General features: G+C 35.1%; 12 protein-coding genes across 14 annotated transcripts; 6 read left to right on the top strand and 6 right to left on the bottom strand.

The window, feature by feature from the left end:
* Window positions 1-25146: 25146 nt before the first annotated feature.
* Window positions 25147-56201, bottom strand: LOC100366745 (uncharacterized). 2 transcript variants are annotated; one of them, XM_085507018.1, is made up of 17 exons: window positions 56167-56201; window positions 55540-55699; window positions 53880-53975; window positions 53331-53412; window positions 52401-52530; window positions 51326-51497; window positions 49186-49381; window positions 48446-48619; window positions 43729-43831; window positions 43508-43598; window positions 39067-39178; window positions 36251-36374; window positions 34556-34679; window positions 32848-33286; window positions 28848-28929; window positions 26794-28482; window positions 25147-26324 (listed from the first exon to the last, which is right to left on the bottom strand). In XM_085507018.1, the coding sequence occupies exons 2-17, from the start codon at window positions 55665-55667 to the stop codon at window positions 26230-26232; spliced, it is 3837 nt and encodes a 1278-aa protein (XP_085363144.1). In that variant the 5' UTR covers window positions 55668-55699; window positions 56167-56201; the 3' UTR covers window positions 25147-26229. The 2 variants fall into 2 exon arrangements, with proteins under 2 accessions (XP_085363144.1, XP_085363145.1); XM_085507019.1 differs by lacking the exon at window positions 56167-56201 and adding an exon at window positions 56084-56158.
* Window positions 56202-64346: 8145 nt separating this feature from the next.
* On the bottom strand, window positions 64347-76058 carry LOC100366445 (arylsulfatase K-like). The gene is made up of 7 exons (XM_002732823.4): window positions 75899-76058; window positions 73538-73667; window positions 72921-73080; window positions 71513-71970; window positions 70189-70419; window positions 69478-69684; window positions 64347-66158 (listed from the first exon to the last, which is right to left on the bottom strand). Exons 1-7 carry the CDS (start codon window positions 76016-76018, stop codon window positions 65884-65886), a joined length of 1581 nt encoding a protein of 526 aa, XP_002732869.3. The 5' UTR covers window positions 76019-76058; the 3' UTR covers window positions 64347-65883.
* A 15-nt stretch (window positions 76059-76073) lies between these two features.
* LOC102804040 (nicotinamide riboside kinase 1-like) lies at window positions 76074-87528 on the top strand. Its single transcript, XM_085507017.1, has 7 exons — window positions 76074-76438; window positions 79275-79365; window positions 79730-79781; window positions 80301-80439; window positions 82807-82884; window positions 83020-83132; window positions 87148-87528. The coding sequence occupies exons 1-7, from the start codon at window positions 76395-76397 to the stop codon at window positions 87234-87236; spliced, it is 606 nt and encodes a 201-aa protein (XP_085363143.1). The 5' UTR covers window positions 76074-76394; the 3' UTR covers window positions 87237-87528.
* A 2494-nt stretch (window positions 87529-90022) lies between these two features.
* On the bottom strand, window positions 90023-101643 carry LOC100366293 (m7GpppN-mRNA hydrolase-like). The gene is made up of 9 exons (XM_006814079.3): window positions 101452-101643; window positions 99557-99708; window positions 98097-98224; window positions 97184-97282; window positions 95522-95674; window positions 94923-95035; window positions 93851-94154; window positions 93079-93121; window positions 90023-92698 (listed from the first exon to the last, which is right to left on the bottom strand). Exons 1-9 carry the CDS (start codon window positions 101511-101513, stop codon window positions 92565-92567), a joined length of 1188 nt encoding a protein of 395 aa, XP_006814142.1. The 5' UTR covers window positions 101514-101643; the 3' UTR covers window positions 90023-92564.
* Window positions 101628-104425, top strand: LOC100378953 (neugrin-like). Of its 2 annotated transcripts, none has more exons than XM_078007629.2 (3): window positions 101628-101688; window positions 101943-102126; window positions 102538-104425. In XM_078007629.2, exons 2-3 carry the CDS (start codon window positions 101948-101950, stop codon window positions 103313-103315), a joined length of 957 nt encoding a protein of 318 aa, XP_077863755.1. In that variant the 5' UTR covers window positions 101628-101688; window positions 101943-101947; the 3' UTR covers window positions 103316-104425. The 2 variants fall into 2 exon arrangements, with proteins under 2 accessions (XP_077863755.1, XP_077863754.1); XM_078007628.2 differs by lacking the exon at window positions 101628-101688 and adding an exon at window positions 101719-101747.
* A 1247-nt stretch (window positions 104426-105672) lies between these two features.
* On the bottom strand, window positions 105673-118446 carry LOC100378806 (GPI ethanolamine phosphate transferase 3, catalytic subunit-like). The gene is made up of 5 exons (XM_006814078.3): window positions 117591-118446; window positions 113486-113660; window positions 110634-112350; window positions 109028-109413; window positions 105673-107522 (listed from the first exon to the last, which is right to left on the bottom strand). Exons 1-5 carry the CDS (start codon window positions 118346-118348, stop codon window positions 107319-107321), a joined length of 3240 nt encoding a protein of 1079 aa, XP_006814141.1. The 5' UTR covers window positions 118349-118446; the 3' UTR covers window positions 105673-107318.
* A 305-nt stretch (window positions 118447-118751) lies between these two features.
* LOC100376255 (cAMP-regulated phosphoprotein 19-like) lies at window positions 118752-121949 on the top strand. Its single transcript, XM_002732803.4, has 3 exons — window positions 118752-118872; window positions 120193-120297; window positions 121071-121949. Exons 1-3 carry the CDS (start codon window positions 118852-118854, stop codon window positions 121269-121271), a joined length of 327 nt encoding a protein of 108 aa, XP_002732849.1. The 5' UTR covers window positions 118752-118851; the 3' UTR covers window positions 121272-121949.
* A 6115-nt stretch (window positions 121950-128064) lies between these two features.
* On the bottom strand, window positions 128065-136541 carry LOC100378658 (geranylgeranyl transferase type-1 subunit beta-like). The gene is made up of 9 exons (XM_002732819.4): window positions 136408-136541; window positions 135370-135494; window positions 135051-135115; window positions 134428-134579; window positions 133528-133660; window positions 133212-133257; window positions 131286-131470; window positions 130178-130286; window positions 128065-129571 (listed from the first exon to the last, which is right to left on the bottom strand). The coding sequence occupies exons 1-9, from the start codon at window positions 136515-136517 to the stop codon at window positions 129423-129425; spliced, it is 1074 nt and encodes a 357-aa protein (XP_002732865.1). The 5' UTR covers window positions 136518-136541; the 3' UTR covers window positions 128065-129422.
* Window positions 136542-136713: 172 nt separating this feature from the next.
* LOC100378510 (peptidyl-prolyl cis-trans isomerase FKBP8-like) lies at window positions 136714-153818 on the top strand. Its single transcript, XM_006814063.3, has 11 exons — window positions 136714-136803; window positions 138949-139510; window positions 139756-139843; window positions 140691-140801; window positions 141801-141875; window positions 145289-145316; window positions 146508-146591; window positions 148607-148696; window positions 149173-149250; window positions 149928-150071; window positions 153474-153818. The coding sequence occupies exons 2-11, from the start codon at window positions 138958-138960 to the stop codon at window positions 153555-153557; spliced, it is 1335 nt and encodes a 444-aa protein (XP_006814126.1). The 5' UTR covers window positions 136714-136803; window positions 138949-138957; the 3' UTR covers window positions 153558-153818.
* An 11519-nt stretch (window positions 153819-165337) lies between these two features.
* LOC144348140 (uncharacterized) lies at window positions 165338-171504 on the top strand. The gene is made up of 2 exons (XM_078007640.2): window positions 165338-166343; window positions 169711-171504. Exons 1-2 carry the CDS (start codon window positions 165345-165347, stop codon window positions 169855-169857), a joined length of 1146 nt encoding a protein of 381 aa, XP_077863766.2. The 5' UTR covers window positions 165338-165344; the 3' UTR covers window positions 169858-171504.
* A 3768-nt stretch (window positions 171505-175272) lies between these two features.
* LOC100378361 (uncharacterized) lies at window positions 175273-187648 on the top strand. The gene is made up of 8 exons (XM_085507016.1): window positions 175273-175426; window positions 177191-177242; window positions 177353-177412; window positions 179970-180038; window positions 180828-180912; window positions 181376-181476; window positions 184652-184781; window positions 185572-187648. The coding sequence occupies exons 2-8, from the start codon at window positions 177207-177209 to the stop codon at window positions 185808-185810; spliced, it is 720 nt and encodes a 239-aa protein (XP_085363142.1). The 5' UTR covers window positions 175273-175426; window positions 177191-177206; the 3' UTR covers window positions 185811-187648.
* On the bottom strand, window positions 187602-203189 carry LOC100371798 (ARL14 effector protein-like). The gene is made up of 6 exons (XM_085507015.1): window positions 202962-203189; window positions 198761-198953; window positions 196852-197079; window positions 196097-196179; window positions 190297-190436; window positions 187602-189600 (listed from the first exon to the last, which is right to left on the bottom strand). The coding sequence occupies exons 1-6, from the start codon at window positions 203163-203165 to the stop codon at window positions 189363-189365; spliced, it is 1086 nt and encodes a 361-aa protein (XP_085363141.1). The 5' UTR covers window positions 203166-203189; the 3' UTR covers window positions 187602-189362.
* Between the last annotated feature and the right edge of the window lie 6440 nt (window positions 203190-209629).

The following is a 209629-nucleotide window of genomic DNA, read 5'->3' as shown; positions in this document are numbered from 1 at the left end:
CCCCTATCATCTGTTTCCCTTGGTTTGTTATATCAAATTTTGACAAATCCACACCTTTTCGCAGCTCATTTGGAAGAGCTGAGATTATCCCATACCATTTCAAAAACAAGTGTTCAGGCAATTTGTTCAAGACTCCCTCTCTCCACTCTAAAAGTCTACCATTGTTTTTAAAGAGATGACCAACATATTTAATGCCAATTTCAGAGAACTCCTGAAAATAAAAACTATTCCCAGCAATTAATATGTGCTTGTTATTCCATACTATCTGATTAAGTATATAATTTTCAGGGACGTGATCTTTTACTGATTGCCAGGACTTTAATAGACTAGCATGGAAATTATTAAGTTTTATTGCCATATTCATTGTATCGAAATTGCTATCCAGTAAATCCTCAATCCTCAAGCCAAATTTGTCTATCTTGTTTTGCAAAAACCATTTCCAAGGGTGTTGCACATTCTTGTCACAATAACGGCGCATCCAATTTATTCTCTGGGATTTATATATGGCAAAAATATCAGGTATATTTAAACCACCTTTGTCAATACCCCCAACAGCTGTTTTCCGAAGCATCCGGTCAGGGCCGTTCCAAATAAATTTAAAAATCAAACTGTTTATCTTTTTCAAAACATCCATCTGAGGTTCAGAGAGGTTCATCACATACAAAACTCTAGAAATTCCCAAAGCTTTAATTATTTGAACTTTACCTAGTAGGGTCAAATTTCTCATTTTCCAGAAATTTAAAGACCTATTAAGAGACTCCAAGGGGGCTGCCATATTCATTTTGTCTGCCAGCTTCTGGTTATAAGCGATATAGATCCCAACAACTTTTATTGGTACAGTTGGCCATTTTACCTGAAGTAGTTTGTCTTTTCTGTTTCGCCATCTACCCAACCACAAAGCCTCACTTTTTTCTTTATTAACCCCCAATCCTGAGATAATTTTAAAATGCTTTAATTTTTCAAATAACCTTTGGGCAGAAGGCAGGTTCCTAACAAAGCATGTTAGATCGTCTGCATATGCTACTCCTTTAATCTCCCCTTGATTTGGCACTTCAAATCCTTTGATGTCTGGATCAGCTCGTAGTGAACACATAAATATCTCTAGAGCCAGAATAAAAAGCATTGGTGACACAGGCTCACCCTGCCTGACCCCCCTTCCCAAGGGGAAGTACCCGGTGCAGGTTCCCTTGTTCATGACACAGCTAGTAATGTTTGTGTACAGAACTCTAACCCATTCCCTAAAATTTGGACCAAATTTAAATGTTTTCAGTGTCTCATGAATAAAGTGCCATTCCACTGTATCAAATGCTTTTTCTATATCGATTGTAAGCAAAATACCTGCTAAGTTTTGCTCTTTAGAAAATTCAAGTACACCATTTACTAACCGCACCACATCTCCTATAAATCTATTCTTCACAAATGCAGATTGTGTTACATGAATAATGTGGGGCGAAACCCTTTCTAACCTCTTGGCTAAGCATTTGGTACCCAGTTTATAATCTGCGTTTAATAAAGATATAGGGCGCCAATTTTTAATGAATCTCCTATCCCTTCCTTTTTTCTAGCAATGTTATAACCCCTTGACGCTGAGTGTGAGATAATTGGCCTTTTTCGTATGCCTCGTTCAAAGAGTCAACTACTAATTTACCAACAAGAGCCCAGAAACATTTGTAGAAATCTATGGGTAACCCATCATTTCCGGGGGTCTTATTGGGAGGAAATGTTTTCCTCACTTCAACGGCTTCATCTAATGTAATTTTACCTTCACATGTCATCGCTTGTTCCTCTGTTAATTGTGGGACTTCTACATTTTCCAAAAAACGGTTCTTGTAGAGGGGTGAAATTTTCATTGGAAATGTCCAAACCAGAGGAATAGAGCTTTTTGTAGAATGCTTTTATTTCTATATTGATTTCTTTTGTAGTAGAAATGGATGTACCATCACTTTTAATTAATTTATTAATATGTGATTTCTTATTGTTCAACTTTTCTAACTGTAAAAAATATTTATTATTTTTTTTTCCCCCATTTCTACCCAATTTGCCCTAGATCTAATGATCATGCCATCAGTGATGACATCGTATTCAAGTTGTAGGTCATTTTTAATTTTTTCATGTTTATTTATAATTTCCACTGTTGGATCTTCCCCCATTTTAGATTCTAATTCTTCTAAACTATGTTCTAAGTTTGAGATTTTCTTGTCCCTTTCTCTACTCTTTTGTTTACTATATTGTATTGTTGTTTTCTTAATGCAAAATTTTATCCAGTCCCACAGGGACCGTTTATCTTGTAAGACAGCCCCTTCCTCCAACCAGTTTGGAAATTTATCTTCTATTAATTCAATATATACACTATCTCTCAACAAGCTAGTATTCAGTTTCCAGTAGGAAGGGTCTTTGATTGTCTCTTCATATTGTAAATTTAGAACAACAGCCGAGTGGTCTGACAAAATACATGGGGTAATAGAACATGACTGTACACAATTCATTAGTGTGTCATTGATAATGAAGTAATCCAACCTGCTTTGTATAGTATTAGGATGGAATCTCCTCCATGTAAACCTAAGCTTATTTGGGTGTAGAACCCTCCATATATCGATTAGGTCCAGTGCTTCCATAAATTCAATAAGCAGCTCAGACGATTTATACCAGGGTTTGGGATTCCCCCCTTGGCGATCTTTCAGAATGTCCAACACCATATTGTGGTCTCCACCCCACAGAATATTGACATCTGGATTTAATAAATTTCCCTTGATTTCTTTCAATAATACTTTTAGAAAAGTGGCATGTTGTTTTTCAAAAGTGGGAGCATATGAGTTTATCAGTAAAAATTGCTTGCCAAAAATTGTAACATCCAATATTATATACCTGCCCTCTGGGTCTGACACTATTTTGTGAATATCATAATCTAAGTTTCTCATAATTATTAATACACCTCTGGCAGTTTGTGAACCATGACTAAAAATCATTTGGCCTTTTAATTGGCTACGCCAATATCTTTCACAGTTCAATGTACTGTGTGTTTCCTGTAGCATTATAATACTGCTTCCTTGTTTAGAGAGCCAGTTAAATATTTGTTTACGTTTTTTATACTGACCCACTCCCCTAACATTTAAAGTCAAAACACTAATGTCCGACATCTGCATACCTGTTTGAAATATTAATCACCCTGTACCTTTCCATTTTCATTTCCTTGTGCTTTTTGAGTTTTGACTCGTTTTTCAATAACAACAAACAAACAGGGTCAAATATTAAACCCTGGGAAAATAGCAAAAAACTGTAAAAATTTAGAACTAAACAACATCTTAACCGACTTGACAGTCTTAAGTACAAAACTACTGGAATAGACCTCCAGCCAACAATAATCACAACACACATCCCAACACCGGCCCTTCGCTCAAACCAATTTTCAAAATTTCCTCTTTTCATAACTCACAGTGAACCAAATATTCAAAGGATATAAAGTCTAAATTAATCATTCTCGCTGTCTTTTTAGTCATGTTCAAGGTAATACATCTTCCGAGTCAAGTTTATGTGGTTTTCCATTAATGTACAACACTCCATTCTGAAAACGGGGCCTCTTCCCTTCATTCCACGCTTTTTCCATTAATGGCATAATTTTCCTCTTTGCTTGGTAATCTTCCTTACATAAATCTTTCTTCACGAAGATGTCAGTTCCCTTTAGTATATCCCTGGCCCTGGTTAAAACTATTCTTCTATCTGGTCTACATATAAACTTTGCGACGATAGCACGAGTACGGTTACCTCTAGAGGGGCCACCTGGTATTCTATGGGCGTTTTCAATAGTCATTGGGTTTAGGTCGAATTTCTCCTTTACTAATTCTCTCACCATCTCTATCGTATTTTCGTTGTCTTTTTCCCCAATTCCATAAATTCTTACGTTAAACCCTCTTGAGTATCTCTGTTCTTTCAATCTTTCTTCTCTTTCATACTTATTTTCTGTTTCTAATGCGTTGACTCTCTTCCTCAGTCGTTCTATTTCTTCTGTGTTTTCTTTCGCCGTGTTTCCGTTAAATTGTACCGAATCTTCTAGATCTTGATATTTCTTTTCCACCTCACCTAACCGGGACACTAAAACAGCCATCTCTTTAAAGCCGTCCTCCGTACTCTTTTTCAGATCAGTTATCAATTTCGTGAGATTTCTTACGGAGTTGTCGGAAAGTTCATCTTCTGTCGCCGAGCCATTTTCCGAATCACGCTGTCGGGCCTCTGAACACATGGCGGTGGTAACGAACGCGTTCATGGCAGTTCTCTCCTGCTGATGTTCTTTCGTCTTTGGCTTTTTCTTCTTATCTTTTGAACTTTGTCCTGGCATTTTCTTCTCTATTTGGTCACACTGTATTTATGTTGCCCATGCGTCTATACTTTATAGAGGTGTCTTCTTTTTTAGTGAGATTTTTTTTTAGCGAAACAGGAGCCGGTCTGGCGCAATGTTACTAGCCGAACATTGTCACGTGGTCCCCCCGGAAAACGGGACTTGAAATGTTTTCAAATTACGTCACTCAGTCACGTGCCCAGTGCAACAATATGTCGATTATTACTTACCTGCGTCCCATTGACGCTGCAGGTCGGCGTCCTTTTTATGCTGGGACAGCGCTTCCTGTGACGACACAACGACCTGCGTCCTACTTGTCATTCGCAAAGGACGCACGCTGGGAACCAGCAAACACAGTAAATTGTGTACGTTTGATCCCGGCGTTCAATGTTCTGTAAAAAAAAACTTTCACCGTAATTGACGCATCTCATTTAGTTGCGTTTAAAAAAAACGATATTTTGAAGTTTTCCAGTGCCCATCATAAATATTCCGCAGTAACCCTGGGATGAAATTCTTGTCCATACGCCCAAATTAACAAGTAGTAAATCACAGTATTGGAAGTTGACAACACAGTCAGCTGGCGCACACGTGATAATAAAATAAATACGATATTTACTATATGGGGGCCGCCATCTTGAATGCAGCGAAAACTAAATAAGAGACAAGTTGTGAAACGCGTTTTTCAGATTCCTACAAATCAGGACAAAAATACCAATCTTTCACAAAAATACGGTCCGTTGGGGTTATATTAAGCCAACCGATAACAAAATTCGGCCTAATTCGTCGTTTTTGCGTGGAAAAATCCCTTGCATACGAACACCTAATTACGCGAAGAACATAGAACACTAAGCCGGGGTATTTGAAACCGAAATTGTCATCTAAGCGTTAGGCCGTCGCTGATTGGCTGCTGAGCTGGAATGCAAATTTTTAGTTTCAAATACCCCGGCTTAGTGTTCTATGTTCTTCGCGTAATTAGGTGTTCGTATGCAAGGGATTTTTACACGCAAAAACGACGAATTAGGCCGAATTTTGTTATCGGTTGGCTTAATATAACCCCAACGGACCGTATTTTTGTGAAAGATTGGTATTGTTGTCCTGATTTGTAGGAATCTGAAAAAAGCGTTTCACAACTTGTCCCTTATTTAGTTTTCGCTGCATTCAAGATGGCGGCCCCCATATAGTAAATATCGTATTTATTTTATTATCACGTGTGCGCCAGCTGACTGTGGTTGACAATCACATGAGAGTTCATCAAAATAATATCATGGAAGAGTTGTAAGCAGAAATGTATGGTTTGTGATATATTATACTTGTCTTGTATGTCACTTGTTATACGGAATAATGTCATCTGTTCTACCAATTGTTAAATAACGGTGATTTTTCCAGCAACTAAGTATCAGTACAGTTCAACAATGTGGCAATGTCCATATTTCATAAACACGCTGCTTTTGTGTGGGTTTCAAAAACACTGATATAGTATTCATAAAAATCATGCCAGTCAAGAAACTTGACCCTCAAACTATTGCTGTCATCAAAGCCTCAACTTTACTTCAGCCACAAAACACTAATCGACTGTATTTTAAGCGCCTTTCTCGCTTAAATTAATGTAATCTGATCCTGGTTTTATAGTACGAAGACAATGAATACAGAGCGACTGTATAGTTATGTACAGTATCAATCATGCTGCTGTTCACTGTACTATTTATAGGTCGATGTGAGATGGTTACCACTGGAGAACTATTTACCTCATGTAGAAGCAATTTCTGCACTAAAACTATGGTAAATAGTCATTACGCCTACATAGAGGCGTTATGATACAATATTCAAACAAGGGATACAGGAGCCAACTGTACGAGCCTATGATGACGTGAACACTCAGTTTTGATGACGCAGTACGAATAATAGGAACTATGCCTTTATTACTCACGACGTTCAACACCAAACTACAGAAATGTTGACAGCCAAAGGTAACAAAAACAGTCTTCAGCTCTCCTTTTCTGTTTTGTGCGTTTGGTAGATCATTCCAACATATATGCATACGCACTACAGAGGGCGATGTGATTATTTTGCTAAATACATATTTGTATATTTATAGAAAAACCAATAAACTATTCAAGCATTACTTTTTCTTTGCCTTCGTATGCGAACCTGTTGAGTTCCGTGGTACATTTTAGGCCAGGAAAGTGTTTTCATTTTCCAGATTTTCCAGCACTACATTCTGGGTGTTTCTTCTTTATTTCCAGTTGGTATTTGTTTTTTTTAACAAGCAAATTGCTGTGATTTTAGTTCAGTTATTTGTGAGCGTATTGGTGGTGTTGTCAAGAACGACACTCTCACACAAACTCGTGCAGTGAGATGTAAATATTTTGTTGAGTGAAACAATAAGACATTGCTATTGGTGATTAGTTGGCGAGGAGAAAGTCATCACTGCCTTAAGAACGAACTATTCAGTTATAGTTTTTTGTTCTTTCTTGTTTAGCACATGTGGTGGCAGTCGCCCGTTCCGGTGTTTTTTACTAAGGCTTAGAATTGGGTAGGATAGTTGTTAATATATGTTAATCTCAATGAATACAGAGCGACTGTACCTATGTCATGTTTGAACGTCGGCCACAGTCCCGTACTTTGATAAAAATGATGGTAAAATTGATAACGCCAATAATGATAAAATTGATGATACAGATAATGCTAAATTGCATGGCGATAAAATTGTTATCCCTAACAATGATAACATAATTTATAACACATAATTATAAACTTTCAGAGACCTGTCCCAAATTTCAGAGACCTGTCCCAACTTTCAAAGACCTGTCCCAACTTGATGAAGATGCAATATCAATGTGTAACAGCTTTATCATCTATTTGCGCTGACGTATCAATGTGGTCAGGGGGAACAGATCTATATAAGGCCATTGTTGAGGTTGCAGAGATGCTTCAAGAAAATGTAATGCATAATTTTTAATGTTCCACTATAAATCGAAGGCTTCATAATGTGATTTTTGCCATGTCGTTCGGAATTAGATTATCGCCTGCAATTGATAGTTTTTGTCCAGATTGTTTATTGTCTGTTGAAAACTACTTGCGAGTGCATATACATTTAAAACGGGATGACACTCTCTATTGACATCAACAAACACAATACTACCAACGAAGATAATACAGTAACGTATTTATTGAATGACACCAACACCTAAAAATGTTGACAAACCCGGCGTCGTCTGCTTCTAAATTATGAAACTAAAGGTTTGCATTGTGATTAGGTTTCAATGCATAACGACATCTATTAATATTCCAGAAGGATATAGAGATGGAAACCACCAGAAAATAAAATACTAGCTTTCCGGTTTTTGTTTTGTATTCTGGCTATTCCTGCAATTTTACTTGTCCGGTTTTGCATAGTTTTATGAAAGACATTCTCAATGATTGCACATCCTTGAAAGGAGGTAATGCGAACAGTACCAACTATCCTACTACAATTCTTTAAGTCAGACAGAATCAGGGATCAAAGGGGAACATTAGGAATAGTTACATGTGTAGCAGGCTTAACCATTTGTTCAACTTTTATGATGAGACCAATAATATAAGAGCCAGAAACCCCTCCCCCATCACACACGCACACATGTGCTAAACCAGAATAAAAAAAATTACCTGAAAAAGCAATGATATTCTCGTTACAAACCAATCACATTTCAAAAGATCACAATAGAAGTTACTGGGTAAAAGTAATTGAAGTATTTGAACGTATCTAATGCGCAAAGCTTTACGTTTACTGAATAGATAGGTAGTATTCCTACCTACATTGCCAAACCCAGTGCCAATCATACAATAAGAAGTCAACAAGTAAAGTAAGTGTCATTAGGTGAGGAAAGACTGGTAAAATGGTTCAACAAATAAGACAACTAATTGATGCCGTCTATACGATATTCACGACACGCAAAAGTACTCACAAGTTTAATGTAGCCGGCAATCGTTCATGCGCTGACAATTTTATATGCGTTTATTAGTTTTTCAATATTTTCTGTATTTAGCAAGATAGTCGCAGTTTCCCTTGTAGATCGTATGCATACGAGAGGCTTTCAATAAGTTATGCCCTTGACCCACTTCTAGTTGTCTGATCTGAATGAAATTTTACATGTATGATTTACATTACTACGGGTTATGTTGCAAGAACATCTCTGAACTGATTGTGGTTTCTGATTTACAGGTGTTTGAACTGAGTCAGGTGTGAAATGGAACCAGTTGAGTGTCGCGCAGTGATCCAGTTTTTGTATTTGAAAGGTCGCACACCAAAAGAGATTTTTGATGAAATGAACAAAACTTATGGTGATGATGCTCCATCATATGACCTTGTAAAACGCTGGCACCGTGAATTCAAACATGGCCAGAAGTCTGTGGAAACAGCTCCATGACCTGGTCGTCCCTCTTCTGCCATTGATGAGGCATCTGTCCGTCAAGTTGAGGCAGCCATTTTAGAAGATCGACGCATTCCTGTTCGCCAAATAGCCCAAGAAGTCAAGATTATTACAGGGTCCGTGGAAACTATCATTCATGACCATGTCTGCCAGCTGGATTCCCAGGTTCCTCACAACTTTCCAGGTGTTGAGTGCTCGAGGATGAATTTGGAGATGTGCCAAGAAGATGAGTCAAAATTTTTCAAAAGACTGATTACACAGGATCTAATTTGGGTCCATCACTATGGTCCAGAGACCAAAGCCCAATCAATGCAGTGGAAGCACTTGGACACACCACCTCCAAAGAAGGCAAGGGTGCAGTCTTCTACTAGCAAGGTCATGCTCACAGTCTTCTGGGACCAGGACGGAGTAGTGATGACAGATTTCCTGGCAAAGGGTACCACAATTACAGGAGCCTATTACGCTTCACTTTTGATGAAATTAAGAGAAGCTATCAAAATCAAGAGGCGGGGCAAGATCAGCAAAGGTAATCTCCTCCTGCAGGACAATGCTCCGGTTCACAACTCGCATGTCGCCAGATCAGAAGCACGGGAGTGTGGCTATGAAATCCTTCCCCATCCTCCTTACTCTCCTGACCTTGCAGCATCTGACTTTCATCTCTTCCCAACCATGAAGTTGTTTTTTGAAAGGAAAGCGTTTCCCAGATGATGCAGCCTTGATTTCTGAAGTTACGACATGGATGGAGGACCAACCTGGGGTGTTCTACAAAAAGCTGCATCAAACGATGGGAGAATGCATAACTCTGGGTGGTTCATATGTAGAGAAAGACTAATAACTGTGCCAAGTTTCATTAATCTCCTGCTATGGGAAATGGGTCAGGGGCATTACGTATTGAACGCCACTCGTATATGTGGAACGCATTTGCCAAATACACAACACAGGCAGGTCGAAGAAAGAGATAGTCGACTAGATAGATATTTTAAAATGTTTAACAGAGTTTCATCAAGTTACAAATCTGTGGTGCAATTGGTGGTCAGCAATCTGGTATTTTGGTGTTGAAGGCGCGAGTGTTCACGTGATGTGTATATTAATCTACTGAACTCGGTTTTAGTTCAAAAATTGCTTCTACAATCAATGTAATCATTGCTGATACCGAGTAGTTTCAGGCCAACGTTAATTATTAATAACGGTAATTCGCCACTGACAAATCCACATGCCCACTGATTTATTGAAGTTGATCTTGGAATTGGTACATTGAAACTCTGTATAATGTTGTCTAAAACACAACGGAGACAAAATGAACAGGTTTCAGTAATGATAATGTAGTAGGCACCCTGCGCCTCGATCTTTGTGAATTCAGCTAACAGCTCTTTTTTTTGATTATACGGATAAATGCATGCATGACTTTTCATACTGCTTTGCAAAGTTTCAACCTTCCAATGCATGTTGTAGCCAACTTTTCCGACCTCCTTCACTGCTTTTAGAGGCTTTTTTTGCAAATTAGCAAACTACATTTTAAACCTTTCAAATTACATTCCAGACAACTGTATTGTCTTTTCAAACTATTTATACAATTTCCCGACTTTTTCAAAACCACTATTCTGAGTTGGCAGACGGCTGATTTGTCTTTCCAGGCGCTTTGTGGATTTTTCTCACGACTTTCTTGCCGTTCATAGCTACTTTACGGACTTTGCTGTCAACTTTCTTGACTTCCCAAACCAGTTTGCAAACTTTTCATACAATTTTTCCACCTTTCAAATAATTTCTATAAATATGCAGACAACATTCTCATTTTCTTAATAACATTTGTTAACTTTTTGAACATTCGCGCCTGATCAGCAGACAGCTGCTTTGTCTTTCCAGGCGCTTTGTGGATTTTTCTCACGACTTTCCTCCATTCATAGCTACTTTACGGACTTTGCTGTCAACTTTCTTGACTTCTCAAACCAGTTTGCAAACTTTTCATACAAGTTTTCCACCTTCCAAAACAATTTCTATGAATATGCATACATTCTCATTTTCTTAATAACATTTGTTAACTTTTTGAACATTCGCGCTTTCCAAATAAGTAGTTTCTTGACTTTTCAAACTGCTTTTTATGAATCTTTTCCTTTCCGACCTTCCGACCTTCCAAGCAAATGTGTAGCCTTTTCAACTTTGTGACAATTTTTCTGAATTCTTACCTTCTCAAACCATTTTTCTAACTTTTCCTGCAGATTTTGTTTCCTTCCAATGCAACTCACGACTAATAACTGTGCCAAGTTTCATTAATCTCCTGCTATGGGAAATGGGTCAGGGGCATTACGTATTGAACGCCACTCGTATATGTGGAACGCATTTGCCAAATACACAACACAGGCAGGTCGAAGAAAGAGATAGTCGACTAGATAGATATTTTAAAATGTTTAACAGAGTTTCATCAAGTTACAAATCTGTGGTGCAATTGGTGGTCAGCAATCTGGTATTTTGGTGTTGAAGGCGCGAGTGTTCACGTGATGTGTATATTAATCTACTGAACTCGGTTTTAGTTCAAAAATTGCTTCTACAATCAATGTAATCATTGCTGATACCGAGTAGTTTCAGGCCAACGTTAATTATTAATAACGGTAATTCGCCACTGACAAATCCACATGCCCACTGATTTATTGAGGTTGATCTTGGAATTGGTACATTGAAACTCTGTATAATGTTGTCTAAAACACAACGGAGACAAAATGAACAGGTTTCAGTAATGATAATGTAGTAGGCACCCTGCGCCTCGATCTTTGTGAATTCAGCTAACAGCTCTTTTTTTTGATTATACGGATAAATGCATGCATGACTTTTCATACTGCTTTGCAAAGTTTCAACCTTCCAATGCATGTTGTAGCCAACTTTTCCGACCTCCTTCACTGCTTTTAGAGGCTTTTTTTGCAAATTAGCAAACTACATTTTAAACCTTTCAAATTACATTCCAGACAACTGTATTGTCTTTTCAAACTATTTATACAATTTCCCGACTTTTTCAAAACCACTATTCTGAGTTGGCAGACGGCTGATTTGTCTTTCCAGGCGCTTTGTGGATTTTTCTCACGACTTTCTTGCCGTTCATAGCTACTTTACGGACTTTGCTGTCAACTTTCTTGACTTCCCAAACCAGTTTGCAAACTTTTCATACAATTTTTCCACCTTTCAAATAATTTCTATAAATATGCAGACAACATTCTCATTTTCTTAATAACATTTGTTAACTTTTTGAACATTCGCGCCTGATCAGCAGACAGCTGCTTTGTCTTTCCAGGCGCTTTGTGGATTTTTCTCACGACTTTCCTCCATTCATAGCTACTTTACGGACTTTGCTGTCAACTTTCTTGACTTCTCAAACCAGTTTGCAAACTTTTCATACAAGTTTTCCACCTTCCAAAACAATTTCTATGAATATGCATACATTCTCATTTTCTTAATAACATTTGTTAACTTTTTGAACATTCGCGCTTTCCAAATAAGTAGTTTCTTGACTTTTCAAACTGCTTTTTATGAATCTTTTCCTTTCCGACCTTCCGACCTTCCAAGCAAATGTGTAGCCTTTTCAACTTTGTGACAATTTTTCTGAATTCTTACCTTCTCAAACCATTTTTCTAACTTTTCCTGCAGATTTTGTTTCCTTCCAATGCAACTCACGACTAATAACTGTGCCAAGTTTCATTAATCTCCTGCTATGGGAAATGGGTCAGGGGCATTACGTATTGAACGCCACTCGTATATGTGGAACGCATTTGCCAAATACACAACACAGGCAGGTCGAAGAAAGAGATAGTCGACTAGATAGATATTTTAAAATGTTTAACAGAGTTTCATCAAGTTACAAATCTGTGGTGCAATTGGTGGTCAGCAATCTGGTATTTTGGTGTTGAAGGCGCGAGTGTTCACGTGATGTGTATATTAATCTACTGAACTCGGTTTTAGTTCAAAAATTGCTTCTACAATCAATGTAATCATTGCTGATACCGAGTAGTTTCAGGCCAACGTTAATTATTAATAACGGTAATTCGCCACTGACAAATCCACATGCCCACTGATTTATTGAAGTTGATCTTGGAATTGGTACATTGAAACTCTGTATAATGTTGTCTAAAACACAACGGAGACAAAATGAACAGGTTTCAGTAATGATAATGTAGTAGGCACCCTGCGCCTCGATCTTTGTGAATTCAGCTAACAGCTCTTTTTTTTGATTATACGGATAAATGCATGCATGACTTTTCATACTGCTTTGCAAAGTTTCAACCTTCCAATGCATGTTGTAGCCAACTTTTCCGACCTCCTTCACTGCTTTTAGAGGCTTTTTTTGCAAATTAGCAAACTACATTTTAAACCTTTCAAATTACATTCCAGACAACTGTATTGTCTTTTCAAACTATTTATACAATTTCCCGACTTTTTCAAAACCACTATTCTGAGTTGGCAGACGGCTGATTTGTCTTTCCAGGCGCTTTGTGGATTTTTCTCACGACTTTCTTGCCGTTCATAGCTACTTTACGGACTTTGCTGTCAACTTTCTTGACTTCCCAAACCAGTTTGCAAACTTTTCATACAATTTTTCCACCTTTCAAATAATTTCTATAAATATGCAGACAACATTCTCATTTTCTTAATAACATTTGTTAACTTTTTGAACATTCGCGCCTGATCAGCAGACAGCTGCTTTGTCTTTCCAGGCGCTTTGTGGATTTTTCTCACGACTTTCCTCCATTCATAGCTACTTTACGGACTTTGCTGTCAACTTTCTTGACTTCTCAAACCAGTTTGCAAACTTTTCATACAAGTTTTCCACCTTCCAAAACAATTTCTATGAATATGCATACATTCTCATTTTCTTAATAACATTTGTTAACTTTTTGAACATTCGCGCTTTCCAAATAAGTAGTTTCTTGACTTTTCAAACTGCTTTTTATGAATCTTTTCCTTTCCGACCTTCCGACCTTCCAAGCAAATGTGTAGCCTTTTCAACTTTGTGACAATTTTTCTGAATTCTTACCTTCTCAAACCATTTTTCTAACTTTTCCTGCAGATTTTGTTTCCTTCCAATGCAACTCACGACTAATAACTGTGCCAAGTTTCATTAATCTCCTGCTATGGGAAATGGGTCAGGGGCATTACGTATTGAACGCCACTCGTATATGTGGAACGCATTTGCCAAATACACAACACAGGCAGGTCGAAGAAAGAGATAGTCGACTAGATAGATATTTTAAAATGTTTAACAGAGTTTCATCAAGTTACAAATCTGTGGTGCAATTGGTGGTCAGCAATCTGGTATTTTGGTGTTGAAGGCGCGAGTGTTCACGTGATGTGTATATTAATCTACTGAACTCGGTTTTAGTTCAAAAATTGCTTCTACAATCAATGTAATCATTGCTGATACCGAGTAGTTTCAGGCCAACGTTAATTATTAATAACGGTAATTCGCCACTGACAAATCCACATGCCCACTGATTTATTGAGGTTGATCTTGGAATTGGTACATTGAAACTCTGTATAATGTTGTCTAAAACACAACGGAGACAAAATGAACAGGTTTCAGTAATGATAATGTAGTAGGCACCCTGCGCCTCGATCTTTGTGAATTCAGCTAACAGCTCTTTTTTTTGATTATACGGATAAATGCATGCATGACTTTTCATACTGCTTTGCAAAGTTTCAACCTTCCAATGCATGTTGTAGCCAACTTTTCCGACCTCCTTCACTGCTTTTAGAGGCTTTTTTTGCAAATTAGCAAACTACATTTTAAACCTTTCAAATTACATTCCAGACAACTGTATTGTCTTTTCAAACTATTTATACAATTTCCCGACTTTTTCAAAACCACTATTCTGAGTTGGCAGACGGCTGATTTGTCTTTCCAGGCGCTTTGTGGATTTTTCTCACGACTTTCTTGCCGTTCATAGCTACTTTACGGACTTTGCTGTCAACTTTCTTGACTTCCCAAACCAGTTTGCAAACTTTTCATACAATTTTTCCACCTTTCAAATAATTTCTATAAATATGCAGACAACATTCTCATTTTCTTAATAACATTTGTTAACTTTTTGAACATTCGCGCCTGATCAGCAGACAGCTGCTTTGTCTTTCCAGGCGCTTTGTGGATTTTTCTCACGACTTTCCTCCATTCATAGCTACTTTACGGACTTTGCTGTCAACTTTCTTGACTTCTCAAACCAGTTTGCAAACTTTTCATACAAGTTTTCCACCTTCCAAAACAATTTCTATGAATATGCATACATTCTCATTTTCTTAATAACATTTGTTAACTTTTTGAACATTCGCGCTTTCCAAATAAGTAGTTTCTTGACTTTTCAAACTGCTTTTTATGAATCTTTTCCTTTCCGACCTTCCGACCTTCCAAGCAAATGTGTAGCCTTTTCAACTTTGTGACAATTTTTCTGAATTCTTACCTTCTCAAACCATTTTTCTAACTTTTCCTGCAGATTTTGTTTCCTTCCAATGCAACTCACGACTAATAACTGTGCCAAGTTTCATTAATCTCCTGCTATGGGAAATGGGTCAGGGGCATTACGTATTGAACGCCACTCGTATATGTGGAACGCATTTGCCAAATACACAACACAGGCAGGTCGAAGAAAGAGATAGTCGACTAGATAGATATTTTAAAATGTTTAACAGAGTTTCATCAAGTTACAAATCTGTGGTGCAATTGGTGGTCAGCAATCTGGTATTTTGGTGTTGAAGGCGCGAGTGTTCACGTGATGTGTATATTAATCTACTGAACTCGGTTTTAGTTCAAAAATTGCTTCTACAATCAATGTAATCATTGCTGATACCGAGTAGTTTCAGGCCAACGTTAATTATTAATAACGGTAATTCGCCACTGACAAATCCACATGCCCACTGATTTATTGAGGTTGATTGGAATTGGTACATTGAAACTCTGTATAATGTTGTCTAAAACACAACGGAGACAAAATGAACAGGTTTCAGTAATGATAATGTAGTAGGCACCCTGCGCCTCGATCTTTGTGAATTCAGCTAACAGCTCTTTTTTTTGATTATACGGATAAATGCATGCATGACTTTTCATACTGCTTTGCAAAGTTTCAACCTTCCAATGCATGTTGTAGCCAACTTTTCCGACCTCCTTCACTGCTTTTAGAGGCTTTTTTTGCAAATTAGCAAACTACATTTTAAACCTTTCAAATTACATTCCAGACAACTGTATTGTCTTTTCAAACTATTTATACAATTTCCCGACTTTTTCAAAACCACTATTCTGAGTTGGCAGACGGCTGATTTGTCTTTCCAGGCGCTTTGTGGATTTTTCTCACGACTTTCTTGCCGTTCATAGCTACTTTACGGACTTTGCTGTCAACTTTCTTGACTTCCCAAACCAGTTTGCAAACTTTTCATACAATTTTTCCACCTTTCAAATAATTTCTATAAATATGCAGACAACATTCTCATTTTCTTAATAACATTTGTTAACTTTTTGAACATTCGCGCCTGATCAGCAGACAGCTGCTTTGTCTTTCCAGGCGCTTTGTGGATTTTTCTCACGACTTTCCTCCATTCATAGCTACTTTACGGACTTTGCTGTCAACTTTCTTGACTTCTCAAACCAGTTTGCAAACTTTTCATACAAGTTTTCCACCTTCCAAAACAATTTCTATGAATATGCATACATTCTCATTTTCTTAATAACATTTGTTAACTTTTTGAACATTCGCGCTTTCCAAATAAGTAGTTTCTTGACTTTTCAAACTGCTTTTTATGAATCTTTTCCTTTCCGACCTTCCGACCTTCCAAGCAAATGTGTAGCCTTTTCAACTTTGTGACAATTTTTCTGAATTCTTACCTTCTCAAACCATTTTTCTAACTTTTCCTGCAGATTTTGTTTCCTTCCAATGCAACTCACGACTAATAACTGTGCCAAGTTTCATTAATCTCCTGCTATGGGAAATGGGTCAGGGGCATTACGTATTGAACGCCACTCGTATATGTGGAACGCATTTGCCAAATACACAACACAGGCAGGTCGAAGAAAGAGATAGTCGACTAGATAGATATTTTAAAATGTTTAACAGAGTTTCATCAAGTTACAAATCTGTGGTGCAATTGGTGGTCAGCAATCTGGTATTTTGGTGTTGAAGGCGCGAGTGTTCACGTGATGTGTATATTAATCTACTGAACTCGGTTTTAGTTCAAAAATTGCTTCTACAATCAATGTAATCATTGCTGATACCGAGTAGTTTCAGGCCAACGTTAATTATTAATAACGGTAATTCGCCACTGACAAATCCACATGCCCACTGATTTATTGAGGTTGATCTTGGAATTGGTACATTGAAACTCTGTATAATGTTGTCTAAAACACAACGGAGACAAAATGAACAGGTTTCAGTAATGATAATGTAGTAGGCACCCTGCGCCTCGATCTTTGTGAATTCAGCTAACAGCTCTTTTTTTTGATTATACGGATAAATGCATGCATGACTTTTCATACTGCTTTGCAAAGTTTCAACCTTCCAATGCATGTTGTAGCCAACTTTTCCGACCTCCTTCACTGCTTTTAGAGGCTTTTTTTGCAAATTAGCAAACTACATTTTAAACCTTTCAAATTACATTCCAGACAACTGTATTGTCTTTTCAAACTATTTATACAATTTCCCGACTTTTTCAAAACCACTATTCTGTGTTGGCAGACGGCTGATTTGTCTTTCCAGGCACTTTGTGGATTTTTCTCACGACTTTCTTGCCGTTCATAGCTACTTTACGGACTTTGCTGTCAACTTTCTTGACTTCCCAAACCAGTTTGCAAACTTTTCATACAATTTTTCCACCTTTCAAATAATTTCTATAAATATGCAGACAACATTCTCATTTTCTTAATAACATTTGTTAACTTTTTGAACATTCGCGCTTTCCAAATAAGTAGTTTCTTGACTTTTCAAACTGCTTTTTATGAATCTTTTCCTTTCCGACCTTCCGACCTTCCAAGCAAATGTGTAGCCTTTTCAACTTTGTGACAATTTTTCTGAATTCTTACCTTCTCAAACCATTTTTCTAACTTTTCCTGCAGATTTTGTTTCCTTCCAATGCAACTCACGACTAATAACTGTGCCAAGTTTCATTAATCTCCTGCTATGGGAAATGGGTCAGGGGCATTACGTATTGAACGCCACTCGTATATGTGGAACGCATTTGCCAAATACACAACACAGGCAGGTCGAAGAAAGAGATAGTCGACTAGATAGATATTTTAAAATGTTTAACAGAGTTTCATCAAGTTACAAATCTGTGGTGCAATTGGTGGTCAGCAATCTGGTATTTTGGTGTTGAAGGCGCGAGTGTTCACGTGATGTGTATATTAATCTACTGAACTCGGTTTTAGTTCAAAAATTGCTTCTACAATCAATGTAATCATTGCTGATACCGAGTAGTTTCAGGCCAACGTTAATTATTAATAACGGTAATTCGCCACTGACAAATCCACATGCCCACTGATTTATTGAAGTTGATCTTGGAATTGGTACATTGAAACTCTGTATAATGTTGTCTAAAACACAACGGAGACAAAATGAACAGGTTTCAGTAATGATAATGTAGTAGGCACCCTGCGCCTCGATCTTTGTGAATTCAGCTAACAGCTCTTTTTTTTGATTATACGGATAAATGCATGTATGACTTGTCATACTGCTTTGCAAAGTTTCAACCTTCCAATGCATGTTGTAGCCAACTTTTCCGACCTCCTTCACTGCTTTTAGAGGCTTTTTTTTCAAATTAGCAAACTACATTTTAAACCTTTCAAATTACATTCCAGACAACTGTATTGTCTTTTCAAACTATTTATACAATTTCCCGACTTTTTCAAAACCACTATTCTGAGTTGGCAGACGGCTGATTTGTCTTTCCAGGCGCTTTGTGGATTTTTCTCACGACTTTCTTGCCGTTCATAGCTACTTTACGGACTTTGCTGTCAACTTTCTTGACTTCCCAAACCAGTTTGCAAACTTTTCATACAATTTTTTCACCTTTCAAATAATTTCTATAAATATGCAGACAACATTCTCATTTTCTTAATAACATTTGTTAACTTTTTGAACATTCGCGCCTGATCAGCAGACAGCTGCTTTGTCTTTCCAGGCGCTTTGTGGATTTTTCTCACGACTTTCCTCTATTCATAGCTACTTTACGGACTTTGCTGTCAACTTTCTTGACTTCTCAAACCAGTTTGCAAACTTTTCATACCATTTTGCCACCTTCCAAAACAATTTCTATGAATATGCATACATTCTCATTTTCTTAATAACATTTGTTAACTTTTTGAACATTCGCGCTTTCCAAATAAGTAGTTTCTTGACTTTTCAAACTGCTTTTTATGAATCTTTTCCTTTCCGACCTTCCGACCTTCCAAGCAAATGTGTAGCCTTTTCAACTTTGTAACAATTTTTCTGAATTCTTACCTTCTCAAACCATTTTTCTAACTTTTCCTGCAGATTTTGTTTCCTTCCAATGCAACTCACGACTTTGCAGGCCACATTACTGACAATACTTTTCAACTTGCTTCCCGAGCCGCCTTCTGCCTTGCCTACCAACTTTTCTTTATTTCAATGCAACTATTACAATGTTGCAAATGACATATTGAACCTTTCAAGCAAGTCACCCGCCTTCCAATTGTCTGACTTGCGACGACTTTCCTTTTCATCTAAACTTATATGTGAAATATTCAGACATATTTTCCACCATCTCAATTCACTTTGAGAACTCTTTTAATTATCCTTTCTGCCTTCCAACTTCACAAACTACTTTCCGAATCTTTCAAACAACTCTCCCATATTGTAATGCAAATATTACAATACTGGAAATGACTTATTGAACCTTTCAAGCAAGTTTCTTATCAATTTTTCTTACTTTTGCAATGACTTTCCTGTATCTGAACTTTTTTGTGGACTATATAGACAATTTTCCCGCTTTCCAATTTAACGATTTCCTTGTCTTCCCAAACCGCTATGCAAACATTGCAAATTTCTCCATTCCGACCTCCCGCCATGCAGTGTTCTTGTTTTCTCAATCAGTTTTCAGGGCTTTTAGTACAACTTTTCAACGCATTTTCACGACTTTATCCGACCTCCGAAATTACTTTTCCTTCTTCCAAAATAACTGTCCCCACGATTTTCTCATCTTTCCAATATACTTATCCAACAATCTCTGTCCTTTTAATTCGCTTTGAGAACTTTTCAAACAAATCTCTTTTTTCGACTTTGCTGATGGCTTTTCCGATCTTTCTGCCGCTTTTCCGCCTGGTAAAATTTTGAACTTTCGGGCCTTTCAATGTAACTTTTCAAATGTTGCAGACTAATTTTCCGAACTTACATTTGAACCTACTGATTAGTGTCAAAGTAACTTTTCGTACTTTAGAGATGACTGTCTTGTTTTCGCAAACCATTTTGCAAAATGTTCATACAATCTTCCCGGGTTCCAATGCAACGTTCACAATTTTGTGGACTAATTGTCAGGCCTCTCAAACTACATTTTGGACCAGCTTTTCCCATATGTAAAGCATCCATTTTTACTCTGCAGACGACTTCCTTGTATTCTAAAATTACTTTTCGAAACTATCTGACAACTTTAAAAGATTTCTTTCACAAAAACAATTAGTATAAATAAACTTCTTGAAAAAGTCTATAATAAAGTGTATGGGACGTTAATCAAGTTCATGAAATGAGGTCAAACTTGCAAGCCCTTTGGATGTTGAGAAGAACTTCTAAATTTATATTGAAACTACTACAATTCCATTTTCTTATATATTATCTCAGAGTATTTCATATGTTGTGATATTACTTTTTTTATTATTTGTTTGTCTTCAGGAACTGGTGATTGTTAACGGATGATCTAAACCAGCAATCCGTCGTTTGTCCATTTGGTCGGCATTTCGCATTCGTTCTCTTGACTACAATGGGTGTATTTTTTTCCACTACACTGTAAACTTCAAATTATTATTCTTAAAAAATTGCCTAAAAATAATTAAAATAAATATAATTTTAATTTCAAACAAATTATGCAATACTTGATGATACGTGCCTTGTTGTTGTTGGTCAAATGTGCTGCAAATAAATATTGGTATATTTTCAGTTCAAACAATTTCCTGACTGCTCCGTGTCTGTGAAGTGTGCCCTCCAGTGACGAGTTGATTCTATGACGTCAAAATTACGTTTGATTGCCGTTCAAAGCTATTACCGGTTAGGTAGTCATTTATGTAGAATATAGTATGTTGTTCAAAAAGGAATGTTTATTGACGGGCGACAAGAGATCAAAACTGCATACTAGTATGTAAACAGTAACTAAAGAGGAATAGTGTATTGTTCAGTGTTTGATTCAAGGTAATGTCTAATTTTATAATAACAATGCATGAAGAAATCGACATATCTCAAATAATTACTGACACATATGGCCGCAAATGTACAATTATTAAAACTATTTACCAATTAATTTTGAATGCCAGTTATAATGGCACCCACTAGTGAACAATACTTATAATTGGTACGATCGTCACGTCACGTTGATTATCAGGAGATTTGTAATTATATCCGTTTTTTACAATTTCCTTATTTTTCTTGGCGTTTATTTTTGTATCGTATTGACGCAAGTGTTGGGGCGTACACCGGACGTTCGTCTGTCTATATACGGTACGCGGTTCGTCTCTGAAGAGGATACAAGTTAGTGATTTCCCATCGATCAATCTGTCTGTGCCTGTCAACGCATGTCGTAAACTCAAGAGGATGCATGCCCTGTACCTGGTCTGTGTTAGTATGGTGTTGACGGTGTCTATCAATATGCAATATGTAGAGTCCACCCTACAAAAAGAACATATTTTTTCCCATGCCAAAGCGGCTGCAGGTAAGACTCTTTACATCATTTTTTTATTTTGGTCATGATATTGAATTATAACGAATTTCTAGAAAAATGTCCATGAACACAATACCTAGAATAAGCTGGTAACCAAATTAAATGCAAAGACGAAAAACGGTTCCAGTTTTGGAAATCAATCCCCCATTTCAAGTTCAAGTCTACCAAATGTATAATGAAAATAACACTTTACGTAACTGCATTCAGTTGTAGGAGGCGACAATACTCAATATAGAGTTTCTCTGAGTAGTTTGAAGGCATTGATGTTAGGTGAGATTATGCATATTCATATCTACTTTTAATATTTCATATTATAAACAAAATAAACTCGTTTTTACACCTATGCTTTTATTTGTTTTGAGAACTCATTTTATTACACATTCCGAAATGTGGATGAGCCCTAATTTCCAAGAGTTGTGAACGTCTTCATCGTCAGAAAAAAACGTATACAAAAGTAAACCGCGATTACCACGTCAGCACGTTATTTCCATAGTTCAACCATGTTTTTCATAACGATTGCCAATGCGCATTCTTCGGTTCACCTGGTGTTTTCGTCATCGATGTTTTCAAAGATTTCTGTGTTCTATCAGGGGTAAAATCTTCTCCACGGGGTCTCCACACTGTCGGGGGGAATCTCGTCTCGTCTCTCTATCTCGTCCCCTTGAGGTACGGGATCGGGGAAGTCACTTTAACTTTACAGTCAAATAAGACACACACAACGAAATACGTTTCAGCTCTCGTCTTAGTCGATCAATCGAGCACTCTACCAGACACAGCGCCCTGGGGAAAAGTCCCCAAGACTCTCACAAGGCTGAACCAAGACTCGCCCAAGACTGGACTGCCTCAAGGCTCGCCCCTAGACTGCACTCTCGACTGCGTCTGTCGTGGAGTATTCGCCAAGACCAACTCAAACTCTCTTCATTCATTTTCAAAACTCTAACCAATTACAAAGCAGTAAAAAGACTCTAGGGCGTAACCTTCAATCATAAAGCCAATCACACTAAGTACTGAATACGTCATATCTTTTGATTAATCGTTCACTACATTAATAACTACGGATACCAACTGTCAGAATGAGTAGTCTAAAAAGCGGCGGCTATCTGGTAATTAGTTCCAAATCACTGAGCCAAGTTCCGTCCAAAATTTCAAATAGGCCTACACGATGACAGACATAACACAGCAATTCGCTCGTAATCAACTATTTAAGTCGGTCAACAGATACGCAAAAACAAATTCATGACAGTTCACCTTACTTCACTCGTGAACATGGTGTTATATATAAACCGTACATGTTTTTTTCACATACAGCGCTCGCAAGAGATAACGGATGGCAATGGAAAATTAAATTAGTTTGGTTCATAATTAAAAAAAAATATCTACTCGTATGCAATATTTTGCATCAAACACTTTTGAGAAAAAAAAAATATGGTGTCTTTAAATAATATTACTAATAATGTTAATAATACTACTAATTACATGTTATTTTACAGAAAGCGACATGAAGGAATATTTCACAGACGATGACTTTCATATCTGAGAAACAGAAGACTTTGTTATATCAAATTCTTTTAGCTTCCGGGGGCCATAACAAACTCTTCCTAATGGTCGCGTCCTCCAGTGAAGTCTCCGTCCGCAATTGTGACGTCAAAATAACGTACATGTGTGTAAGCAAATGTTGGTTGTTTTATTTAATAATTCGTTATTTATAATAAAGTGAAATCGCTCTAAAACATTATCTTCATTGAAGGACGACTAAAAGATCAAAACGATATCGACGATTTGACCTTCGCGTCACCCTTTCCGTCACAGAAGCACTTGTCACTAGAGGGCGTGGCGATTAGAATACGCGCATTGTTGATGCATCTATGGAAGTCTAACGACTGCTACTTAATTTGAATTAACATATAATGTATGCGACACGACTATTTAAAATTCACTATGTCTGTTTTTATTTTATCAATAAACAAATTTAAAGCATACAATACCTAAGAGTATTTTTTGTTTTGTTTTATCAACCACATTTGTAGACCAATTGTTGTAATGTTGCGTGACAAGGTGTAAATAGTGGACGTCGCAATGCATGCAGGATACGCATGTCTCAGGTGATATGTTGCAGGGAATAGTTGGTCACTTTTGTCCAGAGTATTAAAGGGTGGTTGTCGTCGCGCCGCGACGTGTTCGATATGGGACTCGTAGCGACGTATACAACGCGTGTAAAATGCATTGTTCGTTTACATGAAATTCGAGCACGCGCTGCACGACGACCACCGCCCTTTAAACAATTTAAAATAGTTGGGCATTAGAGCAATGGTCCGTCTTCGGTAACTTATTCTTTTGTGGAATGGAAAGTGGTATGGTTACGTTACCGACGCGAGTGTACTTAAATACTGGTAAAAATATACAACTTTTAATTTTTTACACATAAATAAGTTGGCAAATTTGAAAGTATATATTGTTATGGTAATCTTAACGATAATTGCGGCCGAGTGGATGTAATCGATGACCGGGAGTTGCGAAACCGACAATGTACATTTTCGAAATAAATAACAAGCTCTACTTTACGTCGGCATCAGCGAATGCGTCAGTTGGCCATAGCCTGTCATTGTTTAAAAACAAGCGTCTACCCATGAGCCTTTGCATTTTTAGAGTGCCGTTATCGTCGCTTGGGACTCAATTCCCGCACGTGCGCAGGGGACGACCCTCCCCCTTTAAGTTATGCTTGGGCTGTACACTATTTGCCCAAATACTTTTCTAACTTCAGTTGTACACCATAACCTACTATTACAAACTATGTAGTAAAACTCAGATTGACAAAAGGTGTGTACCATATTCAAGTGCAGGACGTGTTCACCTTTCTCAAAACACTTGACACTACTTATTGGCAGTATACTAGTATTTTTCTTGCCTAATCATGCATAGATAAGTTGCTGTACTACAATTTTTAGCTACGCTGTCCTCGAAAACGACAGGTCGAGCTGTTGGTCAGGTGATTGTCCGTCGACGACAGTGTCCCACTATAAATGCATATTTTGATGAAGGTCACGAGAAGGAATCTCTGCCATGCACAAGACACATACTGTTCTGTATCTGTCCTCAAAATTGACCATATTTATACCCAAGTACAAAATCTACAACCATACTTATACCAAAAATCATTTTTGATATGCAATACAGTTTGATGTTCTATATATACATTATATAAAATAACCGGGCAGCACGATGTGCAAATTAACTACTGGGGATATGTCATTGAAACCAGACGACCAGACATGGATATTTCTTACATGCACAGATTCTACTTTCCTCACGAGACACATTCATTCTCTGATACTTTTATAAGTTGTGACAATGAATTTCCATGCCAACAAAAGGGCAGAAGCATGTCACTGATGAAACTATGAATATTAAATAATGCAGTTATAAAATTGTTAGCAATATATACAGTTTTTCAAGAACATCATTTTCTGGCTATGATATACAATAAAATACACAAGGTCAGAATAGTTTTATTTTGTTTGAGCTATATGTTTATTCATATTATTTCCATTTTATTTAAGTAAAATAAAATTGTTGTTTATTCACATAGTAATTAGGCCCAGGGGGAATGTGTTCCTCAACCCCCAAAGAAAAACAATAAAACAGTTTAAGATTTAAAAAAACTCTTGGCTTTGAAAGTATTCTAGTCGAAACTGTTGAACACAAAGACACGGTTTTATTGGAATCAAGTTTGATTAGATATATATACACACACACACGCACGCACGCACGCACGCACGCACGCACGCACGCACGCACGCACGCACGCACGCACGCACGAGTTTGAGCTTGAGCTTGATATTTTTTTGCAGCATGACAAATATTGTTTGAGAAAATAATTTAATTTATTTTGTAACGCCTTGTGTCATGTTATATTCAATGTGAATTATACCACGTAAAAACATTAACACAATATTGGAATATAATTTTAATTATTACTGTTTTAGACAGTGTTGACTTTGTGGTCATTAAGATTCATTCTTAAAGGTCATATACACTTGATGCATGCTACAAGGTTCTACTGAGAAACTCTATATTACTGTGAAATTGAATATACAACTCTTTGGACACGTGTGTGAAAACAAACAGATGTTGTAAAGTTAATTTAGAATTTGCTGAATCACTACCATAATGAACACAATAGCTGATTTCCCATTCACTACAAGATCTCGCGTAATGTGAGCAAGGCACAAACTGAAGGGCCGTCGCAAAAATCAAATGACTCTACCTTGAACTCGATTTTTTTTTATAGTTCAATGTCAAAACGCTAATCTATGGTGTTGAGATATCCTTACTTCATCAAAATTGATCATCATCAAACGCATATCACACATTAAGTGTGTAAAAATATATCCCTAAAATACTTTCACATTTGTTGAATCCCATGGGAAGTTTTGTCGCCACTATGACCTTTGTGTGTCCTGTTTTTACATTTTATATCACACAGGGTCTTACAGTGAGCAAAAAATGGCCTATTGGCAGCAGTAAAATTCAATTCAGCTTTTTATAATACTGGATGCTGTATGTACACTAATGGTCCTGTGGGGTGGTTTATTCAAGTTCCTCCATTCTTGGTGATTGCGATGATGAGCTGCCCCTTGATTGATCTTCTCCGGGCGAGGGTGGAATTAAAACGGACTGATTGCCTATAAATAACAAATCAACCAATAATAAACAATCAGTTATTTCAAATGTACAAAGGTTGTATGTAGGGGGTGGGGCTGTTGTCTACCTATTAGTGTTCAAAGGATCAATGGGTAGGGACAGGGCTGTTTTTGTCCATTCAATAACTAAACCAATGTATGGGTGGGGTGGGGAGGGGAGGGGGTCTGTAGTGTAGATATTATAATTTGGCTTCCAATTTGTATTTCATTTGCATTTTGACATACATAAAATCATTCAAACATTCATCTCTGTTCCAAATTGCTGCACGACTTAGTAACTATCAACAAATATCCAAGTATTTTAAGTATTTCTCACATATTTGTTCTGTCAGATAATATTCAAGGGAATAGAGCTTTAGTGTAGAATAAACATCTAAAACTTAGCTTTGTTACTTGGAGACAGGGTAATCAATAGACTTATCAATATACTTCAACAATGCAACAAACATACCTAAGCCAAATATGTCAAACTCAGCTTTCTCATCTCCTAAGTTTGCTGCTCCATCATCATCATCACTATGAAGTTTCAAAGTCAATGGAGACATTGGTATGGAACCTTCTTTCTGTGTAAGAGGAGGTGGGGTAGTTCTTGCTGCTTCACCATTTGTTATTTTTGGAGAGGGAGTTACACTACCACTCTGAGAGCTTTTAGAATCTTGTTCCACCAATCTTGCTGGTGGTGATCTCTGAGTTGGTGTCTGTCTGGGAGACTGTTGTGCGCTGGTTGGTGGGGTTATAATCACTTCTGTGTCTATGCCTCTGCCTTTTTCATCTGACATATGAGCAGACATTAAAGTAACATGAGCTTTCTGCAATTTGGGAGTCTTCATTGGTGACGATACCAGTGAAATGTCCACAAGAGTAATTTGTTCTTCTGAAATGCCATCTTCAGGAGGATCTGTACTATGTAGTGGAAGATCATCACCAGAAACATCTAAATCCGAGTCGTCTAAGTCTAATGAAAACACATTTGATGCATTTTCTGACTTTGGTTTAGGAGATTGTGTGAGATAAGCAGAGCTAATTGCTGGTGTTGATGTATCACTTGACACAGATTGTAACTTAATTTCCACCAAGCGATCACCTAGACCTACATCCCTAATGTTCAATGGATCGGATGGGCTACCACTTGTGACAGAAGAAGCTTTTAATCTCTTGAATCTTTCTATTATATCACTACTGATGTGACTGTCCTGCCCATTCTGACGACTAATAGAGGCATCTTCAACTTGGGATGCATCATTCAAAGGTTCAAACCTTGGCTCTTCATCCGATTCTGAGAATGCTACACTCATCATGGACTCGTCACAGGTTTGCCTCCAATGTGTTGTTTCCTGTTGTCCATTCAGCGTTAGTACGCTCTTCTCACTTGAGTGTTCCATTCCTTTGTGGGAAATAGCTTCTCCATTTATTTGGTTATCATGAGACATTATTGAACTCTGCTTTACAAACTCTTCCTCTTCTTTCGGCTCATCTATATTACCCTCATCCTCATCCAAAAAAGTCAGAAGATTGGTTGGCATAGTAATGCCAGATAAATCTTCCACTTGTTTCTCATCATCTTTATCCTCTAAGGTATCGGGTGCGCTTGGGATGATTCTTTGCATGGATCTTGTTGGTAACTGTGGAGTTTCACCCAGAAACATGTCGTCAGTCTCAATCTCCTGCAAACCTTCAATGCTATCTTGCACATTGTCAAAAGCAGCCATCTTATCATTCTCTTCCACAGTTTCCCCACTAGTGAAATCCATCAAGTCTATGCTCATTTTATCACTATCGTCACCATGTGATTCATTTATATTCATTTTAGGAGCACCAAGAACAGCATTACCATTTTCGTGGCTAACGTCACAAGTATCAATTCTGTGTGTTTCATCAACAGGTCTTGCTTCCAGACTATAGAAAGCATCTTTTGTTCCATCTTTTTTTTCTTCTCGTAGGTTTTCTTCTTCTGCCTCTCCTTGCTGTTTTTCCTCCTTTTCCCCCTCCTCCTCCTCCTCCTCTTCACTGTGCTCAGTAAACAAGTGTTTTCCATGACAGGCTACAGACTCTGGTTCCAAAACAAATGCTCTTGATAAATCATTTGTCTTTGCATCTGGAGTTCTATTAAGTTTACTTCTGCTTACAAATGCATCCAAACCTGCAAAACAAAATGGCCAATATAAATACACATATGGCTAGCAGACAGGGGGATTGTGAGTTGAATCTCTTAGAGACACAAATGTTAAAGTCAACATCAACTCAAGAACTTTGGACACAACCTTTTCACTACCAATAATTTTAGCACATTCGAAGTAATTTCCTCTGTTTTCTTAGAAGTAGAAGTGTAAAATGATACAGGTGACAGTGTTTTGTCCTTGAAATACATCAATTGAAGTTAAATAATAAAAGTGAATTCTATTGAATTTAATGCATTTTATTTAATTATTAGTTTAGCAAAGGTACAGTGTCAGTTTTAGGTCAATAGATAGAAGTTGATAAGGGTGAATTCACACTTCAACTTACCAAGAGATTTAAGGGGATCCACAACAGCAAGTGGAGGAGTTTTTTCATCATCTGGGGTGTTTCCAACAAGGGCATCAGCAATCTGAGTAAGAAAACAGCAATGCTTTAAAGGACCTACATTTATATAGTATTTCTATAAAATAAATTTCGCTTGTTCAGGATCCCTTAAATAAACTTTAGTATCAACAATTTGTTTTTAATATTTCAGTATAATTAAGGTGGAGAGGCAGGTTCGTGGAATTGTTTTTTTTGCTTTTTATTATCCAAACAGACTTGGCTATAGACTGATAACATTTTGTAGAATTGTGAATAGTGTAACATACTCAAAAAACGATTTTAAAGTATAGATAACAGGTGCAAACATTCTCTCTTTTGAATGCTTAGCAAAATTTAGCAAGGCTGTACATAAATAATAAAAAAGAAACATGGTGAAAAAAAGAAATGATGGGATCTCCATATTATGCACTATGTTTAACTTTTAACAAAACGATAATACATTTAAATTTGGAACTGTTACAGCCATTTTAATTATGAGCATTAGCAAACTTCTTACTGAGTGAATTGTTATGCAAATTAGCAATTATCTCGGCTTCTCTTTAGTGCAATCCCGGAACTTTAAATCAAAGAAAGATTAGAAAGAACTCCCGTGTGAAGAGACATTAAAAATTAATTCAAAATTACTTGTACATGAGATATTGATGGACAAGTCATTGTCAATGACACGTCCCCGTTCCGTTCATATTTGAGTGACATATACATTCAAAGCAGATCATGACCGAAATGCACCTGCATATGTACAACACATTGTACTAAATCTGAACAAAATCTATCCATGCATGACTGAGATCCGGTTCCGGAATTGTGAAAATACGTGATTTTGATGCATTTTCGGCCTTAAAATGGCCATCATTCAGCTATTGTTAAGCGGATCATGAAACAAATGCACATATCTATTTGTGACATAATGTACCATGTGTGTGTGAAGTTTGAACTTGATCAATCCAGACATGCCTTGGATACGGATCCAGAACTGAATTCTTTTAAAACAAAATGGCCGCCAGTTGGCCATTTCGAACTTGATCCGAAAAAAAAAAAGACGTGCATCAAGGTCCTATTATGTTTAATGTATGTACCAAATTTGAACGAAATCCGTCCATGCATAACTGAGATCCGGGTCCGGAATGGTGAAAATGTGCGATTTCAATGCATTTTCGGCCTTAAAGCGGTCGCCATTTGGCTATCGTTAATGAGATCATGAAAAAAATGCACATACATATTTGTGACATGATGTACCTTGTGTGTGTGAAGTTTGAACTCGATCAATCCAAGCATGTCTCAGATACGGATCCAGAACTGAATTCTTTAAAATAAAATGGCTGCCAGTCGGCCATTTCAAACCCGATCCAAAAAAAAAATGACGTGCATCATGGTCCTATTATGTTTAATGTATGTACCAAATTTGAACAAAATCCGTCCATGCATAACTGAGATCCGGGTCTGGAATGGTGAAAATGTGCGATTTTGATGCATTTTCGGCCTTAAAATGGCCGCTATTCGGCTATCGTTAATCGGATCATGAAAAAAATGCATGTGCATATGTCCCATATAATGTGTGATGTATGAGTGAAGTTTGAACTTAATCGGTCCATGCATGTTCGAGATACAGGTGATCACGGACGGACGGACGAACGGACGGACGGACGGACGGATGCACGGACGGACGGACGGACGCACACAAGGCAAAACATAAGTCCCCGTTTTCGGACTACGTCCGAACAGGGACTAAAAAGCTGAAAACTAATTATGTAAATCAGGTAACTAATATGAATTATTATGCTAATTAGAGAATTAATTTGAACAAATTTTAACCCAAAATTAATCAGGCCTGTCTATTGTCCTAGAGCATTTATGTACCAAATTTTCTTCAAATGTGATGATCAGTAATTGAGATATCAGTGTTAATTAATTATGTTAATTAGATGATTAATAAGCATAAATATTTACCAAAAACTAATTGGGTCTCTGCATAGTTCTCTCTCTAAAATCCAATTCGTGGTTCTTAAATCTTTATATATCAGTGGAACATTATGCAAATTAGGTAATTAGTATCCAATTAAAACTAATCAGGTCTCTGCATAGTCCTAGAAGATCTATGTAGCAAGTCTCATTGAAATATGATGATTAGTACTTGAGATATAAGGCAAAAAGCTGAAAATCAACTAATTATGCTAATAAGGTAATTAATATGCACAAATATTTACCCAAAAACTAATCAGGGGTCTGCACAGTCCTTAAGTAACTACGTACCAAGTGTCATTGAAAATTGATGATTACTACTTGTAATATCAAAAGCTGGAAATTAATTAATTATGCAAATTAGGTAATTAATATGTACTGATATTACGATAAAAACTATCAGGTCTGTGCAGTGTCCTATGACATCTATGTACCAAGTGTCATTGAAATGTGATGATTACTACTTGATATATCAAAAGCTGAAAATTAATTAATTATGCAAATTAGGTAATTAATATGCACTCATATTACCCTAAAAACTATCAGGTCTGTGCAGTGTCCTATGGCATCTATGTACCAAGTTTCATTGAAATGTGATGATTACTACTTGAAATATCAAAAGCTGAAATTTAATTATTTTATTATGCAAATTAGGTAATTAATATGTACTGATATTACCCTAAAAACTATCAGGTGTCCTGTGACATCTATGTACCAAGTTTTATTGAAATGTGATGATTAGTACTTGAGATATCAGTGGAAAAGCCGAAAATTGATTAATCATTATGCAAATTAGGTAATTAATATTGCACAGATTTTTACCCAAATCTAATCAAATCTGCACATTAGTTTGGAGCATCTATGTGCCAAGTTTCTTTGAAATACAATGAGTGGTTCTTTAGATATCAGTGGAACAGTCATGGAACAGCTAAAAATCAGCTAATTATCATGCAAATTAGGTAATTAATATACATGGATTTTAACCAAAACCCAATCAAATCTGTGCATTGGCCCAGAGCATCTATGCACCAAGTTTCATCAAAAATCAATGTATGGTTCTTGAGATATCAGTGGGACACACACACACAGACAGACAGACAGACACACTAACTGCAAAGACTCCCTTTTTGTGCTTTGCACACGGGAGTAAAAAAAAAGCTCCTAGACACTTTGACCTTTTGTTTTGAAATTTTCACAAATGACTGAAAATGTGTTTATCTTCAAAACGCCGTTGGGGCATTGTTTTTGGTTGAACAGTGTTACAACAATCGTACAGACAACTAGCCTGGGTGTTAATTTATGCATAAACTTGAAGTAGTGAAATTTTAGCTGCTGCCCTGCAAAATTGACAACTGGTAGACAGTTTTCAAGACGGCACTTTCTTCATAGTAAACAGATGTACCGGTACCCATAAACCAATTTTGACAGGAAACAGAAGCATGGTTTAATAGCTAATTTTTTTTAAATAACTTTTGACCAAAAAAGGACATTTTTGTGCATATTTCAAACTACAGTGTCCATAAAAAAAAATACTAACAAAATTTTAAAATTCATTCAATAAGCTTTCCAAAAATATATAGTTTTGTGGACAAGGGAAGTCATCTTGGTTTCCTAATTAACTAATTAAAATACCTGTCAGGTAAACTGCATCTCTACCTTAATTACCACGAAGATTATAGCCTTCTCAATGGTTCAATTAGGATTTTTATCCCATGCATTTCAGTCATTTAGATAATACATAGGATGCAATTATATCGTCGTGGATGTATAATTTCAGCATTATTATAATCAAAATGATTACCTAGTTTGTTTTTGATGCATTTTATTGTTGAAAAATGCATTATATAGTTGAAAAATTAAGATTTCATAAAAGCAAAGTTTGCGCACGATAGGCAATATGTCCAAGTAACCAAAATCGTAATTTCTTTTATTTTCACTATTCACTATATGAAAAGTTCTCAGTAAACTAACCCATAATACACACCTGTTCTGCCAACAAATCATATGCCTTAGGAGTGGTTTCATGTTGAAGCATACTATTATCAAATGATACATGATGAGTCTCTTGTCGCACAGACGTTTTACTAGAACTATTTCGTTGGGGCTGTGTAGCTCTGGATGCACTTTTTTCATGTGAGATTAGACCAGATGCTCTTTTTTGATGAGCTGGTCCAGAAAGTCTTGGCTGATGTGACAAACCAGCTCTTGGCTGCTCTCCCATCCTGACTGCTCTTGGCTGATGGGCCAACGTGGATGCTGTGATGTGATGTCGTGTTGAGGGCTCACTGTATTTTGAAAAAGAGGCAGCACCATTACTCATATAGGAAGCTTCTGTCATCATTGAATCTGATAACATGGTCTTCTCCATTGTAGGTACCACAATGGGTCGTGGGATTTCTGATTTCTTTGAAGGTCTTGAATCACTGCAGAAAAAGTTGGCAAATTAATATTTCCATGGAGCTGAGCACAAAAGATCACACTGACAAATTGTTAAAGACTCATCTTCACATTGAATATGAGAGCTTCACACACAGAATTCAAAAAAATATGGCTGAGAATAAGATCTAACAAGAATATGTATATACCCTGGGTGAGTGTGCCACAGACTCAATGAGAAGTACAATTCCGCTGGCCAAGATTCATTCACTAACGAATGCGACTTTGGGGGAACCTTGGTTATGGTCCGCAGATGCTTGTGTTCGATCGAGCCTGGTTGACACCAGGATAGCGCATTAAAATTGCCATTAGATAGGGAGATGGCCACACAGTCCTGTCATGTAGTCCCAAACAGGAAATAACTTCTGTGGCAAAAATGCACTATGTGTCAGCACTAGCACTTGCAATTTGCACATACAAAAAAGAAAAAGTCAGGAGAGACAACAGTGACACTCAATGTCTAGAACTGTCGCCCGGCACAAAAATATTTTTTTTTTTAAATTAAAAAAAAAAAAAAGAATATGTATACATAATGGATATCATCACAAACTGAAAATTTAGAAAAACTTGACCACATTCACTTTCAAGTCATGGTATATAGTGGGAACATGTGGTAATCAATGTTTCAACTAACAATTCAAAATAGATAGTTGCATCAGGCAATGTTTATTCAACAGAAGCATATCAAAATATTGTAAACAGGGTCCATAGCACAAAGAGCAAAATGATTTCAAAGACTTTTCCCAGACCTTTTTCCAAACTTTCTTGCATTCTTCCAAGACATTTTGACCATTAATTCAGGCCAACATCATCACCAAAACTAATGGTATGAATATGGTAGTTCCCTGGAGAAAACGGGTCTTTCTAAAATGAATTATCAACTATGACGAAACTTAAAGACTTTTCAAAGATTTTTTAATATTTTTCCTGTAATTTAAAGACAACTCAAAGACTTTCCAGACCTAAAAAAATCCAAAGACTTTCCCAACGCTATGAGCCCTGGTAAATAATAATCACTTCAGAGGCAAATAATATCCAGTTCTATTTTTAGTTCTCAGTCATATTCAATAAAAGACACATTGTTTATAATTGCTAAGAATGATGTGCAAATCCAGTGAATACCATATAGACAAAATGTTCTATACAAGGTATGTTACCAGTTTGATTTTTTAAATCTCTAAATCTGTAGATGCAATCATGTTCAAAACTGATTTATGCAAATACCGGTAATGATATTTCCAACGATTTTAACTTACCCTTTCAGTTGATCTCTTATTTCTTTTCTTGTACTAGTTGGTGTACCTTGTACGAGTCCCACTCTTCTCATAGCAATCCTAGTCATCGTCTCATCTAAACGGGCAACTGCCTCTGGAGTATCAGCTGAATGTACAGATAAAGTAATTTGTCTAGTTAATATACAATGCAAAGATAATTTTTTTTTCCCTACAAAATGACAACATTTGCAAGTTACCAACTCTTGAAAAATGTAACTACTTGCTAAACACTATAGATAGCTATATTGTCAACTGCTTAGGAAGATTCATTCATTTTATTTCAAAATTTTAGTTTTTTAAAAGTCTAGGTTTTTTTTTTAATTTTTTTTCATGACCATTGATTTATTGTTTGTTTTTTTTTCATTCATACTAAATTTTGTAATAAAATGTCTATCCACCTATCTGAGTAGTAATTCTGTAGAATCAACAGCTCATTACTACAAATCAAAAGATATTCATGGCCTTTTGCCACAGAAACTACACTTCGGATAACAAGTGTGTGAGTTTCATAACATCTTTCTATCACTGTGGCATGTTGATGTGCTACCCCACAATCAATATGGTCTATTTCCTCAAGAACTCTTACTAGAAAGTCAACAAACAGCCTGTCGGCTGAGATAGCTCTGCTGTTAGCAATGCACATTTCAATTAAGAACTAGAGATATCATTAGAAAATGAACAATATGTATAGTATCAAAGCAATCAGATTTGTGGTTTTTAACAAGAAGTCGAAAATATCACTTTTTACCAAAAAATGACGAAATATTCACCAAAATTAGAGAATTAAAGATATCATCACGAAATGAACAAATCTGAGAGAGGTTCACATGTAGTACCTATATGTGTAATATCAAAGCAATCGGACTTGCCGTTTTTAACAAGAAGTTGAAAATATCACTTTTTACCAAAAATGACAAAAATATTCATCAAAATTAGAAAATTTGAGATACTGACATGAAATGAACAAATCTGAGAAAGAACCATCCAAGGTACTTACATATCAAATTTGAAAAAATTCTAACTTGCGGTTTCGAAAAAGAAGTTAAGATTGTAAAGTTGACTACGACGGACGCCAACGGACAATTAGTAATATGAACAGCTCCGCTGTGCCGACAGCGGAGCTAATAAAGCTAGACCAGTATCAGTAGTCTGCATATGGGCCACCATACCATGCGAAAAGATACATGGGTTTTGGGGAAGCGAGCATGACAAAGGGAGGGGGATTGACAAACAAACTATATTTAATGATGTGTATGTCTGTGTAAAAATACTATGCTTGATAAGGGGGAAGAAAGGAAGGGTGGCAATTGTTAACAATAATGTAATCTAGTTGAATTATTAGCAAGTTAATTAATATGTAATATCATGCAAGACACCATTTCAAATCTATGTGTAGGCAAAAAGAAAACAATATAGCAACTGAGGGGGAGGGTATAGCCATAGCAGCCATTCTGTAGTACCGTAAAATCTGTATTAGAAGCCGCATCCCTAATAGAAGTCGCACCCATTCTTTTTGAATAATTGAGAACCAAAAATTCATCATTTCTCATATGTGTAGATGCTCTAATAGAAGCCGCATTCCCTCTGTTGCATTGTACCATTTTAATAGAAGCCGCGGTTTCTAATACAGATTTTACAGTAACATACATTTCAGAATAAGTTTTAGAGTTTACATACGCATAGGGGAGCCTCTCGACATACTCCAAGCTGCTCTCAGATGTGGTGGTGTTTCTATATCAGAATTTGGTCTCAATTCATATGATGATGGAGGTGTTGGAGGTATTAACTGTAGCCCTCCAGACTGTAAAGAAAGCAATCATTTTATCATCAATTGTTGTAGTGTAGTCCTTACACAGCAATTAGAAAACTTCAAAGAATGGAAATGATCACAAAGTGTTCAGAAACGGTGTGATATTAATGCAGATGAAATATTGGTGTTGTGATATTAAAGAAGTATTTGTGCTAATAAATAATTTGTTGACATGATCTGGAGCTATTTCAGATTGGTAAGAGACATTTGTTATCGCATTTTCGCATACTGGTTGACAAAAACGTAAACATATGCTGTCAGTGCGATGGCCTATAGGATTATAAATGAGGATGGCAGGGAAATCAAACGATTCTTTTTGCAAACAAACTCACTAAAGTCACTATTAAGCAACTGCACATTATTTTCCTAATGTTGATCACAAAATATATTTTTCTATACTTTCTTAGTTTTTTAATTTATCATTGACTACATTGAAAAAAATAAAGGACAAATTATGTGCACTTATTTGGTAAAAATACAGTTAAACAAAGAATCAAAAAAGTATTTGAAACTTGAAGGGGCAGGGAAAATAACATTTTCCTAATTGTATATTTATGATAAATTGTGATCATTATTCAATTTATAGTTACCACTTTGCAATCATTGGGTAAACTATTAAAAAAAACTTTATTTTTGTTAGATGTTATTATGTGTCTGACCAATATATTAATTATGATGTTCAAAGATTTGTTAATGACTGTTGGTTACTGTAATTTTACAGAATTTCCTCCCTGACTATTATGGAAATTTATTCTCACCCAAGCAAAATGACTATATAGTTGCCCAGTACATTAACAAATTATTGTTATTTTGTTTACCTTAACACTATACTGGAATTCTTCCAATTTCCATTCTAAATGTTGTGCTCTCCACAAACAATATTATAATCAGCTACAAAAACTTGTGTATTATTGGGGAGTATGGCAAACTGTTTTATACACTCTTACTGCTTTACTTGTGAAGTGATTGTACAGCTTAGCTAATAATAAATTTGACAGAATTTACCCCAAAATCAAATGCATGATTCAACATTAATGAATTTAACATGGTTCTTTAAATCTGCACACACTGCCATTCAGTGTTTATTCTGAATCATTTTAAGTACACGTATGAATCTCTATGGGAATAGAGATTGAAGCAGCTGTGTCCTGCCATTCTCATTGCAAATAATTTATTTTTTACAACAGTAGATTACCATGATGTGCTTTACTTCCTGTGTTAGTTACTATTGGTTTAAGATTCCAGACACCTGCTACCTACATCATGACAATTCTTGAATAGGTTTGTAGTTAATACCTAGGTGTTTTTGCATGACAGTATGATCCATCACGTACAGAATAACTATTGAAACTGCAATTTACAAATAAGTTTATGACTTGGTTTTTTTTTTTTTTTTTTAATTGTTGTTCCTGACACTTTCATTGGTATACAGAGTTTAATGGTGGAATTTGTCATAGTTGATCTGGGAGTATTATTTCCTCATAGAGTTCCATGTATAAGCATGTGCTAAGCAAAAAGTAATATCAGTAATTTTAGGAGTATGTAATATATCCACAAAGTATCAGCAATTTTCATGAAAACTACTCACATCACTCTTCAATGTACATAAACTTATAATTAGTCTTTCAAAAATATTGTCTCCAGCCAAAGAAACAAATATTTCTCTGAAAATCAACTCATTTTTATACGGAATAAATAACGAAAACCTAATTTAGTCTGAAATTTGTGCAAAATACACTTTCAAGTTTTGTTCTATCATTTAATTATTAATCTATATTTTAAGTAACAAAACAACTCAAAAGTAATTGCACAAAATCAATTTTATTTTTTCTATCTGATATGAATACATATGCTGATGTTTGGATAATGAAAATACCCTGAAGTTATCTAACTTGCACATAACATACATAAACAAATGTATATAGTAATTACACAAAAGCCTATTAAATATTTTAAATAATAAATATCAATGTTTATGGAATATCTACAAACGTTATTGAAATTAAAAACTTTACTAGCAGCAAAAATATAAATCGATGTGAGCTGTGTTTTTCGTCAGTTTTTTTCTTATTTATTACTCTGTCCAAATAAATTTTATATTGTATCGAATGAACACACAAGGTGAAGGGTTAGCAAGTTCAAAGCAATGCATATTCAAAAAGCTGGAAAAATAATTCTTGGTTGATCAAAGATTTATTTGCAAGCAATTTGCATACTATTATCATAAATATTTCCAATATCACCACATGCTCACTTATTTGGTACCAAAAAGGTAATTCCAGTTACACATGAATAAGATTTTTAGAAAAATTGTGAAAAACTTCAGTCTACATGCTTTATCCATCTTCTCTGTCATGCAGTAAATGCAGTTTTGCAAAGACACAAAAATTGAGTTGCGATAGTTTTTTGTTTTCAAAATTTACTAAATATATATGGGAAATGTTTGCCACTTTTTGTTTTCTGTTCTTAAGTATCACATTTACTAACAATCCAGAAAAACAAATTTAATAATTTACAGTATGGAAGAACATTATTTAATTCTCAGGCTAATATATTGCATTGAAATTAAAGGACCTTCATACAACTGTATTTAGTTTAGTAACAGTAATAACTACAACAATAACTGTAAATGAGACACCTATGTGGTTTTGAAGATTGTTTTGGTGTTTCCTGGAACACTTACTAAGCTATCATCTGGTTTTTGATCCCGAGCAGTTGATTCATCATCCAATTCAGCTATTATTGTATCTATTGATTCCTTCAATTCAGGTATCATCTCAAAGGCAAGTTTAGATCTGAAAATATGAACAAAGGGGTAAGATATTTACATTTCATTGACAGATAGGGGTATGTAGGGGTATACTTAAGTGCTGATCACCCCATCCTTGACCAAGTGGTTCTTTCCTGAACACAGTCTGTTATGAGTCATATGATGCTTTCAGACCAGGTCATGTATAGCACATACCTCTACACATGCTGCCTTGCATGATGGGTGTTTCCCTCAAAGGCTAGGCCCACTGCCGAAACAGTGGATTGGTGTCAGGAAGGGCATCCGGCCAATTATCTCATGCTCCAAAAAACCTTAAATGGCAGTTACAACCAAGCGATTGCCACTAGTTTAAGGTGAATCCGGCCACCCTCGTCTTCGGGGACCAAACCGGATTTAAAACTCTGGACTACTACTACTACTACTACTACTACTAGATATTCAGTACTCGTGCATATTAACAACTAACTTTCTTTTTGTAGTAGTAGTTATCACAACTGATCTTTATTGCTATTAACTGATAGAAACATTGTATTTCTAAGGATGCAATAAAGTTATTATTGTTATTATCCTTATTATTATATCAATGTGGAAATCATGAGTTAGTACGCAACTTGCCAAATTTCATCTTGTTTTTTTACTGGTTTGTACGACATGACTTTACCAAAGAAAAGTAACGAATTAGTAACCATACTGACATACAAAACAACGATGGCCTATAGGATTATAAATGAGGATGGCAGGGAAATCAAACGATTCTTTTGCAAACAAACTCACTAAAGTCACTATTAAGCCACTGCACATTATTTTCCCAATGTTGATCACAAAATATATTTTTCTATACTTTCTTAGTTTTTCAATTTATCATTGACTACATTGAAAAAAACAAGTCATAGAAAATTACACAGTCCCTGTTAAATTTTTGAAAGTTCTTTTTGTGCTCATCATATTAAAGCGGAGGGGTTGTCGCGAGCGTGTCCTTGAAACTCGAGTTCCAAATGGAATATACAACAGATTGTTTATTTACATCAAAACACGTGTTCCATGTAGTAGTTATATGGCCAAAAATAAAAACAGCCGTTATTCGGCCATCTTTGATCTGATTATGAAACACACTGATATGTATGTGCCAAATACGAATGAATATGGTACATAAATTGTGGAAATATAGTAGTAAGGCCAAAAAGTCATATGGCTGTCAATCGGCTATCCATGACCAGATTTTGAAACAAATTGTCATGGACATGCATTCTAACACGTATAAAGTACATGTATGTGCCAAATTTGAATGAAAACTGACAGAGCACGTCCAAGATACTGCATAAAAAAACACACAAGATGCCTGCCAGTCGACCATCTTTGATCCAATTGCGAAATAAATCGTCATGGACATGTATCCTAACATGTATAATCTATGTACCAAGTTTGAATGACAACTGACAAAGCATGTCCAAAATACAACATTTTCAAAAAACAAGATGGCTGCCAGTCGGCTATTTTGATTCAAATCGCTAAACCACTGCATGTGCATATGTCCCACATAAGGTACTAGGCACATGCAAAGAATGAACGAAATCGGTCCGCAGGATTCTGAAATACGACTCTGGACAGACTGACGCACAGATGGATGAACACATGGACGGACAGACTCAGGAACTCACGGACGGTTGGGGGCATGTATCCTAACATGTATGAGCTATGTACTAAATTTGAATGAAAACTGACAAGCATGTCCAAAATACAACACTTTCAAAAAACAAGATGGCTGCCAGTCGGCCATTTTGAATCGAATCGCTAAACCACTGCATGTGCAGATGTCCCACATAAAGTACTAGGCACATGCAAAGAATGAACGGAATCGGTCCAAGGGATTATGAGATATGACTCCGGACGGACGGACGGACAGACGCACACGGACGGACGAACAGATGAACGGAGGCCGAATTATAAAACACTTGCATGTGACATGTAGAAATAAATACTACGACAGAACCCCACACCCTCCCCGTGGCTTTCGTTGCGTATGGAAGTTATTTTCACGAGTGATGCGGTGTATCCTGCGGCCGTACTTTCACGAGCGAAGCGAGTGAAAGTACAGCAGAATACACCGCATCTTGAGTGAAAATAACTTCCATACGCAACGAAAGCCACGGGGAGGGTGTGGGGTTCTGTTATTACATATGTTCCATACTTGATTATTTCGTATTAAAGAAAGAACGTGCAAACCGGGATGGAATTTAGATCGGGGAACCCCATTGCCCATTAATATGTTCCAATATAAGTGTTACGCCCTAGCAGCGCGTGTCAGTGTAGAAGGCGCCCGGAGAACGCGTGTCACTGTTTGTTTGAAATTAAAATAATCAGACGTCTAATCCGAGTCACTGTCCGAATAAATATCTCATTGACGTTTAGTTGGGACCACGGCAGAACCAGAACTCGAACTGGACAACTATGATACACAGTTTATGTTGAAGTTAAAAGTTCCGCCACAGAATTGTGCATTGGCAAACATGCCGTGCAACTGCGGTACTCCACAGACGGGATGACTTTCGTCGACAGCGGTTCTCGCTTAGCTGCACCACAGTCCTTCGTTGAGGGACAGTGGCTGCACGCTACACCTTCGTGTGTGATGTTGCTTGCTGGTAGTGGATTGACTGAGTCTTGATTACCGGTTAAAATGTTGCTCTTTTGGCGTTGGTAATTTTTATTTGGAACTGAGTAACGCCGCAACGTCGCCAGCAGAAACCTGGTATCTCGATGCTGATGGTTGCGGCTGCATAGTAATCGCTGATTTTACTGCTGGTGGATCTTCTGAGAGCCCTTCAAGGTTTATAAAACTCAGTTTCCAGGTGGTCAACACACATTAAGTTCTCCCAATCGTAGTATTCCATGTGATGTACACCTGACATGCCAAAAATGTTGTTGAACGATTTGAACTGGATAAAAATAGCAGACAAAAATGTGTTTACAAAATAAAAATAGTTCGGTAGCCAATGAAAATACCATGTTCATTTGCATATCGACCGTGAAAATACCGAAAACATTATTGCATGGGTGATATGCAAATTAGTTTGGGCCAAAATAAGTGGCTGCCTAAAAGTACCATTACTGTTGTTCAAATTTCATGTCACTCGGCAAGTATATTCATGTACCCCAAGGTGAAAATATCGTACTTCTAAATATTGTTTATTCCAAAAAACTGTACTCCTGAAGGGACTACTTTGTTTGCTCTCAGACCTCATTTGCATATGGGTTGTGGAAATACCGATTTTGATTTCAGGGACGAATCAAAATAAACTGCAGTACATATGTAATACTTACCATACAAGAATATTTTGTCAGATTAAAGTTTTGGAACTCGGTGATGTCAAATACAAACCAGCAATTAATAAGCAAATAATTATCTTTGACAAATGAAAATGAAACACAAAAGTCATTTCTCATGCAGGGAAAAATATTTCAGGCTATTACAATTGCATGCACAACATATTCTGCAACAGATTTGGTGGTCAATTGAACTAGGGTTGTGCAGGGGAAAAAAATTAAACTTCCTGTCAGGTAGTGTGAAGATTTAAATCTAATCACTGCCAATAGTTGCTCCTGTTGCACTGGTTTTCATACAAGAAGGGATTTCTAACTCACTGTTGCCTAATAAATAATATAAAGTTTGTTCCTAGGACTCTTGCTAGATACAGTCAATATGATGAAATGTTAATTATTTTGAGCTGGTATTTTAATTCCGAGCTTCTCATGTTTCATTATTATGTTATACATAGTCTGTACTACTGAGAAAACTCAATTTAAGGATGCCTCATGAAATCAAACGTACAACTAAATGTCAAATCATACTTCTCATACAAAGCAATCTTCTGATAAACAAGTACTGTAAATTCTGTATTAGAAGCCGCATCCCTAATAGAAGTTGCACCCATTCTCTTTGAAAACCAAAAAATCACAATTTCTCGTATGTGTAGATGTTCGAAACCGCATCGCCACTGTCGTATTGTACCCTTTTAATAGAAACTGCGGCTTCTAATACAGATTTTACAGTACTAGCATCATGAATTATGAGAAAAAATGAGAATTAGTTTGACGCAATTGCTCAACTATCGAAAATAACAACACTGAATGAATGTCAATAAACTTGGAATATCAATGTTCTAATTATTACTGTAACAAAGGTTGGGAAACAGATGTGATGTTAGCCATTGCATACAAATGCAAAATCTGGGCAAATGTTGAGAATATACATTGAAAAAAAAAAACACTATACAAAAACAGATTTCCATGTAAAAGTGTTAGAAGGCACTATAAGTTTACCAACTGTGAATTGAGTGTTTTCACCAATTCTACTTACTTCAAAGCTTGTGTATTCACAAGATGTGCATGATGAATGTGAACTTCCGTGGCAATTTTGGGATTCAACTCTTTAAATTGTGGCATCACAGCTGAAAGCAACAAAGAATGAAAGGTCTTTATTATTCCAGACTTAATCCCAGAGCAATGCTTAAATTTAACAGGATAACAAATTTAATTGTAGCGATCAAAGAACATAATAAAAATGATAGATTTTCTTACTTTGCTGTAGTTTTTCTATATACAAATGTAAAGACAAATTGTAGAGATGTAATATAGTCAGTAAATTCAGTTTTCCTCCTTCATAAGTGTTACCAATGTTACGCTGTAATAAAACACCAGAATGCATTATGTACTGAACTATACCATAGATGTCAAAGAATACCCATGGGATTTTCAAAATGCAAGAACATTGAGCATTGAAAAATTTTAAAATGTGCTTATAATAATTATAAGTCTCTGATAAACTTTTACAAACTTCAGGTATAAGTTTCTGATAAACTTTTACAAACTTCAGGTAAATTTAATTTTAGACGAGAGCATCTCAAGCACACTCTACATACATAATTATGCATATATTGTATTATTTCTATTACTCAGCAGCACATGCTCTTCGTTTTAAAATGCCCTATGTATGAAAACATTAGAAAATCAAAGAAAGTTTAGAAAGAACTCCCATGTGCTGAGAGTATTGGAGACACATTAAATATAATTCGAAATTACTTAGCTGAAAACTAATTATGCAAATCAGAAAATTAATATGACCAGATTTGTGTGTAAAACTAATGAGGTCTGCGCAATGTAACAGAAAATCTATGTCTCCAAGTTTAATTGAAATGTGATTAGAACCAAAAAATTATGAATTATTATGCTTGTTAGGGAATTAATATGAACAGATTTTTACCCCAAACTAATTAGGTTTGTACATTGTCCTAGAGCATCTTTGTACTAAGTTTCATTGAAATGGAATAATTAGCACCGTGAAAACTCCAAAATTTCGACCCCTCTAAAGATTCGATCGCTTATTTATTTGCCGGGTTTCGGTGTTTTATTTACCTCCAAATTTTCGACTCCACTAAAACTTGCCGATTCATTCTTATTCGAAAATTGCGACCAGTTTTAGTTTTCCCCCAAACGAAAAAAAAACCGATGTAAGCGTTCAAACGGGACCTTCCTCGAAGGCATGAATCCGGGTTTCTGATTGACTGAGAGCTTTTTATTTTATTGGTAACGAAAATATATTCTAAATAAACGAAGTTTCAAATAAAAACGAACACAAAAATCTCGGCATGCTGCGTTTCTGAATTGTTGATTATTACTGTACTCAGTAGTGATTATAATAATGTACACAAAATAAATTTGTTGAATGGTTATGAAATACAAATAAAAGTCAACTTAGTTTCATCGTAAGCGAATGATTCCGGTCTCGCATAAACGTTTGATGCTGTAGGATATCCGCCATGTTCTCTTTGGTCAAATAGGTCAAATCGCTAATTAACCAATCAAAAAGCTGGATGATGCCAACGTGTTCAAATTACCATAGCTTATTTAAATATGTTAATGTTATTGAACGCAATGCGGAAGAGATTGATGTTGTAGTACGATATTTTGGCTTGGATTTTGATGCGAAAACGGCATGATTTTTTTTAAATAAAAAAATTAGTTGTTTTTAAAAAATAAACTGGTCATCTGAAGAATAATTTAACATTGTTCACAATGATAACAGCTCATTCTCGAAAGGAAGCTTACCCGCTCACGCTAGTCACGATAAAAATCATACACGTGTACTCTTGAATAGACAGACGTCAATGACTACGGTAAAACTTACTCGATTGAAATGTCCGAAAAATGACGCCAAAATACACCTTAAAAGTCCCATTTTATTTTCTTAAATCCCATTTTATTTTTTAATCCAAGGGCGAATTTACGGCAGAATTTGGTCCCTCAAATAAGGGACACGTGAGCTTTGATTCTAACCGGATACATTGCACTGGGTCGGGAGATAGTTTGCTAAACTTCCATGTATCTTTTGTCCAATGGGTACTTCGAACATTCGCAAGTTTTCCTAGGTAGTGCGAGACAGCTTTGTCTTTTGACCTATTAGTTTTTTGCTGACCCCTTCTCCGCGTCTTGATGTTTTGTTTTGCTTGTCATAATATTCACTGATTGATGACTTTGTTTAGATTTTGAGTTACAACTCGGCCACGACCTTTGCTTTTACCGTGAAACATGAGGAAGTTTACGTCAATTGACGGACATTGCATTTTTTAAAAACTAATGAAGCACAATGTCTATCATCCCCATTTTTTCATTTGCTGATTTCTATTCTGAAAAATTTGACCGTCCGAAAATGCACCTTAATTTTGACTCTAAAAACGCGTCACATTTCTAACACCAATTATTTAAAACCGGTCAAAATTTTGGAGTTTTTACGGTACTTTAGATATCAGTGTGAAAGCTTAAAATTGGTTAATTATGCAAATTAGGTAATTAATATGTACACATTGTAACGCACAATTATTCAGGTCTGTCTATTGTCCTACAGCATCCATGTACATTCATTGATATGTGATGTATAGTACCTGAGATATCAGTGTGAAAGTTGGTTAATTATGCAAATTAGGTGATTAATATGCACAAATATTTACCGGAAACTAATTGGGTCTGCATAATTCTAGATTCATTGAAATGTGATGATTAGTACTTTAGATATCAGTAGAAAAGCTGAAAAATAATTATGCAAATTAGGTAATTAATATGCACAATTATTTACCCTAAAACTAATCAGGTCTCTGCATAGTCCTAAAGGATCTATGTACCAAGTTTCATTGAAATGCGATGATTAGTACTTGAGATACCCATGGAAAAGCTGAAAATTAACTAATTATGCAAATTAGGTGATTAATATGCACAAATATTTATCGAAAACAATCAATCTCTGCATAGTCCTTGAGTATGTAAGTACCAAGTTTCATTGAAATGTAATGCTAACTACTTATATCAAATGCTGAAAATTAATTAATTATGCAAATTAGGTAATTAATATGTACTGATATTACCATAAAAACTATCAGGTCTGTGCAGTGTCGTATGACATCTATGTACCAAGTTTCATTGAAATGTGATGATTAGTACTTGAGATATGTACTTGAGATATCAGTGGAAAAACCGAAAATTGACTAATCATTATGCAAATTAGGTAATTAGTATCCACGGATTATTACCAAAAACTTCAGAGCATCTATGTACCAAGTTTCATCAAAATCCAATGAGTGGTTGTTTAGATATCAGTGGAACAGTCATGGAACCACTAAAAAATAGCTAATTATCATGCAAATTAGGTACTTAATATGCACGGATTTTTACCAAAAATTAATCAAATCTGCGCATATGTTCAGAGCATCTATGTACCAAGTTTCATCAAAATCCAATGAGTGGTTCTTTAGATATCAGTGGAACAGTCATAGAACAGCTAAAAATTAGCTAATTATCATGCAAATTAGGTAATTAACGAGCATGGATTTTTACCAAAACCTAATCAAATCTGCGCATTGGCCCAGAGCATATATGCACCAAGTTTCATCAAAAACCGATGTATGGTTCTTGAGATAGCAGTGGAACAGTCGGACACACATACACACATACAGACACACTAACTGCAAAGACTCCCATTTTGTGCTTCGCACATGGGAGTCAAAAATTATTACCCTCATGGTCATATACTTATCCAACATTAGAAAAATTTTATTCTATTATGTCAAACAAATCTGACCAAATACCGGTAATCTTCAAACTAGCAATGTTTGTACATAAAGCACAAATTCTGAGACAAGAATGTATTAACATGAGGTAACTTTTGACCTCGGGAAGGAATTAGTTATGTATTTATTTTTCCATGTATATTGTGAAATGGACCGGTGGCCTTTAAAAACAAATAAAGATTCTATACATGCTCTTAAATAAATGACAGATGTATGTCAAAGGCTAAACTAAGATATATTTTTATGATTGTCAAACAACAAATAAAAACGCAATTTTTGGTTTACATGCATTATAAATACAGTGTATGTTTCAATTTGTGAACACCACAAAAATGTTTGTGGTGTGCAAAACTATACAAACAATATATAATACAACTAATCTTGACTTGGCCACTTTCACTGAGTAACATATGGGATACCATGAAATAATACTCACACTCTGTAGTTGCCTTTCACATTCACTGAGTAACATATGGGATACTATGAAATAATACTCACACTCTGTAGTTGCCTTTTACATTCACTGAGTAACATATGGGATACTATGAAATAATACTCACACTCTGTAGTTGCCTTTTACATTCACTGAGTAACATATGGGATACTATGAAATAATACTCACACTCTGTAGTTGCCTTTCACATTCACTGAATAACATATGGGATACTATGAAATAATACTCACACTCTATAGTTGCCTTTCACATTCACTGAGTAACATATGGGATACTATGAAATAATACTCACACTCTGTAGTTGCCTTTCACATTCACTGAGTAACATATGGGATACTATGAAATAATACTCACACTCTGTAGTTGTCTTTCACATTCACTGAGTAACATATGGGTTACTATGAAATAATACTCACACTATGTAGTTGCCTTTCACATTCACTGAGTAACATATGGGATACTATGAAATATTACTCACACTCTAGTTGCCTTTCACATTCACTGAATAACATATGGGATACTATGAAATAATACTCACACTCTGTAGTTGTCTTTCACATTCACTGAGTAACATATGGGATACTATGAAATAATACTCACACTCTGTAGTTGTCTTTCACATTCACTGAGTAACATACGGGATACTATGAAATAATACTCACACTCTGTAGTTGCCTTTCACATTCACTGAGTAACATATGGGATACTATGAAATAATACTCACACTCTGTAGTTGCCTTTCACATTCACTGAGTAACATATCAGGTACTTGGATAATGATATCGCTGGCATCTATCATGTGCTTATTAGCCAAACCATTAAGAACCGAATCTAATACTTCTCTGTGATGGGAATGATTGCCATGGAAGTCTTCAATACTATTCCACAACTCCCTCACCTACAAGTCAGATACAAAATGTCATTAGCAATAAACAACATTTAATTATTTACACATTTCATCAAAATGTCAATGTAAACAAAAAGTATTTTAACTTTTCACAGACTTTCTTCTTTAGTGCAAGTAAATTCAAAGTAAATAATAAAGTGTCAAAGTTGTTGAGTCGTGTCATGTTCAACACAAGTCAATGTGACACAAACAACCAGATTACTTTTTAATACCAATAATTAGTTAACTGGTGGTTTTTAAAGAAGGGTGAGCTAACTACTATAAATGCATTATTTATTCACTGTTTCATAATTGCTATTTTCATGATAAGTAAAATACACATGAACATGTAGGGTAACAGAATTTATTGTATTCCTGCCAAGTTCATCAAATCAAAACCCAGTGAAATAGCTCAAAACATCAAAATAGAAGAATGATGTTTGCTGACATTTAATTAAACTGCTAGTGAACATAATGGTTTCACAGTAAATGTTAAGTTTTGCTTAGATCATCTTTTTGACATTTGAATGCGACTGCGGCGTTTTAAACCTGCTCTGGAGGAGATAATTAACACTGGCCTTTTGAATTCTCTGTGCTCTTTTAATTGCTTCTACTTCCATCTCTCCTTCAAACCTTCCACCTGATCTTCTCCTCATTGGTACTGGACTGCCGGCTTTATGGTTCAATTCATGATTCTTCTGTCGCATATCTTCCACTTTCCTGTCCAATTCACGAATCTGTTTCTTCAGCACTCTGTGATTTTTAACAAAATCACTGAAAGATAGAAAATGTTACCAGAACGCAATAAAAAAAATGCATTTATTAATTTAAAAGTTGATAAGTAGAATAAAATTGTTCTGGCTTCAAGCATTCACCATTTGTATACAAGCAGGAAAACTGTTCATTCTTAATCAAATAACGAGTCATAATTATCATGCACGAAACATTAGCCAACAACAACAAAAAATAAAATCATTTCAATACATGCTACTTAAGGAGCTTAATTAGTCCCCGTTCGGACGGAGTCCGAAAACGGGGACTTATGTTTTGCCCTGTGTGCGTCCGTCCGTGCGTTCGTGCGTCCGTGATCACCTGTATCTCGAACATGCATGGACCGATTATGTTCAAACTTCACTCATACATCACACATTATATGGGACATATGCACATGCATTTTTTTCATGATCCGATTAACGATAGCCGAATAGCGGCCATTTTAAGGCCGAAAATGCATCAAAATGGCACATTTTCACCATTCCGGACCCGGATCTCAGTTATGCATGGACGGATTTCGTTCAAATTTGGTACATACATTAAACATAATAGGACCTTGATGCACGTCATTTTTTTTTTCGGATCAAGTTCGAAATGGCCGACTGGCGGCCATTTTGTTTTAAAGAATTCAGTTCTGGATCCGTATCAGAGACATGTCTGGATTGATCAAGTTCAAACTTCACACACACAAGGTACATCATGTCACAAATATGTATGTGCATTTGTTTCATGATCCCATTAACGATAGCCAAATGGCGGCCGCTTTAAGGCCGAAAATGCATTGAAATCGCACATTTTCACCATTCCGGACCCAGATCTCAGTTATGCATGGACGGATTTCATTCAAATTTGGTACATACATTAAACATAATAGGACCTTGATGCACGTCATTTTTTTTTTCAGATCAAGTTCGAAATGGCCGACTGGCGGCCATTTTGTTTTAAAGAATTCATTCTGGATCCGTATCCGAGACATGTCTGGATTGATCAAGTTCAAACTTCACACACACAAGGTACATCATGTCACAAATATGTATGTGCATTTGTTTCATGATCCCATTAACGATAGCCAAATGGCGGCCGCTTTAAGGCCGAAAATGCATTGAAATCGCACATTTTCACCATTCCGGACCCAGATCTCAGTTATGCATGGACGGATTTCATTCAAATTTGGTACATACATTAAACATAATAGGACCTTGATGCACGTCATTTTTTTTTCCAGATCAAGTTCGAAATGGCCGACTGGCGGCCATTTTGTTTTAAAGAATTCAGTTCTGGATCCGTATCCGAGACATGTCTGGATTGATCAAGTTCAAACTTCACACACACAAGGTACATCATGTCACAAATATGTATGTGCATTTGTTTCATGATCCCATTAACGATAGCCAAATGGCGGCCGCTTTAAGGCCGAAAATGCATTGAAATCGCACATTTTCACCATTCCGAACCCGGATCTCAGTTATGCATGGACGGATTTTGTTCAAATTCGGTACTTACATTAAACATAATAGGACCTTGATGCACGTCATTTTTTTTTCGGATCAAGTTCGAAATGGCCGACTGGCGGCCATTTTCTTAAAGAATTCAGTTCTGGATCCGTATCCAAGACATGTCTGGATTGATCAAGTTCAAACTTCACACACACATGGTGCATCATGTCACAAATAGATATGTGCATTTGTTTCATGATCCGCTTAGCAATAGCTGAATGATGGCCATTTTAAGGCCGAAAATGCATCAAAATCACGTATTTTCACAATTCCAGAACCGGATCTCAGTCATGCATGCATGGATTTTGTTCAGATTTAGTACAATGTGTTGTACATATGCAGGTGCATTTCGGTCATGATCTGCTTTGAATGTATATGTCACTCAAATATGAACGGAACGGGGACGTGTCATTGACAATGACTTGTTTAAATTGAATTATATGCTTACTTGGAGACTTCCTGCCACTCTTTCTGCAGGACAGCAGAAGATTGCAGTTTTTCTAAAAATTTCTTGCGATGTCTGATGGCACCACAATGTAGACTTTTAACTATTGGAATACCAAGGTGGCTGTATGACGGCATAAGTTTGGGACGCTGAAGAAACTGTCGTGGCTTCATACCTATAGGAAAAACATTACCAAGATAATCATAATTGAGGCCATGGCTTTAATTAAAAATCAATTTGTTAATGGATGACTTCAGATACGTGAAGTGTGGGTGCGGCTTTAATTACGGCATTCACTTCAGTAACAGTGAAAATGTTTTTAGAAAAGAAACGCCTGAATAGATATTGAGATTTATTTTTTTTAATTTTGTGGTAACGAAAAGTATATTCTAAAAGAAGTTTCAATTAAAAATAAACAAGAATGCATTGCGAATAACGTAAGTGATGAATAACTTACTTGTTTTCAAAGTGTTGCAATTGTTGATTAGTACTCAGTAGTGATTATAACGTACAAAAAATAAATTTGTTGAATTGCAAGTAATATTCAACTTAGTTTCATCGTAGGCGAATGATTAGTCACATGTAAACGTTCAATGCGATGCATTATGTGTTCGAATTACAATAGCTCATTTAAATATGTAAATGACAGTTTTGTGACTTCATGGTGAATGCAACACGAAAGATATTTACCGATGTTGTAGTGGGATCAATTTGGGCTTCGATTTTGATGGGAAAACGACATGATTTTTTTTTACTCAAGAAATTAGTTGTTTTCGAAATATAAAGAATTAAAGAAGAACTTTTTATGGTGATAACCGCTCATTGTCGAAACTTTTGTAGCATTCAGGTCTGAATCATTTGTAAATTAGTATTTTTATAATATACACCATACAAATTTAGATATGTTACACAGATGACCAATGATTAGTGATGTCACAAGAATGATCCACACCCAATACTAACATTCAGACTCATTTTGGATAAGCCCATAATGAATCATGTACACATGTAAAGTTGATGCCAGAATATCTACCACTCACAAGCATCAAGCATTATGCAATGTGAAAGATTAACTTACCATGTTCATCTGTGATTAATTTCATACATACAAATGTACTAAAATGCATTAAAAGATTATAGAATTTATCACCTCCAGGAGATAAAAACATGGAAGGTACAATTCTTGGGAGATTAGCCTCGGGACACTCCTAAACAGAAAGCAACAACCACAGGTTTTATCAGTTAATAATATTTAGACCAGATACCAATTTTGCCACTGGCAAAGTCAGTGAATACTACAGTTGAATGCAGTAATAACACTATGATATGTCTGTTCAAAAATCAAGTTATTTGTCAACTCTTGTAAACATGTTCATCAGGTGGGTGCTCTCTGGATTTTTATAAATGTTAGTTAATGTAATGTAGAAGCTTACTCATAATTGTTGAGAAAGTTGGTCATAAATCTCATGACAATGTTCATTAGTGTATTGTGTAAAACTATTGTGTAATTTCATGGTGCCATGAGACAATAGCTTTCTTTTGTGTGTTACAGTGACATATTTCGAGAAACTTGCCTTAATATTTTTCAAAAATTTCTATTTTTAGAACAATTCCATAGAGCCACAATGTAAAAAAAAAATTGCATTTTTTGCCACTTTTGAAATAATTGAAAACAAAAAGTACCCCATCATTAATAATATTTAATTTGTTCAGCCTATGTAACCAGCCTACAATTTAAGACACAACATTATCTTGCTCACAGTAACTTCATAGTAAAAGCACTATAATACTGACAAAATGGCTACTATCCACTAAAATACAACAATCATTTGCCAAAAAATAAGCTGGTGACCCCCAACATTTTTTGTTCACTGCGAAATAATGGCATTGGCCATCATCAAATGTTTTACAGCACATTATTAAGTTTGGAAATATCAAAAAATATTTGGTCTATTCATATTATCGCAATTAAACAGCAGAATGTCATAGGTTATCACAATTGCATTACCTTGGCAATGTGCTGAATCCAGTTACTGACAGTTTTACGAAATTGTTGTTCTTGTTTCTTATCAGCGACTGGCCAACAATCTCTGAAATAAAAGGGATGATGATTATGGTGTACATCTAGACAAATTACAAATATAACATTTCAATTGGTTTGTATTACAAACAATGACAACAAGAATAGAACATGTCTTGTATGCAATACAGATGAATTAGACGATGAGGAGTATTTTCTTATCAGATGCAAACAGCATAAAAATGAAAAACAGACAGGATTTATTAAATAAGCTAAGTATGCAAAATGCAAACAAATAATACTATAAATTCAAACAAAGAGAGAAAACATAAAACATTTGCAAATTCTCATTCAATAATGCTTTTTTTTGTGACTTCTGTTTAATTATTTGTTAGTGTCTTTTTTGTAAAGTAATCAAAATTCTATTGAAGACGCGCATAAATAAAGATTATTATTATTATTATAATACAAAGTGTAAACAAACTAGAATCTCTAAATATTCACTATGTACATCAAACCCATACGTTATATACATACCTGAATTGTTCTGCAGCCATTGCCGGGTTAAGTTTCTCAAACAAGAAATGTGTAACAACTTCAAATCCCTTCTTATTTGGCAATGCAAACATTTCACTGTAACCAATTAGCAATTTGGATTAATTAAGTTTGTTGAGTATAGTGTTTAACCGATCAAGTTTTTTTGGTCAAGATAGTGTGAAATTGCAAACATACATAAATGTATCATAGTAAGGGGATGTTCTTTTGCCTTAAGACCTAAACTGTAATTAAAAAAAAAAAAAATCTGACACCAATCTAGGTTATTTTTACTTATTTGTCAGTGTCAAATGATCTCACGAATATTCATGAGTAATATTGATGAACTTGAAACAATACTGATGGGTGAAAATAATTCAATTCTTATCAAATTGATTGGATCAGTACACACCTCCATTTCACGTAGTGTTTGCGTATAATTGTCAACATCACTGCACAAGTTTATATGTTTATTTCCTTTTCTCAAGCATGTTTTCAATTGTTTCTGCTATGATTTTTTTTAGTGGTCTTGAAGCAAAAATGGCTCTCCTAAACACAGTAATATGCAAGTGATTATTGGATCCATTGCTGTATACACCACAGCAGTGTGAACAGTGGGTCTACTTTTCTTATATTGTACCAGTGCGGTGTGAACAATGGATCAATTTCTGTTGTACCATGGAGGTAGAAAAGAGAAGGAGTGAGGACGCTATTTAAGCCCATGTTAATCTTATAAACATCCTTTGTCTTCGCTCTGGTTAAGCCACTTATTGTTTTTGTTTAGAAGTCGTTTTATCTACATGATGATAGCCGCTTATTTACACAAGAAAACGAGAGTAGAACTGAAAAAAAAAAAATTCCGTTTAAACATCATCTATAAAATTGAATGCGCAAACCATAAATAAAAGAATTGTGCATGTGCAATGACCTTTATCGGATCACAAAGGTCATTTCACACTTATAGATAGCGGAAATTCTGCATACGGATGCTACCAAGATGTGTGATTACTTCTTTTCTGGTATTTTTCATCACAATAGTCGTCCAACTTTGGACATTGATTAAAAAAATCCCGCAAATTTCCGCAGTGAAATTTAAAGTTACATGATAAGATTATAACAAGATGTTTTGACGAGTCCTTTTTCATTGGTGTGCAGAACTGTGCAGATGTTTAAAATCGCGCATTTTGTTGTAATAGATTTTGGGCGTTGAGTACATTCAGCGTACGTCTTTCGCTGCATTTTGTATTATTGTTATCTGTTTGGGCATGCGCAGTGCGTTGAGAATTTTCGTGAAGCTTCCGAATACAGCCGAAACACGTAAGCCGATTAACTGTGACATTGTACAGCGTGTTTGCAAAATAATTACAATGTGTACCGGTATGTGAGTAAACAAATCCAAAGCATCATGAAACCAGCGGAAACAATAGCGTCCTCACTCCTCCTCTTTTCTACCTCCATGGTTGTACACACCACTGTAGTCTCAACCCAAATATTTAGGTTTATAAATATATTTATTTTATATTTTATTATAACTTACATGGACATGCCAGTGCCGACTTTAGCACACAGGCATACTACTAAATCATTATTACAAACATGTGTTTTTTTGCTAGTAACAAAACACAATAACGAAAGAATAATCTCAACTGTAGTATGTACGTACCTTGTGAAGGGGATCCTGTGCTTGGCTTCTTCTCTGGTTGCTTCAAACCCCAGCAGCAAGAGATTGTTGAAAAACAATTCCCTTGCTGCTCGCCGAACACCATGTTTTGACTCAATTGTCGTATTCATTGCGAGAATAAGTGTTCTTCTTCAATAACGGACTGAAATGAACAGACATGTGCTATAATATTGCCAGCAATCACACTCGACTGACAAGTGCCAGCCAGGAACAAGTCAAAACACGAAGAAAACGTCACCCAGTTTGAAAGTGATCAAGAAAGTGACTACTTTACAGATATTGCAGGCGCTGTGTTATAAATTGGTTATAGCGATTCGCCAAATTTAGTATTTTTTGAGAAATTGGCAACTTGTGCTTTGACAGGTGTCCAGAAGCGTTATTTACGTCTATAGATTTATGCCACAGTGGCACGATGATGGGAAAAAACACGTTCTGGATATCACAAACAAGACGATACATCATACACGTGTAAACAAATCATGATATTTGATGCTTGTCATGTATCAAAATATTGAACAGGTTATACCGTGTATGACTTTAGTGAAAAACTTTTCCTTTGTTTGAAATATTACGAAAAAAAAACATTCTGGCAGAAACTTTTAATCTCACCTCCGCCATGTTGAATCTCCCCGCCAAGCATTGCATGCTGGGAACTCAGAAAAAAACATCTTAGTAATCCATGAAAAAAATGTGAAAGTATGAGTGCACTAAAAAGTGTGTAAATATAAAATCAGTTACGGTATTGATTTTTTTCTAGCCAAGTGTTTTTGTAATTTAGCATCCTCCATGAAGAATGGAATCGTCCATGTAAAAGTTCAAGTTCAAAGGTTACTTGTTATCAACTTCGTAAAAATGGTTCTTGTTGGCGTGAATCGGTTTGTTGTCGTAGGAGTGAGACATTTTTCTACCTTCCATCGGATTGGTAAGTTTAGTAATCACCATGAGTTAATGCGTCAGAACATTAAAAAATTCGCACTCTCAATGCTAGCTTCGTATCGGAAATACGTGTGCGTTTTCCTTCATGCGGAAGCCTTGGAGCACCGCGCAGAGAATGTGTCCCAAGGCTAAAGAGCATTTGAACATTTGACAATAATCTATTTCTCAAAACAATTTATGGACAATAAACCATAAAAAAAAACTTAGAAAACAGACAAGCTTTGAATTCAAACTATGGCTTCTCCAAACTTAGTACTAAATCTGCGTTTCCATAGAAACAAGTCTAGCTGACCTTATATTTTTTCAGAACTGAAATAATTAGTGCATAAATTAAAGGTAAAGTCAAAGCTGCAGTTTAGTTTTAGTTTGTGCATGGATGGACATTATAATATCTATTGTGCACATAGTCCTTGATCCATGGTGTTGTCAGAGTGGGCGATATTTACATTCGGTCATCAGATGTCCACTCAAACATCGATTCTGATTTTTGTATAGTGAAATGTAGTGGACACATATCAACCTAATGCTGTTTGGAGCAAACACAAACTAATAATGACTGATATACACTCAATTGGTTAAATTCTTGTGTACAGGAAATCAAAGTTAGGGTAATGCTCATGCATACTGTAAAACCATTTATTTTTATTTTCATTTTAACTATTTCACTGAATTTTAAGTTCACGAACTTGGCAGGTAAACAATGAGTTTTATTTTATTTCACATGTTCACATGGATTTAATTTAGCAGATTTTTTGTATCAGTAAATACTTATTGGGTTCACAGTTTTGAGTTGCACGTTTAGCTCATTTTACTATGGCAGGATCAATGTTTTAGTGGACAGCCGAAGACCAAATGTATTCATCACCCACTTTGACAATGTCATGGATGGCATTCCTATAGAACATTTTTGTAAGAGTTTGCATGGTTTCAATTCACTTGTGTTCAGGTCTTATCATTACTATCAATATTTAAAAGAATATTTCTGATACAATTAAACTTTGGTAAACGACAGACATATACATAAGATGTAAGATGTATATGTAAGATGGCCGCCATAACATTAACAGGGCTAGTAAATCTCCTCTGCTAAAAGTTGTGGAATGAGACGGTAAGAAGGAAGATCTACTGTTATTTTCTAGTGTAACTTGATTCTAAAGTTAACCAGACTACATTGATGTAAGAATGGAAAAGAAGGCGAATGAAGAAACAGCGAAAAGGGTACCAAAACCACGCAGACATTCAAACTTTGAATATGAAGATGATGAACTTGGTACACATGACAGTGCTAATGACAATACAACTGTGAGTAGAAAACCTAATGTTCCTATGAGAGATGTTCCCAGAACAGAATCGCTGTATACTGATTACAAGCTAGTTGGAGGCATAAATGTGCCATGTGATGTCAAGTTTAAGTGTGACGAAATAAAAATTCCAGTATGGATCACTGTATGCAAGCAATGGTACAACAATGCATATGAAAAACAACATGGTGTTATAGTGGAATGGGAAGATCTGCCAACTAGATCAGAAGTAGCTAGGATGACACATTACATACAAAATTCATCAAAAGAGAAGGAAAATCAAGTACTACATATCAAGTTTTACTCCAATGGTGGAGTTTTGGTACAGTCAACTAATTTTCAAATGTGGGCTGAAAAGGATTTTCCAGCTCTCAAACAGTGTGTTATGCAAGACAAAGACAAACAGTGTGTTATGCAAGACAAAGACAAGGGGTCAACTGGATTACCAATTGATGGAACTAAACAAACAACAACTGGAGACGGTAAAAGGTGTGAATTGGATAAAACAGATGTGACTGGGGTACAACTTCAAGTTACAGGAAGTGTAAATTCAGAAGTAAACCAAAAAAGCAATACTGGTTTATCCAGTGATGTTGTTAAAAATACCAAAGATCAATATGAAGAAATATCAAATCAGGATGTTAACAAAACACAAACTAACTCAGAACTGAGCATCAATATTCTTCAAGGTCATCAGACAACATTAGAAACTAAACAGAGTGAAATAGAGTCTAAAGTGGACAACATTATCCTGACCATAGATACTCTAGAAGAAAAATACACTGAAGTTGTTGATCACCTTGAATCACGAAAAGCTGAAACAATCAAAGCAATGATAGAGGAAACTAAAGGTCAGATGCCCTCTATTGAAACCAAGTTCAAAAATGTTAACTCTAGAATTAATGATGAAGAGAAAAGAAATAGCAATCTAAATGCTGTTATGAAGAAGCTTGCTGCCAGATTGGAAATAATGGAGAGTGATACTGAAAAGTATATGAAAGTTGCTCAGATGAATGAAAACAGGATGGAACTTTTTATGAAGGAAAATGAAGAACTTAAATTAACTAATAATATTTTGTGTGATAAGCTGAATGTTCTTGAAGAGAAATATAATGCCCTAGAGTCTATTATAGAAGGGATGGATACAGGCTTCAATACAGTTACTCGTGGTACTAAGTCATACAAGAAAGAAAAATCTTCTGAAAAGGCATTAAGCAGTGAAAAAATGACAAAGGTTCCCACTATTATTGTTACCAGTGCAGTCGAAAACAGGAACCCCACCAATATGCACACTAAGGATCAATATGAAGATATGAAAAAAGATTGTAAAGGGAAAGCTACTAAATCCAACTACAAGGAGCCAGCTTCTAAAAGTACTGGTGATAGCAATATTTTGTTGGTCGGTGACTCATTAATTAAACACATTGAACCAGAGAAACTAAGCAATCAGAATGTCACTAAAGTTAGATCAACAACAGTGAATGATGCCTTACAATACATCAAACACAATTCTCTAAAGAAATACAAGCAGATTATCTACCATGTTGGGAGTAATGACATTTCTAACAAAAAAGAATGTGATCATGTAGTTGAAGATATTACTCAACTAATAAACTATACTGAGACCCACATGAATGGAGCATCCACCATTATCATTTCTGGCATCCTTCCTAGAGGAAATCCAGAACTAAATGAAGTGATTAAGAATGTTAACGTAAGTATTCAGTCTAGGATAGAAAATAAAGAGAACATTGTATTTGTTCACCACAGAAAATTGTACAGATCAAGGCAATACTATAATCAGGATTGTATTCACCTTAATGACATTGGAACTAAAGTCCTTGCATCTAATCTTATTAATGCAATTACAGGAAAAAACTATAGTACTCGTACTAGGGAAACTAATTTCAGAAATAGCAAAGCCAATCATCAGTCAAGAAATGCACAGCACTCATCTAGAAATCAAAAGAGACCAAACCGTCAAGAGACAGAAGATAGATACAAGAGAGAAGATGGTAGCAGCATTGATAACCGAAATAACAGTGAGCCAAATATCAGCAATATGTTGACTAGGGACAACAGTGTTCATCAAAGTAACAATGAACCATTGCATAGTACTATGACAACAGGAGCTAATATCAATAATTCAACAAATGAAAACGTGCAAAGCTATATTGCAGATGACAACAATTCTAAAAACAATTCACAAACTTTTCAAAATCCACAAAGGCTAAGTAACATGGCAATGTCAAACTGGTATCAATATGGCTTACAGCCACCACCTCCACCACCACCACTCATGGATCGACCAATGTCATTGCCTCAAATATACAACAGATATCTTCCTTCAATACCATTCTCTTATCCACCATGGGGATACCCGTTTAGTTCATAAATGGAAAAATACAAAGAGCAGCTCAAGGTAGCCTCTTGGAACATTCATGGACTCAAATCAAGTATTTATGATCAATCATTTATTAGTTTTATTATTAGTCATGATATTATTTGTCTTTTAGAAACTTGGTTAGACAGTAGTGATTGTTTTAGATTTCCTAGTGGTTTTTCTTATTTTAGGGCTGACAGAAAGAAAAGTAGAAATGCTCGTAAAGCCTCTGGAGGTATTATGGTTCTTTTCAGATCTAAATTCAGTAAAGGAATCACTAAAATTGAAAGCAAATACAAAGAGTCATTTTGGCTTAAACTCAGTAAGGATTTCTTTGGTTTAGTAAAAGATCTCTACATTTGTATTACTTATATTCCTCCACTTGGTTCATCATACTATAATAGCAGTGAGCTTGCTGCTGAAGACATCTTTAATATTATTACAGACGAAGCACTAAAATATTCCTGTCATGGGGATATTTGTTTAATGGGTGATTTTAACTCTAGGACTACTGGTCTTAGTGATACTTTAGGAGAGGAGATTAGTATGTCAGACATTCAAATTCCATATACTAATATTATTAATGATAACAGACAATCTATGGATACTGTTAACAATAAGTATGGACATCACCTATGCAATCTTTGTATTACTACTGACATGATTATTGCCAATGGGCGTATTATAGGGGACTTGTCAGGAAGAGTCACATGCTTCCAATATAATGGAGTGAGTCAAGTAGATTATTGTGTTGTACAAAAATCATTTTTGCCACAGATTAATTATTTAAAAGTTAATACTCTTAGTCATGTATCAGACCACTGCTCACTATCATTAGCTATCAAGACTAATTTTACTCTAAAAAATAGCAATGACATTGCATTAAATCCATACAAAAAATACATTTGGAATAGCACATCTAAAGTTAATTTCATTACACAGCTTAACTCTGAAGAGTCAACTAATAAAATGAAAACTTTTCTGCTTAAAAACATTTTAGATCAGAATAATGAAGCTATCCCAGCATTCAATAACATTATGTATAGTGCAGCTGATAAAGCTGTGAAATTTATTAAAATTAAGACTAGGAAAACAAATCAAAGCGGTATACGTAAAAAACAGAAATGGTTTAACGGTGATCTAGAGCAAGTGCGTAAAAGCCTAAAAGATATTTCTAAACAACTCGACAAATTTCCATTTGATCAAAACTTGAGAATACAGAGAAAAAACTTGAACAAAAACTACAAAAAACTAGTTAAATTTAAGAAAAATGAATTCAAGTCGATGTTACTTCAAAATTTAATAAATTTGGAAAATAAAAACCCAAAAGATTTTTGGGAGGCTATTAAAAATATTAAAGAGTTCAATAGCGCTAACAGCACTAATCATTTACCCCCAATTCAAACTACTGACTGGACTGACTATTTTTCAGCACTGTTAAACATTAAATTTCAACCATTAAATTCTAATTCAGAGATTGATTCTGAAGTTAAATATTTTGTCAACAGCTTGAACAAAAAATCCAATGGTAATCCAGATCTTGATAAACAAATTACCAACAATGAAATCATTACTGCAATTAAAAAAACTAAATGTGGTAAATCAGCAGGTCCTGATTCTATTATCAATGAAATGTTTAAGTGCTATAACCCATTACTATTAGCTTGCATTAATAAACTATTCAATCAAATTTTATCAAGTGGATGTTTTCCAGCAGAGTGGAATACAAGTTATATAGTCCCTATTCACAAATCTGGAAACATTTCAGATATCAATAATTACAGGGGAATAGCCCTTTCTAATGGTACATCCCATTCGAGCAATTTCTTCTTTTGATGTAATGCCTGGAGATCTGATGTCAAGGAAACGAAATCGTCAGCGATGTGTGACTTTGAGTCCGAAGAAATATCGTTGTGTTGTCGTGGTGAAACAGACAAAGGAAACTGATCGGCGTCATCATCAGAAACTGGTCTACCATCGCAGTGTTTCCCTGGTTTACCCCAAAAGTGGTCTTTAACGGGTTGTCGGCATCCAGCGCAATTGTGTTTCCTTTTACCAGACGACATTGTGTAATTGCGAAGCGTAACAAAAGTTTGTAATTGAAAACGAAATCGAAAACGAAATCGAAAAGTTCACAGTTGACTTGAAAGCAACAAAGGACGCAACTAACTAACAATACAAAATTGCGCATGCGTGAAACAAACAATTTGCATAAATACAACAAGACAATTGCGCATGCGCGCAGTGCAAATAATAAAATTCACGGGAATAATTAACCATTTTGAAATACAAAATTACACCATTATTATTTAACATATACATCAATGACCTATCTGACAGTCTTAAAAAATCTGAGTCTGTCAGTCTTAATGGCACCAATATTAATTGCCTACTTTTTGCAGATGACATTGTCATTTTTTCAAACACAAGTACAGGACTACAAGATAATCTTAATTTGTTTAAAAGCTACTGTATCAAATGGAGACTTGGAGTTAATATTAACAAAACTAAAATTATTATTTTTAATAACAGGGGAAGAAAGATAGATGGCAAATTTTACTTAGGAGACCAACAGGTAAAAGTTGTCCCAACATATACCTACTTAGGTATCACTTTTCAAAGTAGTGGTAATTTTACAATTGCTATCGATAATCTAGTCAAAAAAGCAATGCGTGCAATAGGTGCATTAAAACAAACACTTAGCCTACACAATTATATAGTTTCGCCAAAAAATGCTATTCAGTTATATCGCAGTACAATCCTGCCCATTTTATTATATGGATCTGAGATATGGGGGGCTTTTACTTTCAAACTTGTTAAAACAAAAAATAACGAAATAACTGAAGACAATTTTATACAAAGTCTGTTTAATGACAAAACATACTTTGAACAACTCCACATTAAACTTTGCAAACAGATTTTAGGTGTTAATAATAAGGCCAGCAATGCAGCAACTAGAGCTGAACTTGGTAGCTATCCTCTCATTATTGACATTAGTTCACAAACATTGAAGTATTATGAAAGGCTAAAATCAATTAAACATAATCATCTTCTGGACTGTGCTTTTAATACTGACAATAAAATGAACGGTAATTCATGGACAGCATTTGTTAAAAGATTATTCACATTAACTAAAATTAGCGATGAATCTAACACTATAGAATTCAAAACCAAATTCAAACAAGTTTACTATAATAAAGTCTGGTTGCCAACGGTATTTAAACCAGAAAAGAATAAGCTACGTACTTTTAACAAGTTTAAACAAAATTTTGAATTTGAACCATATTTAGAACAAATCAAAAATGTGCAACACAGGGTCAGCTTCACTAAGTTTCGCATTTCTTCTCACGCGTTGCCAATTGAAAAACTTAGATATAATAAAACACCTCCAGAGCAAAGGTTTTGTTTTCTATGTAATGAACAGGCTATTGGGGATGAATTTCATGTATTACTCACATGTAAAAATAGTCAGATTGTACAAGCTCGTACTAAATTTGAAGCTGAATTAGCAATTTATGATGATAACATTTGCAAGTTATCAACTCATGAGAAATTCAAGTGCTTGCTAGGCACTAAAGATAGCTTTATTGTCAATTGCTTGGGAAAATTTATTGATTTTATATCTAAGCTTTAGTTTAGTCTATTGTTTTATTTGTGTTTTTCTTGACCATTGATTTATTGTATGTTTTTTTCATTCATGCTAAATTTTGTGTCAAATAAAATATCTATCTATCTATCTATCTATCTACATACAGACAGGCTACGGTAACTGCAAAGATGCCTATTGTGTCATGTTCGCACATGTGTGTCAAAATTTAGTTTGATAAAGTGTAATTTCGTGATGATACAATTAAACCTCAAACAATAAAATTTCAAAGTGCTGTTTCTTTCAATTCCAGCATCTCTAACTAAAGTAACAGCTCCATATTCAATAAGACAATACAGCGACAGTGGAAAGACACCATTAAAAAAACCAGTCACACCAGTGGGTAAACATGATGACAATGCAGAATGCAACAGGAAGTGGCCAACAGGTGAACACCCAGATGCAGAAAAGGAGCCATTAGAAGCATGGCCAAACAATGTTAATCCAAAAACTGGCGAGATCGGTGGACCAAGAGGACCAGAACCGACCAGATATGGAGATTGGGAAAGGAAAGGACGATGTATTGACTTTTGAGTGTTTTTACTAGTTAACCTGCAGTATAATAGTAACAAATTAAAAAAGACATGTAGAATTGTTGTTGATGTAATTTATAGAACATCTCATGCTCCTTACATTAAGTATTTCACAATTTAGCAATTCGTGAAAGATTGTTAATTTTGACACTTGTTTAAAAGGATGTCAAGGCAGTGCCTCAATGCTGTTACACGCCATATTGAAAAGGTGCTTATCTTAACTTAACCATTGAAGTTGTAATTTGAATGCAAAGCTTCATATAACATAATATTTATTAAAGCGGTACCACATTTTGTTCAATACGAGCCCTATGTGGCTACAAAACATGTAAAATACATTGCTTGTTTACACAAGTGTGGTTCTTGTCTTTATTATTACAACTGTATAGAAACATGCATATTTATGGTTTACATATATATATTACGTATGTAATTGAAGAATTCATATATCATAAATAAAACACCATGCAATTTATATTCTGTATTATATAATGTATACAGTGTCTGTATTTACACACTGTGATGTCATTGCTGTTCACTACCAGACAACAAATCTTTAATAGTCTACTGCTTTCCACTGAATCCACACATCAAGTTAACCACTTCAACTTTAATATCATGCAACATTTCCGATTGTGAGGTAACAACATACATGTATGTATAGTCTTTATCTGACTAACCGCTACAAACCAACTTAGATGTATATTTTGCAAAAATTCTCGTACATTTGAAAACTTTTGGTGAGTCCTGTAAACTATTTTGCAAGACATTTGAAATGGAAAAGTGAACCATGCCCCTATTTTCAAATGGAATGTACTATGAAAGTCCTCAAACATTTGTTATGCAATGTGTGACTTCAGTTCTCATGGGTTTTCTTCCTGGAATAAGACTTATTTAGAATTTTGTAAATGTACATTCACAAAGCAACCTCACTGGCAATTTCAGCATAATTTGCTATGATTAAATTTGACCCTGCTTGCCTAAAAAATAGACAGGTACATGTATTTCAAGATTAAAAAAATAAAATGTTGTGAAAGTTTGCTCATGATAGGCAAGACGTTTGAGTAAATGAAATTATTTGTGTATTTAGCACAGTTTGTACAGCATAACTACATGTACCAGTATGTGTTCAATTTGGTGTACAATGCTAGGTATGATATGGGCTAGTATTATCCACAAACCGAAAGTGAATGGATAATACAGCCCATATGTCTCTTGTACCAACCGGCTCTATAACTGATAGTAGGTGACTACCTTTTTATCACATGACCAACTCAGTGGAAAAATGGACGAGAAATTTATAGAACCATGCTTACTGGTCATATACTAATTACGAGTGATGTCAAATGTAGATGGATATGCATTTGCAATTATGTCCACCAATGGTTTGTTGCTTTTATTAGCAATTTTTTTTCAATAAACTTCTAGTCGTTGTACACCATCAGAGTAATTACGATATGGTCATGTGATCAAGCACACTATTACATCCATCCAATTCAGACTACTTCAACACAAATTATGAAATTCCTATTCCACTGATTTCAACCATTCTTCTATCCTTTGCTCATTCCCGTTTGGATCTTTTTGCCAATCTTTCCACCATCTCAAATTAGCAATGGTGTCGCTGTATTTATCGCCAATGCTAGTTTTCCAAGATGAGAATGATTCTTTGTTGTATCTCGACACCTCGTTTGTGATGTCTGCATAATCTATAATTGATCTCAATTTGTTGTCCATTTCTGCAATGATGTCATGTCTCTCATTAGCATAATCATGTAATTCATCCGGATCCTCATCAAGATCTAAGCAAAAATAAACATATGTACTTAGAAAAAAAAATGGCTGCCAGTTGGTCTGCAAATGATATTGCATGTATGAAGACCACCTGTCATTATGTGGCTACACTTTCAGTACAGCCAAAACAAAGTCAGCTTGGACATTCAGTTGTGAGACGTGACAAAATAAATGGTGCCAGCGATAGATTTTGCGAATGAAAGAACAAAATAAATGCAATCAAAGACGCTGACCACGCGCGTAGGAAATAAATAGAACGCGTTGCAACGAGAAATCTCACCTGCATCTTTCACTCACGCAAACGCACACACATGCTATTTCCATATACTGTGAAATAATTTATTTTAGCTTGGAATTTATTTTCGCTGAGGGAATGATTCTGTGAAAATAAAATCCAGCGAATATACTTTTTTTTTCTATATTTCACATTACACTAATCAAAAATCAGTGAAAATAAATTCAATACAAAACACCCAAAAAGCCTTTTCAGTGAAAATTAATTCCAGCGAAAATAAAGTATTCCACAGTATTGAATACGTTGGCAACGGAAGGGAATAGTTTGAATCATCTTTGTATTAACACAACTTGAAAGCAATAGTCTCACACTGAATATATGTTTATCAATTATCAAGCTAAACATTCAATGAAGCGGACTGCGACGGTTAAGACGAAAACATGTGACAGTACGATTATGCTGTCTACTACACGCCTGGGAACTACCTGTTCAAGTATCCAACTTCCCAATACAAAACATGATTAATATCAGCAATAATTTCTAGTACTGCCTGGATAATTGCGTATTATTAGTTGACATCAGACATATCCCTGTACAGGATATTTTTAACAATGTCTCAAATTTCCGAAAAAATATTCAAATAAGTTGGGATGAATATGAATTGAATATCCTAAACAGTTTACCACCACAATTGTGGTGAATTGGCGAGTTATTAATGAAGACGACCGGACGTCTCCTGCCCTGAACTGGCTAGTTCGAATTTATCCACTTTTACAGTGATGAATATTGCGTTCGAGTTGAGTTACTAGTAATTACAAGTCTGATATACATTTTTCTTGTGGTGTTTTTCGTCAATGTATTAAATATAAGTGCGTTGGGAAATATCACAATTATATTGCGTGAGTCACAGTCACTTGTTACCCATAACAAGTCTTTTATTAACAATCGGAGGTTCGTACCTCCTCCACTACACATAAAAATAGTCCATTTTGGTGAGATTGTGCCACAACGCGTTCTATTTATTTCCAACGCACGTGGTCGGTGCCTCTGATTGCATTTATTTTGTATTTTTATTTTCAAAATGTATCACTGGCTGCGTTTTTTTTTTGTTATGTCTCGCAACTGAACGTCCAAGCTGACCTTGTTTTGGCTGTAATATTTTTGTACATTTGCCCATGTCTTGATTAGCATTCTATATATAAAAGCCAGTCAAACTTGATTTTTATTCTGATCAACTCAAATGTGTTACTGTGGCAGTCCAGAGGGTGTCATATCATTACCTGTACTTTCAACCCAATATTATGTCAAATATATGAATCAGCAATCCATAAAAAAATAATAGAGCCTTATAAAGATTATTTTAATGACACTCAGGTGGATGCTGTACATAGGTTTGACTTTAACACGCTTTAAAAATATGTAAGAACAAAAAAACAAAACAACATAGTTGAACTCTGGTGACCTTGCCCTTTGTTATATAATATAATTCCCTTTAACATAGTTTGTTTCAATATAAATATGCATTGTCATAATTAATTTTGAATACAAACAAGTTTTGGGGTTGAACCAACAGTGGGGAATCAGTCTACCAAATGTCCTTTAAAGATGTAAATATCTTACAAAAACATTTGTGCCTTATTTGTTTAATTATTTTAAGGGACATAATTTCCAGCTTTATTCAAAGTAATTCAGATATTTTAGTATAAAAACAAATGCCTCATTGCAAAAAAAAAGTGCTGCATTTAGACTTGAATAGATTCATAAAACATGCAAGATAACAGAAAATCTTAGCTGGCTTTTGTCCAAGTATTTTGTACAGGTGTCTGTCAAAAATGAATGATTCACTGAGACAAATATGAACTGCCTCATTTTGTGACTACTGTATTATATGAAAAGTAAAAAAAACAAACACCCTTTATGAATAGCTATCATGTTGCAAGCTCTGCTTTGTATGCAAATCAACTTAAATAGTTAGTTGGTGACCAGTGGAGGGAGAAGTCAACAGTACTGTTGCCTCCTGAGAACCTACATCTTCAAACACTGCAATCTTTGTTTGAAGTGAGTTTTTAAACTAGTATTATAAAAACTCTATCATTCTGTTCTAATAGCTGAAACATATTCCTGTGAGTTTTCATTTGTCGAATGAACTGTTTGTCAAATACAGAATACATATATTTTAGAACAATTTTCTTTTTAAAATGTGGATGAAATGTTTTGCTTTTTATGTATTTTTTATGTTTTGTTTTTGATTTGATAACTTTGAACTAAACAGATTTTCTATTAGCTTCATCTCTTGATCAAAGTTTGGCACCCAGTTCATAGGAGTGCTTATATTGATTTTCTGACATCTTGTTTTCTGTAAAGATTTATTGGTAGGTTTGCAAATGTGTATCAGACTGTGCAATCTCTCCATGAGTTGGTTTTGAAACCCAGTAAGGGATTCTGAGATACATTACCAAGGATATTATTACAAGATAAATCATTTGCTTCATTGAACACATACAACAATGCATATTTCCACTGAGATCAGTGACCTTTGATGTGTATCACCAGTGATCAGTCAAGTAGAAACAGTCAAAATATTTTATCAGTTTTTCTCAATTTTTGCATGATATTTTCATACAGGACATCTGTTGTTCAAACTCAGGGAAGACTTTATACTGATGAACAAGGTGACCAAGTTTGATGAAGTTTGGAATAGAATTAATAAAGTTATCATGCACACAATAACAATTATTAACGACGACGACGACAACGCCGGACAAAATTTTTCCCTTAATATACCTTTCCCTTCCATCTTTGATGGTACGGGCAAGGTAAAAAGCCTTGGATGTTACTCAGTTTGTTTATAGACTTATTCATTAGCATTCCTAGATATGTGTTTATATTGTATATGTAAAACATGTGATAATCTCATGACTTCAAAACAGATCTTTATTGCATTTCGTTCAAATGAAACATTTTTGGTAATCGTCTTAATTATGAGCAATCAGTATTGACGATCATCTCCCAAAAGGTGTGAATTAAGATATTGTGAAAGAATACTAGTTGCACAGTTTTATATGGGCAACATTAGTGTGCATGATGCTTACTGAATAAGTGTGGGGCCACTTGTTTTCCATTTCCGTATGTGATATATTTCCATTCTTGTCTTCTCAGCATATATGCAGACATATTGACGTTACAGCCGTGATATTGACTCAGAACCCAGTCAGGTTTTTTCACATGGCTCTTTCCCTCTAAATAAGGCATCAATGAGGTACCATTCAGACCAACTGGATGATGTATTGCTGCCATATCTGCAAATGAATGCAAAATTCAAATAGCAGGACGCTTTTTCAAACTTCTGAGATGAACTTATACAAAAAAAGCTGGGCCTTTATGTGGTTGAGTGCACGCAGCTAACACACTTTTGACACAGAAATTTCCTGACATTTTACAAAGTTATTTTTTGTAACTTAGTACATTTGTATTTGAAAGTAAAAATTTTGTTTTCTAATAGATTTTCAAATTATGAACCTGTAGATTTCACTATTTTTTTTTCATAATGGTTACTATTTTGAGCCTTTGAGCCTTTTCCATGGAAACTAAATTGGTGATCCATTTCAGTTTTGCGCATTCTTTTAACCTGATATAGACCAAATCAAATTATCAAATCAATCTATTATTGAATTTGATTGCCCTACTGAATAAGATGAACAGAATGATCGCTGCTGTGAACATATCTGAAAAGATGAACATTACAACTTACCGGGGTAATTTAACTCGGTTCAGTTAGGGGTCTGAAAATAGTCTGTACATACCCATCAATGTCGGGAAGATATCCACCAAACTGACGGGGTCATTGACGGCAACACCTTGTCTACTCGGCACTGTCGGGTTTGTTATGATTAGTGGTACATGTGAACTAGCTTCATACATTGTCATTTTATAAAACTGTCTATGTTCCATTGCCATCTCACCATGATCAGATGTGAATATAACCTGCGTTGTGTTCGTTAATCCAAGAGAATCCAACTGATCTAAAATCTCTCCTGAGAAGAAAACAGCAGCATTATGTTTATAGCCTACTCCTAAATGAAAAAACACAGAATTTATTCATTTTCCAATAAATTGTACTCCAGGGCAATATTGGGATATTGACTTTCAAAAGTTGGGGGTCACCAGCCTAATTTTCAAGAAACTGATGTTTGCATTTTAGTGGAAAGTGCATGGCCATTTTGTCAGTATTATAAATTTTTTACTATGACGAAGATATGACGTCATATCTTAAGTTGTAGGCCAATGAAATAGGCTGGAAACTAATACATTGTGAGCTTTTTGTTATCTTGAATTATGAATTATTTAAAAAATCTGGGTTTTAAAAAGTGTCTAAGATTCAGGGTTTTTTTCTAATTAAGTTTCTCAAAATACATCACTATAACACATGCTTTTTCATGATGCCATGGAACAATACCTTCATAATTGTACACAATAAACAAACATTGTCACATGATTTATGAGCAATTTTCTCAAAAATTATGAACAAGCTTGGAACTATGTAAGTAAGTAAGTAAGTAATTTAATAACTTTTTTGATTTTGTATCCGTATTGGGATCTTGAAAATAACACAATAATGAATGTTGTTTAAATAAACAACAGCTAGCTAAAAAAGTAACAAACTAAAGTAAACAATCAGAAAATTAGATCAATAAGTAAAACAGAATAAAAAAAATACAAGAAATGTAAAATTGAGTGATTATTTTGGAGCAGCTGGTGGTTTTTTCAGTGCAATATCTCTGCGGTTAAAGCAGTTAAAAATGAATTTTGCATAGTCAATGATTTCTTTGTTGTCGGTAGAGGTGAGAACTTTTATCATGATTTCTTCCTCAGCTACACCAGCTGAGGATAAGTTATGTTCAGTGAACAGTTTAATCCTCTCCTCTTGGTGCAGTTTGCATTTTAGCATGTATGTGTGTATTCTATTGTTCTATTATTGTTTGCTTTTCTCAGATTACATTTTGTAGTCTTGTACACTTGGCAGTTTAACATAATGACAAATAATTCCCGTTTAAGAGCAACAATTTGATATCTAACAGTACCAGAATATGCAACTTTTAGAGCTTAACCATAAGACAATATACCCACCAACCATGCCATCCACTTCTGCACACATCCCATAATAGTATGCTCTAATCTTTCTAATTTCATCTTTGGTGAAATGTGATGTACAATTCTTTGTCGCTGATTCATAGTAATCCACAGGATGCATTTTATCCAATGGCGTCCATTTTGGTATGGTAACCTTTGACATGTCAACGTACTGCAACCAATATGGCGATGTCATGAAAGTGGATCCTCCAGGATGCTCGCCTTCACCTGGTGTGGAGTACGGATGAGGCAAATTTATTCCGATGTACAGCAAAAATGGTTTTGTTGCTTTGGATGACTTTCTATTTTCCAACCAATCTTTTGCCTTGTCAATATTGTCCCAGTCAACGTCTTTCACTCGTATTGTTGTTTTATTGCCAACGAGCACTGGTGTAGGTCGGCCTTCCTGAGCCAGAGTAAAGTTGACATTTCTAGTCCAGGCTTCAACTCGGTTACTGAAATAAACATAAAATAACAAATTTGTGTTTTTTTGTTTACTAGTTTTTATAGTGTGAAATAGGAATCCTATAAGTACATTTATGAACAATTATAAATTGTTGTGAAGCCAGATTTTCAAAATAGTAACATCAGTGTTACAGGAATCCCTAGAAACATGCATGTAACACATATATGCACAGAAAGTTAATATCAATGACCGTATCAAAATAATGCCCTGAATGTAAATCTAAACATTATCTGTATTTTGTACATTAACCCTCTGAACACGATACTTTTCCCGCTTAAATTTTGGAGTTAAATTTTGCACCAGATACTGGCTACTGGTTTTGATAACAAACTTTGAAAAATTGCGAAAATAATCATGATTTTGTGAAGGTGAAATTTGAAACACCACAGTCATGTTGAATTGTGTTTGATATATGGTGTAGCATACTGTAAAATTAAATTTTGCATGTAAAATTGCAAAATATGTAGCAACTCTGGGGTTAAAACATGGATTGTCATTGATTTTTAAGAAATGATTTTCTTCGCGAATGCAATAAAATCTTCAAAAATTCCTATCAGTGGTTTACATATACCGGTATATTTACATGTAAGGCCAACTGTGGATGCTTTTGTCAAGGGCCCATAATTTCTAATGTATGTACCAAGCTGTGAACAAAATCCATCCATAAATAAAATCAAGATCCGGTTTCTGGAATGCCGGAAATGCTTGATTTTTGATCATTTTTATATACCAAAATGGCCACCATTCAGCCATCTTGAATAAGATCGTGAAACAAATTGATGTATATATGAATAATATTATGTATGATGTGTGTTTGAATGTAATCAGTCTAGACATGTCTATGATACAGGACATATACGCACAGACGCACAGAGGTCAATCCATAAGTCCCCTTTCCGAACTGTGTCCGAATGCGGACTAAAAATGTTGAGAACAAACCTGAGAGTATGTCGACCAGATACATAATCAGTCTTTCCCAAAATTTTGGAATCGTATCCTGCTTTCTCCAACTTTATTTTCCATGTAGGATAGTCAGCAGGTAATCCTTCATGGTTATTCCACGCATGTGTTATGTGAGTGTACAATCCACTCCATAATGCTGTACAAAATAAACTCAAAAAACTGTTGTCATCGTTACACAATATGGTGAGATCCACACAACAAGTATGTTTACATAGCAATCATGCAATTGCAGGGATTGTTAAATACTGGACAATATCCATAGGTGAGCTAAATGCCATACATTGCAAGGGACCCTCAAACAAACATTTTTTTCATTTTCTCTAATTTCATCTTGGTGGGACAAAAAATGTGTGTGAATACTGGATGTGCAATGCCCTCAAGGGCTTTGATGCTAATTCTTTTGTTGTTTTTTTACGAACAAAACTGATTTAGTTGGAATCAAAAATTGATTTTCCAATGAAAAACAATCTGATATGTATGTGAGAATAATATAGATTTATGTCAGAGAAATGAAGCTTATTTCGCCTAATTCACTGATGAAGTACTATCATAGGAATGCTTTCAATATGAATATAGCAAACATACATACTCACCTGATCTAGATGGGCAGCATATTGGTGAGTTTGTGTAGGCATTGGTAAACGTAACACCATGACTGACCAGGCGATTGTTAATGTTTGCCATATTTACAGCAGTCAAGTTATTTCCAACAAGCCGACCATCCTGAAACATACGCACAAATATCTACTAATTAATTAGATATTTATTATGAATTAAAAGTGTAATTTTAGAGACAAATTGAATACATCAACCGGAGCAAAAATATAAATAAGTGAACATCATGGCTGCAAATAAAAGTAAAGTGTTACTGTGGAATACTTTATTTTCGCTTGGAATTTATTTTCGCTATTTTCGCTGAAGGGATGATTCTGTGAAAATAAAATCCAGTGATTATACTTTTTTCCCTATATTTCACATAAAACTCAATGAAAATAAATTCCATACAAAATGCCCAAAACGCCTTTTCAGCGAAAATGAATTCCAGTGAAAATAAAGTATTCCACAGTATATCACGGTTACTAGAAGAACATGGTTACATCCTTCATACGACTTTTGTTGGTCATATTTATTTCACTACGAATCTTGCCACTATTGTCTCCCCTGATTTTATTGAATTCAATGGCTGTTTTGTTTACCTACAAAGTCCCATGGTACATTATATTCCTTGTTATAATCATGAACCTTGTGCTATAATATTGTTCACCAAAGATTTATACGCCTTCACATTATTACAGCGGACACCAGAATAAACTGATCATGAAAATCAGTTTTCATTGGAATATTCCAATATCCAATTTGAAGATTCTTAGCTGTGATTTGACTTTGGCACTTTCAATCCTGAAAGTCGGCTCCCCTGGGCACAACCATTGTCACCAGCGGTGATGGGTAGTAACAATCATACATTGTTTTTTTTTTGAATTTCTTATTTTTATCCTTGTGTTATGTTGAGAATGAAAATTCAAATTATGGTTTTTAAATATGGCTGAATATCATTTGACTCATTACAGATGGTGCCCGTGGATGGTTGATTTTGTTTTCAATCAGATTTTATATATTTAACTCATCATTTCACTCATCACATAAATTAATATAATACAAAAAAATAATATGTCACTGTCAGTTTGAATTGACTAAGAGAATGTTGTTATTGTGTCTGCGATTTTAATAGAGCAACACATTTTTCGTTAGTTGGATTGACTCTGAAACAAAGAGGAATTTAATAAACTGCTCATATAGTGGAAAATAGAATAAAATGACATTCGTCCTCAACAACTGACCTACAATACTCTAATAATGACAAATTCTCAGATTTTGAGCAAAAGAACTGTGTGAATTATTACTAAATTGGAAAATATTTGCATCACAGGAAAATTCTACACTTGATCATTCTATAATCACAAGTGTACAATTCAAATTCAAGCACCCCCATCAAATATAGTCTGTAATTTTGATATGTAAGTTTCCAACAGTTAAATGCAAAGTCATAAAACAAACACTGCTAAGAAAATTTCAAGGGATATTGCATGATATTTTCATGATCAGTTTATTTTTACACCCACTGTAATAATCTTATAGTTAATAACTTATATACAAGTGACAAGCTGGAAGGCTGATTGACGACAGGCTCCACACACAAAAATTATTTTCAAAGTGTTGCCATGGTAATTATAGGACGGAAAAGTTTGTTTCCACCTAACTAGAGTGCAGGTGTGAACCAGCTAGCCTATCAAGTTTGAACAGACACACAAACAGGATACTTCTATTATTGAAGTGTAAATAAAGATATAAGCTAGCACTGAATAGGAGTCTGGTGTATATCAATCCAGGAAAAGCACTGGTGTAAACTCAAAAACACACTCATGCAAATTAGAATTAGATATGTCCGAGATTTTGACTCAAAGATTTGTATATAGTTTAGAAAAGCGCAAAGCTGTGACCAACAAATGTTAAGCCTATTTTTTTTCCAATTTTTGACCACCTTTTGAGAGTGCAGGCGTGACTTGCCTGTCAAATTTGACCAATATTGGCCCAACCCCTCAAAAAATAACAGAAAAGTTAAAAAGCTATTCCTAGCTAAAAGTTACCCCAACTTAAAGGTCAAACAAACAATTTTTGTCCACACTCTACGAGTTGAATAAGATATGTCCAATGTATTTACAAGATTTGTAAGATGAGATACATTTGGAGCGAAGGTATTCGCAAGTCAGTTTATGGCTGTTACCATGCCAACGGGAGATCAGGAATTTTTTTAAGATTTTATTACCCAACTAGAATGAAGGTGTGACTTGCATGCCAAGTTTGAAAAAAAATCACAAAAAGTTGGTACGTGGAGACGACGATTACACACACACACAACTGTGACACACAGAAGGCAATCCTAGCGGAGCTCTTACCATGGCGTCACATATGATGAAGAGTACATTGTTTGGTTTTCCTTCATTTCCGCGTGGTATACAAGTACATGTAAACAATAACACTGTTATTAGTATACTGGATTGCATCATTGAGAACATAGTCGGACCGGAACAGGAAGTCAGTCGAAGACAACAGATTTTTTTTCGTTAGCGTGGGGGAAAGTTGGTTAGCGCACAGTCACTCTACTCGGAGTGACTGTGGTTAGCGTGTGTGTGGGGGGGGAAACAGAGGTGTTAATCCGAAAATTTGTTGTTTTTTCCTGTTTGTAATTGGTGCTGGCAGCGTTTGGTGATCGTGATGTAGCTCCGTCTGTGAGAATTCTGTTCCGCAGTTTATAATACATTACAAGTTCGGAAGTTACCGCCCCAGGGAAACCCATGAAACGACCTTTCATCTCTGACCCTTGACCCGAGGCCGCTCGACAATAAGTACAACCCTGAATGAAGTACACCAAAGTGTCTGTTATCAAATGTAATGGAAAGAGTCTTCTCTAAAACCCTAGTAATTGGAATAAGTGGGTAAGTACATGCTATCATAAGATTGGGCTATATTACAATCATCGGTCGCTAGTGTAGTGCGCCGGAGCACAGTCAACTGGCGTACACTCATTGCACTTGGTAATAAAATAAATGTATGAGCTGTTAGTTAGGGACTTCATGATCATCATGATGGAAGGGAGAAGGACTTGAGTTACAAAAATGAACACGCCCAAATTCTAAAAATCACGCCAACTTTAGTAAAACCACGCCCGATTTAAGTATTACCGGTATAACTGTTCGAGTTACGGGCAACCTATATTTTGTTTTTTGCTGAACGTCGACACTTATATTTAGTAACTCAAACATTGCACCAGTGCATCATGGGAAATACAATTTGCATGACCCGTCCAGTTGTTTACTTTATGCCTGAAAACAGCCTCATAAATGAAGCATACAGATTGGCAATCCATATGGATAACTCAGACAGCCAAAATTGGGTCAATTGTATTAAAACAATTCTCAAAGAAAGAATGAAACATGAGTCGGAAAATGGATTAATGAAAACAAATACCTACGGTAATAAATATTATTACTACAGCACTTGAAACAAACTTCAGAATAAACAGTAGGGATTCTCTAAACAATGAAAATAAAGGTATTACAGCAAGTGCAAGATATTTACATACACCTAACTCCTGCACCCGGTAGGTAATTACCGAGGGACTTTGCAGTATACCCAGACACTTTCCTAAACGCTCCAACGACCGTTGGAGACGCAATAAAGTTACATACAAGCCTACTGGCAATTAATCAAAACAAAGGACCAGGGTTTCATATGGGTTCAACTATTACAACGTGTAAGTGTCCAGTCAAACATTCATCAAACAATCATGTTTTACTCATTTTTGATATCGGACACTTTATTATTTCATGCATACATATGCTGGTTCATTTAATAAATTCTATTTAGAATGTTTTGTGAAAATAATAAACCTAGTTGATACAAATATTTAAAAAAAAAACTAACATATAATGAAATTTTCTAAATTATCCTCGTGAGAACAATTTAGTTTTGAATGCAGTTTCTGATTTTGAACAATTATTGCTATTATGTCATGGCATTTAGACGAAGATGCTGAGTTAGAGATTGTCTCTTGCAAATGATCGACGATGGAGTAAGTTGGACTAACGAGGGCAACGGTTCAAGGGATTATGTGGCATTTCTGTCGCATTGGTTGGATACGGCCCAGAGTGGAGTAGCGCCCAGGGGTGAGTAATGGCCTTCGTCAACTGAATGTTACACAAGAAATCGTTGAGTTTATCGAATTTTGTCTGAGACCTAAAGGATATTTGAAACTGGTATATAGTGACGGTGTGGAGGTGAAACTAAGTAGAAGATACCAGGGAAAGATTGACTTGGCAATAAGTGTTCTGGCAAACTGGCAATGAGACCAGCCATTATGCAAGAAATTGAACGGGACACTCACAACGCTAATATTATTAACATAAATCCATTGACAACATCTTAACAAACGACCAATTAAACGAATTTAGATTTATCATTTCTTATTAATATTTATTCCCAGTTTAATGTTCAGATTATAGTTCACCCAAATGTTACACAGCAATGATTTTTGTATCTACAAAGCAATGGAATAGTCCAACTGTCCCTGGTTCCTCGTGGTCACACTTCAAAGGCATACAGCGTCCAGTGTTTTGATTAACTGTCACGTGAGCATGTATGTAACTTTATTGCGCTTACAACGGTCATTGGAATGTCTAGGGAAGTGCCTAGGGATGTTGCAAAATCCCTCGGTAATTAATCTTGCACCCGCTGTAACCACAGAAATAAACTACGTACTTAAAAACTGAATTTGGACTTGAAAATTATCTGCTGACAGTAAATAACCCACTACACAGATCATCAATGACCAAACTAAGATTAAGCGCACATGTTTTACAAATTGAAATGGGCAGATACCATAAAATTAACATTCCTGAAAGAAGCGATACTAATGATATTGAAGATGAAGAGCACTTTCTGTTAAAATGTCAGTTATACAAACGTGAAAGACGGATCCTTCTAAACACAATTAGACAGTGTTCTGAGGGCAACACTGATACAAGCTTTATCAACATACTAGGCACAAAGAATACTGTCATGCTAAAATGTCTAGCAAAATACATATATGAATTTGAATGCTTCAACCTAAGAGAAAGCAAATTCAAAAAACAGCTGCCTCACAGCTATCTAAATAAGTAATCCTTACATTCACTTTATAATTTGCATTTTTAACCCAAGTTTGTTGTTTTAGTTTTGTTTAGTTATTTTTCTACTAGTGTATCTTTTATTTTTTATTCTGATTGTTTGTAACATGGAATGACAACCATGCTTTATTGTACTTAGATCTATGTCCATTTTTAGAATACAACTTCAATAAAGACTATTATTATAATTACTTGGTACGCAACTGTTATCGTTTCAGCCGAAGGTATTAATTCCATGTGCTAACATCAAACTATTGGTATTAGAATTTACCAAGGAAATCCCCACTTTCCAGTCTGAAAACGATATCAAGTTCCATTTCCTTATTAATACTAACCATCCAAAACTAATTAGACTTGTGGCATGTATCTGAAAGTGTGTTTTGAAAAAATACAAACTGCATCAATTTTTACTACCTTGAATTATGTTATTTTAACATTCTGTTTTTTACTTGTTTCCTTTGTTTTTATAATTTTCAGCCAAAAATAAATTTGTAATTACGGTTTAATAAAACTGCATTATTATTATTATTATATAATTTTAAAAAGTGCTTTTCTATAACACGTCAATACATATATTTTTTACAGCGATTTATTTATTTATTTGTAGTGTAAGCAATGGCGGCAAGACTACACTAGCAACTCGACTAGCAAAGCAGATACCAAATGCATATCATTTAAATCAGGATACATTTTTTAAGGTAAACACAATTTAATTAGATGAGCAACAATCCACAGATATTTATGTGCATAGAATGATGTAAAAAAAAAAAAACATGTGTGGGTTTTTGATCTTGCCTAGTTACTGATTCTCAGATTTTTCAACCCATGTTACTGAAGCCATGCTTGGCTAAATAAACGTCAATTTTTGCTTAATGTACTTCAATGCAATATCTACTAGTCATATACAATTCCAGATACTGGTTTATTGGTCAAATATATGTTGTGATAAACCTGAACGGGATCGTTAGTAAAAAAATAAATCTAACATGTGAAGATATCTATGACATTCGCAACTGTGAATACGTCCAACATGACTATAATATAAAAACATTATTTTTTTAGCTTGAAAAAGATATATTGATAGACAAGAAGACGGGACATCAAAGATATGATGGTATTTATACATGTGTGCTGCCATGACACATTTATTTGATTCACGATACACTTAATGATAGATATAGTGTAATAGTGTTCTCACTTATTTTTGGAATATTTTTTCCAACTGGGAGTAAATGTTTCTCGTTGAAATTTGGCAATCTCTAATTTCATTTATTTTGTATTCAAATAAAACTGATTCAAGTTGTTGTTAAAGATGAAATCACAACATTTATCGAGTCAATGTCAAGCTACTTACAACTAGTGTGTCTGATTGGCTAACCAACCCTAACACCTAACAGTCAGACCAATCAGAGAGCAGCTTATTTGTTGACAGGTATAAGGCAAATATGAAGATATGATACTCGAAAAAAGTAAATTTTTCTGACTACATTTTGTATTTATCCCATCTGCATTTCAATGGATAATGACATGAAATTGTGCACAATATTTTCAAGAAATAGTGAAATTATCTGTGCTTTACACTTAACCAATTATTACCATAACACTACATCTTTGATGTGTTTTTCTCTCCAAGATCTATCAGCATTTCACTTGGATGAAATGACGAATGCAATAAAACAGTGGCTTGATAATCCATCAAAGTTTGTAAAGAAAGAAAACCCATCATTGCCTTATGTTCTTATTTTTGAAGGTATACTTATATTTAATTATAGGTGAGTACTCCTGTTCAGATTACCTTGAGATGAATTCATTCATACATATGCTAATTTTTTCGCTGATTTTCAAAGTATAAAATTCCTGTATACTGCCTTCTTCATGAGAGGTATTTCTCAACAGGTACAATACTGTTCAAGCAAACAATATAACATACCCGGCACTGTAGAACACTTTTTAGTTGTTTTGTATGGAATTTATGTCCACTGATTTTTGATAAGTTAAAATATAGAATAAAAGGTATATTCATTGCATTTTATTTTCACTGAATCATTCCTTCAGTGAAAATAAAGTATTTTACAGAATTTTAGTTTTATATTTCATTGTTCATCTTTCGTCGCTGTTTGAGTATAGGAGGTCACACATGTTATGTTTTTGTGCATGCATTCAAGCTTAGTTAGACGGAGATATGGCATAAATATACACTGCCACATATGTGTCCATGGTAATGAAACATCTTATGGCAAATGTTAATTGTTACATCAGATTGTAAGCTATTGTTTATTATTAGTGAGTGATTTGTTTCACACATTCGCACGCTTTTTAGCAAAAATGTAAGCAAATGCTGTTACACTGTGATGGTATATACATTTTTGACTCGCGTGCAAAACACACAATGGGAGTTTTTGCAGTTACCCTGCCTGCATGTGTGTGTGTGTGTCTGTCCGTTTCACTGATATCTCAAGAACCATATGTTGGTTTTTAATGAAACTTGGTGTATAGATGCTCTGGGCTAATGCGAAGATTTGATTAGGTTTTGGTTGAAATCCGTACATATTAATTACCTGATTTGCATGAGAATTAGCTAATTTTTAGCTGTTCCTTAACTGTTCCACTGATATCTAAAGAGCCATTCATTGGATTTTGATGAAACTTGGTACATAGATGCTCTGGACTAAATGCACAGATGTGATTAGTTTTGGGTATCAATGCATATAATTAACCTAATTTGCATAATGATTAGTCAATTTTCGGCTTTTCAACTGATATCTCAGGTACTGATACTAATCATCTCATTTCAATGAAACTTACATAGATACTAGTACATAGGATGATGCACAGACAGATATGTGAAATATTAATTACCTAATTTGCATAATTAATCAATTTTCAGCTTTTGCTATTTCAAGTACTATTACTTCATTACTTTTCAATGAAACTTCGTGCATAGATATTCCGGAACAATGCACAGTCCCGGTCAGTTTTGGGTTAAAATCAGATCTTATTAATTACCTAATTTGCATAATAAATCATAATTTTTGGTTCAAATACTATCACTTCATTACTTTTCAATGTAACTTAGTACATAGATGCTCTAGAACAATCCAGAGACCTGATTAATGTTAAGTAAAAATTTAGTTTGCATAAGTACCAGTATTTAATTTTTGGCTTTTACACTGATATCGCACGTACTAATTATCCCATTTCAATGAATCTTGGTACATAGATGTCCTAGGACAATACACAGACCAGATTAGTTTGGGTTAAAATCAGTGCATATTAATTACCTAATTTGCATAATTAGTCAATTTTCAGCTTTTACTCTGATATCACATATACTAATTATACCATATCAATGAAACTTGGTACATTGATGTTCCAGAACAATGCACAGACCCGCTCAGTTTTGGATTACAATCAGATCATATTAATTACCTATTTTGCATAATAAATCATAATTTTTGGTTCTAATCACATTTCAATGAAACTTCGTATACAGATGGTCTGTGACAGTACTTATATTAATTCAATGAATCTTGGTACATATGTACTGTAACACAATTTGATGAACAAATTAGTTATAGGTTTATATACATTTATAATAATTACCTAATTTGCATAATAATGTACTTTTCAGCTTTCCACTAATTTAGTTAGGATCAATCATCACATTATAATGAAACTTTGTACATGTGCACCCTGAAAAATATACAGACCTAAATCTATGCATAATAATTGCTTAATTTGTATAATAATTCATTTGGTTCATTGAGGTAATCCACAGACGCGATTAGTTTAATGTTGATAAACATACATATTGATTATCTATTATTAGCTCATTTCTGATATCTAAAAAAATCAGATTTAAATTGTATTCATTGTAGAGGTGCTCTGAAACTAATTAGACTAAAAACCATGGATGAAAAATCAAATGTATTTTCTGTATGTAAATAAATTTTGATGCTGTGAATCACATTTTTTTCATGTTATGCATCTCAAATAGCAGACAAAAATTAGTTGCCAAGCTTCTTGTTTGAAAAGCAAATCTTAAATTTTGAATTAATTTTAATGTGTCTCCAATACTCTCTCAGCACACGGGAGTTCTTTCTAAGCTTTCTTTGATCTACTTTATTTTCTTATTGCAGACCACTCCTTACATTGTTATCATTTGATTTAAAGTACTTTTTGACGTTGCCGTTTGAAGAAGCAAAACGAAGAAGGTCGTAAGTGTAGTTTTATAGACAACAGCAAAAAATCAAGAATCACATTGTACAAGTCCAATAATTCTATTTTACCTGCACTTTAAAACCCAGTGCACAGTGAAATTAACGTTTTTACAATATTTCTCTTTCTACCAGTATGAGAATATATGAACCAAAGGATCCTGATGGGATGTTTGACAACTATGTCTGGCCAATGTATCTGAAAAATAAACTAGAAATAGAAGAGGATATAAAATTACAAGAATTAGGTAAAAACATAAATTCAGCAAACTTCTTAATGCTATTATTATATATTTTTTTATTGCCAGTTCAAGGATATTTATTTATTCTTTCTGAATAAAATATATTGTAATTACAATAGTATTCGAGAGAGCTGAGGCTGTTCATGTTTAATACAGGGTCTTTGGATTTTTTGAAGTCTGGAAAGTCTTTGAGTCGTCTTTAAATTATCTTTGAAAAGTTTTTTCATAGTTAATAATTCATTTTAGAAAGGCTTGTTCTCTCCAGGGAACTACCATATCCTCAGAACTTTGATGAGCTTAGGTGATGTTGGCTTTAAGGGTCAAAATGTCTTTGGGGGTGCAAAAATGTTTGGGGAAAGGTCTGGAAAAGTCTTGAAAATCATTTGGCTCTTGGTGCTATGGACCCTGTAATATAGTTCCTATAGCAGTGTATACAACATAGGCAAAATAAACTTTATGACAGCAAGGATTTGAGGTATTCTTCGCAGATGCTTGTAGTTTTGCATCTCGTGAGAATCATGTAGTTTCTTCTGTGATTTCCCCAATTCTCATTACTTACTTATGGTGTTATGTAATGAAGGTCCTGTGTGAGTTCTATGCATACATAAGCCCTATAAGAGTCATGTGACTTGTTGTTTGACCAATAGCATGACAAAACACTTGTTGGTAACCATGGAATCATTCAATTGTGGATTTTTAGTTAATCTCCAGATTTGAGCAACATAACTTTTCCAGTTTTTATCTATATTTTTTTGATAATTTTATACAAAATAGACATAATTTCCTATTGGCTATAAGTCTTGATCAACATTTTTGACCAAAAATAGGAAAAAATGATGTCTTTAAAATTGTTAAACGAAGACCAAAGTTGTCGCTCAAAGGGTTAAAGGATGCAAACATTCTTAGAAAAAACATCCTATGTTGATGCCATACAAGTTTTTCACTTATTGCCTTTGTATTTTTGACTCCCATGTGCGAAGCACAAAATGGGAGTCTTTGCAGTTAGTGTGTCTGTATGTGTGTGTGTATGTGTGTATGTGTGTGTGTGTGTATGTGTGTGTGACTGTTCCACTGCTATCTCAAGAACCATACATCGGTTTTTGATGAAACTTGGTGCATAGATGCTCTGGGCCAATGCGCAGATTTGATTAGGTTTTGGTAAAAATCCATGCTCGTTAATTACCTAATTTGCATGATAATTAGCTATTTTTTAGTGGTTCCATGACTGTTCCACTGATATCTAAACAACCACTCATTGGATTTTGATGAAACTTGGTACATAGATGCTCTGAACTAATGCTAGGTTTTGATTAGTTTTTGGTAATAATCCGTGGATACTAATTACCTAATTTGCATAATGATTAGTCAATTTTCAGTTTTTCCACTGATATCTCATGTACTAATCATCACATTTCAATGAAACTTGGTACATAGATGTCATACGACACTGCACAGACCCGATAGTTTTTATGGTAATATCAGTACATATTAATTACCTAATTTGCATAATTAATTAATTTTCAGCATTTGATATAAGTAGTTAGCATTACATTTCAATGAAACTTGGTACTTACATACTCAAGGACTATGCAGAGATTGATTGTTTTCGATAAATATTTGTGCATATTAATCACCTAATTTGCATAATTAGTTAATTTTCAGCTTTTCCACGGGTATCTCAAGTACTAATCATCGCATTTCAATGAAACTTGGTACATAGATCCTTTAGGACTATGCAGAGACCTGATTAGTTTTAGGGTAAATAATTGTGCATATTAATTACCTAATTTGCATAATTAATTTTCAGCTTTTCTACTGATATCTAAAGTACTAATCATCACATTTCAATGAATCTAGAATTATGCAGACCCAATTAGTTTCCGGTAAATATTTGTGCATATTAATCACCTAATTTGCATAATTAACCAACTTTCACACTGATATCTCAGGTACTATACATCACATATCAATGAATGTACATGGATGCTGTAGGACAATAGACAGACCTGAATAATTGTGGGTTAAAATCTGTACATATTAATTACCTAATTTGCATAATTAACCAATTTTAAACTTTCACACTGATATCTAAAGTACCGTAAAAACTCCAAAATTTCGACCGGTTTTAAATAATTGGTGTTAGATATGTTACGTGTTTTTAGAGTCAAAATTAAGGTGCATTTTCTGACGGTCGAATTTTTCAGAATAGAAATCAGCAAATGAAAAAATGGGGATGATAGACAGTGTGCTTCATTAGTTTTTAAAAAATGCAATGTCCGTCAATTGACGTAAACTTCCTCATGTTTCACGGTAAAAGCAAAGGTCGTGGCCGAGTTGTAACTCAAAATCTAAACAAAGTCATCAATCAGTGAGTATTATGACAAGCAAAACAAAACATCAAGACGCGGAGAAGAGGTCAGCACAAAACTAATAGGTCAAAAGACAAAGCTGTCTCGCACTACCTAGAAAAACTTGCGAATGTTCGAAGTACAGGTACCCATTGGACAAAAGATGCATGGAAGTTTAGCAAACTATCTCCTCGACCCAGTGCAATGTATCCGGTTAGAATCAAAGCTCACGTGTCCCTTATTTGAGGGACAAAATTCTGCCGTAAATTCGCCCTTGGATTAAAAAATAAAATGGGATTTAAGAAAATAAAATGGGACTTTTAAGGTGTATTTTGGCGTCATTTTTCGGATATTTCAATCAATCCTGCCGGCTAAAATAGAGTCTAAGTTTTACCATAGTCATTGACGTTTGTCTATTCAAGAGTACACATGTATGATTTTTATCGTGACTAGCGTGAGCAGGTAAGCTTCCTTTCGAGAATGAGCTGTTATCACTGTGAACAATGTTAAATTATTCTTCAGATGACCAGTTTATTTTTTAAAAACAACTAATTTTTTTTATTTAAAAAAAATCATGCCGTTTTCGCATCAAAATCCAAGCCAAAATATCGTACTACAACATCAATCTCTTCCGCATTGCGTTCAATAACATTAACATATTTAAATAAGCTATGGTAATTTGAACACGTTGGCATCATCCAGCTTTTTGATTGGTTAATTAGCGATTTGACCTATTTGACCTAAGAGAACATGGCGGATATCCTACAGCATCAAACGTTTATACGAGACCGGAATCATTCGCTTACGATGAAACTAAGTTGACTTTTATTTGTATTTCATAACCATTCAACAAATTTATTTTGTGTACATTATTATAATCACTACTGAGTACAGTAATAATCAACAATTCAGAAACGCAGCATGCCGAGATTTTTGTGTTCGTTTTTATTTGAAACTTCGTTTATTTAGAATATATTTTCGTTACCAATAAAATAAAAAGCTCTCAGTCAATCAGAAACCCGGATTCATGCCTTCGAGGAAGGTCCCGTTTGAACGCTCACATCGTTGTTTTTTTCGTTTGGGGGAAAACTAAAACTGGTCGCAATTTTCGAATAAGAATGAGTCGGCAATTTTTAGTGGAGTCGAAAATTTGGAGGTAAATAAAACACCGAAACCCGGCAAATAAATAGGCGCTCGAATTTTTAGAGGGGTCGAAATTTTGGAGTTTTCACGGTACTAATTATTCCATTTCAATGAAACTTAGTACAAAGATGCTCTAGGACAATGTACAAACCTAATTAGTTTGGGGTAAAAATCTGTTCATATTAATTCCCTAATAAGCATAATAATTCATAATTTTTTGGTTCTAATCACATTTCAATTAAACTTGGAGACATAGATTTTCTGTTACATTGCGCAGACCTCATTAGTTTTACACTCAAATCTGGTCATATTAATTTTCTGATTTGCATAATTAGTTTTCAGCTAAGTAATTTCGAATTATATTTAATGTGTCTCCAATACTCTCAGCACATGGGAGTTCTTTCTAAGCTTTCTTTGATCTAGTAATGTAGTTTTGTCTTGTGATTTTGTAAACATCTCACAATTTGTGTGACTTTACACGTCATCTTAATCACAAAAATTTGACGCAAATTTGTTTTTCTTCCTTACAGTTTACTTAGATGGAACAACTGATCCAAATGAGATCTTCAACAAAGTCAAACAAGATATTGACTCTCTTACTGCAATAAAAAAGAAGTAGATACGAGCATAAGATTTACAATGAGCCTACTACCTGTATATATATATATATATATACATAAACACATATCTTTTATCGAATAATAAATAAGAAAGAATGATGACAGGATCATCATAATAGGAGTTCACTTCAGTTTGTTCATTTGCTATTATGTTTGCTCATTATAGATATATTTACCCCAGGCGCTGGAGGTGTTTGTGTAGCATTATCCTACCGGGCGGGCGGAACATAATAACCTCCAGTGCCTGGGGTAAGATATATTTAATAAATTAAAAAATTATTAATTGCTTTATATCCACTTTGTGCTCTTGATAGCAGAGATGACCATCTAAGGAATGCGTATGTTACTAAGCATACGACAATGCATTGTGGGAGAAAAATTCAAGTTTTGCATTTTCTGAGCATTTTACTGAGCATATGTGCAATGCATTATGGGAGAGACATTACATTTGAGAAATATCACATTGGAATCTCACTGAAAAAAAAAATGATAAGTTCTCAGAATAAAAAAAAATGTGAATATATTTTGTCACTAAGACTGAGAAAAAAAATATCTCCGTTTCTCATTTCTGCACGCCTTATTTTGAACTATGCACTTCGGACGTGTTTTTTTTCCTTCTGATGCACTTCAAAATGTGCTTGTACTCGCACTTTTCTCAAATTTTAGCTAAGTATTCAGAAAAAAAAAAAACGCTTTGCTTTGATTTCTCAAAGCAAGAGTCTTAACCACTACACTATGAAGTTTCCCAATAGACACAATATAAACTTGAAATCAAAGAAAGCTTATAGAAAGAACTCTCATGTGCTGCGAGTATCCAAGAGATATTAACAAGCAGCCTATCGGCTGAGATAGCTCCGCTGTTAGCAATGCACATTTCAATTAAAGAACTGAAGACATCATTAGAAAATGAACAATATGAATAGTATCAAAGCAATCGGACTTACAGTTTTTAACAAGAAGTCGAAAATATCACTTTTTACCAAAAATTACAAAAATATTCACCAAAATAAATAGAGAATTGAAGATATCATCACAAAACAAACAAATCTGAGAGAGGTCCACATGTAGTACCTATATATGTAATATCAAAGCAATCGGACTTACAGTTTTCAACAAGAAGTCGAAAATATCACTTTTTACCAAAAATGACAAAAATATTCACCAAAATTAGAGAACTGAAGATATCATCACAAAATGAACAAATCTGAGAAAGGTCTACATGTAGTATCTATATATGTAATATCAAAGCAATTGAACTATTGGTTTTTAACAAGAAGTTGAAAATATCACTTTTTACAAAAAATGACAAAAATATTCACCAAAATTAGAGAATTGAAGATATCAACATGAAATGAACAAACCTAAGAGAGGTCTACCCAAGGTACATATACACCAAGTATCAAAGCATTCAGGCTTGTAGTTTTCAAGAAGAAGTCGAAAAAGTAAAACATTGACACGGACGACGACGGACAATCACTCATATGATAAGCTCCGCTCGACAAATTCGACAGCGGAGCTAAAAATTAATCAGCCTTCCAAACAAGCAACTTGGCAACTAATACTGTTTTTTTGAATTGAATTGAATTTCACATACTCGCTGGGTTTAAATTTAGCTCATTTTCTAGTCAGCAAAATTAAAACCCAGTGAATAATTAACCCTTTTTACATTTTTTGTCTGCTAATTGAGATGTACAACATGAAAACAATGTGATTCACAATATCAAAGTTTATAATACTCACAGAGAATACATTTGATTTTAAATCCGATTTTTTGAGATACCAAAAATTGCCTAAAAATTTAATAATCAATATGCATGTTTTTCATTATGGAACTAATGTCTCAATTACTCCAGAGCATCTATGAACCAAATTTCAATGAAATATGATTATTCACATTGTGCAAATTAAGCAATTAGTATGCTTAAATTTCAACCCGAAACTAATGCATTGTTCCCAGGCACTTATATAACAAGTCTTATTGAAATGCAATAATTGATGTATAATTATGCAAATTAAGCAATTATTATGCATAATTTCAACCCCAAACTAATTAGGTCTGTGTATTGTTCCAGGGCACATTTGTTTCATTATAAGGTGATGATTAATTCTTGAAAAATCAATGGAAAGCCGAAAAGTACATCAATCATGCGCCAAGCTAACTGTACACTGTCTTCACACTCGTCCCATTGTGTGTTTTGCACGTGGGAGTCAACAATACAATATTATATCTAATCAAAATGGGCAGGGTAAAAAACTAAGATTCAATCCGAATCTCTTGGCATATTGTATATTTCAGCTTTGCAGCAGCGTGACAATATACTAAACAACTAACACCACGCTTTGAATAGTCAAATAGCCGCCGTGCAATGTCCCTTGGAAAACGTAACAATAGAACAACAATTATGCAAATACTAACAGCGCCCCCAGAAGTTGTCATTTTGAAATGTGCAAAAGATTTAGTTTTAGCTGTTCGCTGTAGAGAAGTCATCGGGGTTTTTGAGTGTTTGCTGTTAGAAATCGATGTAACAATATAATATATCTAGTGTTCCAGTTGCAGAGGACTATTTCCGAACGTTTGTCGGCAGGCGAGTGTTGCATATTTTGTTTAGTTACATTTGAACTTCGTGCACTAATGCTCTGTATACAAAGACATTGATAAAAACAATAGTGATTGGATAGAGTAAATATATGGGTATGGGTTTTGGCAAAACAGTTATGTTTTGTGATAACGCAACCAATTCCAATGTAGTGAACATAAAACAACTCTGAATAAATCAACAAACTATAGACCAGCAGTAAAGTTTAATTTACTCAATCTTTTACAATTCTATAAAAGTTGCTTAGAACTGTCTTGAAAAAAAAATGAACTCAGCGATTCAATATTTCAAATAGTATCACAAGATATTGAGAACATGCCCTCAAACCATGAGGTGATGTAAAAAATGGCTATTTATTGTATTCTGGTCACCCATCAATCTAAAATGATGAATTGGCTGTAAAACAAAATCCATATACCATCATCATACTTTCAACTGTCTATCATTTACATGTAACAGTCGTACTCATCGATTGAGGGCAGGACATATTTGATAATCATAGCATAACAGATCATTTTACTGAGAAACAATATTGCATTAACATTATACAAAGTTTGATATGCAGATACAAGGTTATAAGTCTTAAAGTTTTAATGTACATACATTCAATTTGGTAAAAAAAGTAAAAAAACAGCAATTTGCTGTTCAGGGTATAAACCCCATATATATATATATATAAAAAAAACTGATTGTCTGCTACTCTTTACTACTCCTTTAGTTTATCTGAAAGTGTACATGATTCTTTGCTACCATAATCAGATATGGTAAGTAAGCATGTCATTAGCTATAGACTAAAACTTTAAAGCGCGGTAGTCATCGTGCTGTGCATGTGCGACATTTGTGTTGATAAATATTTATTTTCCCACAATCCAATACGCTCTTCAAATGGAAATCACAAGTATGAAATTTGACCTTGGCGCGACTTGCACTGATTACCGCCGGCGACTCCTTCGATACCTTCCAATCACATGAAAATTACTTAATTAAAGCTTGGTAACGTCCAGTTCATACTCGTTGATCTGAGCAATACTCAAAGTTGCCATCTTTGTTTATATGAGACCCATATATCTTGCACATGTACAGCGCGACGACTACCACACTTTAAGGCATCGTCATTTTCAACATATATCATTCATTATTATACATCTGACAGACAATAGAAGTTACCTGTTCATAAAATGCTGCATGAATGTGTGAGAAAGTGTTGTTGACGATGTTTGAATTTAGAAATTGTGCATCGCGTTTATGTCACATCTAAAATAGATATAGATATTGAAAACAAATGTTGCACAATACAAAATGATCTTTGTTGCTATTTTGAGCCATTATCTTATTAAAATATTACACTACTAAAAGCAGGCAAAAGATGTATAATACAGTTATCATGAAAATACCGCAAAGTATGCACTCAGGCAGTACAGGAATACAATGAACTCCGCTATGTGTCTGTTGATATGATTACTGTACTGCCTTCATTCATACTTTGCGGTATCCTTGTAATAACCTCATAAAATAAACTTAAGGCTCAAATCACAGTCTTGCACAGTAAAGAAGCATGAAGTGAAGTAGACATTTTTCAGTCACATTTTTAACATAATCATTAGCTGTGACAACAGAACTTTAAATGAAAATGTAATAATTCAGAGAGCGCTCCTCTCGGTGACACCAATGTCGTGGTCTGTGCATAATGTTGAAAAAAATCAAAGCAATTGTTATGAATTGAAGTATTTGGAAATTTGTTAACATTTCGTTCAAAGTTCTGTTTTACATGCAAAAATCAAATTATTTTCGCATGCCAGATAAAATGAGGCTGAGATTTTAAGGTAACCATATTTGTTCTATTATTAGTTCATATATAAATAACAGTGATATGTTTATGATCAAAATAAATCAATGTGTGGTCAAAGTACAGCTTCCTCTAGACATGCGCTATTAATTGAGCAAATACAGTAGCCTTAATACTCTATACATATACAAGTTTGATGACGACTAGATAAAAATTACTCAACACTACAACCACAGAGTTAGTTAACATTAAAAACGCGGATGACAACACCAACAGACAGTTCATACCCATAATCCTCCATTCTGCAAAGCCGATAAAATACCGATAATGGTCAGCACTCAAATGAAAAGCCTAAAATAGGGTAAATAATTTTCAGATGGGCAATATATAGAATATATTGCCTGCAAGGGCCAATCTATTTATCCAGATGCTTTAGATTAGTGTTGAATATTTTAGTCTGAATTTATTTTCCCAGTTCGTTTGGGTGATATCGAAAGACTTTCCGACAAGTCAGTGACAATAAGTTACTTATGTCAACAAAATATGTGGTTGTACAATTCAGATCATAACCTAGATTTCTTTGCAGTATTATATCTGTAACACTTGCAATATAGAATAAAAAAAACACTATACCATATTTGTTCTATTAAAAAGCACATAGACCAAAACGTGCATTCATTGTATACTGGATTATTAAAATGACCCTTTTTGACCAAAGATACACCTTTGTTAATTACATGTATGTACGCACATGTGTTAATCATAGAGCAAATATGAAATTTAAAAATTCAAAATTTTTCAAATACATTATAATTAGACTTGAAAGATAATGGTATGTTTTTTTTTGATGCATGATTGACACTGGCTCCTCATGCATGCGGACTCTATAGATGGCAATAGTACAAGGTATTTTTATGTTGAATAACTGTCCCAAGAAAAGTTTGTCAGAAAAGTTTGGGCTGGAACTCACAATGTTTTAAAATGGCATCCCAGTCAAACTCGAAATTCTGAAAAGCTCTAGAGGTGAAAGGATGATCCGTATCAGGTTGGACATCAGAAACCAAGTCTGACTTTTTATCTGTGTGAAAATAAAAATACAAGACATTGGTTTGTGAATGTGTGTACTCAGTTTGGTCAATGAGCCATCTATGTGATGGCGTCTGTACAACAATACCGGTAGTTCAAAAACTATAAACGCAAACTTTTAGGTCAACTTAGGGGCTAATCTGCACTGGCTCGGAAGGTTGTAAATGATTAGCTAGTTTGAATTTGCATAACAATACTGACAATGAACGTGCATTCAACGCCACAAGTTTTTTTGTTTTTTTAGCCAATCAGAATTCATCTTCCAAGCCAGTGCAGATCAGCCGCAACTTAGCATTAATTTTAATCTTAGGATTTGACCATCAAACAGGAACTTTTTGACATGCATAATTACATGTAGTTGGCTACACTTACCATCAAATAGCGATCTCCTTGCGTCCTTGCCAGAATCACGGGCCTGGAAAAGAAGATCATGATTATATAAAAGACATGCATGGGCTATCAATTTAAAAATCAGCACCATTCAAAATTTTCAAGTGTTGGAAATCATATGATATCCAACCTTCATATTTTGTACTCTTATTTTAAAATGTTCATTTCTTAATTTGAGTTACATAATACATAAATCACACATTGACACATTAACAGGAACATATATATTACTCCATACTTGAGACGATATGGCTGTGTGCAACAAATACTGTGGAATACTTTATTTTCGCTGAAAAGGCTTTTTGGGCGTTTTGCTTGGAATTTATTTACACTGATTTTTGATGAGATTAATGTAAAATATAGGAAAAAATGTATATTTGCTGGATTTTATTTTCACGGAATCATCCCTTCAGCAAAAATAGCGAGAAAATAAATTCCAAGCGAAAATAAATTATTCTACAGTAGTTTACATTATACTATAAACCGATTGATTTCCATGGTATTTCTACAATTTGAAGTTTTTACTACTACAAAATTTCATGATTTTCACTGTCATATAAAATTTACAAAGAAATTGTCTCTGGTGGTATTTAATATGATTCACAGTATTATGTCACTACAAATCCATTCTATCACTATTGATTGCATATATACAGTACTGTGGTGAAGAGAAACATGGTTATCTATTAAAAGAAAAAGACATTGAAAGACCTCAACAATATTCATTCATGGATGAGATCAAAAATTCACTTACCAAAATTTTGTACTGTTTTTGTGTCATTCCTCTTCCTCTGCCCCTTGGTTGCTGTGGTAACGATCCTCTCACACCACCACTCCCAGGACCTTCTTTCAGCTCCAAATAGTCCGTAAATTCATTTTTATTTGCCTGTGCAAACAGCCGTTGTTGGCGTTGTCGTCGTTGATCCGCTAGTTGTTTGTCTGTCATTTGTTTATTGTCACTCATGGTGGCCGCCATGACGGATGTTTTAGGTTTTGTTTGTTTTAGTTCTTGTGAATCACCTGAGCCTTTTTTCTTTGCAATCCACTTCTTTAGAGGTCTGGAAGAAAACATGAAGGTAAATAAATATGTTTAGTATTATTATTATTATTGTAAAAGGTGTTAAGTATGGTTTGGGCATGTTCCAAGTGTTAACAGCGGTTTGAGTTGGTCACATGTGTCAAAGCTGGTTTGAGTTGGTCACATGTGTCAAAGCTGGTCTGAGTTGGTCACATGTGTCAAAGGTGGTCTGAGTAGGTCACATGTGTCAAAGGGAGACTGAGTAGGTCATATGTGTCAAAGGTATTCCGGGTAGGTCACATGTGTCAAAGGTGTTCCGAGTAGGTCACATGTGTCAAAGGTGGTTCGAGTAGGTCCCATGTGTCAAAGCTGGTCTGAGTAGGTCACATGTGTCAAAGGTTGTCCGAGTAGGTCACATGTGTCAAAGGTGGTCCGAGTAGGTCACATGTGAAAAAAGGTGGTCTGAGTAGGTCACACGTGTCAAAGCTGGTCTGAGTAGGTCATATGTGGTACAGCTGTTCCGAGTAGGTCACATGTGTCAAAGGTGTTCTGAGTAGGTCACGTGTGTCTGTATGGGGTGCATATACTTCTTGTCACCATAATAAAGAAAGCAAATTACAAACCAAAATACATTATAGGTCAGTTCTTGTCACCACAATGTGTTTGTACATTTTTTAAGGAAAGATTTGCACATTTTATCTACTGAAGCTAAACTGACCAAAATATACACAGGTCAAAAATTTACTGGAACATAAATGTTACAACACAGTTTAGTGTATTCTTTCAAATTAAATATTTGTATACTTACTTGACAAAAGGTATGACCATGAAGAAATTATTAGCACTCATATTAAGTTTTACTTTAGGAGTAGAGTCTCTTTTATGGCATGGTAGATCATCCACTAGAAACCATTCAACAGACTAATAAGAGAGAATCACAATATTGACAACATTTATTTTACTTTGCAAGTAAAGATCAAGAATCCTGATGGAGTTTGAGAAACACTGACCGTGGGTAATAGTCAATATAAACCCCTAATCACTTTAGGATATGTTGGGACAAGGACAATCACTGAAGTTGCTAAATACATCAGATTCACAAATGCATAGTGAAACCATACTTATCTCACACCAAACCCCATATAAAACAAGATGCATGGTAATGACAGTGACACTATGTAAAAGTAGGTTACATTGGGTAAATTGAAAGAAAATAACAAAGAAATACCAAATTTGAAACAGAGTCTATATAAATAAGTTCTTTCTAAATGATGAAATACATTTGTATGAACAAAATAGGAGTCAACCATGCTTTATCTTTTTCTTCTCTTTGTTCATTTTTCTTGATCGGTAAGAAAGTAAATTAATATAGACAGTGATAACAATGCACAAACAAACACAACTCACTTTTATTTCATTTCTTGTTTTGGGTTGAAATTTAGTGTCGTCTGGCACATATGGGATAATATACAGTCGAACTATTTGTTCATTTATTCGCTCTTCAATATATTCATTTTCGTCTATGTAATTACTGATATTAAAGCCCGTCTCTTCTAAAACCTATTAAATATAAAAGAAAAAATGTTAGCAAACACCGTCATATTTAAGTAATCTTCATGGACTGGATACAGCTTTTGTGCACTGAGGTTGTGTGATGGAAGCGCACAAGATCATGAACTGATGGCAACACAAGTCGTATATTCAGCAAAGGTTTTATTTCACCATTTACCTTATACGCTTGATGAGAAGTAAATTACTTTTATTTATGAAAATACAAACACTGAACTTGCCTAGTAGGACTTCACTACATGAAGTTCCTACAATTGGTGAACATGAAATAAACAATTTAGAAGTTAGCTCCAGATTGTTCTGTATTTCAGGTTCAGATTCAAATAAATGACAGAATTTTATTTTTTAGTATGTCTGTTTTTTTTTTGGTCTCTCTTACTTGATCAAGCATATTAGGTAGAAAATTTGTAAAAATTTACTGTGGAATACTGTATTTTCGCTGGAATAAATTTTTGCTGAAAAGGATTTTTGGGCGTTTTGTATGGAATTTATTTTCACTGATTTTTGATGAGTTTAATGTGAAATATACGAAAAAAAGTATATTCGCTGGATTTTATTTTCACGGAATCATCCCTCCAGCGAAAATAAAGTATTCAACAGTAATTTAAAGTTTGACACATGTTGATGTTTTTAGAAACACAAATACCGATATAGAATGCTTTAAAAACACATGGTGCATAGTACTGTAAAATATTTTAGCTGGAATTAATTTTCACTGAAAGAACTTTTTGGGTGTTTTGTATGAAATTCATTTTCTCTGAATTATTATTTATTTAACAGTACTCGGCAATAGAAAAGACGATCAGATACTACAGTCAAACTTGTGTTAGTGACCAGCTGCCTGTAGTGACCCTTATTAGCAGGGATCTCGCCACGCTGGTCGGCGGCGGTCGGCCGCGACCGGCAGTCAAAATTAGCGATCACCACGGAAATGCTTCCGACCAGGACTATTGTCCAGTTGTTATTATAATTATGTACCGACCGACACGCATCCTGCCAGTCGTGGATTATAATTTGTAAACAATAAACCTAGTTGCATGGTACCTCGTCACAAAACATAATGTATGAGCAACCTGTGTATATAAAAAGACCAACTGTTTAGGTGACAAGCGTTTTAGCAACATTTTTGCAGATTGGCCTTTGTTTAGAGCCAAAAATAATAATTAGAATTCAAGGAATTTTTAATTTTCTCAAGTCAAAGTTGTTTGATTTTGATCAACATAAATAAACTTGTTTCAGTTGCAGTTTTATATCATTATTTTCTATACGAAATATTATATCATTAAAATACCCCTTTGTCCATAAAGATCATTTTAATGAAGTCCCTAAACACAGGTTTGACAGTGACATGCTTTGTATTGTTTTTAACAACCATGAAAGTATATACCGGTATATAAAACAAGGTAAATACTTTCAGTAACTTGAACCTAAAAAACAACCCGAGTTTGGGAGAAACTTCAACACAGTGTATAATAAAACACAAAGAATATTTACTCGTACCTCTCTGATTGCACATTGATGTTCACTTTCATCTTTGTTCACTTTACCTTTTGGAAACCCCCAGCTAGCTTTAGCCCAGTAGCCTTGTACCAATAATACCTATATAAAGAAATATATAAACTATATTTAAGACCTGCCTTGGAATCCTATTTTGCATGTCGTGAATCAACAGCCCCTGAACAAATTAAGTCAATTCTATTTTTGATACGTTTCCTGAAATTTAGAGTACTACAGTCATGAAGCGATTAGAACAAGTTGAACCAAACCAACCTCAACAGGAGATGTCAAACAAGGAGTGGGGGGACTTGAACATTGTGAATATAAATAGAAGATTATGATGTAATTGCCTTTCAATTACTGCCGGTATATAATAAATGGAAAAGTTATCAAAACAAGATGTCTAATGCACAGTCTAATGCACATCACGTCTGATGCACGTCATTCAATGCTAACCTTTAGCCAAATACTAGTAGCACACCCTCATAAAAAAGGTTTGTTACAAATCATGTAACAGTGTAGAGATGCGCATTACGAACAAGACAGCAACTTAGCTGGCAATGTTGCTGTTTGGTGTTCGAAAGAGTATGGCAGTCACATGTTCGAAACAATATGCGATGACATATTCAGAATAATACGACGATGACAGTAAAGCATGCAATTGAAAAATAATTAAGTAATTCACGTATCCTCGCATAGTACATATGATACGCGGTAGCAACAGGACTGTCATGTATTTCATATAGACGAACACTGACACAGCATATCCACTACGGTGTTCACCTATATCTAAAATTTTAGATAAAGTATAGGTTGTTATGGTAGTATGCTTAGTAACTTTTAGAGAATGTCTGATTAACTCATTTTCCCACAGTTGCTACCATAACATCCCTTTAATAACAGCAGGTAAACTTACATGTTGTAATGTTTCATCTACTATTATAGCACCGTGAGTTGGTACACTCATCTTGTAATCTTTCCAATTGGCAATAATTTCATTGACATTCTGAGAGTGTTCATGTAAATAAGGACAGTGTCTGAAAAGTATTAGTAGTCAAGGAGCTTACACCCATACACATAAATATAACAGAGAGTGTTCAATAAAGAAGCTGGTACTTTTTAGCTACAAATAACATATGTCTGCCCAAATGAGTGCTATATATTATTATTCATGACAAATTATACAAAAACTGTAATCATATTTTTTTACTACAAATGTTATTGAAAGAAACAAACATGTAGTGGAACTGCTTGAAGCAGCACAAAATATCTGGGTCACAAGAGTCTTACAAACGGCTGTAAATTGGCATTGAGCAATTCTATAAACCAATAATTCCTGGTTCCTGAATTGAACAGCGCTTGCGCATTCATCGTTTGTGCGCTTGCGCATATTGCGAAACCTGGGGTCAACATAGCGGAAGCTTTTGAATGTACCTAACACACAGAATCGCAGTACACCAAACATCAATGTTTTCAACTCACATCGTAAAAATTCACCTGAAATAAGACTGCCATCATCTTTTCAATTAACTTGTACCAGCCTCTGAAAATGTGCACACTATTCTGCCTAAGCAAGGATAACAAGCATGCAAATTATCTTTGGCTATAGCGTAATATTTACATATTTTTTGTGGGCATTTTGGGAGTTGAAAAACTATGTCACGGCCATATTTTCTCTGCGAAACACACATGTACCATTCTCTATTTCAGTCTATTTACTCTGAAAATATTTTTTCAACTGGAAATCCGTGTTTCTCAGCTGTGTTAAATAGTTCTTCTAGCTGCCCTCATTTCAAATATGCAGCAGACATAATCCGGGTTGCATGTCTACCGGTGTTTCTTTGACTTTTTATATTTTTGTCCTACCCTCGCCCGTTGCTGTGTAGGTTACGCATGTGCAAATAGAATTACATCGTGTCTGACAGTAATTCGGGAATTGTGATTCAAAGATTTCTTTTAGAGAATTACAGAGTAAAGAACACTTTGCTCTGAGTTGTTGGATAAACAGTAAAATTTACAGCAATTCCAGGCACTGATTTGACGCTGAAGTAGTACTAGATATAGATATAACCATGGATGTACTAAGATGTACCATGATATAACATTCTACAATAGGTTACACACTTTGTTTTCACATTTACATAAGTTGTAACTAGAAATATAAACATCGGCTGCAAATCAGAGTAATGATTGACAGATATTGCCCAAAATGTTTTCTATTTTTGCTACAAAGTCCGATGTCCCCCAGTAGGCACTACTCATTGTATTGCATTTTTTTTATAGCCATCCCCTCCCAATGCACAACAAATATCTTCAACACTTTCACTGTTATATTTTTTACACATACCACATCCAAGAGTTAATTTAAAAGGATATTAACTTGGGCAAATTCACGGATTCCACAGGTAGGCAATTCAGGATTCTCTATACAGTAAAAATCTAAATAAAACCAGTGTGCTAGTTCAATCTGAAAACAAACTCTGACCAGATCAGCTCTTTCTTCTCCAGGAATGTTGATGAGGAATCGACTGTTAAAGAAAACAAGAAAAACAAATATGTATAGAATTAAATGTCATATTATAATAACACAGAAAGAATTACCCTTTTACTTACAAACCTTACCTTACTACCTGTGTAATTTTTGCCTAATTTTGAGGGGCAGGGCCAGTACTTACCACTAGTACTCGACTGAGACAGTACTGGAAGTGTGTATTTGAATACATGTACTATTCAACTTTCAACCAAGTGGTATTTTGCCAAAATACCCCAAAATATTATTGTGCACCACTGTGTGTAATAATGACTAAACCATAAAAAGTTGAGACTTGGTGCATGTCGGTAAAAAAAATTATGAAACCAAAATCAGAATACCAAAATAATAAACCAAAACAAAATCATGGATTAATGGAATTGCGCTAGTGTCTCAGCAAGATGAGTCCCACTTACAAAATTTTAAGAATTTGAAATTTGACCCTGGATAAATTTATTAGAGATTGGACCCCTGCTTTCCTGAAAAACTGGGTCCTTCTTCAATAATTGGAGTTCAGGAAGCAGAATATGGGGTTAACGCAATCCCTGGGTTATGATAACCCAAAAATTCAGAAATCCTAATGCACTGACCAGTCAGTGAGACGAGAGCTCACAGACAATTGGTATACTTAAACTTGTTATTTTTAGTTACTGTAAAACCATTTATTTCACTATTTTGTTGTTTTGAGTATAGTCACTGTGTTTTAATTTCACAAATTTTGTCAAGAAAACAATGAGTTTTATTGTTATTTTTCATGTTCACGTCGATTTAATTTAGCAGATTTTACTTACATGTATCAGCGAAAATAGCAAAATTAAAACCCAGTGTATAGTAAATGCATTTACAGTATTGAGATTTTATCAACATAGAAGGGTTGAGGTTCCTCCAATATACTTGCAAAACACAGATGTACAATGCCAAATGGTATCGCAAATACAAGTACAGTCATCAATTAATAATATGTTTATTAAACTCTTACCATACGGTTTACCATCACACAGACTAAAGGCCGACACAAAAAGAGCTACAATTCTTCAGCAATCGGCCCATGTACAGATGGTCCTGAAAGATTTGCAGATTCACACCTAAAGCAATAGCTATTTCCAGACCAGTGAGGAGCCAACTATAGTCTTGAAAAAGCTGATACGAACAATGAGTTTTTCACACTGTCCAGCGAGTTGATTGAAACAGATTCACACTTGATACAGAAGTCTACTCTTGGGCAGGAAGTAATCCCCTATTTAAGTTTGCTGTTGTAGATTTGTCTTTTGATTTCCATTGAAATTGACATTCAAAAACAATAATTTTCTGAACAGCCTATTTAATGGTTTTGACCTGAACTTTTGATGCATTTAGTACGCATGTATCATGTAGCCGTTTGAATATCCCCCAGGGGAATTGTAATGTTTTTTTTTCCACCCAATCGTGAGTACTGGAGACAAAAATGTTATAATCAGCGTTCATTGCAGCAAAACTTAAAATAAATACACTATACTAAATCTCAGGACCACCCTGGACGTTTCGGAGGTATGTTTACTGGATAAACGACAGCCCAAAACCTATGTATACATGTACCTCTCAGACCACGGAAAATTCATGAAGGCAAATGGTCAAGGTCAAGGATAGAGAGGCCTATCCGCAATCATCGTCAGTGTCATTCCAAACCAGGACTACAGGCAACAACTTGCCCATGATAATATGATTTTAGTACTACTATGATACACTAAAAAAAGTAAGTTACCTGCAAAGGTCAGTCAAAATCTCTTCTGGAATAACATCTCTTGGTGGTTTTGAGCTTTCCATTCTGTCGAAATACGATACGTTCAAGTCACATGCAGTGAACAAGACGACACGGTAAAGCTGGTAAACAAACTTTCAAATGGGATTTCCCTCGAACACCGGAAGCCTCACTTTCGTCCAAATCTCGTGAAATCTCGCGGCACTACGGTAGTCTATCTCATTCATTATAATACCAGAGGTAATGTACCTCTGATAATACTGATTTGATTGCTATGTCCATTATCACTGCGCAGCATGGTATACGTTTTTTAACTTCTGATAACGTATATTCTAATATGATATAATAATTCTATATTTAAATGTACACGTACCTCTGATTTAGTAGTAGTAACATAACGCTCGCAAATAGACAGCTGTACGAGTCAAAGACTTGATCGCACGCACATTGGATTGTGTGTTTTTTTTAGTTCAAAATGACGCCATCTTCCGCAGGTATAATGATTGTAAGACAACTGGTGAAGTTAAGTTATAAACAAGTTAAGTCCGCCAAGTGCATATCTAGTTCAGCAGTATACACTTCATATGAGAGAGTCTTAAATGACATGAAGCGGCGGGTGGCGAGGAACGAGGAGGATGTTAAACATGATGATCCAAATTACCTTGGAGCAATCGAAAGGTAAGCACTAAAAAGATCACCCATCTGAAATCTCGGGGTGGCAAATATTTTTTTGACATACTCCTATATCTGTTCTATTATTTAACTTATAATGCAGAAATACACATATGAGGCATGCAAGGGTGGGGGTCACCATCTCATTCTGAAGCATTGGTTAAAGTAAACCCCCCCCCCCCGTTATCACTTGTGCCAACACCTGCTTTCTATCATCAAGTTGATGATGTGTTTCTATGATCAAATTATGTAATTTTTTAATGTTAGAGTATACCACAAATAATTTTTTATTTAAATGCACATCTATTGGAGATTTGCTTTTAATGCAGTACCTTCATCAAAACGTTCCAATATAAACATTTTTATCTTCTTTGCATAAAGCTATTAATTCACAATTTTACGTTTACTATGTTGTAGAGAAAGCAGGCGTCGTCAGTATGGTATGATACGAGCAAGAGCAACACAAGAACTATCCAAGGGTTTCAAAGAAGTGAGAGTTTTAAGCAGAGATGCAATGAAACAATTAAGATACCTGAGTCAAGAACACCCCGATGAGTGGACTGTCAAGCGCCTAGCGAAAAGTTTTGATGTTTCTGAAATTGCCGTTATTAGGATTTTAAAAAGTAAATATGTTCCAAATGTAAGGAGAGCGAGGAAACAAGATGAGGTGGTGATAAGTAATGTTGGGTTACTGGCGCAGGAAAAACAGGAAAGTCAAAAAACATTGAAAAGCGGTGCTGATGATGAAGTTGATTCGCTGATGGTGATCTCTAAAACAAAACATCATTCAAAATTAAAATTTCAAAATAATCAACTTGGTACATTTACTAAAATTGCACTTACAAGTGTTCAAGTTACTGAAAAACTTCAGCAATTGCAACAAAAACAACTGAATGAATCTGATCAAAAATTGGAACACAGTGATACAAAGCTGAATACTGATGCAGTGAAAGCAATCAAGAATCAAAATAAGACTGATAATATGACAATTTATGATTCTGACATATCAGAAATTGACATTAGAGATGATAACGATGAAAACACGGATGAAATTGATGATCCTCATATTGGTGATGAAGAATATGACTTCAAGTTATCTGACGTAAAATTCTTAAAAAACGCAAAACCCATGAAAATTATCAAAAGTGGAAATCGGTTTTATGATAAAGAAGGCAATTTTCTCTATCGTATATAAATAGAGTTAGCCTATGTGCTTCCTGAGGTCAGTAATATCTTCTACAAATGCAGAGGTTCTAGGGGCAGTTTTATAAGCATTCAAATTTTAATTACGAGTTGCAGGGGTTTTTCTAGAAAAAAACTGCAAGAGGGAGCACTGCATTTCAGCGGTGCCAGCAGAGGGGGGGGGTAGGATTCTCCCTACCAGGGTGTGCAGTTTTTGTTAATTCTAAAATGGAGCATTCTATGGCTTCCTTCGAGCCAAAATTACTATCAGACAGGTCACAGTTGAAGACTTTGGCCACATGTGATCCCTGGTCAATCAGAATTTTATGGTTGCCAGAGGATCTGCTTCCCAGGATAAGGGGTGCATGGCCATGGCATGAGGGCGCTGCACCCCTGTTTAAAAAAATCCCTGATTGAATCATGGGAAAACAATTCACTGGTCAATTGAATTGACAGCAATTTCTTGAGCCACGCAAGTTTTCGTATGCGGAAGTAGACACAGATGACCAGTATACTAGGAAACTATTTCTTGTAGACAAGCGACAATTATAGAAAAAAAAATGTTCTGTAAAAGAAATTTTGTTCTGTTGCCGTAATAAGCATAGACTTGCATAAATGGTGGTGGTACAACTGTGGTCAAAATAAGTTTAATTTTAATGGTCCTGCATATAGTTGCTATTCTAATAGAGCAAGAAATTGTAATTCTTTTTTGTAGAGGATCTTGTAGACTTCAAAGTACAGAGATTCTAGAATAGTGTTTATTAATTAAAATTAAACAGCATCAGTATGTATCTGGTATGTCAGCTTTTTCACCTTAAAATGGGATTAAAGAATAGAAAAAAAAAATATTTTTATTTTGTGTTATATCTAGAGTCCTTACTATTATCCTAATTGCACTGTTTTGCAAACTTGATGTACACATACCCCATAAACACACTACAGTCTAACCTGTCTATAATGGTCACCCAAGGAATCGATCCATAGCTGGGAGGTGGTCTTTCTGTGAAGGTTGGGCATATATTAAAGTCATATAATGGCAGGGGGAGGGGCATCTATGAACAAATCAATAGAAGTGGCAGATGGAAATGTGAAATAAACGCACGTACATGTATGTCTAACTGCACTTGATTTAGAAATGAATTATATACACATCTACCAATAGGTTAGTATTTGACCTTGGTAAAATACATGCGCCTCATCATTGAGTAGAATTAGTACAAGATGGCCAAATAACACATTTTCACCATTTTGAAACCTGATATCACTTGTGTATGGAGAGATTTGTTAAAACATTGTGGATACATTGAACAAATATAGACCATGATGCACATTAATTTATTTTACGAATTTAAAAAGTGGCTATTTTGTTTAAAAAAATAAAGTAGTGGATCCATATATCTGACATGCCTTGATCGATCAAGTTTAAAACTTCTCGCATACATGGATCGAACATATGTATCTGCATTTGTTTTTTGATCTGATTCAAAATGGCCGAATGGCAGCCATTATAGGGCCAAAAATGAATAACACTCGCACATTTTCATCATTGTGGACCTGGATCTCGTTGGTACATGAACGAATTTTGTTCAAACTTGATAACTGGTCCCTCGTTTCCAACTGACTAACATGTTTAAGTGAAAGTTACCAGTCTGTTCTCAATAATTTTTTTTCTTGGATCCCAACACCTGTGACATAGCGAGGGGTCACTGTACTAGTTGACAGAGGCATTTGATATTAAAGTATTCCTCTACATGTGGATCTTGGGGGAATCCTTTAATTTGATGGGGAGCTGTTAATGTAGAGAACTGGCCAGTATAATTAGAAACTCGCTCTTTGCTTCAACAGAATCATTATAAATAGGGCAGTTTCTGATGTTATTCACATGGGACTTGAAATGATCACCAACATTAGGCTGTGATATGAAAACAATTGAAAGTTGTATTGTGTAATTCATCCAAATGTATCACATAACATCAACAAACCTGTATTATGTCCATAGAACAATCTATAGATAACTGTTCATTCATCAGCAGGAATATAGTTGTACAGAGATTCTACGTTATTGTACATAAAATAATCTTTCATAAAAAGTCAACTAGTAACCTTTGACCTTTAACTCAAGTATGCACAACTGTTGTATGAGCAATTCTTGTTGTCCTTCACTTGACGCAAATGTCATGCATGTCCAGTCTACCTTTTCCCATCATGCAATGCACATAAATTGTACATATTCGATGATTTGGTTGTACCAATTTTGTGCATTTTTTGAATGTTTTCCTCCAATTTCAATACTTTGGGGAACAAGCAGAATGAATTATTCAAATTATTTTGAAAATGTTACAATTTTGGATGAAAAGATTACACATCACCGAAGCTCACATAATAGCATTTATTATCAACTGAATCATTAAAATACAGCTATTTTACGTACATAAGCAAATACACACAATCATTTTATGGAAGGATATTCGACTGGCGCAATCGAGGCGATTAATTTGATTTTTAGTTTAAATAAAACAAAAAAATTCGCCAAATGGAGGTGTTAGGGCAAAATCACCACGACTGGTTTATTCTGCAGGAAATTCATTGCTATTAAATATTCATGAATGCACATATTATAATGAGGTGGGCGAGGAAATGCGTGCATAATGAGGTTAACATGGTAAAGGTTCACTGCAGACCCAACATGGCGGCATGTTAAAATTCGAGTTTGTCGTAGTCGTCGGTTCTAATTCATCACAATGTGCAAAAAAGTAACTCGTACTACTCGTACAATAAAAAAAAAAATCGGCTGCTACAATCAGCTGACGTCTTCTTGGTCAGAGGTCAGTTGAAGAGACGTTGTGATTGGCTTAAATGATTGTCAATTAGAACACTCATTAACATAATTACCTTTTGAAAATCGATGGGTTCCTGCGGTGTCGATAGAGAGCCATGCAGAATAAACCAGTCGGGGTGATTTCGCAGTTACAGGGGATTTTGCGCTAACACCTCCATTTTTTTATTTTATTTAAACCACAAAAACAAATAAATCACCCCAACTGCGCCAGTCTAGAAGGATATATAAATTTGACAAAGTGGTGAAAAGGCTGATGACAAATCACAAGATAATGTCTTCAATCATCAAATCAGGACTAATTTTGAAAATAGTGATGACATACTACATCATCAATACCATGTTTACATTTAATGCAATAAATTTATAATCCCATGTGATACAAACAATATATATTTACATTATTCCTATATCTTTTATAAAACTTTTGTTACCAGTAAGTAAACAAAATATTCTTTAAAAGTTTATGTAGTTTCCACATTTTTGAAGCATGATAAACTTATTATTATTCCAATATCATCAATTGACATGTTTTAAGTTTATTCTTGCTCATCAGAGATGTTTTGAAAAGTATCGGTACTATACAAATGGACATCACAATTTCAGGTATTGAAATAGAAGTAGTATTTGCCTGGTATGTTTCTGAACTGCCTGCTACCCTACATTTGTCACTGCCACCATCCGAATATATTTATTACCATATATACTTCACAAAATTTGTTTTCCCTATCATTTTCAATATCACTATCTCCTACTCTCTTCATAAATCCTCTGTGTCATTCTCCTTCACAATTATTTTATCTTATTTCCATGAACTTTGTACATGTTGTTTTTTTTTGACTGGATGAGCTCCATAATTTGTCGATCTTCCAAATGCCACGCTATATTTCAACCCCTCATTAATATTTTGTATTGTGTCATCAGTGGGTATGAATAAAAAAAAAATAGCAATATATATATATATATATATATATATATATATACTCCTTTTGCCTTTGAAATTCAGAGAATTGCACAAATCGTTGCCTAGCAACTAGAACACACAACTCTACTGATCACACTTTTCACTGACAGATTATTTTTAAAAAATGAATCTTTTCAAATCAGTGCAAAATTGATTACAAATATTACAAAGTTTACAAAACAAATTTTCTAGGAAAACGCATACGACACAAGAATGTTATTGTTCGTGGCATTTAATAACAAGCTGGTCAAACCAATTTTTTAAAACTTTATCCAGTCTAAGAAGAATCAGATAAATAATGAATATAATTGTCATTGTAAGCAGAAACGATACACCTTCAAACACAAATCTAGGAGCAAAGATTTTCCATACCATAAGGTGACGTCGATGAATACCTGCTGATACCATTGTACCTAGGAACTGAAAACAAAATACAGATTACAATCAAACAAATACTGAAATAAAAGAATATCCTAGGAAATATAAACAACTACACATACTGTAAAATGACTAATTTTCACTGGGTTTAAATTTCACTGATTTACCATTTCGGGCATATTCAGTGGGTTTTAAATTCACGGTTTCGTCATTTAGATAATGTGTTCTATGCTAAATTTTACATATTCACTGGGTTTTAATTTAGCGCATTTTTCCAGTCAGCGAAATAAGCTAAATTAAAACCCAGTGAATAATTACCCCCTTTACAGTACTTGTAGAGTTCTCCATGGTTACAAATACTAGGTGAAATTCACTACAACACCAACCTTGATGACTTTTCATGAAGTAAAAGCCATCGTGATGAACCAAATAGACACCAAGTATGAACACATAACTCAATTTGTGGTTGTAAAAATAAAAATTATACCATTCTTGGAGACTTCTAACTGTAAGTCACATTACACAACTACTCAATTGTCCATTATTTGCAGAATTTGCCAAAACTAATGTTGCTCATGAAGATGAAGTAACAAAATTTTTTACATTAAATAGTTATGACTATGAGTTTATTATGAAGATACGTCAAAGTATGCACGAAGACAGTACGATAATATGATATGATGCGACTTATCTTAAAAACTCAGTTGGAAGCCCTTTTAATTTTGAACAGAGTTTGTGAGTTATACTAATCAAAACATGATGCATTGCATCATTATTTATTGTCTGCACTAAAAGTAATCATAAAAGCCCATCATGCATTGCTGATCGAATTCTGCTACAAAAGCACACTAAACACAATTAACCTAGGAAGTATGTGATGTTTGCTTGAATGCTACAGTAACATGAGTAAGAAAATTATTCTATAAATTGAAATGGGAAGAACCTAATGGTCAGTTAGAAAAATTTCAAGAGTCTGGTGTGCCTACCAGACTAGTCTTAATGAAAAATACTTCACATTATCAAACAGAGAATCCTGCATGCAAATCAGTGACTTGATGACACCCTAAGATGCTGAAAACTCAATCACAATCAAAGCCCTGTAACTGCTTGGTGATTTTCGATTATTGGCAAGAAGGATGTCCTGCCAATTTTGTAGCTGCTGTATTTACATGTATTAAACAAAGGCTTAAAAACAAATTTTGTCGACAATACAACTTTAAGGTCAGATTTTACATGGATTGCAGGAAATAAATGCAAAACATCACATTTTTAATTTAAACTAAATATTCACTTTCTAACTTATTTAAATTTCATTTTACTAGTGTTCGAAAACATTCGATTGCCAAAGCTTCACCCCTGTCCCAAGTTTATACAGTGATCCAAATTAAATACTGGTAACTGAGAATTCTGATGAATTCAGAAAATTCATTGAAAAATTTTATTCTGCAATTCGTGCATGTTTGTAAATCAAATAGTAGTCCCCAATAAAGTTATAATAAAGGGAGATTGCAACTTTGATATCAAAAATTAATGTCAAAGATACTCACTCTAACAGCAAGAAATATTGTATACATCATGAAAAGTCGAAAACAAATAACTGAAAACTTTTCTTCATTCTCATGAAGAAGAAATTCTCCCTTGTCGTTTGCTCGATTACTGCCATCTTGTTGCGACAATGTTCCTCTTGAATATGGCCAAAATATAATTAATGGTAGGGAAACTGTAAAAATCACAGGTCCGGCATATGTGTTCAAACCGATCATTAATGCCGCTACAAAGTAGAGGTAGAATGGAAAGTCGCCATGGAAACCAACAAATGCAGATTCAAACCTAATGGATGGTACAGTAGCTTGGTGTCCAGTTGCGAAAAAATACTGCGAAGCCATCAACGCCCACAGAGCAACGATAGACCATGGGATATCGTGAAATTTATCTGTAAGACGAATATGAAAGGCGTTGCTTGAGAAGTAATGATTATGAAAAACCTAGTATGAGGTATCGACGTAAAATTACATTGACACAGTGCCATGAGTAAAATGGCCTTCATATTCTACTGTTCAATTGTGTTTCTGTTCTCTGGTTATAAGTACAGGTACTACACACTATAAAATAACGTCACAAAACACCTTTAACTATGACCCATACAAAATCTTGACAATAGACCATTTTCCGTTCACTGCGAGAATCACACGTTATGTGTAAAATCGAACGTAAAAACAAGACAAACAAAGGTCATAGCATCGTAGTGGCATCAAACATCGCATGGGATTCGACAAACGCGAAGTATTTTGGGCACATTTCCATGCTTAATAATGTGCTGTACACATTTGATAGACAATTTCGATTAAGTGTGGGTATTCGAAAGCAATATTCCTCTGTCGAAGATCGGTCGGTTAATGTGAGCTACGAAATAAAGAAATTCGAGTTCAAAATCAAATCGTTTGTTTTTTGAGGCAGACGTCCGACGCGCGTCTTTCATGCATCTCACGAGATCTCGCAGTTGAATGTTAAATCACCTATTTACAAGTTAGAATTTACATGCTTGTCAGTAAATGTGCCACTGATTTTTAGTAGGGCTCTTAAAACTAGTCGCAATCAATAAGTGAACATTCATTTTTGTGAGAGTTCTCACCATGTGTGCAGTTCTAACAATAGTGCCCCTTTTAAACAAATCGTTGGATAAAAAACTGAAAGGCCCATTTTTGGCCCTGAGAGTTATATCTTCTTGCGAGTTTTTATAAGGCAATTTTTTTGAGGAGGGCGGGAAAAAAATTAGATTTGTGTGATTTTCAAAGAATTGTAAGTGAGATCATTAATCGAAGAGAAGAAATGAAATAAAATTTTATTCCATCATGTATAACCTTGTTTCTCATCTGCGCGAGACTTTAATTTGGTACTTTGATCATGATACTCCCACGAAAATGCAACTTAGATTTGTTATGCGGCGGGCGGTGAAAAAAATGAAGATAAAAATTAGTTTTTTTAGTAACCTTTTGCATTTACAAGTCGGCAGGCGCGAGAAATTATGCTGAAATAAAATTATATTTTTATTTCATTTTCGGCTCCTGTTCATTCGACGGGTTTGCGAAACAAGGGATAATAAAAGTCTGGCCTAAATGTCACTGAACATACAATCAGAACTTAGTTACTTACCGACTTTTGAGCTGCCTGAATCCCTGAACTTAACATGAGAGATAACAGCATATAATTCCAACAAGAAAAACATTTGTACAGAAAGCAGCAGCATGGCTGGAGCAAACCCATCACCGAGGAGTATTGTCAATACCAGTATAAAAATAGTTACCAACAATAAGTAACTAGCAGAGTATACCGTAGCGAGGCCATACACCATGGGTACACTGCTGTCTGAGCTGAAGTCGTTTGATGGTTTCTTCCAGTTTGATTTCATCTTTTTAAAAACTTTCTTCACAACTTCATGTTCTTCATCTTGATGTATCTCCAGTGATGCAGATTCAGAATTAGAGTTTCTTTTTTTTTCTCCTCTGTGAATCACATACACAGTTAGAGGTTTCCACAGTACTATAATGATACCCACAGCAAATACAGAATACACAATCCTTGGAAGTAAAACTTGCTGCCACACTGGGAGACTATCCACAGTTTTATCAGGCAGGGCTTGCAATGCCCAGTAGAAGGACGCACACACTGCTGCTAGGGGTAACCCGTAGATCGCATAAGTTACAGCTGCGGATGATCCATTGAGGTTGCCATAGTGACTCATCCAGAAACGCAGACCTAAAGGCAATACACTAACACAAGCAAGTGACAAAAAGTATCGCATGTTTTTGAAGACGATTTGCGCAGGTGGCAAACTAGACAGTGATTGCGCGAATGCTGAACTTTCGCATGCGGGATACTGCTCTTCCCTGCATACCCGGAAATGTGCACTCAGGCGCACAGCAGCACTAATTATTAATATTATAAACATAACTCTGGATAATGGCTGAGTGAGCCACACTCCAAGATCCCATTTCCTAGTAGACTTCCGTTTAGTCCTTGTATACTTCACATTCAACAGAAATACAGTTAATAATAATGTATGTATGAGAAATACGCACACATCGTCTTCGCGTACCACGTAACTGTTTGATGTCATCGCTACAGCATAAAAAAGCATCAACACTGTTGCCATAAATGACTCCCAGGAAACCTGTTTGAATTTACATGATTTGTCGAGTAGAAAAAATTTACACAAAAAAGTCAAACTTGAGATAAGTGCAAACAAAAAGAACAAAATGGTCGCCCAATTTGACCTGAGTGGCGTATGTAGGAGAACAGCAAAGATTCCAAATGCAAGTCCGAAAATTCCACTTTTTATTATCAATTTTAAATGACCGTTTAGCGTCAGTGAAATTTGAGGAACTGCCATAGTGGTATTCAGACATAGTACCAATGCGACACTGCTTGTAATAGCAATCACCATCATCAAAATTCCACAGGTTATTAAAACAAGATCAAATTTCGCCCAAATTCTCTGGCACATGTGTTTCACACCATTTAAATAATCTATATACAAGTTCTGGATGTGGGACAACTGTTCATAATTTCCCTCAGATAGTAGTCTTTCTGCTGCATCAAGCTTGCTTTGTAAATCAGTCGCTCTTTGATGAGGAAATTCATCAGACACCCGAGAATACTCATCAATATACCGTTTGACTTGATAAGAATTTAATCTCAGTGCCTCGATGGATTTCAAAACTGCCACTGAGTAACTACTACTTGGAGATTTATCTTCAAATGTGAACAGATCAGTCATGACGCTGCCCAAATTGGAAAAAGGAATTGGTGTTCCGAGTAAAAGTGATAGTGTTGGTACTAAGTCGACTTGAGACAGAGTCTTGTAATTTTTCTGTGTGAAAAATGAAATAAATTAGCCTATTTATAATCTGCAGGACCACTGGACATAATAGCAAAGTGTAAGATAAAAACATATTTATCAAAAAAAAACATTGCATGATAGTATCTTTAGTTTTTGTTATTCCACCAGTAGTTAAAGAAATAAACTGAGGAATCACACCAGCTCAATGAAAGTTGTTGGTTTTTATGAATATTAATGAGCATGGCCACAACTGCAATATAAACTCAATTTATGTCAAAATATTATTTGTTTATTTCCCAGGAACAAACAAACAAGCAGCCTCTCGGCTGAGATAGCTCCGCTGTTAGCAATGCACATTTCAATTAAAGAACAGAATATATCATTAGAAAATGAACAATATGCATAGTATCAATGCAATGGGACTTGCTGTTTTCAACAAGAATTCAAAAATATCATTTTTCACCATAAATGATTGTGGTTTTTAACAAGAAGAAAATATCACTTTTTACCAAAAATGACAAAAATATTCACCAAAATTAGAGAATTAAAGATATCATTACAAAATGAACAAATCTGAGAGAGGTCCACATGTAGTACCTATATATGTAATATCAAAGCAATTGGACTTGCGGTTTTCAACAAGATGTCGAAAATATCACTTTTTACCAAAAATATTCACCAAAATTAGAGAATTGAAGATATCAACATGAAATGAACAAACCTAAGAGAGGTCTACCCAAAGTACATATACACCAAGTATCAAAGCATTCAGGCTTGTAGTTTTCAAGAAGAAGTCGAAAAAGTAAAACATTTACACGGACGACAATCACTCATATGATAAGCTCCGCTCGACAAAGTCGACAGCAGAGCTAAAAAAGAGTAATCCATTAAAGACAATAACACACACATGCGCATTTGTTTTGAATAATATCTACTCTTTTTTGATAAGTTCCACTTGTAGTAGAAACTTAATTTTTTACAGAACAAAGACTAGAATATGTAGATTTGAAAATAATAAAAATATGAAAAACAACAATTTAACTGTCTTTCAACCTACCTTAAAAGAAAAAGTTTTAAAACCTCATTGTTTTCGTTAGACAAACAAACAAACAAACAGTGATGCTGATGGAATTCACTAAGCATGTAACAGTCACTCTCCACCTACCTGTAAGGGGTTTAGTAACACAGTGTCAGGATGCATCAGTTGTGATGGTGAATAAACAAACAAGGCAGCTGATAATTCATCAGCACTATCGCCACCATGATCCCCAGTAGATGTCATACCATGGTCTCCAAATATAAATAGCACTGTCTCATTGGATATAGTCTCCACCACTGATCTACATCAAATAAATCAATTAATTAATTACCGGTAGTTCAAAAAATAAAAATAAAGTAAATAAAAAAAGTAAAAATAAAGTAAAATAAATAAATAAGATAAGGTCAGTGGACATGGTCTTTACTAATCTAATGAAAGTTTTGACTTTTCTCTGTAATAATGACATGCATGTAAACGTGTAAAGAAAACAAGATTAATTAAGACTATTTAAACTACAGCTATTATAACTCAAATCAAAAAATTGTACAAAATTCAAACAAATTCTAAATAATTATATGAAGTTTCAGGCTATTTCACATGATTTGTATTTTTATATGGAATTACCTGGGAATAAAAATTAACAGAACATTAAATTCTACAGCCCTCCACACGTATTCTACGTCCTTTTACAAAATCACAGGACAGCAACTGAGTTGTGGGGAGTCTCAAGTGATTTTTAGGATTGCCATTTTGCCTGAAGAACCATAGTTAAATTTGATTTGGTTTGGTGTCACGGTCTTGGAACAGTTTTAATGGTATAAAAATAATTTAAAGCAATTGTCGAAAAATTTGTACTACAATTTTCAGCTATATTAATTACTTCCCGAGGTCTGATAATTGTTCGGCTTTCCATCCAATCTCGTAATTATAAGGACTGCCAAGGCTACCCTTTTACAATCATGCAGTAGACTGTGTTCCTTGCTGATGAGTGTTTATTTTCCCATTAGGTTTATCTTTCTAGGTTTAATGTTGTTTAACCATGTTTCAAGTTGAGAATTGTCAATTTCAAAAATACTACCGATAAGAATCAATAAATATTTTCCACACATTCATCATGTCACATAATTGCATGATTATTTAAGATCACTGTGTGCAGTGTATTATGGGTAACATGCACTTTATATCATCTCTCGAAAAGATTACATGTAATACATGTATGAGTATGTAACAGAGATTGGCATTTAGAAACTCAAAGGTCATGGAATTATTATTATTATCATTATAATGAAATCAGCCAGTTTTTAACAATTCACAGGCAATTAGGCCCAAAAAAAATTGAAAATAATAATGTGAAAACTTGTGAAAACTAAGGGTATCGTAAATATCCGAGGTATATGGGAATCGATAAAACGCATGCTAGATATAAACACAAAAATCAAAGTGTTTCTTCCAGTCTTTTGTATTTCTGTACTACGATATGTACAGATCAACCCGAGGTTCAAAATCGGGATTTATTGCTTAAAATGGTGAGCTTTTAATATTTCGGCCTACCATAAAAAAAAAAAAACGCGACCCGATATTTCATATTTTCCGGTTGGTCGCTGAGGACAACAAAACAATTTTTTTTTTGCCCTTATTGTAGTGTTCTGGATATGTTATGCAATCAACACATTCCAGGGAATGTGTTTGATGCGAGGCGATGTATGAACAAGCTACGTTCCAAATGTTCAACCAAGATACAATTATTCTATTATTCGCCCATTATTCTTTAGCATTTCTGGCACCTCCCAACCCAGTGTGATATGACATGCAACATATTTTTTCATGACTCAACCAGTTACACTTATTCCTTGGCACATCATTAACATAACAGAAAAACATACAGTGATATAGAGATCCTGAACAAATCTTGTGGTTTGGTAAAATGACATTTACATTTTAAGAAACAAGACCTCTTTTAAAAGCAGACAACAAGCTGACCCTACTTATATTTGGAATGCCATACAGTTCTGTTAAAGGGCAAACTGCACACCCAAAAAATCTGATGCTGAAGTTGGAAATAGAATTAGATTCATTTTGTATTTGAGTAATTTGACAGTAGCAAAACATTCCCAAATAACAATGAGTATTTGTTAAGTTTTTTTCACATTTCTCAATCACTTGTGACGTCTAAAATGCCTTTTTTTAGCAAGCACATACAAGTGTTTTCCAAAAATGAAAATGAAAAAAAAAAAAAAAAGGTAGACAATTATTGGTGCACTGTATTAAAACAAGGGATGCTAAAAATCATACCTTAGTATAAGCCATATACTCATTTAGTTCTCTGCTCGTTATTTCTTACACTGCAGAAAACTTTTTGACTCGCGTAAAATAAGTTCTAAAATGCTAAAACATGTGTAACATTACAAAAATTAAATTAACCTCAAAAATGAATCCAACCTTGGAGCCAATTTCAGCATCAAAACAGAATGTTTTTTTTTTTTTGCATCTTTAGATATTGCTCTGTTACCTGGGTAGCTGAATCCCAATTAATTCATAAATATGATTCGGTAAGGGTCAAATTCCTGCAGTCCTTCAAGATAGAGTGAAGATTAAATTTACTGCGAAAAACGATAGTCTTGTCATCCTTGTGCATTTTTTAGGAAGTCAACATTTTACTATGTTGAACACTACGATAAAAACTTTCCGTTCTCGACATTATGAAATTCTTTCGTATTTTTGGAGAAAAAAAAACTGAAAAAAATTATTTTGACAAGAAATTTATATTAAGAATAATAACGAAATGTATTCCATATGCACCCATAAATTATTTTCATAATTACTGATTACACACGAATATTACAGAGAAAAAAGATAATTTGCTATATTCTCTATATATGTGCCATTTATTTGTCTTGAACTGTGACTGAAAGGAGCTGGATGAAATTACAAAATATGTAGTGTGTTCAACAACTCATGTATGAACAATAACTTTAATAAATATGATTCTACTTGGTAAAAATACTGTAATTTTCTGCATAAAAACAAAAGAATTTTACAATGTCAAAAACGGAAAGTCTTTATTATCGTAGTGTTGTTGGTAATAGTTGAAAATGATACATCATCCACGTGAATGTGCTCATATGAGATCGAAGGAGTCTGTTTTCAACAGCTGTATACTTCTCATGGTGCCATCACCGAGTTTCTTTGGTGGACCACGAGCTCTGTTCCTTGTTTGCACGTCATCATGTTCACACAATTGCAGACAATTATTTGAAAGGGTGCCCTTTGAAATGGTAAATTTACTTGATGTTTTAGCGAGTACTCCACCAGATATATAGCGAGTTCTCACATTAGCAAAATTTTATTCGAGTTCACTCATCACTTTCCCACATGCATTAACCATCCTTTGCTCCCAACTTTTATTGCACTCTTGTTTGTAATATTTATATGTTATTGTTGTTTTTGTCTTTCTAAACATCAAGTTTATTTTTGATTGACATTCAACGAGATAGTTTGAATTTTGAATTTGATGGCCGGTTTGAATTTGTCCACTTTTACAGTGTTGCGCTCAAGTTGAGTTACTAGTAATTACAAGCCTGATTTACATTTTTCTTGCGGTGTTGTTTTCTTCGTCAATGTATTATATAAGTGCATTGGGAAATAGCATAATTATATTGCGTGAGTGAAAGAGGCTGGTGAGACTGTGTCAGACGTGTTCTATTTATTTGCAACGTGCGTGGTTGTCGCGTCTGATTGACTTTATTTTGCATTTTTATTTTCGAAATGTATCACTGGCTGCGTTTGTTTTGTCATGTCTCACAACCGGCTGTATCCGGTTGATTTGATAGTTTGGTATACAGATGCATCTTCGATACCAAGCATAATATATTGCTTAGTCAACAATATACCCGAGACACTTCGACCCAGACACTCTGGACATCTCGACCCGACCCACAGTTCTTTAACAAGGGACTGTGTCAGACCCTATCCTAATGTGGCAATGCAAACTTCTATCTAGTTTAACTTTGAGAGTGTTGCCCTTTATAACGTTTTCAAAAGTTATGCCGACCGAAGATCGTAATCGTACTGGGTCGACTTGTCCAATGAAAAACAGATAAAGATTTTTTTTGGTCGAGATGTCCAGTTTGTTCCTTGATTGAAATACAAGTAGGTACATTGTACCACATGACTGCCATGTTTTAGCATATGTCGACATTGCCAACCATCGAGTACACTCAGTTGTACATACCGTATGACATCATTCATCTGGCTAAGTTTTTCACTCATAGCAGAATGATAAGGACCGAATCTATGACCGCAATGGTCAACTCCAAGGAAATGGGCAATTAATAAATGCCAGTCATTGTTGATAATCTCAGGAATTAAATGTTCAATAACACCATTATCTACAGTATGCAAGTCTTTAACATTGAATGAAGGATATGGAAATGCTTTCTTGAATTTACCAATAAATAAAGATTCCCATGTGTCGTCACCCATAAAGGTGATACTGCCACCTAAACCAGTCAATTGGGATATGAAATTATCTTCTACAATTTCTGAAGATGCAAAATTGCTTCCAGCATCTACAAAAGTGGGAAGGCTGCCAGTGGTAAGACCCTTTAGTCTTTGCATCGTGGTAGTTGGAGGGTCTGCTAAAAACTCGTACAGTCTCGAGTGTAATGGTTTCTCGACCAACAATCTACTGAGAAAGGGAAGTCTGTTCTGAAAGGCAGTGTCTGATTTCGAATCAGGCACAGCAAAATCGAATCTGAGCGCATCGATGACAAGCAAAACTGCTTGCTTGAAACGCCTTTGAGTCCAGCATCCCTGACTGAAATCGCCATGTTGATCAAATTTTCCATCAGCTTGAAAGTCGGAGCAAGTGCTTTTCTGAGGAATTTCCAGGCGTTTCAATAAAAATCCTTTGGTGAAAAGTACGATCGCTGTTACGTATAAGGTGAAAATCCATACCATTAGAAATAATTGAGTGTTGTGAGATCTCATTTTGTCAAAACTGACACCATCAGTTAAGAAAACGTTAAACACAGCACAAACACTGTCAAAAATAGTTAAAACATGTGAGATCAAACTTTTTCGTGAGCGCAGCCATTTTGAAATCAATAGTTGTTTGTGAAATCGCCACTCCAATCAGGATAGCCATTCGCAACAGTTTAGGAAATCCCGTTGATTGTAATTCCCATTATTTGAGTAGGGATTATATATTTTGATCTAAGGGAATATCATGTGTAATTATAGTTCTTCAAGCATAAGAAATAGTAAATTGGAAATACAATATTGTACAATGAAATTTGTCCAACCCACTGTTCCAAGCGTAACAGTAATAACTTATGTTATTTAGTACTCGAAATCATTTCCCCATGTAGATTAATAGTATAACCCGTGACGTCACATCCGTATTTTTACAGTGACGGATTTTTCAGAGCTTGAGCTTTACCTTGCTCGTATTTGTATATTTTTCGCGCTACCAGGCTCGACTGTAATCAAAAATGAGTATTGAAACGTCACAGGTGAGAATTATCATCAATAATGGGTATTGTTTTTAGCTAACCTCGCTAGTGTCATTGCATCCAGTACACGAATGTGTATTATGTACCCGCGTGTCAGTAACAGTGTCCGAATTCAAGTACTGTTTGTTGTTGGTGCTTTCACGTATTTTACATTGTGCGGTCGATATTTGGAATACGTAGTATCGAACATAATTACATCGCCCAGTATTTTCGGTGAGAAACTCGTCTTTTGTTGTTGTACAATATTGATGGAATTCATTCAAACGAGACTGTGGCTGTCAATGTTATATTTACAGCTGTGATCGGCCGTTGCATTACACGTCGACACTCCCGGCCTAAAATTCTATTATACATACTACCGGAACGGTAACATCGATATTTCCCCCATATTTACACGATTTAAACACCTCGTAGTTGATGTATATCATTACAATGTTAGCAATCCTGGAGAAATAGTGCTTTGATATGAACATATTTGTTAAGACCCCAGTTACAGAAATATAAAAATACCTGCAGTAGCAAAGGTCACACATTAAAATGGTGTACATCATTATGGATCAAGTTGCAATAATATTCTTATTTGTTGTGCAATTATCCAATTCCATTATTTTCAAGTAGTTCATTTTTGCTCTGACTGCAACAATGGCATGCTTTACAGCTTCCCTAATTTTACTGTCCCTTCATTATTTTTGCATGTCGTCTTGAAACCCTTGACATCCCAATCTTGTTTTTCAGATGTTCACCATACATTAGCGTTTGTTAATATTTTTTTCAAAATGTCCAAGTGGTTTCTGTTTTAATTTCCCACCCATTGAATTTTGACCAAATTGTCCTGAGCCCATGTTTTTCAAGACAACTGAACTCCTGCAATCAATAGAACTGTCAGCAACAAGGTCGAGACCTTGTGGACAGGGTATTTGTGTTTACAGTATATTTAAAAAAAGCATAACATAAATTCATGAAATTTATGGTGACCAAGTATTGGGATCTGCCCATGCCGGTCGCTCGTGTTCGGCATATAGTTTTCTGTATTTTATTTTGTTTAAGATTTGCATATATTGTTGACCTGCATTTAGCAGGATCGATGTCTGTGAATAGACTATCATTCTATTGTCCTTGTCTTTTAAAACACAAATTAACATAATTAACAACTTGTGTAAATTTTGAAAACAAACTGTGTAACCTATTGTAGTAAGTTATCAACATCTAGCACTACTTCAGCGTCAAATCAGTGCCTGGAACGTCTGTAATACTTTGTAGAATTGTTGACCTGTAGTTTAGAAGTTAATTTACTGATTTGATATTGAACTACAATTTCAGAAAAGCCAACTGGAGCAGATGGAGGAAGCAAAACTTAAATCCAAATATCCAGGAATGCAGAGGCCTGGTGGATCAGACTTTCTAAGAAAGAGGTTACAAAAAGGGGTAAGGTTTCACACCAGTTTTTACCTGTTCATTAATCGTCAAGCAGGGCACTAATAATTTCAGCTGGTCATTCAAATTTGTCTTACTCTAAAACCATTTATTTTCACTGACCATTTAATTTCACTGTTTTGATGTTTTGAGCATATTCACTGTGTTTATTTTCACAAATTTTTCAAGGAAAATGAGTTTTATTGTTATTTTACTTGTTCACATAGATTTAATTTGGTGAATTTTACTTATCAGTGAAAATAGCGAAATTAAATCCCAGTGAATAATTAATGCATTTACATACTTATCCACTCATTCGGCTTCAATAACTAAAATAAAATATGTCAGTAATTTCAAAATTGTATTATGCCATCTTTTTCAGCCTATATAATAAATATAAATGTGAAATTTTGATTTTTTTTTGTATATATAACCCAATAACCCCAAATTGTTAAAAGGAATTTGATTAAAATCCAATGCAAGAGATGGCACTGATTGTCTGTAAACTACATCTGACTAACAACCTATGCAAGTCGCATTCAGGAACTACCACCAATAAGATCTTGTGTTGTATACTGCTTTTTTTTAGTAAGGCCTGCTCTAATTGGTTAACAAGTATCGCCAGAGAAAAGTTGTCTGAACAAAATTTGCATAGTCAGTTGTTTAGATAGTTGGAGGCAATGTTCACCAAAGGGAATTAAAAATAACCAGATTGTCTACTAGCTATATACATCAAATTATCTGTTATTCTTCTTTGACCTGACTCTTCTGTTGTTTCCCTTCAGCCAAAATACTTTGATTCTGGTGATTACAATATGGCAAAGCAGACAGGTCAGCTTCTCAGAAAACCAAACAACGCTGGTAATGGCGAAAAAATGCCCCCACCTCCTGCCAGAGTACCATTGACTGGAGACTCCATTCCAACGCCTGAAGATTTACCACAAAGAAAGTCGTCGATTACAGCAAGCAAGCTAGCTGCTATGTAATGACAATGACATTCCAAGCGAACTGTTGGGGGGGAAAATAACATCTGTATTCTGAAGTTGGGAAGTAATACTGAAAGAACCTTTTGTGCCACCCCACCAAATAAACTAAGAAAATGACACTATTTTTGTGACTTTCTTACACCGAAAGATGACACTTCAGAGCACTAACAACATATCTATGGTTGGTGCCGAGGATACTAAGTTTCCAAGCATTAGTATGTTGCAATATAAGGATTATATTACTAAAAATAGTTGATCTGTCCACTTCATAGTTATCCGTGTTTTACCGAATTGACTCGTTTGTGACAATACAGAAGGATTTTATGGCAGCAGCAGCCGCTGCCCCACACTCATTATAAACAAGTTATTACCAATTTTGATTAATGTAAGACATCATTCTTTAAGTTCAAAGCATTGATATGTTACATTGTATCTTGTTAGCAATCGTTACATATTCATTTGTGTACCATATACGCACGCTTGGTACGTTATTCAAACGCGACTAAGACGCATACTGATTTCTACCTTTTTATACTCTCAATGTTCTCATTTAATAGTGATGTTTACACTTTTTGGTTTAAAATGATCTGCACATTTCTTGTGTTCCTCGCATAATCTGCTGTAAACTGTACATTTCTTTAATGACTTGAGTTATAAACTTCAAGTTGAACTACAAAACTATCACCATAGAATTTCTGTTGCTAGCAGAATACAATAACCTACAGTGGGTGGCCTACAGCAGTTACTTGAAGTTGTTTAGCAGAATTGACCAGATCCTATTTTTCGGTTTATGTGATGGGGTACTATAATGAATAAATCCTTCAGCAGTCCTGTTTATTAAAGCGAGAGGGTCGTCAACTGCACCATCCATGCATGGGAATTGAGTCCCAAGTGATGTTAACACGTGCTAAAAACGCAAAGGCTCATGGATAGACACTTGTTTGTAAACAATTACATGCTCTGGCCATCTGACGCATGCGCAGGTGTTGACTCCCCTGCTTTAAATTCATTTAATTCTAATATAGATTGTACTCTTTAAATTAGGGCATTAGCAAAAGAGTTTACTTTACAGCAAACGCAGATAATCTGAGTGTTATATGCCAAGTAGAATATCTGGCCTAATAGTGATAATCGTTGTGCTTGAACTGGTAGTATTATTTTCATTGAAAACCAAAATTCAACTAATTAACATTGTCGTGTGTAGTTTCAAGATCCAGAAGTAGTGGGTGTTTAGATTAAGTTGGGGGAGGGGGTGTCATCAGCTTTCAGGAGAATATAATCAGTCGGAAAGTGCCAGTAGGTACTGCAATGTCTTAAGTAGAAAATTGTAAATACTGTTCGTTGCATCATGGTGCGGATCTTGTAACTGCACGACAATTCTCTGAATTCCTGGCAAGTAAAAATTGCTGGAAACATTCAGTCTGTGTACAGATTATTGTAAAACTATAGTTAATGAAATGTGAATATTTTTTTGTGCAAGTAGGTTATATATATTTTTTTTCAGTCTGAATATATATGTACACCTATTTTTCCCACATCATTCGAATGTTGGTGCGTTTGAGACATTCTGGGTTACTAAAAGATGCAACTATAAAATCTGAAATAAAATTCTTCACAAGCTTTCAGAAAAGGTACACCTTTCTATAATTAACTGGCTAAGAATGTCTGAACTAAGTCTTGTACTGATAAGCTTATTGTTGCATTACCAAGTTCTGTTATTTCATGCAATATTGTATCTGTCATGTTCGTTTTCATTCAAACATTAACATTTCTGTATTCTTATACAAATATTTTTGTATTTGTTGCTTTTCTAAAACTGATTTTTGTGTGTAGCAGTGTTTATTATCTTAATAGAAACTACCAACCTTGTACAAATAAATCCTGTACACTGTACTATGCCATTTGTTTGTATTTGAAATTGGTGAAACTGTTTATATACTGTATACTTTATTTTCGTTTGGAATTTATTTTTGCTGAAGGGATGATTCCGTGAAAATAAAATCCAGCGAATATACATTTTTTCCTATATTTTACATTAATCTCAACAAAAATCAGTGAAAATAAATTCCAAGCAAAACGCCCAAAATACCTTTTCAGCGAAAATAAAGTATTCCACAGTATTGGAAGGAATAGAAATTACACATAATGTGGGTTTTAGAGTATTCGGTCACTAGGCTTGTTTGCGTGTGCTGCTGGTGTATGCCGATCACATGATCAACTGGTTGGAACGATTTGCTGCTGGGTATACCTTTCACATTGTCTGTCACCAGATTGGAACAAGGTCAATCAAATCTAACCAGAAAGCCAAACGTACAGATACTTGTATCCTGATTAGTAGCATGGTGCAATCAGATGAGTCTACACCTGAATAACTTGGTGGAACATGCAACTTGGATGCATGCACTGATTCAGCCCACACCCTGCAGTCTATTTTATCCAAGTCTGGTTTATTAGACTTTCTAAAACAATCTTCGTTTTCAGTCTCCAATATTTTCTCAAATTAAGCAGCAGATATCGATGAAACTTGGCAGGTTGATGAACAAGTCTCGACCTAGTATGCACATAATTTTTTTTTACAGATCTGAAAATGCTAAGTGGGTCTTTTTCAAGATTTTCATCCCTACTGCACTAAGAGAACAACTGAGCATGCTCAGAATAAATAATTAGCTTAGATTGTAATGCCAGGGTTTTTAGTGATGTAATGACCTTGATCTGAATCGGTGACAGATGGATCGTACCATTACCAATCTCAGTGGAAAATTCTGAGGAGCTGCATGTAACCATCCCTCAATAGTGTGGCATCTAAGACTTAAATATAATGGGATCCAAGCCCAGAAGCCTGCAGGGGGTTGGAGCAATTTTTAGAAATGCATGCTCTAACAATATTGGTGAATAAACATGTGAATGATTAGCTGTGTCATGCAAAGTCAACGACACTGCAGTACATGCCCCCAGTGCCTGATTGGTAATTCATGTGGCAGCAAATTTGTAGAGGTTGGGGGGTCATGTAATGTTCATCAGTTACTGTTTCGATATTAAAAATGGAAAGTGAAAATATTTCAAGTTTTAAAAATTCAAACTCAATAGCAACATGGTTCAACAGTATGTCAGCTATAAATTTGCTGATAAGTCTGAACATTTTGTTGCAGCATCTTTGAAAAAATTTACTATATTACTAGTAAACATAGTTAAACTCTGGTGACCTTGCCCTTTGTTAGTCCCCGTTCGGACATAGTCCGAAAACGAGGACTTATGTTTTGCCCTGTGTGCGTCCGTGCGTGCGTCCGTGATCACCTGTATCTCGAACATGCATGGACCGATTAAGTTCAAACTTCACTCGTACATCACACATTATATGGGACATATGCACATGCATTTTTTTCATGATCCGATTAACGATAGCCGAATAGCGGCCATTTTAAGGCCGAAAATGCATCAAAATCGCACATTTTCACCATTTCGGACCCGGATCTCAGTTATGCATGGACGGATTTTGTTCAAATTTGGTACATACATTAAACATAATAGGACCTTGATGCACGTCATTTTTTTTTTTTTGGATCGGGTTCGAAATGGCCGACTGGCGGCCATTTTGTTTTAAAGAATTCCGTTCTGGATCCGTATCCGAGACATGTCTGGATTGATCAAGTTCAAACTTCACACACACATGGTACATCATGTCACAAATAGATATGTGCATTTGTTTCATGATCCGCTTAACAATAGATGAATGATGGCCATTTTAAGGCCGAAAATGCATCAAAATCACGTATTTTCACAATTCCGGAACCGGATCTCAGTCATGCATGGATGGATTTTGTTCAGATTTAGTACAATGTGTTGTACATATGCAGGTGCATTTCGGTCATGATCTGCTTTGAATGTATATGTCACTTAAATATTAACGAAACGGGGACGTGTCATTGACAATGACTTGTTGTATAATATTTCTTTTATTTTAGTTTGTTTCAATATGAATATGCATTGTCATAATTAATTTTGAATGCAAGTTTTAGGATTGAAACAGCAGTGGGAAAGCAGTCCACGGAATGTCCTCGATTGATGTAAATATCTTACAAAAACATTGGTGGCTATTAAATTTGTTTAATTATTTGAAGGAACATAATTTCCAGCTTTATTCAAAGTAATTCAGATATTTTAGTATAAAAATAAATGCCTCAGCTCAGAAAAAAAGTGCTGCATTTAGATGTGAATAGATTCATAAAACATGCAAGATAACAGAAAATTTTAGCTGGCTTTAGTCCAAGTATTATGTCTAGGTGTCTGTCAAAACTTGATGATTTACTGAGACAAATATGAACTGCCTTATTGTATTCATTTTGTGACGAGTGTAAAGTTAAAAAATCCCTCTAGAAATAACTATCATGTTGCAAGCTCTGCTTTGTATACAAATCAACTCAAATAGTTATAGTGATTGGAATGCATGTAAAGCATACAGCTAATCAGAGTTGACAATGAACAGATGTTGAATTGCCAAAGAATACAAATAGTTGGTGTCCAGTGGAAAGAGAAGTCAGCAGTACTGTTGCCTCCTGAGAATCTACATCTTCAAACACTACAAACTTTGTTTTTGAAGTACGTTTTTAAATCAAAGGTTTGGCACCCAATTCATAGGAGTGCTTATATTGATTTTCTGACATCTTGTTTTCTGTTAAGATTTTATTGGTAGGTTTGCAAATGTGTATCAGACTGTGCAACAAACCATGTGAAACCCAGTCTAGTATTCCTATGGGATTCTGAGATACATTACCAATGATATTGATTACAAGATAAATGATTTACTTTATTGAACACATACAACAATGGAGGGACGAGTGACCTTTGAATGTGTATCAGTCCAACAGAAACAGTCAAAAAATTTTATCAGATTTTGACTACTACTTCCTCAATTTTTGCATGATATGTTCACTCAGGACATCTGTTGCTTGAACTAAGGGAAGATTTTATACTGATGAATTAGGTGACAAAGTTTGGAATAGAATAAGTTATTGTGCACGCATTAACAATTGCATGTATTATCAACAACGACAGACATTTTTCGCTTAATATACTATTCTCTTCCATTTTTGATGATGCTGGCAAGGTTGAAACGGTCACATGACTTATTGCACCATACCATAAAAATGGTTAGTGTGCTGTTCCACTAAGATCTTAAGACCCAATTATCAGATTTTAAGAAAACTTAGTACATAGATGCTCTGGGATAATGTGCAAGACCTGATTAGTTTTTGCTTGAACATGAGGAAAATCAGAACGATAGCACTAAGTTTTTTTTGATAAATAATTAGTTTTGAAAAAACACTTGTTTTTAGAATACAAAGTTGCGATGAAATTTTGATCTCGTTGAATTTTTAGAGAAAAAATCGGTGATTATAAAAAATTTGCTGGCATAAATGGTTGCATTATTTGTTGTCAAAAAGCAAAATTTCTATCAAAACACTATCATTTGCAAAGTTTCATTGCCAAAAAAAAAGAAAAACGCATTATGATGTGACTGAAAACATGATTTCCGATTGTCACACATGACAGACACACCAAACCCATTCCCTTCCTTGTTCCTTGTTTGTTGCACACACACAATTTAAAAAGGGTATTTGTAAAACACCTCAATTTCCTTTATTGGTTTCCCTTGCAACACTAAACAAGCAGCTTGTCGGCTGAGATAGTTCCGCTGTTAGCAATGCACATTTCAATTAAAGAACTGAAGACATCATTAGAAAATGAACAATATGTATAGTATCAAAGCAATGGGACTTGCTGTATTCAACAAGAAGTAAAAAAATACCACTTTTCACCAAAAATTACAAAAATATTCACTAAAATTAGAGAATTGAAGATATCATCATGAAATGAACAAATCTGAGAGGTCCACATGTAATACCTATATATGTAATATCAAAGCAATTGGACTTGCGGTTTTTAACAAGAAGTCGAAAATGTCACTTTTTACCAAAAATGACAAAAATATTCACCAAAATTAGAGACATCGCAAGACTGTGTGATATCCTGCAGTGTCATCTGGCACTCTTGGTAGGGGCTAACTCTGTAGTGGGATGCCGTTTTGGCTGCTTGTGTTTTCACCAGGGTGCATCACCGCTTCAGTTACGCAGACTGGACCTCCTCCACCCTCCTTGATGGGGAGATGGGTAACTGACCCCTGAAGACCTGGCAGCAAGACACAGCTTCTACTCACACATGTTTCAAAAGCTACAGGTGGCTACACTATATCTAAGCAAACTAAATCAGTGCTCCTCGAAGGTTCCGCATGGAAACAATTATGCATACAAGAAATGATGAAATGCATCTCCATAGCAACTTACAATGCACAGATTGCAAATGCCGAAGTGGACATTTTCAGTACCGGTACATTTTGAAATCTCTGCATTCTAATGTCAAATATATAAGATAATAAGAATTGCTACACTCATGGACTCTACTAGCCTGACAAGTTGGCGTAGGTGGCGCCCTGGACTGCTGCGATGGTGGGGATCGCAGCAGTCCAGGGCGCCACCTACGCCAACTTGTCAGGCTAGGACTCTACAGCATTCTTTTGAAAAAGACTCTGAAGCTTTGGACAAAATTCCAGGAGTTCGTTGGCGAAGGCCATTAAATTATGCACTCGGATAACATTGAGGATATGGCTAATAAATTAAAATATTTATAATGTTCCTGTGGTCTAGTCATTGCAATTTGAGAGCTCATACATACCATGGCATCAATCTTGCCTGGTGATGAAACATTTGCAGTCCATAATATAAAGGCAGACAGGATGTTACTTTAATATGACAATCAATGCATCTTATAGTTTATTATTCAAATTTGTACACATAATTTGGTACTAGTGTGACTTCCTGTAGCGCTAGAAATAAATAACAATGTAAAATTTCATCAGCTTAACTTACATGTATAAAAAGAATATAAAAACAAGATGACTTTGTCTATTGCATAATTTCATGAGGGCTGTGCATAGTAATTGTGTGCTTTTTTTACGTCTATACCATTCAGACCCATTGTGCGAGCTAAACGTTTATTCGTACACACTAATGGAATTGTTTTCATGCACATTATGGTCCACATTGCGTATTTGAAACACTAAAATCAACTCTGCATAGCTTGACATTTCATACCACTGCTTGATGGGCTTGATGTCATTTCAATAGGTAGGATACAGTAACTTATATTGCAAATCCTCTAATACTATTTGTCAACATGATGATGAATTGTCACCATTTTATTTCACACTCACCTACCCCCCCCCCCCCCCCCCAATAGATTGAACACATATGGCAAGTTAATGGATGGGAAAACAATTTGCATGAAAAATATTAATAAAATAAATTACCATCAGGCAAATAAAATATTTAAATAATTCCTTCAGCATCAAAATCGCATAGTGGTTTTGTTTGAACATATTTATTTTGTTTTAAATATTGATGAATCATATCCAGAACAAGCACATACCTGAACTCAAAATTCATATTGTCGAGATGTGCTTACAGTATAGCCACATCTATTAATTACAATTATATTAGCCTTTCACAATTTGTTTAGAAGCCACTGAAAGTGGGCACACCTCAGATTACTGAAGTTCTATCCCTGAAACAGCAATTCTATTTCAAAACCCCGGTGCAGTACTTCTCAGAATGAATGTATAACTACAGATTTTGCTCTATTAGTTGCGCATAAAGTGTCTTTGGTCAAACTAAGTCACATTTTTACAATCAATTCTATTGTTGGTTTATATGAGCTTCTATTGGAGATGTGCTTCTAATAGAGTAAATCATCACTCAGTATTGTTTTTCTAGCAGTAAGTTTGGTCAGTTTAAAAAATAACAAAACTTTGTCAGCAGAAACTGTATTTCTTACTTCACTTGTATTGGATATATCATATTTGTTGTCAGAGAATTTTATCTACTAGAATTATTTAATACACATATGTTTAAATTTACAGAATACTACATACTTATAAATAAGTGGAAAACTATCAATGTATTGGTCACAATTCAACCATATTTGTCCAGTTACAGTATACTATTAAGAACCTTGCTGTCACATTTAAGATTTCTAAACATAGCTATTCAGTTCAATGGCTTTCTTCACACTCTGTTTCATCATCTTGAGCAACAGTTATTATGATTTGTCTTGCCTCCATTGTTCATGTATCTTACTCAGATGGCTTGAAGCTCTTTGTGTGATATTCACTGCAGCATGGATTGGGTTCAACCCTGGTTCTTTCATTAAAGATAGTCCACACACACCAAAGTAGGAATGCAATGCATCTATCAAACAAAAAGAAAACTGTTTATTACCCTTTCTATTTATTATCAGGGTTCCTTGACAGGATGTACAAGTTTAGACAAATTGACATATGTATCTGTATCATAGTTGGAATCAATACCAGTCTTAAAATCAGGGTCCTAAAGTCTGGGAGAAGAAATTCTCTGCATTACTAACTAATTGTATTACAGAATGTGTTCTACATAAAACTTATAGATGACCATAACAGAGATGAGTTCATATATGTCATAAATGTCCCACAATTCAATATATACAGACTTTATTGTATATACAGTAAAGAAAGAAATTCTTTCCAAATAACAAACTGTTACAAGTTACTGTATACACTCTCTGTCTTTAAGATATTTTTTTTTATATTAAGATTCAAGATATTACTTTATTCTTACTACAAACAAACAAAAATGTATAATTTATCTATAATAAAGCAATATTATACGCTACTATTCTATTCATAGACAGGTGTGATTAAATCACTCATTGAACATATTTTTTTAGATGAATGAATTGCTGTCCTGAACTTTGATCTCCTTATGTCATGTTAAAAATGCTAAGAAATAAATACAAGTGATTTAAGCAAAAATATTTACCTGGATGACAGTCTGGCCATTTTGAAAAACCACCAGTAACATTGTCTTGAGTTGAGAGTATATAATTTCTATTAGATGAATAATCTATTTGTTCAAAAGCACCAAGTAACTGAAATAATACAAGAGTTGTTTGAAACTAGAAATAAATATTAAAATAAATGTATAACATATTTTTATGATATGAGAATGCACAGCTCTCCTTTAATCATATCTAAGTTCTTAAATAAAATGAATTACATAATATGGATATCAAATTTGAACACTTTCCAATAATTAATTTCGCAAACGACAACATTTTTAAAATGTCAGGAGTCAATGAAAATCGCCATTTATAGCAGTGATAAATTTCACATGCGTCTTTAATATCACAACATTTTGAAGGTAATTAAATCTTGAAAATTCCTAATATTGAGAATTAAGCAGTTTACAAATACCAACTTAGCTTTCAAAATTATTTGAATATGGAAATTTAATAATTCTGATTCACCAATCAAATGTAAACAGAAATACACGTATATGCTAATGTAGCAAAATGTACTCAATGTAATCCCAGAACAGCCATATTTGAAAAATAACAATCCCCTGTTGAAGATGATAAACTAACTGTCGCTATTGCTAAATTGCTAATCCTGTGACCCAGACCACAAAAAACATCACTGGATTTTGTGTGATCTTACTACTGTGCATGACAAAGATGACCCCTGACATGGTGACTAATGTTAATATTAATTATTTATGAAAACGAATATATGTGTTTGCTAGACAAATATTTAGCTTTTTTTTTAAACTATGCCAATTTATTTTTCCAACATTTTTCAATGTTTAATACCGTTTTTGTTTTGAGTCTGTCAATGCAGGCCTACCACATTTCATAGAAGATTGGGTTGCATCATTTTTTTTATATTTTCTCTAAGTTATGCAGGCTCGGAAATAAAACGATCCTAAATTATTTTATTATCGCTGTTCAACAAAAACTCAGCTACACACATTGCTTAACACTGGATATTCTGAAAATTATTTACAGACAAAGGAAAAGAATAAAATATGAATCATGAAATGTGTAATTAAACGAAAATGAGTTTGGGACACCTATTATTGTAGCCCATACCTTTAAAGTTGCTCCTACCCAGAATGAATAACAAGTATCTACTGGTTTGTTTGGTCTTCCTTGAAATCCAGATTGCTGTCGGAATATACACCATCGTTTTATTCGTTCTATTTGTTTATTTGTAAATATTGAGTCTAGTTGCTGCATCAGTACTAAGGATGCAATTCCGCAAAATGTTGGTCCACCTACAAGAAGACAGAATACAAGGAACGTAAACAGGTAAAATGAAGTGTGGTTGAACAAGATATTTTGCTGTGTAAAAGTTTAATTATTAACCACATCCTAATTAGTAAGAGTACTTCTTGCTGAGAGTTCCACATAACTATGTTCACAGCAACACATAATAAAAACTACAACTGTTCCTATTACAAACTGTATCCATTTTAGTGAATGTTCTCATGATTTTTCTCTAAAACCATGATTTGTACTGGGTAAAAACTCCCAAAAGGTCATGGCATAGATCCAAATCTACAATTAAGGTAGCAAGACTATTATTTGTGTTGAAAATTACGATTTTCACATTTATTTATTAATTGATGAAATGCACTATAAACTTTCATGTGATAAAGTCAACATAACATAGAATGACATGTAAGTTGGTTAAAATGTAGATTTTCTGAAGGGAAGCAAGGCAGCCTCAGTAGTGTTTTCCAAAATCAACAATACAGGTTTAATCTGTGTGCCTATAAGTTTCAAAGATAAACTCAAGACAAAGCAATATTAGGATGTCTTATCAGTAGCTATCTGACACACAATGAGTGTTTCCAAACATTTGAGTGGTTTGTCTCCGCCCCTGTTTGTTTCACAGATTAGTCATTTGCATATGAATGTTTCAGACACAAGGTCACACAGCCACTGAAAACAAATCATTGATTTTGGTGTTTTCATATGCCGAATTTATCCAATTATAGCTATCCCATTCCTTTATTTTTTTGGTTTCCAATAGCCTTACACATTTGGATGTCCCTACACATGTTAAAGCAGACCTTGATGGGAAAACAAATTGATTGTGCCAATAAACAAGCTTGAACATCTTTGCTGTTACTTCATGGACGTTTTCTAGGAGTTTATGTTTTTCAAAATACGAGGTCTTTAACAAAAAATAACGTATACTTATTGTCGTCGGATTAACACCAAATTTTCACAGCTTTGAGGTGACAGTGAGAGAAACTTGAATGTGTCCAGACAAACTATTTCATCGATTATTTACCAACGAGTTGTGGGCAATGCGACTAAAACAGTAATTGAAATTCAGCACACTGTTTTTTAAAACGCGTTGCTTGCGTAAAACTGACCAGACACATTCAATTTACCAGACTATTGAACAACTAGAAAAAGTGAAAAAAATACTTCTTATCGCCAGCATAAATGCGTAATTATTTTTTTTACAGAAAAAGTAATTTTTCACCTTTGATTAAGTAACGGGACATAGAATGCAGATACGGGCAAGGCAAACACACCTTTGAAAAGCTTGAAGTCTGGCGATTCTAAAAATATATACTTTCCTGGGTCTTTTTGTAGTCATTTGGTCACAATTAGAAGATGAAAACAAGTATGCAAATAATAGTCCCGCTACCTTAAGTAGCACTTTCAAAACAAAATTGTGATATAACTTTCACTCTGTTTAATAGGTTGAAATACCTATGACCAACCTTAATAATACAAGGTACCACTAAGTATGCATATAGACAGTACAATGGTAGTATCAGAATGGTGATAGTATCGTCCAATGCATGGCGAAGTGTATACTTTGTGGTATTCTCATGATAAGCCTAATATCGTACATAAGGGATTACAGGCCAAAATGACAGCAAAAAACATTTCAGAAAATGTTACGCAACATTAAATATTTGTAATTGATAATATGTTATAATTGATAATAAACAAAACTTTTATGTTTTGATTAGAAACCATACCCACACTTACCATGTCCTTCTAAGCCTGGTCCTTGTGCAATACCATATTCATATGACTAATAAATTAAAATGTGATAATATTAAATATACCATATTCTATACAGTATAGGCTTTGTACCAATGACTTCCACACAATTTGCATTCCATACCATTATTGGAAGTTCTATGCCCCCCCCCCCCCCATGGTAATTAAAACAAAATCTGAAGGTCAATGGAATGGAATGAACAGAGACTAAATACATTTTCCCTAAAATTAAGTGTCACAAGATATATATTTAAGTAGAACATTTTAATTAATTAAAGTAGAATTATTTTAGAGGACTTACTAAACTCTGATTTATAAATGTAGCAGCCATGTCTACATCCATACCACTCCAGTCATCTAACATATAACATATACAAGATGCGCAGTATACAAATCTCATGTCATTTTCACTACCCTCTGGAATGGCACAGAAACTATAACAACAACAACAAAAAGAGGAAAAAAATAGTTGTTTTTAATGAATGAGTGTAATGTCAACCTATTTAACTGTCATCACCATATTGTTCCAAACACTAAAAGAGCAACATTGCCAGCTAAGTTGCTGACTGGTTTGTGATATGCGCGTCTCAAGATTATTACTTGATTAGAACTGGTTAGTTTAAACAAAAAGAATATATAAATTTACTTGTTTAAAGCCTAGTGAACATTCTTGCATCATCAAACCTGCTAAAATTAAACCCAGTGAATATATCCTCCTCTACAGTAAATAACAAGGATTTATACGATGAATGTATGCAAGTTTGTGATATCTGATAAAGATTTCATGAGAATTGAAGAAGAGTCATGCAAATTGCAAGATGATCTCACACTCACAAGACTTAGTGAGTCTGTAAAAGAACTGAATAACAGTGCCCTTGCTTATTCATTTTGCATTTTTGAATGCAGCGATAAAACTTAATCGTTTCTGTTTCAACATACATTAACCTTCCCAAGGATTTAGTGCATTCAGTGCCACTACTGGTTAGGAATACATTTGATTGACATGTACATGTACAAGATTAGACCACTTTTGTGACAAAACATGAGACTTCCCTCTTTGCGACATACCTTTCATCTTATAAATCCTTGATATAATGCAATAAAGTTTATCCTGTCCAAATCAAACTATCGAACACATCTGTAATTCATCTTTTCAGCCAAACAATCATATCTAGGACTTGAAATGAACTGCACATCTTACCTTCCGTCTGGTAATTGTAATGTTCTAAGTGCTGATAAAATAGCTGCTTTATTAAGTCGACTTAAATCATCTCCTAATATCAACAAAGATGCTATTGCTGTGTATGTCATTGCTACATGTCCACTATCATAGGCCAAACACACCGATGATTCCTACAACAAAAATGTTGTACACACATAAAAACCATCCAGGAAATCGATTGTATTCAAGACGGCAGTGCTCTCCTAAGTTGGGATGGATTTTGTTGATTATATTGATTAATCATTAATGTATGAGAGTAAAAATTATGTATAAAAACATGTTTCCTCACGCAGATGAACTCATTTATTCATACTAAATTCAGTAGTTTATATGATCACCCTGAAAGCACACTTGAATACTAGTTTTAATGATTTCTCCATCAAGCATTCAGCCTTACTGTGTCAAACTTTTTGAATGTGTAAAATGGTCTATAATACAAGCAACTAAAATTCATCATTCAAATACCCAAGCTGTTTGTGGTTCAAAAAGACAGATACATAAACAAAGTAAACTCCAAAACCACCTATAGATGGCGCTATAATATAAAAATTAGTCTTTTGTAGTTATATTAGTAATCTATTGAAATTCGTTTTGCTGCCTACCTTTGATGGGTTATATGGTGCACCAATCCGCCAACCACGAAAACCACATTGTGAAATATTCTTATCTGAGGGAAAAACAGCATGGCTGATAAACACTCCATTTAACTTAGAAACTATATGCATTCAATCTTTCTGAGTACTCTACACAGGCAGACTGGTCAATAAATACAATCAGTCAATCTGATTGGTTGATTAGATATTCTGTTAACAAAAGCCCAATGACAGAATGCAGCCATATTTAGCAGTGGAGACTAAAAATGTTCAGTGTACATTTGATTATGATAAAATTATGCATGCGAATAGCTATATGTATACTAACTTGTATCATCTGGAAGAACTTGTAAAGAATAAATCCAGTCAATAATGGACTCTTTTTCTTTTTCTATAACATCTAAAGCATCAAGTACATCTAATCCCGATAAAGCAAAGAATGCAATGGTCAATCTGAAAACATAAAAAAAAAAACATAATACATCTAGATGCGAGATTTATGAGAATATGAAACTGCAGTACTTTCTGCAACGAAAACATATCAATGTTACGATATTGTGATAAGTGTGCCAGGCATACAGTGGGAAACATAAATCTTTTAGTTTATGCGTATGAAATTATAACCAAAAAACAATAATCACTATTTTTCACAAAACGATATGAGGAGAAAGCTGTCACCATAAATTGAGCCGACGGAAATGAATCTATATTTATTTATTTATTTATTAACACACAACATCCCCCGGAGGGGATGAAAAGGGTTACAAATCAGATATTAGTAAAAGAAAAATAACCACATAAAGAGTAAGGGAACAAAAAGGCATAAAAAAAAAAAAAAAGATAATTTGAATACAAGGAATGTATTACTGGCTTAGTTTATGTAGGTGCTGCTGTCTTGTATTAAAACAGTTTTTTAAATATTGCGCTAAAGGAATAGACATTTTCTCGTCACTTAGTAATGATATGAATTTATTTTCATTACTAAATTTGTCAAAATTTGGTATACGTTTATTAGCTACAATGTAAAGTTTTAATCTTATTTCATTGTAATGAGGACAATTTGTGACAAAATGTTGTTCATCTTCAACATGGTCATTGTCGCACATATTGCACCACTCGAGCGCCATCATTTCGACAATTTTTTTTTTTTTTTCACACATTGATCTAATTAAAATGTTTGTCCACGCGACGAGATACGCCATTGCACAATGCATAAATGATTGTATTTCGGGTAGTGATAGTTTGAAATCCAAAAATATGATTTAATTTTTTTCAACAAAAAAACACTACCTGTACTTAATTGTGATATTTTCATTTCTGAGGTTATTTCAACTGCGTAACATTTCCTGGTCACCATGACACTTACCTGTTGGTATCTAAAGATGAATACTGCTCTGGCAAAACGTTTAGGCATCGTCTGAAAAATTTGACATGTTTCTCTCGCCAGAAATCTTGCCGAACAGCATCAGACGCCATTTTAGTGTAAAGAGCCCCTAGCCCAATGAAAACTAGTGTTAATTGCTGCTGTTGTATACCTACAACCTAACGACGCATCAAGAATTAGAATTTATATTTTAAATTTAAAAATTTAAAAGAAAAAAATAGACGATGATGTCTAATATAACCACATAATGTTCTTAAAATGAAACTGATCGACTGAATTTCGATTGCGTTGCGAGGCCCTAATGCGTTGTGTGTTTGTTTGGCAAATCTCTGCACCTTTCATGTTTACTGCACGGGGGTCAGGCGAGTCACCCTAGAGGTAAGTTTTGTTAATGCCGCGTTCTTATTTCAACTGAAAATTTAGTTTGTTTGTTTATGTGATTTCATCATAAGTTTCAGCAAACGGTATTTGTAAATTACGTCGCTGCACTATAATTATATCATTCTGGACTTTGTAGGCCAGTGTTGGGAATCTTCGCAGGGTTCAACAGCAGTTCAGTAACTCACACAAATCAGGATCTTAATAAATTGGGGTAAAATAATTGAGCAGACTCACTAAATAGTTGTATGCAATTGTCAGCACGACACATCTCGTGAAATGGTACGTCCACTGTAGGATATTAAAGGTGTTTCGGATAACGTAATATTATAATAGTTCACCGGATATATGTTTTTAGGTTCTAGGAAAATCAATCACAAAAACCTACCAAAGGAGGGCGCTGTAAGGTATTACTTAATTTGTTTCTCTTTCGCAGTTGGATCATTCGTTGCACTCATCTTGACAACTGCTGGTTAGTCAGTTGGAAAAATTTAATTCCCAGAGTTTGTCATTTGATATAACATATTGTTGTAACATTTTATCACATGTCCATGGTGCATATCATCAACAGTACTGATGTTTATTGTAAAATAATAAATAAATAACTGATATTTCACTCTAAACGTCAGAACTTGCATGATAAACATCAGTCTCTGTGTGATCAAACAGGGCACGGAGAAAACCAAATTTTGTATCAGTACTGTTTTTTCTTGCTGCAATATGTGGACTTCATACCAGATACTCTGATGGGGCAATGATGTTAACACTGATAATGGTGACTGGAAATTTATTTTGAAAAAAAATATTCCAAAAAAGAGAATATCCACCGCCTAATAAGTATAAATTTGCACATGATTCGTAAGCAGTTTTTTTTTCTATTCATTTTATGTACAATTTATCACTCTTTTGTATACAATAAAAGTGCACTGCATGTTTAGTATTGCAAATGTCTCACGGAAATACTGAGTTTTCTGTTTTGTTGCTTAGTTCATAAATCAGCAACTTTATAAAACCCTGTTTGATCCCGATAAACATTGGGTTGATGAGTCTCAGTGATTGTCTTCTGTTTTGTGTTGTTTTCCGGTCAAGTACAACAACCGATACGAGTCACAATACTTACGCTACTACCGGTACGTAGGAGCATGGATGTACATCTATGGTTCGAGCAATAATAGTTTTTCTGGCTGAAATTATCCATCTTTATGTCATTTTTTATTTATCGATGTTGTCTATTCAACACAATTGTGAACAAGTCAACAACGGAGGTCTGAATTACGAATGGTCGCCATTGTTATACCACGTAAAAATTGAGGCTTTTCCTCCAAGAAATAACACAAGTGTCACATTTCTTGATTAGAATTCTTGGATTCTTGATAAATATATTATCTTCCATTATGCTCCACTTAATACATCCGGATCTGAGCATGATATGCGATCCAAGTGGGAAGTTCATGCTCGCTGGATCTTACGTGCATATGACGCCATCTTGAATTCATGATCACGAGGTCAAAATTGTTTACATCATAAATATATTTTTTTTTTCACATTTTGATATCAAAAAACAAATACAATATCAAAAATGCTGACAAAAATCAAAACCTAGAATAATAGTACAACTACATTTCTAAAAATAATAATGAAAATACGTTTTGTACACACTGGAAACGTGTGGCTTTTGACCCCAAGTGGGACTATATCATTTGCATATGAATATACATTTGGCAAAGAGTGTTTGACACCATGGCTTACGGCTTTGTCTTTATAGAACTGCTTTGTTTTTTAAAACGATATCCAACCAATGAGAAAAACAGGGGATTATCCCAAGAAATTGGCGTTAATACCATGCATTTTTAAATTTAACTAGTAAGCCAGGAAACTTTACAGTCTGTGAGAGACTGAAGAAATCAGATCATGGGATAAATAATAGCATCGCGAAGGAAACTCATACCGTCACAGGGCAAATCCGATAGCGCCACGGCCCGCGACGCTGTTTTGGCCTGGGGAGAATACTGCATGTTCAACACTGCGGAAAATGCAAGAAATTTAGAAATGAATTACCCATATTGTTCTGCAGCAATCTGTTATAAAAAATACCTAAAATGTGACAATGGTACAATGTGTTTATTATATTTGTATTGTTGATAGATATAAATAATGGAGAGTGTAGAACATGTTGGCAGTGGTGATGACCATGCCGGTACTGACGGATCTAAAGATAGCTTAGATAATACAAAACGGACTGAAACTATGGGAGACAATGAGGATGAGAATTCTGCGGAGTTAGATGTGGCAACAGATACTATGACTATGGATGCTATGACAACAGAAACTATGACGACTGATGCTGGGGGTGGAGACACCAAAAATGATGCACGTGAGGATGACACAGCAGTAAATGAAGTGAGTGTTGAAAAAAAGAAAATGGATGGTTCAGGAGATGCACCAAAACCAACAGTGAATTCTACAGAGAGCAATGAGGACACTAAGGAAAGCGATCCAGAAGAAGTTGAGAAAAAGAAATGGATGGACATACTTGGCAATGGCCAACTGAAAAAGAAGGTGTTAAAACCTGGTGGAGGTTATCGAAGTCGACCCGCAAGAGGAGACTTTGTGACTGTAAAATACAAAACGTATTTAGAGAATGATAATGAAGTAGAAGATTGCGAGTCTTTGAAATTTATCCTTGGTGATGGGGATGTGATAGCTGGTGAGAATTTCAACTGTTATTCTGTATCTATTTTATTCATGGTGTCCTGTTCTTAAATTCAAATCTCAAGTGATTTTGAGCAATACTTATTGTTCAAGGTGTAAAGGGATTAATTTCTTATTGAAGTCTGTACCGCTTACCTGACAAGATATTTCGCCTGTACAACCTTTACTGAACACATCTAAATATCCATTAAAAGCCATTTGAAAACTATTAAAGTCAACCTATTTTTTTTTTTCACATAGCTTTTGATTTAGCTGTTGCAGTGATGGAGATGGGTGAAGTTTGTACTTTGCTATCTGATTCACGATTTACATATGGTGATTTAGGAAGGTAATATCCCATATTTTTTTACTGGTAATTAAATTTATATGTTACAGATATCGACTGCCATGAATATGTAGAAATCAATGACAATGTAACTTATTTCGCATTTTTAATTTCATCAAAAAAGACTTACTGTTCCCTATAATCTGGCATATGGTGAACAAGAATTGTCTTTTGGCCAATTTTTCGAGTGGGGTGCTCGACTAAGTGACAAACAGAATACACTATATGTTGAATTAGCAAAATTAGCTAAAGTATAATGGTAGATGAAAGATGTGTTTTACTGTAATTCTAACAGAGCACCTGCTGTCATAACACATGCTGAGGGGTCTCATGCTATCAGAACATCTGCTGAGGGGTCCCATGCTATCAGAACATCTGCTGAGGGGTCCCATGCTATCAGAACATCTGCTGAGGGGCCCCATGCTATCAGAACATCTGCTGAGGGGTCCCATGCTATCAGAACATCTGTTGAGGGGTCCCATACTATCAGAACATCTGCTGGCGTAACCTGCTAACGTAACACTGCTAACAAAACACTTACAAACAGTACAACTTCTAACAAAACACTTGCCAACAGTACACCTGCTAACATAATACCTTTTAGCAGTACACCTGTTAACATAACACTGCTAACAAAATACTTGCGAGCATTATACCTTTAACACAAATGGTGCTAACAGAACACCTACATGCAGTAGGGCATTTGAATTCATTTTACCATATAAACAGTGAGCCTTGTTTTATGGTAAAGCAAAATATTCATCAATTTTTAAACATGGTCGTCAATTGAACAGTTAACAAACATAACTGAATAAATTTTCTAAATGTATTTTTATTTGTTATTTAATAGAGAACCAGATATACCAGGAGGTGCTAAGTTGAGATTTGAATTAGAATTACTTGCTGTGGATGATGTTCCTGATATGTTTGAGATTGATGCAACACAAAGACTGAGTCTGGGGTAAGAAACGTGTTTCCATAGTTTGTAAAACCATACACAAGCAGCATTGAAACATAAACAACCACCGAAGTTTCATCAGCTTAAACTACATTTGACCAATTAATATTTTTAATTCTGTTGCCATGACAACTATTTTTTATGCATGTTTGGGACCAGTATATGTATGCTACCATATTTTAAACTTTAAACCAATTTGAAGTTCAATATTTAAAGTTATAGATGAAAATATTTTCTTAATTTTTCACAACAGTGGATATAACACACTTATAATCCATAATCCTTGCTGGGGAATCAAGTACATAGTACTGCTGAAAATTTGAATATCTAGAAATTGAAAAGTGATATAAAAAAACTGTAAATTACATTCTCCTACATTTGTGGAACTCTTTCATCTGGGATCAATATGTTGTTTGCTTTGACTTCTCTTTTAAAACATTTAATTTTTGTTGATACTTGACCAGCCAACTCTTCGCTCTCAATTACTAACTAGGACTTTGGTCCATAGTACATTATTTTTGGCATGAATAACATTTCCTCTAATTCCAACGGGGACTATGTCATTAACAATGACTTGTGTTACAGATCACTTTATAGTAAGGCATGCTTTAATTGGCTTACTAATCATAGCAGCAACCTTAATGCTAATTCCATTCATTTGGTCAGATGTAGTTTAAGTGATGTACATTGTTGCCCATATATTAATCAGAATCACATGCTCAGATTTTCACTTGCATCTGGTTTTAATCACAAGTGAAGTTATTCCTATCTAAAACAGAAAAAGTTGTATTGATATTTTTTACAAACAGATTTATAATAATACAATATAATGGGAACACACATAACAGTAACATGTATGTTATATCAGAAGGGCATGTCCTTATTTGATTGCTTGTTTGCATTATTAGATCAGTCTGAGTTTTGCGTATATGCGACTATATTGTGTATAACGATGGAATTTTCCTGCTGTGATTACTCCTGTGTTTAATTCATTATTTCCAGTAACAAGAAGAGAGAACGAGGCAATGAACTGTATTTCCGTAATGATTATTCAAATGCAATCAATTCCTATACAAGGTAACAACACATATATCACAGCATATCAATAATATACATGGGTAGTTGAAAGGGTATGCAAGGGATGATGATGATGAAACTACAGACAAGTTTTAAATATGTCAATTCCACTTCTAAAACAGCTCTGTATTAACGTATGCACATTACCATAAATATTCATCCTTTATCTTTCCTGATGCCTAAATTAGAGTCCAATTCAGGTTTTTCAACGTCACTGATGTCTATTCAAGCGTAAATGTTTATCGTTACTAGCATGAATGGGTAAGGTCCATTTTGACAATGAGCTGTTATCGCAATAACAAGTGTTAAATGCTTTTTTTAAAACTGATATTCGTAATAAAACCTATTATAGTGTTTTCCCACCAAACTCAATGTCAAAAGGTTGTACTGCAACAATCGAATCTCTTCTGTGTTGCTTTTGCCAGTTCATGGAACCCTCATTAACATATTTAAATGGCCTATAGTTGCTGGCACCATCAAACATACTGACCAGTTATTAACCCATGTGATATATCAATTCAAAGAGATTTAGGTCAACTGGCTTATGGAAAAAAAACAGAGGATATCATAACCCATTGAGCATTTGTGTGCGACCGCAAACATTTGCTTACCATGAAACTAAGTTGAAATTTTGTGCATTTATTTTTAACTCCCATGTGCGAAGCACATAATGGGAGTCTTTGCAGTTAGTGTGTCTGTATGTTTGTGTGTGTGTGTGTGGATTGCTATATGTTGCGAGGACAAAAATACAGATATATAGCAACTTCCGAGAACATACACACCTTCCGAGGACCTTTTTCATAGTTCTCGGAAAACATAATTTATATTAATAGTTAATTCGATTATTAATACATTTTGCGTAGCTTAGGTTTAGTATCGGGGGAAGGTATGGTTCAGGTTATACTAATATTAATATAATTGTACCATACCTTACCCCGATACTAAACCTAAGCTTCGCAAACAATTCTATGTTCAGTCACGGGATATTCAACTCTTGTTTAATTAAACTTAATTAAAATGCAATTCTCCATTGTATTGCATTGTAATTGAGTTTAATTAAACTCCAATTAAAATGCAACCCTATATAGGAACGCGTTTTAATCGAGTTCATATTGCAACTATATTAAAAGTTAATTCAACTATATTAAAAGTTAATCCAATGAAGTCCTCGGAACATATAGCAACACAAGTAGGTGTGTGTGTGTATGTGTGTCCGTCTGTTCCACTGCTATCTCAAGAACCATACATCAGTTTTTGATGAAACTTGGTGCATAGATGCTCTGGGCCAATGCGCAGATTTGATTAGGTTTTGGTAAAAATCCATGCTCGTTAATTACCTAATTTGCATGATAATTAGCTAATTTTTAGCTGTTTTATGACTGTTCCACTGATATCTAAAGAACCACTCATTGGATTTTGATGAAACTTGGTACATAGATGCTCTGAATATATGCGCAGATTTGATTAGTTTTTGGTAAAAATCCGTGCATATTAATTACCTAATTTGCATAATGATTAGTCAATTTTCGGTTTTTCCACTGATATCTCAAGTATTAATCATCACATTTCAATGAAACTTGGTACATAGATGTCATATGACACTGCACAGACCTGATAGTTTTTATGGTAATATCAGTACATATAATTACCTAATTTGCATAATTAATTAATTTTCAGTTTTTGATATAAGTAGTGAGCATTACATTTCAGTGAAATTTGGTACTTACATACTCAAGGACTATGCAGAGATTGATTGTTTCGGATAAATATTTGTGCATATTAATTACCTAATTTGCATAATTAGTTAATTTTCAGATTTTCCAAGGGTATCTCAAGTACTAATCATCGCATTTCAATGAAACTTGGTACATAGATCCTTTAGGACTATGCAGAGACCTGATTACTTTTAGGGTAAATAATTGTGCATATTAATTACCTAATTTGCATAATTAATTTTCAGCTTTTCTACTGATATCTAAAGTACTAATCATCACATTTCAATGAATCTAGAATTATGCAGAGACCCAATTAGTTTTCAGTAAATATTTGTGCATATTAATCACCTAATTTGCATAATTAACCAATTTCCAACTTTCACACTGATATCTCAGGTACTAATCATCACATATCAATGAATGTTTGTACATAGATGCTGTAGGACAATAGACAGACCTGGATAATCGTGGGTTAAATCAGTACATATTAATTACAAAATGTACCTAATTTGCATAATTAACCAATTTTAAGCTTTCACACTGATATCTAAAGTACTAATTATTCCATTTCAATGAAACTTAGTACAAAGATGCTCTAGGACAATGTAAAAACCTAATTAGTTTGGGGTAAAAATCTGTTCATATTAATTCCCTAATTAGCATAATAATTCATAATTTGTTGGTTCTAATCACATTTCAATTAAACTTGGTACATAGATTTTCAGTTACATTGCGCAGATCTCATTAGTTTTATACTCAAATCTGTTCATTTTAATTTTTTGATTTGCATAATTAGTTTTCAGCTAAGTAATTTCAAATTATATTTAATGTGTCTCCAATACTCTCAGCACATGGGAGTTCTTTCTAAGCTTTCTTTGATTTGTACTATATAATAATCGTGGATGAGTTATAATCAACATTTGTATCACTTTGAAAACAGATAAGTTTTCTAAACAGCATGTGAAACAGCATGACAAGATTAAGCTACTGTGATCATTTGCTACTGAGCACTGATTTTGTGTTTGTTTTTATGTAACACCTAAATTAGATTACTCAGGTATATATATATATATATATATATATATATATATATATATATATATATATATATATATATATATATAGATAGTTAACCATTGGGTTTCATACATCAAATCAGCTTTATCTTCTTATTTTTAAAAATACATTTAATTAACCTAGGATTATGCACACTTATAATCATGTGACCCATTGTATAGGTCAGTTGTTTATTCCTGTAAAATCCACACTTGTCTTTGTAAGCAGATTAGTAAACTGCCATACTTTAGACAAATGAATGTTGTAAACACCACACTGTTAACACCATACTTTAGACAAATGAATGTTGTAAACACCACACTGTTAACATCATACTTTAGACAAATACTTGTTGTAAACACCACACTGTTAACACCATACTTTAGACAAATACTTGTTGTAAACACCACACTGTTAACACCATACTTTACACAAATACTTGTTGCAAACACCACACTGTTAACACCACACTTTACACAAATACTTGTTGTAAACATTATCTATGTTAACAGTAAAGTATGGAGTAAAGTTTGTGAGGTACTAAATGTGTTTAAATGGTACCCGTTCCAGTAAATACTGGGCACTGACAAGTCTTTCTGTGTCATAACAAGCACTATTCAGTGATTTCTTTTTTTTTTACAGAGCAATTAACTATCTAGAACCTGAAGAGGTAAAAGTTAATCAATATTCAATTTTTTTTTTATTTAGTCCCCATTTGAACATACACATCCCACATATCATACATGTATGCATTTGTTTCATGATCCAAATCAAGATGACCGAATAACAGCCATTTTAGCACTAAAAATTCCTCAAAATCAATCATTTCTGCAATTCCGGAACCGAATCTCAGTTATGCATGGACATATTTGATTCAAATCAGTATGTACATTGAACATATCGGGTCATCTTTTTTTTTTACCAGGTCAAATTGAAAATGGTGGCCATTTTGTTTAAACAAATGTAGTTCCAGTGTCATCTTTGACATACTAATCACATCAAAACGTCAAACATAGATCACACATTATATCATACATAAGCACATGCATTTGTGTCATGATAAAGTTCAAGATTTATTCAAAATCATCAAAATCAAATATTTCTGCCATTTCGGAACTGGATCTTGATCATGCGTGTATTTCATTTGAACTTGGTATGTCCATTAAACATAATAGGTCCTTAATGCACATCATTTGTTTTCCCAGACTAAATTCAAAATGGCTGACTGTGTTTTTTGGAGCCATATTGCTAATATGGCTGAATTAACAATAGGGACTGTGATCTAAGGCACCAGGAAAAACTCAGATACTGAAAACTGAATCATATAAACAATTGTCCAGTTGTGTTTTGTTAAGTTTTAAACACTCAAACATCCAACATGTTTGAGTTATTACTACCAACTAAACTGTGAATTTAGCTCATCCAGTTTCATTTGTACATGGGGGTAGTTGAATCTCCTTTGGCAAGGTCTGAGAAGATATCCTTCCAAAATTTTAGCAAGGCACCTAGGGTGTTCTACCTTGCCCCATTCATATATGAGTAAAACTTGTCTGTTTCTTTTGTATTGCTGTTGTCAATGTTACTATTTTTTCTTGTGGTTGCAATGACTTTTCAGCACCAGTTCCCCTTTTTTTATAGTGTTCATTTTCAAAAATATTGAATGTAAGTAAAAAGTGCAGAAAAATATGGGTGAGAAAGTGTGGTTGCGAACAGATTAAACATTTATCAAATCATAGCAAAATTTTAGCAGCACTGACAATTCAAGTTTATCTAATTGTTTTGTGAATAGTAAAATATATATTGTCCGCCTCAGTCGATTTTTTACCATGTTACATCAAACTGTTTCATTTTTCTTCAACAGGGAATGGTAAATAAAGACGAATTTAAAAAAATAGAAGAATTAAAAGTTAAATGTTATAATAATTTAGCAGCTTGTCAACTTAAGGTGAGTGTCAATAAATTGTCAGATGTAGTTCAGATTTCAGGATTTGGGCAGTGTGGAATATAATTAAGATTTTTTTTTTTTTGGCGAGCTTTAGCTAAAATTATTTATTATTCAAAATATTTATACAAAAAATGACACTAATAACAGCAATAATATTGAAAGTTGTCATACAGATATTTGATAGTCAAACCTGTGTATAGCAACCATGCATCAAATTTCAATAAAACTTGGCACATACCAGGTGCTTTTAGATAATCCACAGAACAGATTATTTCTGGGTTGAAATCAATGCATATCAATTTCCTACCTTGTATGAATTGGTCATGTGATCTAATTAATATGCATAACTAATATCTCAAGCACTATTGCAGATAAGGAAATGCAACTAGCGCTATAACAAAGACATTGCACAAGAGATATGAATAACACATCACATGTCCATATATGATCATGTGACCTCATTAATATGAATGACTCGGGCATCAACTCAGTATCTCAGGCACTCTCTGATGCAGTTAGAGATATGCATTTGGTGCAGTAATGAAGACATCAAACAAAAGATATAGCTAACAAATCAGATGACCATATATGGTCAGGTGACCTCATTAATATGCATAACTTTAATATTGTATGCATCATTCAATAGATCAGACTAACACATCACATGACCATACATGTATATGCTTATGTCACTCGACTAATAAGCGTAACTAATGTTTCAAGCACTGCTGCAGATATGGGCAATCAACCAGTGCTATAATGAAGGCATCAGACAACAGATGTGAATAATGTATCAGATGACTATGTATGGTTATGTGACCTCATTATTATGCATAACTTTAATATTGTAGGCATTATTCATTAGATGTGACTAACACATCACATGACCATATATGCTTATGTTACCCGACTAATAAGCGTAACTAATGTTTCAAGCACTGCTGCAGATATGGGCAATCAACCAGTGCTATAATGAAGGCATCAGACAACAGATATGAATAATGTATCAGATGACCATATATGGTCATGTGACCTCATTAATATGCATAAATTTAATATTGTATGTATTATTCATTAGATCAGACTAACACATCACATGACCATACATGTATATGCTTATGTTACCCGACTAATAAGCGTAACTAATGTTTCAAGCACTGCTGCAGATATGGGCAATCAACCAGTGCTATAATGAAGGCATCAGACAACAGATGTGAATAATGTATCAGATGACTATATATAGTCATGTGACCTCATTAATATGCATAACTTTAATATTGTATGCATCATTCATTAGATCAGACTAACACATCACATGACCATACATTTATATGCTTATGTTACCCGACTAATAAGCGTAACTAATGTTTCAAGCACTGCTGCAGATATGGGCAATCAACCAGTGCTATAATGAAGGCATCAGACAACAGATATGAATAATGTATCAGATGACTATATATGGTCATGTGACCTCATTAATATGCATAACTTTAATATTGTATGCATCATTCAATGGATCAGACTAACACATCACATGACCATACATGTATATGCTTATGTTACCCGACTAAGAAGCATAACTAATGTTTCAAGCACTGCTGCAGATATGGGCAATCAACCAGTGCTATAATGAAGGCATCAGACAACAGATATGAATAATGTATCAGATGACTATATATGGTCATGTGACCTCATTAATATGCATAACTTTAATATTGTATGTATTATTCATTAGATCAGACTAACACATCACATGACCATACATGTATATGCTTATGTTACCCGACTAATAAGCGTAACTAATGTTTCAAGCACTGCTGCAGATATGGGCAATCAACCAGTGCTATAATGAAGGCATCAGACAACAGATATGAATAATGTATCAGGTGACCATATATGGTCATGTGACCTCATTAATATGCATAACTTTAATATCTCAATGATTTTGCATGTAATAAATGCAATTTTTTGCTTCATGTGTATTTTGAATAACACTAGTAATTTTTGATTGAAAGGTGGAAGCATATGAAGCTGCTTTGAAGTCTTGCAATGCTGTTTTGAAAGTTGAACCTGACAATGTGAAGGCGTTATTCAGAAAGGCAAAGGTGAACATACCTATTTGACTTTTTAGTTTCTATTGCTATTTCACTATATAAGACCTATCTATCAAGTGCTAAGACAAACTGGTGAATTCTAAAAATCTGAAAGTATTTGTGCCAATAAAAAGGTTTCTTAACATAGTAACTTAGTAGGTAATCAGAATGCAAAGTGTTATTTTTGAATAATCAAAGGAAGACAGAAAACGACATGTTGTCAATCGATTATCATTTTAGTGGCATTTATAAGCAGGAAGCACTCAATAACCCCCACACCCTGATACATGTACTAAGTTTTGATTGGAAAATATAGAATCACCATTCAAATTATTGCCACTAGTAATGTTTGAGAGCATTCACAAGGACAATTAACTTCCCACCCAGTGAAATGTTCACTTCTACAAATTTTGCGATTGCACCTGATCCAGAAAATTAACAAAAATATTTTGTGCAAACTAAATCAGTATATTATATTTGTCTTGTAGGTTTTAGCTCAAAAAGGAGAGTTAGAAGATGCAGTGATTTATATGAGAAAAGCTATTAAGTTAGAACCATCAAACAAGGTATTTATTCTATATGGTTGGAATCTAGTATTGGATGGTTAAATTTTAGTAGTTAAATGTGAACTACTATCAGATAAAACTTCAGTAGAGCAACCACTCAAGGTACATTGAAATAATCTTAATAGGAATATACATGTAGATTTTACATGAAGGTTGGATTATTTTTTGTATGGATTGCCAACTTGTACATTTGACATAATATTTCTCCAGAAAGTGATGGTACTGTCGCAACAAAAACATATTTATTTGAGTTGATTATTTTATTTTAGCTGGCTTTAATGAATAGCTTGAATGTAAAATATCTGTGAAAATGTATATTCGCTGGATTTTATTTTCACCGAATCATTCCTTCAGCGAAAATAGCGAACAATATTTGCAAGCGAAAATAAACAGTAAGTTTGATTTGAGGAAATTAATAATTGTGTTATATATCTCTAATAGAAACATGTAAAATCTTTGGTGAATGTTGTCAACAGTAATCCATTTTTATGTTGATGAAATTTTTGTGCTTTGAACTTTTGACTGCACACAAATTTAATAAACATTTCCTACTGGCTCCCTTTTTCCATTGATTTGGGTATATCTGTGGAAGCTTTCATAAGGTGATCTTAACATAATAATTCTCTTTGATAAAACCGATGATAAGAAATCGCATATTACGGTTGCTTTATTCACAGACAATTCATCAAGAATTGGCCAAAATAGTTGGTAAACTTAGTAATGAAATGAAAAGTACAAAGGACATGTGCAAAAAGATGGTTGGTGATCTTGCTGATTCTGCAACTAAGCTTGGTACTGAAAAGTCCGCTACAAAATCCTGGGTAAGTTCAGACTGCAGTATGACTGCCTTTCAAGGTTTGATTTTCATATGATTACCGGTATAACCTAGAATGCTCAATTTGTGAAAGATATCTGATAATATTAATTGCCATAGAAACATACCAACCTAATAAAACATAGACCCGCTCACCCAATTGTATGTATATTTAAAAGCAAATATAACCTACATGTACCTTACATCGTGGTTTGTTTAGGAGTACACTTCTAAAACATACTCTACAAAGACATTCAAAGAAATGAGTATGTAGAGGATTTCTCGTAAATGATCCTACAAAATCCTTTATCAAGGAACATATGAAAGTTACTACATGAGATTAAATTTATCCCATGCGTCAGTTCCGTGGCCTTTAGCTCTTTCATCATCATTCTTTCTCGCCCAAATTATTAAGTACTTTTTAGTCCCCGTTCGGACGTAGTCCGAAAACGGGGACTTATGTTTTGCCCTGTGTGCGTCCGTGATCACCTGTATCTCGAACATGCATGGACCGATTAAATTCAAACTTCACTCATACATCACACATTATATGGGACATATGCACATGCATTTTTAGCTCCGCTGTCGACTTTGTCGAGCGGAGCTTATCATATGAGTGATTGTCCGTCGTCGTCGTCCGTGTCAATGTTTTACTTTTTCGACTTCTTCTTGAAAACTACAAGCCTGAATGCTTTGATACTTGGTGTATATGTACCTTGGGTAGACCTCTCTTAGGTTTGTTCATTTCATGTTGATATCTTCAATTCTCTAATTTTGGTGAATATTTTTGTCATTTTTGGTAAAAAGTGATATTTTCGACTTCTTGTTAAAAACCGCAAGTGCAATTGCTTTGATATTACATATATAGGTACTACATGTGGACCTCTCTCAGATTTGTTCATTTTGTAATGATATCTTTAATTCTCTAATTTTGGTGAATATTTTTATCATTTTTGGTAAAAAGTGATATTTTCGACTTCTTGTTAAAAACCGCAAGTCCAATTGCTTTGATACTACATATATAGGTACTACATGTGGACCTCTCTCAGATTTGTTTATTTCGTGATGATATCTTCAATTCTCTAATTTTGGTGAATATTTTTGTAATTTTTGGTAAAAAGTGATATTTTCGATTTCTTGTTAAAAACCACAAGTCCGATTGCTTTGATATTACATATATAGGTACTACATGTGGACCTCTCTCAGATTTGTTCATTTTGTGATGATGTCTTCAATTCTCTAATTTTGGTGAATATTTTTGTAATTTTTGGTAAAAAGTGATATTTTCGACTTCTTGTTAAAAACCAATAGTTCAATTGCTTTGATATTACATATTTAGATACTACATGTAGACCTTTCTCAGATTTGTTCATTTCGTGATGGTATCTTCGATTCTATAATTTTGGTGAATATTTTTGTCATTTTTGGTAAAAAGTGATATTTTCGACTTCTTGTTAAAAACTGTAAGTCCGATTGCTTTTATACTATACATATTGTTCATTTTCTAATGGTGTCTTCAGTTCTTTAATTGAAATGTGCATTGCTAACAGCGGAGCTATCTCAGCCGATAGGCTGCTTGTTTTCATGATCCGATTAACGATAGCCGAATAGCGGCCATTTTAAGGCCGAAAATGCATCAAAATCGCACATTTTCACCATTCCGGACCCGGATCTCAGTTATGCATGGACGAATTTTGTTCAAATTTGGTACATACGGTAAACATAATAGGACCTTGATGCACGTCATTTTTTTTTTTTTTGGATCGGGTTTGAAATGGCCGACTGGCGGCCATTTTGTTTTAAAGAATTCAGTTCTGGATCCGTATCTGAGACATGCGTGGATTGATCAAGTTCAAACTTCACACACACATGGTACGTCATGTCACAAATATGTATGTGCATTTGTTTCATGATCCCATTAACGATAGCCAAATGGCGGCTGCTTTAAGGCCGAAAATGCATTGAAATCGCACATTTTCACCATTCCGGACCCGGATCTCAGTTATGCATGGACGAATTTTGTTCAAATTTGGTACATACATTAAACATAATAGGACCTTGATGCACGTAATTTTTTTTTCGGATCAAGTTCGAAATGGCCGACTGGTGGCCATTTTGTTATAAAAAGAATTAAGTTTCGGATCTGTATCCGAGACATGTCTGGATTGATCAAGTTCAAACTTCACACACACATGGTACGTCATGTCACAAATAGATATGTGCATTTGTTTCATGATCCGCTTAACAATAGCTGAATAATGGCCATTTTAAGGCCGAAAATGCATCAAAATCACGTATTTTCACAATTCTGGAACCGGATCTCAGTCATGCATGGATGAATTTTGTTCAGATTTAGTACAATGTGTTGTTACATATGCAGGTGCATTTCAGATCAGACCACTGAAAGTGGTCTGAGATTTCGGTCATGATCTGCTATGAATGTATATGTCACTCAAATATGAACGGAACGGGGACGTGTCATTGACAATGACTTTTTTCTTATATTCTTCAATATTTTTACGCCAACAGACAAAATTTGAGTCAATTTTCATTTTTTACTCAAAAAATTTGACTATTTTTCTCATAATCTTCTGAAGGAAAGTGTAGACTTTAAACGGAATATTTCGTGATGAAAAGAGCGAACTGCTGGTGAAAAGGTTAAAGACTATAAAACACTGTGATAGGTTTTGAAGAAACATTTGCATAAAAATCACTGTTACATTATCGTTAGTTTACCCAATTGCAATTAGGAAACAGTTATTTCCAGAAATATAAAAATAAATATATTTCATGATAATAATTCCAGAAATATCGTGTAAAACCACCAATATTTCGAGATATACTTGCTGCCAACATTTAATATGAAGACTCATATGGGTGTTTAAAATATGCCTTCTTATCAACTTTTAAACAAGTAATGTGCTTAAATCTTGCCCAGCTGGTAAACTAACATAAAAATTGTATTCTATAAATTCAAGATTGTTTCCAACAGCAAAATAAAGTCCTCCATACATTCTGATTTTCAAAAAGAGTCATTTTGTGGAACACTGACCAGATATATCACCCATTGAGTGTGATTTGTGATCTGAAATCTGGTCACCATCTAACCTTTTATAAACTCTGAACCACAGTTCAGATTATCAATGGTTTCTTAGTCATGCTTGGATCTTACTGTATGAAAACTTAGTATGACAATCACACATGGGTTACTCGCGCATCGCTTTGCTTTACTGGTTTATCTCAAAATAGCCGACTGGTGGCCATGTTGGTTTCATTTTCATGCATCATTAACCATTTGTTGTCGAACATGCATTGACAAGATTCAAATAATGTTGTGTCCCCAAATATTAATTCAGCCAAATACAGACAGGGACTATGTCATTGACTATGACTTTATTTTTTTTTGTAGTTTTCAACAACTGGTATGCTGTTTGGAGCGGCAATTGTGGGCATTGGAGCAGTGGTCACTACAATTATATTATCCATGAAATAATGGGTGCACTATAACTAATGTATTCAGTAAATTGCTGCCAACAATAATGGGATTTAAAGTGTGGGGGGGCACTACCCGCGTGTTGTTATCGTCGATTGGGACTCAAATCCCATGCATGTGTAAGTGACTACCCCCTCCTTTAAAAAGGCTTCATTGATATGTGTATATAATGGTAAATTTTTTACATTGATAATCATTGACTACTGAGAGTTTCCATATCTTGATGGAGTGGAGTGTCAATAAACATTGATACGGTCTGAGGATCTTGGAATGTTTTTTTATTTGTCATGTTTATGTTAAGTGAATAACTACTGTAAAATACTTTATTTTAGCTGGAATTAATTTTTGCCGAAAAAAAACTTTTTGGGTGTTTTGTGTGGAATTTATTTTCACTGATTTTTGACGAGTTGAATGTAAAATTTAAGGGAAAATGGTATATTCGCTGTATTTTATTATCGCTGAATCGTTCCTTCAGTGGAAATAGTGAAATAAAAGCTAAAATAAAGTATTTTACAGTAATCCAATTGATGTGATAGAATCACATTGGTATCATTGTAATCTCAGCGCTTTTATAATAACTTGAAATCTTGTATATATCATGGTCATACAACCAACATTAACTGAAAAGGAAACAGCTGTTTGTGTGTTGTTGTTTTTCTCCTCAGTGCACAAATGAAATCTCAGTATTCCTTTCACAATGTGTAGGATATTACAATGCTTAATATCTACAACATACTGTCATTCTATATTCTCAATTTTGCTCATTTATTTACACAATAAATAGGTTAATAACAAAATTCTGTATTTCCCTCATTAGCAGTGTATGCGCTTGCGTAAATAGCAGAGGTATCTATTTGGTCAAAATTAATCTTATTTGAAAGAATCTGTATACAATATATCCAATGTTGGGTTTACATGCGCTTCTATTAGAGAATTTACAAAGAGCAAATACAGTATTGTTTTCTCTTTATGTACCACAATTATATTGAATTTGAAAAAGTGGTCACCAAAATAAACAATTCAGAAGGACATCTTCCTATAATCATCCTTTCTGTGGTATGGGTTTGCCTTAAACCCTTCTAAGAATTTGTCTTGGCCATAAAAAAATAGTACTGATTAAGGCATATGAATTTATTCAGATTATTGTAGGCCTTGTAACATTGTATCCATAAACAGTGACCATACTGATGTCAATATGAATTACAACTTGTGAATGCTAAATAAACAAATCCATTGTGTTGGTTTTTACTAGAAAATTTAAAATGCAATGTAAAATATCTTTTTTGCTGAAATGTTTTGTTATGAGGTGTGGTACAATAATGCTTTACCAAAATAGGATTTTCATAGCCAAAAAATCCCAATAATATCTTAAAAAAAGATTTTTATTTAAGACAAACAATTCATGTAGTTATTTTTACTTTGTGCCATCATAGATGAAGATGGAGGAGTAAATGTAGATAAATGACTGAAACATTTTTTTTATCCAATTTATTATATTAACCAGTTTAGGATTATGGCTAAGTTCAATGCTTGTATGTGTATATTTTGGGGTAAATTTAATTTAAAGCTGTCTTGCGATTACAATAAAATTTTTATCCGATTATCTGCAATTTTGGAAATCTTATCAATCACTAAGAGGTGTCTCCCAAGTTTAATTTTGGTGCAAGTGCAATTTTTGAGATATGAGGTAAAATTTGGCTGAAATAAAACATTTGTTAGACGTAGAAATAAGTGCTCAGAATGAACACAATTCAGGACATTCAATTACCCTACATAGACTCAGGTCAGTCAAAATGACTATTTTGAACTGTAGGCATTAATCAGCAATTCTGCCAATGACTGAGAGATAAATCTAGGTCAGGGGAAGCCCTATGACCCCAAGATTGTCCTTTACGTCACGAACCACGTAACCGAGGTAATGTGGCGACGCCATCTTACCTCTATCTTCACTCTTTCTTCTTCTCCGCACCGGTGGGGATGAAGCCTAGCGGTTTCTGGCGCGGCAGCCGACACTTTGGCTGTTAGGATAAGTTTTTCTCATTATTTTGACCCCTATGTTTTCCCCCTTGTGTGTATAATTTTTTACAACAAGAAAATAAAACCCGGAGATGCAATTTAACCACGTCGTCCGTTTCTTTGTGTCACCTTTTCCAACTGTATTTAGCTTCCCTCATGCATGTCGTGTTCATTTTTTATGTTTTACCAATGTATTTAGAAATGGATAGATGTAATGACGGCACCAGAAGCTCACCGCCGGTTTTGTCTCCTCAATTTTCGAGGCAACTGTGCAGTGATCAAAATTTACCAGCATGGAACCCGGATACAGTGGGTAACCTCGGGCAGCCTCAGAGTCATCCATCTGTAATGACTCAGTGAGCCACGCCATTGGGGTGATGTGGAATATCATCGATCCTATTGATAAGATGTACATACCCCCACCCTCGATCCTACAAGCAACCACTTACTGTTCCTTCAACGCTTATGGGATCACAGGCACAGGAATCCAAAACATCCCCGTTGGCATGTCTCCCCTGGTCCGGCCGAGTAATGAGCATGGCGGAGGGTGCGCAGCCGGTGTTGATGGGCAGACGTTGGTCAGCCATGGAGGAGATAATGCCTAAGGCCCCTTGGTGGGGTAATCTTATGCAAAACTCTTTCCGCTGGACCAAACGATCCCCTGTCGGTGTGGTTTCAGTGTGTGGATCAGACCCCAAAGTGTCGGATCAGACCAAACGCCCCCGACTGGAGCCCAGGGCTCCTTTTTCCCCGGACCACGATTTCCGTTTGGCGAAACCGGGTAAAGGGGGATGGCCGCATTCCATGGGCGTCCTCGCCACATTCCGAGACGATCCATCCCGCCCAAGGGCAGAATTGTTGGAGACCTCGGAGGCAGAACACACAAACCTCCTAGCCCAGGCAACAAACCTATTGTTGGGCCACTGCACAGCTACGTGCAACATCCCCTCAGTGTCATCTGGCTCTCCTGGCCGGGGCAACTTCTGTTCAACGAGACACGGTCGAACTGAGTCTGGGTATGTCACCGCCTCAGTTACGCAGACTGGACATCCTCCACCCTCTTTGATGGGGAGATGGCGGGTGCAGTCTCGGAGCTTCGGAATGCCATGGTTCAGGTCGAATCCACTAGCCAGTTGGCCACTGCCAAGGGTAAACGGAAGGCACCCCAAGTGCAGAGAACACAACGCCCTAAGGCGACGTCACCAAGCCAGAGTCAGCCAGGAGGCAAGCACTCGTACCCTTCTGTGGGAGGGAAGAGTGGCGGTGTGCCCCCAGGGAGAGAGGACCAGGTGGTGGCGCCTCATCCTCCTCGGGCGGTTGTCCACCCCAGCAGCGGGGAAAGCATGTTTGACGCTTACCTCAGCAACGAGGGGGATGGGCATACTTTCGTCGAGAGGCCAGGTTACAACTTATTGTCTACTTCAGATCTTTTGGGGACTCATCTCATGGGAGGATAGAGCACCCACACCTCACAACTGCTGAACCCATGACCACATATCCCTGTCGCACATAGATTGCGCCGGTGTATTCTGGTTTGGAGGCATCGGGTGAACGATCCCTGGACTTTCCAGCTGGTGACACACAGTTACAGGATACCGCTGAAATCTCCATCTCCCCTGTCAGTGTCCTCCCCATTGGGGCACTGCCAGGGGACTCCCGCAAGGCGGAAGCAATCAGACAGGAAGTAGACAGTTTGCTGGAAAAGGGCACCATACACAAGGTAGATCAGCCGGCATTAAGTCCAGGCTTCTACTCAAATGTGTTCGTAGTACCAAATCTACAGGTGGTGGGCGTCCAGTTCTGGACTCAGGCAGACTCAGTACGTGCTCCTCAATTGGTTCTGCATGGAAACGCCATGCAGCATTCTTCTCTCCATCCACCATTTGGACTGGCTACTGACTGACTATTTTGAACTGTCGTCATTAATCTGTGATTCAGCCAATGATGGAGAGAGAAATCTAGCTCAGGGGAAGCCCCACGATTTTCTTCCATGTCACATAACACGTGACCAAGGTCAATAGGGCAGCACCATCTTGGCTTGTGTTCACTCTCCGCACCAAGTGAGCATCATAGCAAAACAGTGCAGTTCAGTCAGTGGTATTTTGACTCCCGTGTGCGAAGCAAAAAAAGGGAGTCTTTGCAGTTAGTGTGTCTGTATGTGTGTGTGTGTGTGTGTGTGTGTGTGTATGTGTGTCCGTCTGTTCCACTGATATCTCAAGAACCATACATCAGTTTTTGATGAAACTTGGTGCATAGACGCTCTGGGCCAATGCGCAGATTTGATTAGGTTTTGGTAAAAATCCATGCATATTAATTACCTAATTTGCATGATAATTAGCTGATTTTTAGCTGTTCCATGACTGTTCCACTGATATCTAAAGAACCACTCATTGGATTTTGATGAAACTTGGCACACAGATGCTCCAAACTAATGCGCAGATTTGATTAGTTTCAGGTAAAAATCTGTGCAATATTAATTACCTAATTTGCATAATGATTAATCAATTTTCGGCTTTTCCACTGATATCTCAACTACTAATCATCACATTTCAATAAAACTTGGTACATAGATGTCATAGGACACTGCACAAACCTGATAGTTTTTAGGGTAATATCAGTAGATATTAATTACCTAATTAGCATAATTAATTAATTTTCAGCTTTTGATATTTCAAGTAGTATTTGTCACATTTCAATGAAACTTGATACATAAATGTCATAGGACACTGCACAGACCTGATAGTTTTTAGGGTAATATGAGTACATATTAATTACCTAATTTGCATAATTAATTAATTTTCAGCTTTTGATATTTCAAGTAGTAATCATCACATTTCAATGAAATTTGGTACATAGATGTCATAGGACACTGCACAAACCTGATAGTTTTTAGGGTAATATCAGTAGATATTAATTACCTAATTTGCATAATTAATTAATTTTCAGCTTTTGATATTTCAAGTAGTAATCATCACATTTCAATGAAATTTCATACATAGATGTCATAGGACACTGCACAGACCTGATAGTTTTTAGGGTAATATGAGTACATATTAATTACCTAATTTGCATAATTAATTAATTTTCAGCTTTTGATATTTCAAGTAGTATTTGTCACATTTCAATGAAACTTGATACATAAATGTCATAGGACACTGCACAGACCTGATAGTTTTTAGGGTAATATGAGTACATATTAATTACCTAATTTGCATAATTAATTAATTTTCAGCTTTTGATATTTCAAGTAGTAATCATCACATTTCAATGAAATTTGGTACATAGATGTCATAGAACACTGCACAAACCTGATAGTTTTTAGGGTAATATCAGTAGATATTAATTACCTAATTTGCATAATTAATTAATTTTCAGCTTTTGATATTTCAAGTAGTAATCATCACATTTCAATGAAATTTCATAAATAGATGTCATAGGACACTGCACAGACCTGATAGTTTTTAGGGTAATATGAGTACATATTAATTACCTAATTTGCATAATTAATTAATTTTCAGCTTTTGATATTTCAAAGGACACTGGAACGTATTATGGTGTGTCTCCAGGACTCTGAGGTCTCAGAGGTGAAACGCACCAGCCTCCCAGACCAGCAGATACAATTGTTGGTGGGACATTGCAAGACTGTGTGATATCCTGCAGTGTCATCTGGCACTCTTGGTAGGAGCTAACTCTGTAGTGGGATGCCGTTTTGACTGCTTGTGTTTTCACCAGCAAACTGAGTCACAGGGTGCATCACCACCTCAGTTGTGCAGACTGGACCTCCTCCACCCTCCTTGATGGGGGGGGGTGCAGTGGGTAACTGACCCCTGAACCCCTGAAGACCTGGCGGCAAGACACGGCTTCTACTCACACATGTTCCAAAAGCTACAGGTGGCTACACTATATCTAAGCAAACTAAATCAGTACTCCTCGATTGGTTCCACATGGAAACAACTTGCACTGTTTTACTCTCAGTACAGCGTTTTGATTGGTTAGCCTTGCTATACTTGAGCGATGCTTACCTGCACATACAGATGCACCCAAGGAGTCATTGACTCCTTTAATTCACTCATTTGAGGCCAAGTATACAAATTTGGGTGCTCCTCTTCAGGTTATGCACGGCTCCATACATGTTAAGCAGAGGGTTGAAACAGGTGGTGCTGCATCAGTCGTTGGTACACATCAACCCGTACCTAGACGACAGATTGTTACACAACCAAAACAAGTTTTTTTTGGCCAAGCATGTAAGGCTAATACAGGATTTACTACACCAATTAAGCTTTCTAGTAAATCTAAACAAGCAGCCAGCCGGCTGAGATAGCTCCGCTTTAGCAATGCACATTTCAATTAAAGAACAGAAGATATCATTAGAAAATGAACAATATGTATAGTATCAAAGCAATGGGACTTGCTGTTTTAACAAGAATTCAAAAATATCACTTTTCACAAAAACTGAAAAAAATAATCATCAAAATTAGATAATTGAAGATATCACCACGAAATTAACAAATCTGAAAGAGGTCCATATGTAGTACCTATATATGTAATATAAAAGCAATCGGACTTGCGGTTTTCAACAAGAAGTGAAAAATATCACTTTTTCCCAAAAATTACAAAAATATACATCTAAATTAAAGAATTGAAGATATCATCATGAAATGAACAAATCTGAGAGTGGTCCACATGTAGTACCTATATATGTAATATCAAAGCAATTGGACTTGCGGTTTTTAACAAGAAGTCGAAAATATCACTTTTTACCAAAAAATGACAAAAATATTCACCAAAATTAGAGAATTAAAGATATCATTACAAAATGAACAAATCTGAGAGAGGTCCACATGTAGTACTTATATATGTAATAAAAAAGCAATCGGACTTGCGGTTTTCAACAAGAAGTCAAAAATATTACTTTTTACCAAAAATGACAAAAACATTCGCCAAAATTAGAGAATCAAAGATATCATCACGAAATGAAAAAATCTGTGAGAGGTCCACATGTAGGACCTATACATGTGATATCAAAGCAATCGGACTTGAGATTTTCAACAAGAAGTTGAAAATATCACTTTTTACCAAAAATGACAAAAATATTCATCAACATTAGAGAATTAAAGATATCATTACGAAATGAACAAATCTGAGAGAGGTCCAAATATAGTACCTATATATGTAATATCAAAGTAATCAGACTTGCAGTTTTTTACAAGTCGAAAATATCACTTTTTACCAAAAATATTCACCAAAAATATAGAATTTGAGATTTTGACATGAAATGAACAAATCTGAGAAAGAACCATCCAAGGTACATATCAAATTTGAAAACATTCTGACCTGCGGTTTCGAAGAAGTTTCAACGACGACAACGATGGACGACGACGGACAATCAGTAATATGAACAGCTCATATGAACAGCGGAGCTAAAAAAGTCCCATCCACACCCGACACGTCAGTTGGTGTTTCTGGACATGGAGTTTGACACAAAGGCAGGCTCCAAGAAGTGATAGGCATCATTGGGATGATGACATCAGTTCGCAGGGTAGTTCCCCAAGCTGCACTGCCAGCCAGCCGGTGCAACACACTTTGTTGCAACACTGGCCTCATCTACGAAAACTGGAGAAGTGAGTAAGTATCTCGGATCCGAGCAAGGGATGCCTTGCCCTTGTGGACGGCAATTGCCAACCTCAGGCAGCGTGTTCCCTTGGACCCACTTGCCATGGCTATGACTATGATAACAGATCATAACAGGTTGGGGGTGCACCTAATGGATGAACAAGTCCAAGTAATATGGCTATTGCATTGGATTCAAGGTCACCATATCAATTGGCTCGAACTGAAAGCAGAACCCATAGTTCAGGGCCACAGTCTTGCTCCACACAAACAACACAGCGGTGGTCTCCTACAGCAAAAAAGAGGAGGGTCCAAATCCCCATCGCTCTCAGCTCTGGCAGAGCAAATTCTTCATTGGTGTCTGGAATGCAATGTGGAGCTAACTGTACACCACCTTCCAGGGGTGCGGAACAGTCTAGCAGTTGCCCTCTCGAGGCAACTCCGTTTCCAGAACATGGAGTGGCAGGTACCCCAATGGATAACTTCCAGACTGTTTTGGTTGTGGGACGGTCCCAAGATAGATATATTCATCACATCACATAATGCCAAGCTCCTGACGTATGTGGCCTATCTGCCGACTCACTCTGCTGATTCACCGTGTACTGGAGAAGCTTCAAAAGGAGCACACCTGCATCTTGATGCTAGTGGCGCCCAAGTGGCCAACCAGGGCCTGGTTTCCACTACTGTTGGAAATGTTAGTCAAGACACCAGTAGTGCTTCTAGACATTCCAGATCTGCTGTCCCAACTGGACAGCACACTACCAATGAGCACAGCAGTGTACCACTTACACGCATGGTGGCTCTCAGTAAACTTGCGCAGACAGAAAGTTTATCTGAGCGGGCTGCCAATGTCCTGGCAAGGGCGAATAGGGGTCCCACAAATGCAGCCTACAAGTAGTGGGCATACATTGGCTATAGGTCAGCCTTGTCACTCGCCATTCTAGAACACTTTGGGGACAAGATTAGTCGATGGTCCTATTATTAGGAGATTGTTTACTGCTTTTCATAATCGAAGGCCTAGACCCCAATCTAGGGAACCACTCAATTGAGATTTGTCAGTTGTGTTGTCAGCTCTATGTGGATCACCCTTTGAACTGCTGGAATTAGCACCACTGAAATATTTGACGTTGAAAACAGTCTTCTTCTAGCTCTCGCCCCTGGTAGGTGTCGTTCTGAGTTAGGAGCCTTGTCCTTCTTGGATGGTTGTGTCGCCTTTATGGACAATCAAGCTGTGCTAAAGACACAAATCGTGATTCTCACCATAAACCAAATGCCAGGACTCATTCTACAGCCGATCGTCATCCCTCATTTGGCAAATATTGTCAGGCCAGAGGATCGGGAGGAGTTGTTTCCATGCCTGGTTCGATCTTTGAGTTGCTATGAGAGAAGTACTGGGTAGTCGCAAGGCAGTGTTCATGTGTTATGGCCAGAGTAAGCAGGATAGACCAGCCTCCCTGACCTCCATTTCTAGGTGGATCACTTCAACTGTGTTTGAGGTGTATGACTGACTGGCATCCTCAGCACAGGGTCTACAGAAACACCAAGTACGAGTACGAGTACGAGTGCGAGTGCTAACTCATTAGCTCTAGAGTCAGGTGCCCCCTTGAACATGTCCTGAGGGTAGGCTTCTGGAGAACACAAAATGTCTTTATCAATTATTACCTAAGAGACTCACAATCCATTGTGGAAGGTCTTTTTAGGGTGGGTCCCGTCGTTGCTGGTCAAACTTTGATTATTGACCCAGCCCGGAAGATCTTAGGAATAGACGAGAGAGCAGTCTCAGCTACAGATTTGTGTGGAGAAGCTTTCCATCAGTGCTCCTGGGACATTCCAGGTCTCGCTTTCGGCCTATGCCCTCATGCAGAACTGTTTAGGCCTCTCCTTTTTGGAATGCTAGTTACTCCCAAAATGGGGTTTGGGCTCAACGTCTTCAGGCAATGCTTTTACAATGAAGATGACACTGAGAAGCAAAGTCACTGGTCTGAGCGGTGTTCAAGAGTAAAATTTTATTTATTTTATTTTCTGTTTTGCTCGAAAACCCAACACCACTCAGTGTCTGACAGTTCAAAATAGTCATTTTGGTGGGTAATTGAACGTAGTGAATTTAGGCAGAGGGTTTTCAACCCACCATTCACCTAATTCATACCCACCATAGACTCCAGGTCCTTCCCAACCACCCCACTTTCCGTAGAGATTAGCTTTAAGTCCTTGTGTATAGAGAAAACAGAAGAGTTAACATAAGGCAAGATGGCACTGATCTCTTGACCTTGGTCATGTGTTACATAACGTGGAAGAAAATCTTGATGTTTAAGATGTTTAATAAAATTCATGTTTTTGTATTAATTAAAGGGCGATAGTCGTTGTGCCACGTGTGCGCAAGTTATATGGGTCTCATATAAACAAAGATGGCAACTTTGACTGTTTCGCAGATCAACAAGTACTAACTGTAACGTTATCAAGCTTTAAATTAGATTTTTTTTAGGTGATTGGAAGGTGACGAAGGAGTCATATATAATGATGCCACACAATCCAAAATGCAATAGATCAGACCAATTGAATGCTGAAAAAAGATGCGTCAATGACTGAAGGATTTGGAATGTTCGAATCCCATGAAGTGCTGCAAGGGGATCACCCCGTTGTCAGTTGTCATTTGAAATGTTCGTATCTATCAACTGCAAGACATAAGATCAGTGCGCTGTTCACATTTACTATATTTGTTGATTAAACAACATCCATGGTTAGCAAGCTGATGTAAAATGCGGGATTGGGCCTTTGTGGGACTACCCGCATTCAGGAGCTGGGAGCTTAACTTTAATACATATCTTATAATAGACAGCTCTGGTAGCGTGCATGGTCTTCTCCCTTCATCTCGTCCACTGTCAGTGCAGGAAAGGATATATACCAGTAACGAATACAATAAATCAAAACAACACAATATATCAGGTTTCCTTCACTTTATACATACATAGTACAGGGTGCGAGTCACTAGAACCAGCAACGGATGGGGATATACAGTAAACAAATAAAATTTTGGCCCTGCTGCAATAGAACACTCACTCTCCGGTGAACAGCAATGTACAATGTTGCGTTCCTTCGTATATGGCACACTGTTGAAGCTGCTGCACTACAATTTAAACTCGTGCTCTGTGTCCAGGGAGTACCGGCAACTGCACTGCCATCTGCTGCTACTGGTAGCACCGGAACGACAGGAGTAGTTCGGGCAGTGAGCGTCAGTGGTTCCTAGTGATCAGCAGGCATTACTGCAAAGCAGGGTACAGCTGCATAGGGTACAGCTGACTGAAGTTAGGAATCAACATCACAAGATGTTACAGGATCAAGTCAGGTCACCTTCCTGACTAAAGACTTTTACACTTGCATCAACTTAAATACTAAAACTAAATTACGGCCATGCAAACAATAAAATGTATAATACATTATAAATGTTTGGTTATCTCGAAATAGCGGACAAATCAGTGAATAGAGGATGTCAATTTTGGTAGTGGAATAAACCACTCTTTATCCAGCTCTACCAATTTAAAGTAGAAGACTCAGGGTCAATGATGTCATATCTATTTTCATTGCCAACAACACTGAGCTAAGCACATTTCAAGGTATTTCACAATCACCACGCCACTGTCCGAGACATACCATTATGCCACAGGGAGAGACAGGGTGTATGTATCTCAAATCCTGACGACAACACAATCCAGTGATTGTAGCAGCAAGTCTAAAAATAAAACATGTGCAATGGGCTGTTGCAAAGCCTCCAAACATGTGGTACAAAATAATACGTAATTGATTGTTTATAAACTGCATAATGTGGTTTGCGGGTATTTAAAATAATAAATATTGCTGAAACATGTAAGTTACCATATAAGTTCATGTTCACATTCACATTCATTCACAAAATAATTTCAGAAATTCCCAATAATACTTGAAAACCGAAAGCGTCCATTTTGTTTTCATGATATGTAACTGAGCTTGTGATGAAATCGTTTTACCACAAAAAACAATAATAAACGAGTCCAACAAATCTGATCATAACTTTTGATGGTAGCAAACCTACTTAATATATTATTTTTAGGAATAGTGGGACTATAGTACACTATACTGTCATAGTAAAATTAGTTTCCACCTGCAATTTAGACATACCTGACAGGGATGGCTATTACTGAAAACGTCATTTTGCTGCATTGTTGTGATATCATTATCTCCTGCTTCATAGTAACCCCATGTGTAGTTGGAGTATGGAGAGGCACGTGGACATTATTAGACATTTATTTACTGCCAGATAATTCGACTTTGAGCGCCGTAACGTCTTTGTTAATAGGAATCGGATTTATCGTTATGCAGAACTTACTTCAGAATTTACACACGTACTATTTCCCATTCAAGTCATTGCGCTGGCATATATACAGCCGAGTATATGTGTTCGTACAGGGGTTTGCTGTTATTAACTATTGGAGAGGCGTATGGACTCTATGGGATATACACACCACAAAGAGTCTCGCGAGTTCGTTTATAAGTATTGCAATAGGAACACTCGGATTATGTTTGTTTCAAGCTAGTAAAAATGCACGAGTGGTTCCTGTCGTCATCCGTCGTGACTACGGCGAAAATGTTTTTCAATATCTGACTCGATTCAGAGTCAATTCTGAGACCTGTACCGTTGCATATGTCTGCGATGTCTTATTCACCTATGTTATATTACACAGTTTCGTGACTACGTTTTGGCGGGGAACCTGGACATTGATGAATAATATTTTATGCGCTGAAAGTCGAACACATTCACTAATGGCATCGCTGATTCTTGGATACGGTTTAATTATTATCGAGTATGTTTTACAGTTTCCGATGGCGAAATTATCACGGAAAATAGGAGGAAAAGCACCATGGTTTTTACAACTGTTATTTGAAGACGTGTATATATTCGTATCCAATATCGCAAATGTGAATATATGGCGTGGTTTGTGGCTTACCTACGATGCTTACATTTTACCAAATTCCCTGAACGTCAGCAGTTTAACTACATTTGCAGTGGGCATTGTGTTACTCTATGCTATCCGAGCCTCCATATGTATTGGAGGCATTCAATGGATGATTGATGGAACACCCACTGATGGAAGCGGATTGTATGCTACCCATTTCTTTGAACTGTTGGTGAGTTAAAAACACCCCGTCCCTCCCCCAATCATAAGTGAGTTTGTGGGTTCGACTTGCCAGCTTGTTCAGCGTCGTCAATGAGGTTTGTCAATTAAACCTCATTGATGGTTCTGAACGCTGTTTGTATTCGAAGCCCACATATTAGCGACGCTACCAGATATATACACAAGCTAACAAGCCACACCGACCCAGTGACTGTTCTACGGCAACCGAGATGTCTCACAACATGGCATTTTATAAAACCATTTTACAATTCATTTACATTTTGAAAACTCATTTTTATTTTATAATCCTTTTTAAAAAAATAAGACATTTTCGGTTCTGGAATCGATTTTTAAAACCCACTTTCGTTTCTGGGTTCTGTTTTTATTTTAAAAACCAATTGTTTAAATCCATTTTCATTTTTGAAATCCGTTTTTAGTTTTAAAATCAATTTTTGTATTCGAAATCCATTTTCGTTTTCAAAATCAGTTTTCTATTTTAAAATCCATTTTCGTTTTCAAATTCCATTTTCATTCTCAAAATCTATTATCTTTTTTAAAATCCGTTTTCATTTTTAAAATCCATTCTCATTTTTAAAATCCATTTTCGTTTTTAAAATCCATTTTTTGTTTTCTAAAATCCATTTTCGTTTTCAAAATACATTTTCGTTTTTAAAATTCATGTTTGTTTTTTAAAATCTATTTTCGTTCTCGAAATCTTTTTTTTCATTTTCAAAAACCGTTTTCATTTTTAAAATCCGTTCGCATTTTTATAATGCATTTTATTTTTAAAGTAGCATTTACGGTTCATTTAAAGTTGCGTTGGAACTTTCGCTGATACAGTGTAAAAAATGTCGGTGTGCAACTTAGCCGAAATAAAAAGCATGGTCATTTGAACAATGCTATTAAAATATTGAAAGTATTCAAAAATCATTTTTTTGCTGTTGCCATGGCAACGGTAGGCCTGGATTTTTTTTTTATTTTACCACTCAACCAGAGTGCAGGTATGACCTGCCTACCATTTTGTATGAACAAAATCGGCCCAGCCAAAAAATCACAGAAAAGTAAAAAAGCTGTCCTGGTGTGAAGTTACCCCAACTTTGTTGTCAAATTTCTCGGTGAAAAAGATATAAACAAAAAAATAGTAAATTTGTGCCCACACAAATTACTTTCTGTTATTGCATCTGATATTTTATACCCTAAATAGACAGAAGGCAAAACATAAGAGACAAACACATTTCAAAAGATCAAAAATCAATAAATATCATAACAATGCATTGCCAGAAAGAGAAAGGAAGTATTGTACTTCATATTTATTCATGTTGTTGTTTTTTTGTGCATTTAGGAGTTGGATGGGACACGATAATATTTTTGGAAAATCATGTACCAAAAATAATTGACACCAGCGACCATAGCATTTCCCAGCATGCCGTGCAGATTATACATTTTACCTATTTTTGTGGTGAAACAGTTTCTATTTATTTTGTTTTACTACTGGATGCAGGATGCTCATAAATATAATCCCTACACAATACAGATATCGACGTGTACATAGGTTGTACAAGTAAGATATTTCAGAGGTTGTTTCATGGCTGCTGGCTTGGAGGGGACTGAGTGATTAGTAAACTATAGCTCGTGTTTACCAGTATTGCCAATATTTGATGTATCGACCTAAATCATTATAACTCTATTGCAAGCAACTCGTTATTAGTTATTTTGAAGCAACTCTCATTCTTGGAATACCAAATGACTGGATTGAGTGATGATATACTACCTTCACTGATGGAATCAGGAGCAACTTCAATTATCAATATTGTCAATTTATTCTCATTAAATATGGATTTGTAACAACACTAAGCACAATCATGTCCTTTGTACTTTTCATTTCATTACTAAGTTTACCAACTATTTTGGCCAATTCTTGATGAATTGTCTGTGAATAAAGCAACCGCAATATGTGATTTCTTATCATCGGTTTTATCAAAGAGAATTATTATGTTAAGATCACCTTATGAAAGCTTCCACAGATATACCCAAATCAATGGAAAAAGGGAGCCAGTAGGAAATGTTTATTAAATTTGTGTGCAGTCAAAAGTTCAAAGCACTAAAATGTCATCAACATAAAAATGGATTACTGTTGACAACATTCACCAAAGATTTTACATGTTTCTATTAGAGATATATAACACAATTATTAATTTCCTCAAATCAAACTTACTGTTTATTTTCACTTGCAAATAATTTTTGCTGAAGGAATGATTCAATGAAAATAAAATCCAGCGAATATACATTTTTACATATATTTAACATTCAAGCTATTCATTAAAGCCAGCTAAAATAAAGTATCAAATAAATATGTTTTTGTTGCGACAGTACCATCACTTTCTGCAGAAATATTATGTCAAATGTACAAGTTGGCAATCCATACAAAAAATAATCCAATCTCCATGTAAAATCTACATGTATATTCCTATTAAGATTATTTCAATGTACCTTGAGTGGTTGCTCTACTGAAGTTTTATCTGATAGTAGTTCACATTTAACTACTAAAATTTAACCATCCAATACTAGATTCCAACCATATGGAATAAATACCTTGTTTGATGGTTCCAACTTAATAGCTTTTCTCATATAAATCACTGCGTCTTCTAACTCTCCTTTTTGAGCTAAAACCTACAAGACAAATATATAATATACTGTTTTAGTTTGCACAAAATATTTTTGTTAATTTTCTGGATCAGGTGCAATCACAAAATTAGTAGAATTGAATATTTCACTCGGTGGGAAGTTAATTGTCCTCGTGAATGCTCTCAAACATTACTAGTGGTAATAATTTGGATGGTGATTCTATATTTTCCAATCAAAACTTAGTACATGTATCAGGGTGTGGGGGCTATTGAGTGCTTCCTGCTTATAAATGCCACTAAAATGATAATCGATTGACAACATGTCATTTTCTGTCTTCCTTTGATTATTCAAAAATAGCACTTTGCATTCTGATTACCTACTATGTTAAGAAACCTTTTTAATGGCACAAATACTTTCAGATTTTGTGAATTCATCAGTTTACTAATATTTTTCTGTAAATATGTTCAAAATCATGATTCGCAAAAAATGTTACATGATAAAAAATATGCAGCACAATTGTTGTAAGGCTGAATACACATTACAAGTAAAGAATTCATTTACATTTTGTGATTACGTACCTGAATCATATTCCGATCTGTGCCACTATTTTAACAAAAACTTAATACACATACCATAATAATACAAACAAATAAAAGTTTTTATAAACATGTTGAGCCAAAAGATTACAACACGTATTCCAATGTGCAAATATACTTCTTTTTCTGACAATATATTATTCCTTGTTTCATTATTAGAATACAATAAACGAAGTCAACGACGATACGAAGATGACGTCAGAGAATTTACCATCAGAAACGAAAGGCGCTCACAAAGAAAACAACCAGGTATCAAATAAATGTCCTGAATCGACTACAATTCCGAGATATGGTTTAGTACAATAATGACGGCGGCGGTGATGTGTGGCACACCGCTGATGGCACAGGCTATAAAACAGCTTGTCCTATCTCACGTACCTACTGACTGATAGTTGTTACTAGTTGCATTAAAGAAGATAGATATGTCTAGATGATAACTACAATAACATTTACAATTTCAATAACATTTACTGTGTTTATGTTGTCTGCTCGCTAATTCTATGTCATATGACAACACTACAATTCTCTGTATATATGATGAAACATATATGATACAAATCATTTGTCTTTTAACATATTAAATATTTTTGTTTTGCTATAATTGGAAATTTGCACTCAAAGTAGACCTTACGGAAACCAGACAAAATAATACTCAAACATGCATATGTATGTAATTACAGGCACACTTACAAATATGCATCACCACTGTGAGCAGACGTGTCCCCCCCCCCCGTTATGCCAAAACGAAGTTCCAAAAAAGAAAGCTTGAAATAGCGTGTAGTGAATGTGTACTACTAGATGCACATGCGCAATTCATATCTTTGACGTCAGACAATATGCACAATATAAGTCTGTATAAATACACACCCTAGTATATTCATGACCAGAAAGATGTATTGAGTGAGCTACATGTTGTATATATAAGTGTATATGTTGCTATAATTTCTTTCTTGGACTTTGGGTCGAAATATATTATTCACTTATTTATAGATTGAAAAGGTCTCAATCTGTCGTCATGAATTAGTGGTAAATTGTTTTCAATAAGTGAGTGTGATCTTAATATGGATATTTGTTCGTTCTTTATGTTCTTAATTTATTATACATTTATCTGAGTGTCATATCAGGATCTGTCGTACTAAATAAGTAGTGTTATTGTTTTAAATAAGTGGATGTAGTCTTCATTATTATATAATGACATTTTTAACTATACAATGTTATTGTATCAGTTTTTATTTTCGGTTTATCAATAATTTATCATTATTCAACATCGTGAACCATATATCACCCAGTCATATGAACACATTCAATAATCGCAGTATCTTCTTGGGAAAATCATTCCAAAAATTATGTTACTATGACAACTAAGTCCATGTCTCCACTAAAAGCTAATTCACTGTTCCCTTTGTTCATGGCAATCCCTGAGTTCTCTTGTTCAGCGTCAGACAAACAGTACAGTATATAGTTGACAGGCGGTGGACGCGTGGAGCCTAGTCGGAAAGCATGATTGATGCGGTATTACAATGCTGATTTAATGCTGGTATGGACTGTGGGCAGTAGTTGATATGGTGGACACTTACTGTGTACTGATCATTTAGTGTTGGCGATGGGGGAAATGAACCAGTCCATGCCCAAACTTTGACAAAGGGTGTCAACAACCCACACAATCCACATTCCGTCAACCAAAAGTAGTTTTCAGATGGCTTACTAACACTGTTTTGTTACAGTTTGAAAGTGGACATGAGTTATCTGGAAGAATAACACGCTTTTACAGAGCGTTTTTATTTATTTTTAGTTATATTTTTTGGCCTCTAGTTTTTAATGTAGTTATGTATTTCATTTTTGAGAACACGTATAACTTGTTTCTGTTATAATGTTAGATATTTAAATATGTACTTATAATGTTGTAGTTCGTACGATGACCTCAATAAAGCACGAGTGAGGTACATTCCTTTATTTTCTGTGCTGTGTACTTCATTGTATGTGATGTACAGAATAAGAGTGTGGACAAGACTGATTGCGTTCTTCTACATTTCAATTCTATTAGGATTGACACCCAAAACAGACATCTATTATTCAACTAAAATTATTTCTGAAAACACAATATATGTGAGTGTATTTTAAGTGTGGCGTGAAAATATATGCTCTGTGGAAAATACTTCTAAAACTAGGATCCCTAATGTGTTGATGAAATGTACGCTTTTGATACATTGGCCAACCTCGTGACATATGATTATTTTCAGAATGAATCCACTGTGGTGTGTAGGCTTTCAAATCTTTGTTTATTAGAATTTACCTTGAATTGTTGTGAAACTACCAAAGTACCACATTTCAAGTCTCAAGTATTTGTAACGGTCTGTCTGTATTATATATTTATATACAACACACCACCATCATAAAAAATTTACGCAAACTTACTCAAAATGTTGATGTAAACTGATAGCCAACTATGGATAACTAGGATTTAAATATTAGAGCACATTAATGATACCCCATTTAAGAAAAAAATACGCGATATCATGAAAAACATGATAAATAGCTTTAAATAAATCGTGAGAAATTATTTGTAGCCTATATTGAGTCATCTTATACAAAGAAATTTGCAAATACATGTAAATGGACATCGCGTCTATAATATAATTGTTCGAATAAAATTTTAAAAATGTAATATTCAGTCTTCAGTTTGGTGAGTGTCAATGTAAGTCATCATACGTTACTGTGCTCACTGTCTATTTTTAATCCATTTAACAAAAATTTTACACTATGTAGAACTTCGCCAGCAGAATCAGAAAATTGTCTTAATCTTGAATCACATGGAGGTTTAAAAGGTGACCAATAAATAGTTTGAATTAATGTAATTAAATGTTTTATGGAAACAAGACCGATCCAGGTGAAATGAATAATGTTTCTTAATATCTCGGATAACTACTTCAATTTTGTACGGATATATAGATGACAGTGTGCTAATAAAAACCTTTGTATTATTATTTTTTATTTCACGATAATTTTAAATTACAATTAATCAACTTGTCTTCGTGAAATAATGTTTAATACTATGTCGCTTTAGCCGACGTATATGATGAGAAGGAAATAATATAACCCATGAAGTTGGATCCTTTGGAACTCTACGTAGAATAGCACGTACTTTTGTTCCATGCCATTGATGTTCACCACATGTTAAGTTTTTGAGAAATAAAATACAAATCAAATATATAACAAACTAACCTCGGCATCCACATACTGAAGTATATTGCTGAAAATTGATTTTATTCAATTTTTATTTTGTATAATGGTGTTGTTTTTATGTCCTTTGCGCAAAGTGGCAATATGCAATAATTATTAATTATGTGACCGGGTTAAAATAAAACATATTTATTACATTTCCTTCCCCATACCATGACAGTTGTAGCTATATGCTTTCGCCAAGCGATTTCCAGGCCGTGACAATGGCAGAGCTGAAGAGAAGACTTATAAGATTTATCGGGAAAAAAGTTGATTTGTGGTTATAAATTCCAATCTTTCAAAAATGTAAAATGTATACTGGGCTAAATTTGCCGTAACATTTTTATCGAAGCATCACAAAATGTGAGTAAATGTTTTAGTCCTATCAACAAATATATAATTAAAAGCTTATATTTCCTATTGTTTCCATTACTTTTAATCTTATATTTCGGAAATATTGGCAAAACGAAATAGTAATTTCATCATCCCGACATTCTTTGTAGAGGTGCTTTTTTTTCATATTGACCTTTCTCATTTAACGAGAAATGTGAAAAAAATCCAATTTTCAGCTACAGTTTTGCATAATTGTAGCTAGTTTGTTTTCCCCATTTTATTTTTATTTAAGTAATTCTGTCAGTAGCTAACATATATAGCTCCCAGTTGTTGTTTTTATCTAAATTAACTTTCTGATATAATCTTTTGTACATTAGTATTTGTCAAACTTGAGTTCTTTTTCCTGACCATTGTCTACACCAAGACTTATTCCACTGTAAAAAGCTGCATGAATTCTACTTCTTTTTTCCATATCAAAATTGCACACCCAAACAAGTTAAATATTTCGTATAACATTCAAATGTAATGAGAAACGACCACGTTCACTCCTAGAAGAAGAAATGATGACATTTTCACCCAGAGACGGTCTACAGTTTGTATCAAATCTTTTCCATAAAAACGTCATAATTTGATTTTATCCGAATTTAATGATAGCAATAATTTTGGAGAACATCAATAGATTGTTGCATGTATTTTTTAGAAGGGATGAACAAACTACAATGTCATCTGCATATATCAAAACATTAACGGGAATCTTGTGTAGAAAAGTCCTATCAGTATGTTCTCAACTAAGTTTTTCTTGGAGATCATTCATAAATAATTTAAACAAATTTAGACTGATTGGAATACTTTCTTAGTACTACAATTTGAAGTTACATTAAAATTTTCGGAGAAGGCGTGATATAGTTTAATACAAAATTCAAACTTTTGATACATGTCTTTAAGAAGTCTAATTAATAAAATACAAAGTAATTTGTATAATTTGGCAGTTAATAAATAAATCCTGGTGCCAGACCCTATCACATGCTTCTTTTTAATCAATGAAAGATATATACAGTGGCTGTGTTTTTGTTTTGTTTTTCTAATTACACCTGTTTTCATCATTCTTCGTGAGCAATTTAACAACGACTTAAAAAAACAAAATTGTGATTTAATGTCGGGCGTGATTTTCTGAAACCAGTTTATACTTTTGTCAATAATTTCATACTTATTGAGAAAAGATGTTGATCTTTTATCTAGAATAGTATAGAACAATTAACCCATCGTAATTGGATGGGTCATTACTGTCCCTTGATTTATGCATGTTTCAGGGGATCACTTGTGGTCAGAATTAGATTGTATATTTTGGGGGGAAAATGAATTGAGTGTCTTTAATCTCATGATTTCTTATAAGATGAATACGCTACCAGAAAAGTTTTTTTTTTAATGTTTTTTGTGCCCGGCGACAGTTGTAGACATTGAATGTCATTATTATCTCTCCTGACTTTTTTGTGTGTGCTGACATATAGTGCATTTTGCCACAGAAGACATTGCTGCGCGGCCATCTCTATCAAAGGTTCCCCCATAGTCGCATTCGTTAGTGAATGAATCTCGGTCAGTGGTATTGGCCTTCCCATTGAGTATGTGGCACACTCACCCAAGGTAGGGGTTGATCCTTTAGGTGTTCAGCCCGGGTTCAGCGTAAGGTAGTATTTGAACTTTGGTCTACCGATCATGAGTCTGATGCAACAACCACTATGCTACCAGTTCATCAGGCCTGTACTGAAAATAGTAGCTGTCAGCTCACCAATACGGGGTAGCCCCACACAAGGCCCATTACGTAATTACGTCACAATGTGCTTTCGAATTGTACGCCCTTGTTCTTGAAATGTACATAAATATATTTATTCTATTGCTGTGGAATTAATATTAGTCGTCAATTTCATGAATATATTTAGTTTTGGGATAGTTCACTAGTTTATGTAACCATTTTAATTCTTCCAACTAAATGTTTATGTTTTTCAGTATCGTTCTTCACGTGTCGAATGCATTTTTCTAGATCGTCGATTAAGAAAATATGTTTTAAATGTGAGTTGTATTTCAACAAATACATGTTCACCTGCGGCAAACTTCTGCCTCGAGAATTTAAATGGTCCATCCCTTGATCAGGCTGTTCAACGTGAGCTGCACCTGCGCAGTACCGAACAACATGGCTACCAACACAAAATATTAGCAGGGGCATGTGATCGTCGACATAGTTCTAAAAATATTATTTAGTTACTTTATATTTTTAATTTGTTATATTAGTTTCATATCAACAGGTAATTACATTATGGGCAGATCGGTAAGTAAACTTTTTATGTGTCTATTTGTCGAATGTTGTACCATACCGGTGTACCATGCGCTGACTTGCCTATGTCTATGATGGCACAACTGATAGCAGTGCCTGTGTGTGGGGTAAAGTGCATCTGAGAAAATGTGTTGAAATTTACTGCAGATATGTACACTTCCATACAGCACAAATTTACTGCAGATATGTACACTTCCATACAGCACATGTGTTTATCAGAAATATGAGGAGAATACCGATCCCACAATAGTACTTCACACACAGTAAAACATGTTGCACATAAATCAGGCGTACCGATCGGTTTCAGCTATAAATACACCCGTGGCCATTCATGCTAGTACCAGTACCTGTTTGCATACTATCCGGCGGATTTTATGCCCGACCATAGAATTATGTTTTTCTCTGTCATTGTACATTTTTAAAGTTTTTTAAATAAAATATTTAATTAAATTTGAACATTATTCCTATAGCTACATTTAGCGTATTCGTGCTACATTTTTAAATATATTTCTATTTTAATCCAATAAATCAAATCATGGGGGAACATATTTTGCATGAATTTGTTTTTATCTTTAAGCTCCTTCCTTGTAAATTTATAGGACTGCTCTATTATTAATGTTTCCTCGGTTAAATCATGGTCACATGACATTCAGCATGAGTGGTTTATGTGATGTTTTTATCAAGTGACCATGAACTAAATTTTACCATGGGTTGTTGCAAAGTTGGGTCGATTTTGGCAAGTCAAATTAGTGTTGTGAATATGCGTAACTTTGTTGTCAGTTGAAATAATAATAATATTGAAATGACATACCAGGTTAGGACTTACAACCACTGAAATTCTAGAATGGCCCTTTCAAGACAGCTATGGTACAAATAATTGTTTATTTTACCACTTTTTTTTTGTGGAAAATATAATACTTCAGTATTGAGATGATCATATTAAAGCGAGAGGGTCGTCACCTGCACATGCACGAGAATCAAGTTCCAAGCGACGATAACAAATTAACACACACTAAAAACACAAAGACTCATGGGTAGACGCTTGTTTGTAGGCAATGACACGCTATGGCCATCTGATGCATGCGCAGATGACGACTTCTCCGCTTTAAGGTTAGAGTTTGAGAGAGTTTGACATGTACAGGAATGGTACCTCCATGTCTGCATTAGAATTAATTTTTTGAAAACTCCATTTTTAACACTACCGACAATCCGCTGTTCATAGCATTGTGTGTCATTATTTGGCTAAAAATAAAGACAGATAAGAAAAATTGAGATGCGGTCATCTAGCCTATAGAGTTATGAACATCCTGTACAATTTATCCTGTGGTATTTGTGCGACTGAAAGTGTTAAAAAAAGGCACTTACAATAGTCTTAATACTAAGTCAAAAAAGTACAATAGCGAAATTTGTCATCACATAATCCTCTCGACAAACATTATTATTATTATTATTATTAATCCTTTATTTCAGGCCAAAAAAGTCCCATATTAAATACATAACAAACACGAACACTAATAAATACAACGTCTAAGATTAGTCCAAAATTTGGACATATTCGTCTATATCTAGTACCCCGGTAGCATGCTTACTAACTTCTAAGAAAATGGCTGTATGGCAGATCAATTTTAACACATTTTACCTCTGCTGTGACCAGAGGCTTTACCTACAGCTGGTTTGAATGAGATTAACTGCAAGTCTACATTTTAACCAATATTAACGATAACATTATAATCTATATATAATTTCTTCTAATTTCAGAATCAGCAAAAAGCAAATGAAGCCAAACAAAGAGGGAACACAGAAGCCAAACGTAAACATTATTTCAATGCCATAATTCACTATACAGAATCCATAAAAATTGATCCTAACGATGCTACTGTACTTACAAATAGATCATTGTGTTTTCTTAAAATGGCGCAGCATTTCCTCGCGCTTGAAGACGCCAAGCGTGCCATAAAGCTGCAGCCTGATTGGTCAAAGGTGAGTTGTTTCAATCCATCTGTGTTATCCAGGTTGTTTTCTACAGGGAATTTTGAGTCTTGTCCAGTTTTTAAAAGCAAGTAATAGAGTTTATGATTTGCAAATAACCTAATCACTGAGTCGTGTCAGCTCGGCACAATTGTTTCAACTGATGATGGTGAATACTTCATTTTAAGTTGCACTTTGGCTCTCTAAATGTTTCGATACTTCGTTCCAATCTTTCTGTTGGAGTTTCATTCATGCAGCTAAAATGACATTAATGGGACAATAAGAAATCAAACGGGTGGTGCATCGCGGTCATTGCCGTGGCGGAGATCGCAGTTCAACTGCATTTCATGAAAATTATGCATAGATTCCATGATACAGGCTATCCCTGGCCATGTATGGTAGGCTCATATGGCAATTCACACTTAGTCTACATTGCCACAAAGTTCCAATGAAGAATTAAATAAATTTGAACTTTGTCTGGTATGCGATACAGATAGACAGAATAAACATTAATGATACCTACCATTGTCAAATCAACCAAGAGACTCGAATCAGGAAGGCTTAGCTATTTTAAACTTTGTAAATAGCATTCTTTTATTCAAGTGTAATAAACGTAAGTGAAATGTACGGACGAGTCCTAATACTCATACCTTTGAAAGTAACGACTCTTACTCTTGAAATTGGTGATAAATACATGCATAAAATACAAGCATATACCATTTTTTCATATAACAATTCATATACAGCATTGGATTTATGGATTTTTACATGGGGCCAATAATATTATGAGGTTATTGCGAGGATACATCAAAGTATGCATGAAGACAGTACAGCGGGAGTATATCGGTCGACTCGCAGCGGAGGTTGATGCGATGGCGTACTGTCTGAGTGCATTCTTTGGGCTATCCTCGTAATAACCTTAATATTATACATCTTTTCCTTTCAAGGATGCATCAGGTCAAACCCTGGTGGCAGCCATGTTTGTTTTTACGCGCGTAATCATTACATATTTGGAATTCTCATTTTTTTATATGGTAGGATGAAAATACCCCATGAAATAATGCAAAATTACGGCACGCTGTAACTTATGACATTACGGTGATGTATGTGTAATAATACCATATATATCCATGCCAGCGATATCGTAACCTGCTCGATTTAAAAATAGCTATTTAAAACAATTACTTGTTGAATTACAAAGAATATGTTGAGTACGTATTTCACACTTTACTGAGATGCCTGATCATAAGCAGTCCGTAGCTCTCCTCGGCAATGGCCGTGGTGAACCGCCTGTTTGATTTCCTACTCTTCCCTAATCAACTGCAATCCTTCTTGTTTGACTTACAAGTCTTGTTTTTTATTAATTCCTGTAAACTTTTCAATCTGTGCCATTTGCGCCAAATGTTAGAACCCTGCAGACAACACCTCCCAGTGGCTGGCTCTTATTTGTCTGAATCGTACATTTCCATGAATATTTATTCATATGACAACACTTAACGACATCTTTTGCAACACAAGCCATTTAAAGAGAGTTTAATACCACTCCACTCGTCTATTACTCGCCCAAATCAATATTTCGGAATAGCAAGTTATCATTCTCCCAATTTTAATAACATACATGTACAATGTAGCTCATCTAACCACTTACCTTATTCGCCATATGTTATTTAGTTTACTTTGATAATAATCATCTTTTTTTAGGTGACAACTTTGGGATAGGAAGCTGAGTGGAGCTTGTCAAAACTTCATTGTGTGAAAACCGCTGAAAGAGGAATAGCCTCAGAAGGGAAGACGGTTTGAGTCTCCTCTTCAAATAAAAAAAAAACTCTTCTCACTACTGTAGGAAGAAGGCTTGTAGTTTTGCCTTCGTCAGTCTCGGAGATGGCTGGACTGATTTTTTTGAAACTTGGTACAAGGACACAGTGGTCAACCATACATGTGCATGTCAATTTATTTTCTGATTCGATCAAATATGGCGGCCATTTTTAATGCCAAAATTCAGTCAAATTCGGTCCTTGTGTGTTCATCATCATTTATCGGAGATGGCTTGACCGATTTTGTTGAGACATGTTACAAAGACAAAGGGACCACCCATACAGATGCATGTTGTTTACTTTTTTGAAATGGTCAAATATGGCCGACTGGCAGCCATTTTGATTGTTAATGTGGCTTTTGTCTGTCCATTGATATTTCTAAGAGATGCCTTGACTGATTTCAATGATACTCGGTACAAAGACACAGTGAGGAGGTATACATACCTATTCACATGGATTTATTTCCTGATTTGATCAAATATGGCTGCCTGGCAGCCATTTTGAATGTCAAAATCCTGTAAAATCCAGTTTTTTGGGTGTGTCCATCATCATTTTTTTGAGATTCCTGGGCCGATTTTGCTGAGACTTGGTCGGTAGCATCTGTTTTGAGGTTATCAAGTGAATGTAAAATGGACAACACAGTGTTGCTTTGTGTGATGGTTCAAATCATATCTCAGTCATGTTTTTATGTTTGCTTTACTCATTTTCTCATCACTCTCCAAAAATAATTTTAATGTACATATGTTTGTTTTTAGGGTTATTATCGAAAAGGTCAAGTTTATTACAGTGCAGATAAATTTGATGAATGTATTGAAGCGTATCAGGTATGCATAGATTCAATCTATTAGAGTACAATTTCAAACAAAATGGTCACCAATCAGCCATTTTGTATTTATTTATACCAAAAGGGTATTCTACCACATACATTACATGTGTGTGCTTCATTTTTCTGTATTTTTTCATTCACATGAAGAAACATGAAAAACAACATTTTTTTGCATAAAATCACTATGGCAACTGGATGCATACTAGAAGATTTCAATCATTTTGCAGTTAACGATTACTTTGTGCTTATAATCATATAATTTCCTTCATTGTGCAGATTTCAATCCTCGTTAGGGCAAAGTCTGAAAACAGGGATTTACATATGTATGTATGTATTCAGCAATGTGTCTGTGCGTCCACACCTATATCTCATGCTTAGACCAATCATGTTTAAATTTCACAAATACATGTATGCACATTTCAATGAAACTTCGTGCATAGATAATCTGTGACAGTACTTATCTTAATTCAGTGAATCTTGGTATGTACTCCAACACAATATGATGATCAAATTAGTTTTAGGTTTATGTACATCTATAATAAATGAATAATGAATTCATCACAGAGGTTCTCTGGAACTAATTAGAGAAAAAACCATGGATCAAATGTATTTTTTGTATGTATTTGGATAATGTGAATCACATTTTTTTTCATGTTATGCATCTCAAATAGCTGACAAAAATTAGTTGCCAAGCTTCTTGTTTGAAAATTTTAAATTAATTTTAATATGTCTCCAACACTCAGTACATGGGAGTTCTTTCTAAGCTTTCTTTGATTTTTTCTTACAGTTGGGGCTTGAAAAATGTCCAGAAGATGAAACACTAAAACTAGCATTAGAAAAAGCACAGGAAAAGCAAAAAGAAAAAGACGACAGTAAGTAATCGATTCTGTTTTTACCAGTAGTTCCTGCATTTCGTATGCAGTTCAAAAACAGGGACCCAGATCTTGGTTATACAAGGACAACTATTGTCCATCTTAGTACATACATTGTCAAACCGGACATAATTTTTTTTTTTTCTAGTTTTGATTCAAATAGAATGGCCAAATGCAATCAAACTTTACAACTAGCTTATACGGCATCCGTTTCAGTTTTGTTGACTATTGAACCAATAAGGACATTTTTGTTTTGTGGCACAAAAAAAATCCCAAAAGTGCTGAAGAATCACCCATGGTATATCTATTTCATGTCTCTGATACACTCAGTCGCAGGCATTGTTTGATACTTATTTATACTCATAGCCAATCCCATACTTATTGGAAGCGAATGATATGTTCAAGGTAAAGGATTTTTGTAAATAACAAAATGTATGTCATGACGGTGATGTTTATATTTCAGGAGAAAACTGGTACACAAGCGTAGGAATGAAAATTGGGTTAGTTTGCGGTATTTTACTCGTAGTATGCGATGAATGGTTGTCTTCCATTCCTGCCTTACCTGTGAGTAAAACTGGTTGGTAATTTTTCAGCAATGAATTGCCTATGGTATCTCTGTAAATCCATATCATTAGTATCTCTCTGTAGCTCAAGCCTTGTTGATGAGAAAGTCTTGCCATCAGTTATAAACTATACACTGTAAAATCTGTATTATCGTAAAAATCATATTTGAGGCCACAGCTTTAATAGAAGCTGCACCCCTAACTTGAGACATTGTTTCATGTTGAAATTGACAAGTTTTGATCCCAGGAAAAAGCCTGCAATATAAGCCGCACCCCAACTTTCACAAACCAAACAGCCACCAAATATTTCAGAAAAAGATATACCATTTAATTTTAAATTAAGGCATAATTTTTTGAACATTTCAATCTTTCCTGCGCCTAGATTAGAGTCCAATTTAGGTTTTCCGTAGTCATTGACGCTTATTCAAGAGTACAGTGTTTATTGTGGGTAGCGTGAATGAGTAAACTGGCCTTCGACAATGAGCTGTTATTATCGTCAAAAGTGTTAAATTCTTCTTCAATGCTCAGCTTATCTTTCAAAAAGAACTAATTTCTTGATTTAAAAAAAAATCATGCCGTTTTCCCATCAAAATCAAACGATCAGACTACAACAACGGTAAATCTCTTCCGTGTTCCGTTTATCGTGTTGCTGAACTACCAATAACATATTAAAATGAGCTATGGTAATTTAAACACGTTGGCACCATCCAGCGTTCCGATTGGTTAATTAGCGACTTGACCTGTCAGGTCAAAAAACAGTTTCAAGTCACTAAGGATGTTTGAACAAACATGGCAAATATCGTATCGAATCGATTGTTCACATGTGATCGAAATCATTCGCTTGCGATAAAACTAAGTTGAATTTTCACAACAATTCAACGAATTTATTTTTTGTACATTATTGTAATCACTACTGAGTAATAATCATCAATAATCAACACTTCGAAAACAAATAAGTTATTCATTTGTGTGAAATGCAGCTTGACCGGCTGGATTGCGGCGATACCATTACTGTGATCATTTACTACTAAGAATGCATTCGTTTTTACTTCTTTTAAAATATACTTTTCGTTATCCAAAAAAACATAAGAAAATAAATACATATTACATTAAATATACCGAGTATTTTTTTTTTATCATGTGAACATTTTTTTTTCGATTGACTGTAATTTCCCCAATGTCTAAATTAGAACATGGAAGGTACAGTCACTCTGCCGGAAGTCGAACATGCCAGTGGTCGAACGCAATCGACTGTCAGACGACTGTCTCTCAGTTGTGACCTATACCAGTGCTAATGAATTAGAGTGACGTCTATTCAAGAGATTATAGTACCGTACTCGACCGCGTTAGCGCCCAGGGGCCTCAACTCAGAAAATCACGATTTTTTAGGGGTGGGCGCTTATCCGAGCACCCCCCTCGAAAAAGAGTGCAAATGAAAAATTTGATTCATCAAGTGACAGATTACGTCTTTGAGGGAAATCAAATTACAAAATTAGTTGAGTTGTCATTGATTTTCACAACGAAGAAACAGAAATGATCACAAAAAATATGCACATTTTATTACAATATTAATTACGTACCACCAGAATTTACGAAATTAAAAACATTTGAGTCTGTTGGAACACAGTCGAAGTCAAAATTATTTCCACTGACGAAGATGTTGGATCGTACGCAAACTCTCGAACAAAATCACTTTCCGCCATGATGCATTTGCAGATTTCACCTGCAGCGGCGTCCTTTGACCTAATGGGTCAAGTTGGTTATTAACCAATCACAATGCTGTGTTGTACTGATGCAATTCTTCGGAAAATCCCGAAGACTTTCCGGTAACGCAATGCGGAAGTGAATTATCGATGTCGAAGTACGATCTGTTGGAATTGATTTCAGCGAATAAACGACATGGTTTTTCCAAAAAACTAGTAACTAGCCATTTTTGAGAGGTAAACTGAATATGGCATGAAATACTTACCGCATTTTACTTGTATTAACAGGTCATTGTCGAAGCGTAGTTTACGCACGGTTACCGCGTTCTACACATTCACAACATGTTCACAGCGGTCAATATCCACGCTGTATCATATAAAAACGATTACCAAGATTCGTTACGCAAGACCAAGTTTTAAATTAGTTGCATTTTGAAGGGGTGGGCGCTTTGCCGAATGTGACCCCAAATATAAAATTGCGCAAAAGTGGGGGGGTGGGCGCTTGCCCGGGCATGGGCGCTAACGCGGTCGAGTATGGTATATGGTACCGTAATCTGCGAATGCGTAAAAATCTATTTGTAGATATTATTTATTGTGCAGTATGTTACAGTGTGAAGTTTGTCTGTAACAATCCAAAAGTGCGCTTAGAATTGCAACAAAGCTGCAATCGAGTGTTGTGCATCTCATTAGCATATCATTTATCCTTTTGTTTTCTGAAAAAAATTCCTACTGTTATCAAAGTAAATGCTCTCATTACAGCTCCTTGCTCTAATTAAAGCCGCACCAAGACTTCACACATCTGAATTCGCCCATTGAAAAAATGAATTTTAATTAAATTAGGAATTTTACAGTAGAACATGCAGCTTCTATTAAATGGTACAATGCAATAGAAGGGATGCGCTTCATTTCTAAGTCAATATCATAATCATCATGTATGAAAATCCATATTCAAAATATCATGTACCGACTCCATATTCAAATCACCATGTACCGACTCCATATTCAAATCATCATGTACCGACTCCATATTCAAATCATCATGTACCGACTCCATATTCAAATCATCATGTACCGACTCCGTATTCAAATCATCATGTTCCAACTCCGTATTCAAATCATCATGTACCAACTCCATATTCAAATTATCATGTACCAACTCCATATTCAAATCATCATGTACCAACTCCACCAACTCCACATTCAAATTATCATGTACCAACTCCATATTCAAATCATCATGTACCAACTCCATATTCAAATTATCATGTACCAACTCAATATTCAAATCATAATGTGATCAAGATTTATATTCAGATCGTTGTGTATTGTTGAATCAAATGTTCAAACTGCCATGTACGATATAATCAAAATGTATATTCAAATCTTCATGTACCGAAATTCATATTCACGTAGTTTGGAAATCAATATTCAAACTGTCATGTCTTGAAATTCTGTGTTTTTTTTCAATTTCAGAATTACAAATGGAAATTGCTAATTGTAGTCATATTTGTGATTGCTGGTGCCGGGTGTGCTGAGATGTATAGTCAATTCTGGAAGATGACAAGTGATGCGTTGCTTATGGCTGATGAAAACTGGTTCAAAGGTGAGTTTAACATTTGTGCACAGGGTTTGTGGTTCAACGGTCAGTCACCTTTGTGCAGTGTGGTTCAAAGGTCAGTCACCTTTGTGCAGTGTAGTTCAAAGGTCAGTTCCCTGTGCGCATTGTAGTTCAGAGGTTAGCTACCTTTGTGCAGTGTGGTTCAAAGGTCAGTCACCTTTGCGCAGTGGGGTCCGAAGGTCAGTTACCTTTGTAAAACAGGGTTCAAAGGTCAGTTACGGTATGGTTCAAAGGTCAGTTACCTTTGTGCTGTGTGGCTCAGAGGTCAGTCACCTATGTGTGGTGTGCAGCAGGGTTCAAATGGCAGTTACCTGTGTACAGTGTGGTTCAAAGGTCAGTCACTCTTTTAGCAGTGGGGTTCAAAAGTCAGTTGCAATTTGTGTTGTGGATTCAAAGGTCAATCACCTGTGCATGTTGGGTTCAAAGGTCAGTAACATTTGTGCAGTGCGGTTCGAAGGTCAGTTACCTGTGTGCAGTGTGGTTCAAAGGTCAGTTACCTGTGCAATACAGTTCAAAGGTCAGTTTACCTGTGTGCTGTGTGATTCATAGGTTGGTTACCTGTGTACAATGTGATTCAAAGGACAGTTACCTGTATACATTGTGATTCAAAGGACAGTTACCTGTGTACATTGTGATTCAAAGGACAGTTACCTGTGTGCAATGTTCAGAAGACAGGTATATATGTGCAGGGATTGTGGTTTGATGGCAGCACTTGTGTAGGATTTTCATTTTAGTTGAGATACTGAAGTAAAATCATTGTACAATTTACCTTCAGCTGCAAAAGGAGGGTTTGGAGATGCATTGGGTATGTCTGTTGATGGACAAAGCCAAGCTGCAAGTCCATCGCAGTATCCAAGACCGGAAAGGCGGAGACCAGCAGACATTGATACAGAATTAAAAAAAGGCGTTGTAATAGAAGAAATGGAAGAGGAGGATGGAGCAGAGACAGATGTTAAAATGGAAGATGTTGGTGAAGATTTGGGAGAAGATATTGAATCAAAGAAAGACAAATAGTTTGAACTGTAAATAATACTTCAATGTGCAATCAAGGTTGTGTGAATGCTGCCCTCTTCAGGTAGCAATCAACTGTAAATCTACCATTTGTTTTTATGATTTCAAGCACCAATGAAGTTACTCGTCTATTGTTCCTGAGAAAATAAAATTTTGTATTCAGATTTTACCCAAAGTAATTAATTACAAATCAATCATTGCAATTATTTTTGTAGTGTTTTTAAAACGTGTTTTTAGTGCTGAAAGTTTCAAATAGATGATTCCTTCAATTTTGTGCCAATAATTTTCTTTCAAATTATAAACGTTCAGTAAATATTATAATTTATTAATGAAACTGCAATTTTCGTAAGCATCATTCTTGTAGAACGTTTCCCAACCTGAATATTCACATTTGTGTAGACGCCATATTAGGAAATTAAATTACCATACAAAGTACCTGAACACCTGGCTAGAACACACTGACCAATTAGACAAATCTTTGTCATAATGTGTCTCACTTTAACCTTTTGACCAGCACAATCAACTCTCTTTACTATTCAGATACTAAACTTGTATTTTTCAAAAATTCTGATCAAGCAACGTAAAGAACGATGAATTATAGATTGTGATTATTACCCACGTGTTTTGCTGTTTTACGAAACAGCTCAATTTGTTTTTATGCCATCTTATTCTTGAAGTATTAAAGCGAGGGGAGTCGTCACCTGCGCATGCGTCGGATGGTCATAGCATGTCATTGTTTACAAACAAACGTCTACCCATGAGCCTTTGCGTTTTTAGCGTGTGTTGTTATCGTTGCCTGGGACTCAATTCTCGCACAGGTGACGACCCTCCCGTTTTAAAACTCTTTATTATTTCCTTTTAGTACAAAATCAGGAAAAGAAATATATAACGCTATGCTATTTGTATGTATTGGAATTGTGGGTGTCTGGAAAATATTTATCTGAAAGCATTAAATTTGCATAATTTGATGGCATTCATAGACATGACATTTTGTAAGTTATTGCGTCTCCCGTGATAGTCACTGATACCCCATAACCTTTGTCATAGTCAACTCCCCAGGACCCTTATGATAAGCTATGTGACTCGCTGTGAATACACTTCTATATTTCATCATCTGCTAATGTCGCATTTTCCCCAGTCATTGCCCATCTGAGGAGACTTTCAGGAGAGGATGTCACTAGTACAGTTGTTAATAATATTTACATGACACTCGATTAAGCTTTTTCTTTTAAGCAATTTTGCAATGAAGTAGGTCTTGTTTAAGTCTAGAAAACAAGGCCACATGTACGTGTGTATGCATGTGCATGGATTTTTGATATAAATGAACTGTAGGTCCTTCAGGTTACAACTGACAGAAATGGAGTCAAATATCAAATGAAAAACAATTCTTTGATAACTATCAGTATATTTTTTTTTCTTAAAATATTACTTTGTTTAGCCAACTTGCAAATGATGAGAATGATTTACATTTTCAGATTTACATATTAAGCAAATAGAAATGTGCTAAATGTTCACTTTAATATTAAAATAATGTTTTTGTGATGTTTACCTTTTCTGTGTGTGTTGTAAAGAGACAGAATAATGTATTATTTGTCTCAGCTAATGCTGGCAAAGTGATATAATTTTTTGTAGTCAAATGTAAATTGTTCCCATGCAGTTGTGTCTAAAACAATATTTTGTTGAGATTTAGTCATCTTTGTGGGTATTTTTAAACAAAATAATGTTCATAAAATCTTAGTACCAAGATCAGGAAGAGCAGCTTAGTCACAAAGCGATAGATCATAAAACCAAATATCCCATCTTGTACTTTATTTTTAGCAACAATAAAAAAGTCATCCAACTTGTATGTACATCTTTCTTGTATTAAAGGCAGTGGGTTTATCAATCATGTGTGGAACCAGAAATAAACTTAGTTTTATTACAAAAATATATTGAACTTTCAAACTCTTACAGTCTGAGGAGATCACAAGACATGCTTCCAGAAAAGCTGTTTCCAGTTTTTGGTTTATAAATATAAAATATTTATAAATTTGAAATTACCTCCGACCAAAACCCTGAAATGAACGACCCAGTCTGCAAATTTGCAGTCAGAAATAAGTTAAATAAAAGAAAGCTTAGAAAGAAATTTCCGTGTGTATTGGAGGCATTAAAAATTAATTAAAAATTTTAGATTTGGCAACTAATATTTGTCTGCTATTTGAGATGCACAATGTGATTCACATTATCAAAATTTATAATACCCGGTACATACAGAAAATACATTTGATTTTTCATCCATGGTTTTTAGTCTAATTCCAGAGCACCTCTGTGATGAATTCAACTTGAATCTGATTTATTTTTAGATATCAGAAATGGGCTAATAATAGATATGTATGTTTTTCAACATCAAACTAATCATGTCTGGATTACTCTAATGAACCAAATAAATTATTATGCATAGATTTAGGTCTGTATATTGTTTCAGGGAGCACATGTACAAAGTTTATTATAATGTGATGATTAATCCTAACTAAATTAGTGGAAAGCTGAAACGTAAATTATTATGCAAATTAGGTAATTATTATAGATGTATATAAACCCAAAACTACTCAGATCGTCACATTGTGTTACAGTATATATGTAACAAGATTCATTGAATTAGGATGAGCACTATCACAGAACACCTATGTACGAATTTTCCTTGAAATGTGATCAAAACCAAAAAATTATGAATTACTAAGCAAATTAGAAAACAAATATCTGATTTTAACCCAAAACTAAGCAGGTCTTTGCATTGTTCTAGAGCATCTATGTACCAAGTTTCATTGAAAAGTAATGATTAGTACTTGAAATGTGAAAAGCTGAAAATTAGGTAAATAATATTTCACCTATCAGATCTGTGAATTGTCCTATGACATCTATGTACCGGTACTAAGTTTCATTGAAATGTGATGATTAGTACTTGAGATATCAGTGGAAAAATCGAAAATTGACTAATCACTATGCAAACTAGGTAATTAATATGCATGGATCTTTATCCAAAACTGTCAAATTTGTGCATTAGTCCAGAGCACCTGTGTACCAAGTTTCATCAAAATCCAATGAATGGCTCTTTAGATATCAGTTGAACAGTCATGAAACAGCTAAAAATTAGCTAATTATCATGCAAATTAGGTATTAAATATGCATAGATTTCAATCAAAACCTAATCAAATCTGTGCATTAGCCCAGTAGCTATGCACCAAGTTTCATTAAAAACTAACATGCGGTTCCTGAGATATCTCACACACACGCACTGGGGCAGATTGGAGTAAAACAAAGCTGATTGGCTTTGCAGCACAGCATGCAAATTATTATAGCCAATCCAGTTTTCTTACATTTGTTATAACCTACTTATCAAATATGGAAACAACTTTTCTGAAAGCACTGTATTCACATTGTACTTGGAGCTCCTCGTTTTTCAAATAAATAGTATAAAGTTTTGATACACATTAACAGAAGTAACACCAAATCTTGCTACATATTAATGAGTCTTAATACATAGTATCATATTTCGATATGTAGTGTGACACAGTATTATGTCATTTTAGGATTATAGTTAAATTTGATGATCTCTCCGGAACCTTCAACTTCAATCTGTTCATATATCCATCGCCGATTACATCTGCATTCTCCTCCACATTTCTCAGATCCACACTTGGGACATGGATAGTGACAACCAGGACAAAGATCATCCAAACAATCACAAAGGTCTCTGCCATCTTCTATCAGTAAACCAGCTTCATCGTATAGTGTACTTTTTTTTGGTTTTTGTCTAAAGATGGATAGACAGATCATTGTTATTGAGAACATAGAAGGCCGAAGGTTCACCCATATCATTGTTATCAAGAACATAGGGGGTTCACGCATATCATTGTTATCAAGAACATAGGGGGTTCAATCATATCACCATTATTGAGAACATAAGGGGTTGTGTAAAAAGTTAGCCAACCAGGCCGCAGTGCTTACATCCACAATGACTGACTGACCACCATCCATTATACCCACTTTCTTTTCACAGGGCAAATGCCATCAAATTATTAGATCTTGAATATTGATATCAGCAAAAAATGGTTTACAGTATTTCTATTGTTTATCCTTTAGCTGGTGACTAGTATGAATGAAAATAATTTTCTCTCAAACATTTCATGCATTGCTTTACAAGAAAAATGACATAAAATATATCTGCATTGAATGAAAAGAGCAAACTTTGTCTATTTAATCCATGTCATATTTCATCGTCTAAAACGCTTGTATTACAGAGATTATTATCTTTCCTGTATTTTTACAATCACTTCCCAGCAAAACATGGAGCATTTTATATTGCAGAATGATTGAAAGTCATAATAGCCACCAAATTGACCAGACAATATTCAAGACACCAGAAATTATTTTTAACTGTGCGTATGACGTAATATCATAGCTTTAAGTATTCTCATGCCTGAGAGTCGGAGATGAATGAGACAAGTACCTGGATGGATTTTCACTATGCATGACTCGTCGTAATTTCCTCATTTCTCGTTCACTAGTTTCCGGGTCAAATGACGCAAATGAGTAGGACAAAGGTCCTGGATTCTTGAACTGCAGACTTCGTAGTAACCTTTGAGTTGACTGTAAATAAATTAACAGTTGTGTCAGATTAACATACAAGGTGTCAGGATGAATTATCTCTCAAGAATAATAATCTTTAATTTCAAGTCACCAGACTAGTCCTCGAGAGTTGGCATGCATTAGTTGAAATAACCGCAATATTGTTCATTTCAAACGACGTTACAAATCATTACATCACATGATTAATTACCCATAAAGATATTTGATTGAAACAAACAAATGAGTAAACAAAAACTAAAGAAAGCTTAGAAAGAACTCCCGTGTGCTGAGAGTATTGGAGTAATATTAATAATTAATTAACAAACAAAGGTCCGCACAATGTCACAGACCATCATGTACCAGGTTTCATTGATTAATACACACAGATTTTAGTCAAAACTAATTAGGTCTGAGCATAGTCCAAGAGCAGCTATGTACAAAGTTTCCTTGAAATGTAATAAGTAGTACTTAAAATATCAACAGAAAAGTCAACAAATTAGGCAAATGAGGTAATTAATATGCACGGATATTAACCCAAAACCTATCAGGTCTGTGCATTGTCCTTGAGCATCTATGCATCAAGTGATGATTGTACTTGAGAATGAGATTTCAGTGTAAAAGCCAAAAATTAACTAATCTTTATGCAAATTATGTGATATACGCACAAATTCTTAATCAAAACTAATTAGGTAAGTTCATAGTCATAGAACATCTATGTGCCAAGTTTCATTGAAATATAGACAAAAGCCAAAAATTTAATAATTATGCGAAGTTGGTATTTAATATGCATGAATATTAACCCAAAACTTATCAGGTTTGAGCATTGTCCTATGACATCTATGTACCAAGTTTCATTTTAATGTGATGATTAGTGCTTGAGATATCAGTGGAAAAGTCGAAAATTGACGAATCATTATGCAAATTAGGTAATTAGTATGGACAGATTTTTACCCAAAACTAACAAGGTCTGCACATTGTCCCAGAGCTTCTATGCACCAAGTTTCATCAAAATCCAATTAGTGGTCCTTTAAATATCAGTGGAACAACTAAAAATTAGCTAATTATCATGCAACGTAGATGTGTATTTGCAAAATTTTGTGATTGTCAGCTATTTTGAATCCCAGATGTAGCACGTATGGATAACATATGCATGTAATTTATCCAGGCATGTCTGAAATACAGTTCTGATAGCAATTTTTTTTAAAATGGCCACCTTTGGTAATAGTGAATCACATTGCAAAATAAATGTGCATGTATGTGTGATTATGAATGTGATTAGTCCTGGCATGTACACATGTGCAGACAGATTGATACAGTGATACACAGGAATTATGAGTTAATTTCTATGAAAATGAGTTTGAAACTACCCGGTAATTTTTTTTTTTCTTTGACACAAAGTGTGGAAGAAAAAAATGTTTTGTTGTCAACACATTTCACAAAATAAATCCATATAATTGCTTCCAACTAGTTTTCTTTTTTTAGTTTAATTTTTATCAAGACCTGTATCACATCGGATATATTATCATATAAAGTAAATTACAGAACAAAAAGAGAAAATGAAATAGAGTTACTGTTTATAATAAAAAACAGACATTAGGTTTATGCTACAAAATCAAAAAATCAAATTATTCCAGTACCACACCAACTGTGAGTTCCAACGTATGTCACTACTATATATTACAGAGACAATGCCATTAGTAGATGTATAAACGCGTTCAGTAAATAAAGATACTATTGAGACAAGGGAATGTTTGTACTCTATTAACAACACACATTGTACTGACACTACAAAATCATGTGGATATTCAAATAAAATCCAGAAAAGCATTGTTATGGGAAACCCTCATGGCATTAAGCGTAGACTTTCAAAAACAACACCATAATTGACAGCAATAAAAACTAGAACAGTAAGTTTTGAAAAGCAATTGCTTAACCTCAGTGCTACAGTTCACAAATTTTGGCAACAAGAGATTAGCACGAACACAAAACAAACGTCTCTGGTGATCAATGTCAATATTGTCTTTAAGATCGTAAGTAATTTTGTGACCGAGGTAGTTAAACAATTCAACAAATTCTAATTTATGACTACATAGATAAAGCGGTGGTATATTACTCAGTTTATGACGACTTGGAAAATACATACACTTTGTTTTCTTAGTGTTATAAATAATATCATGATCGTTAGCATATAGCTCACATGTATGCAAAAGTTTGCGCAAGCCTTTGATAGAGGGCGCAATGAGGCACATGTCCTCTGCATAGTTTAAATTATTCACAAGTTTTAGCACCAACCTGACAACCACTTACAAGCTTATTTAATTCACGACCTAGATGACTACATAAACGTTGAACAGGGCCGGAGACATAATACCTCCTTGACGAACTCCGTTAGTGACCTCAAAGAAACGTGACAGGTTGTTTCCCCCATCTAACACAGTAATGTTGGTGTCGATACCAGTTCACTAACAGCCGAGTAATATAGGGGGGGGATTTTACGGTGCACAAGTTTTTTAAATAATGTCCAATGGTTTACTCTATCGAAGACCTTTTAAGCATCAAGAAAACACACAAACATATTACTTCCCATGGTGTTGTAATGACGAATTATTTCTTTGAGAACAAGAATACACAAATCAGTTGAGTGTTTCTTCTTAAAACCAAATTGGTTGTCTATAGTTTCATATTATGTCCAATTGGTTCAAAATAAAAAAAAAATTATAGAAGAATATTCAAAGAGACAAAATCAAAGGGTTAACCGACTGAGCTCCGAAGACAACTTTATTTTGTCACCATTCATTTTTAAAACCAGTTTAAAATTGTAACTAATAAAAAGTTATGTTCATTTGGTCCCAAATATAGAAAAATACATAAAAATAGCCACCCCCCACCCCCTCAAGAAAAATTGAGGCGCTCAATGGGTTAATGGAATTTCTCAAATGAATAAAAGTACGGTATATATTGTAAAAGATCTATGTTTATTCTGATCACATACATGTAGATTTCCAAATGCCATACACACACATATATTCATGAAGGCATGCTACTGAAAAATAGTAACTTTCTTTATTGAAATATTTTACAAAAACAAATCTCAGACATCTGAGCTTAGTTTAATCCTAATCCTGTCAGCCCTGTGTACTTATACTTTTACTTGACCACACAAGGGTTGAAGCCAGCTAGATGTTACACTCAAACTACACTGAATAACAAAATGTAATTACTCAACAGTAAACAAATCATGCATAATGAGACATTTGATGACACAGACAAGGAGAAAGTTGAATCAAAAAAAGGGGTCTTTACAGTTCAGAGAAAATTAATGTACAAAACTCAGTGAATAGTCAGGTTTGTTGGTATTTTACATTCTTTCCTATGGAACGAAAATATCTTTTATGATTTTTGTTTTTTCTCAAAAATGACTGGCACCTGATTAAATTTCACCAAAATCCCCCAAAACTCAAGAGACCTAATCATCTAATCACCACTTTGTTGCCTCAACTAACCAATGACATCTTGTCTTGCATGTTATGGATTTATCCAATCATTGGTAAGTTTACATTTCTTGTTGCCTCAACTAACCAATGACATCTTGTCTTGCATGTTATGGATTTATCCAATCATTGGTAAGTTTACATTTCTTGTTGCCTCAACTAACCAATGACATCTTGTCTTAGATGTTATGGATGTATCCAATCACTTGTAAGTTCACATTTCTTGTTGCCTCAACTAACCAATCACATCTTGTCTTAGATGTTATGGATGTATCCAATCACTTGTAAGTTCACATTTCTTGTTGCCTCAACTAACCAATCACATCTTGTCTTAGATGTTATGGATGTATCCAATCACTTGTAAGTTCACATTTCTTGTTGCCTCAACTAACCAATCACATCTTGTCTTAGATGTTATGGATGTATCCAATCACTTGTTAGTTCACATTTCTTGTTGCCTCAACTAACCAATCACATCTTGTCTTAGATGTTATGGATGTATCCAATCACTTGTTAGTTCACATTTCTTGTTGCCTCAACTAACCAATCACATCTTGTCTTAGATGTTATGGATGTATCCAATCACTTGTTAGTTCACATTTCTTGTTGCCTCAACTAACCAATCACATCTTGTCTTACATATTATTGAATCAATCAGGTCTAGTATTACTTGTTTCACCTTAACTACTCCTGTTTTGACTTTCATGACTAACTGTAAAAAAAAAAAAAAAAAAAAAAAAAAAAATATTCCTTGTATATTTATCTGAAATTTCAATTGAAAGACTTTAAAGGTCTGCAATATTTGACTGGTCATAGTTAATTCTGAGATCAGTATTTCAAATTAAGTTAGTCTTAGTTAGAGACCTCACTCTGACTTTAATAGTTATGACGAGCCTAGAGTTCTGATAAGCTGTCAGTCTGACAATCGAAAGTAAATTAATTAGTCCTAGTCTGGATGTAGTCTAAAAACCACGACTTATAATTTCACCTCTGTGCGTCCATCTATCAGCGCCTGTATTTCAGACATGCCTGGGCCAATTTCATTTAAACTTTTAATTCAAGATGGCTGAATGGCAGCCATTTTAGTGCTAAAAATTCATCAAAGTCTAGTATTTTTACATATACATCATAACACATTTAAGATGGCTGATCATCATTTTTGTGCTAGAAATGCATTATGAAAGTCATGGGCAGAATAAAGGAAGAGATCTCACAAAAAAGATAGGTTCTACTTGGCATCAAGCTTGCAGAATAAGCATGAGATATGACCAATGTGTCAGTGTTCATATAATTATTGCTTATATACCATAGTTGTTCGGCTAAGGGCCCAGGGTCCTGAACATGAAAAATTGACAAATAATTGGGCCTATGCCCAGACATCCTCGGCAAAAAAAAAACGAGAATTCTCAATACTTGACAACACGCAGATCGAACTGCGGCAGGGAATAGAACGGCAAATGAAAACATAAAACGAAAATAAATGAACAATATGAAACATTAGAAGTATAACAAAAATAATTTATTGCTTTATAATGTGACAAATAAACCAGACATAATAAAAATTGACAGTGAAGAATCATTTGAATTAGAATTTCCCCACCGACAAACACGCCCATCACGCGTAAAATTATTTCCGGTTTTGACAAATACCGCATCAACAGTCATACACGATCAACAATACTTTACAAATTTACACAGTAAAAATTACGAAAGTTCATAGTTGTTTGGAAAAAATCAGATCTCTATTAGTACATTCATTGCCGTCTTCGTCTAAGTCAAAACACAAAAAAGTCCAAGTCGGCGTCACTGTTGCCGTCAAACAAAATTCCTACAGTTTCGTCCTGAAGTTCGTGGATGTTGTCACACACAATTTGGTATTAGCACTTTTAATCCACGGATTTCACTGCCCGACCGTGGACGCTTACCTGGACAACTACATGTACATGATATGGTATCTGAATGGTTAGTAAATATTTGGTATTATATTGCTCGTTTTATTTATTTATATTACCTGTTTGCCAAATATCGGTTGAAAGACCTACAGTTTTACTTTGACATACTCTGATTTTTTTAGTTAATTTTGTACACTGTTGATGTACCTATCAGTATTTACAAATTGCACATAAAAACACAGAAGAGACAATAGTGAGTTTTAAAGTCTGGAGTAGTCAATTTAAAGTGCATACTCACATGTTTTTCCTCCTCGGCTGTAGCCGTTAACTTCTCCAAGGAGGCTTGGAGAGAAAGCTTATTCCGGCAACCTTTACAAATAGCTATTAGGATGAATTAAACATAACATTAATTATTCCAACAATTAATGACTATGTTATGAAGATTCTAGTAGCTGAGACTGGATTTTAAAGCAGATACGAACATGATATATTTACGTCTTGTTTGTTTTAACTAAATATTCTGAAGAGTAGACATCCAGGCATTTTCAACACGGTGACAACAATGGTCTAAAATTCTTGAAAAACTGTATTTTGGGATAGTTGTTGAGACTCTCCTGAACAGTGTAACAAAACTACCTTAATACAGCATTGATAAATTTGTTACTCAAAGTTGATTTTAGCTTTTTTTTCAAATTAAACTGTTTTCATCAGCTCTTTGACGGGTATGTCTAAAATGTTTCAAGTCCTACCTATGGTTAATGATAAATTTATGCACCATTATTACTTATTTTAGTAATACAGAAAATAAATTGAGAACGCTGCAATTGGAAATAAATTTGTTTGATGTGGCAATGTTTCAAAACATAACATGCATGGCACTGGTCGATATAAAAACTATAGTTTTTTTAATTTTGTAATTTTCAGTAAAATGTCATGTAACCTAATCATGTAGTTGCACAGTAGAAGCCATTATTCGTATTTCTGCCATACACTGTGGTAGAAGACACTGTTTATAACAACATTAACAACAGTAAAAGTTGAAAATCAACTCACAGGATCCAAGAGGAATAATCATATCAGTCTCTTCCAGTATCTTCATTGACTGGTTTCTAGTTATGCTTCTGTCATTTTCACCTTTCATTGTAGACGACTTGTGACCTGACAGTTCCAGTGGTACACAGCAATAGGTTGATCTTGGTCGCCAGCCAACCCCAAGCTTTGCACGATGTAGTGGACATATTGACATACGTTCTAATTCACTGTGATTTCTACCAAATAAACCTGTGAAGAAAGGCGAGATATATATGACAGCCACATGATGTATGACAGCCACATGATGTATGACAGCCACATTATTTATGACAGCCATATGATGTATGACAGCCATATGATGTATGACAGCCACATGATGTATGACAGCCACATTATTTATGACAGCCACATGTGTGACTGCCACATGATGTACAACAACCACATGATATATGACTGTCTCATGATGTACTACAACCACATTATTTATCACAGCCACATGATGTATGAATGCCACATGATGTACAACCACATTATTTATCACAGCCACATGATGTACAACCACATTATTTATCACAGCAACATGATGTATGAATGCCACATGATGTACAACCACATTATTTATCACAGCAACATGATGTATGAATGCCACATGATGTACAACCACATTATTTATGACAGCTAAATGATGTATGACTTCCACATAAGGTACAACAACCACATTATTCATCAGAGCCACATGATGTATGACTGCCACATGATGCACAACAATGACTACCACATAATGTACAACCACATTATTCATGACAGCCACATGATGTATGACTGCCTCATGATGTACAACATTATTTAAGACAGCCACATGATGTATGACTGCCTCATGATGTATGACTGCCTCATGATGTATGACAGCCACATGATGTATGACTGCCTCATGATGTATGACAGCCACATGATGTATGACTGCCTCATGATGTATGACAGCCACATGATGTATGACTGCCTCATGATGAATGACAGCCACATTATGTACAACCACATGATGTATGACCACCACACATTGTACAACCACATGATTTATGACTGCCACATGTTGTACAACAACCACATGATTTATGACAGCCACACGATGTACAGAAGCCACATGGTGTACAACAACCACATGGTTTATGACAGTCACATGATTTATGACTGCCACACAATGTGCAACAACCACATGAGGGTTTTCAGCCTGCCTATTCACATAGTTCATACCCACCATATACTCCGGTCAGTCAAAATGACTATTTTGAACTGTAGGCATTAATCTGCAATTCAACCAAAGACGGAGGGAGAAACCTAGGTCAGGGGAAGCCTGATGACCTCAAGATTTTCCTTCACGTTACAAACCACATGACCAAGGTAATGAGGCGCAGCCATATTGCCTTTATCGCCACTCTGGTTCTTTTTCTACGCACCGAGGACTAAGCCAACGCTATAATACAGACACAGTAAATTTAATTTATGGCAGCCACATCTCTATATCTTCTCGGTCACTATGGTAACCAAAATCAACCTCTCATTTTTTCTCATATTTTTTTTCCAAAAATGTTGATCAGGAGATGTAGCAATGATATATTATGTCAGTTTGGTCTAGAATTAACTTTAGTAATTATTTAAAACATCAAGCAAGCAGCCTGTCAGATGCATGAGATAGAAATATCAATCAGGCTCATCAGAAATTAACAAAAATGAAAAAAAATGAGAACTACAACCAGTGCGCTTTTATGGATGACTTGTTTTTTGTTTTATCATTTTGAGCTACATGAACGGAACTAGTTTTTTTAATATACACTTGGGTGATCAGGTGCTCTAAAACACCTTTACAAAAGTATATATGAAATAAAGTACTCTCAAAAACGTGGCAATGGATCAACTCACAAGATATACATACCTATACGAGCTAGAATTAACTCCACTTCTGAAGTGACTCCCCCAGAATGCAACTTGCGTAAATGAGAGTACACGTCCCTGTTGCAAGTCTTCAAAGGAACGATTTCAAATTTATCGTTGTTCCCTTGTGTTATGTTAATGAGAGGGTCTGGTCCACATGCCGTGCCACACAGTGCAGAGAAGGAACATATTGTCTAATACGCAATAGAAAATAATATATAAATATTTAGTCATGAATTCAGAGTGATTCAGAAACAGATTTACATACTAACACAAAACTATCATCCACATTGTCAGGAAATTAAATTTATGAAACATTTGTAAAACCTGAAATGTCTTTCTTTAAAATTCAGAAGTTGCACATTGGAAATTCTGGGTAGCAAGTTAGATGGCATAACAAAATTTAAAATTATTCATATATTTCCACCTCTTATTTGTTTTTGTGATGTAGCAATACATTTTTGTTTTGCTCTTCACTAATCATTGTGTGTAGATTTTTGTTTCAAAGGCTGCCACCCTGCCCTTGTTTCAAAGGCTGCCACCCTGCCCTTGTTTCAAAGGCTGCCACCCTGCCCTTGTTTCAAAGGCTGCCACCCTGCCCTTGTTTCAAATGGACGACCCCTTATCTAGCTAATTTTATGAATGAGTAAATGTATTCTTGTCAGACTGAATGCTGTCTAAGTACCAATAATTATCTTACCTTGCACTACTTGTATATATCATTATCCAAAACAATAGTAGTGACTGGTCTAACTAGTGGTAGTGACTGTCAAATACTACATACTGGCTTCTGATGGTTTAACTAGTAGTAGTGACTGTCAAAATACTACAGACTGGCTTCTGATGGTCTAACTAGTAGTAGTGACTGTCAAAATACTACAGATTGGCTTCTGATGGTTTAACTAGCGGTAGTGACTGTCAAATACTACATACTGGCTTCTGATGGTTTAACTAGTAGTAGTGACTGTCAAAATACTACAGACTGGCTTCTGATGGTCTAACTAGTAGTAGTGACTGTCAAAATACTACAGATTGGCTTCTGATGGTTTAACTAGTAGTAGTGACTGTCAAAATACTACAGATTGGCTTCTGATGGTCTAACTAGTAGTAGTGACTGTCAAAATACTACAGATTGGCTTCTGATGGTTTAACTAGTAGTAGTGACTGTCAAAATACTACAGACTGGCTTCTGATGGTCTGACTAGTAGTAGTGACTGTCAAAATACTACAGATTGGCTTCTGATGGTCTAACTAGTAGTAGTGACTGTCAAAATACTACAGATTGGCTTCTGATGGTTTAACTAGCGGTAGTGACTGTCAAAATACTACAGATTGGCTTCTGATGGTTTAACTAGTAGTAAAGGTAGTGACTGTCAAAATACTACAGACTGGCTTCTGATGGTCTAACTAGTAGTAGTGACTGTCAAAATACCACAGACTGGCTTCTGATGATCTAACTAGTAGTAGTGACTGTCAAAATACCACAGGCTGGCTTCTGATGGTTTAACTAGTAGTACTGGTAGTGACTGTCAAAAACTACTGACTGGTTTCTGATGGTTTAACTAGCACTAGTTATAATTGACAACCATGCATACTACCATTTACTCTGGCACAGATTGGATAGTTGGTGTATCAAAGAGTGGACCATTGACTGGAAATCACAAAGAATGTGAATTTCAGTTGATCATGGTTCACAATGAATGTAAAAATCTTTACTAGGAGAACTTTTCATATCACATGGCATCGTTAAAGGGGAAGTCAAAGCAAACAACATAATGCTCCCAGATGAAAGAGCTCCACAAATGTAGGAGAATGCATTTTACAGTTTTTTATATCGCTTTTCATTCTCTAGACACTCAACTTTCCATCAGTATTATTTAGCCCTCCATCTTGATTCTCCAGCACAATATTATGGGTAAAGTGTTACATCAAATTCACTGTTGAGAAAAATTGAGATAATGATGTCATCTATAACGCTAGAAATACTGATGTGAATTAGTTCAAATTTTTGTTGTGCATATTACTCATTCATTTAATTAAAATAATGGAAATTAGGATGTTACAAATACACAAAAAGTGAAGATATTGCCAAAAATGAAAAATTAACAAAAAATCATTATTTTGGTTGTTAAAAATAGAATTTGTGTCCCCTTTTTGTGGTCAACAGGTCATATATCACCTGTATAACCTACTTGCATCGATAAATTGTATAAAATATACGAAAAATTTAGCATTTGGTAGTAAAACACAAAAATGAATATTTTTCAGTTCTGTTGTCATGACAACTATTTTATATGCATGTTCAGCATTGGGACATGTATGCTACCATTTTCTAAACCAATTTGAAGTTGAACTTTTGAAGTTATTGATAAAATCAAATTTCTCACAACAGTGGATATGATGTCATGCTTTACCTATAATCCCATGCTGAAGAATCAAGATGGCTGACTACATAATAATGATAAAAAGTTGTATATCTAGAGAATGAAAAGTGATATATAAACAAATTGTAAATTGCATTTTCTTACATTTGTGGAGCTCTTTCATCCTTGACTTTTCTATTACATTGATGTTAGTTTATTGCATGATTGTTAACTTTTATCACAAAAATGGAGATCAATTTGAATAGACAATTGCTTGAATTGTCATTGATATGGTATGATTTAAAAAAATCATTCTTAACTACTATATTTTTCTTAAGGAACATTTAAGATAAGACAGACACATGTAATATACAGTAATATGTAAGGTGATGTTGCTATGATCTCTCTGAATTATCAGAGACAAACATATTTTTTAACTATAAATAAGGATGGCATATTTCATTTCTTCCAAACAAACATACATAAATTGCCAAGCTGTACATTTTTAATGTGGTGAAAGGGACAAAAGAACACTGAAAGAAATAATGTTGTGATGAAACGACATTGGGAAAAAACAGGTTGAGAAAAGAATATCCAATGTACCCCTAACCCCTTTCTCTAGCCTGAAACCTAACCCTCCAGCCCCCCAATTCTGTTGTATTTGCCCCTCTAGATAATTATATGTGTTCTCAGGTAGAGCATATACAATTAATTTGAGGAAGCAATAGAGGGTAGGGTCGAGTTAGAGTTGGGACTAGAGGTGGGGTACATGTACATTGGAAAGTCTTTTCTAGGTTGGGGATGAAACGACACTACATGTATCTGTACAAACAGTCTTGAACTCAGGGCAACAAAATATGGCTTATACCTCAATGGAAAGGAAATATCTGTGCGTACATGGCAGTTTTAGCGGTGAAATTTACATTTAGACTTGGTGGCGCCCAAACAGGGAAACACTGAATAAAGTGTACCGGTAGTTACATAATTGACACTTCAATGTACATTGATATATAAAATTAGTCCCAAAATAAGACACTTTGAATAACATGTTCCATGTTTCTTTTTTAAAAAATTCCTGGATATTCACAGAACTACAAGGCAAGGTCCCAATGAAACGAGCACCATCATAACCACAGACATGTACACAGAGCTAATAATCACATTATTAAGCTTCTGTGGTCAGACAAATGCTTTTCATAGACTGTAGAAAAATCCTTTATACAGGCACAGTCCCTCTATCATATGATATGATAGAGGGACTGTGATACAGGCAATGCTAGAACTAGTGCCCGATAGGAGCAATGCATATGGATGACAGAACTGAGCCTTTTCTTATGATTGAATAAATGCATGCATGTAGTGCACACAAATATTAATGAAGTGTGTGACTGCCTAGCTGCAGTTCTGTAGCTCGCTTGGTTTCGCTGTCGGTTACTGTATTTCGTTCGTCGTGGTGTAATAACCCTGGTTTCGCGTTAACACCACGACGAATTAACGAAATCACCGACAGCGAAACCACAGTCACTTGGGGGCTGAAAATCAATAAATACTATTTTTTTTTTTTAAAAAATCATCCGCTATACGTATATAAATAAATTTATATACATATAGCGGATGATTTTTTTTTTTTTTTTAATTAGTATTCATTGATTTTCAGACTGTGAGCGAAACCAAGCGAGCTACAGAACTGCAGCCAGTGAGTGTCTGTTGTCACTTCTGTCCCACTAAACATAGATGTTGGACAGGTGTTTAGCAAAATTTGTGTGAGCAAATTTGGGTGAGCAAAATCAGAAAAGATTTACTTACTCCCCGAACGCTAACACCTAGAACACGTCTCACCTCAGATATGTTCATTGTGATTTGGTTCGTTGGACTTAGTGCCAAATTCTCTACTCGATCGCGTAGCTCACCGTCATCAGAGATATTCACATTGGAAGACAGCCCACGACTCATATCTGTGGACGTAGAGCTGTAAATATTTATATTGTCTCCCAGTCCTTGCGTCTCATTGCCGGTATCAAGTTCAGTTCCGACAACTGCCATTCGTTCATTCAAGTTTTTGTCCGCCATTTTGAATAATAAAGAGAGCTTTGTGTTGTTCAAACGTCGAGGGCGTACTTTTCACAGTCCGTCTATTTTGGACTTCGACTGGAGAACTTCACTTGTACGAATGAACAAAGAAAACGCATAATTGTGAGAGTGTTATGGAAAATACGAAAAAAAAAACACTATTGTTTTATCTTTGTATTGTTTGTTTCGCGGCCTATCCGGTTTTCGCCATTTATACACTCAAATAATATTTTATTTTATTGAAAAAATACAAACAAGTAAACAAGTGACTGTATGCAAATGTAATATTTATTGGTTTAATTGTTGTCGTCTCTAGTGCCGATATTTTGGATATAATTTGTGTTTACTTTGTCATCACTGCCCTGTAGTGCTGAAGCTCGTGGATTATCGGGAAAGCTATCTGAAAAGTTGCAGGAAAGGTTAAATTGAAAAACCAAACATTGTCTTTCATAGAGAAAAAGTTGTCAGATTGAAAATGTTGCACTGAATTTTAAAAGTATGAAAAGTAGTCTTTACATTCACGGTCGTAAGAGCATCAAAAGTAAGAAACGTTGCTTGGAAAAATGTCAGGAAATCAGAAAAAGTGGCTCGTAAAGGCTTTATTAGTCGGAAAAGCTACCAGGAATGGCTTTAAACTTGTCTGAAAAGTTGTTCGAAAAGACGTTGGAGTTGTTTGAAAAGACGGAAAAGTTGTACGGAAAGTTTTTGTACGTGTGTTTTAATTCAAAATGACGACCAGCGGTAGCAGAAAAGCCATCTAGTGCGGGCACCTCTATTTTTACATAAGCCCATTTTCATGTATATGACCATGGACAGTACTATACTATGTTTCTATACTGTAATGATTTGATGTAACCGTTTCTATAAGTTTTGTTTTGGTAATCGTGGAGTTACCTTTATAGTTAACCAAAACATCAAGAACTTATAATGCTCTCAAGTCTTCCGCATTTTAGTTTCAATAGTTAAAATTAATATTTCGTAACTAGCTGAAGGGGCCGTGTTGTCTGCTTCGGCTTAATTTGCATGGTTCAGACAGCAATAGGCGCCAGTACGGTATGTTATCAATGCACTTGTTCTAACGTCGGTTAACAGCAGGTGTTATACTGAGCCAAGTTGTTCGTCACAGTAATATTTGAGCTTGTGAGTGCGGACCAAGACGGATGCGGTCTATCGATTTGTTGATTCAGAACCTTACGCCCACAAATAGTACAAGTAAACGGGGAGTCAAGTAAAATGGCACAGCTGTCTGGTTTAATGGGGTAAGCACTTTTATTTTATTATTTTTTCTCTGGGAGTTTATCTTTAAAACCATGCCAACATTTGTAACCTCAAGTTAAAACGTCAATAACTGTGCTCTGAATCGTCAATGAACACGTACAGTGAGCGGCCATATGTCGCAGTGACGTCATATACTAGGGTACGCTTCGACCTGCAAACGTTGACGTGATTGTCGCCTCGGGTTCTTAACAGTGTCTTATGTTAGGCAGCATGTAAACCCATGGCTGGTTAATAATCGTGTACATAATATAGTTGAGACGTTTTCTATAGCTTTAACATGGCGACAAATGCACGAACTACGGTTGTGTCGGAGGCATCGGCGTACGCCACCCGACATGTACACATGACCCTAACCCACACAGGGCTATGAAATAAACCTATTTTTAAATAACAAAAACGATAACAATTTATCACTAAATTTTAGCTTTCCACACTATATTATAAATAAATATTAGTAAATACAACGAATAATTGTCACGTGACTTTTGTGCTGAGACATGTAAACTCGCTGCAGAGATTCACAGTCAATTCGTCCCAATTCACTTTCGTCCCAACACATTCGTCCCACAAGTCGATTCGTCACAATTCACATTCGTCCCACGAGTCGATTTGTCCCAATTCACATTCGTCCCATTTCACATTCGTCCCAATTCACATTCGTCCATTTTTTAAATTTTAGTCAACATTACGATCTTGAACAGGGTCAATTTCTATGCCAACTGTTACTGACACGCTAACTAATAACTCCACGTTGTGTGAACGGAGTATTTGTATTTATTAACTAATAACTTGTACGTTGAATGTCCGGTGTATTTGTATTTATTAACTAATAACTCTACGTTCCACGTAAGGTGTATTTGTATTTATTGACTAATAACTTGTACGGTGTATTTGTATTTATTAACTAATAACTCAGCGTTGTACGTAAGGTGTATTTGTATATAACGTCGGCAAAAAAAAATGGCGCAACGAACAATTACGCATGCCAGTGCATGACGTGTACGTGAACAGTTCGTTGTTTGGATGTGTTTGTGCTTATTTGGCGAGTTAGTAGTGGGCTAACCTTAAATCTGACGAATCGACTTGTGGGACGAATCGACTTTGGGACGAATCAACTTGTGGGACGAATCGACTTTGGGACGAATTAACTTGTAGGACGAATCGACTTCGGACGAATCAACTTGTGGGACGAATCGACTTGGGACGAATGTAATTTGGGACGAATCGACCGTCTCCCGTTGCAGATTGGAGTCTCAAGAACGATGAGCGCCACCTGCGGTGACGCATGGTTACACCCATAAGTGCTCCAGCAAGTAAATATACAATTTTGTTGTTTGCAGTGCAGATTTCATCGTTTTGTTTGTTTGTTTCCTTGAACACATGATGATGGTGTTTGGGGTAATTTGGACCTAAGCACTTTTGCGAAGTTTTATTCACTGTGACAAAAAAATTAGGTCATTCAACGTTGTGAGGCACCAATACGGCCGTAAAATCCTCCTCCAATGCACCGTCCCTCAACACAGTGTCTAATGTTAGTCAGTATGTAAACCTATGGCTGTGTTGGGAGACGGCCTCCAATGGCACTTGATCACTTGATAATATTTTCATGATTGATCTGCTAACATGTGGTTCGTGGACAAAATTAGCTCGGTCTTTAAAGAGGAAAAGATTTTACACAGATATGTAGATTCATCCATGAACCCTGAGAAAGAGTACGTTTCATAACAGAATTTGACACTGATAGAGCAAACTGTAACCAACCATCCAATTGAAACAGCTCACTAGCAGTGCCAGGGTGGGACTTGTCATTGGTCGATGTGGGACCTACATGAGCTCTACCTGACCTTCAAGATAGATTTTACCGCCTATACTCCAACATCTTGCAAGAGCAAGATTTTAAGAATCAATTCCTCAAATCAATCTGCCATCAGGTTGGAAGATAAATCACTGGAAGAGGTTGAAAGCTTTACATATCTGGGAAGTAACGTGGATAAACAAGGTGGGACAGATGCAGATGTAAGAATAAGGATAGGGAAAGCAAGGAGAGCATTCCATCATCTAAATAACATATGGAGATCTACAAAACCACCAAGGAACATTAAAATACGCATCTTCAACACAGTTGTCAAGCCGGTCCTCCTATATGGTGCAGAAACATGGAGAACTACTGTTGCCATTATTAGGAAAATACAGACCTTCATCAATACTTGTCTTAGGCGTATCCTCAGAATTTTCTGGCCTGAGGTAATTAGTAACCAAGACTTGTGGGAGATTGCTCATCAGCAACCCATGGAGGCAGAGCTCTTGCAGAGACGATGGCGGTGGATTGGCCACACCCTACGGAAACCAATGCCTAATATTACTAGACAGGCATTGACTTGGAATCTTCAAGGAAAAAAGAAGAGGGGAAGGCCTCGTAACTCATGGCGCAGAGACATGGAGGCAGATGTTAAGAAGATGGGGCCGCACATGGAAAGAACTGGAGACGCTGACTCAGGACTGCTTTGCCTGGAGGAACCTGGTTGACGGCCTATGTCCCAGGAGGGGCGATAGGCGTAAATAAAAAAAATATAAAATACTCCAACATAGTTTTTAGTATTCCAACTGCGTGTCTAACTCTGTTGTAATGGATGTCAAGGATCCAGACTCCCATCCAGGTGCAGCATGATATGCCAACACTGTGTTCTACTGAGAAAGGTTTGGCAGACCAGTACCATCATATTGTATGATAATAGTTTATTTTCAAGAGAATACTGTGGAATACTTTATTTTCGCTTGAATTAATTTTCGCTGAAAAGGCTTTTTGGGCATTTTGTATGGAATTTGTTTTCACTGATTTTTCATGAGTTTAATGTGAGATATAGGAAAAAAAGTATATTCGCTGCATTTTATTTTCACGGAAACATCCCTTCAGCGAAAATAGCGAAAATAAATTCCAAGCGAAAATAAAGTATTCTACAGTAGTTGACACAACTGGTTAAGTTGAGACCAAGAATTGGCTAAATTCTTGAAATAGTGAATTTTATAACATAATTTTCATTTCTTATTATCACGCTAAGGTATTGGGGGGGGGGGGGAGCTGATTTTGTGATGTTCTGCTTCCATCGATTTTGTTGATTTTATTTTACTCCAGAATAGCTAAAATAATCATTAAGGTAATGTGAAATAGGAAATAGTTCACTATTACTAGAATATGTGATAAAAAGTTGTAAAACAGTAAACAGTCTGGCATTCTGATATGCACAGTGTTTTGATTTATACGTGTTATTATAGATACCCATAAATATACTTTGTAAAGTATGTACTGGCATATTATTACTGTTTAAGTCTTATTGTTCTAATATATCAAATATAATAACAAGAAACTCATGGGCATCAATTTCCATAACAGAATCAAATAGTTCAGTACTTTCAATGTACTTCTGTAACCATGCTGCACTATTAAAACTGTTGATACCCAAATACATGTGGATTATAAATGATTCTCGTTCACATGACAAACAAGACAGTGTTTTATTTTTTTGCCATTGATGGGTTTTTGATTTGGTATGAATGTAGCTTGCGAATGCTAATACTTGTAACATTTTGATAACATGTCAAAGGTTTTGTAACCCAGCACAAGGGAGTCCATTTATAACATCTATCCAATAAGTACTCACAATATTCTTTTGATACAGGTGAAACTGATTTGGTAATTGCATTACATTTGTAGATATTTCTTTTTGATTTGTTAGTCTGTTAAGTTTGTGCATTATTTGGTCCATAAAATTCATGGGTAACAACATTCTACATGATTAGCTGACTGGGGAAATATTTCACTATTTCTTCAAGGTTTTTTTGTTTACTGTACTGTTGAGGCTGTGACTCGCATGCTCTTATTTCAGCATGTATTTACGATTTTGTTCACGTTTTATTCTAAAACTCTTTTTCTTAAGTCGAGGCATTCTAAATACCGGGTAATAATAATATTAGATTGACACTTATATAATTGTGCAAAGTTACATGTTGCTTAATAGTCTGGAAATTAGCAAATACTGCTCAATAAACAATAACAACTACTACCCCCCGGTTTATATGCCAACTTATCATATAATTATCGTATGTGACTTAAACTGATTGTACAGTAATAACTTTTCAAAACTTATTGCACTGAAGAATACTGAATATGCTTTATAACAACTTATAGTATAATTATTATATGTGAATTCTAGGATATATCCTATTGTACATGTACAGTAGCAACTTTACAAAACTTATTGCACTCAGTTCATAGCTCACTGAACAATGAGGACTACCCTACGGTAGTACTGAGTACAACTGCTTACAGTAGAATATCATCCTATAATGTTTAACAAACTAAGTAAACTAAAAGAATTGTGTTTGTACTGACGACAGTACCAAGCTCACAGTTAAACTGTCAAGCAGTTGTTGATAACTGTGTTTGAAAATAAACTTTGAACAGATCTAATTACCATACAGTGACTTCACACAAATGTCAAATATTAACTAGAGTAAAAACAAAGGCATTTTTCTATAATGAACTTAAGATGGCACTGGTTCCAATAAGATGAAATGTATACGTAATAACAATGGAAAACAATGGAAAATTCCAAAGGATTTCAAAACAACTATTACACCATGGATTTTCTCGTTAAATCGTGATACAGATTAGTAGGGTTGAATTTCAAAACATTAAAATTACTTTTCTTTAACTAAAAAATGCTTTCACAACAATTACGATTTAACTGAAAAAATAATTACTCCATGTCTCATTATTATGCATGTAAAGTACACCAATAATGAACTTGGTTATCCTTATACCTTTGTTTATAACATATAAATTTGAAACCGATTGAGTAAAAATTACTTGAGTTATCGCGCATACAAGAGATAACCAATCAGTAGCTGTCTCGCATTAATTATGCAAGCAAAATGCACCAACGTCAAACTTGGCCATTGTTGCATGTTTGTTTATACCATATATGAATTTGTAATCGATCATGTAAGAATTACGCGAGTTATCACGCCCACAAGCGAAAACAATCAGTAGCCATCTCTCATTAATTATGCAACCAAAATGCACCAACATCAAACTTGGCCATCTTTGCATGTTTGTTTATAACATATATAAATTTGAAACTGATCGTGTAAAAATTACT

Source organism: Saccoglossus kowalevskii, chromosome 13 (assembly GCF_978046115.1).
Source record: "Saccoglossus kowalevskii chromosome 13, keSacKowa6.1, whole genome shotgun sequence".
In the NCBI taxonomy this organism is placed as follows: domain Eukaryota; kingdom Metazoa; phylum Hemichordata; class Enteropneusta; family Harrimaniidae; genus Saccoglossus; species Saccoglossus kowalevskii.
The sequence above is the reverse complement of the archived record's forward strand: the minus strand, read 5'-3'. Positions and strand labels throughout refer to the sequence as shown.

What these genes read in the sequence shown, in the direction of transcription:
- LOC100366745 (XM_085507018.1), bottom strand. Translation starts at nt 55,667, where the DNA reads ATGAATACGACAATTGAGTCAAAACATGGTGTTCGGCGAGCAGCAAGG. An exon ending in GTGAAAGGCAACTACAGAGT is followed by an intron (nt 43,832 to 48,445) that starts GTGAGTATTATT and finishes GTTTTATTACAG; the next exon opens with CGTAACATTGGTAACACTTA. An exon ending in GTCGAGAGGCTCCCCTATGC is followed by an intron (nt 34,680 to 36,250) that starts GTATGTAAACTC and finishes CTGTACATTCAG; the next exon opens with CTGATACTCCAGAGGCAGTT.
- LOC100366445 (XM_002732823.4), bottom strand. Translation starts at nt 76,018, where the DNA reads ATGTTCTCAATGATGCAATCCAGTATACTAATAACAGTGTTATTGTTT. An exon ending in ATGCTGCCCATCTAGATCAG is followed by an intron (nt 73,081 to 73,537) that starts GTGAGTATGTAT and finishes TATTTTGTACAG; the next exon opens with CATTATGGAGTGGATTGTAC. An exon ending in TCTGGTCGACATACTCTCAG is followed by an intron (nt 71,971 to 72,920) that starts GTTTGTTCTCAA and finishes TGTTTATTTCAG; the next exon opens with TAACCGAGTTGAAGCCTGGA.
- LOC102804040 (XM_085507017.1), top strand. Translation starts at nt 76,395, where the DNA reads ATGGAAAGAGTCTTCTCTAAAACCCTAGTAATTGGAATAAGTGG. An exon ending in ATCAGGATACATTTTTTAAG is followed by an intron (nt 79,366 to 79,729) that starts GTAAACACAATT and finishes TTATTTTTTTAG; the next exon opens with CTTGAAAAAGATATATTGAT. An exon ending in ATACTTATATTTAATTATAG is followed by an intron (nt 80,440 to 82,806) that starts GTGAGTACTCCT and finishes TTCTTATTGCAG; the next exon opens with ACCACTCCTTACATTGTTAT.
- LOC100366293 (XM_006814079.3), bottom strand. Translation starts at nt 101,513, where the DNA reads ATGGAAAGCTCAAAACCACCAAGAGATGTTATTCCAGAAGAGATTTTG. An exon ending in TAGATGAAACATTACAACAT is followed by an intron (nt 97,283 to 98,096) that starts GTAAGTTTACCT and finishes TTCTTTATATAG; the next exon opens with GTATTATTGGTACAAGGCTA. An exon ending in AAAAACAGTACAAAATTTTG is followed by an intron (nt 93,122 to 93,850) that starts GTAAGTGAATTT and finishes CTTCTTTTCCAG; the next exon opens with GCCCGTGATTCTGGCAAGGA.
- LOC100378953 (XM_078007628.2), top strand. Translation starts at nt 101,723, where the DNA reads ATGTCCATTATCACTGCGCAGCATG. An exon ending in CATTATCACTGCGCAGCATG is followed by an intron (nt 101,748 to 101,942) that starts GTATACGTTTTT and finishes CATCTTCCGCAG; the next exon opens with GTATAATGATTGTAAGACAA. An exon ending in TACCTTGGAGCAATCGAAAG is followed by an intron (nt 102,127 to 102,537) that starts GTAAGCACTAAA and finishes ACTATGTTGTAG; the next exon opens with AGAAAGCAGGCGTCGTCAGT.
- LOC100378806 (XM_006814078.3), bottom strand. Translation starts at nt 118,348, where the DNA reads ATGAGATCTCACAACACTCAATTATTTCTAATGGTATGGATTTTCACC. An exon ending in CAGATGAATGATGTCATACG is followed by an intron (nt 113,661 to 117,590) that starts GTATGTACAACT and finishes TATTTGATGTAG; the next exon opens with ATCAGTGGTGGAGACTATAT. An exon ending in TGTTACTAAACCCCTTACAG is followed by an intron (nt 112,351 to 113,485) that starts GTAGGTGGAGAG and finishes TTTTTCACACAG; the next exon opens with AAAAATTACAAGACTCTGTC.
- LOC100376255 (XM_002732803.4), top strand. Translation starts at nt 118,852, where the DNA reads ATGAGTATTGAAACGTCACAG. An exon ending in TGAGTATTGAAACGTCACAG is followed by an intron (nt 118,873 to 120,192) that starts GTGAGAATTATC and finishes CTACAATTTCAG; the next exon opens with AAAAGCCAACTGGAGCAGAT. An exon ending in GAAAGAGGTTACAAAAAGGG is followed by an intron (nt 120,298 to 121,070) that starts GTAAGGTTTCAC and finishes GTTTCCCTTCAG; the next exon opens with CCAAAATACTTTGATTCTGG.
- LOC100378658 (XM_002732819.4), bottom strand. Translation starts at nt 136,517, where the DNA reads ATGGCGTCTGATGCTGTTCGGCAAGATTTCTGGCGAGAGAAACATGTC. An exon ending in AGTTCTTCCAGATGATACAA is followed by an intron (nt 135,116 to 135,369) that starts GTTAGTATACAT and finishes TTTTTCCCTCAG; the next exon opens with ATAAGAATATTTCACAATGT. An exon ending in CATTTATAAATCAGAGTTTA is followed by an intron (nt 133,258 to 133,527) that starts GTAAGTCCTCTA and finishes TTAATTTATTAG; the next exon opens with TCATATGAATATGGTATTGC.
- LOC100378510 (XM_006814063.3), top strand. Translation starts at nt 138,958, where the DNA reads ATGGAGAGTGTAGAACATGTTGGCAGTGGTGATGACCATGCCGGTACT. An exon ending in TGATGGGGATGTGATAGCTG is followed by an intron (nt 139,511 to 139,755) that starts GTGAGAATTTCA and finishes TTTTTCACATAG; the next exon opens with CTTTTGATTTAGCTGTTGCA. An exon ending in TAGCAGCTTGTCAACTTAAG is followed by an intron (nt 146,592 to 148,606) that starts GTGAGTGTCAAT and finishes TTTGATTGAAAG; the next exon opens with GTGGAAGCATATGAAGCTGC.
- LOC144348140 (XM_078007640.2), top strand. Translation starts at nt 165,345, where the DNA reads ATGGCTATTACTGAAAACGTCATTTTGCTGCATTGTTGTGATATCATT. An exon ending in CCCATTTCTTTGAACTGTTG is followed by an intron (nt 166,344 to 169,710) that starts GTGAGTTAAAAA and finishes TTTCATTATTAG; the next exon opens with AATACAATAAACGAAGTCAA.
- LOC100378361 (XM_085507016.1), top strand. Translation starts at nt 177,207, where the DNA reads ATGAAGCCAAACAAAGAGGGAACACAGAAGCCAAAC. An exon ending in TGCAGCCTGATTGGTCAAAG is followed by an intron (nt 177,413 to 179,969) that starts GTGAGTTGTTTC and finishes GTTTGTTTTTAG; the next exon opens with GGTTATTATCGAAAAGGTCA. An exon ending in CTTCCATTCCTGCCTTACCT is followed by an intron (nt 181,477 to 184,651) that starts GTGAGTAAAACT and finishes TTTCAATTTCAG; the next exon opens with AATTACAAATGGAAATTGCT.
- LOC100371798 (XM_085507015.1), bottom strand. Translation starts at nt 203,165, where the DNA reads ATGGCAGTTGTCGGAACTGAACTTGATACCGGCAATGAGACGCAAGGA. An exon ending in GTTAATTCTAGCTCGTATAG is followed by an intron (nt 197,080 to 198,760) that starts GTATGTATATCT and finishes CTTTCTTCACAG; the next exon opens with GTTTATTTGGTAGAAATCAC. An exon ending in CATAGTGAAAATCCATCCAG is followed by an intron (nt 189,601 to 190,296) that starts GTACTTGTCTCA and finishes ATCCATCTTTAG; the next exon opens with ACAAAAACCAAAAAAAAGTA.